This window comes from Vanellus vanellus (assembly GCF_965231255.1).
Source record: "Vanellus vanellus genome assembly, chromosome: 1".
In the NCBI taxonomy this organism is placed as follows: domain Eukaryota; kingdom Metazoa; phylum Chordata; class Aves; order Charadriiformes; family Charadriidae; genus Vanellus; species Vanellus vanellus.
The window spans coordinates 188,815,912-189,104,269 of record NC_138905.1 but is presented as its reverse complement, the minus strand read 5'-3'; the positions used below and the strand labels follow the sequence as shown (position 1 = coordinate 189,104,269).

The window sequence follows — 288,358 nt, the reverse complement described above, 5'->3', positions numbered from 1 at the left end:
AATATTTATTTGAAGATGTAAATGAATGCATTACAAAACAGGATAATTTTAGATTAGGGGAATTACCATGTGGGTTTCAAGGGGTGGGGGAAAAACAGGACCTTTGCAAACTGTTCCCAAATTCATCTTTGATAGGAGAAAGGAATAGAGTAAGACATGAAACAGGGAAGCATTTGTAAAAGAAAAAAAAAGAAAAAAAGAAAAAAAAAGAAAAAAGGGTAACTACTATTAAATGGTTGGTTTTGTAAAAGTATTTGGTTTTGCTCTCTGAGATATAATAAATATTGTCCAAAAGGCAAAATATGCAATTCTCTAAGACAGACCCAAAACACTGCAATCAAATCCTCCAGCCTGCTGGGAATGTTCAGCCTACCATAATTTAGAGTGTCATTAATAACTGACACGCTTTACTGACATATTTCTTTTTCCATCATGTATATGAAATTTTAATCAAATTGATCTTAGCATACTAAAAGCATGATCATTTGCTAGGAAATTTCATTGGGAAGGAATAAATACATTGCAAAATTACAATTCTGAATGCCGAAAGACAACTTTAGACTTCCAGAAATGTATTTTCTGTGACACTTACTGTTTTCCATCATCTTCATGTAGGGCTGTGACGTGTAAACTCTTTTCCTAGCACAAATTTGGGTTATAAATCTAAGTCTCCAATATCATGTTCCAGAGTAAATAAAAAGAAATCAAATTTCTGTTGAGTCAACCTCTTTTTTTCTGTTCAGAGTCAACTTCTGATTTTTTATTTAGTGGACTAGTCCCATTGACTAGTGACTGAAAGGCTAATACAAATGCAGGAGCAGCCACGTTGGGTCAGGTCAAAAGTCGGCCTAACCCAATACTCGGTCTTCAGCTCTGAAATTAATGCCTAGGAAAGAGGACAAGAAGAGGGCAGGCAGGTATGGTTATTTCCAAAAAAATGCTTTGTCTTGCCGCACTTCGTTGCTCAAAGACTAGCTGAGCCAGAGGTGATAGCCCTTGACAGGTTATCATTCCTATGAATTGGCCCAGTCAGCTTTTCAGCACACGTAAACTTCTCTCTCTTGCAACTTCCCGTGGCAGGGACTTCCACACAATTTAACGATGAAGAACCATATCTCTTTGCTAGTTCTGAATCCACCACGCGCTAGTTTAATGGGGTATGCCCCAATCCTTCTCTGTATCTTCAGACAGACCAAACAGCTAGTTGTTCCTTTCCACCCTCTCCATTCCCCTGGTGATTCTGTGGATGTCTGCCACATCCCAGCCTCAGCCATCTCTTTCCCAGGCTGAAAAGCCCCTCTCTGCGTAGTTATTTTTACCTGGAAGCTGCTTCATGAGTGTACTTGCCACCCTCCTATCGATCTATTAAATTTTACCCCGTCTTTTTAGGGTAGAGAAACCAGGAGATAAGGTTAAAATTTTTACAATGAGAGAATGATATTTCTGTTTATTTTCTTTTCCTTTCCCAGTAATTTGATTTACTATCATGAACACTGAGCTGAGCTGTTCTTAGCACTGACTGTTGTGACTCTGACATCTCATGTGTGCCTGATAATAGTCTATCAGGCCTTCATCACCCTGCGTACAAAGTCATGATTGTTGGCTTTGTCCACATGTCCAGCACTCTAAATTTATCTGTCTTCATTTTGACCTGCTATTTTATTGCTTGGTCCCTGAGCCTCATAGAGTGTATCTGTATCGGTGGTGTAGAAGCAGAAGAGAGCTTTTGAAGCAAACCTCCTGGTCATCTCCACTTACTGTGCATCTGTACACACCAAAGATGATCTGAGAGATCGTGGACTGGACTCCTTTCAGATGTAATTAAAACAAAAGATAAGCTCCAGAAGTGCAACTTGAGTGTCCTGTCTGCAGACATTCAGTTGATAGGAGCAGACAGGAATTAGTCCAAATTGAATAATAAAAACGAACAACATAACAATCCTGAAATGGTGATCATATGTGGTCTTCAGCAGCAACTGTTTCACTGTACAGATCTGCTCCTGTTGATCCTCATTTCTTCCTAGTTTTGACATGGCTTCAAGTCCTGTTGCAGTATTGCTGCAATTGCTTTCATCTTTATTATCCAGAGCAAATTAGTGTCATCTACAAGCTTTGTTACCATATTGGCTACTGCCTTTCCACTTCGCTGATAAATGCATTCAATATCTGGGGTCACCACACCACTCCCCTCCAAACATCACTGGTGACCTCTTTTCGTTGTGAAATTTTATATGTACCTTGTGTTTCCTTTCTATAAATCCAACTTGCATCCTTTTGAGGACTTAATTCTTGTCCTATAGGCGTTTAGGTTTTTTGAGACCCTTTGGATGACAGATGTTACTGAATTCCCGAGTATATTAGCCAAATTTGCTTTATCCATTTGCATGATAGTTCTTTCAAGGACTGCCAATGTAATGGTAAATTATGACTTCATCTTTACAGAAACTGTGTTGACTCTGTTAATTTTTATCCATGTGCCCATGAAGTCAATTCTCTTTTATAATCTTTACCAATTTGTCTCTTTTGGACATTAGGCTCCCTGGTTCACAGTTCCCGAGATCCCTTGTCAAATTCTTTAAAAAAAATTTGCCTTACATTTTGCACAGTTCGGTCCTCTGGTACCAGAGTGGTCTTTAGCAAAGACTTACATGCTGCAATTCATAGTTGTGCCACTTTATCTTTTGTTGCGTTTTGAAGTTACTGATCTTTCTGTCTATTTGTTCCATAATGCTTTTTACTGGGACGTCATTCGGGGACAGATCCTTTGTGTGTGGCATTTGAAAATAACCACCGTGAGAGCTTCCTGAAATTCCTCCACAGTAAGTGTAGATGAATAAAATGTATATTAGTTTTTCAGCTCTTCTAAATGTTCTTCAAGGTCCTTTCCAACCTAAACCATTCTATGATTCTATGAGTCTTTTTACACCCTATTTGGCTTTTGGCCTGTCATCTGGGAATTATTTTATTCTCACATTTCCAGTTTTGTGGCAGTTCGACCACACAATTATAATTCAGTTATCAAAACAAATCACAGAATCACAGAACCATAGAATACCAGGTTGGAAGGGACCTCAAGGATTATCTGGTCCAACCTTTCTTGGCAAAAGCACAACCTAGACAAGATGGCCCAGCACCCTGTCCAGCTGAATCTTAAAAGTGCCCAAAATCCACCGCTTCCCTGGGGAGATTATTCCAATGGCTGATTGTTCTCATTGTGAAAAATTTTCCTCTTGTGTCCAATTGGAATCTCCCCAGGATTAACTTGAACCCATTACCCCTCGTCCTATCCATGTGACTTCTTGTAAACAGGGAGTCTCCATCTTCTTTGAAGCTGCTCTTTAAACACTGGCACATGGTGATATGGTCTCCCCTAAGCCTCCTTTTCTCAAGACTGAACAAACCCAGTTCTCTCAGTCTTTCCTCATATGGCAGGCTTCCCAGTCCTTTGATCATCTTTGAGGCACTTCTCTGGTCCCTCTCCAGCCTGTCCTCATCTTTTTGGCATAGTGGGGACCAAAACTGAACACAGTATTCCAGGTGTGGCCTGGCAAGTCCAGAGTAGAGCAGAATAATGACTTCTTTGTCTCCACTGGTGATGCCCTTGTTGATGTAACCCAGCGTCCTGTTGGCTTTCTTTTCCATAGCAGCACACTCTTCACTCACATTGAGCTTGTTGTCCCCCAGGACTCCCAGGTCCCTTTCTACAGAGCTGCTCTCCAGCTGGGTAGATCCCAGCCTGTGGTGCACTCCTGGATCATGTTTTCCCAGGTATAAGACCTTACACTTGTCCTTGCTGAACTTCATAAGGTTCTTAGTAGCCCACTCTTCCAGCCTATCCAAGTCTTCCTGCAGGGTGGCTCTCCCTTCTGAAGTCTGTTGCTAATTTCTGGGGGATGTCTTCAGCAGCTTGGATGTGATCCTCAGCTTCAGCCATCAAGCACAGTGCAGCAGAGAATATTTGGTAGAAAAGTGTGACTTCTGTTTCCCATGTTCTGTTGTGTGGTAGCAATCTTCTGTTACTGTGACTGATACTTTGAGTCTTTCTTAAAAAATAATAAAATAATAATAATAAAAAAATCTTGTCTGTTTCCTCTAGTTGTTCTGTGAATTTGAATACATGTGAAGAAGTATACTCAGGGTGAATGTTTCAGTGTCTGATTTCTATTATTCTTTTTCAATTAAAGAGAAGTTGCCGAAAGAAAGGAAGAGAAGTACATGAGTTTGAGAGAATGGTATATCCTTGAAAATTGGCATAATCAATGACTGATCTTTGACATTTGATTTAGTGGGAAAGAAAAATAGGGACCAGTCTTGAATGAATGAAATGTTGAGGAGTGATGAACAAGCTGGTGTAGTTAATATAAATTGTCTCACTAACCTTGTGGTGACAGCAGTGATTATGATATAAAACCTTTATAACTTGCAGGGTTATCACATTTCTCAGTACTCTGTTTTTCCATTTCAATAGGCAAAATTTCACTTATTGGCGCATTTGATTGGGGATCTGAAGAAACCAATTTTCTGCTCTTTTTGAGATGGAAACTAATCTTGCTGGACTTCTATTTAAGAACTCTTGACAATGCTTATATTTTATTTTAGGAAATTGTTTTCATTACTTCAGTCTGCTCAACCAAAAACCTCCAGGCACTTTATTCGACTTTAGATACGCAAAGTAGGATAAATACATAAATTGATGGTGTGTGATGATTTACGATCAATTTAACTTTTTGCTGTTTTGATATCTACTTTTTTTCATCTATCACACTTAGGATAAAAGTAGCCACAGCGAAGGAGTGGAAAAAGGAAAATAAAGTGCCCTAGTCATCCTTCTATCAAACAGGCATTTGAGAACTCCTCCCTCTTCCACGAAACTTCTGATTACTGCAAAGCCGTAACTGGCCTCATAAATATAACAGGATCTGTGATGCAGCGCTCCTTGGCGTCTGGTCTGTTAAACTCTTTTAACTAATGATGTGAAATCCACCTTGAGATTAGAGACAAACAATCTAATCTGGAGAATCTTTCAGGCAGATATTTTTTGAATACTTAAAAGGAAATAAACCTAGTATTGTTATTATATTGAGTAATAGGCTCTCCTTTGTCAAATGACAAACGTGCTTCAGAACCGCAATCTTCTTTGCAGTTGTTCTGCCAAAACTGCTAATAAATTAATTCCTTATTGTTAGGCGTATTTATGATACATTTTGTTTCATTCCTGAGCTACGTGCCTTTTTTTTTTTTTTTGTACAGTTACAGCATTAACATACTTCTGTTACATATTTATAAATCTTAAATATTATTAACTTCAAATCACAGAATTAAGCGCCGACCCTGATTATTCTTTTATTGTGAGAATGGAATAACCATTTGTGCATTTAGTTTACAAGATAACATCTGGTGCAGAGGGTGCCAAACAGCCAGATAGTCTGCAAATCGAGTGCCAGAAGATGACTTTTACACCGAAGTCTGTGCTGCAAAGACAGTGCTGCAATGCTTGGCCAGAATTCAGGGGATGTGCTGCTGCAAGGGGACGGACCGCAGCCGCGCTGTCAGCGGGCAGGAGGCATGTTCCCCCCCTCCCTCCCCAGCATCTTTCTCGCTGTACAAACAGGGTTAGGCACCTGCTGTTCTCTGTGCTCTTCTTGTAGATATTAATAGAGCGGTTGAGACAGGGCTGCCGCGCTCAGGGTGTCGATGAGACACCTTGCCTGCTTGCTCCCTGCTTGCGTTAGGGGTAGCTCTAGCTCAGTACAGCGCGGGGAAACTGAGCCTTTGTGTCTGCTGTTCTCCCCTCTCAGTTCACCACGGGGTGTTCGAGCGTAGCCTTTGAAGCACTCCGGTCCCACCCCCTGTTGGCGTGGGGCAGGATTTGTCCATTGCTTTAGCGGTTCCTGGCACGGATGCCCAGGAGCAGTCTAGAGACAACTGCACTTCAAAATCCATTTGCAGACTGGTGGTTACTTCTTACCATTAGCGTTCAGGAGCCCACAGTGCCTTCTGAGCCAGTGGTTGTTAAAACACAAGTACTATTCACTAGACACTCTCCCGAGATTAAATATCCGTGTTTTTCCTATTCTTTTAGAAAGGCAAGTCTGTGGGAGTGTTATTCAACCTGAAAGCAGCTGCTGCTGGTTTTCTGCGGAAACGAGCCTGGAATGACAGAGACTCTTGGTCTGGAACTGCCCAAAGCATTAGAGCAGAGAAAGGCTAAGAACAAGCAAATCAGTAAAACATCAGATGTGAAATCAAGATTTTGGAGATACAAAAGTCTCTAAATGACTTCGTATGCTTTTTTTGACATTAGCAACTTTCCTTCCTTTCCCAGGAAGCTTTATCTTCAGTCCCTGGATTCCTTTGGCACACCAGTTGATGTTTTCTGTGATCAGACTGAATTTGAAGTTTCTCTTTTTAGCAACTTGAAAGGATCTTAGTGTGTCCTATCTGAGCAGTTCTACTGCTACAGAGCAGTATTTATGTTATTGTTAAAAAAGAACTTATGTGGCCAAATAACAAATCCACGTGATCTGCTAATGAGCAGTTTGCTTATAGTCGTGAGTATATTATGTACTGAAAAGCATGTAAGAATTAAAGCAACAGTAAGTCAAAAGAGTATTGCAATCAGACAAGGGGCCAGTTAATAGCCTGCAGAAATGGAGACCATGTAATCCCAGGCCCTCCAGATGGGACAGTGAAGACCTGTTTTTAGCCATATCAGAGCCCCATCATTACTAATATAAAATTTATTTTATTCTATCTTTTTTTTTTTTTCCCAATTGTTTGAAATATTCTTTTTTTCCTTCCCCAAATGTTTCACTTTCTCCTGCTGCATCATTTCTCTTTCCTTACCTAGCTAAGCTTTAAAAAAAAAAAACAAAAAAACACCAACAGATTTTTGTTTCTTTTAATGATCTGAAGCGGAATTCTTGAGTTCATATTGCTCATTTTTCAAGCACTCTGTTCTGGCCCAGAGAGGTTTAGTGTGTAATTCATGTTACCACAGTGTTGGAAAGTATTATTGGGAAGGGAAAGTTTCAGTTGTATTAGAGCATTATAACATTGCCTTCACACTGCATCTTTGGAAAAATAATATATTTCTAACAACGCTGCATGGAATCTCAGCTGGAGTTGAATGTATAGCAGTATGTACCTCATGTTAGATCTAAATTTAATCAGACTGTAGTCAACCAAAAGCAGATGCAGCATTAGCCATATAAGCGGGATATAAATAATAAAGGCAGCCACTTTGCTGGGACAATCTTTAACAAAACACTTCTTTCCTATTCAATTTTCAGATTGTTATGTTGTTCTAAGGGACTGACGGCAAATGATCAGGCCATTTTGATGAGGATTTCTGATTGACATCAGATTTCATTAGAGGCATTATTATTGAAGGGAAGGGTCACAGGTTGGTCATGGTTCATTCTACCTGCCTGTCTCAGTCAGCAACAACCAGGAAATGTCCAGTAATTTTCTGGTTTTATGCTTCTTTTAACATTTTAATATTTCAGATGGGTAAAGTGCAAGTTAATCATGTTTATGCATTAATAAAAGGTACATAAAGCGTTTCAGTTATTCAGTTGAATGAAATGATTTCAGAGATGTGGTAATAACCTTAAGTGATGTTTTGAATACACTTCATATAAATTAGATCCATTAAACGGGACAAAAGTGATGTTCTGTAGGCATCCACTACTAATTGGCATGTTCGCTAATTCCTGCAGCCACTCTGAACGCATGCTAGTAGCTCTTCTTCATTTTCCAAATTTTTTCATATTGTATACTTTGCATTGCGAATAGCGCACCTACTCCGATTTTGCCTTCCCAGGCAAAGCCTCCGTAGATTGGAAAAATGGACTTTCAAAACCTCAAGGATCATTCAGCTTCTTTCTGAGGTCAGTGATTTTATTGCCTGCGTGAATTTCCAACCGCAGTCCATCAGGTACCCAGAGATGAGAGGTATCTCCTTCTGTTGCAGTTCCTACTTACTCCAATCCTACGCAGAGCAGTTTTCAGGCTCACAGGTGGTAGGGGGTAAATGAATCTGAATATAGTGATTTTTCTGCCCTTTTGGCATACCTTTGTGGTACAGTAAAGACTGTATTAACCTGTCTTTTGTCATTTGGGTCAGAATGACACATGTTGAATGTGGACCACTCACTCAGGTATTGCATCCAGAAATAAAACAGGCAGAAGAAGAACAAAAGGGAAAGGGCTAGCTCAGAGGAAAAGCTGTTTAATTCTATGGTGTATTTTGAAATGACCAGTTCAAATAATGTAAACTGATCTTTATCTAAATAATACTATAATATGTAGTAAATATTTGAACTCTTCTGCTTCATCTTCTTCTTCCCCAATAAAGGATGATTGCATTAAGTAAATATCTAGCAGTTAGATACCCTATCTGTTTTGGCTTTTTTCTCCACTTGTGGCTTTGAGCACACTACGAAAAGCCTAAAAGCTGTGTTCAGTTCTCCCATGCTTTCCACGTTTTTCTAGGTAAATATGCAGTTGAAATTTCCTGTTGTATATTTCTGAACTTGGCAGTGAAAAGGCAGTTTAAAAGCTAGTCTATGCAGCTTACCAGAGGATAAAGGAAATGAGGAACAAGAACAGTCTATAGCTCCAGTATAGGTGTGGTTACACAGCAGAACAGGATATTGCACTTTGCAAGTCAGATTTTCTGCACTTCTATAAGCAAACCTTGGGAGAAGAAAAAATAAATAATCTAGTGACCAGAGATCCTAGTATGCTGGAATTTTAGATGGTCATTAAAGACTCCAGCATCTGTTTTGAGAGGTGAGAAATGCTTTGGCTCATTGATTAAGTTCTTCGGTGCAGAACTCCTTGCAGAATTGAACACACAAATAAAAACATTCTCTTTGGCACATACATCCTCAGTGTGTCCATTATTGTAGGCAGAATACCCCCCACCTTCCTGCATTTTATAAGTTTCAGGCATAGAGGGAATAAACATGTACTTGAAAGCACAGTACAAAACACCAGAAATTTGGTTTTAAATGTAAAAAAATGATATTCCCTTTTGTCAGCTGAAGGTAACAAAGCTTACATACATAGTCATTGTTTTCTCTAATTCTAGACTAGCAGCAGCACTGTACTATTTTAGCCTCCACCCTCGACAATATATCTTGTTCTCTAAAAGGTATTTTCTCTCTCTAGTGAGAACTCTTTTTGTTCCTAAACAAAACCATGAAAAGGTCACATTGGAAATTTGAGTTCCAGGTAATTCAAATGTAAGCCTAAGTTAAAAAATGATGTGTCTGCAGCTTGCCAAGTGCTATTAGAATCTACAGTGTTAGTTTAGATTCAAGGCGAATAGAGTGGTATCCATTGGGAAATTATGCTTCCCTGAGAAGCATGTATGGATTTTCTCTTCCTGTATACCTTTCCAATAAATATTATGATAGCAAGATTCTGTTTCCCATGAATTCTTTATTTAGGTTAAGTATTATGTGTGAACTCTGATTTCGTGGTTTAATCCTGATCAAAGTAGTTGATTCTTTAGTTTATCTGGTAGAGAATTGTATTAAAACACACAGAAGACTCACATGACAGTCCTAATAAACATGGTTTGTAATAACACAGGTCCAATTATATGGTAAGGAATATAAATGAAAATATTTGAAACTTAACGGAGGAAGAATTTTGATTTTACTGTTCAGATCCATGGTAGTCCCTGCTGCTGTGTGTGTAGAGCAGCCTCTGAACACAGGAAAAGGCTTTCTTTTCTTCTATTTCTCTGATTCCTTTCCATTATACATCTGATATCCGATACAAACATGAATATTCAGTACCTACATTTAAATCAGAAGAGTAGTAGGTAAAAATAGGGTGGGATTGGAATTTTGGCCACTCATTCTCCATAGAAGAGACCCAGAATAAGAAGCTATGGCTCACTGTTCGCTATGTTACTTACTAACGGCCCAAATCTACTTTACTCTAACCTACCTTTTGAGGTACAGACGTCCCTCCATTTCTAGGTATCAAGTGCATTAGCTGAACGTGCTTATCTTTTGCAAGGTTAAGCCTCATGTTCTTTGTTGGGTTTCTGAAGTCTGGTGATGAGTACAAATTCACTCCTAAGAGGCTTCGATCAGCACAGCTCTCTACTTCTGTGGGCTACGTGGATGCATAACATCTCGTAGGCTGTGGTTCATCCTGGTCTTTGGAAGCTTGTTGTCCATCCTGCAGTCCTAAAGCCATCTGTTTCTGGACAAAGTGTAAGCTAATTAATCACACTGAAAAGCACATCCATATAAAGTTATGGGGTTGGGAAGCTTTGAGTTTTGTTAGTCGGGGGGAGATCAAGATAGACTTTGAATGCAACGCTGGAGTTGCAGAAGGGCTTCCCTGTGCACCATGCAATACATCTGAACATGCTGGCATTCAGAGTATGAACGAAATTCTTCTCCTCTGTATTTTGCACTCAAAAGGTAAATGTGAAAAGTGTTAAAACTAATAGAATAGAATGGAGGATGCATGTTGCTAAGCATCACTTAAAAGGCCGTTCTTCTCTGAAAAGTGTTGGTAAATACAGCGCTATTTGACTCAGGAGATCTAATCCCAGAGCGTATTCAGTATGCTATCTTCAAATGCTAACAATAAAAATAAAGGGTTTTTTTCCCCTTGTATTTTATTTGTGTTAGCAGAGCAGAGTCAACATTGCTAAACGTGAGCTCTCTATTCCTTTTCACTTGTCAATAGAGTAGTTCTGCACATTCTGTTTACAAAGCCAAAATCATCCTCAGCAGTGTATGCTGATGCACTGGCCGTTGCACAACTGAGGCACGGGTGAAGGGACAGCTGGAAAGGACATGAGCAGGCAAATCCGACTCACACAATTAATGTTTACTATCAGAACTAGGCAGAAGTTTTTCAACCAGTCTGGAAAATGCCAGTTTGATGAACTGGAAATGCTTCACCTGGAACACATAGGGTTTGATCATGTTTAGGAGCAACGATCCTCAGTCCAACTGAGAACACCAGTTTGCTCTTGGTTTGTGGTTAGGGTGCCATGGGCTATAGGAGGATTTCCACATTTCCTGGCCAAGAAGTGGAGAATCAAGGAACTCAGAAATATACCGCCATTTCTGACTCCATTACAGAGATGTGGAGGCCAAGCAAACCCCACCTTGTTCCAAAGCTTTTGAGCTCAGCCTTGAACATGTGCATGATCTGATATCAAGAATATGTTTAAGGGAGAGTCATACAATGAGTATGTCTGAGATCAATGCACAGGAATCATCTAGTAAAACAAGCATCGTTCTAGAAATCTTACTAGTCCTATTGTCTTAGACTTATTTGGGAGATGAACAACCAAGATGCAGAACTTAGCATGATGAATATGAAGTATCTCTGAGTCAGAGGGAAGTGAGGAAGGTTTTTTGGTATTTCTCAAGCTGCTGAATTGACATGTTCACTTGAAGTCCACATAAGGTATATTGATACTGTTTAAATAATGTTTTTGTGCTATCAGATAAGGAAACAAAACAAATGTACCCAGCACACGTTCATGCTGCTTCTTCCTCTCCTGATAAGGCTAGACTCAATCGCATCCATCCCAGGCAGCTCAAGAAGATATCTAGGGGCAGGCAAAGAGATAGGAGTCCGTTTTCAAGATGCAGCTACACAAATTTATGGTTTGTCCTGGGATGTTGTCCTAACAAAACCATGGTATATGCTACCACCAGTACCAGAAAGCATAAAAGGTTTTTAACCTAGCTTGCATTAATGGGGGCAAATAAAAGCATTTTTCAAGAGGAAGAAAGATCAATAGGAAAAGTAAAGAGACTTCTGAACTGAAGCCCATGGGCAGGAAAAAACAATTGCTCTGGAATCTGCAAATAAAGATATTGAACTGCCCTTAATGGTGAAACACCATTTTATTAATTTGGACTCCCTGTCAAAACCCATTGAAAAATTGCCAGAGTACGAGTTCATGTCCCTTGTCATCAAGGTCAATTTGTAGCTGGAACATCCCTGCGGGCATCCTGGACCGCAGCAGCACAGCCCCAGCCCTGAGCGGCATCCATTGCACCACACAGATCATCTTGGCTTTACTCCTCTGAAACACCTAAAGAAGTACAACTGGCAATTTTTGGCCTTCCGGATTGTTCAGCGGTAAGCGAATGAGTGACCAAAATGCATCTCACTCCTCTCAGTGCAGCCTTCAGGTTTTTGGGGGTTTATATATACCTGCTCTCCTACAGAGACAATGTAGACCAGAACCTCATCATGGGCAAAAACCTCGCCATCATTTTTACAAGGCAGCGGACCTCCTGTTGTCATCTGTCCCCTGTGGCTTCAAAGCATCAGATTTGACGGCTCATCTAAATGCAAAGATGAGCTATGCCATTTTATATTTACCCCTTTCCCAACCTGTGCTGCCCTTTTACTCTGTATGTCAAGTCTTTCATGAAAATACATCTGTCATCATGTGTTGGTCCTTGTTCTTAGGCTTTCCAGGCACCTGGATGTTTTGCAACATGTCCCAAGCCTTTCTTAACACATGGGTAAAGATTGCACCTGAAAAACATAACACGAAGTGGCTTCCCTGGTGATTCAGAGTATGCTGTGAGCTGGCTGGTAAGATCCCAGCATCAAGGAGAAAGTTTGATGAGGATGCAGGCAGCCTAAGTAGCTTCTGCCAGAAACGTGCTGCTCAGTAACAAATTTATTGATGTAGTGGAGTTGTTCTATTTACCCATTACTGGGTCAAAGAGAGAAGTGAAGCGGGACCCAGTTGCAATGCCGACGCCATTTATGTAGTGTTTTTATCAAGGATTTACTTTGGGGAAGCTATAAGCTCTAGTGCATGTGTGTGCATACTCATGCGTACGCATGCACAGGCACACACAAGACTGGCTTGTTTGCGGAGCAGGAGCAGTTCTTTGACCCGTGCTGGACACATACATCTTCTGTGGCCTTTTAGTCCAATCCTGCAGTACGCTGATGACAATAGGATTTTGTGTGGATGGCTTGGTTAGTCTAGCCTTGTACACCACCAGTTTAGAAACACAAGAGCATGCAATGAAGGACACCACCGTAGTGGTCAGGGTTCGTCCCAGGCTTTGTTCTGAGACCTCCCGCACCGAGGACTCACTCACACGACATTTCTTTAGGAACTGCAGCCACTGCACAGATATCTTTTACTGTCGGCTGTGTGGAAATTCATTTTCTCACATTTTAAAACTTGCCTCCATGCTTTGCCATTACTGTTTCGAAGAGCTGCGGTCCTCTTCAGTTGTTGTAGCCTGACCAGGTATTTATTAGCAAAAGGGCAAACGCTGAATACAATGCTGTGATGAATTTTGTGTCTCAGATGTTTTTTTCAGAAGGAACCTGTAAACCAGATAAATTTAGTCTGCAGTCACAGATGTTGTTTCTTTTCAAGCACAGTGTAAATAAGAGTATTCATAAAACTTCTGTGGACTGCGTCTTCAATGTTATAGAAAAAAAAAATTAATAATCCCCTTCCATCATCAAATAAAATACAGGATTTTGCCCCACTTTCATGGTGAAAGAAATAAATTTTAAGGGTATGTCTTATGTTCCCTATATGTGCATCAGTGTACAACTCCTGGTAGCCAGTAAAAATAGATGTTGACTTTTGCATCAGCTGTGATTAGTTTGACTAGTCTCAGAGAAAATATTAAATCTTGACCATACAGTCACATCACACATGTAGTGACTGTAGTCACATGTGTTCAGGGATAACAGAAGATCCTCCCTTTTCTTTTACGAACATCTTTTATGTAGGTGCATCATGTTTGCGTAGTCATAAATTAGCACAATGAAGCTTTGTGGTACTCAGTGAGATTTATTTTCCGCCCCGGGGACTAACATTTTTAAGTTTTTGAAGGATTTCACCTTTTATTACAAAAGATTTTACATATTCTCATTGAGTCTTTTGTAGTTAAGACACTGACAGTGGTTAGATTAGAAATTTGACATCTGAAAATTTGTAACAATAATTTATATACATGTAACAGAATATCAATTACTTGAAGTTACTGCTTCAAATGCTGCCTGTCTTGCACAGAACTAAGAGAGGTTTCTAAGTGACTACAAGTTGAATACTTCTATCAAAATTAAAAAATGACATCAAGTTGGAAAAAGCTATTTTCTACAATCTGATGGGGGTGTCTTTAGAAAATGAAGACCCTCAGCACTTACAAGCAGTTGCTGGGCATGTAATTGTGTTTAGTACCCGATTCGTCTTCTCCAGCTGAGCAGGAGATTTGCTGTGGGCTAAAAATGAAAGTTATTATATCAGAAAATTTAGAGTAGCTCAAGTTTGCTAGACTTCTTTCAGTTCTTGTCCGGGCAAGGACTTCTGCCATAAAGGGAACTTAAACAGATACAAGAAATATGTGAAATAAAACAGCCGTCAGACATACCAGCACCCTCTAAACGTATTTGGTGTTGTGGGTAAGCCATACACATTTTTCAGGCTATCCTTTATGGCCGCTGTTTGCAGAGGTCGTGCAGCAGGAGAAGCCACGAGAGTGCTGTTCCGCAGAAACAAAGGAACGTCTCTTTTCAGTTTTGCATTGTACGGTGTTCTCTGTTGGAAATGATAAAGCTCAGTAAAAAGTACAATGCGCTAAAAGGTGTCTGAAAAACGGCTTCATACCTTTGGCCGTAAGTGGCCCACCTGTAAGCTATCTCAGCAGATAACAGCGACAGAAGAACGAAGCAAGAGACCTTCTTTACTCAGAGGGTAAAGTGAAATACTGAGAACATTTAGAATTTGTGTGTCCTTGGAAGTTTAATAGAATTGATATAGTGCAAAATCAGAACAGCTTGGTCCTTCAAAAAAAAAGAAAATAATATTTATCTGCAAAGCTTTATCTTGCTTTTGGGCTTTTTTCTAATAATATGCTAGTCCTGGGGGATGGTTTGTTTGTTTGTTTGTTTGTTTTTATGTGTGGACATCTTAATTGTCCCTGTGTACTGAAAATACATTGTTTCTTTAAAGATGTTGCATAAAGCCATCTCAAGATCCCCAATCTTTACTAATATAGCAGTTGTGGTGACAATCTGATCACTCAGTTAGGAAGATGGAGAGAAAAAATAAAGTATTTCTCAACATTTCATTCTCTAGGTTGCCCAAACCTCTTCATGGTATACAGAAAATAACAGAAGGTTCAAGGGATTATGTTTAAGAAGAAAAATGAGAAAAAATAAATTATAGTGGAAAGAGAATTTATAATTATAAAAATTGCAGATATGTGTTAATAGTAATTACACTGCAGATGTCCTGGGCATACTCTCATGCTTCATTTCTTATTTTTGGCATTGAGTTAATGCTGAGGTTTTATATTTATATCCCCTTTCTTTCTTCCTTGCTTCCTTTCTTTCTTCTCCACCCCAGGCCCCGCTTAAGAAGCAGAAAAAAATATAAATGCCTTAATGATGCCTTTGTGGTACTAAACCACTTTCGAAGCACCTTTAAAGCTGTTCCTAAATACTTCAACCTTGCTAAATCACTTTAACAGTACATTCTTATCTGTGTATCTGTCAAAGTAGGTAGTCATGGAGGCTTATCTGTGCATGTTCAATATCCTAAATCTGTCTAAGATAAGGACAACAAGGAAAAAGGAGTAGAAAATTGTAAGGTATATGAAAATGTTAAAAATCCTGAGGCAAATTTACCTCTATGTAAAACCATTTAATTTTAAGTAAATTTGGTCTCACTGTTTGAAAGGGTAAGTGACAGGTGGGTTTCATTTTGACCAGATTTGGACCTCTCTAGTGCAGATGTCTACGATGGTGGTACTTGCCTGATGTTCTCTGCATAGACACAGAGAAATGGGCACATCTAAAATAGGCCAGGTGACTTGACTGTCAAAATCCACTTATTTCTCTCTTGTGTCTGTAAGAAGAGCCTCAGACAAGTACCTCAAATGTAAATATCTGCTTTTCAAATGTCCAGTGTTCAGCAAGATGAACCACACTCACGCTGTCACAGATATTGATTAGAAAAGCATAGTAAGGAATAGGAGAGGTGTTAAGTGCTGCTGAGATACAAAGTTCCTGCTTTAAAACAAGTAACTGTCAGATCAGACAAGGCAGAAAAAGAGTGGAACGAAGGCAAGATTTTATCTGTCTTTTGCAAATAGGAAATAGAGGCACTGTTAACAGAGGTTAAACCGGTTTCAGTCATCTGGGAATGCCCCGTCTCTGAGGTTAAGGGGAAGGCTGAAAGACTGAAATTCCCAGTACATGTCTGTCCCAGCTGAGCTTTACCAAATACATCGACCTATTTTTAGTGTCCAGGCTGGGATATTGATTTTTCAGGGTATTTTAAATATTTTAGAGTACAGGACTCTTTCATAGCAGTTTATATGTTCCAAACACAATGAACGATGACTTCAATCTCCAGCTGTGCTCCTGCCATGTTGCCCCCAACTCAAAATGAAGTTGTCTGATTTGTGGAGCTCATCCAACACCCCCGAGATAACTTATAACTGCCAAATGCAGGAACTGGCTCTTCCCTGCTGAAAAGTCTTTTTGTTATAGTTCCACCTCCTATTCACAAAATACCTTTGGTCTTCTGCAGCTAACCAGCTGTGAGTCCTGCAGGAAACAAAGTTGTCTTCACTTTGCAGCCTAAACCTAGTTGATAAAAATAACCTATACGGAACAGCTGAATGCAGAGGACATTAACATATAAGCCCATGTACAATCTGTGTCATAATTATAGAGGATCTAATAAAAAATGCCTGCATTGGGGTATTGCTTACCTCCTGAGAGCTTGACTTAAGACTCCTTTAGTGTATCTATCTTCTTTTAAAATACAAACTAAGAAAAGGTATTTTACGTACTGTGGCTCACAGGCTAACCATAGGTTGAAATGTCTGGATTCACAGTTCATACCTCTCCCATTTGAGGTAGTGGAGAAACGCACAGTAATAATAAGCTGTCTGCCCTCTGTGGACACCAGACATTAAAGGAGGACTAAGACAGTCATTTTCCATGTGAATTTCAGAAGTGTTTTGTAAAAACAGAGGAATGTGAGAACTCAAGCTCTTTCGGATCAATTCCAGGCTCCAGAGAGAGACATGAAACCATTACTTATAGACTCGCTTGATTTTTATACCTTCCAAGCTGATGGTTATTCTGCCATTCAAACATTTCCTCCCCTTCTGCCCCCCTTTTTTTTCTTTCCATTCTACACCTGGCCTCTTCTTACATCTTATATTCACCTTAGTCCCTCTTCCACCTGCTATTTACTGCTTTTCACACAGCCAGGATCGGTAGGTTTAGTCTACCCTTGTGAACATGGTTTAGTGATGGACTTGGCAGTGCTAGGTTAATGGTGGGACTTGATGATCTTACAGGTCTTTTCCGACCAAAACGATTCTATGATTCGATTTGAGTCATCTGAAATGTAGACATTGGCATCTAAGCTGGCCTCTCAGGGCTTCCTCTGTATTCTCTGAAGAGAAATAAGCCTTTCCAGGGACAACTCATGCTATCATATAATACACAGCTGAGATCAAATAGATCTAAAATATGCATCTAAGATCAGATAGCTCTCAAGAAGAACCTCTTTTCTTCCATTGACTGTAAAGGGTCTATTCTAAATCTGAATGTCTTCTTTTTTAGGAAGCAAAAGCTAGGGCACGTGAATCTTATCTAGAACTTCCTTTTCTTCTACGGCAACTGGACATTAGTGCAGGGAAAAGAGTGGGTACAAAGTAAAAGTTTCTTTCTGGTCTTAGAGGTAGTGCCCACGATCAATAGGAGCAGTCCTGGAATAAGGTCAGTTTAACACATGGAGATACAGTTGGAGGACCGGAGCTTCACGGACCGGGGCACACTCAAGTGGAGACCTCACCTATGGAGAATTCAGTGCTACCAAAAGCCTGTAGGCTTTTGGCCTGTAGGTATGAATATGTATGCCAAGTACAGGCAAAGAACATTTCTCAGACCCCATCTCTACGCAGACAAATTTGAATAGATTCTCACAAACATAGCAAACCCAGCCTTGCTTCGCCCTGCTCAATATGCATGTTTTTCTGGAGACAGTGGAACGTTTTAACGAAAGAAAATACACAGAAAAAAATATCGCTGTCAACTTTGTCTCAGAAACAACTCAACTGTTTAGATGAACTAGGACAAGTTGATTTTAATTTTTGATCTGCTGAGAGCGGGGTGACAAGAGAGGACAGGCGAGGGATAACAGCCCGAGGCAGACACCTCACATGGAGAACTTCAGCCTTCACGGCTGGTGAAGTTCCAAACTACAATTACTACAATTCAAACTTATATACACATGTCGCTAGAGTGATTTACGGAGAGTATTTAATGTATCATTTTCTTTCACTGCAATTCAAGGTGCAAAAATACAATTCGTATTTTCAAATGGGATTGTTTTTTTTTTTTTCCGTTTAACCAGCCCGCTGTCGTGACTTACTTTCCCTGTGTTCTTCATATCTCGATGTGTTGGAAGTTGTTTCTAAGGGGAGGCAAGCAGGAATGTCAGGCTTTTCAACCTGCTTCCATTTTCAGTCCAGCCTGCTTTGCTCTTACAATATCAAACCTTCTGGGATTCTCTCTACATGACATGGACTATAAAAGGTATCAATAACAACAGGAGTTCCTGCTGTGGAAAGGTACTGTAATTGCAATTGCCTGGGATCTGGAGATTCATTATGGAGAAGGTGAATGTTCTGCAGTTTGGTTCTCTTGGGTATATTCTGTCTCTCCCTAACAAATTACCACTTCTGGAATGAGTTTTCTTTTTATTTATTTGCTTATTTATTGACTTTAAAAAATAACTGAGTACAAACCAGTGGACCTCCACAAGTGGCAGGATATCAGGAGTGAAAAGAAAACGCTACTGCCAAATAATTTAAGAAATATAATAATAATAATAGAAGATTAAGTGTTTTACATACCTCCACGTTAGTCTCTGATTTAAAGCCTGATGACCACACACTTGGACTGAATTCCCAACAAGTATCGAGAGCGCATATTTCTCCTTGTGTACATGAAATAAGATGTGTTTGTATAGCTGTAAGTCCTGGATTTGCAGTGTAGCTTGGTACTCATAATAGAAGAATAAATATTAGTTTTATGCTAGATACTTTTAACAGCATTTGAAAAATAGGACATAATAAAACATAAACATAATATTTAAAAATATAGGCATGTATTTTCTTTACTTGCAGGTATATATTTCACCTCTGTACACAGTGACAGCTTGCTAAGGAAAAGCACATTTGCAACATAACTTGCCTGCAATCATTAATTTCTTTCTACTTTTTAAACTATTCCTTTTAAATGACTGTAAAGTAATCCCCCCAGAAAAATGTTTCTGTCTCATTGTTTTTGGCACTGTGCCGTATTAAGATATTTTTAGTTGTCTATTCTCATTTTGCGGTTCATATGGATATATGAACACCAAAACTAACTGCCCAAAGCAGTACTCCCTGACGTCTGCAGGTGTTTAACTTCCACATCTCAACACTTACGTTTATGAGAGTTGCAAGCAATGGGCACACCTTTGAAGATCATGCTACTAACTTATTATTCTACAAATTTAGATCAATTATTCCCACTAACTAATGCATCTGTGAATATCCCGCACCAAATCACACATTAATGGTATAAGCACTATGTTAGTATGAATTGATTTTTTAAAAAAAACAGAATAACTGTAGAAATAATTGTAGTCTCCGAAGACTGTAAAGAGTCACTGTATGACTGTTCAGGTGTAGACTTGTGTAATTCCCTGCACTGCGTGCGATTCCTCGTATGTTTGTAACACTTGTCATAACAAAATAACACATTCCTAAATGAGCCCTTTCTGTTCCAATACAAGTATTAAATAAAGCTCAATACAGCCTAGAGATAAAATGTAACATTTGAATGCTGTTATTTTACATACATTAAGAAAGATCTAGTCTCAAAGCTGTTTCTCCTAATGCTTGGAAAAATCGTTACTGAAGTAATTTTTGTGATAACACAAACCCCAGAAGCCTGTTGGTGCTCCTGAATATCTGGGTGTTTTAATTCATTTCTGTATAGCTGTGCTCCAATTTATTCCAGCATTGGCACTAGTTTCAAAAACATTCCTGCCAACCCTGAACAAACCACCTAATCCAGTCCAACCTCACCAGAAAGATTAATCCTTCATGTGACACTGAAAAGCAGTCAGCCACAGCTTGTCTTTTTCAAAGAGCATAACCACCAGCTCTTCCAAAATACTCCTCAGGTACCCTGTTTCTGTAGCGATAGACCCCTTTTCCAGCAGGGTCAACAGTCCTTACTCTTAAAGACATCAATTAAATATTCCACTGCCAGCCACCAGGAATCCACTTGGAGCTGCAAACACCTTTTGTGCAATGCTTTTACCTTTGACCACATGCATGTGTCCTTCTAGCCATCAGAGCTGTCCCACAATCTCACAGAACTCTCTCCTTGTCTGTCTGTCCATCCGTCCATCCATCCATCCATCCATCCATCCATCCATCCATCCATCCATCCATCCAACACCCGCACTATAGAGTCAAACCACAAACAGATAGACAGATCTTAAGGACTTCAGGTGCCTGGTGGTGGTTGTGGGTCCTCCAAGCTGCTAGAACCCTCGCTGGTATCACATTTTCCTCTCGATGACAACCAGTTTGGCACACGCCCATCCATCCACTTGAATGCAAACACAGCTGCACGTGGATACTCTTTCCATAGCTGCAGGCTCTCTGCATCACAGCAGAATTACTATACTTTCTTAAAAGCCATCCTTACAAAAGGCTCCAGAGTTCAGGCCTTGCAGACAGATGAGCTCTGGTAGGTCTAATTTGCAGCAGTTTAAGGCCTTGCAATATTGAATTATTTCTTGGTAATTCAATAATAGTTCTCTGAGGTCACTGCCCTTGAAGTGAAGAGTAGCAGAAGAGGGATCATGTGCTTATACCTGATTAGCCCCAACACAGAGGTTGGCATTTTAGCTTGTACCAACAGAGGAGGTGGTTATGTGATATTATGGGTAGTAGGATGGGTATTGCGTAAATGGAGCATAGGCACGTGTCCCCTTCTGCTACCTCTGCTACAGAGCCAGGCAGGAAAAAAAAGACAGTTAACAGCAGTAATAGATGGAATCAACCTACCTTTTGCATGCAGGAGCTGGAGGTTTGGATATATATTTGTGTTTTACATGTCAACCGGTAAAATGACGTATCATACAAGAAGTCCTTTCCTTGTTTCTGTAGAGTCACATCCACTCCACTTCAGTATCTACAGTAAATTCAGGCTTTTTATTCATACTGGGAGCACAGGAGGAGTGCAACAACAGGAGAGGAAACTCTTGCCTTTTCTGCAATAGCAATGAAGTTGTTTATTACATTTAAATCATTGTCACCTATGCAAATGTGCTGAAGACAGAAAGTCTGCACAGCTGTCAGAGAGACTACAGGTTTTCAAATCAGCAGGGTAGCAGAAGTATAAATAGTGGCCTGGTTTTATTTTCCAGTCCTTTGATACTAGTTAGGATGCAGGCAGAGAAATGTCCATCTCCTTTTCAGATCCCAGTCTGATTACTCAGAGCTGGGAATTAATCCTCTCACCCTTTTTTAGCATTTCACATGAGACAATTAATGTGCAGTCACTGGTGGACAGCGGGGGTGATCCTAAACATAGACATTAAAGTGTTCCTTTCTTAGTCCTAAAAATGTGTTGAAACTGGGTTTGTCAATGCAGATTAGCAAAGCAGTGGGCTGAGATGTTGAGGGTCATTTTTCTCCAGTGTCATCACTCCAATGCACCTTTACAACCTCTTTATTGTGAAAGGACTATATGCTAAAAAGTGTGCTAAAACATGCTTTAAATCTCTTTTGGAGAACGGGAATAAGTTTGGAAAGCCTCACATATAAAAAGAACTGTAAATATTGCTTAAAAAAATAGAAAGTGGCTAAGTCAAACTCTCTTCGCTTATTTTTAACTGAGTTTGCCTTCAGAATACCCCAAGTGATTTGACTGTGCAGTTCTATGGATTTATCACATGCCAAGTTTCATATTTTTAAAAGTCAAAGCCCTTTTTTTGAGGACCACTAACAAGCACAGAAAATGTCCTTTGCACTGTTAACCACATAAAAATGACCCAGATTTAATTTGTCTTGAAAATTTACTTGTGGCAAGAAAATACTCCCAGGCTGAAGTGTCTTTGCCAAATGTAGTCTACAGTGAGAGCCTGCAGGCCAAATTCTGAAACCAGTGAAAAACGGGGCTCATTAGGGGAAATCCTGGCATTACCTTTGCCTACCAACATGTTCATGGGCATTGTAGTGGTGTTCACTATTTCACTGCCTTCGAAATCAATGTATTTGCTTAGTAAATCCATCATTTTATGAGAGTTTTAAAAATTCTTCATTAAACTCACTTTTGCCTCCCCAAATCCATATTTTTTATTGACAGTGAAAATAAGATAGAGTCCTTGGAAGCAGACAATAAAACCTGTATGCGTAGGGCAGTTTACTTACTGTTTATGCTAAGAGAATGTATGATTGTTATAGTTTTGATGAACTGTCCTGGCCCTGTTTATATAGTAGAGTTTTTTATCCTGCAGTCTTCATACAATATTTCACTCAGTGCTTCTTATCTGAACCCTGGGGTACTCTATAATTCTTGAATCTAAGAGTAAAGGCATGTCACTCATAAAATAGGAAATGTGGAACGTGAGGTTTTGAGGAGTATTTCAGGTTATTTTGAAAAATATATCATAGTTAATAACAAGAAATGCTCCTCTAGGGTAAAGAAAATATTTAAGGAGTCAGAAGTGAAAATACTCTTTAAAAGAGGTTTTAGCCAGGATAGGAGAAACAGAACATGGACAAAATGAAGTCAGTAATATGCTTGTGAATAATGAGGGTGTTACATTTGGGGAATGGATGTTAAAAAATTTAAGTTTCAGTGAGGATGGATGGAGAGAAGTGACAGGAATCAAACTGAATAATGGAAATTAGACTATCAGGTTTGCAATATCTATGTGGGAGAAGAATCTCTTCCTTTAAGTCTTATCCTATGACTAAGGATGGGAAGAGAGCAGAGGGAGCGCAGCAAAATAATGGAAGAGGAGGATATCATCAAGTGCGTATTCAGAGCTTTTTAATCTATTACTTGTTCTTCAACTCTGAGTAGGGCATTAGAGCTGTAGTGATGATGGGGTGTGAGGATGAATTCTGAGGGATGAGGATCTAACCTTTTCTATGGTTAGATTCTTATTCATATGCTACTTAATGGAAACCATGTGGCAGTGACGGCTGGGAGGCTGTGTCTGTGTACTTGTGAAAGTGCCCTTTTTTACAGAGCTTTGAAAAGGAACAACCTATAGTTTAAACTTTGTATATTGTGATTTTGTGAATCTGGTGCATTTGGCAGACCTTATGAAATTCCACCTCTGAATACCTAACTCTTCGGTACGTGAATGCTCTAGAAAAAATGTGATGAAAGCCAACCAGTCTTTCCTTACTTTATGTTTTTCTTTAAGTGGAAGAGATGTCAGAATGCATGTTTTACCTTTGAGCGGTCTCTTTTCAAGTTGTTCCCCCCACGCCTACCTTCTCTATGTCCTCATTTTTGTTTTTCACCCCTCTTCTGTCACATAGTGTTCTCCTTCTTTCCCCAACTGACTCAAACTTGGTTTTTGCTTTTTACATATGCATTATGTTGTGTAAATGTCTGCACAAAATGCATGAGGGACATCTCTGCTCACTGCTTTCTGATCACTGCTTCCGCTTTCTGTACTGGGCAGAGGGGAAAGCCTCGTGGCTTCTCTTTTGTATTCCCAGTCAGAAAAGATTCAGGACAAACCAGTTAAGCAGTAAAAATCACTAGTTTCCCTACTCCCAATCTATCAGGGCAAAGGAGGAAGCTAGGCTTTTTTGCTGCCACGTAAAGAAAAAAAGTACCAGTTCCAGTACCTAAAGGCGGCCTTCCAGTACCTAAAAGGGACCTACAGGAGAGCTGGGGAAGGACTTTTTACTAGGGCATGTAGTGATAGGACAAGGGGGAATGGCTTTAAACTGGAAGAGGGCAGGTTTAGATTGAATATTAGGAAGAGGTTTTTCACTTTAAGGGTGGTAAGGCGCTGGAACAGGTTGCCCAGAGAGGTTGTTGAGGCCCCATCCCTGGAGGTGTTCAAGGCCAGGCTGGATGTGGCCTTGGGCAACCTGGTCTAGTGGGAGGTGTCCCTGCCTATGGCAGGGGGGTTGGAACTCTATGATCTTCAAGGTCCTTTCCAGCCTAAACCATTCTATAATTCTATGAAAAAGTGTTATGGTCCCTCTTCAACTATCCCAAGACTGCAAGGGAAACAAGAGAGGACAGGACTTCTTTCACACCTCTTGTGCACCACAGGACCAATATCTCCCAAAGTACAGGACACCCTCTGCCATTTTTAGTTCCCTCCAAAGAAAAGGTGTGAGCCAAGGTAAAGACACTCATGAAAGGTGGGGAGAGGATGTGTATAAGTAATAACTGTGTGATCTCTTGTAGCCTGGTGGGGACACTCAAGTTTGCCAAGTAAGAGTACATCCATTTTCCACATTTCAACTTGGAATCACTTGGACCTTGTTTCCATAAACGTTTGCTGCCTGCAGATCCTCACAGAAAGGGTAAAGCTGGCAGGCATTTCTCGAGATCATCTAGTCTAACCCCTTGCTTAGAGTAGGGTCAGCTACCACAGGTTGCCCAGGAACATGTCCCATTGAATGTTGAACATCTCCAAGGGTGGAGAAGCCATAACCTCTCTGGACAATCTGTGCCAGAGTTTGACCATGCTCACATTAAAAAAAAAAAAAAAAGTTTAAGTTTTTCTTATTTTTATATGGAATTTCCTGTATTTCAGTTTGTGGCTTTTGTGTCTTGTCCTGTCACTGTGCACCACTGAGAGGAATGTAGTTCCAAGCATCTTTGCTCCCCCACATGAGGTATTTATACACATTGGTAAGATCCCCTGAGCCTTCTCTTCTCCAGACTGAACAATCCCAGCTCTCTCAGCCTCTTCTCATATCAAAGAGGATCCAGTCCCTTCATCATCTTTACAGCATTTTTCTGGACTCAGTCCAGTATGTCCATGTCTGTCTTGTCCTAGGGAGCCCAGCACTTGACCCAGCGCTCCAGGTGTGCCTCACCAGTGCTACGTAGAGGGGAAGGATCACCTCCCTTGAGCTGCTGCTGACCCTCTGCCTAAAGCAGCCCGGGAGGCTGTTGGCCTTTGCTGCAAGGGGGCACTCCTGGCTCACAGTCAGCTTGTCCCCCAGGTCCCCCCAAGTCTTTTTCTGCAAAGCTGCTTTCCAGCCATTTATCACTCAGCATGTACTGGTGCTTGGGGTTATTCCTCACCAGGGGCAGGACTTAACATTTTCTTTTGTTGAACTGCATGAGGTTCTTGTCAGCCCCTTTCTCCAGCCTGTCCAGGTCCCTCTGGATGGCAGCATGACCCTCTGGTGTACCAGCTACTCCTCCCAGTTTTGTATCCTTTGCAAACGTGCTGAGGGTACACCCTGCCCCATCATCCAGGTCATTAAGGAAGATGCTGAACAGTACTGTCCCCAGTTTTGACCCCTGGGATACACCACTAGGGACCAACCTCCAGCTGGACTTCGTGTCACTGATCCCAGCCCTTTGGGCCCAGCTGTTCAGCCAGCTTTTGGTCCACCAAATCTTTGTAAACTCTGTTCTCAGCATCGTTGGAAGTCCCATGCAAAGTTGCTCACAGTGGCTCAAGCTTTCCCCCAGTTATGTGATAGTATCCCAAATCACAAGGTTTGTCCATTTCACCTCAGACATTGTCCAAGGTCACGTGAGAAATTCTTGTAGAGTTACAGAATAAAACCATATTTCCTATATTTTAGATGTTAAATAAAACTTCCCATCTCTGTCTCCTTTACTGGCCAGAATTATAATGTAGACCTGTGTCTGCACAGAGACATTTCTCTGTCAAAGTCTCTTTTTCCCAACTGTATTTTAAATATGTGTGTGATTTTTATTTTTTTTTTTAATAATCCGTTGTATTTTTCCATTGTTGGTAACTGAAAAGGACAGAAAATGTAATGCGTGAGAACATCCTGCCTTCAGACAGCTGCATCATCACAAGTGCGTTTTCATCCAAAACACCACTTCTAATGGAAATAGAAATAAACAAATGTGAAGAAATTCTGCTTGTCTGTCACAAACCATTCTTACTGCTTTTGGTAAAAGCCTCGCCTGAGGAGGACTTGGCTGAAACAGATTGAGCACAGCCTTGCTAAGAAAAAGGCAGTGGGAAGTGCGGGGGGCTGAGAATGTAGAATTGGACACAGCTCCATGAGTAGTACCACTGCACAGGTTCATGCCTGATAAAGGCACAGCGGTTGGTTGCATTTTCCAGCTTTGGAATATACGTATAATTGCATAGTCATAACATACTCTGAATACAGGACTTCTCATTCGTATTTCAGATTGCCTTCAAAGTGGTGAAACCTTTCTTTTTCTCCCAACCTGGCTGACACTCCTTGCCTGTAGTGTTAATTTTCTTTCCAGTGCGACTCCCAAGCATGCGACGTGCTTTGACCTAAAGAGATGCTGTGAAACCCCTGCTTGCCTTGGGAGTCAGGATTTTCTCAATAAGGTTCAATAAATTCCCTTTAAAAATATAAATAATAAATGAAATTAAATAGAATAAAAAAAATCCCTTTAATCTTTTCTGCTTAGGACACAATTTTGATGTCCCAGAGGACTCGAAGTTTTTTTTTTTTTTAATCATAACTTTAAAGGGGAGGAACACTGAAAAAAACACATTGATTTATACATATACATATATATATATATATATGTATCTCTCTCTCTCTCCCATTTAATCTTTAAGAGAGTTTATTTAATCCCACTCCATCTTTCACGCCTAAGAAATGGAGCCTCCCACCTTGTGTGATTCAGGGTGGCTGCAGTAGTCCCATCCACGATGGTGCACGTTAGGTTCAAGTGAGTGAACTGACTGTGTCACTGATGAATGTGGTGGGAGCACTAAAGAAGAAAAGTACGTTTTGAAACAATATTGCCGTGAATGACTTTCATAAGAAGTCTGTTGAGCACTGCCGTCATGTATTAGTTGAGTCACTTTACTTTTACAGGTCACTGTAGCATTTTCCTGTGAAGGGCCTGATGTTGAATGTCTGTGTCGTGACTGATGTCATGGAATCACGGAATCACGGAATCACGGAGTTTCAGAGTTGGAAGGGACCTCTAGAGATCATCTAGTCCAACTGCCCTGCCAAAGCAGGATTGCCTAGAGCACATTACTCAGGACTGCATCCAGGCGGGTCTTGAAAATCTCCAGAGAAGGGGACTCCACAACCTCCCTGGGCAGCCTGTGCCAGTGCTCTGTCACCCTCACCGTAAAGAAGTGTTTCCGTGTATTTGAACGGAACTTCCTATGTTCTAACTTGTGCCCATTGCCCCTCGTCCTGTCACTGGGAACCATTGAAAAGAGCCTGGCTCCATCCTCCTTCAACCCACTCTTTAGATACTTGTATGCCATAATAAGGTCTCCCCTCAGCCTTCTCTTCTCCAGGCTAAAGAGTCCCAGCTCTCTCAGCCTTTCCTCATAAGGGAGATGCTCCAATCCCTTAATCATCTTAGTTGCCCTCCATACAGCTGTTGGCACAGGCGATGGTTACCGTAGGTGCAGCAAAGGACCTGTGTTTTCCACATCTCTGAGTTAAAGGAGCTTCCAGTTAAAACTCTTTTTGACCGGTGAGTGCTCACAGGTTGCGCAACAGGAGATCCTTGGAAGGGGCAAGCTTTAGAGGAAAATAGATGAGAACTATAGTGTTATTCTTTTAGCCTGCAACTGTCTGAAATTGTTGTCAATAGAAATAGTTGCATACATTTGTCTTCATTAATCATTTCAAGGTGTTGCTTTTTGATGCAGCCAGCGCTAGCAGTTCACGGGCACTTTAATTTTCCAATTATTGTACCTGTGGCTCAGAACAGATACTGATTAGTTTCACATTTTGCTCTGTGGGCAGCTTAATGTTCTTGTCACCTTACATTGAGTTTTAAATGTGCAGAGTGTAAGAGAATGTCAGATGTGCTCCCGAGTCTTCTGGGTCAGGCTCAGCAAGTTATGATGTTTCCAGGTACTGTACTGATGGGCTTCTGAAAGATGGATGAAAGAACAAGGTATGGTTTTAGGATCCTATCGCAAAAGTAACGATTCCTCTTGCAGAGCGAGTGTGAGTGATTTTGTGTCGTATTCTTTTTCACACAAATTTTTAGCTGGAGATGAAGGTGATGCTGCCAGCTGCTGAAACAGCAGTACAAAAGGAAGTTATGATAGCAGCAAGGCAAGAGCAATGCTTTTCAATATTTACACACAATTACAAGACCTTTTTAAACCATAGAAGGGGAAGCGAAGGAGAAAATAAATTTTGAAAAGCCCTGAACACAAAGATTAATTTTATAACAAATAGAAACGTTGCCTGTCTCCTCTTTATCAATTGTGTACCAGCTATGACTCATTCGTGCATGCTTTTTTCTTCCTGAAAATTGCCATGGAAGAAATCCCCTCCAAAACACAAAACTACGCTGAACATCTGCTGTCTAGGTATTCATTAGTTCTGTCTGCTCTGCTTTTGGCTAATTGCCTGGGAGTGAAGTTGAATCATTTATGGGGACTTAACCTGGTGCCAGTTATAGTAGTAAAGATCGTGTAACATTTTGATAAAACCCGAGAAATGTCAAACATGTAGCCTCCCAAACATAAAGTTTATTTACTGGTTTCTCGTGCACTTTGTTTGCCTACAATATTGCCTGCACAACTGATAACAGAAAATGTATTTAATAACTACTCAGTGCTAATATGCTGTAGTATGCATGACTGACTAATTTAATTTATCTCTGATTAAGCCTATTATGTTTGAGATCACTTTACAGAAGAGACTTTTTTTTTTTTGCCAGCTGTAAGCTTATTTGAATTGTAATATAAGTTAATAATGTGTGAAATAACTACTGGTGCCTGCTTCTAAATGTTAATTTTACCAAATGACTTCCTGAGTTAGTGCGTACACAGCTCATCCATTGCGATGTAGTTAGTACGGTGTTTAGACGTAAGAGTGCGTAGGTAAGAAGTCAGGTGCGTGGCTGTTGTTTCTGCTGAAAAAGAATACAGAAAAAAAGAAATCGTAGCCCGGTCAGGGGTGGCACACGGTCTATATATTTACAGTGTCAGCTGAGAAGAAGCCCTCCTGATGTTCTTCGTCTTGCAGTATTTGTTCCCTACAAAGCGCAAAGGGGAACAGGGATTTCTCGGGTAAATGTAGAGAAGAATACATGGAACAAAAAGTTGTGAGAAAGGCAATTCTGAGTATGTTTAAATAGGAAAATAGCCATTTGGGTGGAATTCTAGATTTTTCTCAGACTGAGGTTGGAGCTGGAAAAGGGGAAAAAAAGCAAACAAACAAAACAAACCCCAAACAATTAAAACCTGAGAAACGTAGGGGAAAAAAAAGAAGAAAAAGACTATAACTCTGCCAAGGAAAGCTAAACTTTTTTTTTTTTTTTCCCCTAGAGAAAAGGAGGACTGTTTCCTTTTTCCCCTCCACTCTTTTCTGTGGTCTAATTGTTAGGGTAGGCAGGCCCCGAATGGAGAGGGAAGCAAAGCTTTTTCTGCGCATAAGCCATATCTCCGGGCTATTGATCACTGGCAAATGACAATTTGCAATGTCTGTGCTTTAGCCACTCGTTTCTCTGAGAGGCTGCAAAGCGCTATCAATTGTTGCCTTGGAAAAAGCTCCGTGTTTATCAATTGTTGCTTTTATGAAAAACCATAATTATACATAGTCTTGCTTTAATACATGTTTATTTTAAATCTGCTGAGAAAATTCGGGTGGAGGGAATTAACTCTTCTACCTTGTTTAAAGAAAGAAGCGTGGTAGTCCAGGATTTAGTCTGTGAGATTATTTATAAGCAAAGACACCTAAATTATGTGTACTTTGCGTTTAAATATATGCGACTTCAACTGAAATAAAAGGAAGTCAATACTTTTCACCGTCAGATTAGTGTATCTCTTCAAGTTAGAAAATACATAGGATACTGTACTTACTGTGTCAGAGGGAGCTGCCAAAACAATGTCACTTGCCTAGCGTGGAAAGAAAAGTATGCTCCGCATAATTCCTTTTTATGTCATTCTGTTCCACCCTCCAAACATATCATGGCATGTGATAACATGTGGGATGTCAGGCACTATTGTTCACAGTTTGTCATGCTATCTCGTATAGATCAGTTATCAGCAAGCCGAGTCGCATAGCAGCTCTGATTTCAAGGTCTCTCTTCACAGTGTGTCAAATGCTGGCTGGAGGGATGGGACTTTGGCAGGTCCACCGCCGACTGTCGGGATGCACGTGCATAGGCAACTGAATGCGCGGTGGTTGGGCTGTGCAGAGTAAACTTCCAGTGGTACAGAATCACAAAAAAAATAATGGTAATTCTATAACAATTTCTGGTATGGTGGCTTCAGAATTTGTCCTGCGGTACTGGCGTTACTAAGACGTTTTGTCTTGGTGTTTGCCCAGAATAGTCCATCAATGAATGCTGGAGACAGAGGTGGGACTGATATTCTTGTAAACAGCTGGCAAGGCGAAGTGTTTCGGTAGTATCACGTGGAGGGAACAAAGTGCATCAGCTTCCTTTGCTCCGTACAGTCTTCCAGCCCTGAATGGGATACACAGAGATCTGACAATGTGGTTCTCTATCCAATTTAGAGATAGAGGCTCTTTCCCTGCATAGAATCATAGAAGGGTTTGGGTTGGAAGGGACCTTAAAAATCACCTAGTTCCAAACCCCCCTGCCATGGGCAGGCATGCTAGCACAGACTCCAAAATAGCCAAGTGTGCTCTTGCTGGCTGGTCCTAGGTATGTGCAGCTCACACCTGGAGATGGGGTGTTCCTGGGGAGGACTTTCTGCTTTGAGAGTTGCATCTTGGCCTGAGAGAGCTCAGATTTGCTCCAGGTGTGAAGGCTTTGTCTATATCCTCTACCTTTTGCCTGAGTGGCTACGGGTAGGGAAGTTATTTAGTTTATTTTGTTTTCTTCTATAAGGAGGAGGATTCTTTTAAAAATGATAAACTAGCACTTTTTCCTTTTTTTTAATATCTTGCTAAGAGTAGCAGTCTGAGCTTCTTCACCTGACAGAGAGGCCGACTGTAATTCAATTTATACAGCAGTCAATGCTGAAAATTTTTCCTATTTCTACAAATCATACACACTTAGTGACAGGAAAGTGGATTTTGATGCTTCATATTTCCTTTCTTTAAGAGAGAATTTTTGACAAATAATTAGAGACAGAAGGTAAAATATTTAATTATAAATAATCTAAATTGTCAGTGACTTTCACAGTTATGGCACAGTCTCCTAGATGCTTTGAAGTGTATGAATTACAAATGTATTTCGCTATTATCTGCAAGAGTCATTTATCTGTGAAGTACGTGGTTACATGGTTAATCACCGTTCAAGTCCTTCTCGCGCAACGCTTTTGAACTTCTCGGCAGCCCGGTTCAACACAGAAAAGGTCGGTGGGTCAGAAAATTGTTGGGCTTCACAGAGGATCGAGTGAAGGCTGGGGCCACCTTATCTCTGTCCCCTTTCATCTTTCTTTCCCCCCCAGTAGCTAAACTGAGATTGATCATTTAGCAGAAAAAAAAAATAGCGCTATGAGCGCTGAAGCGTAACTCAATGCAATACTGAAAGCTGCTTAGCTGTCATGTCAGACTCAACTTACTCTTAAGCAAAGATTAGCGAGGATAACTTATGTACAAGGTTGTAAATCTGCTTAGCGGCCTGTGACTCCTATGGGCAAATAATGCTTCCTAAACACAGCCTTTGAACATGTCGAGAGTCACCTTTTTCAATGACCGATGAAGAGGAGCCAGATGATTTCAGCTGGGAAAAGAAATAACGTTTCGCGTACTAGAACAAAGGAAGCCAAAAAATAACTCATCTTATATGCTATTTAACTGTGTTATGGTCTATCTTAATACAGATATATGTTGCAAAAGCTTATTATAACTCTGAGTAACGCCCCATAAAGTATTTGTTGTTATGAAGCTTCTTTTCTTGAAACAGTGATCGTTTTACCTTTTCCTAAAAAAACCTCACCAAACAAATAATGACATTAAACACCCAAATATCCCCTCAAAACATACTTTTTGAAAGTTTTCAATTTTTGTTCGCTTTCTTTACTTTGATGTTTTTGGAGCTTCTTAGGTGAATATGAAATATGTACAACAGATACATAAAAGCAATCTGAGAGGAAACATGCAAAATGTCCTTTTTCTTCCTTACACCTAAAAGATCTGCACTTTGTGAAGAAGTAAGGTTGGATAAAAACCAGCATGTTTTGTTCTATGCGTTTTTAAAATTTTCCTTGTTGATCTGAAAAAGAAAGGCAAACCAAAGGTGTACAAAGGATCCAGCGTATATAGAAATGTTTTAAAAATAAAACCATAGTGTTCTAGAAGACATCCTAATACATCAAATGGGATTTTTTGCTACGTAATTATTCAGTTAAATTTCTTTATTGTTTCAGTCTACTCAAATCTAAATGAAAAGGGCACTGTAATGTTGCAGGGGGGGGGCGGACATGACAAAGCCATTGGTAATGATAAGACAACCTGGGATTTTTCTTTAATTTTTAAATGTCTGATGGTTGCTTTCTCCCTTTTTTCAAATTGGTCCAGGTTCCAGGATGTTTTTTGGTTTGACCAAATCCATTAGGATTTTTCTGTGGTCCTGGTCAGGAAATCCCTGTCATCAGTGAAGCTTGTTTGGGCAAGATTAACAATAGCTTTATGGCATGAAATCTGAGAGCAAGCACTCGGGTTTTTTGTTTGAAATTGATGATGGGCTGATAGGCCTGTGCAGACCTGGGTCATCCTATTTACCTTTTACAAAAAACTGACATAGTTTTAGCTTTCTTCCACTGCTCTAGAATTTCTCTGGTAGTCTAAGATTAATTGAAAATCAATGTTGGTGGTTCAAAACGTCCTAAGCCAGCTTTTTATACAAAAGTGCTGATACAGCTGCTGTTTAATATGCTTCCAAGCTACTGACAGCAAAGAAAATCTTTATCATAGCTGAGCATGAATTAAAACATCAAAGACACTAAGTAAACTGCACCTATGTATCACGGCAGGGGTGGGTCGAGGACAACGATGGAGGGATTTCAGGCATCTCCTAAGAATGTCACCAACATGACTTCTCTGTAGAGTCATTTCAGGTTCGCTTATCAAATAGTAATACAGCGAAGAAGAGCTCAATCTAAGGAAACACTGTATAGGACAATAAAAAAGGAAACTCTGACCATCAAAACAACACTTGAAAATCCAAATGGGCCGGCACAAAACGAGAATAAAGAAGTGCATTTGACAGAAAAACATATTTGGTGTGGAAGCGTAAACTTCAGAGGAGCTTCTTCTCATTCCCAAAGGCAGAACCAATCTATTTATTGAGCATGTTTAGCTTTCCTGCATCTTTATTGGCATTTCTATCATTTCCATCCAGAAGAGGACATTGCTGAGATTCCTCTTCTGCTTGCCTTCTGTCCTTCAGTCTGCATAATATTGATTTTTTTCCCCTTTCTTCTATCATTTTTTTTCCTAATCATCTAATGTATATTAATTGCAATCCATTTCCCTTTGTTCTGTGACGTAGATTATTTTTTATAGCTATTTTTACTTCAGTAAGCCAGTGTGACGATTCGGGCAGGTATTTCTTTTTTTCTCATTGTTAATGTTTTTTTCAGTCTCTCGTAAAATGTTCTTTACCAGGTCCCAGCTTTCATCTTTTTCCTAAATAAACTGTTTCTCCCAGCTGAATTTGCTCCTAATTGTTCTCTGAATTGCAAAATGAATCCTTTTAAGGAACGAGGTATATTTGTTTTCATGTTACCTTGTTTGTGAATAAGAATGAGCAAATGGTGTCATTCATAAAGAAGCAACTGCTAATTTTTAGTTCTGTGGTAAATTTTATGTTATCTTCAAGATTAGGTATAATATAAAATTCCTGCAAGCTAAATGCAATTCTTACTGAGTTCAAAAAATGTCCTTATGTAGATACTTATATTTTTTATTAATTTCAAGGCAACACAAAGCCTCCAGCGTATGCTGTTGAAATTGAAGTCCTCCGTGCTAATTCAGATTTCTCTCCTGCACAGTATAAACAGATGCTGAAGGAATATCCTCATCAGTATTTTCCTCAGTGCATTTGCGGTCTGGAACGGATATCACCCTGTTTATCTTGCACGGCCTTACTTCCAAAATGACCCAGGCTCTGCCTTCCTCCTTCTGTGGCACCAGGATGGGCTGTGGGAAGACTCGGCCGTTTCCGTCCAGCAAACGCTTCTCCATCCTGAGGGCCGTGGCCGTAGCTTGGCTTTATTGCGCAGTCAGCCCGGTGGAAATCAAAGATTTAGCTGGATTGTGGTCAGCATTTGTCAAACTGCTTAGTTCAAGAGATAGATATGTTTGATATTTTTCAGTCCAGCCTTCCAGAAAGTATTAGGCTGATAAAGTGTTGGCCTTTACCAAGGGAAAAAAAAAAAAAAAAAAAAAGAGATGAGTATAGAGCATTTCTGCTACAGAAATATGGGATAATATGGGAAATATGGGATGTCTCCAGACTTTCCCGCACCAGGGCTGCACCGCAGGGCCGGGGGAGCGGGGAGGGTGGCGAGGCAGGAAGGGGCCAGTTAATGACTCCGTCTGAACCATGGCTGATCTACACCAAGTTCATCTGGCATTGATCAAGCAGGACTAAAATGACTGCTGATCATTCCCAAAGTCTTATCGCTTCCCATTACGTCAATAAAATAAAAGCATGGCTCCAGGTTACTCAGGCAGTGCTTGCTGATATGAAACGTGGCCTCAACTTTTCCTGCCCGTGGTGAGTTTGAAAAGACTATAATCTGAATTTAGCGTGAACTTGGATTTCACACCAGGCCTAAATGCAAATTGTAGAAGATTGTCTTTTAATGTCATTTCTAAGGTGGCAAAAGACCCTCAGTACAGCCCTCCAGATCCCGAAGTAGAGAATGCTATTAGGTATGCTATTATTTTAAATTTTAATCTGTTCTGATGTTCCTAAAATGCTCTATCTGTAATGCCTTTTGTATTAATCATAATAAATATTTCATCCTTTCTGGAGAGGGCATTCTGACGTAATGTCTAAGTGCAAGAGGCAACTTGTCTCAGGTACTTTATGATACTTGCTAGACTTAAAATGAATATCAAAAAATTCCAACAGAGATGTTGTGCAGATAATAAGGGAAAAAAAAATGGATAGAGATACAAAGTAATAACCACATGCAGCTATTTGCTTGCCGTTTTCTAATTTACAGAAAACAGGGCTCAGTTGTAGTGCAGCTGTACAAATTCAGGAGATGCGGCAGTCCCTGTTACAAAAGTAGTGGAGTGGGGGGAGAGGAAGAAGCAAGAGCAAAAAAAGTGTGATAAAGGTTTCAAAAGCAGACAGTTGTTGACTACTTATATTTTTTTTCCTGTACTTTCTGCTAAGAGTGGTCAACCTTAACAGGTCCAAGCCAGTAGCTCCACACCTGTGCCTGGCATCTGTAAAAAGTCAAGCACCTGTGCTACAGAGGTTGAAGCACTGGCCTGAGGGGTGTGAACGTCTCCTGTCTCACCACTACCCATCTGGTGACAGGTATGAGCTTGGGTGTACGGCTCATTCCTAGTTTCTACATGCAACCAAGTGTATTTCAACAGTCTCTCTCTCAGGTTTTGTCAACGTGCTCGCATTTCAATGAGGAGAACTATCTTAGCTAAAACTGTACTATGATGATGCATCTTTTCACTGGTAGGTGGTCCTGTAGGGCTACAAAGCTGGTGAGGGGCCTAGAGGACAAATCTTATAAGAAACGACTGAGGGAACTGGGGTTGTTTAGCCTGGAGAAGAGGAGGCTGAGGGAAGATCTTATCACCCTCTACAACTACCCGAAAGGAGGTTGTAGAGAGGTGGGGGCTGACTTCTTCTCCCTGGTGACAAGTGATAGGATGAGAGGAAATGGGTTTAAGTTATGTCAGACGAGGTTTAGACTGAATATTAGGAAACACTTTTTCACTGAAAGCGTTATTAAACATTGGAATAAGCCGCCCAGGGAGGTGGTGGATTCACCATCCCTGGAGGTGTTTAAAAAAAGGGTAGATGAGGTGCTTAGGGACATGGTTTAGAAGTGTTTTTTGTCAGGGTAGGTTAATGGTTGGACTTGATCTTCAAGGTCCCTTCCAACCTCAGCAATTCTATGATTCTATGATTCTGCAGGGTGATGCACATCAGTTACCTACTGCCCTCCAAAATGCCCAAATCAAGATTCCCTGCTATAGCGCAGATTTGCCTGTGTTCAAAGCTTGACAAAGGCTTTGGTGTAGCCTTCGGTATTGACATTTAAGGCTCTTGCATTCATCACGTTTCTGTAAATTACTGAGCGCTTCCCATTTAAGCACAGTGCCCAGAATATGTACCCTGACTCCCCTTTCAAAGCCAGGCAGGCTGGGACTGGCACGCACGTCTAAATAATTAATGGTTGTTTATCCAGGTGCTAACAATGCTGTGTGGTTTGTTTTTTAATTGGACCCTGCAAAGAGTGTTTCTTGGCTTACCTCTTGGCTGCGAGTAGAGTGTGGTCAGAACAAGACAGCCAGAGAAGTGCGTAATTTAGAATGCCAAATAGATTAAAACAAAGTGTTGCTCTTCCTCCTGACAGCTGAAAGCCACTCCTGTCCACAAATTGTGAACATGCTTGCTTCTCGTTATTAGCTGTCATTTGAGGGAGAGAATGACCAGGAGAGCTAATAATTTGGGGATAGATTGTTGTACGCAAAACAGACAAACCCTACCAGAGCTCTGGGGGTAGGTGGGTGCGAATTTAATGTGTGATGCTGGTTGCGGGAGCGTTTTGTACGTCTGGTTCAGTTCATGGTCTGGCTCCATTTGTGGAGGGGAGCCTTGGCTATTATTGCTTGGTCCCTCTGTCTTATTTTAGCTTCACATTACTCAATGTCTGATTATGTTGGACAATATTCACTGTTGCTGTTGAGAACATTTTGGACAGCAGTGAAAAAATGCTGAGGATTATGTCCATATCATTATATCACTGCTTAGGAAACCTGGGAGAGGGAGCCAAAGCAGGCACTGGACGCTTTGCAGAAGGAGGGGTGCCAGCCTAGAATAAATAAATAAATAAATAGATAGACAGATACGTAAATAAACTTATCTTCCCCTCTTTTCTCCCAGTCTCTCTGCCTATATAGCAAGCAGATGAACTGGGAGTCCTCAAACCCCTTGAGTGATGGCCTCGAGTCTGAAAAATCAGAAGAAAGACATTTTCCAAAGAAACCTACTTTGTTGCTATAGTCAGATGGAGGCTACGGAGGTGTCAAATTTGCAGACAGCTTAATAAATGTGCAGAAGATAGCTCCCACTAGCAGAGTTTGCATGTGATGTCCTGACAAGAACTCCTCTGGCTGGTGGTGGTGGCGACACGGTGGGAATTTTGCAGATCCTCTGAATTTTGGCTTCATGCGTTAGAGCTGAGTGCATTACTGGGCATGCTGTTCAGCAAAGCAGGATTTCTGCGCGTGTTTTCTTTTCAAGTTTATCCAGCCTGTTTTACAGCTGTGATAACTTGTGGCACAGCACAGTCCAAAAGCTGGTGTGGAAATATATATATATAGGTATAACATCAGTTATTTATGCTTACTATCTGAAATTGTGAGGTGCTGCTTTGAGAAGAATGAGTACTTGGATTTTGGGTTGTTATGTGAACCAAACAAAACCAGACAGAATATTTGGCACATAAGGAATCATTATATTTCATTTCATTGTAATGTTTTCAGTGGATCCAAAATTCTGTAACTGTCCCAAATTCATAGTGTCTTCAATGCTGCATATCATCTTTTTATCTTAGGTTTATCCGGAAAAAGTATCGACATTAACCAAACCGGAGGTGATTCGGGAATACTGATTGTTTCACCAAGGTTAAGATTACCTTATAATAAAACCTGTTCTTTATGGATTCACTTACTTAGGACGATAGTGCTCACATATAGTAGATGATATTAAAATCTTTACAAATGTTTTTGCAAGTAACTAAAATTACTGTGACATTTATGGTATTCCCTTTCCTTAGATTAGGGAATAAAGCAGTTACTTAAATTACCTCCAAATCAAAACTATAAAGATTTCCATTCAGGATTTACATTAAAAAAAAAAAAAAAGAAAACATCGAGTGCCATTTTGGGTGGTATGACTGTATTTAATATCTCCCGTGGCCAGTACCATGTCACTGCAAAGACTTGCAAACTGAGTGTGGAGGACACAGCGCCTTTTCTCCGTCTTGACCTCTTTGGCCAGCTGAAGAGGTGTGCTGTCCACAAGAGGGTTGGACGGGTGTGCCATTCATATGTCCAACGTGATGAGGGACCAGTGCAAGGTTTTCTGGCCCTGTAGACAGAGCCCGAGGCTCTGCAGTAGCAAGGTGGGCTCTGGATACGGAGAAGAAGGGACAGGGGTTTGAGACGATAGCTGGGCAGCAGGAGATGCCATAGACAGATGAGAGGTCAGCTCTGGGTGGAGAAAGAGAATGAAGGGAGCAAGGTGGGTAAAAGCAGCTGGGGAAAAGGAATGAGGAGCTTTGCAGAGGCAGCGGGGCTGGGGGGTAAGTGCGGGAGGCTGTAGCAGGCTATTAGTGGGTGCTTGAGGCTTTTCCTCCCTTTTCCTCCTAGAAAATCCCTGTCCCTCTTCATCCTCCTCTTTTTTGGGATATCAGTCTTTGAGCTTACATCTCCTGGGACTCGCAGACTTGTCTTGTCACCATCCAGCATCTTATTGTCACTCCAGCTCATAAAAGGCAGCACAGCCTCCCCATTCATCTCCAGTGATGCCTCCTGAACTTCTTTCTCCTCTCAAGGAGGAAAAGGAAAAAAAGATTTAGAAAAAGTAAATATGGAGAGACTTCCTAGAGGAGGAGCTGCAGTTGTTGCCAGAATTGGTTGTGAATGGGAAATGCAAAATGCGTACCTTTCTCCACCAGCTTTGCAGCTCCAAGTCATAGGTTGAAACTGCTCAGGTTAGAGTGGCCCATCCCCATCTTTTCAGGCATTGACAATGCTTATCAGACACCCGTAAAGAAGGCAGGGACTATCCCTGGGCAATGCCTACCTGCCTGGGTCTGGAGCTCTACCTTAATGATGCTGCCTGGATCTCAGGAAAGAGTTTGGTTCACGATAAACCCATTGACTCCGTTCTAGTTCTTTCAATCTTTTTTCTGCTAGCCTCGTGGATTTATGAGGAGTTTAAAAAAAAAAAAAAATGAAAGAAAGAAAACTTCTCTCTGGTACTTCACTCAGTAGCTGAACAAAGGTACTGCACAAGTACTGGAACAGGCGTTGAGTAAAAACGTCCGTTGTGGTAACTGTTCTGAGTATAGCTGCTCCTTCGTGACAACTCCTTTGAATTATTTCTCTGTGGAACAGAGCAGCTCTGACAGCAGCTCTTTTTTAGAGGGAGGCAATTTTCCTCATATATGACTTGTCAGCTGCTAACCGTGCGTGTGTAAATATAGCTGAAGTTTGGAAATGGTGCCGATCTGGCAGAGGTTTGGGCAGTTGTTATTTATGACTGAATGGATGAGATTTACCAAGCTCAGTTTGCTGGCAAACGTTGCAGGGCAGGTACATTACCCAAGCTTGTGTTTGTGGAGCACCTCGGCAGTTTTATATTGATTTCAATAATGCAGTTGTTCTTGAAACAGCTCTGTAAGTGGTGAATAAAGTATGTAATCTATATAATAACCATAACAACATTCAAAAACACCTCACTTTAATTTTACTCCAGTTTCATTGACCCTTTCTCCTCCCTTTGCTTTTATGGTTGTGTCCTCCCTCTCTCATCATTCTTACATCTCATTTGGGATTTCTTCTCCTCCCACTCCATCTTTCAGCTGAACCCCCACAGGACTTGGGATCCTCCCTCCATGCCTCCGGCGTGGGTGACCTCATTTGTTTGGAGAGCCTCTGCTCTAATATCTGCACTCTTAACTCACAAATTTATTTCTTCTTGCTTGCTTTGTCTTATGTCATCCAATGCCATGGTTCTGGCTTGCATTCTCTCTCTGGTAAGTAATCTTTCTGAGCGTACTCCCTGCTCTGACTTACCTTGGCATGCTCTCGGTGTGTCAGCTTGCAATTTCTGTCCACACAAAGGGCAGGGGCTCTGCTGCAGGCCAGTTCCCAGGTCAGCTTCCCCATAAAACCAGTTGTTTCAAAAAAAAAAAAAAAAAAATTAAATTCATGAAGCCTTCACTAAGATAGGTCTTAAGAGCTTTCAAAGGGCTAAGGATATGTCTTTTCATTGCAAGCCTACCAAAGGTGCAAGTACTATAATTACATTTCTCAGCCTTCTGAGACCTTCCTCTTGGACTGGAAGCTCTCTTCCTGAGAAATCACATTAAGATTTTTCTTCCTTACTTTCAAGGTCTTATCTCCCTTTTGATCTGGATGTTTATGCGATCTTCTCATCCACATCATCCAGAAAGAATGCTAGAGAGCACAATGCACCTTTTCTGCTATAATTTCTATGTCTCAAATGCCAGACCTAAAATTCAAATAAACTTCCTAAAATTCAAATAAATCCACTTTTTATTCCTCATTGTATCTAAAGGTTTCAAAATTACAGAAGAACCTCCTCCTTTTTACAAGAGACCTTCAAATCTTTTTATTAGTCAAATCTTCACTCCATCACAGTATTGTGGAAGCTGCAGCGAGCTCAAGGAATAATTAATAAAAGAAATGGAGAAATCAGCAGAAGATAACTTCCTGCTTATAAAGTAGCATGTTTTAGTTGTGTCTAATATGATCTTTGGGACTTGAGAGGATTGCCTTTATTTGTGCTGTGTCTTCGCTGCATACAGCGGCAAGCTTATATTGAAACTTGAAGTCAGTAATTTAGCTTGAGTTGTCTGAAAGCTGGAATTTTGTATGTGTTCGCACTTCTTGCAGATGTCTGTCACACAGCAAATGTTGCTGGCTGACTGCCCTCGAAACACTGGGAAAAAAAAAAAAAAAGATCCTTGAAATAGTGAAATACTAATGACTTAGAGCCACTTCATAGCTAATAGCTTGTGAGTGCACTTCTTGCTTCAAGGGAATGGGAACAATGAAACATGGAGTTTGCTTGGTGGTGGAAGGCTTTGCTTTGCTTTTGAAGAAATACTTGCAAGTTTCCTATTTGGTGGCTGACTTTTTAAAAAGCAGTCAAATCACTACGTGGTGATGACAGAAGTGATCATGTTCTTCTATGTTTGATTCAAAACATACATTGCATTGGACAAAAAATAAGAAATTATTCAGAAAATATGCTCTGCTGGGTTTCGGTGTCTCCAGGGAGCTTCATTTTATGACTTTATCAGCTTGCCTTAAAGCCACAGAATATGTGATTTCACAATTTCACCGTCCTATTAGTTCATGTTTCTGTTGGGAAAGTGAATCAATTTCTGGATCTGATGTGTGTATAAACAGCTTCCATTTCCTTATAGTCTCAGGGGAAATCATGAAATGTCCAAAGAATAAAGGTACACAGAGGTAGAGATGAATTCCAGTGCTGAAAGCTGAAAGTTAAGACATATCTAAACGTTAGAACTTTAATAACAATTCAATAATCGGTGTTTTGCCAGCAATGTGGCAATGTGCTCTCTCCCACTTACCAGCTATTTGTACACAGTGTACGTTGGTCACTGGGTGCAGTAACCAGGAAAGAACAAAGGACCTAACAAATTAAATCTAAACATTTCCACTCCTGCTGTAGAACAGGTAGGTGTAATGTACCGTTTTGTTTTAAACCAAGTTATGTATCAGGACATTCAGATACTTATTTCTGAAGCCATCAGTGTATAACCTGCTGTAGGTGAACCTGCTCTGTCATGGGGTTTGGACTAGATGATCTCCAGAGGTCCCTTCCAACCCTGACCGTTCTGTGATTCTGTGAAGAACCGAGATGCTTAAGGTCCAGTTATGAATTCTGATGAAAAATCTTTAAACAGAAACCAGAGCTGCCCAAACTAAACAGCTCTCTGATATAATTGATCTTTCCCCTCTTCCTACATTTCTTTTTGTTCATTCAAGTCCACATGTAAAATAAGGACTTGATCAAAAGTGCTTTGAAATAGATGATAATCTGCCAGGCTTGGCTAGTGCTTGGACATCACCTGTGTGTTTTGTCTTTATAATAAACACTTTAGAGATTTCTTGAGTGTTGATGGAGCACGTGATATACAAGATGAAACTAAGACAACTGAGTCTGTTTGGCCTTGGGACAAAAATATTGAGGAATATAAATATTATAAATATTATCTTCAGGATCTAAATGTTATCTTCAGCTGTCTAACGGGGATATAAGGAAGAAGAAACCAGACGTTTCTTGTAAGGGGAGAATGATGGGAGAGGGAATGGACACAAGTTGCAACATGGGAAATCCCAGCTGGTTATTAGGAAAATAAAAAAATCACAGTAACATGGTCAAGCGTTGGAGCTGGTTGCACAGAGAGACTGTGAACTCTCCATTCTTGGACGTATTAAAATCTGATAGTCTTGAGCAACCAGCTTTAAGTTGTCCAATCTTGGAGCGAGGGATCACACCAAATGACTGCCAAAGGTGCCCTCCAGCCTGTGTTGTTCTGTGGTTCTGTGCTTCTAAAAATTCTCTTCTTTTTATATATTTTTCTGCTTTCATCTAACTCTTAAATAAAGTCGAGATGTTCTGTGTGTTTTCAGAAACTACTGGGTTTGCTCTTATTTGCTTACACAAATGAGAAATGGAAGAGTTGTTGAAAAAAGGATCCAGTGAACTGCAAAATCATGTACTTTTCTCTGGAACTGTGCATTTTATACATTTGGTTTATAATACCAGGTAGAAAATATGTGCTGAGAGCTCACTGCTTTTATGAACTGAGATATCCGTATCTATGAATAATATATATTTGTGGTGTTTTCTTCTCTCTCTTTTTTTTTTTTAATAATGAAGAAAGCAAATAAAAGCATTCTATGGTCGTTTGGAATATTAAAACGTGCCTGCATTCACGATGAAAATAAGCTCAAGTCTAATAAATGTTATTATCGCCATAGATAGATCTGCTTTTCCACATAAATATAAGCATCTCTTCTTGCTTGTTCTATTAATCTGTATCTTAGTGGAAATATGTCTTTTGCACAGCACGTTTTTGCAGTACCTTAGCCACAGAAGATTTTCTTTGGCAATTTCTTAAAGTTAGGACTTGTAAAAACTCTTTTGTCAAAAGCTGACAATTAAAACTTATGCTGTCTGAAATATAACAATGCTTTAAACGCATTTCCGATGAAATAGCCTAGATTTACTTTTTGCAAATTAAGAAGTTACACATTTCTATTTGAAATATAAGGTAGAAAATTTACAAACTTTTTTGAACAACTTCAACATGAAATATCTTACGCACTGAAATTCTGTTTGCAGGTCAACAAAATGTTTAAAATTATGGTCAATAAATTTGGCCTGATTTAGGGTGGTTAAAGAAACCAGAATTTCTTATAGCATGGGAGAATGATCTCCTGTCCAACCCACAATATGTTTTATAGCATACTACAGCAAAAGGTGGAATGTGCATATGGAATGTGTACATATGGAGTATGAACACTGTGTTTTATATGAACATTGTGTTTTAACCCCAGCCTGCAGCCCAGCCCTTCACAGCCGCTCGCTCACTCCCCCTGGAAGGATAGGGGAGAGAATCAGAAGGGTAAAAGTGAGAAAATCGTGGGCTGAAATAAAGGCAGTTTAATAGGTAAAGCAAAAGCTGCGCATGCAAGAAAAGCAAAATAAGTAATTCATTCAGTGCTTCCCATCGGCAGGCGGGTATTTAGTCATCCCCAGGAAAGCCGGGCTCCATCACTCGTAGCGGTTACTGGGGAAGACAAACACCATCACTCCAAACGTCCCCTTCTTCCTTTTTCTTCCCCCAGCTTTTATCGTTGAGCATGATGTCATATGGTATGGAATATCCCTTTGGTCAGTTGAGGTCAGCTGTCCTGTGTCTCGTCGCAACTCCTTGTGCATCCCCCAGCCTGCTCGCTGGTCAGAAGCTCACTGCTTACTGAAGCAGAAGAGGTCTTGATGCTGTGTAAGCACTGCTCAGCAATAGTTAAAACATCCCTGTATTATCAACACCGTTTCGGTTACGAATCCAAAACTTAGCACCACACAAGCTGCTAGGAAGCAAATCAACTCTGTCCCAGCCAAAACCAGCACAGTGGACTTCAATAGTTATGTTCTATAGTAAAAGTCTGGAAATAGGACAAACACGGCTGATCAAGGAAAAAAAGAAAAGCTGAAAATTCCTTAATTCTGTAGATTCAACTGGGTTGCAATCATGAGAGACACTCCAGTCTCGCCAGTCATCCAGTAATAGGGCTCTTAGATATAAAACAACCTGGGAAGTGAATGATGGTCAAAAACCTTAAACTGCAAAGGAAGCCTACATTTTTTCTAAGGCTAGTTGCATCTGAATAAATTTTTGTGTCCTTCTCTAAAAAACAGAGTAGAAACTAGCACAGAACCAGAATAGTTTAACATAAATACTGTACGTGGTTATTTCTGCCTACCACATCATCCTGTGATTATTGTTGGAACATCTGTTTTTATAGCTAGTAGTTTATTTATTTTTTATTATTCGGGACAGGTCTTGCACGGTTCCGCCTTCCTGGGGAGAAGGAAAAAAAATCCTGTGAAAATTGATGTTTCTTGCAAGAAATGTGGACAGTAAAGGCCAAATGGATTACATCAGTATTATTTGCTTAGCCAGCAGGGCTGTTTATCAGTACCATATACAGATCATTCTAAGCTTATAACAGAGAATGAAATAATTGTGACCAGCCTGGTTAAGTTTCACTCTTACTTTTTTTCTGAACATTGGCTTTCTTGGCTACTGAATAAAGCTTTTGAGGAATAAAGCTTTGGCTTCACAAGACGAAATGTTTTGTATAGTTTAAGTGAAAGCAGCCAAGATTGTAATTTTGGAGCGACTGGAACAATTTGTCTTCTTCCGTGAAGCATTTCTGAAGCATTTTCATGACAAAAATGTTGATGTTTTACACACACAGTTTACTATTGGACAAGGACTGCTTTAAATTGTATTTCATTTTCAATAGTTTTTTGCCTACCTGCTTGTTGAGAAAAAATAGGCGATATTAATTATTTTGTCTAGAAATGTCTAGTATACTAAGTGTCAATATGCTTTAATCTCTAAGTAACCATTGCACAAAATTACAATGCTCTCAAGATCTTGCAGGTTATGACAGATGACGATTGTCTCTTATTCAACATTAGGACATAAGGAATTTCCAAAAGCAGTGGATTTAGGTCCCCTTTGAAAGGTTTTTGCACCGTATAATTGAATAGCGAACTTAAGGGATGCAGTCAAGCATGATTTTGCTTACATACAAGCATACACTCTGTTTGTTTAAGTAATGCTTATATATATATATATATATATGTATGCCTTCCAGAGAGGCTAGGGTTATCTAAAAGTCAGCGGGGAGAATCTTTACGTGAACTACAGACATAAAACAATACCTAGAAATGAAAAAAGGTCTAATTTAACACAGTGAACAGAGAGCGTAGGAGCGGTAGAAGGCTTACTGCGCGGCTGTGAAATTACAGCGCCCGGAGTGTGGAGTAAGTAGAAGGTAATGCAGAGCTAAGACTTACAGTAACGTATGAAGAGCACTCAGATACAAAATCAAGATAAATATCTCACTTCTCTTGTCAGGCTGTCCCCCTTTCTCTTTTCTTTCCACTATTTTACGAGAAACATCTCCTTTCTAGAGGAGGAGGGAGTTTCAGCTATAGTGAGTGTGGGCTTTTCCCCCCTCTCTTTCTATTTTCTAACTCTGGGGATCTGATATCATCTCTCTATTGTCCGGTCATTGCTTTTGGGTATATTTAAATTGTTTCCACTGCTTCTTCTCCAGCTGCATTGCAGGATGACAGTGTGTCCTCAGCACATACCTCCTTAGCACACTCATGCTTTAGGAATACCCTTCTGAGGCAATATATATATATATATATATAAAAGAAATTTATATGCCTTCTGCCATGTGCCATGGGGTTCCTTCTGGGGTTTTCAAGAGGAAGATGGCTACTGCTTTTATAATCTGGGGCTATGGTTTCACGGGGGCGAGTAGCCGCTGTAGCATTAGGAGCACTTGGCACACCTTGACTTGTTAAAGATGAATGCTTTGTAACGAGAAATTACGCTGCCAGACAGCAAATTAGTGATTGATGTAAGATGGAGAGTTATAGATTGTAATTGTGCTAGCAAGACATGAGGTGATGCTTAAAGTATAATTTTAACAATATTTAATTAAGTGGATCAGTGGGTTCACCACCACTATCCTAACTAAATACATATAGAAGAACTGCAAAATATAAATGCTCGTTATTTCTAAGTTGCCTTTGCTGTCAGTGACTGACTTGAAGATGGGGTGATCGACTTGGATCTGATGTAAAACTGCTTGGTTTACAAACCGAATTTAAATTTTTTTTCCAGTTCTTCTCCTTTAATGCAGGCAGGGGAAGGCGACTCATCTGTTCAGTGCTGCGTGGTTCGCTGGGTGGGGAGAAGATGACATATTTTATCTGGTCACTGAGATATCACTGTGCCATTTCACTCTGTGTGTAGCAATTAAAGCAAAGTGAATCATTTACTCGACAAATTCGGTCTCTTGTTCTGCCAATGGAAGTGTTATTATCTCCAGTTTATTTTTTGTTTGAATTGCCTGATGGCAGATTTCTCTCATCGCCCCAGTTGCTGACAAACCGTAATTAGGTATCCTTGTGCACCGTGCTAGCTAAAGAAGGTGCAGGGAGCCAGTTCCTTCACCGGTTTGTTTAATTACCTTTGTGTGCCGGCTCCAAAGGATTTTGGGAGCCCGGCCTCCCTCGCTTTGTCAAGCTGGGTAAATCCCATATCAATTATACCTCCTATTCTGGAAGCAAATCATGGAGTGCACAAGCTTCGAATTTGCTTTGCATGACTATTTGTAGGAAGCAAACATAAAAGGAGCTTGTGTTCAGCCACAATAAATTCATTGTTAATTTGAAGTGAATATTTATAACTTTCTTTTTACTATTTGCCTGACACTACTAGCAATTAATTTGGTATTCAGCTAATTCTGCCCAGCCTATGCCTGGTCAGAATTTTCTGTCCCTGTGTTTCCAATACACTTCCTACACGCTATTTTGTCTTTAATGCCTTTATAGCTTGTTTATTGGAAACAGGTTTTTAATTATTTTTCAACAGTATTGGAGAGCGGATTTAATGAGCAATTGTTAGATATACTAGGGAGACACATTCACCTGATTAATGTGATAGTTAACTGAGCAACAAAAATGCCTCGTGAAGAAGCAGCTGTACGCAGAGTTGAAGCGATAAGAAAGTTTGAGGAGATGTGAAGAAAATATTTGAAGAAACATAATTTAAAATAGGCTAAGTATAAATATACAGTGTTAGCTTGCTGGTTAGTTGGTTGGTCGGTCTGTAAGTTATGTGCACGGGCGCACACACATGCCTGTATTTATTAGGAGAGAATTTATATAAGCTTGACTGAAAGATGCTGCATTGGAGTGACGGGATATTGAAGGACTGTAGAAAAAAATGCGGAGGACGGGTCCTTCAGGTGTGGGTTGGAGACGAAATTGTGCTGCAGCCAGCACTTTAATTGCATGCAGCATTGGCATCCAGCTTCAGTGCTAATGTGTGCTTTTGGAAACGGATCCATCCTTTGGGAAACAGGTCTTTTCTCAGAGAGAGGAATGGAAGAGGGAAGACGTTTGACACTCTATAGTTGGCGGAGCTCACACTGGGATATTTCTTGTGTTACCGACTTGCTCCTATCAGCAGCACTTATGTTCTCAGTTTGCAGGCTTGTGGTCAGCTGAAAGGATCAGACTAGCATGATCACCACAGAATCTCAGTACAAGATACTTCCACTCATGCATTTGGATGGCATCTTCCCTCCTCTTTCCAAGCAGGGTTTGCAAGGGGGGATGTCGCAGTGGGGTCCAAGCAGAAACTCATGACTAGATCGCCGGGTTTCATTCCTGCAAAGGGTTGTGGCATCTGTGGAGAGAAGAACCACAGGGAGATTGGTGGAGACATGGTGCACTGAGGCCAAAAGGTGGCACAGCAGCAGACACAGGTAGAAGAGGAGAGTTGAAGAGTGAATGCTAGTGAACTCAGCCGGTTTCTCTCATGTAGTTTCCGACTTTGCTTATATGATGGCTATCTCCTCACAAGGCTGAAAATACAGAATGTTTCACAGTCACAGCATGGTGTAAACCCTCCCACTCGCAAACTTATTGGGCCACTTATAGCCCAACACAACCCCTCTGTTTTCAAGTCAGGGCTGGTGGCTTTGTGTTTCTGCTCACTCATACATCAGTGAGGGCAGGAGCTTTTCTTTCCAAAAGGAGAAGTGAGCTGACTTTTTGTATGGGAAGTTGCATTCGTGTTCACGTGCTTTTAACCAGATGAGAGCCGTACAGGTTACAAAGAACTCAACCTTGGAAAATGAACTGGGAACTGCCTTTCCGTGCCATACAGTCACTTTGCGGGCATGGAGTAGGGAGAAGACAGATAAGATACTTCACTAGGATCAAAAACTAGGTGAAACCGGGCTGGACACATCACTGGGATTTTAAGCAATTTTGAAGAAAATAGAGAAAAAATAGGAAGGCAATTAACTTACACCTGGTTGGAAAAGGAAAATGCTCTTGTGAGAGACAGGCGCCCTGCACCACCTTCACTGGTTCAGCTCATTTCCATTGTGACAAGTAACTTGGACAATTCTTTGCAAAACATTTTTAATTCCTTGCCTGGCTAACATGATGGACATATAAATTACTTTAATTATGCTTTGAATGCTTATTTCAAAGGCAGGAGGGATGCTGGTCTGATGGTTGGAGGATCAGACTAGAATTCAGCAGATCTGCATTCATTTCAAATTCATGTCATAGCTTTGCTTTAGCAGGTCTTTAGTAGGTAACTCTTTTTTTTTTTTTTTTTTGTCTGTGCCTCATTTTATTGTCTGCAAAGAGGAAATAATCATCCTTACATTCCGCCCATACCATTCTGCCTTACCAATTTAGCCGGTAGGATTTCTGGGGCTGTATACGTGCCTGGGGTCAGCAGCGCTCCAGCCCTCCTGGGCTTTACCAGCCCTCCATTTCAAAAGCTTTTGTCTTGCCTGGTTTGGAGGGAAAATTCCCAGTGATGTGTGGATTTGGGCTCTACTTGCCTTTTGTTATCTTTCATATAGCACCTTTCTTAGACCTGTTTTGTAGAAGACCCATGGTGCTGGAGTCGGCTTGTTGGATGTGCAGGACAGCTCTGAGCGTTTCGGATTGCCCTGTGGAAGCCCAAGACAGGCCCCAGTTCAACAGACCGACCGAGCACATGCTTAATCTCTGCCTATTCAACAAATGCTTTAAACATAAACATGTTCCAAAGCGTTTTGCTATAGATGGGTGAGCTCCAAAATGTGCTGCTGTGCTTTGCTAGATAAGGATCGGTATTTCTCTCTGAAAGAACTCATTATAGGACAGGCACATTAGTGCTGCCTGCATTTTTAGGTAAGAGACTTGACACTTTGCTATCTACATGGCAGCCAAAGTAGACAAAACCAGAAAATATTTTTTAAATTGCTTCCTGACATGTAAATGCAGATTATTTAGTGTCATCATTTGCACAGGTATTATAGAGTAATGCTATAAAGCTAAACTATGTGATGGCAACCAGTGATGCTAATCTTGTGTTCTTTATTCTTCAAAACCAACAAAACTCATCTGATGAAGGATATAATGAATTGTTGAGTCCAAGGGTTTTTTTCTTATGTACAATTTAAAAAACACATCAAGATAGGAGAGTTGAAGCGGTATAGATTATGTGTTCCAATGCTAAGAGTTCTCCTGGTTTTTCATGATTTAAGAAATTGCTGATTTCAAAACCAACAAATAATGCATTACACTATCACCTTTGGAAACTTTGGGAGTTTAATGTAATTTAACAGATGGCTATTTATATGTGAACGCAACTTGCCGTAAACCTAATGCTGTGCAGCTGATAAACAGCGACAGAAAAAGTGGGAGATCAACAGTACGCGCAGTCAAAGCATCCCAGCCTGCATGTGTCAGCTCCTGTATAAATCACGCACGGAAAATTATCAAGCCTGGGCTTTTAAAATGCCTGAGACAGAACAGCGTGTAAAGCAAATGCAGCAGCCAAAGTTTGTAAAAGCGGCTCCTGTCTAATAATATGTATACCTATGTGTGTATATACATATATGCATACATACATACATGTATTTGTACACTGTATTGATATGTATTCAGACCTAACACAGAAGTGTGAATGGCAAAAGTGCTGTACAGTTGCCTTCTGAAAAACTGCCTGCCTTAAGTGTTGAGCCCTCTTCCCTCAGCCCTGTCCTCAGGCTTACCAGTCACGTTTGCAAAGCTCAGCCCTTCGCTAGCGTTGTGCTGAAAGGAAAATTTGGCATGATTTCCTTCTTTGTAACTGGGGCCCTTTCCCTAATTTGCTTGACACCGATACGGTCCTCAGCAGTCCCTGAAAGGGATTCAAATCCCTCCTTACCATCTTCATCCTTGTATTTTTTCCAGGTGAACACTCTGCAACTCTCTCAACAGAGTGGAACTATTTTTTTTCTTTCCAGGACCCAAGCATGAAAGTTGCTGGTAGGAAACACATAACAGAAACACGTTTGCCAAATGCGGCTGCCTCTTTCCTTGGATATGGGAAAGCATTTTGTTGAAATGGGAAAACCAAATGAATAGAATCCGCCGCTCCCGCACGCCTCCCGTCTGCGAGCATCCCCACCCTGGGGACGTGGGCTGTGTTACCGACTCAGGGGAACGGGTTTAGAGGAGCCCTTTGTTGAAATATTGGCAGCACATCACTGGACTCGCTGTCGTTGCAGATGGAGCGCTTTGCCGAACAGATGGATTCTCAGCTTTCTGAAAGAAAGGGAAGGTACTTGATGTACCACAGTGGGAAAGGAGGGGGGTATTCCAGGCATATGGAAAGGCAGGAAAGAAGGCACGTTCTGCGCTTTTTGGTGCGCTTGGAGCCTAGCAACCTCTCCCTGGCAAACTTGTTGGGAACGCGTAAGCACGGCGCTCTGTGAGAGGGCGAAGGGACTGTAACAGACGTGGAGGAAGTAATTTGCACAGAAGCAATAAAAAATGAAGGCAGACTCTAGAAAAGCCTGCTCTCCTGAGCGTATAACTAAGTATTACGTGCTAGGGATGGGGAAGTGCTCCTGCCCGGGATGAGATGTGCACTCCATTAAGGCACGGGACTAGTGCCAGAACAGCATAACTGGAACAGAGGACTGGTTAATATTTTAAGGTCTATTGTGTTGTGAAAGAGGCCAGAGGTAAATGTTACCTGCCACTGTGAAGCCAGGAATCCCAGTTTTCCAGCAGTGCATGCATCGGTTTTGGACCGTGGTGATGCAGTTCGTACAGTGACATCGTTCAGATACCGTATCGCCTCTTTTCTTGCGCTCTTCTTCCTCCCCTCCTCGCCTCCCCATCTTGTTCATACCTTGCTTGAATCTTAATTGTTAGGGCAGGATCAGTTCCGTGCAGCACCCAAGAGCCTGCAATCCTGACTCGAAACGATGTTATCTGATCCAGTATTTACTGCTGAAATGTCCATGCGAATGCCAAGTGGAGTGTGATAAGCAAGAGGCGTGAACTGAAAGGAGCGATCGTATTTTGGTGTTGTGTGTTAACTCTCTACAACTTTTCAGGAGCTTCATGCACACACACACACACACACACACACACACACACGCACACAGAGTTAGCAGAAATATTTTACTTTATTGTGGTACAGTTTGGGATATGATGACATTGGACTTTAATCTTTATTTTTACCTCTTAGCTTAATTAGACAATTTCAACACCTCTTGAATACAGACGTTAAAGCTGTTTCACAATATTAAGGATGCCAAAGGCCTTGGAAATCCAGATTTTCTGAGAAAAAAAGGATTGTGATAAAGGGCAAAAATGTCAAGGTTCTCTCAAAGTGTGATTCGCTGCTGAAAGCAGCTATGCAAAAAAAAGATCACTTTGTTAAATAACGGCTCTGGGTTTTGTTTGTACTCAGGGTTGTGTCTGCAGCAACAGAAATGTCTAAACTACTTTTCCTGAAAAATAAAGCGAACTGGAATACATGCCCACTTGTGCTTCAACTGTACTCCATTTTGCAGGACTGAATTCTCAGGGAGGCTCTGAGATAAAATAAACAAGGAATCCCATCGCTGAATTTTAGTATGAACATTTTTCAGATCATTGTGTCTGGATCTCTGCCAAGTTTTAGCACTATAATAAATTAATTCCAACCCACACAAACGAGAAGGGGAAAAAAAACCCCAACAACTTCTACAAGACAAAAACACTGGGCAATTTTTATGGGGAAACAAGTGGCCAAGAATAATTTATTGGAAAAGTAATTATCTAAAGAGAGAGTGGGCTCTTCTCTCTAATTGGAAATGATAACGTTTTGCAGCCTTACTAAACGCAGTATAGGAGGAGCTTCAGCATTTTGCTTCACCAACCTGGTTAAATCGAATATAAAGTTAAGATGTTGTCTTCCTCTTGCGTTGTATCTCCTTACGCCCAATACTGCAATTGAGCCCGCTTCCCTCTCTCTGTGGCAAAATCTAATCTGGCTGCCACTGGACCTGTGAAATTCGCGGAGGTGATGAGCCAGGGTCTGCTTTCCGCATTGTATGTCTGGCTTTATTGAATCCCTAGTCACCCTCAGATAATAAATATTTCATATGTTGGACAGGTGAAAGGTTTCATTCAGCTGCAGATCTGCTTCCAAGGCAACCGATTCCTGTCATTTGAACAGTTTAAACATGTTGAAAACAAAGCTTGCTTTCTGTTTTTCTCCTCTGTGATTTTATGTGTAAAGCATTACCCGTCTCCCTCCCATCCCTCCTACAAGCAGATACAGAAAAGCTGATAGCATTAACAAGTAATTCCGCACAATTTATAACCTAAACGTATTCTCTCTTCCAGTCAAGATGGGATGAAAAATGCCATTTCATTTTACAAGCATAGAATAAATACCTAGAGATATGAAATTGTCCGGGTTAGCATATATAAATACTCTGTATGCAAAAAATGCATGCAACCACAGTACCACATTATGCTTTGCACAATGTTTCTCCATTATGATGGTTGTTTCCCCAGTACTGTTGTCCAGCAATTCTGTTACAGAGTTGGTTTTTTTTTCTGGAGGGGGGCAATACCACAGGTCTTCCTCTGAGAAAAATTACTGAGAAGATTGTTAGCAAAATGTCTTCAACCACGTCTGATTTCAGCCAATGTCAGTGCTCGTGACAGATCCTCTTCTGGAAAATGTCTGCTGTATACTTTACATCTTGCAGCTGAACAAGCCCTTCTAAAGTATCCATTCGCTTGTTCTTCCTCTGCACATTTCCAAGCGTAATGGGCAGTTGCTCTCCCTCCTCCTTAAGCCCTCCCCACCTCTGGACTCCGACTCGTGCTGTGCTCCATACCCAGCTGTAGACCAACATCTGCATCTACTGCTGATGACTTCAACGAGTACTTCTCTTTCCTGCCTGCTGCGTCAGTTGTGATGAAAGGAGAAATCTCTTGGAGTAGTGGTGAAATTTTGTAAGGCAGACTCCAAGTAAAGAGATTTTCTATCATCTCATATCAGGCTCAGAGACATTTTTACTTGCATCTGACCTTCTGCATGGATGTTCCCTTAATGCAATTATGGCAGAATGGTGGCATTTCTCCGGAAGGCAAACAGCTGTTTTAGGAAGTAAGGCGGAGAATGCATCTTGGGGCGAGAGAGATGGATTTCAGGTGTTCTGATGATGGCTTATTTAATCTTATTTAATCTCTCTGTCCTCTCTTTCTACTTACTCTGCAGGCGCTTTGCAGTGATGCTCTATTTGGGGAGTAGGAGGACATTCTAGATCAGTTCAGAAAGACTGATGTGACATGCACAACTGCTGTTTTGTGTTTAGGGGGGAGATGGGATGTGGGTACCGTTTGTGATGATAGGTGTCTTTGTGCCTGGTAGCACTGTGGCCGATCCCCCTATTAGAAACAATTAAACTATCTCTAATCTTGCAGCCCCTCTCCTTTCCGTTTCCAGGCGTATAGATTTTAGCCAGCAGGTCTCTGGTTAACCCCTCCTCGCTGTTGTTTATTTCCTGCCACTCCGCAGACACACCACTGAGCGTTAAGTATGTGAACTCAAAGACGCTCCCTCTCTCCCGTACAGTCTTAATAGCAAACAGTCACGAGCCGGGCTTCTCCGGGCAGAATTCTTTTTCTACCTAAGAAATATAGACTTCAGGAGTATGCCCTTTCTCTCACCCTTTGCAGATTGCATTAAAAGCATCCACCTCAAGAAACTACAACTGTGTTTATTGGAGTGTTGAATTTGGAAGTAGTGCCGGGATCCCTGCCACGGCACGCTTGAACCGTGAAACCCAGGTCAGTTCCATTTTTTGGTTTTCATGTACTGGCACAGCGCTGCAGCGGTTTGAGCTTCCAGGTCTCTGTGGGAGCAATACTTCTTTTAACATGCAGAAAACATCATATTTGATTTTATAACCTTACCTCTTGTTTGGTTTTTTCTTGTACTACTAAACCAAAATGTCAGGGTGGCACGTCAGTAAAACACAATGCGTTCAAAAAGGATCATGCTGACAGGCTCGAAAACTAAATGCTCTCTTTTAAACAGGCAGGAACGGCTCAGATTTTCCTTCCTGCCCACCAGGCTATCCCTGCACTTGAGGGGACAGCTGTGCTTAATCTGCCTTTTGCTCTGTCACTGTGACTGCCGGCTATTGCACCGTATAACGCGCTCTCAGGCTATGGGAGGATAACAAGTTTCAATCACTGTTCACTGAGGCTGACTGTGACTCAAAGGCTACTGACTCAATAGCCTCTTAGTTTTGTCCGCGAATCAACCCCTTCTCTCTCTTCCAGCCTTCCGTGGCATTCGGGATTTTGTGGGTTTGTCATATCGCTAGAGAGAAAGGTGCTGGGGCAGCTACTGCACTGTCTGCAACCGATGGATGGTGTTACTCGGGTTGCCTGGGGTACTTTCTAAGGAGGCTGCTTTTGTTAATAAGTCTACTCTAGATCTCAGACTCCAAATTTCACCCAAACTGAGTTTGCATTTCTGAAATTTCGTGTACGTAGTCTTTCACTGCAAGGTGGATTTGCACAAGGACAACCAAAGGTATTCGGTACCTGTAATGCTTGTTCCACCCAAATGTGTGTCGGGCGACTCTATTTGAAGGCGCGGGACTGTTTGTCTGCTTATTGGGAAAACATCTGGAGGCAGCAATGCTTCCTTTGTGCAAGGAAATTTGTTGGTGTTTGACTGTGGTGTGGATTCTGGCTTCCCCTTAATTTCTGTCCCCTGATCCCCAGTGGCCATATGCTTTGGTGTTGCTAAAGTGTTCTTGGAGTAAGCATTCCTCTCAGTGAAAGTTATGCGGCTGTTGTTTTTTTTATGCTTCATACAATGGGTGAAGAATAATCTGGAATAGACCCAAATACGGGCTTTTCATCACCTAGAAACCCGCAGTTAGAACCATTGTCCCCTTCGGTCACCAAATAAGAGTCTGGAGAGCAAATACCGTGTCCGGCCCCAAGTCTTCTCTGGCTCTTCCATGATACATTGGGTTCCTCTGCTTCTAAGAACGTTTCCCTTCTTTTCAACTTTTCTTTCTTTGCGCATTTTCTCCTTGTCTAATTATTTTAGGTGAAGTCTTCAACAGCTGAACAGAATATAGCAAAGGTAACGCTCTGTGATCTTCCTGCGGCAGGAATATTTTTATGAAAAGATAAATATCTTTTTTAGATATTAAGTTTATCGATGACAATGGGGAGATAAGTTTTGAGTGACTGAAAATTTTGTAACTGCACCATTAATGTTTAATTACTATTGGCAGCCAAGAAGTGCCTTTCTGGATTAACCAGACACTCTGCTTCGAGGATATGCATAGGTGGCAGAAAGTGATAAAGCTGGTGAAACCGCACCTCTGGGAACATGTAATGGGATCTTTCCTGTGATATGCAAATTATGCTGCCAAGTTGCTGTATAAACAATTCATGGGAGAAGTGGCGAGAGGTAGTTAAATAGCTGGATCACATATCAAAGATAAAATCCGTCACTGAGGATGGAAAAATGTGTTAAAAGAGTGGTTTTGCTTGTAAAAATAAATAAATAAATGAATAATAAAAAATCTTTGCCCAAAGCACGTAGTTGCACTAAAAAGCAAATAGCAAATGATTTATCACAATTGTTGCAGTTCAGAGTAAATGAGCATTTAGGAAACCAGTGTGCATAGAGTTTGTGAAAAACAAGGCTTTTTCTAGTACAAGTAAGCTAGCCCATAATGCTACTTTTTTTTTTTCGACTGAGAAACAAAGATCACTTCACAAATGTTAATCTGCTTGTTTTTCAGCGATAAACCCAATCCTGCCATTTCTATTCTAAGCATGAGCAATGATCGCAGGCAGCCCAGCAAAACATATTTCAGGGTCATATACAGCCATAGATCAACGAGTGTGAGCAAACCTTATTGACGCCGGCAGAAGCTGAGCTCATGGCTTCGGTCAGGGATTCCACTTCTTCTATTTTACACTGCATGAGGAAAGGATTCCAGCTAAGAGCACTCCTCCAATAAATTAAACATTACTCTTTCACAAATGGTGTCAGCGCCATCATTGACATTGTGTCCAACTGCATTGTTTTTCCACAGAGGTTGATCCCTGTGGCACTTGTTTTCCCTCAGCCCTTTCCCTCTATCTGCTGTTCATTTAGGATCCGATGTGGCTCAGCTGAAGCCGGCTGAGAAGCCTGGATCATGCGCGAGAGTCCTAAGGGGCCACAAGCAGAAAATTTAAGAAGACGTCAGGGAATATTAAAGCATCATGAGGCAAGGGGAATACTTTTGGCCTGTGACTTTCTTTTGTTTTGCTATGTAATGGGAATGATACTCTAGATAGACTTGTACAGTCATAATAAACAGATCCCGCATTCAACAAATGCATCGGATTCTGCGCTATGTTTAATCACCCACAAAAGCTGTGTCAGATGCTCTTCCACCAGGAACAATATCTCCTAATTAACTGTAATTAAGGTATATTATAACAACAGGATGTGAAACTAGATGGATCTGTCTCCTGACATTTCAAATTTGGTTATTTTTTCTCTGCCAAGTGTCTTAATATGCTTCCAATTAATGATAACAGAGGCCAGGCCATTCTCAGTGATGGATCTGCATACATGAATCTTAGTACCACTGAGATGAGATGGAGCATGAATCTTTCCACCATTAAAGCCCCCTTAAAAACACGCATGGACCACAATTAAGCTGAATTTCCTGGCTTAGATGTTGATTACTAGGAAGCTAAGGGTCCATCGTAGACAGTAAATTATCCATGACCCAGCAATGTGCCCTTGTTGCCAAAAAGGCCAATGGAATCCTGGGCTGCACAGGGAAGAGTGTGGCCAGTAGGTCGAGGGAGGTCATTCTCCCCCTCTACTCTGCACTGGTGAGGCCACAACTGGAATACTGTGTCCAGTTTTGGGCTCCCCAGTTCAAGAGGGACAGGGAACTGCTAGAGCGAGTCCAGCGAAGGGCAACTAAGATGATTAAGGGCTTGGAGCATCTCCCTTATGAGGAAAGGCTGAGAGAGCTGGGACTCTTTAGCCTGGAGAAGAGAAGGCTGAGGAGAGACCTTATTATGGCGTACAAGTATCTAAAGGGTGGGTTGAAGGAGGATGGAGCCAGGCTCTTTTCAATGGGTCCCAGTAACAGCACGAGGGACAATGGGCACAAGTTAGAACACAGGAAGTTCCGTTCAAATACACGGAAAAACTTCTTTACGGTGAGGGTGACAGAGCACTGGCACAGGCTGCCCAGGGAGGTTGTGGAGTCCCCTTCTCTGGAGATTTTCAAGACCCGCCTGGATGCAGTCCTGAGTAATGTGCTCTGGGCAATCCTGCTTTAGCAGGGGAGTTGGACTAGATGATCTCTAGAGGTCCCTTCCAACTCTGAAAACTCCACGATTCCATGAAATCTTGATTGCCTTTTGCTGGAAAGCACAAAAACTGTTCCAGAGACTGCAGGAAAATCTGGTACCTTGTCTGCAGGTTCTTCAGAGGATCTGTAACCATTCGTAGCAGATATGGTATCTCTTTCCATGCACTGATAAACCTTACGAAGCTGTTTTATCCATGCACTATTCAAAAAAGCAAATTTTTAACTTGAGCCGCCCAACGAAGGAGTTTGATTATGATCTAGGAAATTATTTCTTTTCCTCTGAGCTGTGGCAGACATCAAGTCTTCAACTAACCAGCATTTGGAGAGCTAATCAGTAGTAACGCTTAGGTATAGTCTTTGTATAGATAGCTTAACAATTAGGAATTTTTAAAATATTCCTGAATGAACGGAAATTGCTACCTTAAAAGGCAGAATTTCCTAGCTCAGGCATTTCTGGGATTTTAATTAAACTGTATATGCTGCTCCCTTACCCTTAGCTACAGTTGTCCTAAAGAAGATTAACAACATTGCGTTTCTACCAAGGCTGAAATCTTTGTATCCTGCAATACAGACTGACAAAACAATGTGCTAAAACTCCATCTGGCGACTGCTCCTGAACTCGGTGATGCTTCACTGGGTGCCAGTGATGCAGGTCGCAGTGCCACCAACCTTGGGGTTGGAGTTCACTGTTGGGACTTGGGGAGGAGTTCACTGTTTCAAAATGAGCACAGATGAAACTGTGTTTCTGCAGCGTTTAGTACGGTATATAGGTATTTGCCTGAAGTAATCTATTAGATGTCATAAAGCATATGCAATCAGAAGGTCTTGTGTAAAACGCTGGGAAAAAAAGATGAGAAGTCTATCTCCCATGCTATTCCACTGAGCAGCTCTATTACAATCAGGACTTAATTTAAGTTATCTATTATATCTGTGATTGCACACTACAATGTTCCTCGGATATTTTTTTTGTCATTTATTTTTAGCTACCTCGGTTCCCTGTAACTTCCTAAAGAAAATATTTCACAGATTTATTTGAATTGTATTGCCAAGCACAATTGTGTCCCCAAGTAAATAAGTTATCTGATCGAGAAATTACATGATTACAATCTTTTAGTTTTCTTTTAAGATACCAGTAAACAATTTTTTTAAAGTCTCATATTTTGTTTGCATCTTATGTGCCCATACTCACTTGATCACATGCAGGAAATATTTTTGTAAGCTGCTGCTATGCATGACTAAGAAAGGAGATGTAGATAGAACAAGATGAGATACAGGCTGTAATTTACACCTGACAGAGTGTGAATTTCATTGTGAATCCTTTCAAAGGAAACTTGCTATTTTCTCCGGATTCAGATAGACAGCTATTCCATAAGAAATTATGAACATTGCCTTCCTTTTTTTTTTGTTTTTTGTTTTTGTTTGTTTGTTCTACTCTGCTTTGGGTTTGATTTTTACTAGGAAAAAAGAAATATTTTCTGGCCTAATGCAATCTTATGCTATCTGCGGGCCCAGGTCATGGTCCTGTGATGCTGGACATACCCCATAAGCAGAGAAAAGCCTGACTAGGCAAGATTAATAAAGCGTGGGATAAAGAAAGTATTATCACACCATTTCATGGGTGGAGAATCAAGGCACAGACAGTTTAAATTACTTTCCCAAGGTCTATTGCTGAGCTATATGAGGAACAGGAATCTCCTGGATCCCCGTCCAGTTGCTTTTCCATTTCTAGAGAACTGAAGATGCCTTATTTGTTTTGGCTGAACAGCAGTTTTGGATAGTTTGGAAGACACTTAGAGATAGAAGGGGCCTATTAGTCTTTCCTACTGAAAGAAATATTAGCAAGCAATTAAAAGAATAATAAATGGGATCAATTCAAACTGCTCCGCTTGCTGTTGCTCTGAGCTTCAGGCAAGAAGGTACATAGAGGTCATTTAACCTGACCGCTTGTATATCACAGGCCACTAATGTCACCCAGGCACTCCTAAATTAAACTATATATTTTAGACAGAAACACACTGTTCTCGCAAAACATTTTCTATTCAGACTGTAAATTCAAAGGACAGGGCTTTGTCTCTACATGTATCTGCTTTGCACCTCCTGTAGTATCACCTGCATAAACAAGGGCAATTCATACTCCTGTCCGTTTAATCCCTTGCATCATCGCAATTATTTTGATTAATTTGATACCTTGGAGCTTAAAAGAGGAAAGAAACCGCTAACAACATGAGCAGAGATGGTGCCCAAGAGGCGTAGACACTGACTCTGGCACCCCGTTCTCCCTCCCGTGTGCCAGGAGAGCTCTGTGCTGCTCTATGAGGGTATCGAGCGGTGGCCATCGAGCTGCGTCGGGGGACGCGGAGGGAAACTGCTGCACCCCAGTGCCCTCTACACGGGCCACGTCCTCTGCACATTCAAGGGGTAAAGTCAAGATTTAGTCCCGGGAGAGCACGGTACAGACGATTTCTGGATGACCATATAAACAAACAAGTCAAGAGCCATCGGTTACCGTGTTCATAGCTACAGGCCAAATGCTTTATTCATAATGTTGCAGTGAAAGTATTAACATTGCATTTGTTTAAAAAGTAACTAGTAGGCCATTCGTGGCCCTCATAATACACACGTGAAACAGTGCTCTGCTGGTTTACACTGGTTACGTTCTGCTTTTTATTTTCCAGAGGGGCAATTTGCAAGGCGTTTTACTGCAGTAACAACCGCTATTTATGAATATAGGTAACTAATTTATCGAAGTTTCACACAGTGACTTCATGGCTTCCGCTTCCCAGTTAAAGGTTCTGCAAGTCTTTTGGTCTTGTTGTTGACTTTGGGTTGTTTCTGATTGTATCTTGAAGCATGAAAATAATGTATTACAGTAAAGTCAATACATTATTCTTGTTATTGCCCTTGTTATTAGAAAATATTTATATAGTGCAGTAAATTTACATTGTACTTTACCAACATAGATAAAGGCAAATTCTCTGCCCTGAAGAGCTTATAATTCAAATAAGACAAGACAAATAAACTTACAACACTGCAGAAAAAGGTGGGTGAAAGGATTGTTAACCACACGAAAGGGATGGAGGGCCTGCATGAGGAGAGAGGGGGATGCTATCGTCGTCAGTTCCTAATTTTACTCCACAGTAGCATCTGACAAGTCTTAAAAGGGACGAAAGCCTGGCTGCACGAGGTGCCATGCAGAAGCCTGGCAGGAGGGTGGCCTTGCCCCTGTAGCTCAGACCATCGCCGGCTCGCTGCCATCGCTGCCCGGGGGGCTCCTGGCTAAAGCCAGCATCAGTCCAATTACAGCACAAGGAGCGCCGGGTCTCTGGTAGGTTTTAGCCTTGCCGGAGGGAAAATCCACATGATTTCCTGCCCTGACAAGTTATAATTGAAATTGGAGAAAGCCAATGCACATGCAAGAGAGCGTTTCAGGGAAAGGGGAGTGGAAGGGTTGTTGGCTGGGTAACAACAGGACGACCAGGAGGGACGGAGGGTGGGCTTTTAGCATCATTATATTCACCATGATCTGCAGCTCAAGCCTCCCCTGCCCTGACCCTCTGACAGCTAGTTACAAGGGAGAAGCCTCGAAACAATTTTTGTTGCCTGAGCATAGCTGATGCACAGTAACTGCTATTGTGCTGATCTGACCTCGTGTTAAATATGGGATTGTGTCTCCCTCAATGGAAGAAAAAGGAGGTGTCCAAGTGTCCTGTGAAGAAGACCACACCCATGGAGTATGTGATATTCCTGTTTGCAGCCCTACAGTAACTTGTTACTGATCCCATACACAACTGTTTAGAAAACAGACAAAAGTCCAGGCTCTCCTTAGCAACTTGATTCAACCTCTGCTGAAAGCTAATGGGTATGAGGGAGCACAAAGAGCCTGGAAGCTCTGCTTAGTCCTGTGGGAGGTGGGACATTTTCTTTGTTCCCCTCATTTAATCACAGCAAACAACTTGGGAAAACGGAAAGGGCAGAGGGAACCTCCCTGTAGCTGTCCTCACTTCCTAAACAAAATAAGATGCTGCCCCCAAGCATGGCGTGAAGGATAAAGAAAGCCAGTAGCAGCCCGGACAAAGCTGATGGGCAGAAATAGGGGACTGTGGTAGCTGAGAGAGGTGTGTGGTCTACACTGATCTTTAAAATGGGAGCTGCAAGGAGCAAGGGAGTTAAGTGTCTGGTAAAGAAATGGGGCTGAGGAGATGGGATACATTTGGAAGTAGGGAGAAAATGTCCAGGATAAATTCTCTCTCCAGAGAACAGGCAGATGTAGGGCATCACAGTTGTAGGAAATGTGTTTGAGTGGGCAGCTCCCGTTGTCAAACACTAATAGTCATATGTTGGCATATTCACTGGGGATGGGCAGGAAAAAAAGTCAGAAAGCAATCCATCTCTCTCTCTAAATATCCATATGTATCTATATTTGGGGACGTTCTTGTGAGTTACTGCAAACTGACTCATGATTTCTGTTCTCCTGAGGTTCGCTGTGCTGGAGTAATCAGGCAGGCAAAGGACAGGAGTGGGAGCTGAGTCCCTCGGAACTGAGTGTCTTGTTGGGATTCATACGGCATGCAGGTAGCTGAGTGGTAGTTGGGATCCCAAGGTACAATTCGCTCAACCCAGCTCATCTAATCCTGTGGGTGTCTGACAAAGCAGATGTCCATATCCAAAATTGCAGTGTAGACTTCTAGCCGGAGAAGTGAGATGTGTACCTCCAAGGTGTGTTTCATTGCCTGGCAAGATAGCTGTCTGAAACGGGCTGTCCGAAGTATTTGGTTCTCCCCATTGGGGAAAAGGGTAGCCAAAAAGCTCAGCCATAGGCGTCTGTGTTAGCTGAAGTTAGGTGAGATGGATCCCTGTCGTGGTTTCCATTGGGACAGAGTTAACTTTTTTATGAGCATCTGGTATAGTGCTGTTTTGGATTTGGGATGAGAAATACTTTCGATAGTGCACTGGTGGTTTTGGTTGTTGCTAAGCTCCTCACACTGCCTCACCAGTAAGCAGACTGGGAGGGTACAAGAAGTTGGGAGGAGACACAGCCAGGACAGCTGACCCCAACCGACCAAAGGGATATTCCATACCATATGACGTCACAGAATCACAGAATGGTCATGGTTGGAAGGGACATCTGGAGATCATCTAGTCCAACCCCCCTGCCAGAGCAGGGTCACCTACAGCAGGTTGCACAGGATGGCGTCCAGGCGGGTTTTGAATGTCTCCAGAGTGGGAGACTCCACTATGTCTCTGGGCAGCCTGTTCCAGTGCTCTGCCACCCTCAAAGTAAAGAAGTTCCTCCTCATGTTTAGATGGAACTTCCTATGTTCAAGTTTGTGCCCGTTACCTCTTGTCCTATCACTGGGCACCACTGAAAAAAAGACTGTTCCCATCCCCCTGGCACCTCCCCTTCAGGTATTTGTAAGCATTAATAAGATCCCCCCTCAATCTTCTTTTCTCTAGACTAAAAAAACCCAAGTCCCTTCTAATGCCCTAATCATCTTTGTAGCCCTGTGCTGGACCCTCTCCAGCAGATCCCTGTCTTTCTTGAACTGGGGAGCCCAGAACTGGACGCAGTACTCCAGATGCGGCCTCACCAGGGCAGAGTAGAGAGGGAGGATGACCTCCCTCGACCTGCTGGCCATACTCTTCTTGATGCACCCCAGGATCCCGTTGGCCTTCTTGGCCACCAGGGCACATTGCTGGCTCATGGTCATCCTGTTGTCTACCAGGACTCCCAGGTCCCTTTCCACAGGGCTGCTCTCAAGGAGGTCAGCCCCCAACCCGTACTGATGCATGGGGTTGTTCCTCCCCAGGTGCAGTACCCTACACTTGTCCTTGTTGAATTTCATTAGGTTTCTCGCTCCCCAACTCTCCAGCCTGTCCAGGGCACCCTGTAAGGCGCCACAGCCTTCTGGTGTGTCAGCCACTCCTCCCAGTTTAGTGTCATCAGCAAACTTGCTGATGGTACACTCTATCCCTTCATCCAGGTCATTGATGAATATATTGAACAGGACTGGACCCAGTACTGAACCATGAGGGACACCACTCGTTACTGACCTCCAACTAGACTCTACATGCTCAGTGTATAAAGCCAGGGGAAGAAGAAGGAAGGGAGGGACATTCGGAGTGGTGGCGTTTCTCTTCCCAAGTTACTGTTACGCGTGATGGAGCCCTGCTTTTCTGGAGATGGCTGACCACCTGCCTGCCCATGGGAAGCACTGAGTGAATTTCTTGTTTTGTTTGCACGTGCAGTTTTGCTCTACCTATTAAACTGCCTTTATCTCAACCCACGAGGTTTTTTTCTCACTTTTACTCTTCCAGTTCTCTCTCCCATCCAAACTGGGGGGGAGTGAGCAAGCAGCTGCATGGTTCTGGCTTCCAACTGGGGTTAAACCACAACAATCCCTCCCTTCCCTAATAAAACAGCACAGTATAACAGACAATACTGTCTCAGCTGTGAAGAGATATTTGGATGAGGGAATGGCCCGTGTCAGACTAAGGCAAGAAATGTGCCTCTGTTGTAAGGGGAAGCATGGAGTCAACGGGTGGAAACAAAAAACCACAAAGAAAAGCAAGAAAGAGTACTGTGAGGTAAATGGAGAAGAACAGGAATGGAAGGAATACAAGATAAATGAGACGAGGGAGCACACTACCGATTTAGAGCTTGTAGCTGGAGAAAAGATCCTGAGTGTGATGTGCTAAGAGGGGATGGCAGCTTTCAGAGTGAGGGCAGATGTAAGTTGATAGAAGGTACATTGAGTTTTTCTCTTAAGCAGAATTTATCACCAGAAGCCTTGAATCAAAACAAAAAAAAACCAAGCCTAAACCTCTTTTCCAGAGTTTCACTTAGCAGCCGTCACTGAGAGAATACTTGATGGTCTTGCATAAAATTTTGATCAATATGACTTTAGATCGCTTCAATTCTCTGCAAAAAAGTGCTCTGCAGATCACCCAGGCACTTAACCAAGGACACTTAGATGTCACCTCTTGTCACAATTTGGTCCAATGATAAAAGTGTATTTTAAAAATATGAAAATAGTTTGATTGACAAGGATTTATTTTTTTTTTCCCCATGAATCTCTGGCTGAAAAGACAGGCTGCTTTAACTCCAGGAGTTCAATTATACAGGCTTCGAAGGAGAAGAAAAATGATAATGAATGCATTTTAGAAACTTCTAAAAAGTTACTTAAAATAGATTTTCCATACATAATGTTGCCATGTAAAACTCAACTGTCTCCTGGTCTTCTGGGGCTAGGAGAGAGCAGTCTGTGTTCATTTGGAAATTCAATAACGAGGCTCCCCTGCCTCTGATAGACTGTATGATACCGTCCCCAGGGCTCTGCCACGGACAGGGCTTTACCCATCAAGCTGTTCATTTTTGCAGGAGGTGGCATGGGAGTGATTTCACTTTAGGTTAGCCAGGAAGCTAAAATGCTCTCTCTGGAAGCGTGTCCCAGCTTGCTTTTGTCTTTTTTTTTCTTTTTTCCTTTGTCTGTTTTTCTTTAAAAAAACCCAACAAAACAACCCTGGATATCGCAGCTGCTTGAAGTAGCTCTAATAAATATGAGGTAAGGACATTGTACGGTAGAGTGGGAGAAGGTATTTGACAGGTGTGGTGGATTTTTACAGGTGTTCCCTCAAGCCCAGATAGATAAGAAATAGCATGTATAGCTCACTTATAATGACTGGCCCAGGTACTTTATGGCACCAAAAGGCATTCCAGCACCTTTCATTTCAGTATTCAGCCTTCCAGTGAAGTTGCTGAAGTGTGTTTGCTCAAGACCTGCTTTGGGTGCTTTCTCTGTTGTCTGAAATACAGCGGTGTGGGATGTCATGTTTCTGAAGTGGTCGGTAGCCTTTAGTAGAAAACAGTGTGATACAAGGCCTACTATTAAAATAAGGCTGTAAGTAATTAAAAGATTTCAGAATAATGTTGTTGTTGTTGTTGTGGTCAAATATAAATTCTTAAAATTCGGAAAATTTAAAGGAAAGGTTGGTCTAATTTAGTCAGTAAGCCACTGCCCTCTTCAATGGGAAGCAAGTGATTCACAATTGCAAGTCGTCTCGACAGAGTGAAAAACGAGATGCAATCATCAATTCACAACAGCGTTTTCTGTTCAAGGAATAATCAGACCTGTTTTTATCCAGGCTGCGCTGCATTGCTAGCCTGCAAAGTTGTGGTTTTTTCCCCTTCCAGATGATTTTGGAACTGCATATGCTTTTTCAATCACTAAGCTGGACTTCCATAATGCTTTGCTTAATGTGCCTCCAGATTCTGTTATTTATAGACTTCAGCATATTCAGACTGCAGCTGCTAAAACACACACAAAAGAAAAAACGCATTTGTAACCTGTTAAGACTTTGCTCTGAGATGCCAGTGAAGTTTGGGATTTAGCATGAAATACTACGGGGTGACCTTTCAAGGAGCATCGCAAGAGAACACCTGTTTATCTTAAAGACCTTTGTTTTATTTTTCTTTTTTTCGCTGTTGAAATCTCCCAGTGTTCTGCTTTCCAAGGGAAATCTGGCCTTTGTGTGTACCATGTGTTATCTTCAAGAAGTGCTGGGGCAGAGGATTTAAGTAACGCAGCATCTCAAATGAGCAGTTCTTCCAGGAAATGTGTTTTGTGCAAATTCGTTTTGTTAAATGTAGAGGGAAACTGTAAATATATTGTGATTTTTCTCTAAGTTGTCTTAGTCCTATCAGTATGGCTGTCATTTACTCGTTAACTGTTTGTCAGTGAAAATTGGTGGAAAGTATCTTTTGTAACTATGCAAAAACCTACATATTCAGTGTGTGTAGTGAAAAGTGAAATCTCTTAATGCTGCAGCATATGTTTTATGAGTTTACAAGATGACAATGTAGTTTTCGACTGGCATCATCTATAACGAGCAAAGGTCTTACAATTCCTGCATAAAACAAAAAATCAGAAGAATTATGTAAGTGAACACATAACCAGAGCTCCCTTTTAGGCACTAAGGGTGGGACCCTGCTGATCTTCACTGGCTTGTGCCTAATGAAGCTGTTTTCTTAAGGAAATAGCCAGTTCCTGCAGAATCAATCTTTCCTTGCAAAGGCCTCCTGTAAGAGGGAGACACGACAGATAGATAAAACCAGGTAAACAGGGTGACTCTGGAGACACTGGAAAGCAATTGGCCTCTCTTGAGCAGAGCTGCGAGGGGCGGAAGCATACATTAGATGCCTAAGTTGGGGTCCCGTCCCAGAAAATAAGACACTTTTTCAAAAATGCTCTGGTACTTAATGTATTTTTTAACTGAATTAGTAAATGTCTTTTTGCAAAATGTTGCAAGAAATGGAGAATGGGAATGGAGCACCTATGAGGAAAGGCTGAGAGACCTGGTTCTGTTTAGCCTGGGGAAGAGAAGACTGAGAATGGATCTCATCGATGCTTATAGATATCTAAAGGGCGGGTGTCAAGAGGATGGGGCCGGGCTCTTTTCAGTGGTGCCCAGCGACAGGACAAGGAGCAACGGGCACAAGCTGGAACACAGGAATTTCCATCTGAATAGAAGGAAAAACTTCTTTACATTGAGGGTGACAGAGCACTGAAACAGGCTGCCCAGAGATGTTATGGAGTCTCCTTCTCTGGACAGACTCAAAACCTGCCTGCATGCGTTCCTGTCCAACCTGCTCTAGGTGAACCTTCTTTGGCAGGACGGCTGGACTAGATGATCTCTAGAGGTCCCTTCCAACCCCAGCCATTCTCTGATTCTGTGAAATGTGCGTTTTCCTTCAATTCCTTTTGAGTTTCAGAATTTAGGTGACGTTTTCTAGGTGTTAACATACCGCTAACCATGCAAAAATATGAAACAATGCCTCTTCTTGAAAAATTGCACATGCAATATTATTAATAAAATCCATCTTTAGAGTCACATTGGAGATGTTCTTTTTTCACATGCTTCAGGTAGGATGGTGGTGGCACAAAAGTATCATGCTCATTGTTGTTACTCCCAGCTTTCTTCTTCATCCTAAGGTGGTGCCTTTATGGGCACAAGTTAGAACATAGGAAGTTCTGTTCAAATACACGGAAAAACTTCTTTACAGTGAGGGTGACAGAGCACTGGCACAGGCTGCCCAGGGAGGGTGTGGAGTCCCCTTCTCTGGAGATCTTCGAGACCCGCCTGGATGCAGTCCCGAGTAATTGGCTCCAGGCAATCCTGCTTTAGCAGGGGAGTTGGACTACATGATCTTCCAACTCTGAAACTCCGTGATTCCGAGATTCCATGTTCACAAAGAAATGGAATGGAACTGGCAGCAAGTCCTTCTCCCTCTTTTCTTTCTTTTTCTTCCTTCTTTACTGGGAGTCCTGTCTGCAGCTGGAGAAATAAAAACACTGGGAAGAACCAGTAAAAAAGCACTTGATATATTTTAGAAGACAGCTGGAGCTAGCCTGGTAAATGACCTGTACTTTCGCAGGTCGGTTGGAGTGTGACCAACCTAATGACCGCTATCCTATGAATCACTGTGAACAGTAACAAACACTTCGCACATGCCATTCTTTTAAGAATTGAAAAACTTGCATAGATGTAACAGTTCACAAGGTAGCACATCACTCCTTCCCATCTGCTTTGTCTCGAGAACCAGCACCGATAACATTTAATGTCTTTGCGACTTGTAGTCCCAGGTTTCAAAAAGTTGCTAGCGTCAGTCTTTTCCTTAAAGGATTTAGTGGTCACTAAAATTAGACAAAGAGGTGAAATGACTGAAGGTCACCCAGCAGGTCGGTGTCAGAGTTGGGCAGAGAACCTCCTCCTTGCATCCTGGGGCCAGCTGCTGACCCAGGCACTCCACAGAGCCTCGTTACTGTGGTGCATTTAATCAGCTCCGTGTCGTAATTCATTGTCTGTGGTGTTATGGATATCTAAAGGGTAGGATTTTAACTTAGCAATCTGCTGTGTTATTGAATTAGTTTTATGTTGTGTTAATTTCTTTGTCTCATGGCATTCATTGCCTGTGATAATTGATGCACAATATATAACCGACTTCTGTATTCATTTGGGTAACTGCATTTAATTGCTTGGTATAAAATATGCGTACTAAGTACAATCTGCTGTGACTGCTGTGACTGAGAAGTGCTCATTGGTATGGACTTGAGGGTGCTTTATCTTCCTGACAACCTGTCTGAGGAAAGTCTAAATGTCTCCCACAATCCACCATCCAAGGACTGCTACTTGCATTGTGTCTGCAAAGAGAGAGACCACAGAATGTGTAACATGGAATCGGTTTGCAAAGTGCTTGGCATTAAAATTTTGTTAGTCAGAAGCTCTCAAACAAGGAAGTTTGTATTAACATCCCTGCCCCTCCCAAACCTCAAGGAACAGCAGTGCCCAGAGGAAGACTTTACACATTTCCTCCTGTATATCAGAATTATGGCTTTATTTGCTTCTGAAGTTACTCTCCTGGAGTAAAGCTACTCCCATGCACAAGTGTTTATAAACACAGATTTCTTTTACGTATATCTCCAGATCATTAACAGCCAGAGGAGTACTAATGAGTTATAAATCAGGACTGCTTTCTAAAGGTGTGATGTCAGTGAAACGGTGTTGATTGATGTCTGGTCAGGGTCCCTGCATAAGTTTCTGCTTTCTTGCCTGTTTAACCAGTATCACAGTGATTCCTTTTATTTTTAAGCAAGCAAGGATCTTTACTAGTAGTTGCATTTCTCATCGTACACAGCACGTTGCTTTTTATATGGCCCAGTGAGTGGGTCTATTTGTTTCCCTGGCTTGTTTTGTTTCCAGTGTCATGAAGGGTACAATAGTGCAGTGTCTGAGCTATACAAAGAAACGCTGAAATTTGCCCAAAGCTGATTTCACTTTAAGCATTAATGAAACCTTCCTCCATCTGAATTTTCAAAACTTTTTAAACAAAAGCTAATGATTGAGTCTAAATCAGGTGTGAAATGCCTGTGGGATTATTTTAGCCCTATTACGCTGCTCTGTGTTAATGTAACTGGTGAGTTGTCGGTTCAAGAGATGTTCACAATTAGTATTTTTCTTTTTAAGAGAGCTAGTTTCTACAGGCTGTGTCCTTCAGGATGTAGCATTAGTTCTGCTTACAGCTTGCTGCAAATCATTCAGTGTTCATAGGTGCATTTATGCTTGTTATTCAGCTCTCTTCCACTGACAAAATAGCCTGCAGCAGTTCTTGGTTAGATAGGACTAATTCCTCTTTAGGCTCCTCACGTGCTCTTTTGTGGTTTTTCCCCTGACGTAGACTTGGTGGCCAGAGAGAAAGCAAAGCTGCCCAGAGCCAGAGTGGACTATGAGAGTATGTTTCAAGCAAAGACTTTCATGGCACACTGGGCAGAGCTGGTGGCATAGTACAGCAGGAGTTTCACCAATTAACCCACTGATTCTGCTTGGTGTTGTATTCATGATGTTATGTTCTTCCTCCTCTGCAAGGACTTTAGCAAATACTTGTGGCTAATTCACGCAACTATTCCAAAATTTGAAATACGTGGACAACCGGGTAGAAGGCAAACACCGAAAAAGTCACCTCTTAATCCCCAGTAGGCTGGGGTGCATTTGTCTAAGCCCAGTGTTTGATTCTTTATGAACTGGTTTCCATTTCTGGCAGAGCTGGTACAGCTGCAGTGTGGGTTTGGAGGGAAGAGGGTGTAGGGTTCAGCAACAGACCTCCTTGTGTCACCCAGCGCACACGTAACAAGGAGGTAGAACAGGGGGAGAGAGGGCAGGGAGAGTCCGGCACCCATTTTCTGCCCCTTATGCCACTAATCCATACCTTTGCAGGTCATCTTCCAAAACTGTGGGGCAGCACCTCCTTCCTCCCCATTAGTCAGGGTCATGCATTATGGGGACAAGCAACTAGCACACAACAAGGTGTGAAGAGGCATTTCGTTGCTATTGGTTTTCAAACGCGCCTTCCTACATCAAGGCAAGAAGGCTGCCGGTCATGGGAAGAAGTGAACCACTCTCATCTGGGCGATTCAGCATATATTTGTAAATCCGGAATGATTTGGGAATGATTCATACATAGAGAGGGGGGCTGTACTGTGTGAGAAATAACTTACTGACAAGGCATAATTCAGCCGGCTCTAACCTTGAAATAGATGTTTGTGGCCAGAAGTTTATAGCCTGAGAGGAAAGAGCTAAGTACAAGTTTAAGGAGCTGAACAGGAGACACCCAGTTTTTGAAAACTTGACATAAATCTCCGGATGCTTGCCATATGTTAGTCACATTCCCTGCAGAGGCCTTTCGTTCAATGTTTGTTTGGTGTTTATAGATGTTATTTAAAAGCTGATTTTATCATAAAAATATTTTATGTATATTTACTTTATATATTTATTTTATGTATAATGAATAGTGGAGATCAAATAAGAATTGGAATTGCAAATTCAAATATTAAGTGTTGATAAATATTGACTTTTAAATAGACCCACTGTAGATTTGAACAAAATGCTTTTTAGCCTACTACGCTTGTTATTTGAAAATTATAACATCGTAAAAAATGTACAGCACTGTCTGATCCTGACTCTTTCTTCATTTTCACAGCTATTGATGTGGTCATGTTCCTATGAAGTGATCTGTACAGTGCCAGGGAACTATAACTTTCTAGCTTGTACTTTATGCACACCACATGAAAAAAGAAAATATAGGAGGTACTAAGCTAAAATATAGTGTAATCACATTAATTGTGGCTTTTCTAAAGATGAATTCTTAAAGTTTACATGTTGGAAACCTCTTAATCAAGGTCTTTCAAGTACTTTTTTAAAGACAGCACAAATATCTTACAGCTGAACAAGTCACCGACACGCTCCTGCACCTCATTAATGTCGTCCTCGAACACTTGGGAGGACTTGGTCAGTTGTTGGCCACCAGTACCAAAGACTATAGGTCAGACCCCTTACGCTGCTGGCCAGCCAAAAAAAATAATGCAGCCCTCCTTCACCCACAGTCCCATGTAACTAATATGCAAAGACTAACATGGGCATATACCTGTGCTCATCCTCGCCTCAGCGTTTTCTCCCTCTGCTGTGAGTGCTGGGAGCTCACAACCTTTGGTCGCACCTCTTACCGGTTCGCTCATTCAGCCTCCTTTCCAACCAGCGATGCGCTGACGTGGTGAGCTTCACAAACAAGAATCACAACAGCAGGGTGTTACCCTCATGTAAAACTCATGGTCTGATAGATACATGATGAAAGCACTGTGGTTTAGCTGGATGCAGATGCTTCACCTTTGCTTCCAGCTAATTAATCTTCCTGAGCCAAAGATACAGTGTTAGTTAAGGAGCAGGCATCACCCTCAGCTTTGTTCGGTGTTATTACTTTTCCTCGGGCTCCATTCTCTAAGTCATTGCTGGGTAACTTTTAATTTTTCTCCTTTCATCTCAAAACAGGAGACTATTTCCTTGAAACTTGCAACATCAGTTAATTGTTAACAGTTAAAAAAAAAAAATCATATTCATCCCCTAATATGTTCTTTCAGCTGATGCCTTCATGCCGAGGAGGCTGTGTAGCTACTGATAAGACCTAATTTGTGAAGGGCTTTTCAGCGATCTGACAGGTTCATGCGTGGCAGTGTTTGTTCAGCAGGTGAGGATGAGCGTTCGCTGAAACGCCTCTACAGCGGCCGCTAAATGTGAGCAAGGAGGCTGGGGCTGCTGGTCCAGAGGGAGCGGGCAGGAGCGTCGAGTGGATTCCCGAAGCGGTCTGTTGTTTTGCAGCCACGTTCTTGACTGCGGCACTTGGTAGCTGATTTTGTCTTTTCTCTTTCAGAGCCTAATGAGCTGTGTGTGGGCCCTGCGTTCAGTGATATCCCATCTCAAGATGCTGCTAATACAGTAGTTAATTATTCCCGGCTGCAGAAGTCTAACAGGAGCAAAAGGAACTGGGGAAAAGCAATGGCTGCCGGTAAATATCTCAGGTCTGCAAAGGTCATAAGAAAAGAGCTGGAAAGAGCTGATTTCAGCTGTGACCGGGGAGGGGGGAAGAACAAATGCATCATCACCCCTTGTGTTTGGAGGTTCAGTATCAGAAAGTAACCATCCCTTAGCTATCCAACCTGCTTTTCCTTACCCTACCCAGGAAAATCCACACCTGGGCTCAGCTTATTTTGACTGTATCGTTTTTAGAATAAAACTTTATATTTCCCACTGAGAACTGATGTGGTTTGACATCTTTTTAGTAAGGGGCTGATGTATTCATAATCTTTCACACAAAAAAAAATGCACCTCATGGAAAACAGGTCTTTCATTGGAGGGTGTTTGGTTCTCACAGCTTTCCGACAAGTTGCAAGAGATTATATATAATTAAATTATATCAGAGGATTGCAGAAGGATTCATTCAGGTTGGGAGGGGCCTCAGGAGGTCTCCAATCCAACCTCCTGCTAAAAGCAAGGCCAGCCATAGGGGTAGAGCAGTTACTCAGGGATTTATCAAGTTGAGTCTTAAAAGCTGCCAAGGGTGACGACTGCACAGCCTGTTCCACTGCTTCACTGTCCTCATGGTGAAAACGTTTTATATACAACCAGCCTGAACCACTCTTGTTTCTTTTTCTGTCTGTTCAATGTTTCCAATGCCTTTATGTTTTGCTATGCAATACCAAGCACTATTATCAATGGTCCAAAAGTTTAATCATAGAATCATAAAATGGTTTAGGTTGGAAGAGACCTTGAAGATAGAATCATAGAATCATAGAATTGTCTAGGTTGGAAGAGACCCTTGGGATCATCGAGTCCAACCATCTACCCTACCCTACAAAGTTCTCCCCTACACCAGATCCCCCAACACCACATCTAAACGTCTCTTAAACACATCCAGGGATGGTGACTCAACCACCTCCCTGGGCAGTCTATTCCAATGCCCAACCATCTAGTTCCAACCCCCCTGCCATAGGCAGGGACACCTCCCACTAGACCAGGTTGCCCAAAGCCACATCCAGCCTGGCCTTGAACGCCTCCAGGGATGGCGCATCCACAACTTCCCTGGGCAACCTTTTCCAGTGCCTGACCACCCTCAAAGTGAAAAATTTCTTCCTAGTGTTTAATCTGAACCTGCCCTCTTCCAGTTTAAAGCCATTCCCCCTCGTCCTATCGCTACATGCCCTAGTAAAAAGTCCTTCCCCAGCTCTCCTGTAGGTCCCCTTTAGGTACTGGAAGGCCGCAATAACATCTCCCCGGAGCCTTCTCTTCTGCAGGCTGAACAGCCCCAACTCTCTCAGCCTTTCCTCATAGGAGAGGTGCTCCAGCCCTTGGATCATCCTCGTGGCTCTCCTCTGGACCTGCTCCAACAGGGCCATGTCCTTCTTATGTTGGGGGCTCCAGAGCTGGATGGAGTACTCCAGGTGGGGTCGCACGAGAGTGGAGTAGAGGGGCAGAATCACCTCCCTTGACCTGCTGGCCATGCTTCTTTTGATGCAGCCCAGGATCCACTTGGCGTTCTGGGCTGCAGTCATAATTAAGAAAGAAAGCAAACCCAAAATAAGCAGTGAGTGTGACATCTCATTTTCACTGCAGATTTGGGTTGAAAATCTGGGCATGGTTTCTACTTCTTTTTTACTTACAGTGTGTTTCTTTTCTTGCAGCAGCTGATGGTTTGGGAAGTATAGCTATAGATACCACACAACTTAACATGTCAGTCACTGATCCGACAGCTTGGGCCACAGCTATGAATAACCTGGGGATGGTTCCAGTAGGACTAGCTGGACAACAGCTTGTGACAGGTAAGATTTTTCTGTTTTAATGAGATCTCTTATACCAGTCAATGAATTCTTTGGGTCCTTTAAAAAATATCTAGAATGATTTCCAAGGATATTACATTTTTATATTCTGAAAACATCACGTATGATTAATATTGCATACTTTGTATTGGTCTCTTCTTGTAGTAGGAATATAATCCATATTATATTTTAACCTTGTGGAAAAGCCAAAACTCTTTGGGGAAATTAAACAACTAAACCGTGGATCCTTATGCTGGGTCAAGACCAGGAGGCAGGTCACATAAGAGAAACGTTTGTTTCTGTTTCTCTGTTCAAGCAGGATGTCTTGAGGTTCTGCCAAGGAATACCCTGGGCTGGGAACTCTTGACCGCAGAAAGATTTTGAAGTTATGTTTAAGTGGGCAGAAAATCATGAAGCCCGTTCGATTCATATGCTTAGTTGATATTAGTGAGGTGAAGCTTTCCTGTCAGGAGTGTGCTTATTTACTTTCTGCCTGACCCCATGTATTGAATTTCAAGAGTTTGTTCTTGTTTGAATTTGTTATTTCACTTCCCAAACATAGTTCGGGAGAGCATTTCAGGGGATCACTTATTCTAACAGTAATAAAGATAATATTTTGAAACTAGCGACGTTTCTCAGACAAGCCTGAACATATCAGACTTCATTGTCAACAGTAGAGGCCTGATTAGTTGGGATTAATAAAAATTCATTGCTCCTGTGAGGTCAAGAAAAAATATTTTTATATGGGCGGGTGCCCTCTAGACACAAGCCACATGCCAGGCATATGACAGATCTGCAGAAGCTGCCTTGCCACTTCAGCTTAAGAAGAGCTGTGCAACATCTGCATCAGAGCAGCATCCTGTCACATCTGCACCCATCCATGTAGACATGGATGTGATGAGCCAGGTCATGATGTAAATCACTCTGCCTGCCTCACCAGGGATGCGCGACAGTTAATTTTGGCCAAATACATCCCCTTCTGAGACTGGGAACCAAGTGGAGCTGTGCCAGTTCACGGCTGACTGTCTGGCTCTGAATTACCTGTTCTACAGGCGGGTAAACTAAGCTGCAAGAAAGCTGATTTATAATGAATCAGTCTCAAGCAGAGAGTTTAGCTGGTGGAGGCCATGAACTGATTCTCAGTCTCTGGTTTTAACCCCACGCTCCCAATTAAAAGAAACAAGCGAAGCCATCCGCTCCTGGGGAGTCAGTTCTCTTCAATGTTTTTGTCAATGACCTGGACGCGGGAGTTGAGTCCACACTAAGTTTGCTGATGATACTAAATTAGGAGGAGCCATTGATTCCCTTGAGGTTAGAGTGGCCTAATATAGAGGTCGGGATAGATCAGAGCGCTGAGCAATTGCCAACTGTATGATGTTTAGCCAGGACAAATGCCAGATTCTGCACCTGGGACAGTGTAATCCTGGATGTACGTGTGGACTGGGGGACAAGAGGCTGGACTGCAGCCCTGCAGAAAGGGATCTGGGGTTTTTGGTTGATGGGAAGCTCAGTATGAGTCAACAACATGCTCTGACAGCCAAAAGGGCTGACCTGGGTTGTGCTAAGCACAATGTAGTTAACTGGTCAAAAGAAGTGATTGTCCCACTTTACTAAGCATTGGTGCGGCCTCACCGTGAGTGCTGTGTGTGGTCAGAAGGATATAAAATTATTAAAGTGTGTTCAAGGGGAGGCAACAAAGATGGTGAAAGGACTAGAAAGCAAGACTTAAGAGGAGCAGCTGAGGATACTAGGTTTCATTAGCTTAGAGAAGAGGCGGCTGAGGAGAGACCTCATTGCTGTCTTCAACTTCCTCATGAGGGTGAGTGGAGAGGGCAGTGCCAATCTCTTCTCTCTGGTGTCCAGTGATAGGACACAACGGAATGGCTTAAAGTTTCATCGGGGAATGTTCGGGGGTTATTATGAAGAAGTTCTTCACTGTGAGGGTGGTCAAGCACTGGAACAAGCTCCTCAGGGAAGTGGTCATGGCCCAAAGCCTGTTGGTGTTCAAGAAGCGTTTGGACAACACTCTTCAATATATGGTTTAACTTGCCCAGTGTGGAGTCAGGAGTTGGACTTGGATCATCGTGGGTCTGTTCCAACTCAGGACATTTTATGATTTTATGTGCCGGCGGGGACACAGCTTTCTCCTTTTTCTGGTGGGGCTTCGCCAGCAGGTGCTGTACTCAACTTGAATGCAATTACCTCCAAACCTGAAAAAAGACAAATGTCAAAATCAGCTTCATCTGCTTTCATTTATAAGCATCTCGGTTGCATATCCCGTGGAGGTTTGCCCACCTTTTTGTCTTCCCTTCTTTCTCTGTGTCTCCAGTTTCAGTGTAAATTGTGTCCTCGGGTGTGCTATGCAATCCCTACATGGCAGCCTCATCTCATGTGCAATGCTTTTCCCCACAAGGGAGGATCTCCAGGACTTTATTTCATTGCCAGCTCCCTGCTATAATTTCCATAATTATGTGTATCACGTATTGTAGGAGTGTTGTACAGGTCAGTTGGTATTTGTTCAGCATTTTCAATGTATGAAAGGTGCCATAAGTAATAAATATTAATTACTGAAGTGCTGCCTGATTTCTCTACGGGTGCAGAATAACTTCTTTTCTTTCCTTTTGCTTTCCTTTGTTTGAGACTCTCTTGTATTTTCAAGGTAAACAGGTGCTTTGACACTTCATTATATTTCCTTATGATTCATAAGTTTTTGACACATTTTCTTCATGGCAAATCCATAAAGGCAAAACCACAATTTACCATGAAAATTCTTATAATTTGCTATAATATATTTACTATATCTGCATTCAGTGAGATTTTGCATGACCATGTTAGACCAAATATCTAACTAGTCCTTAGCCCTTTCTGACGTTTTTCATTTTTTTGCTGTTAATCCTAGTAATGAACTTATCTTTATCAGCAGTCACATACTGCTCTTACTACTGTCATATGTGACATTTCTTGGAGATAAAAATGACACACTCATGTCCCAGTGCTAACTTTTTGTCTGTCTTTAAAATTTTATCGTATTCTTTTTTTCCTGCCTTGATGACAACTAGGAAAGCAGTAGCTAGTTCAGATTAATCTTGGAGAGAGAATGATCTTTCCTGGATGTCTTTACATAACCTGCCATAGTCTGAAATTTGGTGTATAGTACTCATCTATATCCTGACATATCTCTTAGTTCTCTGATCTTTCGGTTTCCAAAGGACTTATCCATTCACAGCCTTTCCTCCCGCAAACTGACTAGTTCCTAATTTCTAAATTCCAGGATGGTTTTGTTCCCATATGATCTACGAAGTCTCTTTAAAGCTTTTTGATGGGTTTTTTTCCCGACTGTTGTTAACTTTGCTGCTGTGTAACATGCTGGGATGCCTGCCTTGTACCAGAGTTATGCTCCCCACTTTGCAATCTGTGAAGCTCTTGCCTAGCCTGAGAGTTTGTTAAAATCACAGCTAAAGCTTCCACAACATCTGGCCAATACTCTTCTCACAGCCTGGGATGTAGGCTCTCTGGTCTTGGTAACTAATCAATTTTAAGCACTGCTAACCTTTTAATACCAGTTTAGATGATATCTGCACTCTATTTAATTCCTTATCTCCCAGCTCTGTAAAATTGGATTTTTGATCTGGGCAAATGTCAGAGCTTTTCATTTGTAAGGATGGATTCTTGTTAATAGTTGTATAATCTCTCTTCTGTTTCTACGTATATTTTGCTTACACTTACTGTTATTCAGAAAGATTACCTTTCTCCATAATATTTAGCTACTGCATTACATGTACACTAATATATGCATTTGTACATTATATATACATAATTCATACGATAAACTGTAGTTTAATAATGCATTAGTTAAAGCGTTAAAGATTGATGTGGAATAGTTGTGGCTGAAAAGCACTTTCATTCTAAACCTCCCCTTTCGGCAGGTTATAATTTTTTCCAAAAAATTGCCTTTTGGTCTGAAATTTCTCACGGTTGGTCTCAGCCCAGAGAAAAAAAAAAATCTGGAAAGGCTGGAGAAAATCTGCTAAACTGCTTTTGAATTATCCAGGCCTTAAAATTGCTGTTTTCTACGCTTTGAGACTTTGAGGAAAATGTCCAGGTGAGAGGGGAAGGATAGTTTGTGCTCCACCTTTTTGAGATCTGAATCCTCTTTGTGCACTCAGCAACTGTGATTCAAGCACATCTTTCAAGTACATTCAAGCCTGCTGTTTTGTTACATTGTAGGACTAGCAGAAAAACTCAGTGACCTCAGGCCAACTGAGAATGTTTTATTTTGCTTTTGCTTTGGCATTGCTGAATTTAGTGTTCTTATGCTTTCATTTGTTTCAGCAAATGGCATCAGGTCACCTGTTTTCTAAAGGAAGATATTCTGCCAGGAAAATTATTTACTTCTCTTCAGTTTAGTTCTCCTTTCACTAATGAACCATTGCCCTGAAAAACATGAAGCAATTTTGAGATGCTTTCCTCCAGAATGACTTAGCTGACCTAAACATTTGTTAGTCAAAAATGGCATATGTCAAAAAGTTCGCCAGTACAAATGAACATAAAGAGTGGTACGTAAGTGGTAATTCTTTTAGACTTAGTTAAGATCATGCCCCGTGCCACATATTTGTACTCTTACAGATTAAAATAACAAACCACAAGGGCAGACATCCAAGATGAAAGTTATAGATCTGCCTAGAAGTCAAGGGTATGCCTGAAAACTGATGCCTTCTACTTATTTACAGGATAATTATTAAGTCATGCTTTTCCATATGAGTCCGGCCAACATGCCTCAGCCTCAAGATATTAAAATTTTCAGTGGCCTCAGTCTTCTTTTTCTGAGGTTAGACTTTGACCACCTGTACAAAATCCTAGTGAAATCAGAGACTAGGAAGCTTTGAAGCCTAACATTTTGCTTACCAAAAGGTAGAAAAAAAAACATACACCATTTTTGTGGCCTCAGGCGTGTATTTTTTAGACACTGGAGGTTATGAAATATTAGACACTTACATCAACCTTTCTGTTTTTCCATTTGTCTTTGCTTTCCCCACACACTTGTCTTTTGACCTGATTTCAGTGGAACATAGGAGCTGTCAGTTCCAATCAGGTCACCTCGCTCAGGATTGTGCTTTTGACAGTGTTGAGTATCAGATACTTCACAGGGAGAGATGTACAAGGCAAATCAGCACTGAAGTGCTTCTCCCTCTGATGGGGTCTCCTCTTGATCATTACTATATAGAACAGGGTTCCCCAAACTAGAGGTTATATTTTCAAATCAAGTCATAACTCAGAAAAACTTCACTTTTGCAGGCAGCACCTGTGACGATAAGTGATTGCAATCCTGAAACTGCAGCCCTGGATTTTCTTTTTGATAACAGAAAAATTTGGAAAATTTTGATCTAGAGACTCCTACATCCAAGGACACAAGGTTAAATATCCCTCCCTGAATTTTATTAGCTCAAGACCTCCAAGTCTTTGGAGAAGTAATATTCAGATTCTCTTTCTTCAGAATGAAGATTTTAACTAAAGGCAATCACTATATTCAGATTCCAGGTAATCTCAAGCATTTTTCCGTGTGGTGGGCATTTTCCTTCTCCTGCAGTATGTCAAGAGGTCACTGATTCCTATCCAGAGAAGACCTGGGGATTATTTGAGAAAAATCAAGGGTGAGCTGAGACTTAAGAATTCCTTCACCAGTCTGCCTTGATTATGGAAAAGTCCTTTAAGCTTCAGTGTCTTTCTGCCATAAAATAGATGAGGCACGCCTATGAATTATTGTCAACTGCAGATCATCATATGCTAACTAAATTGTAAACATATCCCTCACTGTTCTGGTTGTGTACTATTTTTGTAACGTTAATGAAGGAAAATCAAATAAAGTAGGAAATCAAGGTATATTTGATTATATTCAGCAGTTCCCCAAAGAAAGGCTGTACATTAAGCAGCGCTGAAGACTAAGAAGTCAGCTGGCCAGCAGATTCTTCCAGCTCTCGTGGGCGTACTTCTTCTGTGGCCTCTCCATTAATGGAGGCTTGGAGCCACCGATAGCCATCTGGCAGTCTCATTTCATTTTATCCACGCTACCCCGTTACCTATTAAAGCTTCCTTTTTCTACACTTCATTGCTTAGCCGCTGAACCAATGTGCCAGTGAGAACATAACTTGAATCGTCCAAGACGTGCCTAACAAAACACAGCTTCCTTTTCTGTAATTAGTACTGAGCTCCTGTTAATTGAGACAGGGTCTATCCACAAAAGTTTTAAAGTGAGCCACTTGAATTAGGACCTGAAGATCATAGAATCATAGAATGGTTTAGGTTGGAAGGGACCTTGAAGATCATCGAGTTCCAACCCCCCTTCCATAGGCAGGGACACCTCCCCCACTAGACCAGGTTGCCCGAGGCCACATCCAGCCTGGCCTTGAACGCCTCCAGGGATGGGGCCTCAACAACTTCTCTGGGCAACCTGTTCCAGTGCCTGACCACCCTCAAAGTGAAAAATTTCTTCCTAATGTTTAATCTGAACCTGCCCTCTTCCAGTTTAAAGCCATTCCCCCTTGTCCTATCACTACATGCCCTAGTAAAAAGTCCTTCCTCAGCTCTCCTGTAGGTCCCATTTAGGTACTGGAAGGCCGCAGTCAGGTCTCCCTGGAGCTTTCTCTTCTGCAGACTGAACAGCCCCTACTCCTTCAGCCTTATAGTCACTCTTTTTCAGGAAAAAAATGCTTGAACATCTATAACTTGTGGCTAAAGATTAGCACGCTCCTGATGTGAGCTTTGAAGTGCACAGGCAGCTGGCCAAGGTGCTCCACGCACCCAGTAACCTGCAGACCAAAAGTAGCTGCTGGAAGTAGTAGCCAGTGGCACAGTAGCGTAGTATAGCACGTTTACCCTTGTTCTGAACACTGCACTGGTTTGACATCTGGCAGTAAAAGAAGATATAAAAAGTCTCAATAAAATCTGCAGAGTTTTCCGTAGGTTTTGCAAACCCCTCGAGGTTACAAGGCATCTTTGGAAGGCATCTTTTCAGCTATTGTGGCTTCTCAACCTGTTTTATGCATTGTGTTTCGTTAATGGAGCAAGACAAATGTAGTAAGACATACTCTGAAGAAAATCATAAAATTTCCCTAATTTTATTCTAGTTCCTTCCTACTTCATTTTTATAGTCTTCACTACAGAAACGTTGCATTTCAGAGGAAAAGATTTACCATTTAAATAATGTGAATGACCAATCAGAATAATTAAAGAGGTGTGAAACATACTCTAAAGGATTAGAGTCAAGCTTGTACCCAGATAAAACTATGTATTTTTATTACCGAGACACAGGAGAGCAGCAAGAGTGAAAGAGAATATGTACTGTGGGAATCCCAATATGTAGAGCCACTGGGAACATCTCTAAAGAAGTATTATATATTAGTGTAACAAGTAGGTTTTTTCCATTGACCTGAAAAGCGCCTGCAGAGTTAATCACACTTTCTATCATGTGAGTGTTACTCAAGGAGACTTCACACCAGGGAACATTAAAGTGCTAGGAACAAACACAGTCAGGTTACAACGGAGAAAGGAGAGAGAGATTTGAAGGCCAGAGGAAATGTGGCAGAAACTCTAAATGCCTTTGACACACTATTCAGGGTTAAGTGTACCTCTTAGGTCATTCAAGTGCCTCCTCTATATTAGACCTTAATTGAGGCCAAGGATGAAGACAATGATTAAAATCTGCTCAGTGCTTAAAGAGAAATAGTGCTTTTTAACATGGAATGTGGGGCTGAATATCCCAAATAAACAAGACGCGGAGGTGAGCAGGGGCACATAAAGGAACATACTGAGTGCAAAGCTTGTGTTGTCTGTGGGGTGAGGGTTTTTCTGAAATATGGCATCTCTCTCTCTGCTGTTATACATTTGCCCAGGCCAGTTAATAGTTTAGGAAAACAGACTGATTACTATTTGGCATAACTCTTCTTAATTGTCTCAAAATACCGGAATAAAATTACTGTTTAGATGATTTGGTTTTGGTTTGGTTTTTTTTTTTTTTTTAAATCCTGGCTGTTGGTAATTATCCCACCAAAAATCTGCTTGGCATGTTTTTATTTGAAGTTATAGTAAAGTAACATAAGGAAATATTTTATTTTTGCAAAAGTTTTCCCCATCTTTTATCTCACTTTGGAAAGCCTCCGTTCCCACTATTTTCCATGTGTTTATTTATTCTAGACAAGAAATCGCGTGAGTAATTACAAGCATCCCACTGCATAAAGTAAGCCAAGACGCTATTGGGAACCATTTGCTACTGACTGTTCACTTCTGCTGGAGCGCAGCTTATTTGTAGCACTTTCCCTTCAAACATCACTCCCCATCCGAGGATCCCAGGTTCCTTGGCTGACATGGGGAATCCAGTGTAACCCCTGTGTGTGTGACGTACAGTTTGCTCATGGCAAAATTGACTTATTGTGGATAGACATCAACAGAAAGAGCAAATTGACCATTTTAACTAATCAAAGACAAAGTATGAATACCAGGTTATGTATTGACATGGAAAAAAAAAAAAAAAAGCTTGTTAATGGCAGAGCGTTTGAAAGTGACCTGCTGAGCAAAGTCACGGTGTCTGGGTGGCAAGGTGAAGGCCATGCTACCTGAAGCCCTAAGGCCAAAGCTGTTACCAGGTTGTGGGGATGGTCTGCAGGAGATGGGCACAGCAGTCCCAAGAGGACTGTTAACTCCGTCCATGCAGAGCGCTCTCAGAAGGTCACGGTGATCAGGATGGCACAGATGGCACAGTCTGGGGGAGTCGCGGAGTGGGACTTCCTTGGGAGGGGAAGACTTGAATACGAATGAATCTCCAGGCAGCCACCCCAAATCAAGGGTGATAAAATCTTTTGTTCTTCCCAAGTCAGGCTCTCTCTTTTTGCCTGCATGGGCTAGGTTGGTGCTTAGAGCTTGGCCACTGGAAAGCAAGCAAGAGAAGCTTGCTTTCTACATTTTACCTTGGATGAAGAGCATCAGCATGGTTTTCCTTCTTTTTTGCCACCTGTCCTTCAAATGCCCTTTGCTTATTGCATGAGAATTAGGGCTCGCAAAGTGCATAAAGATGCACATCCAATTCGCTGCAGGAGTCTCTCTGTGAAATATCATCAGAGGCGATCAGTGTGGAAAAATGTCTTTTGATGGTGCACGTTCAAGAATAAAGTTGGGCTGCAGCGAGCCCTGGGCACGCGAGAGAGCTTGAAACATAATACTTTGCTAATGTTGACTTCATTCGGATAAACAGTGGATTTACCGCACCTTCCCATGCTCCGGTGGTGACAAATGATGTGTGTGACATCACCAGCTCTGAGTAATGTCTCTGTAATGGGAAGCAGCTGGTCACTGAAGTAGTTCTGTTAGTGGACGTGGAGGTGAAAGATAATTAAACTTAATGCATACAATATGCTTTAATACTCTGCAGGCTGTATTTCGATTATGTTCTGCCCAAATATTAAAGATATTCTGTTACTGTGCCTTCAGAAATTTAATAGGTCTGTTCGTGTAACAAGGACAACTTTATCTGCCTTTCCTGTACGTGCACATTTCTTATTCAGATTTTTTTTTTCTTAAAAAATGGTTCTCTTGACCCTAGCTGATTTTTCTTTATAAATAATCTCCTCCTCCTGACCACAATGCCTACATTTTTTAGTAATTATTTGCTATTTGTGTTTAGCAAAGGCTTAGCGGTAGAGAGCTCCAGTAAGTTAAACACTGTCTGAACACTGAAGAGTCAATCCCTGCCCAAATTGCACATGGTCTGTTTTCTTTCACTTAGATAAACCAGGTAGGTAAGGGACCGCATGGAAACAATGGGATAATACTGATTGGCATGAAAAGCAGCAGTGATTACAGAACTGCCTGCCTATTATGTAGCTTTTTTATAGGTATCTTGGCACAGCAGTAATATGGTGGTAAGTGAAAAAACGGTTTAACTCTTTTTATCTGATATTCTGAGTCAGGCACTGAGAAACAGGCAAACTCCATTGTGCCCTTTAGAAACAAAGGGACAATTCTTACCTGCTCTGCCTCTTTGACTATGCTGCTCTGATTTTTCGAGAAGTATTGGGAAAAGGGAAGTGAAAGAGCTTTGCTAGCATTTAGAGGAGACAGTGCTGGGGGAGAAGGTGCAGATGCGCTTATTGTCACCTTTTTTATAAAGAACTGGCAGCATGAGCTGTGGTTCATAAGAGAGAGGTCCAGACTGCAGTGGATGGAGAGGGCAAGTCATACACTTCTCCAAGTCTTTTTGTTTTCTCTGAGACAATTGTATTTCAAATGGTTCATTTCACTAGAAATAAATGTGGAATATTATAATCAACTGCAGTGTTGAGGTTTTACCCTATTTTGAGCTGCATCTGTCAAATATATTTAACCCTTCTGTTGGAAACGCTCTGTTTTGGGACTTGATCTATACTTGGACTTGTGTGACTGAGCCCTTTCCAGGAATAAACATTGAAATCTTCTTTTCTGAGGCCTTTTGATTACAATTTTAGCACTTCAAGCATGCTTTGTAGAAGTATTTTTAAGACATTGGAGAATGTCCTACAACTTTATCTGCTAGAGTAGCTGGTACCATAAATAAATCAAATATTCCTTAAAAATAACAATAAACTGTTCAAAATCAAAAGGACAGGAAAGAGAAAAGTGACCAGATTTTATTTTCTTTTAGTTCCATGATACTTAGTGTGTTTATACCTAAAGATGTGCTGCTGTCCTTTAATGTAATAAATGGTGTAGCATCCTTTTTTTTTTTCTTTACTGTGCTTTTAATACTTTTGTAACCCTCCAGGGACTTAGAGAAGGATCATGGGCTGTGAGCGGAGAGAGCTCGGATGCTGCACCTGGATTTCAGGGCTGTGTGCAGGCAGCAGGGTATGGGAATCTGCAACCGAGCAGCTCCAAGAGTGGCTGATTTAATAAATCGCTTATTATACATATTGTGGGGTCCCTTTATGTTATTAGCCAGAATTCAGTATATGAAAAAATCTCAAGTACAAGCACAAGTTCATTCTTGCTCTTCACCAGCCCGTGTAAAGTGAAATATCTCTTCCAGTTCTTCCTACGTATGTTGCCTTTTAACTTTGTGTCCTTTTGTTCTGGTCTGTCTAATTACCTCAAGTAGATAATCAAGCTTGATTTTATAATAAACCATAGCCGGTTCAGGCTTGTCATGACTGATTTATCGACTCCCAAGACGAAAGACTTTCAGCTTCAAGACTAAGATCATTTCTGGCTGAAATTCAAGGTGTTAATTCTGAGCTTTAAAATCTAAATGTGGTTTGGAACATGTGTCCTACGTTTTCCCTTCAAAAAGAGCAAACAGCTCGCATTGCTGCTGGTTCTTGTTGTTGTCGTCCAAGTGGAATTTAAGCTGGAATTAAGATAAAACAAACCCAAACCATCCAATTCTGCAGAAACACTCTTGCGTGTAATCATTATGACAAAGATTGTCCTCTTGAAGGCAAGGGGGCTATTATATATGAATGGAAGTTTCTAGTAGTGGGCCTCAAGAGGGAACATATATCTCCACAAAGGATCCCAGCATAAGTTTCCCTGTAAAATGCTGCTTCAGCGCTGCCTGATGGGGTGGCATGTGCCTCTCCACGTGTGCACCCCTCAGAAAGGTGCAGTGCTAAGAAAACAAAATGATGATGGCTAATGACTCATATACACCATTTGGTGTCCCTTAGGGACTGCCTCTCTTCCAGTGTTTTACCTCAGCAGTTGAGCTCATCGGGGACATGAGAGCTAACCATCCTTCCAACTATTCATGCAGGGATTTGAGGCCCCGAGTTCTCAGTGGAGGCCTTTTTTACTGCAGCTCCTTTAACAGACAGTTGTGTTCCTACCTCCCTGGCTCTTCTTTCCCCTCATCTCTAGTTTTCCATCCACAAAGCTTTGGTGAAGATTTGAATGCAATCGCTGTAATGCAACAGATATCTACTGATGGGCGTTAGGTCTTTTAACTGCCTCAATTAGTGACAGAGGGATTCCATTATTCTAAGGGTTGTGTAACAGAAACGTTATCACATGTCTGCATATTCTAGCCACTGTTACCGTATACTGTAATTTTCCCTTCTTATTGCTAACAAGCATGAGGTTGTGGATCTAGTGATATTTTCTCAGCGTTATTTTTGTTAGAATTCAAAGCCAGTTTGGGTTTTCACACATTTCCTAGATTGTTTGCCTTACTAAGCTCAATTATTTCACATTTTCTGATGCAGAGTGGCGTCTGGCCTCTGTGGGCCATGTTGCATGAGAGCCACATCTCACTAGACACGATTACATGACCTGTAATTTGTTGTGCTTCCAAGATTTGTTTCATCTGTAGCCTTGAGATACTGTATTTAATGCCTCATCCACATATGTATACAGTAAGCATGAGCTAAAGAAGTCCTCCAGAGAACTTTTTTTATTGCTCACCATGCTTTTACGATTGAAAGATGACAACCTGTCATAGTTTTCTTTTACGGGTGTGTTATAGATTGAAAATATCAGGGAAGTCCATGTTACTTGATGGCTGCATATAAATAGAGTTTACAGGTTTGCAAGTACTGCCCGCTCTGCAAACTCATTTGGGGATTTAAAGGGTAACAAACCTGTTTTCGCTCCGGCATCAGTAAAATCCAGTAGTAAAATGTTGCTGGCCAAATATTGTGGTTGGAGCCTTGATTGTCCCCCCTGGAGTTCTGGAGATGAACATAAGAGGAGAGGGTGACCCCGGGGTTAGGCAGAGAGAGCCCCTCCATCAATAATACAGACCAGAATAGGACCCAGTTTCCCTCTTCCACTTGTACAAGTCTGCAGAGCCAGCAGGAATAAGAGGTTGTAATTTTTTTTTATCTTGTGTTAGTAAAATAAAGAAAAATGAATCTGACCGTAAAAGACTGGGCTTCATCTGTCTTTTAGATTAGAAAACCCGGAAAACAACCAAACAAAAAAAAGTCTTTTCCATCACATATAATTAACCCTCTCACTTAATGCCCAGGCCCACTCATCGCCGGTGCTGCCCTGACCTCCGGCACTGTGTGCCGATAACAAATCAGGCTCTGCGAGTGCAAAGGGCGGGAGAAGAGGCAGGGTCGGAGCCGGCTCCTCCAGTATACGTTTGCTCCCAGAGCAAGGAAGCGAGTGCTGCGCGCTTCTTAGGAGCAGGCTGTACACCTGCCCGGATTCTGTGTGAGGCAAGGTTTGTGGGTAAAAGTTATGTTGCTTCTTGAACCAACTCATGTAGCTGGAAAAAAAATGCACAAGCCCTCCGATGGGCTGAGGCAACCAGGGGACTGAAACTTTTAATTATAGCAGACAGTAAAAAAGGTGAATTCAAAGGAAGGAGTAGTTTTGCAGCACATTATAATTTTCCTCCCTTTATTAATCTTTTCATCTGCCACAGGCTTGCCTATCTATTCCTTTACAGAATAACCACCGTGTCACCGCTTCCTTTTTAATATTCCCTTCTCTTTTTCGGGTGCCAACCAGCTGTTTTGTCTACCTGACTTAACATATCTAATTAAACTCAAAGGAGTTTAATGCCTGCTTGTATTTAGCTTAGAAGTTCACTGCTTCTATCTCAGACTTGAACAGGGGCTTCTTTTGTTGTTTTTTTTTTTTTTCCTGACTACACTGGCCCATAAACTTTGTCTTGCTTATGACTTCAGAACATTGCAGCGACAGCAATACTATTGCAAATGTGTGACATTTTGCTTTAAGTAGCCCTCCAAATCCAGACCCACAGGATAATGGGCAATTTATGGCTGTGAGAAAAAGATGTCTTGTGTAAGAGGGGTAGTCTTCTAAGGGCAACTCAGTTATTTGAGTTAGTTTTTATACACAGCAGACTTTTTTTTTTTTATTTCTTTATTATTGTTCTGTGCCTCTTAGTCATTAATCTCTCCTATGGAAACTTGTCAAATACTTTTAGAAATTGAAACAAATATGCTGTATCCATGCTTATTTTTCTTATCATTTATAACCACAGTGTCCTAAAAAAAAAGCTCCAGCTTCTCTTCCTGTGCTCCCTATCTCCTAAATCCCTTTTGCTTTGTTCAAAGTGGACTGCCATTCCATTTTAGTCTGACACATTTTTCATCATGTCCCTTTTGCAACAGTTTTCTAGTCAATGGCTTTTCTGAAGTTTTCGTGTGATGAAACTCTTCAATGTTTTAAGCATGTCTGAACAGCCCATCCTTGTCAGTAAATGTCTTGGCTGTTGCTTGGATGCAGAGCCAGTCCAAAAAATCTAACAGGTTTTTTCTTATGTGACTTAACCAAAACAAAACTGTTCTAAGGTGCTTCTCTGGTTCACGGTATCTTTTCTACCAAGGCTGAGTTCAAAAAGTAATTCCTTTTCGTTGCTCCTGATTTACTGAGGTACTCTAGTAATTCCTCAGTAGTTTCTTTACAGCAAGGAAGTATGCACAAGGTTCTGCCTCCCTGTTACTGGATGTGCAACAGGACTGCCAAAGAAAGGAGTGTGGTGACAGTAGGTTTCTGTCGCAGGTTGTGGAAAGAGATAGGAATATCCTTCAGGAGAATCTCCACAGCAGAGATTACTGTGGGTGGGCGGAATCACTCTACGCAATCTTCCACCTTTTCCACGGTCCATATGAGGAGATGGAAAGGCTCCTGTCTGGGGTGCCGCGGTTAGATGTTTCGGTGTGGGTGAAATGAATCTCTGTGAATCTATAGTGAGGTCCCAGATTGGCATTATCTTCATTTCAGCTGAAAGCGAATTTCTACAGTAAAGCTGCTGCTTTGTTTCTCAGTGAACAAAGAAATTCCTCACAAAACCCCTCATCATTCCCCGATATTAGATTAGACCCGGGATGAAAGTAGACTTTTGCTTCAGAACTAGAATTGAATTACAGAAAAGGTTCCTGGGCTGTGTCATCTCTGAGTTGTCATGTTGTCGCAAAACAGGGGAAGAAGGAGAGAAAAATTTGATTTTAAGGCTCAGCCTTACTTTGTAGATTTTAGATGATATCAGCCCTTGAATTAGGAATGTTGCTGTGGCATTTGGGCCTTTGCAAGCTGTTTTGTTCAGGGGAAACTGCAGAAACTGTGCAAAGAAACAGATGGAGGTGGGCAGAGGATGGGTGAGGTTCCTCTCTCCCAGGAGCTCCTGTTGGACCTGTGTGACAAAGCCAGAGGGAACAGGTACGGGGGCGTGGGAGAAAGCTGGGCTACCAAATCCAGGCCATGGTGGTTGCTGAGAAGTTGTCAGGGAGGTGCACGAGCTTACTTTGAAGGGCTGTCATGAGAGATAGCCTTGCACTTGCTCGTAGAGAAAGCAACTTTCGGGTTCCAAACCCAATATTTTGTGTATGTTGTTGGTTAAGAAGTTGCGAATTATTGCACATTACACATTAGCGGTGCTGCGAAACAAATGTTCTGTGTGCATGGATAAGCTGAACGTGATTTTAGATGTACACCCTGATGCTATTTCTCCACTAATTACGTTTACAATTTAGAGCTGTCGGTAAGTAGAAGAGCGTACTATGCTGATATTTACTGACAGAAAAACTTTTCAAATCACCTTCCCGGCCAGATGTTCATAAGCAAGGGTTTGACAGTTGGTCCATAAATCAAGTCAAGCATTTCATCATTGTTCTCTTAGGTGGCTCTTGCATTTAAGCCTGTTTAGCTAAACACATACATTTACTTAAGATGAACTGTAAAAATAACATCTGGAGATCTTTTCGCTGAAAGAAAATGCCAAAGGGTCTTACACAAGGATCAAGTGCATTTTATAAACTGTGGCTGGATTTTTGGAATTCAAGCTGAATAAATGTGCTCTCAGCTTTTGAGAGGATCAAGGGCCAGTATTATTTAAATGTTCTTTTTACTTGCGCGGCACTCTGCAGGGAATGTGCTCTCACCAAAGCATTCTTACATTTCTCATTCCGTAATGAGTTTCTGTTTTCATCCGTGCCACCTGGGACCCTGGCACAGTCCTGCTAGTAGCAGTGGAGTCACACTGGTGGAACTGGATGCAAAGCTCAGTCCATAATATTTATTTTAGAATATTCTGCTCTGCAGTAGGCTGCGTTCAAAGGGGAATGTCAAAGAAGGAGTTGCTGGGTGTTTTACATTTTAATCTTTGCTTGTATCAGTCATCTCTCTTTTATCCCACTTTTTCCTTTTCAAGATAGATGAGATTTTTTTTCTTTCGATCTAAAGAGGCTTTTTTTTTTTTCCTTTTTCACCCTACTCTTTTTCTTAGAAAATCATGCTAATAAGCTGTGGTTTGCTCACCTTTCGATTCAGTGTTATTATGCATTTTAGCTTTGCTGAGTATCAGTTTGGTCGCTTTGCTTTTTCATATTCAGTTCACAACATGAAGGAGAATTCTGCTGAAATTTAACAAGCCCTAGGGAAAAAGATTCAGACAAGTGCAGTCAGATTTATAAAGTGGTAGATAAAGTGGGAAAGGTTTTGCATTACTTCTGCCATGTTGGGTCTTTTTTTGATGGATGGGCTATATCTCATCCATGATTCAGAATGACGTCGATTCATGTTTTGAGGGGTACCATGACCGCGGCTGTTCATGATAACATAAAACCTATAATCTGGAAATGCTGGAAAAGGTGAGTACAAAAATAATACACATGAATTCCTGGCCTAGGACCGCAGTTATTTTGTGATTTAGTTCTTAGGAACACAGCCTGCTTCATAACGTGAGACTAGCATTTAATCTGAGAAACCTGACTGTTTTGAGAATTATACAAGGCAGCATGGAGCTGTTTAATGCTTAAGTGACAACAAAACATAAAGATGCTGGCCATAATTCTATCTGAAGTAGTATACTTTCCTGTGAAGCTTGGACGAGTACATTCTTGATTTAAATATCTGGAACTACAGTACACGGTGTGAAACATAAATCTTCTCAGTGCTGGAACCCAGGGACCAAAGGAGCCAGTCAGAAACCTCTTCGAACTGCAAATTTATTGTTTGAGTTTAAAGTACGTACACTAGACTTAGAAAGGACCTTTCCTAACCTGGTCCTCCTGTCCCCTTTCAGCAGCGCAAAGAAGCTATAAAGCTGCCTAAAATGTAAAAGGCTGAAAATTCACCGGCACGGCAAAGGCGGTTGAGAGCTGGCATTAAGCAGACCAGGGCGGCAGGGCACGTGGCCTATTAGCAGCCTTCGTTAAGTACCGCAGCCCCACAATACTCAAAACTGTCCTGAGGCCACTTCAGCACATGTCGAAGGACAACGCAGTCGCTGGCGGTCCCAGGTGCTAAAAGCCTCCTCTCTAAGCTCCCCTGAATACAGCTGTAGTACAGCTGAGAACATGACCCGCAGAGCTAAACAGTTCAGCTGGTGTGAAAAAAAAAAAAAAAAAAAGACAAAAGACAAAAGACCCAAACCTACGAACTTTAGTGAATTCAGCCACATCCAGATATTTTGCCATCTACCCCATGCTAACCAAGCCAACGGCACTGCCAATCACTGTCCCTTCTCTCCTTTCCCACCAGTGGCCCCTCAAATGCCCATTCCTGTGCCCAACGCGGAGCAACACGATGAGCTGCTCCTGATGGAGTGGAGGGTAGGGAGGAAAAGCGATGCAGTTAGCTCTGACCTGCTCTCTCTTTGGCCCTGGGCTACCTGCAAGAAGCTTCCAACAGCTGTCTGGTCCTCACTTACTGCTCAAAAAGCTGTCTTCGGCCTCCCTGTGAAACTGGTGTTGGGTGCGGAGCTAGGAGCTGGTTCAGAGTGGCCTAGGTGCATCCTGGCCATGATGCATCCTACTGCAGATTATAGTCTGAAAAGTTTGTTTCCCTGCAAAACTCCTCCAGAGTGGAGACGTTTCAAAAGAAATGGCCAGAGAGCAAAAAACAGGCAGAATTTCAGAACTTTGCAAACTTGTCCTAGGATCGGCATGAAAGATATTTTTCCCCATAAATGAGGGGAGAGACAAGAATAGCAAAACTTGGAAAAATCTGCTTGCTGGCTCTGTTGCTCTCTGTGTTCAGTTGCTGGAAAAATCACAGGCAGAACATATGGGGCAAGACCCAATTAGATGCTCCAAACCTGACAGGCTTTTAGGAGAATCCAGCTGCTCAGACGATGTTCTGATTTAACCGCTCTGATCTCAGCAAGTGTCACAAGGTTAGATTCGTCCTCGCTGGCTAAGCTGGAAACTTTGCAGACTGAAGGCAAAAAGCACAGAAGTAGAAGGCAGCTTTAGGTTTCAAGTTTTAAAAAGCTGGAACAAATAATTTCAGAAGTTGACAATAGCTGAGCTCTTTCTGCTTTAACTCCTTCCTCGGTTGGAGAGCAGAGGCGCTAACATAATCTGGCATGTTCATGGAAGATGTAATCCTTTGTGATTTCAGCTATTAAAGCCAAAAATAGATCTATTTTTCAGAGTATGAGTGAATATAATTTTATTCAAAGGCATAATTTGCCTGAATTTTCAGGTACAGTTTAAAGAGAATGGCAAATATTACTGCTACAATGCGAAGACTTTTCATCTCTGAAATATTACATCCTCCCTCCAAAGTCTGGAGAGGCTACAACTGCCGAGACAGAACACCAAATTTTTTAACATGAAAGAAAAAAAAAAAAGTACTTTTCTCTGGCTCTGTTTGTGCAGCAGTTGAATTATTCGGACTAAAATTTTCCAGAGTATTTCAGCCTCAGGCAGATATTTGAGGTGTAAAATTTCAGTCCAAACTGTTAATGATTGGCAAAGCTAAAAGCAAATGACAACGGGTTTTGTGACAGGAAGTGTCAGACGATTTTAATAATAGATGACCTTAGCAGCCCTGCCTCCTATTTTATCATTTTGAACACTTTTGTTGTCTAAGGTCTATGATGTATTTCTCTGTGGGTTTTTTTGTCTGCATTTCTTTATTGATTTATATTTTAATTCTGATAAGGTCTTCCTTCAGTTAAGTTTTACATAACCTGGAGTTCCATGGGAGTAATTGCTTGTTGCAATTAAGAAGTGTTTCTGCCTACCTGTTCTTCATTTACAACCTCTTTATTTATTTCACTAAATGCTTCCCAGTTTCGTATCATGGAGCAGAGCCCACAGAACCTGTCCACCTACCCCCTCTGTAAAATTCATGAGCTTTGTAATGCTCCTACATAACTGCCTCTTCTCCCCAGTGAGCAATCCAAAGCTTTTTCAGCGCTGGTTCCTATGAGCAACTTTATAATGTTCCTGATGATACTCATTGTCCTATTTTTGCTGTGCTTTTGTATCGCTGGGGGAGGATCGGGTGACTAATTCAGAACATGGTATGTCAGGTGAGGGTCTGGCTTTTCGAAGAGGCCTGCGATAGTTTTCCCCACAGTTTTTTCTCTTCTCCCTTATCCAGGCTAACCTTTAATTGGCTTCCCTGGCCCCTTGGATGTAGTGCCACGTTGCCAGATCTTTGCTGCACGAACCATCCAGCCCATCCTCTGCAAAAGCCCTTGTTTTGGGGTTTGTTAGCGCTGCAATCATAGTGCCTCGCTGCCTTCCTTGTGTTTGGTTCCTCTAAAACACCACTTGACATACGTATTTTTTTCAGGCAAATAATTGCGTGTCCTTTGTGGGTTTTGCTATATCATTACTCACTCTCTTTTCAATACAATTATCAGCCCATGGCCTCCAATCCCACCGCTCATCTGAGATGGAAAGTACTTGCTTGTTCTTAGTCCTGTTTTTTCTGTCTCTTTGGCCAGCTTCTGATCTGTATCTGTCATGACAAGACTTTGCCTCTCACTTTATGCCCACACAGTGTCTTGGGAAGGGCTTTATCACAGACTTTTTGCCAGCTTAAGTAATTACACACTATTTATTGAGCATTCCTCAATTATGCTGCATTTGTTGTACCTTGAATGCCCAATACAACTGCATCTTTTTCCCCACGTACTTTTGCATGCTCCAAGTTTTGTATGTTATTTTTATATTGCCCCGCTACTACAGATTTTAGTTTGACACCTTTTAAAAAAATTCTTAACAAAGCCTGTGAAGGAAGTTTGGGCTGGAGTTTCTTTTCATATTGGAAAAAGATGCTAAAAATATATTAAGAACAATACTATCGTGTATCCTTGAACTGAGAACCAACACTCTGCCAATTTTCATCCTGGAACATATTTTTATGGTTGACATACAAAGCTCTGAAGAAAAAAAAAAGTTTTTTATAAAACTATCGACAGAACCCTAGCTGTGGAGATGTACACAGTGAGGCAAAAGAAGCATCTTAATGTGGATAACATTTTCAAGCCCATAAACGTTACAAAGAAATGCATTTTCCCTAAAAATGGGATAAAGAATCATTATAATTTGAAACAAAGTCTGTCTGACATCATTTGGTTTTATCTTTAATTTGAAAAAAAAAAAAAAGATACTTCTTGAAATAATGAATGCCTCTTCTGTTCTTGGTGTTTATAAACCTGCATCTTTCTTGAAAGCATTGTCAAAGAGAGTCACATGTAGAGGGCTCCGATAATAAATTGCAAATACCAAAAAGGGCTAATTTCATTTCTGAATGGTGGGGTTGGTTCTGTGTGTGAGAGTGTGAAATTGCTATGCCTTTAGTTCGCTGCTCGGAAATATTAGCAGATGAACCCTTGGTGCAGGCTGCCAGAAATTACAGATGAAATTTTCTAGCAGCGAGAATTTTAAGTTACGAGTTTTGCACACAACCACTAATATAATCCAAATTACAATGTGTTATGCACAAGAGATACAAAGGCTGGATTCTTCCTTAATGAGGATACAAGTTGAACTAATTTTGTGCACACAGTGCCTCACTCTGCTTCCTGAAGTATGCTGTTCATTTACAAAGTCTCCTGATTTCTTTTCAAACAAGATCTTTTCCTGTTAAACTGGATAATGAAATATGACATTGTAAGAATGTTGTCAAGATTGCTACTTTCTAAGGAAAAATATAATCCTTTTTTTTTTTTTTTCAATGCTGAAAGGCAGCCAAGAGCAATGCCTGTATTTTAAGTTATTTTGGAGGTACAGAGATGCAAGTGTTCTTGGATTCCTTCTTCCTCCTGTAAGCATTTCTCATCTTTTTAGTCCCTTTTTCGGTGAAGAACGTGAGTGGAGTTTTGTGTTTGTTAGGAAATAAAAGCTGTGTCGTAATAAACACCTTGACGAGACACAAGAGCTTTATACAAATGTTCTGAGATACTATTTTGTTTCCAGTTGATTTGGAAGTTTCTTTTTTACCCACCTTATTTTCACTTCTCTTGAAGACTTCGGGCGATGCTGTGATTGGGCTAGCTAATGGCTGGCTAGGGAGCCCCAGCTGTTTGATATTTGGCACGGTGCTCTCCACATGCTCAGTGTTGGTTTATTATTAGTTGAAGCGTGCGTTTCCCCTTGCTGTGAGAGACGGGAGAGATGGAAGGAGTCACTGGGGGCCAAAAGCATTAACCCAGTTCTGTGCGCTGCCCTGCGCAGCTCCCAGGGTAACTTAAAAGAACCTCAGGACAATTTAACCCATCCCAGCTGGCTGCCCCTGGGCTATTTGCCAAAATCAAGGATTATTAGTCCGCACCGTTCCATTGATAATGGCTCCGGTAGTGAGGCCCCGGGGAAGGGAAGCCTGCGGAGCAGCTGGCTACTCTGGCATCTCTAGCTGCTGCTGACCTTCCTTGTACTAGAGATATGCCCAGATGGTGGAGAGAAGGGTTTTCTGCTCTGTGGGAGACGCAAAAGGAATGGAGATGAGCTGAAAAAAGCTAGTCATAATGTTATAATTATTGTACTTGTGCCGGAAAACTTTATGGTTGTGACCCAGATGTCAAAGGATGCGGAATTGTCTGTCTAAGTCTGCTAAAAGGCTGAAATAACAGCTCTCAGACATATGGGCTATCCTTGTTTACCTTAGCGTGACGCACACTCTCCTGACACTATTTTAATGTCAAGCCTCTTCTAAACTGGTCAATGGAATAATTACTGCACTCAAACAGCATGTTGAAGAAGGGGAATTGTTTTATTCTGAAGTTAGGAGTATCCCACTTGGGATTTCTCTACCAGCCATGAAGAGTACTACCACCATTGTCACCCATTTGTCCGTTGAGTCTGGCTGCCTAAAACAGGCACTTCAGAGAGCTGAGAGGGCCCTTGTGCTTATACCATCCAGATCCAAAACCGATCAGTCAGATTCATAGGTGGAAAGGGAAGTTGAAACATCATCTTGAATTGCAGTGAATGCATCAGGAAATTTTCAAACCCTGCGAAATATGAGAAGGTGAAAGGTAGTTAAAGGAAGCCTTAGCTAATGAAGAGATGTTTCAAAAACTCATTCTAAATACTTTTAGCTCAAGCAAAGTATTACATTCGTGAACTTACCAGCTGCAGATCAAGACAATGCTAATGTAGAAACTTAGTGCTTATATTTATTTAATCTTTTCTTTATTTATTCTGTTTGAGATTGAGAGCACAGGTCAAATCACAGGTGTAGCAATGGAAAGGTGAAGAGAAACGTCCTGTTTTGTAAGCGACATACTCTGTTTTTTTCTCTAGCACGCTTTATTACCCTCCCTTCTGGCAGGTGTCTAGCCAAAAACGGAGTGTTGCAGGTTATCCAAAGCTGAAGGAAAGATGGTTGCCTCAGCAACAGTGCTCAGGCAAATCCTCAATTCTATGGGTATTCTTTACCATTCTTCCTCTTTTGAACGTAGAAGGAATCGTACATTGAATGGTACTTTCTGCTTTCTTTGTTTATACAGCTTTCACCCCATACTCCTCAATGCAAAACGCCCGTTCTTTAAGTCACTCGTGCCTGATTTTACATCCTTTGTCATCTACGTCTATGTGCGAGCTCTCTGGTCACCAGAGCTCGCTCTCTTCATCCCCATGTGGCTACCGAGTCCTCAGGCAATACCTGGCTGAGACCCCTGTGAACTCACAAATCCTTCTGGTTTGGATGGAGATGTGCTGCCCATGGCCTGAGCCTGCCATTAGCTGAGATACCTGCTTCTCTAAAGCAGCTTAATGCTTTCTCATGGTCCTGAAGAGCTGTAGTAACACTCTGTATTTGCAGTGAGAGCTAAGCACGTAGGAACGTTTTCAGTTTGCTGAGGTGCTAGATGGCTTTGAAAGCCAAAATCTAAGCACAAGAGAATGTTTTCCGTTTGCTGAGGTGCTAGATGGCTTTTAAAGCCAAAATCTAAGAAAATAGCTTTGTCATAGTGCATTGGAGTTTAATTAAGACAGCTCTTTTTATAGACACTCGGGAGCATTACTTGCTGCTATCAACTCTGGCTTCTTTTCAGATTATGTTTTATGTAGCATAGTATTTCTCAAGATAGGATTCTTGGTTAATTCTCTTAACCAATAAACAGTTTATTAATTCACCAAGTATCACTTTATTACTTACTCAACAGTTAGTTAATCAAATTCAAATCCAACAGGTATTCTGCCCCTGCACAGAGCATTCAAATATTGTCCTACAAGTTACTGCCATAAACTGCGTGGAGATCAAACAGTTCTAATAGAGGATAACACAAAACATCAAGATTTCTTGCTGCATTCATTTATAGACAGCAAACCTTTATTACGTCTAGTATACTTACTCTCCTTCCAGTACTCTGTGGGTTAAACATATAATGGTTTTAGGAATTTGGACCCTGCTATTTAAATGATTTATCATGAAAGAAACTAGAAAATAGTACCAGGAACAATCATTTAACATTATAGTTTAACTGTCTCTTATGCCCGTTTGCTCAGGCTTTTAAGGGAGAAGCATGCACATAGAATAACTTGGTTTAAAGTTTGAAATATCGTCACTAAAGATTTTCCAGCTGATTTCTCAGGACAACTTGCTGTCATCTCCAGTAATGACACCAAGAGAAATGCATCCCATGCAATAAAGCTCATTGGTATTTTCATCCAAAAATAAACCTGAAGGAGAGACAGAACTTCCTCTGTCGTAGGAAGCCCCTGAGCTGCAGAGTGTTGGAGATTAGGAGATCATTTTATGGAGGTTTCACCTCAGGACTGTCGTGTTTTGGTACTAAGCACAATTAGGGATTTGCTGTTAGGGGCAGGTTTCTGGGCTAGTGGGGTAGAAGGATCCTTCAGTCTGACAGAGCCCAGTTTTTCTTGTGTTTCTGTGAGAACTTGCTCACGCAGGCGATACACCTTTCTGGACTGGACAGCTTCTTTCCAGTTTCAGCAAGGCTGTTATTACTCCTGTGACCCTGGAAAGGCAAGGAGAGTGTTTGTATGCATTCCACAGATTCAAGGATCCACACGGCAACTCCAGTTTAATAGCCAGCACTTCTTTCATGGTTCATGAGAAAAATGAGTCCCTTTTGTTTTCATTTATGAAATGTCCAATGGAATGTCTGAATCTCATTTTTTCCCCCATTTTCTCTGAGGTCACATTAATATCCAGAAGATGGTATTTTACCATCTTTTACATGTTGGAGACTTTTTATGTTTCATCTATTACAAGGGTTATATTTCAGTATTAGCCTAGCTTGGGAATTGAAATTTTTCCTATTTCTTCAACTTCTTTTCCATATTCATTTACATCTACTTAGGTCCTTATATCTTCCAATAACCTTTTTTTCTTTTTGTGCCACAGAAGGGCCTCTCAAATTTCCTGAATACAGCACTTTCCTAGACAGCAAGCAAAGAAAATCCATTAACAGTTCCTAGGCTGTATAATCATGTTTTATTTATTTCTTTTCTCATCTTCTAGAGCTTTGAGGTGAAAGGTGATGCCGTTTTCAAGGAACATAGCAAAGTTTTACTTTCGGAAGAGGTACATTGGGCAAACAGATTCCAATGAAGGGAGCTTAAAGAAGCTACTTCATTTGGCTAAGGCAAGCCTTACTGAATAGCCCACCACCATGAAGCCAAAACTGGAGAAACGGAAAGAAGTGCAAAACTGGAGAGGGTTATCTCAAGAAGCGTATCATAAGTCCACAAAGACTTTTCGAAATCAGGAAATAGCAGCTGTGCACATTTTACATTCTATAGGCAATATATTACATTGCATCTTGCATATTGGCCGGTCCCATATTTTTACAAACTGGCTTTGGAGCTACTAACTGGGGATCAGGTGGCAGTGTGCGGAATTTGCAGTTTTGTTATTTTCTCCACAATGAACTTGTGACTGACCCCATACAAGGAAGTGATTTATTGATGAGGAGGTGGAAGGAGCCCGTTGTTCCTGCTGCGTGGAGCGGTTCTTAAGCAGCAGGGACTTTGTGAAGGTCAGGACTTTGGACATCGTGAAGTGCTATAAACTCATGAATCCTTCAAAATACTGGCACTGGTCAAAACAGCCTGTGGGTAGAGCACAGACCCATGCCACAGAGGATCCAGACAATACTGTTGTCTGTTCATCTTTCCCTCTCCTTCGCCTCCTTCCCTGCGTTTCTTTTTATTTTTCTCTTTACCTTCTTTCCTATTTTTCTGCTTCTCCTTTTTCCCCCTTCTGTTTTCACCTCCACAAGTTTCCACTGCAATGGCAATGGAGTTTCACACATAGAAGAGCAACTGATTGGGGATGGAGACTCAGATTAGTCAATTTTTTCTGATTCTACCTTCTTACGTATGCAGCTGTCAGCCGTGAAAAACTGACAAACCGTCATCAGACTCCCTCAGCATCAAGTCCTGAGTTTTCCAGCTCATTTTCAGGCTTGCCTGTCAGGTACTTCTTTGCAGAGCTCTTCTAAGGGGAAACTAAATAGATTCACCATGGGCAGGTAGTGTCTGGGACCACTTTGAGGTCAAAATGGCACCGATGGCTATCCATGAGCAGAAAGAGTAATAGAAATAGCATTACAGTGACACTGTAGATTTCTTTACACAACTGCATTGAAGTTGCATCTTAGGAGGAGAGTGGCATCTATTGTGGTAACACTTTGTTGTATTATTATTATTTGCTATTCTCTCCTATCATTTGCATTGCATTAAAAGCTCTAAAAAAGATTGGTGTCCTGTTGTGCCAAGCACTGAGGCAATAAGGGATGAACCAGGAGTGATTCACCCCATGATTTGCTTGTAAAAAGAGAAGGTGTTTTTCTTTCATTTAGTCTTTGTCATGTATATTGTTCTAAATATAGTATTTGTCGTGTGATTTTGTGGGCAGGGATTGAGAGGAGGACAGATTTGCTTTTAGGTGGTTGGTTGGTTTTTTTTTACAGCATAGCCAGCTCTGAGGAACAGCATCTGAAGTTTCGCGGTTGTCTGCTGTAAACTATTCCTCTGTGCAGACACAGCGCTTTCTTCAAAAAAGCAAAAGTACAATAATACAGCCCTAAAGCTTTGCCAGTGATATACGTCTCATAGAAGTAATTTTCAAGTGGCAGTGTTTTGATGATGCTACGAGGGCTTTGTTTATGGATTAGGTCTGGCAGACACTGTAGACTTCGTATAAATTACTACTTGGTTGGTTATTAATGGGAAACATTCATCTGGATTCCCCCTCACCCCCTGGTTTTGCCAAAAATTCTCTTAGAGACTTGTTTTTTGCTGCAGTCCAGGCTCTTGTTTCACAGAATATAGCTCTTGCTGAACGGCGTTAAGATGGATCCTCTCGCCAACTGAGAAAGCTGGAGGTTAAGGGGGCGATTTCCTGCCCTTCCTTCATTCACTTCTTTCCACTCCTCCGAATATACACGTGCACGTGCGCACACACGCGCGCACACACACACACATTGCCGATACGTGCCTTACTCCTGTTCCTGCAGGACTCCTATGCCCACACGGTGCTTCATCGACTGGGTTCATGTAACACTTATTTAAGAGCATCTGCCCGTGTTTTTAACATTTAGTTCTTCAAAAATTCAGGGCTGGATGAGCACCTACAAAGACATCTCTGCCCTTGCAGTTACCTTCTCAGGATTTTAAAAGGGGCCACAGTCAGAGGTTCCATATCCATATTCCTTTGTAGCAGCTCCGCAGAGACAAAGATCACATGCCAAACAGATGGCAAAATATAAAACCAGAAATAAAGTCTATAATCTTGTGGATAAGGTGAATAAGGATGAAAGATGAAAGAACTAGAAGATGTGCCTGGAACTGCCTGGAACTGCCAAATACCTTGTTTTAGCAAAGCAAAGGGAGCACGTTTCCCCACTCAGTTGCTACCCTAACACCACCACGCTGTGAAAGCCAGACATATAAACGGGTTCCAATGGTCTCAAAATATAAATAAGTGCACAGTAGGATTTAGCGAAAAGGTATAAATCAAGTCACATGGAATAGGTGCCTGCTAGAAAGGATTGCTCAGTCGTGATCTCTACCACTGGCAATATGTAAGCACTCAAAGTATACAAGTCAAAAAGAGTTTGCTCTTTACCTGCCTATTTCTTATTCTGATTCCCTGGACATCTGCTACTGGCCACAGTCAGATGGTCCTTGCTCTGAGGCGGGATGATAGTGGTTATGCTGGTCAAATGGAAGAGCTGTCGGACTTTTTTTTGCCCCCACCTTTGTTTATTGCAACATCTCTGGAAGTTTCTCAAGCAATGCAGCATCCGTTTTAAAAACAGAGAAGTCTAGAACTTCAATGATGTTTAAACTTGACAAGAAGATGTACTGGAAGACGCCGGTGGCTGCAACACTGCTGCGTCTCAAGGTCTGGCTCTTTGGGGCTGATAGCAGTGCTCCACAACTGACCTCCTCTAGCTGGATCGACACCAAGGCACATCTCCTTGGGACATCAGTGATCTGTTGCCCTGCTGCCACTCTCACTTTGTCTTCTTTTTTTCCTGTGAGGAAGGCTTGTTACATTGAGAAAAGCCCTCTAATACTGACCAAATGAGTCCCTTCCATCCAAAGCTTCCTGGAGCCCCTAAGATGGTAAGATTTGAATGACCAGCGAAACCAGTGATCCAACCTTGATCTCTAGCTTGCAGCCGAATATTTATTCTTAATTGATGGTACAGAAAAAAAGAGACTGACATGAAGATAAAAGACACTGGCAGACTGTAGATTTTTGAGGGAGAATTTTAGATAAAAACACAAGAAGTTTTTAGAATAGCAACCTTTTCCTTATTCTAATAAGGTTCTTCATTTGAGGAAAAAAAAGCACTACTCTTTCTTTGCTCTGGCTGAGTAATATGTACTCCCCTATATATCTCTCTCTCTGTATATATGTATATAATATATTTGTTTTAAGGGAGGTAGGCTTTTCCAGGAAAACTTAAATCTCAGCTTTTAGAAAGCAACTCCATGTCATCTCAAAATACTCAGCAATGGTGTTTCTGAAGTACACAGTCAAATCTCTAGTCTCCAGAAGCTTTTCTTTTTTTCTCCACAGAAACCAAAGTTTAACGAGCATCTCACTACATTTATTACCAGCTTCTGCCTGGACTGTCCTAATCCTTGCAATGCATGTTGGCAGACAACTTCATTCCTGGAACCAGATCTTTCAAGCACAGCAAAAAATGTACTTGTTTTTCTTAGGTGTAAAATTATCACTCCCAGACCACAGGGACCCTTCCACTGTTTTTTTTTATTTTGGTTAGCTATTTTGCATTCAGATCACTGTTTTTACCACTCACCGTTCTCTCTGTGTGTTCGACCAGCAGGTCTGAGCCACGTGGCTGATGATGTCCACCGTGGAAACCTTCCATGCATTCAAGTAGGGGCACACAAACAAATCCATGTTTACACACATGGGTGTTCTTACGCATCCAACAGAAATACAACTTGGCAGCTGTCATCAAACACCACAGAAACAATTGGCAGTTGCAGGCAAAACAAATGACGCATCCAAGGGCTAATACTGAGAATCATATAGGGGTTTATACCCTTAAAAAGTAATATTGAGCAGATATATAACTTGTAGTAAGGGCTGGTGGAAATGTCGTGGTAACAGTATTGGTGATGCAGTGCAATCCCCAAAAGCACAGCTGGCAGGAGTATGCATCCATGTTATTTGGGAAGAGAAATAATGTGTCAAAAACAGAAGGTGATTCAGACAGCAACCGTTGCCAAAGAAGGAAAGGAAGATGTTTCTCCAAGATTGTGTGGCTATTTTTATGGATGACAAAGTTGCTCCTGCACTCCCAAAATGGAGATTAATAAAAGCAATTGTTTTACACTACGTACTGTGTTAGATAGTGATCCTTAAAAAGGATTTTATAGTTCTTCTATTTTTTCCAGACCCAAATATTTAATGTGAAACTTTTTGTTCTTCCTATATTCTACTTAAAAGAGCTTTAAAAACTACTCCAAGTGTTGAAGAAGATTTTTATTCTTGCCTCTCTGACTGCTGATTCCAGATATTTGTTCTTTTCATTGTTCTCCACCATGCCAATTTCTTATTAGATGAAACACTATTTAACTCATTTTGCCAAATTTAGGCAGAACATGGACTTGAAAATATTGATGTTCAGTGCTTTTACTTTCTTGTACAAATGTGTGAATATTCAAGCCTTTTGTACAGTATCCACAGGGACTCTAACTTGGACAACATGTGCTTTCCGATTCTTAAAGTTCTTTATCATCTCTGATTACTTTCCGTTTTAATGATTTCGTTTAGTAATTATTTATTAACATTTTTCAAATGTTAACTTTCTCTGTTCTGACAAGCTGGTTTATATAATCCCAAGAGATCATAAACCCTTACCTAGCTGCATAAATATATGTATAGATCCCTTTTAAAATAGTGCTATGATCATTGAAAGCGTAAAAAATAACTTTTTTAACTCTTCAGTTGTGTAGTATATAAATTTAATGTATCTCTGTGTTAAGTGTAGCTTATTCATGTCTACAATATCTTAATAATCATATATCCAAATGGATCTGTTAAAAAACATACGTGGGCAGAGTGGATTCCCATTTTTTGTGATCCCGTATAACTCTTTTAGTATCTTTGATTCTGAAGACCAACAAACTTGCCTGTAAGTTCAACAGGAGTTGTCTCCAGCTCTAACTCTGGTGTCCTGGTCCTGCTCCCAATAGGCATTATGCCAGGATGTGGAGCAGACTGCAGTGGTGGTGCTGATGGATGATCATCCCCTGTCCCTAGACAAGAGCTATATATCCAACTTTTATTATTGCACCACTTGGTAGCATTAATATAGTTAAACTTCGGATTTTTCTGGATGTGGTAAATTTATTGACTTTACTTTCCAGTGACTTTATCAGTTCCTTTTTCTCTGCACCTCAGAGTCCAGATCAGTATTTTCTTTGGACATCCCATCTGTAGGCTCGCTTCATGGTTTGTCAGCAATATGCAGGTGGCATGCATCAGCTTCTCTGTAGATGCAGGCACCACCAATCTCTTCAGGGGTCTGAACAAAATTTTCACTGTTCAGAAATCCAGCAGAATTTTCCATCACTGTAATGCATAGTAATAGTTTTTATTATTCAGAGAATGATTTTGATTTCCAGGATGCTCTACAAATGGTACCTGTGCATCCCCTCAGTGCTCATGTGGTGTATCAAAGCGTTTCATTCTCAACTTAACGCATTGGGAAAATGAAGCAACTTATTCAAGAGCACAGAGAAAGTAAACCTGGTCCGGGTTAAAAGCTGTTCATGCCTTCAGTAGTCTTGCTGTTGACCTTAGCAGGGTTTGGATTAGTGCCTGCAAGATATGGAATTAGATTTCAAGAATTATTGACTGCGTCCTCTTCAATATACCTCAGCACAGTCACCTTCTGGAAGCACGGAGTCTCAGCCCACCTAGAAGGATGTTTCAGGAGTGTCGGCCCCAGCACTCTGTTCATGCTCTACAGATTGATTCCAGTTGTAAAAGAAACTGATGACAAAGCCATGTCCTTACTTAACACAGGCAAAGTTACTTACAAAGTCACGTTTCCTTGGACGTGGCAGGAATTAGTGGCAAATAATTTTCTTCCACTTAAATCACAAACCTGCTTTGATTGGCATGCAAGCTAAAAGCTCTCCCTCCCAGCTCCCTCTCATGGCCATGTTGACAGTGTTTGTGGGCATGAGTTTCCTTGTTGCTATCGCCCTTAGATTTGTTTTTCTCTGTATCTGCATACTGCCAAAAGAATATTCAGAAAACTGTACCGTATTGAAACCTGCCATCTTCGCTTTGGGTGAGAGCATGTGTCTGTGTTTTGGGCAGGGTTTCCTGTTGTTTCAGTTCGCTGCTTATGTAGAGAAGCTGAAACATATCTGTGTCTCGAAGGGAGAACAGCAACAGTTAAATACAACTTGTGACAGCAGTAACCAGATGATGATGTTTTTCCTTGGCTGTCACGTGGGACCTTAAAGATGCATGCAAGATGGGGAGAACCTGGCCTTCTGTCCGTCTTCTTTTACTTTTCAACCTGCTCCATCTTTGCCTCAGAATGCTGTGGGTCTACTATGGATATCGGATTTAATATGAAATTTCACGTCTGGCTAGCACTGTAGCTGATCCTGCGTTTGTCCCGAGGGATGGATGAGATGCCTTCCTCAGCATCTTTCCAGTGCCAGTTTTTCCCTGATCCTAGGAGAGGACCGGGATGCCACCGTGCGTCGAGTGCTGTTGTGCTGCTCCCCTTTGTGTGCCGCGGAGCTCTGCGGGCTGCTTTAGCGGCGAGTAGTGACGATGGACTTCCAGCCGCATCAGGAGCGTGCCGCACAGGATGGCCTGCTGTGACTGTCAGAAGTCTGACTTTTAAAAATGAGATCAAGCAAATTAGCATAGCCTAAGGACTTCTTTGAATTGTATGGTGCCCTTTCACCTCTGACTTTATCTCCCAGCAGTCACTACCCATGAATATTTAAGACGGCCACCACTGCATCCCGTAGAATAAATGACAGGCTCCGAGTTTCAAAGCTTAATCTGAAAAGCGAAGCATATACATCGATATTGAAAAAAAAAAGGCATCACACCCAGAGCAAATCCTTTTTCGTAAGCCCACTTATTAAAAAAAAATGTAATGTAATATCATGAGTTTTCATTAATACTAGTCCTCGACAAGCCTAAAGCAAATCCTCGCTTGCTGTGCGCTTGCTACGCTTGTTGTACAGAACTGCCTGAAAGCGATGAAGGCTCACATCAGTGCGTGGAGAGCAGGGAGCGCGCGGCCGAGACAGATACAAGCTCTATTGGAGTAGAGGTTCTCAATCCCCAGTTGTCTTTCCCGGAGAAAGTGATTGTGGATGTTGCACAGGAATCACAATGCTAATTTTCAGCCCCCACAGAGCGCTTCACACCCGCAAAATGCTATAAAAATGTGATCTACTGGTGAGGATTATTGTACCTGTTTTGCAGATGCAGAAATTAAGATACAGGAAGGTCAGTGTGCTGACCCAGGGCCCCATAGCTTCTCAACAGCAGATTTAGGATGAAGAAACAGGCCTCTCTGGTCACATTCCATTGATCTTGCTGCCTCGTAGCAAATATAGCTCAAATTTCCTAAATATATATATTAAAAAAAAAAAAAATCCTAGAGAAGTTGTTTCCCTCTTTGCTTCTTCAAAATAAACAAGCTCCCGAGCTACCAAACCCTGCGTTTACATGTATCATTAAATACTTTCCAGTTGCTAGTCAGAAAATTCTGCAGAAAACCTGTAGAACACCAAAGTAACTCTCTTCTTTTAAATAATTGATGATGCCAAATAGCAGCAGTGTTATGCCAACAAAGAGATCGGTCTCTCAAAATATTTTATTCATTATGCCTCAAGAAACCCAAAGCCTTGTTTTTAATGAAAGCAAATTTCTGAAGTTGGCTCTCAGTTCATCTGAAACATCTGCTTATTACAATTCTTGGTGTTACAGCACCGGTGCTCCCCAGTAAATCTTTCAGCTTTAAATAATACGTATGGAAGTCTTGGCAAAGAGATCAGGAAGGAGAAAGAGTTACATTTGCCAAATATGCATTTTACTTTATGGGGTTGCAGTGGTATATTTTAGTAATGCATGTGTTGAAGAGAAAGTACTAATCCGATTAAATAACAGGACAAGAAGGAATTGATTCCAAGGTTCAAAAATACCCCCTTCTGCACAGCTGAAACTTTATATTCCAGGGTAAAATGGTTAGAAGTCTTGGCTAACTACACTTCTATAAAACAGCCAGAAATGGATCTTTCTCTGTAGTGTTCGTAAATCAAGGTCACTTATGTGAGAAGGCTATGTTATGATAAATCCGTCTGACAATTAGATGGAGAGGGCATATCGACGTTAAATTATATTCTTTGTACACTCTGGTCAGAAGGCAATGTAAACACCACAGTAGCATTATGAAACAGAAAATTGCATTCCAGATAACAGATATTCATGGTGCGTGGTTTTACACTTTAATGTGCTGTGTTTAACTCAGTCATATTAATGTTTTAAATTATGTAACATTCCCTTCTCTATGCATAGTTTTTTTTTTCACTGAAAATGCACCTCTCTCCCTCTCTCCTCCCTATTGCTCTGCCTTTTCCCTTTTCCATCTTCCCTTTTCCACTCTCCTTTTTTTAACAGTGATGCTTGAAAAAAAAAGAAGCCTAAAGCGAAACTGTCTGTGCAAGAAAATAGTAACAAGTGGTTTCAAGATTTATAAGCCAGGATTTTATGTTATATATTTTCAGATTCAATCTGTGTACCAGGCTTTGATCCAAGCCTTAGCATGATGACTGGAATCACTCCGATTAACCCAATGATACCAGGCATGGGGTTAGTGCCGCCACCACCACCAACAGATGTGCCTGTAGTCAAAGAAATAATTCATTGCAAAAGCTGCACGCTCTTCCCTCCAAACCCAAGTAAGTGGATCTGATGAAAGAATGTTAGTTTCCTAAATACATTGCATGAAATATTTTTTTTTTATCTAATAAAAAATATGGGGTTTAAGTAGAACGCAGGCAAGTATGGTGTTTCTTTCTAAGGTCTTCTCTGTGTGTAAAGCGTGGTGTGGTATCAAAGCATGCTTATTCATCGCTGTAAGGTCACCTAAAAAAACCTACACAGTTTGTACAAAAAAGAAGAGTAATTACTTAAACAGAGATAGCAGAGCCCGAAGATCTCCACTTCTCATAGTAAAAATCTGTCCTTTCTTTAGAATAGAATGTCATAAAATATAACCATTACATGGTCCCGATCATCTCTATGCTCCCCTTCAGGTGCCCACAGTTATAGGGGACCAATCTGGGCTTGTGTCCCTGAACACAGGACCGAGCACCCAAACGCTGACTAGCTCTGGTGCCTACCTGGGGGAGATGGAGGGAAAGGGAGGCTACGGCTCCTCTCTTGCCATTTTTTGGGGGGGCAGCACGCCGATGAGCTGTTTCTCCTCTTTGAGAGCCAGGACCAGGCTTCCTTCTGCCGCCTCCTGGGACTTCGTGCAAATGGAACACTCTTCCCACTGAGCCACCAGCTCAGGCCCAAAGCCTCATTTTGTGTATGTTAGCCCCAGGAGTTTAGTTTCAGAGCCATCAGACCAGGGGCTTTCGCCATCACTGTGAAGACAAAAGAGAAAATTAGGCAAATAATCTGGTGCTCTGGATTTGCCGTGTACGCAGATCATGGTTTAATCAAACTGGCTGTGCGTGTGAATATATATATATATATCTGTATATTTTAAGGTTGTAACCCCATTTACTGTGTTAAAGGGCCAAAAACCTAAGTCATGTCAATCAGATTCCTTTGTAGAGAATTATTTTTAGAGGAATGTTCTAATAATCTACATATAACCAAGGTGAAGTATTATGACAGGGTGCATTTTTTATACAGCCTTCAAAAATTTAATAGTTTTCTGATTTAAGTGTGTGTATATTCTCTATATACATACATACATAAAAATAACATTTCTAGCCACTCCACCTCACGAGCACTTGTAAACAGCGAGGTTATCCTTCCCCCGTGCTGGCGTCCGCTCCATTATCTGGCAACAAGACAAAACAGATAACCGGCAGAGCATTTTCATCATGCTGTCACTTTGTTGTGTTTCCCACTTTGTTTTTCTGGGGTTTTTTTTTTTGCACTCTTGTACTCTGAGACAGAAATCAAATTACGCTGAGACCAGGGAAAGGTGTCCGTCCAGCCCGAGTGCCCGGGGTGGACGCAGCATGGGCTGGCGTGCAGAGGGCTCACGCGCTTGGCGAGTGTGGCGAGTGATGGGTATGAGCCAGAGATGGGGAAGTTCAAGCTTTGAACGTACTGCAGGAGTGCTTGAGATCTCTGCTCGGGGTCAAGTCAGTTGCAGAAGCTCCCCTGCTTTGAAAGAAAATGTTTTCTATTTTTTGTGTGACTGTGCAGGGAAATGAAAGGTCCTTTTAGACCTTACCGTCTGTCCTGGAGAACAACCCGCAGTGGCAGGAATTAATCTCTGAAACGCCACCTAAAACTTGAAAAGGTTTAGGTTCAAGTAATCAATTTTGGACAATCTCTGCAATATTCAATTATTTTGCTTCTCCCTCTCTCCCGCCTCCATGCTATGTCAAATAACCGTTGCTGCCCGGAACTGATTAGGGGAGTGAATAGAGCCAATGGATCAAAAGACAAATTTTGTATTCCAATGTGATTTCTGTTTTGACTTAGATCTTCCACCACCTTCAACAAGAGAGAGACCTCCTGGGTGTAAAACAGTGTTTGTTGGAGGATTACCAGAAAACGCAACGGAGGAAATTATTCAGGAAGTCTTTGAGCAGTGTGGAGATATAACAGCAATTCGGAAAAGCAAGAAGAATTTTTGTCACATTCGTTTTGCAGAGGAGTTCATGGTTGATAAAGCCATTTACCTTTCTGGTACTTCACATTCTTTAATGGATTTTCCTTGCTTCTCATTTGTATTTTGTGATGCTAATGTTTGCTTATTTTCTTAGCTTTTATCTCAGCAAGTCTTTCTTGAGCTCTGTGGCGGTAGCTTGGAGTGGCAAGGGGCAATTCTGTATTTCTCTGTGTCTGCCAAGACTTGTGCACCGTTTTGTATGTTGCTTACCCGGGAGCAATTTCCTGCCATCCTACAACAATGCAACAGATCCTGAAATTCACTACAGAACAATCTTATTTTCGATTTACACAGGTTTATATAGTTTTGCTCACAGGTTGTTGGAAAGAGGAGGGCACTAGGCCAGGAGCGCTGCTGTTTTCCAGTGCCAATTTCTCTGATAGGCTGGCAATTTCATTGGCATATTTTTATAGATTTGCAGTGCAGTCAGAATAAAGTCTGCCTTTATGCATGCATGTATTCAGCTACCGCATGGGTTAGATTCTGAGCCCCATCTGTAGGCTACGTCTGTTGCCTCCCAGGACAACGAGTGCCACAGAAACTCAGGTGTAAAATTTCAGAATCTCTTTTATTTTCCCACAAAGGAACAGGCAAAAAAAAAAAAAATATATATATATATGTATATATAAAATCCTTCTAACTCACCGGAAAAAAAAAAAAGAAAAAAGAAAAAAGATGAAAAACAATAAAAAAATTCTACTTTCACATATCAGGCTTCAGTGACTGTCAGTGCCCTCTTGAGGTTACGGGCTCCTTTCATATGAGGACTGGCTTCCTAACTGAGCCCTTCCTCACCTTTCTGAGCTGGATCCCATCCCCTGTATCTCTGTATCTCCACAGGCGGGTTCATCTCTCTTTCTGGGTCCTGGGGAGACCCACAAGTGTTGTTTTGCCCCCACAAGTGTAGAGGAGCAGTTTCAGTCCACATGCAAGGTATTCTTAAGTAGGGGGCCAAGGACCGCTCCTTGGCCAAGACCAGCTGACACAGACTGGCTTGAAGCCACCCATCCTGTGTAGGCTGACCTCGAAGGGACCCACTGGGACCACCCAAAATGGAACCTGGGAGGCAGCTAATGATTAGGGATACCTTGTTTGAGGTCCCGCCCTGACCATCTTCTATTTAGCAGTAAGGACATAACCTCAATGTCCTTAGATGTCCATAGGAAGCTCACACAGCTAGAAACAAGTGGTCTCTCAAATCACCATCTTTAAATGAAAGAAAAAGAAAGAAAGAGAGAAAAGAAAACATCTGAACTTTTGAAATATGTGGTCAGGAAAAACCGAGCTGCTTTGTTTCACAAAGGTTTATGTGTTTGGGTTTGTGTTTTTTTTTTCTAACTTGGCTGCTTGCTTTAAATATCTGAAGAACTACAGAAATTCGTGAGTTTTATGAGGTCTATATAAAGATTTCTTTGAAATATCACTGTATTTTCATGTTTCTTCCAGATCTTCATTCCGCACTGGTTTTTTCTTCCTTTTTTTTTTTTTTATTTTCACTTCATTTCCTCCTTCCTCCTCATTGTCTCTTCCCAGTCTCCATCATTCCTGTTGATTTGTTTATTTACTTTATTTCCATAACGCTGTAGTTCATTGGGATAGATTACAGGCATCGCAGTAGTAAGAAGCAGTAGCACATTTCTCACCTTCCAACTTCTCTCTAGGAGGGCCCCATCTCCGCAAGTAATGGAGCAGAGGAGGGGTGCACCAGATGCAGTAGGAGCTGGGGTTACTCTATATGATAAGCAAAAGAGTGGCAAGAAAGAGAGCAAAGAAGAGCTCAGAAACGTACAGGTTGCCACCCTGAGCCAGAACCAGTGTCCCTCTAGCTCAGTTTTCCGCTTCTCGGCAGTTGACTTCACCCTTTGCTTGACTCCAAGTCAAATTTTATTTTAATTTTGTATGCCTTAAATCCTGGAGGACTAGATTTGATGATTAGAGGTGGGAAATCCCCTCTGCTGCCATGTGCCCTCGTTCACAATGCACGAGGGCGCGCATGCAGAATAAGGGAAACGAGCAGAGATGGAGGTGGCCAATTCCAATCCTCATCCTTCCTCATCCTGAATTTTCCGCCAGTTTATTTCCAAGTTCCCGTTCCTCTCTCCTTCCGTTTCCTTTCATCACAGTCCCGCTGTTGTCTACGTTTCCTCTTACTGTCTGCTCCACAGACTCCTTCCCATCCGTCTTTTCCTCCACACCTTTTCTTTCTTCTAAAGTGCTGTACTTAGTGTCTCTGACCAGATCAGGGAAAGAACCAGTGGAGCTGATAGGGAGGAGGAAGAAAAGCAGGGGCACGCTGCAGCCAAGTTTCGCTTCTTTTTGCCACCAGCACTGAACTCTGCAGATGAAACAGGGACCACTGACTGTCCCCCACCACCGCTAAGCAGGGAGGTCTGGCAATGGGCAGGGACATGTTTTATTTGTACTGAAATATTGGGGCTTTTTAACCAGTCTTTATTCCACTCTCAAACATAATGTATTCTGAAATGGTGGGGATAAAGGATATCATTAAGGCATTTTCTTTTCCCTGTAATAGACAAAAGACATCTACAAACGGAATTTGTGGTTAATACAGTATGCGTGTTATATTAGGGGAAAGTTATGCTTTTGATATTTGTAATATAATGGTAATTTTGTCTACCTAATCAGTTTTATCTGTCTACCCCATCTAATCTCATCAAACTTCTCATTTATCCCATGCTTATCATCAGAATAGTGCAAGTGATTACAAAATCCATCAAGTAGTTTAATCACTGATTTTTTTCCTTTTTATTCCCAAGTAAACATGTATGAAAAGGAGACTGGGAGGTGGGTAGAAGAATATGATAAAAAAGTTGACTTGAGGAAGGGCGGTTTTCATTTAGCCCTGAAAGTTATATTTTGATCTCCTGAGGAAAAGACTTTCTAAAATCACCATACCAGCCCATGAGAAAGCTCTTTCTCCAAACTGCTTTACTCTTGTGGCTGACAATTCAGTAACTCCTGCAAGTATTGATGGCCCTGGACTTGAAAATATGGGACAAACAGGTGGCTTGAGACAGACCTGTTTATACCCTGAAAGCCTGTGTATGCATTTTTCCTGTGCTGACATTTTCCCCATGAGTTTCCATTTAGTACTGTGTACTGGTTTTATTGTATGTTCTTGCTGATTGTCATCAACACTCTGATCTAGATCCCCAGTTAGAGAGCAGCTATTGGCCGGTCCCCAGTATAGCAACACTCAAAGGTAAGTCAACCCACAGAGTTTTGACTAGACCTGTGATATGGAAATACCGTGTTTGATTTTTATTTAGCACCCTCATTAATTTTTCCTGTTGCTGCTCCTTTAAAGTGAGGATCTTGGCAAGTTCCCAAAGTCTTTTCCTCTGCCATTGTGTGTGAAACTCAAATTAAAAATGACAAGCCAGGCACACAGTTAGCGCTAGCTGCAGTCCTGAGCAAAGAGATGGGGAAAAAGGTCTGCGAGGGCAATTCGTTACCCATGCGTGAAGGGGAGGCAATGGCAGGTGGTTCTTTCATACATTCAAATTCCCTTGAACATCAATAAGGAGACATGGTATTGGAAAAGAACAAGGCTCCCAGCTACCCCAGAGCTCCGAGCTTCCATCCCAAATGGATGCCTGAGGATCCCATAGACAAAACAGGACCTTCCGGTTGTGCACCCCTTGCTACGCAGCATCTTGCTGGCCATCAACCCATCAAGGAGTCTGTTCTTTGTTGGCCAGGCCAAGGGTCCTGTAGTGTCTGCAAAGCCGGATTTAGGAGGGTGTGAGAAGCCATGCCAAAGGCGTTTGCTGTTTTTGTTAAGGGAAAGATGCCAAGCCCTGAACAATCCGATCTGGCTTTGAAGTTTACCCTGCTCTGAGAGGGAGATTGGACTAGGAGACATCCGAGGTCCCTTTCGACTCAGGTTATTCTAAGTTTCTGTGCTGGTGGAAACCACCTGGCTGACTGACCACCTTCAGTCTTAAGAATTAAATGACCAGTCAGATTTTTTTCAGTGTGATTCATGGGCAATTTAAAAAATCTGTTAATCTGGAGACACTTAAACCGGTTACCTAAAGGGAACCATTTGTCCAGTGCTACACAGGTTACTGGGTTTTGAACTGTAATTTACACTGTTCAGTGGTTTTTTTTTTCCATTTACTTCAAAAACGAGGGACACTTTAATAAAAGCTTTGCTGGTGCACATGCCACCTGTAGATGCACAGTCCTTTTCATTAGTGCTTTATTCAGATTAAGTGGGGCTTTGAGGTCCGTCGGAGTCTCGCATCCTGCAGTGCCGTGTTTCTCCCTCTGTCCGTGCCCAGCGTGCTTCTGCCGACGGAGGCGAAAGATGGAGGAGAGGAAGAGAAGGCCGTGTCTTCCTGGAAAGTACAGCCCAGCTGGGAGATCTAATTTTAGGTTCACGAGACCTGGCACCTTGGCAGTGTCCTTTCACATTGCTGATAACGCTGTTTTGGCACACAGCAATCACCGTGTGAGGAATGCAGCTGGCGAGTCGAACTGGGTGGGGGGATTTAACATTTGTCACGGTTATCAGGGTAGCTGCACCACTGACCCCTTTTGGCTGACCCCTTTGTGCCTACACCTCTGTGGATAAAACCACATAATTACCCCCTCATTAGTTCAGGGCCCAGCTTTGAAAGGTCACCCACACTCTTCTTCTATTATGTCTCACTGTATATGGTGTGTCTGTAACTCTTCCCTTCGACACCTTGTGACCAGAGCTACATATATGACCACAAACAGCCTTCTGGGGGCAAAAAAGTAGTGTTTACTCCTCTGAGCAAGAGAAAGCAGAGCAAAATAAAGGGGGCTTTAAAATAACAAACAATCCCTTCATTTGCCTCTCTTGCAATATTCAATTCTTCTTCACCCCAAGCTTGTGAATCTTGGAGAGCAGATCTGGCAGGTTCCATGGAAGTTTTTGATGCCTTCTGGCTTTGAAGAACCTCTGAAACACTTAGCTCGAGTTCTTCACCTGCGTTTGGGCTCCTTGCTGAAAAATGAAATGCATACCTCTTCCTCACTGACAGGCTACTTAGCTGAACTCCACAAGATGTTTGAAAGGAAAATGTCAGATCAAAAGGCACACGGATTGTTGGGGGTTTTTTTGGGGAATCACTACATATATAGATATTCAATGTCTTTGAAGCTATTGTAGCATATGTGCTGTAGTACAGACCGTCCCTTGTATTCATACAGCAGGATGTTTTTCCAGCAGTAAAACAAACAGAGTATGCCTAGATACACATTTTTTCCAAGATGTTCCTAATCTGCTACACAAGTCTTAGTTTTGCTGTCCCTGGAGAGGGTTCAAAACTGACTTTTAACCATGGTGGTGAGGTGCTGAAGCTCTCCAAACCACAGGCAAACCATGAGACTGACAAATAAGTTCTCTTGGGTTGCTGTTGAAAAGCAGCAAACACCATTTTTCCTGCCATTTTGAACAGGAGTTTCCTGTCCCTGGAGTTGTTACACAGCGGTTGTAGCAGTGTGTTTCTGAAGAGCCTCCTATGTTCCAGCTCAGCACAGGGTTCATCTCCGCAGCATCCCGTGATTTGAGAAGTCTCTGCTGGGCTGCTCTGCTGCTGAGGCTACTGCAGCGGGTTGGCATGGAGAAATTAGATCTAGTCCTGTGCAGACTGATTAATTTTACCTGCATCTGAAGGCTCTGTTTGCAGCTTTCTACATAGTGTTTTCTCACACTTTCTCTGAATCGGCATTTTAAAAGTGCAAGGAAATTCTCTGTGAGTATCTTTCAGCCTTGGAAATAAAACTTGAAAGAAGATAGGTGCCCAGCATATGTTCTTCCACAGTATGGTCACGAAAAGCTCCTTTTGTAGCTTTGGCATGATTTGTTTGTCCTCTGGCAGCAGTCAAGGGTTTCAGTGCAGAGCAGGGCCCTGTTGTGCTGCTGCATAGCCCTGGACTTAAAGCCTTTGCAGTCCGCTAACTTTAGCTTATGATACATTGACCAAATTATGAGTATGAAGAACATCCCTAAAGGTGAGGCACAACAGGTTTCATTATTTGTTCCGAAAGGAGTCTCGCAAATGTCTAATAAATCCATCCTCACTTTTTAAATTACTTTAAAGAATTCTGCACTCAGTTCATTCGTAGGTGGTTTATATTTGCTGCCAGATCATTTCCAGTGGGGAATTGGGAAGTAATGTTTGCAGTTGTAAAGCCTCAAAATTTGAGATCTAGCATCAGTGTAGTTATGGCACCACCCTCTTTGTGGCACAGGAATTTATGTAGCACAATTTTCTCGTTCATCTGCAGTCATATATTTTTTTATAAAATTCAGCCTTTCCCCATACTTCCAATTCCTTTGGCAGGCAGGAGAAAAGCACTAAATTGTGCTCTTTGTGTTGAGATCTCAACAGGATCAGGGGAAGAAGGACTCTACATTTAGACCAAAACAGATCCTTTTTTAGTAGTTGTTTTTTGTTTAGCTGGCCTTTGCACTTATAAAGGTTGGGAGTATCAAGTAGAAAAATTACATATTTTGAGAGACTTCTAAACAGGAATGTAGATTCCTTACCTTTGGGTCGACTTCTCAGCTCATCTACTATGTTGATAGGTGATGCAGAAAACTGCAAGGAAAAATGAGTGGATGAATATTTATCTTCCTGTGAAAACACAATGATCGATAGATCCTGTGTAGATATGTGGGAATCTGTTAATGTATATTTTTACTTAGCTGCGCTTGAGGGGAAAAAAAAAAAAGAAAAAAAGAAGAAGAAAAAAAGCAAAGTCCTCCTGCAACAGTTAGTTCTGCTTGTTGATTTCAGGTTACCGCATGAGATTAGGATCTAGCACAGACAAAAAGGATTCAGGTCGCCTTCATGTTGATTTTGCTCAGGCAAGAGATGACTTTTATGAATGGGAATGCAAACAAAGAATGCTGGCCAGAGAAGAACGCCACAGACGCAAAATGGAAGAAGACAGACTGCGCCCTCCTTCTCCTCCGGCAATAATGCATTATTCTGAACACGAAGCTGCTTTGCTGGCTGAAAAATTGAAAGGTAAGCAGCATTTGATACTTTTCAGTGTATTATTCCTTAAGAGCAGGAGTCATCCAGAAGTCAGAGCAGGGGAGCTGATTTCTCTCTGATGTATTTCATTACTTGCCCTGTTAACTTTCCCCCATTTCTCTGCCATTTCTATGCCAATGGTAATGATACTCACCCACCTGCTAGAAATGTATAACATCTGTCCATCTACCTGTGCTTTAACAGCCAAAACACAACCTTCAGAATACTGCAGTGGGTTTTTTTCTGTTCAGTTGCTGTCATCATCTACCTTGGAAATGCTCTCATGATAAGACAACCTGTTAGAAACATCCTTCCTGTTGAAGGCCTTATTCTTAAAATGACTTTATTCCTTGACTGACGTGTTACCACATTGCATGCATGCGACTGTCCCAACTCCTGCCATTTAAATTGCCCTCATGAGCTGCATTTTAACGTGCCCCTCAGATGCAGTGGTACAACTTATCTCTGACACACGCCATCCATTCTTTCATTCCCTCTTTCGGGTTAGAATTACTTGTGCAAGATAGCGTCTTGTTTTGGTATGCGTTCGCTTGCTTGTTTGCTTTTTTCTAGGTACACTTACCGAGTTAATATTTTTCAAGGGTGCAGCTCGAGGATTCCTGTCTTTAATAGTTAACATAGAAAGTAAAAAGAAAAAAGAAAGTATTCATAGTAAAGTAATTTAAAAAAAAAATGAAGCAAACAACTCCTCACACCCCTTAGAGCTGTATTTGTTTTCATTAAGTGTTTAGCAATTGTATTTGGCATTCTTTCCCCGTGCGGTGGCCAAGCACGTTACTTTACTGTGTGCCAGGTCACAAGAAACTGCGAGCCTTGCCACTGTTTCGGAATTACCCAGATTAGACTTAGACTATCTAGCTGTCAACACACTGACTCCTGTTCGAACTGTGAAACACGTTTGGGAAGCCGAAGAAGGACAGTGCAAAGTGTTGCATCCTTGGAGCATGGAGCAGAGATGCACCCTACTGTCTCTTTGAGTACTGCATTGGTCACTTTTGTCGCTGTTACCTCGGTCTGTTGTTAGTTTGGCTGACCGATATTCTCACCACATACACTCCTCTATTAAATAATTCATTAAGTAACTGGGAGATAGGTAAAATAACCCAGATGGATTGAGAGAACAGCAGAAAATCAGGAAAGAGGCCCAAATATAAGAATTTTTAATTCTTACCTAGCTTCCAGTCCATCTCCTCTAGAGGTTATACAATACAATACAATACAGAGACTTAGATTAATCTATTCCCAGGATCTGTTTTCAGTTGAATAGTTTAGGAGTTACTCTTTTATAGGGAAGTTATTCTTTATGTAGTAAGGCCTAGAGGTTTCCTGAACTAAGCCAGAAAATGCAAGAAGTCTGGACAATTTCTTCCGTATGGCTAGCCATTGCTTGAGGCAGCCGAATGTGGGTTTTTGCAAGATGTTTAAGATGTCTATATTTAGAAGGGTTTTTCTTTGCATTCTGGGAAGTTTCCATACCTAATTAAAACTTATTCCAAGCATTTAGATCTTTGGTTCTCCTGAGGGACTTTTGACCAGAGCTTGGCATATATGCACAAATTTAATAGAGAAATATTTTGAGCACGATATGTACCAACACCATGTGCATGTCTATTGCTCTGGAAATAAAGATAAACTTTCAGAAACACACTGAATTAAATATAATAAATTAAGAAACTAAAATGATAAGTTTGTTTTTTATTGGATAAAAAGTCATTAAAATCCAGCAAAAGAGCATATTGCAATTTGTAAAACTTTGCTAATTAGCAGTTGCCTTCTAGTGAGATTAATGGCACCAGCCCTGGATCTCTATAGATTTTTGGGGGTGGAGAATGCAAAGAAGCCCTCTCTCGTCTCACTGGTCATGGCTTGTCTCCTGTACTAGGTACAGAAAAGAAAGCAGAGGTGGGGTTCTGTCATTATACTGGTCTGCTTTACCTTTCCTATGGAATCATAACCAATTATCTATAAGGCAGTGGGGTAGAACATTATGGCCTCCTTTGGGCAACATGGATTCACCACATAAGCCCTTTGTGACATCCTAAAAACAGAAGTAAAGCAACACTAAAAAAACTTCTTTAACTCTGGCAAAGGGCAGTTCATGTCATCGTACATTCACAATCTAAATGTGGACTTCAGTGAAGCTAACAGAAGGTATATATGTACACACACATACACATATACATACATACATATATATATATATAAAACCTTGGGTCAAAATCTCAGGTCTCTGGATAATCACCAGATTCACATTGCTTCAGAAGCCTGGACAATTCATCCTAAAGAAAAGAAGGATCGAAACATATCTGCTCTTGGCGGGATTTACCTTGAAAGATGCTTTGCAGTTGTTTTCTTAAGGAAAGTCATGACCTCCCCATGGTACCCACTTCAAAAGACTCCTGAGCTCTCTTGCCAGCTCATGAGACAGAGCTGCAGATGCCCAGCGTGCAGGTTTCAGCTCCTGCGGTGCCTCCAGAACTTCAGTGAGCAACACTAGCTGAAAAGCAGGCCAAAATAGCTAAACATCTGTCATCCCAAGATACTGCTTTGCAATCACAGATGTAGACAACTTGGTCTTAATCCAAACAACTTTTGGTGTCAAAATAACCTTGGAAATTCCTGACAGCAAGGAAATGTGACCGTGAGCAGAGATGAACTAGGCTCATCAGCCAGTCCCCTGTTGTGGTCTAGATATTTATTGAGTCTATAACAGAGGTGACAATATCTTTTTTCACCTTCTGCAAACTGCAACATAAGACTTAAAGAAATCATTGTTTTTGTGTACCAGACTTGGCTGGAAACTCTTGCCCCAGTGTTGTCAGTATATTCCAATTCCTCTCATGTGCTGAAGTCAACAGTAACTGCCGTAGAGGAGAGTGGGTGAGAGAGTATAGAGAGATCTTTTATGCCAGTTGGAAACTAAAGTTCATTATAAAATTTCAGCCAGGTGGTCTCTACTGGTATGGAGCTTCATAGAAAAAAAAGAGCTGGTTTCTCAAACTGCACTGCCTGGTGACTGGGGCTGGGAACTCTCTGCGTATGAGGCCTTCCACACCTCCAAGAGCATGAGGGTTTATGACTTGCTGTCCATTCCCTGCTCTCTGTGGACTCTCATATCCCTTCATATCTGCAAAGAACTTGGTTTGAACACTTGATTTATGCAGAAATAAGGGAAATCCATCAAACTGTGGACCAGCGCAATTTTTCACCACTTTCCATTTTAGACTGTGGCAGACAGTGCTGTTTTGGGGTATCTTTCCCTTTGCCTTTGCCTTTGCCTTTGCCTTTGCCTTTGCCTTTCCCTTCCCCTTCCCCTTCCCCTTCCCCTTCCCCTTCCCCTTCCCCTTCCCCTTTGCCTTCCCCTTCCCCTTCCCCTTCCCTTTCCCCTTCCCTTTCATTTTCATTTTCATTTTCATTTTCATTTTCATTTTCATTTTCATTTTCATTTTCATTTTCATTTTTCCCTTTTTCCTTTTTCCCTTTTCCTTTTTCCCTTTTCCTTTTTCCTTTTTTTGTCCATTTAGGTCTTCAGGGTCCTGCAAATGAAATCCTTCATAACTTTTTCCTTGCTAGCAGTGTAGATATTTTTTTCTGCACCTTTCATCTTGTTCGCCAAGAGTATATTCACTTTTCTTTTCTGTAAGTGCTTTTGATGTTGTTCCTCTCCCTGTCCACCTATGGTGCTTTGTTATTGCCACTTTTCACTGTGGGGCAGTGGCATATTGCCAGTATCTTGGGTGTAGGTCTCATGGATTTGAGCCTGTAGCTCTAAAAATATAGGCCTACACTACTAACTCTCATTGATTTAACATTTTTTTGAGCTGCTGGACATCAATGAAAATTTGCTAGTGATGTTGTCTGCTGGTCACAACCAGAGCCAAAAGGAGAAAATGCCAAGGAGATGATAGTTCATAAAAGAGGAGATTTCCTGCATTGGAAAGATGACTTGTCACAAAATATTTGATTTAAATTTGTTTCCTGCATTCTCGTGAGAGAGTCCCACTTTCCATGAGTCCAGCACATGGAAGGCAGAAGAGACCTGAGCCTGGATTATCAGAATGAAATGAGCTGCAGCATTCAAACTACATGGGTAACATGGGGAAGAACATCAGCTTCTTCTCATACCAGGGCTATGCTGGTTTGTATGCTGATCAGTTTTAGGTTTGTACCACACATTTTATGTTGCAAGGTGGTTGGAAAAATAAAACCACTGTTTAATTTTGCATGACAAGTTATTTTTGTTTGGGTGGGTTTTTTTGACCTCCCAAACCGCTAACTTTTTCAAAAGGTACTCTTCAAATCTACTTTTTGATCCAAATATTCGAAAATTTGTCATGACATTGCAAATAGTTTCATCACACCGTTCTCGGCTTGCCTCGTAAGAAGATTACAGCTAAGTGTAACTCGGGCTAATGAAACTTCTGGCCTCCTTTCTGGCATCCTCCTGCCTTAAGTGAAAATCTGTGTTTCCTTGAGGAAACATCTCAATAAATTCATAGATGTGAATTCTGGGAAACCAAGGTCTTTTATAGTGAAGTGTAAATGTGAGTTGCCTCCTGTAATAGCCTTTAAGAATAGACCCTGGGTTCTTGTTCTGACAAAACCGGCATAATATTGTGTCTTCCGCTATTACATTACAAAAATGTGACCTTCTTGTCTTCTGGTTCATTGCAGCATTTTGTTTGGTGTGTGTCTTTGAGATTGTAATTCCTTGGTATTAAATCAGGTGTGTTATCACTGCACAGTGAGATGTGTCGGTAGATATTTAGGATCAAATTTGCATACTCTGCCATCTGTTTTCTTGGGTGCTTTATAAACGGTTGAGTAATGTGGTGCCCAGACCACCACACAACTGGAGATAGGCTGAACCTTTTATCCTTAAGTGGAACACTGCTCTGTCAGGTGCATTGGAACAAAACATTTTAATCTGTGTGCTTATGACATTTGCGTTTCAAAGCAGAATTTCTAACATTATGGAATTCTTAATTCAAGCATATCTGTACCTAATGGTATCATATTCAGAAATCACTTCTTGCAAATAAGCTCCTTTAAAATACTACATCTGTCTTGTTTGCTGCAGGTAGTTCAATAGTTCCACCATCTAACAAAGACTTCTCTTCTTATCTGATTATCTGTTTTTTAAATATTTTGAGCAAAGGAAGCATAAATATCTTCAAGTTATATACAATACCCTGGAATTTACCTCCCTTTTAAATATAGTGTTTCTTTATGAAGGCAGGGAAGTTATTCATGTGGTTTTCCATTAAAAAAAAAAATAATTTGAAAAAATGAGAAGCTGCTTCTTTGCCAGGCACTGTATTATCCCCTGAAGAGAGAACAGATTGGAAATTTAAATAAATAGATGGCAGTTACAGTAGAATGAACTAACCGGGGATGCATCTTGTGCAAGATTCAGGTAACATCAAGCCTGACAATCTCAACCCTTGCACATCGTTTGAAATATAAACAACATTTAATTGCTTGGGAAATAGGATATTTCACTGAGAAGAAAACCACGGTGCTTTCATTATCACTCTGCGCTCGAGAGCCAGACTTGCGGAGCGCTGCAGAAGCAGTGCGGTTATCCAGAGAGGCAAATCTCACGCAGAAAGGATTGAATCCAGTGCAGGGCTACGTCAGAAGGGGAAGCAAAGCTGAGATCCTCCGAACAAATCCAATGAATGCCAGGTTTAATTGCTGCTGAAAGACTCCAGACCTTTTTTTAGCACGATCTTTTTTTTTTATTAGTAGTATATCAGGACAGAGCCCTACAACAGACATGTTTCGGCGCTTCAGCATCAAATCTGTTCACTCACCCTTCCCGTTTTTAGATCATCATTTTCTCCTTCCTTCTTCCATATGCTGCTGACATCTGCTGTGACACAATACATCTGGCTCCGAGAGCCTCGCACAGGGGCTGTGAGCAGGCACGGTGCGAGGGCACTTTTCTCTGCTGGCAGAGGTGGGTTCAGCTATCGGCAACCTGGTAACCCAATTCCCTGGGCACCTCCCTCCGAAAGCCTACAAGAAGTACGTTCGCTGTTAAGTGCATTACTAAAAGTGTCCTCCTTCACCTAATCTATATTGTATCAATGCAAATTTTAAGGTTTTGATATAAGCCCACTTGATTAAATGTACCGCACGGCAAAATGACTTGCGTTAATTACTAAGAACGGGGAAATTGCAGCGCACTGATCTGAAAGGCTGTGGGGTGATTTTGAGGAATAGGGAGGAAACTCAATACCCTCATAATTACTTTTTATTGGAAGTAATGGCATACACAGGATAAGATAATGGGTTCCTGCATCTCGCGTGAAACACCCACCTCTGGAAGAATCTTGTGTGATTTAATTTGGAAGAAAGAGTTTGATGATACAGAGGGGAGAGAGTACCTTTTAAGATATCTTTTAGTAAACTTATGTGCATATTTTTATCAAATCTAGTTTCAGCTAGTCATTTATTACATAACTGGAAAAGTTTCTTGGTTATAGCATACAGTTAAGGCTATTAAAGAAATAGCAAGGTGGATATTAATCATTCTTTAAAATAACCCTTTGGCAGTAAGAATTTATATTCCCTGGTTCTCACTTATTATGCAGTGCCATTGGGTTAAAAATGTTATTAATCCCAAAAGTACAAGACTGATGTGTGTGTTGCATGGCACAATTATATAAGGTGTCTGAGCAGGGGAAAAAAAGAAGGTGAGGGTAGTAGCTGAAGAGTTGTGTTTCTAGGTCAGTGGCAGGCACTCTGTGCAGGAGAAGCTCTTAAGCCAAGAGAAAAATAGGTCGTCATTGTGGTACCAAAAGTGGCGTGTGCTGGGAAGCAAATTGTTCCTGATGCACAGGGGAGATGGGCTGAACCTGCTGATGAGAGAGGTTAGCGAACCTTTTCCCTGACCTGATTCACCCACAGCAGTCACCTGCGGTGATTTATTATTTTTCCGTATTGAATTCAGTGTTTGTAGTTTAGAAATCTTGGTTATAGTCTAATAAATTATTAAATCAGATTAACAGTAACCTTGGCCGTACGTCCTCCCCTGGCTGCAGTTATGTGAAGAAGTCAGCATCCTGAACTGGCCACTACCGCTTCCCTGTAATAGCTGGACTGGGCTCAGTTTGACAAACTGGAACTGGGGTATGATCAGACGAGCAGCTCCAGGCAGACCTGAGGGCAGCGTAACCGTAAGCACAGGGTTAGTGCTGAGCAGGTGGGGATGGGGAAGAGGACACGACATCTTCCAGTGTCCCAGCTACAGCTGACAGAGCACAAGCTGTCAGTCAGAGTCAAATAGATGGGACATATCCCGTGACTTGTCCCCTCTCTATATGCCCTGCAGCATAGTCGTTCCCAGTGCTTACAATAATGCCTTCAAGAGGTCTTTCTTAACTGGACTTCTAGTGGTCTGGTGGACTGGTCTAGTGGTGCTATGCAGAACTTAGCATAAGGGCACACCTAACCCTTCCCATCTTACAGAAGGGCTAGAGGAAAATGAGATCAGTAATGCAACCCAAAACATACACAGCCAGCACAGGAGCTTTCAAGGTGTAGTCATCAGGATAAAGAACAGCAGCTCTGTCTTTTCAGCATCTCCTTCCAAGCCATGGAGGTTGCATTAGGGGGAGCAAGATTAGGGACAAGAGATAGTACGCACTGACTGTGGACAACACCATGGCCCATAGGACAACATAGAAGGATTGCTGTGATTTAGACAGGCTCCAAGTGTTGTGTGAATTCTCTCTGATGATACTTTTCAAACGTTTGAGAATGTCCAGGGTTGGGAAGATACTAACAAGGCTAAAAGCAACTGTAGCCCAGTGTTTGATCTTGTCCTAGCTAGAATTCCAGCAGACAATGTCACTCAAAATACAGAAGTATAAAGTTAGCTATATTTGTAATATATCTATAATATGTATAAATATATAAAAATATATATACATTTTATATATTTTATATATATAAAAATGTAAAAAGCACAGTAGTAAGAGTGTTTGAATGCCTGGCTTTTTCGTCGCTGCCTAGAGTGATGGATTAGTCTATCTCCTTTCTAATGGCTAAGGTCTTAGACGCCATCACCCAAGTTGTGAAAGCACCTTATGGAGGTGCTTAACATTGAGAGATAAATAGTCACAACATTTCAGATTACTCTAAGCTGAATTCTGCCCTGTGTTACACCAGGGAAACACCATAAACTGAGAGTAAAATCTCTGTTTCCAACACTTTTTCCCAGTATTCCATTTTGTAGCAGTTCTTGTCATAGTTTTTTCTGTTTAAAAGTTTATGCCAGTTGGGGTTGCTTAGAGGTGGTCAAATTACCACCAGAAAAATGCAAAATGTTTGTCAACAATTATTCTTTTTTTTTTTTTTTTTTTAATAGAAATATCCCTGTTGACAATTTCCCAGCCAGCTCTAGGGATGCATTTTCTTTTCTTTCTATTTCATTACAACTAAGCTGTGAGCTAGGATTTAAGTGCCAAATATCTTCAGATGATATAAGAGGAATTTGAAATATCTTATCTCTAGAGGGCTGTGATTGAGTCTGGCAGCACCTGGAAATCTCTATCGACAGGCACCCGGCAAGCCATCCTCAATAGATGGGTAATATTAAAGCGACATGGTGTGCACCACAGCTTGCAGTACAACTGAAAACCCAAGGCAGGTACACAAATGCTGTGTAACTGGTGCACTTGTGTAAGGGTTGGGACTACTCTGACCAAATGTAGACGTCTGTTGGAGAGATGTCGATGTATGAACGGGTCACCCCAGGCTCCCTTTACAGCTGGTTGAGGGAAGCAGGTGCTTCTGGGGCACAGTTCACCTGTGCCCTCAAAAAGACAGCTAAAACAGGACTGATGAAGCCTCTCGGACAAGTGTCCGTCTCTTTCCATTGACTGCACCACGAGCCTGGGGTTAGTAAATCAGATGTTGAAATAAAGGAGACTAATCCTACCTTATTTGCTTAAAACATGCTGTAACTGGGAGGAGAAAAAAGCTTTAACTGCAAGAAATAATTTGCTGTGTGCTCATTTTAGAAGAACAATTACGTATGGGAGCATGTCTTATATAAAGGAATTTATTTTAAGAGTATGTTTTAAAACAGTTTATATTTATGTGCATCCTACCACAAGGGAATAATTTTGAACAGAATTAGGAGTTTTGTTTTATTTTTTTAATGAATGGCTGCAATCATAAGGCAGTTCATGCTCTGCTTAAATTAGATTCCATTGCTGCGTTTCTTCTACTATTTGTCTACTAAATAAAAAATAAATGAACAATCTGGTATAAAAACCTGATTTTCCAAGTGAACCTCCGATTGCTCAGAAAGTCACTGATTTCTGGGTGAAAAAAATTAATTTACAATGAGTTCTCTTATGCCAGTCACTGAGTTGTCAACTCAATAATATAAAAGTTAGAAATGAAGGTGAAATAAGGAAATGTTTAAAACTGTAGAGAAAAGATTTTATTAACTAATGTGCTCCTCTTGTGCATATATTACCCTCTAGCATTTTTTAATGTATCTTCTAATTATGTAATCAATGATGTTTACCAATGCAAGGGTTTTTTTTTCCTGCTAGTGCAGGGCCATGAATTAACTATAACAGGCCCACAGACCTCTTCTGCAGCTCCCTGGCAGTATAGTATATTCAACACGGGTTGTCAGCATGTCCTTTTAAATGGGTTGAATCTATCTGGCAGAAGGATGGCATGTTCATGAACATCCCTTACAGACACCAACTGTGCCCAATAAAAAAACAAAACGAGAGGAGGGGTGTGTTAATTTCATGTAGACTCTATAGCAAAACAACATGTGGCTGTGTACCGGGGAGACATTAAAGCACGAAAAAAGGAGAACGGTTCTGTGCAACTGATTTTCCTCATGTATCTCCATGAAACGTTTTCGCTCGGTTCTGCACACTGTTTCTTCACAGGTCGTGGTGCACCTCTTCAGAGGTGCTTCTGTGTATCATTCATCCCAACTTTGCTGTTCATGTCTTGACCTAGATTGAATGGGATAATTTACTCTAAATGGTACTTCAGTGTTGGGTGATAAATTATGTGTGATGATTTAGATAATGATGTCTAGAAGGAAAAAAGGAGGAACATTCAGCTGTAGTTACTCTCTACTCACAATCAGCCGCATCCTTGGTGTTAACAGGCTAGTGCCATCGGCAGGGTGACCTGACTGTACAGACTGTTGGAAATTGCATGCTAACATTGCCAGAAGCCATTACAGGTTATTCTTATTGACTACTGTAATTATAATAAACATTATGTTCCAGGGATGAGCTCTTGGCTGTATTGGATCCGTGACAACCATCTCCCATTTATTTCAGAAGGCTGAAGATTTTACCTTAGCGTGGAAAGCCCTACCCTAGTGTTTTCCTGCAACGAGGAGGCTTTGCACGAGTCTTGTTAACATTTGGCTTTTCTGAGGCCCAAATTCAGCCAACCTAAAGCTAGGACCTAGACCCTAATCCAAGGGGACAATATGGAAAGAAAAGATGCCCATCTGAGTCTTCCTCCCCAGAGTCAATTACTTAATGAATGATGAATCGTACGTTACTGTAAAGTCACAACAGATACATCATCGTACAAAGGGAGGGTGTTATGATGCTCTTATTTTGCAAATTTTTTTTTGGGGGGGGACCTTGGGTGAACATGCCTATCCAGCTGTGGAGAAAGCATGTTTCAGTTAATAAGATGCTAAAGATCAGGCAATGTAAAATCTGTTCTTCACAGGCTGTGGGCACAGAGCATGTCGCTTGTCCTCTCGGTACTTTGGGCTCCTCACCTTTTAGGGAAGTGATTACTTATTCAGAATAAAAGCCCAAATCGTCACTTAAGAATTACTCGTTCATTATTCTTTGTACATGGAAAGCAGAGTCTTACAAACTGTGTCCCACATTTCTGTATCAGGTAACACAGTTGGTTGGGTTTAATATTTTGCAATTTTCATTTGAAGTGTCTTTTGTTTGTAACTATACTACTTCTCCCCACCATAACTGCATGCCTTCTCTTATAGAAAGGTATAGCTACCATCTAAAATATATATAAATAAATCTAACCAGCAAGGACTAGATGAGATGTTTAAAATGATTTGTTGAGAAATGGAAGTTTTATAGAATAAAATCCTGGGGAAAAAATGAGATCGAATTGCCCAGAAATGGTGCCACAGGAAGACACTCTGTTGTAATAACATTTTCTTGCAGTTCAGCCTAAATGGGACTTAAAAAGAAATGTGTCCTCTTAATCCTGATGAAGCCAGAAGTGTAATGGATGCTGTGCTAAGAGTCTTCCGAGGATGCTGAGAGCACTGTCAGAGGAAAGAAGATTACTTGGGGAAGAAGTGCACAAAATCTAGCCACCATTTTTGGCAATCTTTCTGCAGAGAAATATAACTTTAGTTACCTGAATGGTGAACACGAAGCTGTAATCCAGGTGTTTGCCTGGATTTGTCTGGACTCCTTTAAAAAAAATATGTAAACCAAAACACAGACAAATGCAAAATACAAAACAAATACAGACGCATCATCTGTTCAAAGCAGTTCCTTGTAATTAATCAGTACTTTGAGGAGGAATTGCTCAGCCTCATCATTGTTCATTAATTAAGAATGTGATGTTAGCGAAATCTGTTGACAAAAGTACGGCTGAGCCCAAGATCCAAGACTGAGCTTTCAGCCAAGCAGATTAACACGGACATATTTCATTTCCTTGGTGGGTCCGGTAACACAGAGGTCTCCTCGCTCCTGCTGTAAGGTCATTTCATATCACTGAGCAGCTTAAGGGAGACATTTTTAAAAGCAAGGAGTCAGGACACAAAGAAGCGGAGGGAGGGGAGGGTGATGGGGCTGTATGCTTTTTGTTGTGAGAAAGCTATTAAAATAAGCAGAAGACAAGTCTTGAAGGAAGATTTATGTGGCTTCACGCGGCAGTATTGGCTTCCTACATCTGATAGAACAAAGGACCCAAAAGTTGCCCAAAATGATATACTGCAAGCAGGATTTATGGTGATTTTAATGTGACACGGAGCAGAAAATGTGTTCTCGGCAGGATATTTATGCCTGCAATTTAAAACCTGTGCTTTGATTGTTCTAGATGATAGCAAGTTTTCCGAGGCCATCACCGTGCTGCTCACCTGGATCGAGCGCGGCGAGGTGAACCGTCGCTCTGCAAACCAGTTTTATTCGATGGTGCAGTCGGCCAACAGCCACGTCCGCCGGCTCATGAACGAAAAGGCCGCTCATGAGCAAGAAATGGAGCAAGCCAAGGAGAGTTTCAAAAATGCCTTAACGGGGATCCTCACTCAATGTAAGTAGCTCCTTTTTGTCCAGTGTTGTCGTAATGATGGTGGTGGTGGTGGTAGTGGTTTTGTTTTTTTTTTTTTTATCATTTTGTTTGTTTGTTTTGGGGGTAAGTAGTTGCGATGCAGTCATATTCTACTTCATATCCTATTCCATACTCTGTGGCAATTTGGAGGAACAAGGACCATTCCTAAGAGCTTATTTCTCAAGGTGAGCAAAGTTTCAGTAGTTTTTTTATTAATAGACAAAGACGTGCTCTATGCATAATGTCTACTGTTGCGTAGACATAACGCTTCAGGAACGGACCAGACAGAAGCCTCCCTGCTCTGAGCCAAGATCGTACTTTTGTGGAGAGAAGTGATATGTAGCCTGCACCTTGCAGCTAGTTAACTAGGCCAATTACAGAATAGAGGACTATTAGGTTAAATTTTTAGTCTGGGTTTAGGTAAAAGGAAGTAGGATTCGTCAACTTTTAGGGATATATTCACAGCATACAGTCCACCCCCACAGTAAAAGAATATGCCGTACTGCTGCTGGCATCGGGACTGCTTGGCTGAACAATGCCAGTATTAATTTGGCAGATAAACTGCCTTAAATATTTAATGCTGGCAGCTATTTCCTTAGTACAGAAATATAATCAATGAAGTTACCTTAATGAGGTTCCCTCATAAAACAATAATTGGGATGCTTGCCTAGAAGTGTTCTTCAAAGGGAAGGGAGGAGAAGAGAGAGGAGAGGAGAGGAGAGGAGAGGAGAGGAGAGGAGAGGAGAGGAGAGGAGAGGAGAGGAGAGGAGAGGAGAGGAGAGGAGAGAAGAGAAGAGAAGAGAAGAGAAGAGAAGAGAAGAGAAGAGAAGAGAAGAGAAGAGAAGAGAAGAGAAGAGAAGAGAAGAGAAGAGAAGAGAAGAGAAGAGAAGAGAAGAGAAGAGAAGAGAAGAGAAGAGAAGAGAGAAGAGAAAAAAGAAAACACAAGAAGAAAGGAGAAAGGAAATTAATTTCATTGTTGCTGGGTTTTAACATGTCTACTCATGGCAAGAGGCTTTATGGTATTCAGAGGGTGGATCCTGAAGCCAGGTCTCATATGCAAGCTAAAAACAAAAACCAAGACAATTTACCACATGGAGGACAATGCAGTTACTCTATAATTTCTGAATCACACCCCTAATCTTTACATTAAAAAAATAAGCCCTAAAGGCTTTTCTGCAATATTTTTCTGGTCCTTCAGTGGTCATCCTTCAGAAGTTAGGGCTGAAGGCAGAAGCTTGGATAGACTTGCCTGGGTTAGGAGAGCAGCCCCTGGAAGCTTCCTACCTGTGGAAGATGGAGAGCTCAGCATCTTGGAAGACCAATTCACACCAGGGCATGTGTCCTTCTAATTTAAGGGCTTAGATGCCCAAACTTAGGAAGAAAGACTCCGGGCCAAAGGCACTTGATTTCTGAAGATGTATGTTCAGTGAATAAATTTTAAAGACCAGCTAATTCCCTTGGCAATTCGCTAGGCAATGTCATCTTCCTTCTCAGCAATAAAAAGGCAGTGTGAGGGGCAGAGATGCAGGCACCACGCGTGGCCATGCTGTTCAGTTCACACCAGGGCCTCTGTAGTTTTGTGCGCCGCAGCCAGCCCGAGCATTTGGAAATGCCTTCTTCAGCTGCATTAAAAAATTCCCCCATTGTCAGCAGGCTGAACTTTAGTTAAATCAGTCTAAATTAGCCCGTTTGTCACCAACTGTTGTAGAACATCTGTCACTTGGAAATAGAGATCCCTGTAGTTTCAGGTGGAAACTTGCAGTTTTGGCTATCTGGTTTGTTCCTGTAATGTGCTGAATGCTGAATTTACAAAAGCAGAAATAGGTCTAGCTTCAAAACATGAGTTTCAGAGTGCCACAGCACAACAGCGCTTGGAAGAAGAGAGTTTCTGACGGGTCTGGCATAGGAGGACAAGGTCAGCAAAAAAAAAAATTAAACAGGCTCAGGGAAAGGTGTTACACTCTGTGGATTTTATAAGAACAAATTTTACGAGCTTTCCAGATGCTCCACATTGGTTATTTTATAAACATCATAAACATTGGCCATTATTAGCATTAATGTGTCTTATTAAAATTCTCTGCAAACTTGCTACGAACAGATGGGTGATGGTTTTGCTTTAAACGTGTATATGCCTAAGATTGCTAAACATGAAGACTGTGAAATGAGCTTCCCTTTTTCAAGAATTTTCCTGTATTTGAGTTGATCTGAGGAATGTTTTTCATGCGTCCTTTTCCATTGTTTTCCCACAGCCCTATATAATAGGTTACAATATGGCATTTGCTTTATGAAGAAGAAATTGAAAATACTAGATGTCCAAAATAGGGGGTGGGGGGTTATTAAATTCTGCAGAGTGGCAAAAAAACACTTCTGCTGTTCTGCAGTAAGGATCCAGAAGTCCAGTGTAATGCTGCAGCTGCGCGGCCATTTGACATAAATATTACAGTATTTTTAAAATACCGCGTAGCGTTCCTCTGTTATGAACTAGGTCAGATGTCCGACTGCAAGCTGACCATTCTGGACTTTCTTTGCAGTCAGCAGAGAACAATAAGCATCTCTAGGGGATGAGTCATCAGACCAACCTCATGGTGCTCTTCCAACAAGATGAATCATCTCTTGGAGACGCCATTTTCTCTCTGCTGCCCATAGAGGACTCGCAGGGGGCCTAGCTCAGAACCAGATGTCCAACTTTTGTGTGCCTTGTTCAGAGCAGATTAATCCCACTTATTGTGTGTAGTCTTGATACAGAAGGACATAGCATAAGGGAAGAACTTGGATTTAGCTAAAAATGCCGGCATTGTAGCAGTGAATATTATGGGGAGTGAAGAAGAATTACGTAAAGAAAATGGGCTTCAAGTGCACTCACCTGGAACACACACACTGTCTATGTGGGTCTCAGTATAAAATGCTTTCTTATTAATGAGGATTAGTGTGGCCAGAACATTTCAGCTTATGGACCAACTACTAAAGAAGTACAGGTATTGAAATCCCCGCTACAAATTTCTGCCTGGAGGTATTTAGAAGATTACCAAGCGGATTACCCCTAAATATTTGGGTTGAATGTTCAGCATGTGAATTAATTACCTGACCAAGGTACTTGTGCCAGGATAATCAGTGAAATAAAGTGTATTACTGCTGTCACACCACCAATTTACAGCCCCTGATTTAAGTTCTACAGGGAGTCTTAGCCTTGTTGTGGTGCTTTTTCAGTTATTTAAGGGATATATAGAGAAAAATATCCACTTCCTTCTTTTTTTATTGAATTACTTAGTTTTTCTAGATTTGAATCTGTGCTTAAATTTTTTTTTTTTCAGGATTTTGAATAGTGCTGTCTTTGTGGTTTGCTTTCTAAATTCTTCCACTTTGCTTCCACAACACAGTTATGTGTGACACTGCTCCCTGACTTTCCATGTATCTCCATTTCATTTGTTCCCAAACTACCTTTTCAGCCTAAGGCTTATAGATGTTGATCCTCATGTTTAAGAAAAATGGAAGCCCTAGAGACATCTGCATTGGGCTGGTTTTTTTTTTCAGACTACACCAAAGCTGCTGTTCTCTCCTCTGACTTTCTCCTCCATGCATTGGAAATGTCGTTTACCTCTTATTGAAGCTTCAGACTATTTAGTGCACTGTCCCTTGACAGCATTTTCAAAAGTACCTATAGATGAACATCCAAAATCCCATATACAAAAGTTAATTTGATATCTCAAGAGACAGACACACAAGGGGTGGAAGTGTTCCAGTACGCAGGTAGATAGATACACAGTGTAATTAACAGAAGTGCCCCACGGCTGGGTACTGAGCAGCTAATGGCACTCACTTATTTGGTCGTTTTTGTCAATTTTACTAATGGATGAATCTTCAAGGGACTTAGGCACCAGGTCCCCATCAGGGTCTACGAATCAGTCTCTCGACTGTCTATAGGGAAAGAGTGGGAAGGTGGTTTTTATCATGGAGTCCCCCGGCCAGATTGCTTCCTTGTCATATGGTGGCCTTCACTTTCACTCTCTCCTTGACCTTCAGGGAATTTTGGTGCCTAGTGACCAGGATGTTCTTTCAGAAAGATATGTTTAAATATCCTGAATGCCAGTGAAGGAACTGAATCTAAGCCTGCTTCCTTCCAAGAGTGCTCTAAATGGTGAGGTCTGAAAGGCAATATTGACCTTCCTTCGGGTGGCTTTTAGGCACCTGATCCAGAATGATGCCAGCTGGAGGGAGGTGTCTCCTTGCCTCCTGTAACTTGGCGCTGAACGCAGAGAACAGCTGCATATATCTGGCACATTCCCACCCAGGGGATGCGTATGCATAGTCCATCAGCTACTTAAGGCAGTGGCCTTATATGCATTCCCAAGCGTGAAGCCCTTCCCTTGTACTTTGCAGGACGCCTGACATTGAACCCATCACAGTTGATTACAGATAATGACCAGGAGGTTAGAATGTGTCAAAATGCAGGTCTGAAGGTGTGGATATACACCTAGTTCATCCTACAGGGCAAGCTGGAATATAAACCTGCAGAGTCATTTATTCCAGTGTAACTAATCATGGATGTGTCCTTACCTCCTGGTGGACGTGAGGTTGCTGGAAAGGGAAGGCAATTCCCAGCAGCCCTGAGATCCCTTTGTGCATTAGCTGGCATCAGGGAGATGTGCTGCAGGTTCTCACCCCACCTTGGTAAGCGGTAATTAGCTCATTGACTCTCAGTAAGCAATTTTTGACATGGAACACAGACTGCCTAAATCACTTAGACGTTTAAAGTTGCCATCCTGAATTCCATTCACAATGGATAAGTGACAACCCTACTGTTGGCATTAGTCAAGCGAGTGGCGATCCAGTATAGGAATCCCCAGCACTCGCTATTCAGGGCCAGTATACACCAGCAGGCAAACCTGATATTTCGAGGGGATCTGGTGGACAAGCTACATACTGACACATTTTTTTTCCATTTCAGCTACTAAATTTTGTTCCATCATAATAAGCAGTAAACTGTTACGAAGTTTAATGTGTTAATACAAGTGACAGGATGCAATCTTCAGTCATACCGCCAAAGTATTTGTAAATTGTAAAATAAGTTTTTCCGCTAACTTAAAAGAAAATGCTGGGATCTTTTTCTTGGTACAGTTCTAATTGTGGTCAGGGACCAAAACCTTGTAGTTTTTGGCCACTTGTGAAGTCTTAAAATACAAAGATTCATATCTGTGGATAAAAGTGGCAGGAAAGACGCAGTGAGAATCTGTTTGCCCAGACAATAAGCTGACTTCTGAGAGGGTCAGAAAAAGCACTGCAATTTTAATTATGTCACTGGGGTACCTTTGCCACAAAAGCCATGATGATGGCAGAGGAAAAGCCATCTGTACGTGAGTGGTATCCCAGCATTGCAAGGAGCTGTGATCCAAGCGATATGCTATGATGCTCTGAATCTAACAGCTCCTATATAGGCGCACTACAGCACTGAGCTGTTATGGGTGAGGAGGGAAGCAGGGAGGCAACCGGAGTGACTGAAGTATTAGGGACCATCTAAAGCAAGTACACAGCATCATCAGCCAGAATTTTATGACAACTCTACCTGCCATTGCCTGCTTTGATTTTTTGAAAATAATCTCGAGATCCATAGTCCAGTTCCAGTCATTGCGTAGTTATTCTTCCCATCGTGCTATCGAGACAAACTATTTTTCACTCCACAGCTCAACATACAGGGTGCTTTACCACTTCTTTCCGCTGCTAGTGAGCTTGTTTGGTTCCCTATGCTCTTGCGTTGCATGTAAAGGTGTAGATGGAAGTAAAAACAAAGAGATACTCGTCTTTCAAGAAGTCCTGAAGCCAAAGAAACCTGGAATTATGAGGTTATGGAGTTTACCTGCCTAGCTTGTTGCTAAGTGTCCTTAGCCCTTTTATTTGTGACACAGGATATGAAGTTAGATATATCTTTAAGCTGATTCAGTAGGGCTGTTATTAAGAAGAATCAAAGGTTTGGAGAGAGGACTGTGTGTTGTGTCCCCCTCCTTGGGAAGGTCAGGACTGCGACCTCAAGTTTTCTCTCCCTTCCTACTGAAGGGCTTTAGTGGTGTATTAGAGCACTCTGACTTTTTCTCGAATAGCTGGCAGGTATCTGATATAAATTTCCCTCCTCCCCCACCCTCACCCAAAATAAATTGAAGTTAAATAATTCTGAAGGGAAATACATTCTCAGCAGACTGAATTAAATTCTCCTCTCTTCTGGTTTGGTCATTTTCATTCTCTGATCTCTCTGGATATGATTTAATCTGTTTTAGCATTATCAGTGCCTTCACAGATAAAATCTGTTTTTTTTTAATAAAGAAAAAAAAAAGAGAAAAAAAACTGTTAAAAATCCTTTTTGAGCTTTCTTCAAAAAAGGATTGGGTTCAGTTTTGTTTTTCTCATTACAGGTTCACTTCAAAAGTTTCTCTCTTGCTTTAGAAAAGGTAGAATTCACGTTGATATGATGGTGATTACTAAAATCACCATCTTATCTGATTTGCTTTAAATTCTGTACTGCAGTCCTTTTTCCCAATAATCCTTCCACTTTTTAGCATATTCTCTTAGTACTAAAAATGAAGCCAGTTTCATTACAGATATTGAAAGCATGCTGGTTAAAATTCTCATAGCAGTCAGACTTTTTATATACATTCATGCTTTCCAAGTATTCTTTCAATTGCTCTGCATTAATAACAACTTTTAAAAGGATTTTCCTGCTCTTTAATTGTCCGGTCTTACAGTCTTTCTTTCATTTGCCAGTGACTAATTCAAAAATATGAGCTTACTTTATGTGCAATTTTTAGGTCATCATTAAGCTCTTTGTGAACGAGATTGAGTCATATAATGTGTTTTTACAGTGCAACCCAGGTCTCAGTTGGTGTCATAGAATGCCACTATAGTACAAATACAAACATTAATCATTCATGTCATTAGTTGCCACTATTACTTTCTACCTTGATGTATTTCTAAAAAAAAAAAAAAAATTAAATACAAAATAACCTCCACAATCCATCCAGTCCCTTTTGATTAGCTCATTTAGTCAGTGTGCTTTTTGCTTGCTTCTGTGCTGATAATTTGTCCGGTGAAGCTCAGCTGGGTATCTCTATTCCTTTTTACTTGTCCTCCCATTTTCCATCTCATGTACACATGTTCTCAAAAGCATTTCTATCCAGGATGCTGCGGCAATGGCAGAGAATAGAGATGAAAGACTCCATTTCGATTTTACCTTGCATTCTTATAATTCCTCCCCACTTTCTGGCAGCGTAACCCTTTGTGGTTGCAGCCTGTAGTGTTTCAGATAGCTTATGCCTTTGTGTCTCATTTTCTTTGAATTTCTTCGTTCCTTCCATTGTCTGTAGCCTTCACTTCACCTAAAGTCAATAGGAATCTTGGTATCGATTTGAGCGTGGCCAGAATTTCAACAGAAGCGTTTCCTCTGTTATTTTTAAGACTCCTTTTTTTTTTTTTTTTTTAAAGGTAGGCCATTAAATATGCATGGTGTTTTATAGCAAAATAAAAGCACTGCCTCACAGAAGACTTAGTCTAAGCCCCAATTTTGACAACTCACGCCACTTGCCTGGAACCTGCAGGATCTTCTAGATGATGGAGCAAGGTTCAAAACAAAGAAGCGTGCTCTTGAATCACATGGAAATCTGTGCTTGGTTTTGAGCGGACTTGCTGAGTAGGGATGGAGGTAAAGGCCCAATGCTTCAAAGAGCTGAACCGTAAACGTTGTATGGGAATGAACAATAAGGGATGAGAGTAAGGCATTGGAGCAAGGGAGGAAAGATGGTGGTTTCACCCAAAAGGTGTTCTGAGTTGGCTGCGCGCGCATATCATGTGGCTTGCACATCTAAAACTGTTCAGGCTGCTTATAAGTGAGTGAATAAACCTTGTAAATATGACTATGAATATGAATAACCCTACGCAACTATGACTGGTTGAAATACTTACTCCCTTCATTAGGCACTAGTCTTGCTTCATGTCAAATCACTGGATTTGTCCCAAGTGGTGTAGTTTGTGATGATCACAGAGGTGTTATGGGGGCAGGAAAAGAGTTTTGGAAAGGGATAGACTATGTGGGAGGGAAAGATGGACACACACAGAAAGAGGGAACAAAAATACACAAGTAAGATGAAACTGGAGGCAGTAAACAAAGAGAGAAGGGGACAAGTCATGGCAGGCAGGGGAACATAAGGTATGGCAACAAATGGAAAAGTTCCCACATAAGATGTGTGAGACGATTTTATTTTTTGATTGCCAGAAAAGGCTATGGCTGTCGAAGCCTTTTCGTCCACCTCTCTATTCTATTTCTTCAGCAAAAGAAACCATATTATGCCCAAAACAAATATAGCCCTTGTGATCTCCTAGGAACATTCTAATCTGCAAGATCCCCAGACAATTATTACTTAGAAAGAGTCCCTTCACTTAATGGGACCTGAACCAGAGTACAGTCACATTTATGATGTTCCTTCATCTCAGAGTTCCCTTGGGGTTCTTTTTTTGGACAGGCTTACAAAAATAGTTGTTCCTACTTTTGCTATTTTTAAATCTGAGAACTGAAAAAATGGTCCGCCTTACCATAAGTAACAATGAGAACAGCTAATTAAATGCAGCGCATTGGGGATGGCTTATAATCTCCTCAAGCTGATGAAGAAAGTGGCATTCGCTTAATCTTGCTTTGAGTTAGTGTGTGTGGGGGGGGAATTGTGTGGTGGGTTGGTTTTTTTAGGTTTGTTTCTGGATGTCAACACAGGGTCCATAAAGTCTGTTCTGTAATATGAGATGGTGGCATTAAAAGAGCAGGTACTGTACATTTGTACCTGCCCCAGTGTGTTGTGCTGGCCTGATGTCAGGTTCCTGTTTGTTGAGAAATTACATGGAGTTGAAGTGGTCTTGTTGAGTTCAAGTGATTTATCACATGGCACAGCGCCAGCACTTGCTGTTACACCAAGCTGTCAGTTTCTTTGTTGTAAATTAAACCACGTTTCACAACCTAAAAGATTTTCAAAGGTTATTTTGTAGACAGATTTTCTAGCAATACCTTACAGGACAAACTGGGCTCTCTGTAATCAGAGTGTGGGTTTTTTTATTATTATTTCCAATTATAGCAAGGAGTGTTCTTCCATTTCTAGAACTATGAATTGTTGACATACATACCTCAGGCAAGTCACTGTGCAGGTTTCAGTATAAATCCTGAAAATGGGGTGTTTTCAGTATCCCCATAATGCTCCATCTTTCACTCTTCCTCACTGAGTGTCTTAGCTGAACAAAGAAAGGGAGACAACATCTGCTGACACTGAGCTTCAATGTTTTTACAAGTCCAGGGGTTATGATTTGTGCTGGGGTGTAAGTATTTTTTTTTTGTCCTTCATCTATGTGGAAGTATCTGCTTATCACATTGTGAAAAAATATGTCTTCCTGCATCACTCAAGTGTAGACCACTGATAGTCATTCAACCTCTTAATAACCAACGTGTGCATGTTGACTAGGACCAGTCTGAGTCAGATGGAAGAGGACAGGGAATCAACCATCAACCCAGACAAACCTCTTGGTCTCAAACACTGTAAGCCCAGTCAAAGGGAAACGTGGAAATAATATAGCGTAATTTAGGGAGAGGACACAGATTTTTTTTCTCGTTCTTTCTAGTATTCAGGTGGTTGAGACAGGGTAGACAGAAGAGGAAAACGCTGGTCTTCTTCTGGTAAGCCTTGTAATGGCTCTCGGCACCACTGAGACCCCTGCATCAGGACACGTGTAGAAAAAGCAAGGCTGCTGGTAAAAGGTGACCCACTGCCTCTTACTGTAGGAGTAAATTAAGCTGAGCTAGGGCAGGCTGGTCCATATTGGTCAGCCATAAGAAATTTGATCCTCTGGGCCAGGTAGCATTTTCCCACAGAATGTGGGTACGGTTTAGGGTTTGGTGCAGGCCAAGTAGTTTCTCCAAAAGCATCTTGTCGGGGAGAGAGAAGGGTTGCCGCTGCAGGGAATCTCAGCGTGTCGTGTCAGTTGGTTTCAGGGAACAAGAATGGTCCCTGGCTGGTTTTGATCGCTAGTACAGATGTAGTTGTTGGCAGTAGGGCAAGTTGAGGAATGGCAGCCTTGCGAGCTGACTTTCCACACAGCAAAACGATTTGGGAGATAAAACACTGGAGGCACGATTCTCTTGGTCTGTTCAAAAAGGTGGAATTTGGGGATATAACAGAGAAGTCCTGTGCTTTTCTCCTTTATCATGCCATGTTTAAGACTATGTCTTAAGACTATGTCTTAAGGAACCTACAGCCACCCAGACAGCAAAGAGACCAAACTAGCTTCCTCTTCTCCGATGGATTGCAGTGACAATTTGCCTTTTTGATACCCATAGATTTTTTTCTGGTTTTGTGGTGTTTTGTTCTTTTTTTATTAAAACAAAAAACACAAAAAACCCAACAAAGAAACACAACCCCCCAAAGAAGCCAAAACAAAACAAGCTTGCCATTTATTTGTGGCAGATGAGTCGTTTTACACAGCTGTCGAAATCTGTGTCTTCATTATAGAAATCTGTAATGGCATTTGCTTACATATCCAGCTGATGACCAGCAGTATGCTTTACTTTAGGACGCATCCCTTGCATTATCTGCAGTCTTCTCCAGGGTGACTTTTCCAACTTTTATGTTTTCCTCCTCTACCAGTCAATGGCAATCGCATCTATTTCTCCCTCTGCGGCCCGTGGATTGGGTAACAGGGAGAGAGTGCAGGTTTTCAGCTGTAAATGTGTGAAAGGCAATTTTTTTTTCTGAAAGTAAACAGTACCATAACCAAAAGACTGAAGGTTTGGCCCAAATTAATTAACAAATACATATTTCTTTCATTACTCTGCAATCTGTCTACCATTTCTCTTACTGATGTCACATGCCATTTGCCTACATGCAATTTTGGCCTTGGACTTAATGCTAAGATCTATTTAGTACGGCACCAAATGCCTTTCAAGACTGTTGCCAAAAATATTCTTTTGCCTATCCAAAACTGACCTGGAGACTCCAATTCATTCACTTACAGCACCTAGCCTTGACTACTGTAATTCCTTGGTTTGCTGGGCTTGGAGCCAAATCAATTGGCAGACTCCAGCTTAGTCAGAATTCAACAACAAGGCTTCTGACCCAAACCACGCCAACTCTGTATCCTCCCTGTGCTATGAATCTATATTTGAAAAGCATGTTATACATTTACTGTAAGTTTCCTTTACACTGTAATTTTATGGGTGGCATTTTTCTTTTACCCTGCATGTCAACTGTCGCACTCTTACAGAATTTTTCTGAGCTAAATTGCCATATATTCTACTCTTGCACTTACAGTAATTTAGTGCAAAACCATTTTCATCCTGTACCCCTAATTGGTGGAATTTGGAGTGAAATTCTACGTGAAATCTGATTATTTTATCTGCCAGCAAAGACTTAGGTTTTTATTTTAACACATTGTGTTTCAGTTTCTATTTTGTTTCTTTTTTGTACTGTAAGGCATTATAAAACATTTGGTTGCTGATGTTCTTGATTATTGCATACAAGAAATGAAAAATAATCATGTATGCATGGCAGCTGATAACGTAATAAGCAAAGGAAAAATGAGTACTTCCTGTCTCCTGAACCCAAGGAGAAATTTCAGCCTTCACTCAATCACGTATTTAAAATAGCCTGCTTGATAAATGTAACGGAGGGTAAAAGTGTTCTCCCTACCTCTTAATCTACAGATGAGACTATACTGTGATTCTCATTTATTTCTGTTCTCTGCTAGTATCATTTTCAAATATCCTGTGTCAAATATTCGCTTGCCCTCGAGTGAATTCTAGTTTTCCTTTTAATCCAATCTTGTATGCAACTTCTACAGGCATCGTTTAAGGGATTTTTGTTGTTGTTGTTCCTAGCTTTTCTTGGTTGTTTTTACGTTTATACTTGATAACAATACCCTATTCTGGTAGGATGCTTTATGGCAACAGAAACTGAGATTTAAACTTTCGTTTAATATGCTCTCTATGAGCTGGCACCTCTAATAAAGTGTATTGCAGTTACACTGCATTTGTGAAACACTGACACTTGCATATCACTCTAGGCTTAGTTGTTTGGGTCTTTTTAGTTATTTATAACTGAGCAGAAAAACAATTAGATAATAATCCTTTGTCTGAAACGTGCCACATAAATTACCAGCCCCAGAATAAGTTGTTAGGAAAGATACGATTATTTACATCCTGTGAGTTATACTGACAGGAAAAACAATGATGTGGTATGGACCCTTCCAGAACAATATGGGGTTTTAAACCCTAATTTAATAAGGAAACAGCTTTGCATATGGTGAATGAAACTTACCAACAGATGTTTGACAATGAATATTTCATGTTACTTAGTAATTCTACTTACCAGTCACACAGTTGACAGTACAGTGCATCCTAGAGTTCAAGGTGCCTTGGAGAGATAGGTATGATCTGTTACTTCATTCTGGAAATATCTTTCTGGAGGTCAGGAAATAGTCTGAAAACCACGGTCAGCAGCGAGACCGGGAACAACTCTTTCACTCAGATTCTGCAGATATCAGCCCAAAATCTGGGGCCTCTCCTTGGCTAAATCTTGCCCAGACAAGGAGGAAAAGTGAGTTAACTGGAGAGTTTCTCAGCTAATATAAACTCCCCTGACCCCCCCTTAGGGATAAATCTACCATCCGTATGGACTGTGTGCTGCTGGATCACTTACCCATACAAATTTGATCCTCATCAGGCGTGGGTACATTATGTCTTGTCTTCCAGTTACGCAGAGCACAGGAGTTATGCCAGCTTTAGGCTCCTGGGGTGTCTGTGGGAGAACAAATTAATCTTGATGCAACATGAATTAACCTATGAACAAATGTGAACTGGCAGAACAGGTTTATATTGGATTGCCATCTCATAACACAAGAACGCAGGATTTTGATGAAATACAAAGAGATGTGAAGCCACCTTCCTCTACTGCCAAACCCTGGCCTTGGCTGCTCTTTAGCTCTAATGTAATGCTTGGAGACCTTTTAGGTTGGGTCTTACCTGGGAGTGTTGGTAACACTTCATAGCCTAGTTTGCTATGTATATCGAAATTGCTGTACGTGCATTCTTTGAATACAGAGTAGGGGGATGTTGGTCTTGGATATGTACTAATTTCATATTCTTCTCTACATTTCCTGTTTTTATTATCCCTAGCTGCCTATTGCACAAAGTTTCTTTAAATGCCCTGAATTCGAGCATCTAGTATTTATAGTATCCTACCTCCTTCAGTTTTTTTAATGCCTGAAAGTTAGGTAAGTGAAAGGGATCCTTTCTCTGCTCACTTTGTCTACTGCAGTTATGCAAGAAAAACTCTTTGACATCTTCCTAGCTTGTGTTTCCATTGAGGAGAGTTTCTGAAATGATCAGATAATGACTTTTGATAAATCTTAGCACCTGTTCACAGAAAGGAAATTAAACACTTTAAAGTTCAAATGTTTTTCAAAATTCAGATGATCTTATTAATACCTATTAGTGGAAAATGGCAAACCAGCTCTTCCTCATATCTTTGTGAATCTTTTCTACTTGAATTTCCACTTGCAAACTAAAAACAGATTGTTAATTAAGCAAGATTTTCTGAGCACCTGGGTCACCAACACAACGTTATTAATTAAATTCTAGCCTCAGTTTCTATACACATAATAATAGAGTGCTTTAGCATTTTCATTCTTTTCAGTTAATTGAATAAATATACACAGCATAACTTCCTTGGCACATCTACCCTTCACTCTGAGCAAGTTCTAATAGGCTGAAATTATCACATAAACTTGAATGGATCACAAATGGATCGGATCATCCCAGTAGTTTTGAGGTACCTTCTGATATAAACTACATGTAAGTATTAATTTTAAAAGACTACATTTATTTTCTATGGCTTTAGAAGTTAATTAACCAGCCCTGACGATCGTAAAGAAAAACTTCCATATGTGATTCAAAATGTCGTAGTCTTCCTGAATCTGAAAGCAGCCTGCAACAGCGGTAAAAAAAAAAAAAAAAAAAAAAAAAAGACTAGAAGAAATGTGCTCCATTTCAAGCAAGTGGTGTTAACTTTCAGATCTAGAGGTGAAAGATACATAACTGACTTACTGGGTGGGCTCACCGCTTTAGGAAAGATAGTTTGTTATGTATAATAAGATCCTCCACATCTGTTACTTGAGCGGAGGAGGAGAGCAGCAATTGATCAACTCGATGAGACACCAGATCAGAGGGCATTACAGCACTCCTGCCACCATTTCTCAATGAAAGAGGTGGGAGGGAGGAAGGTGCTGCAAGCTGCAGTTTTACAGAACAGTGGACATCATTTCAGCCCAGGAATCTAAAGAGAGAAATAGCCAAGAACCTTGTAAAGAGTTGAAGTGTTTTTCAGTTTGAATCCGTAAGTCAGGCACAGCTGCTCTCTCAGGAGCACAGCCCGGGTCATTTGTAGAAAATCCGCATTTCTTGGTGGTCTTGCAGTTGACGGGGATTAAAGCAATTTACATCTTGGTCAAATGATTTCTAGGCAGATCACTGTTGCGGAAGGACAACGTTGCTTATAACTGATGCGAAGAGAAAGAAAAGAGTGTTGGGAGAAAAGTTTCTGATTTAGGATGAACAAGTAGCTAAAAACTTAAGGATCTTAATTGCCCTAGGTCATTGACCTAAATGTTGATGTCTAGCTTCAGAACAAATTCATTAGAGTTGAATGAGGGAAGCCCATTTCACATCTCTTCTTCATCTTCTATGCACAAAAATGCGACTGTTCATGTACGTAAACATACAATAGGCTGTGGACACGGACAGAGTGATCTACCACAGGTGAGCCCGTTTATGTGAAATAAAAGAGAAGCAGCAGCTACAGAATGTGGCATTAATGTATGGTTCAGCCCCTCCCGTCTGCTGACAAAATTCCCACTACCAGACAGTCACCCTTCAAAGCAGAGCCTGCTTGTCTTTCACGCTTTCATTTGCACAGCCTCCTCGTCTGTAGGCAGCTGCCGCAGGGGAACATTGCGTCAGGTTTATGCCTTGAGTGTCGCTTCTGTAGTCGCACACCTATAGGCACACATGCAAAGGCACGTGGCTGCGCAGAGAGCTATAGCAGACATCACGGGGAAGCGGCTGCATGCGTGGTTTTTTGGTACATAGTTATAAGTTGTGTAGACTAAAGTTATGGAGACAGACTTGAAGGGAGACATCTCCAACATTGATAAAATGTAAGTACAAAAGACACATCATTGGATGGATATTGATGATGTTGTTTCAGTAATGACATCATCCATAGACTCCTAGTGTCTTTGCTTTGCTTCTCTATAGTGATCACAACATAAATTGCTTGTCTTGTTTGACTTCCTTGTTCACCAAAGTTGAGCAGATTGTCGCCGTTTTCAACGCTTCTACCAGACAAAAAGCTTGGGACCATTTCTCGAAAGCCCAGCGAAAGAACATAGACATTTGGCGAAAGCATTCTGAGGTTGGTGATTTTATTATTACTTTCTATCCATCATCTCACAGCTGGATTGACACAGAACGAGTGTGATTGTAGCTGGACAGAGTGTTTTCAGCAATATTTACGGCTATCGTTTTAGCTGTTAATCAACTGGCCATTATACAGTCTCATCTACAGTATGAATTGCTCCCATTGCTCTCATTATGATAATAGTCATTAAATAACACTGAGAGCAATGTGTTTTTATTTTTCGTGCAAAATTTGGGAAATCATTGGAGGATTATGTTTACTACCTAAAATAATGAACTGAAGTAGTGAAATTAGGAACAATATTTTCAGCTAAGGATAAAATTAAGAATTATTTCTGAAAAATATCTTTTTAGGAGTAATCGTGATCTGTTTTTAAAAGTATTCTGTAGCGCAGATTTTTTTTCTCGTTGTGCCATCATATGGTCATTATAAGATGACTTTGCTTGAAAATAAAATAGATAATTTCTCTCCTAAGTAATGACTTAAGCATATTAAGTCCTTCCCATTTGTTTTATGTTTACCTTTAAAAAAGTAGATGCATCACTTGTATTGATTCTAAATATTATGCTTGCACAGAAACCAGTATAAATGTAATCATACTACCACACAGAGTTAGCAATGTGGGACCATGCATGTGTGACTGTCATAAGCATGAGCAGAGGAAATGGGATTCTAACTCCCCTTGCTGCGAGTGGCAGCAAAGGAAGCAATAGACCTCATCCTGTGTTTTGGTCATCCAGCTTTCGTTTTTAATTCAGTATATACGCTATGAGCCTGTATTTTAAAAAGTAAGTACCGCTGTCTTTGTTTTCTTTCTTTCTTCTTCCTTTTTTTTTTTTTTAAAATATGAGTGACTTTTACATACACTTGGTTTATCTTTACGTAGTACAGTATGTTGATTGTTAGTATCACAGTCCTCTAAATGATTTTTCTCTGTCTCAGAATAAAAACTTTAGAAGGTAAGGTGCACTTATTTAATTATTTTGTAGTACACTTGTAAAATAAGTGTTGTACACTTAGTTTGAGAAACACTAAAGTGCTGTGATATAAATCATTTGGATAACATTTTAAGTGCCCATTAACTAGCGCTAAATTACAGTTGAATACCAATGGCACTAAATGTAACATCCACATGAATACCAAATGAATTCTTTATTATCAGTGCTATTATTATGGTGAATACCAAATGACTTCACAATAATGGGACACTTAAAATAAAATGTTGGCATAATTTATTGGTACAAACTGTATTTTGCATTTTGTTCACAAATATTTCATATAAGTAGTGAATAAAGCCTTTGTTCAATTGAAAGTTGGGAAGTTGGGGATTGATGTTTGTCTTATCTTTTAGAGAAATATGAAAATATGATTTGCTAGTAGCTTGTTTCAATTATATTAACACCATCCCTTCTTAAGCTAACTTTTTGTAAAGGGATGTGGTACGTCATTCATTTGCTGGCTTCTAAATCTTTAATAAACTGAAATGTGTAAGAGATGGATTTTCCAGAAATGTTAATTCACTGCTCTCTTTTTCAAATACTCGCCTTTTGTTTTTCTAAGAAGAGGACAACAAAAACAATTCAAAAACACACAAAGGCTCTCGCTGAACCAATATATTTTAGAAATGCCAGTTTTTCAGATGTGAAATATGATGGAAATGTACCAAATGGCATCTTTGATTTAAATAATTTTTTAACCATGACATTATGTGCTAATTTATTTAATTACCTTATCACTTCCCTGTATTTCTGAATTTAAGGAAGCTTTGCTAGAAACCCAAACCCAAAACAAACTTTCATACATGTAGACATTCTCCATGGAAGATTATTGGCTTTGCTGATAATGTAGATATTGATGCATTAAGGACATTTATTCCCTAAAGAGGGAGTAAATATAAGCAGATGTCTGGTCATGTATGCATTATACTTCCTCAGAAAAAAGTGCAGGTGGCCTTTTCCAATAAGGAATTAAGAAACGGATTGCTAATTTCTTCCCGAGGTGCCTCTGATTGCATGAGACACTGGTTTACAATTTACCTTTTTAATCACTTCTTTTTTTAATTTGAAAATATTCTCATGTAAAACGCCCACTAATTAGCCTCGTTGCCTTTGCTGGGATTAATGGACACATAGAAATTTATCAGAATATTTGAGATCTGCTGATGAACCAAGGGTATAGCTCAAGGGAAATGCCTTCCCTTTTTTTCATCCGGTTCCCTCTCTGACAGCTTATTGTTAATTGCACGGAGCGGTGCTCGGACTCCTCAATGCTGTCTCCTCCTTCCACGCGACTCTTCCTTGTTTCAAAGATTTCAAACCACCTCTGTGGGAATTAGGCTCTTTGTCGGCAGAAAAATTAGCTGTCTGCAGACTGAAAAGGCCTACACTAATCACAGTGCAGCATCCCCGTGTTACACCTGACAGGATTATTAGGACAAAATAGAGTCCTCTCAATCTTCTCAGCGCTGCCATTAAAAAGCCAGCCGCTACACCCGCGCCGGCTTTTCTACCCTGAACAAAGACCGTCTAGACTCCCACAGAGCCCGCCGGCCTGCTCGTCGGTTACCGAGTGACATGGCCGGGGGCTCCCTGCCTGCCCGCCCTTGCGGCCGTCACCCAGAGACCGGGCTGTCCGCGCTGGCACTCGTTTTGGATCAAGATGCAGAGATTTTCAGGCCAGCGTTGTTGGGCTGGGTGTTTTAAATCCCAGGCGATCTGGGCATGGGGACAGAGGGTGAGATTCCTTTGCCCAGCGTTTGGCGCCTACAACACAGAGCGCTCCACCGGCACTGGCTGCTCTCGGCTCCCTTTGCCATCGGCAGAGAGAACTGGGTGCTTTTAGGGTGTGGTTAATATGACTTTGTTTAATGGAGACAGCTACACTTGGCCGGGTGAATCCTACCCCAAGTGGCAGAGAGAACCAAGAATTATCTATACCTTAGGCAGGCAGACAATCTCTTTATCAGTCTGCTTTACACACAATTTTAAGCATTATCCCTGCTGTTAAAGCATCCTGCTATTTTTAGTAGAATTAAAGATCGCTCGATGTGGAGACTTGCTTTCTCCTGGTTTTCCGAGTGTTACCTTCTGTAAATGCCGTTCTTTCACAGGAACAATTCCCTGTGCTACTGTTCTTATAAATATTCATATACAAATAAATATGATTACAATGATAAATGATGTATAATTAAAATCAGAGCAGTATTAAAAACAGATACTAAATAATACATAATGACTTTATGGAAGTTAATACTGACAAAAGGTCATTTTGGGTTTTAGGAGCTCCGAAATGCTCACAGTGAACAGCTCATGGGAATCCGCCGAGAAGAGGAGATGGAAATGTCCGATGATGACAGTGGTGACAGTCCCAGTAAAAAGCTGAGAGTAGATGATTCAGGTAAAGCCAAATCCCTCTATAATGTCAAATGTACACATCTGTTGTTTTTTTAAAAGCAAGCAAAAAGTTACATATGCAAAGTGACATATTAATAGCTGATAGTATAAAACAGTATCGTATTTTAAACCCTCATAAAGTAGTTATTTGAATGATGCAAGCTGTCTGTAGGAGGTGTCTGTCACCTGCTGTGATCTATAACAATGAAAACGCTCCAGTTCTGCCCTTGGCTGGAAACTTTACATTTCTTCAGCGCTCTCTCTGCAGCCTTGCAGAACAGTATTGCATTCCGTGGTTGCAATAATGTCTTATTATGAGACCCGTAGGAGTTATGCTTTGGTCACCTAAGACTTAGCTTTCTTTTCAACAAATACAAAATAATGTGTAAGCTCTCTAACAAATATCCTATACCGTTTTAACTGTGTTTTGTGGAATTAACTTTTAAAGGTACATATTTCACAATATGGTACTGCACACTGCATTAATTTGACTCTTGTTAGATGGCTATCATGAAAGAAAGAACAATTGTAATATGTGGAAAGAAAAGCAACTTTTTCAGCCTTCTACAAATACCCACTCCAAGAGGTGGCTCAGAAGCTGCCTGAATTACTGACTGGTAGCATGATCTGGATGGATGGTTTGCTTGATTTCTTGACATAGGCTAATAAAGTTGCAAGTAGCTAATAAAGTCGTGAGTAGCGAACAAGGGTTTGCCTGTTTAGACGCTCCAGAAAGAAAACTTACAGAAGCTGAAGCCAAAGCATGACTGGGAACTGCCAGCCAGCAGTGAGCTTTAAGGAAGGTAGAGGAGGACGGAGTAATATAGAAAGAAACTGAGAGTCTGATGATAAGGATAATTTTGATCTAGGCCTTTCATAAAGGCACTATGTTAAGAAAGGAAATCATTTCATCCCTTCAATGGTTTCAAGTCCTTGTATGCCTGCACAAAAGTGTGGGTTCAAGCTTACACAGAGTAGAGTTCTTGGGCTCCTCCTGTGACAAGATGCTGTGCGAGATCGAATGACTCCAGAGGTAAAGACTGAAGGAAGAAGTGTCATTCTAGCAAAGAAATATTTACTACAGCATCTCTCTTGAGGGGAGATTAAATGTTTTTTTCTAGGAAGAAAAATGGAACCATAAAACCTGTAAAGGGCAGCCTTAATTTTTGCTTGGCTAATTGTGTGGGTTTGAGTTTTCCAGACACCATTAGCAAATGTTTAGGGCTGAGACAGTGGGTGTCTGCAGACAAAGCACCGCTAGCAATCAGAGATTTTTATGAATGTCTAATCGTTTTACCTTAACTTTGTCCACTCTTATGGAGGGAAGTCATTAGAATTAACAAGAGGAAGGTAGAACCAGAAATACCCACAGTCTGCACTCGAGAGGAGGAGTAATGATGTTTTGAACTGTCATATTTATCAATTCAGCTAGGTTTACGTACGTGTGCTTAGGGCAGAGCCATGCCAGTCATTCTTTTTGTAACACCACAAATAGGAAAGCGTGTTTGGTTTTCTTCCATGAAAAGGGACAGTTCTAGCAAATGTTTTGATATCTGAGATTACTACAGCGTTCCATCCCAAACAACTTCAGTTTATCTGCATTGTTATAATGTAAGGACTTATAATGTGAGTCCCCTCAGTGATAACGGTAGCAAACCCAGTACTGCGTTGCATACTAAATCAAAATTTACTGATATTAATCCACTTGAGTACTTGTCCGTCATTGCCCATTGTACCATTCATCATCCTCTTGATCTTGGTGGACTTAATCAAACCTACTGGATACGTAAAGGCATCCACTTCTAAAATTAATTTTATAGCTTTCTTCTTCCAACATTACACTCTCAGCTTAAGCAAGTGGATTTAATTCAACATAAGAAGGACATGGATCTGTTGGATCAAGTCCAGAGGAGGGCCAAAAAGATGATGAGCGGGCTGGAGCACCTCTCCTGTGAGGACAGGCTGAGAGAGTTGGGGTTGTTCAGCCTGGAGGAGAGGAGGTTCTGGGGACACCTTATAGCAGCCTTCCGGTACTTAAAGGGGGCCTACAGGAAAGATGGGGTGGGATTTTTTGTCAGGGAGTTAGGTGTTAGGACGTGGGGTAACAGTTTTAAACTGAAAGATGGGAGATTTAGATTAGATATTAGGAAGAAATATTTAGATTTAAATTTTGATTACATATTAAGAAGAAATTATTTACTGTGAGGGTGGTGAGACACTGGAACAGTTTGCCCAGGGAAGTTGTGGAGGCCCCATCTCTGGAAGCGTTCAAAGCCAAGTTGGATGGGACTTTGAGAAACCTAGTCAGGTGGAAGGTGTCCCTGCCCATGGCAGGGGGTTGGAACTAGATAATCTTTAAGGTCCCTTCCAACTCTAACCATTCTATGATTCTATGATTCTTCTGTCATTGACAATAGAGGGAACTTGGAGTTAAATAAAAAAAATTGTTTGGTATAAAGCATTGGTAAATGAAAAGAAAGTGAGAGAAGGAGATTTATTTTTTCATTTTTATGTACAGAGAAGTGATTCTCTCTTCTTTTAGCATTTTTTTAAATTACTATTTGTGTTAGCCACATTCTCTTTTTCTTTTTTTTTTTTTTTTTTTTGAGTATGTCATTCCAGAACTACCTCTTTATCTCACTGGAGTGTCTATTTGTAATCACAGTAACCTCTGTTCTACAAAGAATGTCTTTTAAAGAATCTTTTATCACAAAGAAACAATTCTGCACAGTAAGAAAACACTGGCACTTTCTTTATTTTTAACCCCTTTTCTTAAAATGTTTGTCTAAATGTTTAACCATGAGAAGGGCAAGGTTTGAACAACACAAAGAAGATATTGTGCCTCTTCAATTCAAGGACAGCATGCACGCATAAAGGCTTAAAAGTCTAAATCTGAAAGTGGCTGAAGCAACAAGATATGATGAATTGGTTTGGATAGTTCCAGAGTTCTGTACTACTTGTCCTGCCATGCCAACAATTTTCTTGAGAACATTATTTTTCCACCTGCCCTACTTGACAGTGGGAACAACAATCCTGAGAAGTTCCATTCTAAGTGACAGAGATTTCCCCCAGGTTCCAACACCTGTGTCAGGTCTTTTTTCACTAGTTCACCTAGTTAGATCACCTCTAGTACAAGAAGGCTCAATTAATTCAACAATTTAGAATGGTTCGTAAGACCTCATTTTGTCTTGGTAAAGTATATAGTTTCAGCAGTCTCCCAAATGTAATTTCTTCTGTTCAATCAAAGCCTTTTTCATTCAGAAATAACTCCACTTCGGTGAGCATGTAGGTAGTATGATGCTGAGCGTGTCACATTTCCTCACAGGTAGACTGGTTAGAATGAAAACTCTCCTCTAGGATATCTGAAGACAAAACTATTCATCACCCTGAAAAAAGAGGGTGAATTCAAGCCCCAATATTTGAAACCACAGTGCAACACATTTAAGCCCTGAGGCTATGCAAAAGGACTTCTGTGCCTGAATGCTTATCCAGACTTGCTGGTCGTCAGGTTTCAGAGGTACATAACGTTTTGCTAAGGCCCTTGTATGCAATAAGTTCTGGAGATTTAGGGTAGATGATGAAAAAGCTGTTAGTAAGAATGGTTTGCAAATGTTCATCAAGTTGTACTAGACCTTTTAGAGAGCAGTGTACAGGAAAGGGACCTGGGGGTCCTGGTGGACAGCAGGATGACCATGAGCCAGCACTGTGCCCTTGTGGCCAAGAAGGCCAATGGCATCCTGGGCTGTATTAGAAGGGGGGTGGTTAGCAGATCGAGAGAGGTCCTCCTTCCCCTCTACTCTGCCCTGGTGAGACCGCATCTGGAATATTGTGTCCAGTTCTGGGCCCCTCAGTTCAAGAAGGACAGAGAGCTGCTGGAGAGAGTCCAGCGTAGGGCAACTAAGATGATTAAGGGAGTGGAGCATCTCCCTTATGAGGAAAGACTGAGGGAGCTGGGACTCTTTAGTTTGGAGAAGAGGAGACTGAGGGGTGATCTTATTAGCGTTTATAAATATATAAAGGGGGAATGTCATGAGGATGGAGCCAGGCTCTTCTCAGTAGCAACCAATGATAGGACAAGGGGTAATGGATTCAAGCTGGAACACAAGAGGTTCCACTTAAATTTGAGAAGAAACTTCTTCTCACTGAGGGTGACAGAGCACTGGAACAGGCTGCCCAGGGAGGTTGTGGAGTCTCCTTCTCTGGAGACATTCAAAACTCGCCTGGACGCCTTCCTGTGCAACCTCATCTTGGTGTTCCTGCTCCGACAGGGGGATTGGACTAGATGATCTTTTGAGGTCCCTTCCAATCCCTAGCATACTGTGATACTGTGATACTGTGATACTAAGTCATGCAAGAGCTCAAGTCATGGTGTGTATTAGAAATCTACTAGTAGCTGTTTGTTTGGGAAGATTTGGGCTTGCTGCTTGTGACAATGCAGAACAGCTCCAGGGGGACTTGTTGCAAAGTGCGTCACTCCGTTCTTGACTCAGATCCTCTTCTTTCATCTGCCAGTTACTCTCTTCCGAGTTGTTTTTGTACTCAATTTACTGAAATCAGTGACTCAGTAGCAGAGCTGCAATAGAGAATGGGCACCGTTCATCTCCTGGACCTGTCTTCCACCCTCGAGTCCATGTTGCAGTGCTGGGGCACTGCCTCCTGTGCAAAGACCTTCTGCTCCTCCAGGTGTTTTATAGGTCATTCTCCCCAGGCTTAGTTAGTACCCTGCTCTATCGTGTGCAAGCTGAATTTTCAAGGAAAAGGAAGGTATCATGACTTGCTTGTTCTTTTGAAGAGCATCTCAAACTGCTGCCAGGTCCCCTGAGGAGCTCCCCCCAGGGAAACCAATAAGTTGGTTGAACTAGCATACATGCCTAGTTTATAAGAAATCCTCCTGGTCTCCCAGTCTAAAGGTTATTTGCATTACAGGGAAAGCTGGCAAAAGGCTGACCCGAGACTGAGTGAATCTCACCTGCAGGATCAGCTGTTCCTTTAGAACGATGTTGGTTTTTTTTTTTCCAAAATTCAGCCTTTAAACAGTGAATTTTCTGCAATGGGGATTTTGGAGTTTGAAGGGGACAAGAGGATTGCTGAAGTAAAGCTGGGAGATTGCTAAGAAAAAAATAATAATGATGATTGGCAACTCAGTTAATACATTTGAAAGTCAAGGTGCAGCTACTGAAGCATTAGCTCGGGGAAAAAAAAAAAAGAGATTCAGCGCTGGAGTCTAGAGGATATACGAAAATCTTCAGAACGATCAGGATTTATGGATGCTTCATCTCCCACCTGCTGGCACCGGGAGTAAGGATCCACATGTAAAAGCCTCCAAAGTAATTTTAAGAATTAGTGAAGTGAAGCTGCGTGTTGTAGAAAAGAGCTGAAGTTTGGTTTATGCCTAGAAGGCACCTGTAATTTTATTTTAAGGGGAGGTGGGTTAATCTCTTCCTTTTGCAGTTCTCAACGACGTGCCATTAATTCTAGCAACTCCAACTTCAGTGAGAGACTGCGGCTGGCACCGCGGAAAAGAAAGATGCACAGTGCTCGCAGAGGGACACAGGAAGGATGGGTGCATGATTAAGGCTTTTGACTGGGATCCCAGAGCTCTGGGCCAAATCCCAGCTCTGCTACATACCCTCCACCTGGACTAATCAATGAATTTGTGTTATCTCAGTTCCCTACTATCAAACGGAGGCAACGATGCATCCCTTCATTCGTCCACAGCCTGTCCTGTCCCCGTGGATGATAAGCACCTCGGTATGGGGCTCCTCCAGCTCAGCAGACTTGCAATAGCCCACTCATTGGGCCCCTGGAGCATTTCACCAGCTGCATACTGCCTGTGACGAAGTAACTTAATAACATCTTGGGGAGGGCACGCAAATAATAATTTGCAAGTTATGTCGTGTAAGCCCGGTTTGAACACGTAAGATTGGTGCTGCCTTCCAAGTCGGGACAGACATCCTCTACGGCACGATTTTCAAACATACCTAAAGTAGGTGCCAAATTTAAACATGGAAGCTCTTTCCGGCTTGAACAGTAGCCTTGCTCTTTAATGCTCTCCTGAACCGATCTGTCCCGTTTGCAGCATCAGCTAAGTCACTTGCCGTAGGAGACAGGCTGAATAGGGCGCAGTCCATCTCACAGAAGAGTGTGAGTCCTTGTGAAAGTCAACATTTGAAAATCGCACCCTGGTGCACGCAGCATAAAACAGGCTTTGTGATATTGTTCATAAGCCTATCTTGAAAGTTGCAAGCCTGGCAAGTCTTCAAGGAAAGCCTGAAACAACACCAAAGTGATCTGTGTGATGCTTATTCATCTTTTCTCCGCCATTCAATCCTCTTTTTGCTTTCTCTGAGGCTTGTGTGAATGCAGAGATGCACACGTGGAATGGAAACTGTGTTTTATAGCTGGATTAAACTGGTAGGAAAGCTTTATATAGCTTGTTGCAACTTTGAATAGAAATTGCTGAGCTCCAGCTGTGTGGAACCGAGCTTTGCTCTTCCTTTTCTTCCAACTGGCCCAGTGTCACGGCAGATCTCGTGTCAGATCTTCCTCTTCCTCCTCTTCTCCCTTCCTTTCTTGCAAGTCTAATCTTTTGGTGTTTATGGAAGATTTTGTTTTTTAAAAAAGGTCTGATTTATTTTTCTGTCATTATCTCTCCAACCCACAGCTTTTCGGCATCAGATTTTGTGAAAGTGATAGTGAGAGTTAACAAGCCCGTAATTTCCCTTTTTAAACACTTGTTGATAAAGATAATGTAAAATAACAAAATGTATTTACTTTAGAAATGAATGGGCTAGCATTCCGTTTTTCCTCAAATAAATCAATACCATTTCAAAGCCGTCAGCAGCTGGTGTCATAATCAGCCCTGCGGTAATAAACATATAAAGGCATATGAAGAGGAAAATAAACCCTGTTAACAGAAGCTACTAACCAGGTTTTATAAGCAATCTCGAGGAAAAGAACGTTTTTAAAATCTGAAGCTCTGAATTGTCACTGTACTGACACGGTTGCCTCTCTGGCCGGAGAAGACAGCTGAACGACCCTTTTGAGCTCTCTGAGTGGAGTAACTTCCCTTTGAATGGAAATGCTCTGGACACAGCAGACCATCAGCTTTCGCTCCCTGGGACCATCAGGGATGATCACTAGAAAGCAGCACAAGATGATTACTCCCTCTACGCTGGGAAAAGTCTGCTCTAGTGTCTTTCACAGCATGCCAGTTCGGAGCTGTTAGCATCAGGCAGACTGCAATTTTGTGCCGTAAAATGCATGCCATTTTTCCCCACAGCTTTTACAAAAATAGGCTGAAATTCAGGAAGCATGTAGGCAGGGGCCTAATTTTATACCCCTGGTTTTAAGTCCATTTGGCTCTAATAATGCTTGTTGTGCAGCTGAATTTAGCAGAAATGCCTTTGATGAATCAGGGCTGAAGGTAGCTGCCGAGCCTGTCGTCCCTGGGGAATAAAGACAGCCTTGTCCTGTCCCAGGTATTGGGACAGTTCATCTGGGTCATGCACAGCACATCGGCTTTGGGATGAAGGTCTGTGCCGGTCCTGTGGACACATCAATGAAGGGGTTAACCTAACTTTCAATTTTTAGAGGCAACAGACGCTTCAAAGGCATTTTCCTAATGTGGGGTTTAAGAGGATGTCCCGTTTACAACAAAACAAGTCTGTTGCGCTTTGATGCTTTTCAACTGCCAGAAATACTATTATCTAGATTACATTTTATCATGTTTTCTGGGTATTTCATACTGATAAGGTTTTATGCAGGATCATTACATATGAGAATAGATTTAATCCTGTTTTTAGTAAGCTTTAAGGACACTGAGGGATTATTTATGTAATAAGATGCAAAGTTGCTATGGAAAATGCTATAGCAACCTAACATCTTCACAAAACCAAGCAGCCACTTGTGACAGCAATCTAAATTTACATTTATTTTAGTGTCATTTTATTGACATTCTTAGTATCTCATTTTGACAGCATGTTAAAATATGTTTTGCGTTCATGCTAGAACAAAATTAACAGCATGTTGTTGGAATGAAGATGATGCTTATAATTTTTGGAGATAATTTTAGCATATTTCATTTTGTGTAAATAGCATTAAAATAGTAGTGAAAAGAAGTTTGCCTGCATTGCCTCTATTTGTAATAGAGCAAACAATGCATGTTGAAAGTAATATTTTACAAGTCAGTGAAAGCTAAACTGGTTTTATTTGCTTTATATCTGAATGAAAATATTTTTAAGAAAGGAATGATTTTGTTATTAGAATTTATTTCAAATCCTGTATCTTTTATTATAACTTTCCCAGTTCAGGATACAGGCTATAATTTTTCATTAGGTTTCATAAAGCAGGGCATCATTTCTGAATGTGTAGACTTGCAGTTTGTTAGGGAATTGCCCTATTTAAATGGGACTTCTCTAAAACATAGAATAACAGTACACATTGCCCTTAGGAGGTTAAATAAAAAGGGAAAGCAAAAACAAACACAAAGCGACAAAACAGTCTGAACTCGGTCCTGTGCTCATTGCAGTTAATAATGAAACTTGCATTGACTTCAATGGGAGCAGAAGCAAGCTCTGTATATTGATTTTCTCCATCCCCCTCCATTAAGAATCCTGAAGTGCGGCTGTAACATTGTTGAAGTGGGATGTTGGCAGCAAAATCAATAAAAGACAATATTAGAACATATGCTGTTTTCAGCTTCCTCACAATCTGATATAGCTGGTATTAGCATTCTTCTCCAAATTACACTTCATGCTTTCTATAAAGTGACCTTCCTTATAGTGCCCTCTCCAATATAAAGCTTTTGTGCTCTTACTCTCATATTTAGCCTTCAAGAGAATAAGCCCTATTTATGACAGTGAAGACGGCTGATTCTGAACAGAGCATAAAGAAGCTTCCTTCAAGAGTAACTTCAGCATAAACCCTATTTCTGACCTCCTATGCAAGATCATTTCTATTATTGTTCAAACTAAGCTCTTGGGTTTAGATTTTCTTAATTATGCTGCTCTTCATGCCCTGCTGGTTTTAGAAAACTTTTTCACCCCGGCACATTAGAGAAGCTTGCAGATATTGCTTGAGGTGGAGATTTAGGTACCTTCTTATCCACCCTTAAATCCAGGAAACATCAGCCATTGCTAAGGTGTCAGAGGAGATAAGGATCAGAAAGCAGAGACTTTTCCAATGTCAGCACAAGCTTCTAAACTCATAATTACAGGTTTGGGGAGCATCCTTATGTCATGAGAGATGCAAGGCTGGTTGAAGTTTCCAAAGCATTAAAAGCTTCCTTTTCAAAGCATGCAGCTTCTCATTCCGTGTGTGCCCAGCTGACTGGCAGTTTGTGATGTGGTTGCATGCCAGGAGTTACAAACCACCCAGCTGAGCTCGTGCTTGAAGCTGGATGGTGACAGAAATTCCCCAAACTACTACTAGTTGATGACGCAGGTTTACTTTGGTGAATGAATCTCAGATGCAGAGGTATTCATGGTGTCCTGTTCTTTGGTTTTGGCTTAAAGACCACCTCAAGAAAATAAGCGTTTTTCTTACTGATGACTCGTGTCCAGTATAGCATTTTTGTGACCAATATATTGAAGGTTTTGATTCATAAAGTTGAAAGCCAAGTGAATTCAATGCTACTTGGAGGTGAGTGATCTTCTTTTAGTCTCATTTGGGGTTAGATTCATGGCAGAGGGAAGAGAAAACAAAGAGAAGAGATCTTGAATGCGAAATGAATGACTGAAGAACTAGATACCATACCTAAACCATACAATTTTATTCCACTTCTCCACTCGTTCCAGCATATGACTTCTTGAACACCAGCATGTAGAAGTCTAAAGGAGGAAAAATTGTTTCTTCTGTCTTAAAAGTGGTTTGTTTTGTTGGGCTTTTTAAATTTTCTTCTTTTTTTTTTTCTCAATTTTTAATTGCCTTTAAATGGGCAAAGAGCTTGCAGTCCTTTTGTTTATTTATTCAGCCCTCCCCATATTTCAGGCACAGCAAGTTGCATCAAATGCAAGAGCTGTGCCAAGCACATCTTCACAGCGCTGGTATCCAGCGGTTGCTGAGCTGCTGCTACAACTGACAAGTGCCCACCACCCGTGTCAACCAGGGATCTCTCTGAAGAGATTTGGGTGGTTGCTAGTCCACAACACCACTGTCTTCATTGCTTCTTTGTCACGTGTCAGGTACAGACTGTCTTCCCTCTTAAATTTGTCTGGGCTCTGGAGACAAGTGAGCACTTTTAACAGTCGAGGAAGAACATGCTAAAAAGCAGTAGCTCTCTCCGTGTTGTTCTATTATCAGACAGTCATCTGTCTCATCATGTTTTGTTGATAGGTTTTGAGATGCCTGTGCAGTTAGACCTTGATCCCACAAGCTCCCGCCTGCTGCTCAGAGTCTTTGCACTCACCTGCTGCTCAACACCCACAGATAAAAAGTCCTATGCGGTGGCTTACCCAGAAAGTCTGGTACAAGGAGTATTTCACAGTTATGTCTTCAAAGTTACACATTTTTTTCCAATTCCAATAAATTGTTTCTGAAGAGACTGGAAGTACCACTAAGCCCTGTAGAACCCTGTCATCTGCAGGTTTGCAACACATCTTAGTTTTCAGTAGCTGAGAAAATACCTACTAAACACGTTAAATTGTGGAGAAACACAGTGGCTTCTATTTGCAGATACTGAGCATGCTGAAGGCAGGATGGAGGGGAGAAAAGAAGGTTTTGGTTTGCAGATACAGCTCTTCTGGACACCCTTCCACTCACATAAGGGATAAAGGGCTCAAGAAACGTCTCTGAACGTGAGAGTCAAGAAATTACAAGCTTCATATCATCATTTGCTTCTGCCTTCTAAAGGGGTAAAAACATATTCCCATATTTGAGATCCATTTTTCTCTAAGGTCAAAGTAACTGAGCAAATATTTCAGTATTATACACAATTTGAAAAGAAAAATTAGCTCAGCCCTCCAATCCAGTACAAGGTCAGAGACATAGCTAGATAAACACTCTCCTGCAATTTCAGGTGCAATAGAATTTTGTACAAAAGTGGTTTATCCTCACATTTATAGAAAGCACTTTACGTTTATGCACAAAATTTGCCTATTATAAATCAGAACAATTCAAAACACCACAGTCAGTTCAAACACTCAGATCAGCCCTTTCTTCCTTAATGAACGTGACAAATTGAAGCATTCACGTGCACACTGTCAAATTTGTTCCCAAGGAGCAAAGACAGTTTCTTCATATTTATAAGTCCTCCAGATTATTTTTTTGAAGTTGGCACAGTGGTGCTGGGCCTGAGTGCAATTCCTAGTTCGAATGCCAACAGTAGCAATGCAACTGTGCGTCTTGTAAATGCCAGTGTTTATTGTTTAAGCCTGAATAAAAAGATAGCAATTACTTCGACTCCCAAGAAGTAACCCACCTATACAGAGGTTTACTTATATACAATAATGTTTGAATATCCTAAGTAATTTATGTATCACATGTACACACGTATGTACAATCTATTTATGCAATATACGTAAGATTAACATAACATATATGAAACACTGAGCATTCATCAACATCTCTTGTGCTATGCAGAGTTCAAATGTCTGTACCCTCAGTTGCAAAGCACCATTAATACAAGCAGTGTTTTTCCATTACTGATGTGGGAGAGGGTCTTCAATGCCACTTGGCATCTCCCAAGAAACCAACACTTTTCTTACATGAGTAAAAATACCCCTTCCCCCTTGAGACTAAAGCCTCCTCTGTTCATTTTTAGTGTTACAGGAATACAGGTTGGTTTTTTTTTTAATATAATTTTTAATACTGGTTAGAGGGAAAAGTCACTTCTTTGCTGGCTTCTTTAAACCACAGTCTCTGTAAAAGTGTTGCAACAGTTTTATTTCTCAATTAGGGGAAAAAAAGCAGAACCTCTAAAAGAGATTCAGTACTTGATTAATTATATTTAACTAAGGCAGCAGTTACTAGTAAACATAAAGCATAAGTATCTGAAAAAATCATCTCATCACAAACCAAATACTCTAATAAGCAGTGAGAAGGAGTGATTTTTACTGAATCTTGAAAATATTGGAGAACCGCTACTATTTTGGGTCAAAGTTAGACCCCTCCATTTTCTTTCTTGCTTCCTACGCCCCTAGTTCAAGAGAAGAACCAAGCGGGAAAGGCGGCACAACCACCAACCCAACAGTCCACCCATCACAGTTGTCTGTGCAGACAACTCTCCCCTTCCCTTATGCATAGAATCATAGAATCATAGAATCAGTGAGGTTGGAAGGGACCTTTAAGATCATCAAGTCCAACCATTAACCTACCCTGATAAAAACACCACCACTCCTAAACCATGTCCCTAAGCACCTCGTCTACCCTTTTCTTAAACACCTCCAGGGATGGTGAATCCACCACCTCTCTGGGCAGCTTATTCCAATGTTTAATAACCCTTTCAGTGAAAAAATGCTTCCTAACATCTAATCTAAACCTGCCCTGACATAACTTGAACCCATTTCCTCTTGTCCTATCACTTGTCGCCAGGGAGAAGAGGTCAGCTCCCATCTCTCTAAAACCTCCTTTCAGGTAGTTGTAGAGGGTGATAAGGTCTCCCCTCAGCCTCCTCTTCTCCAGGCTAAACAACCCCAGATCCCTCAGTCGTTCCTCATAAGGTTTGTCCTCCATCTGTCCTGGCATAAGCCAGTTCAGATGGGCTTGGTACCTATCATGGGTGGTGGTAGAAGAAATGCAAGCCAAAAAGGAGAGGAAAAAAGGGCCCTTTGCTTTAAAGAGATGACCTGGAGAAACTAGTCTCAACGGAGCGGATTAACTAGCAACTGTCAAAATATCATTTACGAGCTATGTAGATTCCTGTTCTCCAAAGAGATGCTGTCAAGTAAAATAGACCTAAAATGTGACAGCCTTTGATATTATTGTAACAAGGTGGTCTCTCCCAAATTCGAAATATGCATTTCAGTAATGTGATGTGACATCTTTGTAGGAAAAGTCCAAAACACTTAGTGCTGCAATTTACCTGGGACAGAACTGGGTAAGAGAGGACTGGAGAACGTACTGCAAGATAAGTATGAGTGAGGAAAGAGAGAAACATCTGGAAATGTCAGGCAAGTGGGAATTACAAATGAAGGAAGAGGCAGACTCATGCGTTGGGAGCTGAAGGAGGAAACGACCTGAACAGAACAAGAACAGAGGAAAAAGAGAGGAAGGTATGAAGAGAGGGGTAGAAAGACTGGCTTACAGTGGCAGAGTAGCCTTCTGTCTCTTAAGCCCTTTAAAGAAAGCTGGTTCACTGTTCACGTGGGTTTTCTGCAGCCAGGAGGTCTAGATCAATGATCCCAAACTGAGCTCCTGAGCCAATGTTCACTTGTAAGACTGTAGTAAGTAGCCTGCATCCTATTCCTAGGACTGGCTAAACCAGTGAGATTAAATTGCCTTGTTAGTTGTTTTAATTAAAAGTCAGAGTTAGTGAGAGGGCGGTGAAAATACAGCGAGCCGATACTGATCCACAGTCTAGAAAGTCTGGAAGCCACTAGTCCAGAAACAACGCAGAGATTTTCAGTTAATGATCTCTCTAGGGCTTTAAATAAAATGTCAGATATCGTGAGACTCATCATAACACCACAGGAGTCGGCAGCGCTGCTCTCTGGGGCATTCTCAGTCCACTGCAGAGACAGTATTTGTGCGCCACTTTTTGTTATTAGGTCCAGCTGGACTGTAATCTGCCCTCCCTTTCCCTAGACCTTCTTTGCTATTTGCAAAGAGATATGCTTCATTACACAAGAAATAATAAGCCTTCATAAATTACTGGTGAGCCACAAGTGTAGTAAACCTGGGAAAGAACTATTGCTATTGCTGAAGTCTGCTAAGCAGGAAGAAGTTTTGGAAACTAAGAAAAACTCTCTTTGGAGAAAGGCTTTGGTTTCTCAAGTGTTACATCTGTCTGTACTGGATGGGATGGATAAAATTGCAGTTAAATGATGGTGCATCTTTTCTGTTTTCTTTCTTTCTTTCTTTCTTTTTTCTTCTTTTTTTTTTTTTTTTGGCAGCATCCTTCCATTTACTAATTGTTCGCCAGCAAGTTTTATGTGAATAGGAAGCCTGAAAATAATTCTCATGAGTATTCAATTTGAACATCTGGTGTCATCATGAATGTATCTGGTATAATGAGCTTCTCTGCATTGAACATAGGCTGCATGGTGGGGGAAGGACTTTGAAGCAACTGCACCTGAATAAAGCAGATTTTGTAAAAGAGTAAATCTCCCTCCCAGAGTGCAGGCTCGAACTCCCACTAACATTAATGACAATAACCCCTCCACATATGGGATAATTAGTGCCCTTAGAGTTTAAATTTGCAGGTACTGAGACATTCAAATGAAGTGTGCCTAACATTAGAAAAAAAAATGTGGAAATTACTTCATTGTTTGGTTACATTATGTCTGAAGAGGGAAATAAAAAACCGTTCTTGGCTAGGTTAGCTGGTAATTGCCCCAAATTATTTATTTTTATACCATTCTAATTCTGTTTTCGAAGTTTATTTAGGCTAGTTAGTGATCTGCTTTCAAGCTTTAACCAAAGGATATTTTTTTTAAAAAAAAGCCAAGTGACATAGTGTCTTTTTGTGGAAAACAATGGAAGAGGCATTTATTAAAGAATGCAGTATAGGAATAACATCGATTTTAAATGCTAATATTAGATGTATTTCTATGCACCCATCATAGACATCCAAGCACTATTAATGCTGCTGATCAGGTATTTAGTTAACTGTCCACAAAGAAAATGAAGTGTCTTCGAGGAGCTCGAGACAACGGATCAAAGCCATTTTGGGTATCAGAGGTTTCGGGAGCCTGACATTGTTGTAAAGTGGGCTGAGAAAATCCCTCAAAGCAATGAAGGTGTAGCTTAGTCTTACTGTTCCAGAAAGCTTCTTGAAGATACCACCAAAAAGTTGCTTTCCCAAATGCTTTTGAACTAGGCACAGAGCGTGTGTAACTAAAACTTGTTCTCAGAGCTCAGTTTTTCTGGTAGGTTTTATGAAAGTCAGGTATGAGATGAATGGATCTATACCTGAGCAGTTATAGTTAATAACAGCCTCACTTTTCATTCTGCCAGGAGCTGACATCTGGTGGAGAATACAGAGAGAGGGTCAGCTTTGACAGTTCGAGGTGGAGACATAGGTTCAGACTTATCTAGTTGCTCACTGTCTCCCCCTACCTCAGAGGTCATCCAGCTTTCCATCTGCAATGAGGGCTGTGCCTTCCTTCCCACCACCTCGCAGACCTTCCCATCCCCCTCAAAGTGTGGGTCACTCACTGGCATTGCCTCACACATCCCCTGCCAGTGAGTGACCACAATGGGGTCCTCAGGCTGTAGCACAAAGTTTAATTTCCTGGGGGATGAAGCACTAAATAGAGCCTTATAGGTAAAAATGAATAAGGGTCCAGTTGTCCCATCTAGTCTATGAAACTGGAAGTTTTTTTCCTTCAAGACAGCCCCAATCTCAGTATCACCCTTTCCTGACATATGCACACACCAGTGTATCCTCTCACAGTTTCACGTTCAACGTGAAACTGGGCCCATTACTCACTTTTGAACTCTTCCTCCTTACATCCAGTAACTGCTAAAAATGCCACCACCTTTCTTGTGTCATCACCAGAAGTCCTACCACACTTCCTTTTCTCTTCGTTCACATATTGAACTCCAGTCCAAAATTTTGTTCCAACTAGCTCTTCTTAGAATGTGACCTCTGTCTTTATTTTGTCAAAATTCATATCCAAACCTTGTGACCTCGTGTTTGACTTCCAGGTGTTCCTTTTCGTTGACTCTCACTTGAGCCCTTTCTCAAGAACATATCTCCTAAGACCATCCATGCTATACTTCTCCTAAGACCATCTTCCTTACGAATGACAAATGCCATTATTATAGAACTTACCCTGTTTTCTGCAGCATCAAGACATAGCTCATGCCCTTCCAGATCCTCCAGAAACACTTTTCCTTGCTGATTCTCTCCTGGTTGTACTTCACAATTCACCTATTTGAAAAACAAGCGAGCTAGCTAGAGGCCAGGGATAGCTTTTATTGTTTGTATTTATAGTTGTGAACTTCGTGTCCTTATTTCTCTCCTCTCACATTTGTTCAGTCCCTCAAGCTGAAAACTCTTTGAAGAAGTAACTGTGTCTCGCAAGATGGCTATTTTTGACATTGTAAATGCTCTGCAATGGGAGTGATGAAAAGAATTACCATAATAACAGCCATCATTTTGACAGTTTTTGATGCTTTTCTTGTTGCTGTTATCAAAAGGAGCACTATATCATTTAAAACCTTATTTTCAAGTCAGGAAATTAGGGTAATGACATTAGTAGAACTCAGATGACAGGAAGGTTTGGGAATATGCTTTTCATCTGTTTTCATTCATGTCACTATATCGATACATTGGCTACAGTTCCAAAACCATGAGAAATTCTAATGAAGAGGTTAGACCAAACATCTGAAGATAGACAAATAAGCACACAGGTTTTCAGTTTTATGATCTATTTCTATACAAGTGTAGAAGAATCTATAGAAAAAAAGATATAGAAAAAGTTCTGCTAGGAGGACCTAAGGGAAATCTGTGCTCTTGAATTTACAAGAGGGTTTTCTGTTATCGTTGTTAGTGTTTGCTCATTTGTTTTTCAGATACTACTTCCAGATTTTTGCCTCAGACTCTTGAGAAAACCTGCTGCCTGTGCATTTCAACTCAGAATGGCCCCAGTATGTGAATTAGTAGTCTGCCATTAATGTCAACTGTAATGTTATTAGGGCATCATCTAATGAGAAATGCACAATGCAGGTAATAAAACATTAGTATCAGCAATAGTGTAACTGGTAGTAAATTTTGAATTCTACCTAATTTCCTCAATAAATAGATATATTCAGAGATGTGGGGCATTCGCTTTATTTCCTGGCCACTATGACATGGTGTGAGTCACAAAATACTACAATTACCCTGTATCACCTGTGAAGACTTCCTGTATATTAACTCCAGTGGGCATTATTAAGCATTACATTAAATGCAGTGACACAGCACCAGCTAAAAGTAAAAGGTACAGATCAGTACTTGTCATGGTTTAAGCCAAACTGGCTACTGGGGACCTGGGGCACCCCAGATGGGACCGACAGATACTCCCCTCTACCCCTCTTAAAAGAGAGAGTCAGAGGAGGGAGAAGGAGACTTATGAGTTTAGAAGGAACTAAACTACTTTAATGAAATGTTAATAATAAAAAGAAAATAATGAATTATGTACAAAACCGTATCAAGCTCCCAGGATGACAATCACATCACCGGCTGGCACTGGGGAAGTCCCAGGCTGGGCTCAATGATGGACAGGGACTGGATTCCGGATCTGGATTCAGGACTGGGATCAAAGGCAGAAGAACAGACGGAGTCCTCCTTGGACGTTGGCCATTGAAGAAAAAAAGCTGACCCTTTGATTCCTCAGCTTTTATACTGGGCAAGGGGCAGATGGGATGGAATACCATGGGGCCCTTCTATGCTTTTCCGCTTCTGACCCTCCAACAGGGCAGGTAGCAAAGTTAGCTGGACTTGGTTGTTATAGCAATAAGTATAAGCAAGAGCCTCTCTGCATACCATGCCTGGGCATCAACTGTAAACATGGGTCTTGTCACTCGGAGAGTGAACAGTGTCCGCAAAAAATACTGCCAACTTCAGTAGTTAGAAAAGGCCCAGCTAAGAAGCAAAGTTACTGAGCTCGTAAAGAAAACACTCTCCTAACTATCTGAGAAAGTTATCCTAGAAAAATAAAGTTAATTAATTGCTTGTTTCTTCTGAGATACCAGTAAATGTGTATATCCTTAGACTCCAGTGGATTTCTGATCAGCCAGTCACTTCTGGTTTTAAAAAGAGTGTCTTTTTGCTTTGGGTCTAGCCTGGGTCCACCACATAGAGTCTATCTTGCCACTGAGGCTGTTGTCAAGTTGTATGTAGCACTTCTGCCTCAACGCAAGGAAATCACACCAACCTCTTAGATGTCCTCAAAATATCAATGCATAGGTTTCCCCCACTTACATCTGTCTAATCTTCCTCCAACTGCTTCTCTGAGACTGGCAGGTATCATTTTGCATCCCCCAGTGCAAATGCTGTAAAGTGTATATTGAGCTGGTTTCCAGCTGTGTTTGTTTAGGTAGGAATATTCTGCTTGTAACACGAGCAGCTATTTGGGATTCTTGTCAGAGTTTTCTTTTGATACAGCTTCCTTGTATATAGTTCTTCTGTAAATGTTTTCAGCATTCATTGTCTTTTTATCCTAAGATGCTTTTTAGCATGTCTCAGAGAAGGATTTCATAGATGAGTATCTTAACTACCAAACTTAAACGGCTTGAGAAGCAGCATTGAGATGAGCGGAGTAAACTTTTCTTTTCCAACTAAAATGACATTAATCGGCTTTGACAATGAAGTCATAGCAAAAATTTCTGTAAGAATTTGACAAATATTTACTTTTTAAAATGCAGATTCCCTTTTCCCCCCAAATTCTCCTTTAATTTTAATTTAGTATTCAATGTAGTGCCTTTTTATTTAATATGTAATAAAATACATATTCTTATATATAATTGCTATAAATGAAATATAATTAAAATAAATTATAATTAGTTTTAGATATAATAGGTTGGAATCAAAAGAGACATTGGCCAGGATCCAGAATTATTTTACTTTTAGTGCACTAAAGTATAAATATCTTAAAATTATAGTTATGTTAGGTCAACACAAAGAATGTTTCTAATTTAGTTTAAAACAGTTACCCAGTGTTGAATGAGCTGGAGCACCTGGGGTCCACCAGAGTCTTTGTTTGACTTATTCTTCTTTTCCGCCAACCACTCTGTCTGCACACGTAAGGAACCAACTATTTGTAGCTTTAAATTAAATAGCAAAGGAACTATATGTATTTAATGTCAAATCATTTGTGGACTCTTATCTATAATTAATTCATTTAAAAGCTTGTGACAATTTAGTATTCTGTTCCACTGCTGCTATATGTGTTGCATCCTCCTTATTTAAGGCATATTTCTACCTTGGACTCTGTCTTTAATTGCTTACTATGAATGGCTAGGAAGATCACCAGAGTGTATATAATGTTGATAAGAAATTGTACACCTCTGGGAATCCTGCCTAATATCACAAACTTATCTCTGCTGTATTCCTATTCTCTCACGTTAAGTTGTTTGGGATATTTCCATTTTGCCTTAAAATAGATTGTAACCTCTTTCAAACACAGTCTTTGTCTTCCAGCATCTGCAATCTAGAATAACAGGGCACCCGTCCTTGGATGGGGCTTCTGGGTAGTACGGCAATGCAATTATTGTCATATAGGTTTTAATACAGTTATACTAAATACAATTTGAAAATAATGAAATAATGGCATTCAGAGGTGCAACTGATTATTTTAGCAGTAAAAAACTCTACTGTATTTCTACAGGAAAAACAGGCAGTTACCTTCACTGCTCATATATACTGTGACTTGTTCCATTTGGGTAAGTTATTTTAAACCCTAATAGGTTCGTCACCTACAGGTTACTTACTTTTGCATTATGTCGTAGCCCTTTCCATTTCCCCTAATTTGCTGCCCCTATAGCAGACTTCTCAGGCTATCCCTAGCCCCACTCATTAGCCCGAACTCACCTAGGAGGACAAAAAGGAGAAGGAGTTTTTCAACTGGGCTGGAGTGTGACCCAGAAAATCCACAACGGCAGCCTTTCCAGGGAGGGCTCGGCTGAATCTGAGTCCTAACCCACATTTCAGTGAGGACAGGGATCAAGAAGTACATAGGCTTTATGCCCTCCGCATATACAGCAGCTCTCAGAAGTTTTTTAAGAGCTGGATTAGGTGATGGACAGCAGATGAATTACCGCTCCCAGGCCCCTGTAAAAAATTGAGTATGCCCATGATGGTCTCCTTTCATGCCCTCAGGGAGCTGAAGGGTAGGCAGTTTCTGGCTAGAATTGGGTATTACACTTAAAAAAAAAAAAAAAAAATTAAATTGTGGGAGAGTCTGATTGGTAGGAGTAAGAGAATACAAATGACAGAGAGACATTTTACCAAGGCCTGCAGTGACAGGACAAGGGGCAACAGTTTTAAACTGAAAGAGGGTAAGGTTACACTAGACATAAGGAAGACGTTTTTTACAATGGGCTTGGTGAGACACTGGAACAGGTTACCTAGAGAACCTCTGGATGCCCCATCCCTGGAGGTGTTCAAGGCCAGGTTGGATGGGGCTTTGAGCAACCTGGTCTGGTGAAAGTTGTCCCTCCCCATGACAAGGGGGTTGGACTAGATGATCTTAGAGGTCCCTTCTAACCCAAACTATTTAATTTTGACTTGAATTTTTGTTAGAATGGGGGGGGTATTTTTTTGGCTTTTTTTTTTTTTTTATCTTTCTTTTATTATAGCTGGTTGGCTTTTACAAAAAAAAAAAAAAAAAAAGTATTTCATCCTCTTATTTGCCCATTGGACTCATCATTGCAATTTCTTGAGGGTAAATTTTGTCATGGAAGGATGATTACATGCTTTTCAGAACAATTTAATTTGATGTAACAATACTGTAACTGTTGCTAAATCTTCCAGAGAGAGTCTGTAGAATAACCAAATTAAGCGCAATAACCAATTCATGTCTGTATTTGAATAGTAGCTAACTGTACTTTATTTTGGCTAATGCATTTGTACTGTTTTAAAATTAGTAAAAATTATCTGAGAAAAAGGTAGATTTGTCCTACCAAAGATAAAACGTTTTTATTGCTAGTGAAATATTGTGACATTCTAAGTGCTGATATAATTTCACAAACGTGTTGAATCATGTTATCATGGGGAACAGGGGACTCTTTATCTGCAGAAGGTCTAGTCAAGAGAGGACTAACATTAAATGGAGTTAATATACAATTTCCTATAATTTGGAGTTTAACCATATTGCTGTTGTAGGTGGGCAAGAAAGAATTCTGTGATACCGAGCCTGAAATCATTTAATCAGGAATGTAAATCAGTTATGTGCTTCAGTTACCAAATGTTGATAGAATTGGCCATGGTAGATTGTTGTTTTTTAATTACAGCTGCTCTGTAATGCTGTTGTGTTACCAGGTTCCAAGAAGGCAAATAGTATAGTACGGCAGTTTGCTATGCCAAATGACCACTGCTACTGCCAAGTATTAATACTACCAGGAGTGGGTTCTTCTATAGGATGATAACCACATCCCTAAAGTAATGAAAGCCACACTTGCCTATATGTATTTATGTCTGGATAATTTATTTAAATAATGTTCCTAGTACATGCTTTATAGCCTTCTGCCTTTTGCTACACAAATTTTAGCTTATATTGCAGACTGTGCAAGTCATTTGGCAAATGTAATTTCCATCCCTGCATACTAATCGATTTCTTCACAAACACCTGCTATCAGTTATGATAATAAAAATGCCATTCTAAATTGAAAAGGGGCCAAATGGAGCTTCCTAAGGAAATGACTTAAGTGTCTTTCAATGCCTTTAATGTAGTAATGTTCTTGTAGTGCCAACACTTTTTTGAGCATTTGCATTTTATATAATTTTACTCTATTACATCATTTTTCTGTCTAAATGGTTCCTCATAACCATTGCTACAAAGTAATTCATAGCAAGATTGGAGAGGAATTTCTGTGTTTCCTCTCTCGTGGGATTAAATCCAGCAACTTTACATAGTCGAAATTCCTTAGCAGAGATCTGATTGGAACATCTGGCCACGAGACTAATATAAATACTAAACGGCTGCATCAGTTCCTATAACATCACTGGGCAAATGTTGTGAAGTTGGTGGGTGCCTTGCCCTTGGACTGCATGCCAGTTTCTTCCTAAAATATAAGCCTAAATTTAGCAGCCAGATTGCAAGTAGTGTTTGAATTATCCAGGGTCGCTTTATGGCTCCTTCCATCCCAGGAAATAACTTCCCAGCGACAGTCTTTGCCAGAATCTAATCATTTTCAGCTCTGCTGGGTCTTGCCTCAGCTCCGAAATGTCTCACTGGTTTTCAGCTGTATTGTCATCTCCCCTGACAGCATCCTCTGCATTATTTGTAAGGAAACAATCAATTTTACTGATTTCTTCACATTTTCGTTTTCTCTTAGCTCTAGCCGCCCAAGCGTATGCGCTGAAGGAAGAGAACGATAGTCTTCGATGGCAGCTGGATGCTTATAGGAATGAAGTGGAGCTCCTGAAACAGGAGAAAGGACAGCTCTTTCGAACAGAAGAAAGCCTTACAAAGGACCAGCAGCTGCAATTCCTACAGCAGACAATGCAAGGCATGCAGCAGGTATTGCTAAGGAAGAAAAAACGGGTCTTCTTTTTTTAGGAAAGTGGTACCATGGGGCTGTGCTGTATTCCAGACTATTAGTCATGAAGGTCCTGATTTCTTTTCAGAGGCAAAATCTTACGGATTTTAGATGGGGGAAAGGAGAGGAGGAATTTGGGACATATTTAGAGATAGTCCTTTTAGGAATTCATAAGCTGTAAACCTGTTGATCATTCAAGAAAACTCCTTACGTATGTTTATTTAGGAACAAGTAACTTAGGTACTTCCCCTATTGCTCTCCTCACTTAATCCTATTGGCCCTAATGCTGCACAGAAGTTCCAAGAAAGTTTATCTAGTGTAGCATAGCCACTGTTTGGTGGTGTCTTCGTCTGCATTTATCTGGATGCATCTCCACTTCTCAGCTTTGGCTTTTTTCTGCTGACTCTTCTTTAAGGATGACTGAGACCTCTCCAGCATGTTCAGACTCCGTTCCTGCTAACTTGCAAGTGGATAGCAGCATCAATGCTATCTCCTGAGCTCTTATCATTTATGCTGGCCCATGCATGTAACCTTTTCATTCAGGCAATTTTTAAATGCCTTAGTGCAGCAAGAAAGCCTTTTTTTTTTTTTTTTTTTTTTTTCCCCCTGACATCAATCAGACAGAAACTGCAGTATGTCCCTGCACGGGAGAGTTCAGTTTATCTTATCCATTTTCCCTTATTTGTCAGTGTGCTCCTGACGTTGCGCTGGGCAAGCCTTGGCAAGCACATCCAGACTGCTCCCACTGCTTCGTCTGACGTGTCTGCTAACACCTAAGCACCCCTCATCCAACATGCGTCTCTATAACCTCTCTTCTGCCCAGGCACTTGTATTCAGCTGCTACATGACAGAGCGCAAGGGCAGTGGCTCACACTGGATTGGGCTCCCATCTGGAACAGAGCTTCTCCAGATGTCACTGCAGAGGTGAATTTTGCCTCCTTCATCTGCGCCCTGAAGCAACGCGTGCGCTCCTCTGTCACTCTTGGCTATTAGATCCCAGAAGGGGACAAGTTGTACCCACTTCCAGATTGTACTAAGCTGCTTTTTTAGGCAAAAAAAACAGGAGACATTCATTTACACGTGAGATACCTGGTTTGGATTAGGAAATTCACTGCCGTCATGGTACCCATCAAATCCAACAAGTCTGCAAATCCCACCTAACACCAAATAACAGTGCACAAGACAACCCTACATGTGTGTTTCTGTGAACATAAACCCCTTCAAAACCTGCAGAGGTTCACCAAAGCAGGATGATTTATGGTATAATGGAGTAATTCTGAACAAAATACTTGAAAAACAGACAAGAAGTCATTGACCATTCAGGAATAAAATCTTTCCTGAATTTAGGAATAAAGTCATTAATCAGAAATACTTGAGGTCTCAGCATACTTTAGATATGCTTGAGGTCTGTTCCTGGTCTTATCCTTATATAAATGGATACTTAAATATCACTGGCTTCATTAAATTTAACTGCATATATAAATATTGTGCTAAATTTTGAGCCTGATGCTAATTCTCCATTAAAATCAGTGAAAAGTGGGCACAAAATACTACTAAATCAAAATGCTAGAGCCCTAACGCTCATTTTGCTTTATTATAATTTCCTACCTGGGGTCTGGATGAAGGATAATCAAGTCTGGAGAATATAAATAGATTTCTATTGTAACTTCAAGCGAATGTTAATAATGCAAGTCAATAACAGAGTGCGGCTTACTTCTCTCTCCGTAGAGCTAGCAATGGACACTGTAGTCCCTGTTTCTCTGAGAGTTTCTATGTTCGTGACAATTTTGCTGTGAGGTACGGAATTTTTCTAGTTTGCCATCTCGGGGTCAGACCTACTAACTCCCGGTGGGATATAATTAGAGATGGCCCAAGGAGCTGGAGAAGACATTGCAGATAATCCAGTCTGACAATATGCTGAGGAGGGCAGTAACACAGAAGCACGGGAGGTGGAGTTCAGAATATTTGGTGGGAAATTATCAGTCAATTAAGCAGCTGGATGATGGCTTTGGATTTCAATGATTAGCCATAGTCATGACATCTCATAACCTTTGTGCTTTTCATGCAGTTCATGCATGAATATTTAGAAATAAACCTTTGATTTAGGTAGACTCTGTTTTATCTCAGCTTGGTTTTGTAAACGTCGAGAGATGACAACCTTAGCTGAAATCCATCGGTATAGCAGGTGCTCAGCATCTATGGAAATCAGTCTCTCTATGAAATATTAAACGTATAGCCAGGACTTGAGTAGTAATAATTTAACAAGAAGACCTCTATTCCCTTTTATCCTTTTGTATATATTAAAATTAATTCCAGACAAGGTAAACTGAATGCCATTGAATTCCTGAACCCTACATATATGTCAGCATTAAAAAATGTATTCCTCCTCCTTCTTTCTTCTTCATTCTACCCTGTTTCTTCATACACTTTTTCTTCTTCTAACTTTGAAAACTAGAGAATAAGTGATTTAAGCTGCAGCCTGAAAAGCAGGTTTATCTAAGAAAAAGTGGATGCATTTTCAGAATCAAGAAAGTTTTTTTTTTGTAAACATACTTGGTGCCAAACAATAGCAAATAACACAACATCAATGTATTTTTAATGTACTTCTACCATCTGGACATTTTTCAGGATTCTTTCCCACATTTGCAGGACTGATGAAATGAATGTTTATTTTCTCTTCCATCACTCCTACTGATAGCAAGTAGCATCAGCAAAATCACACACAGATGTTCCCTCATGAAGTATACCTTATGGGCAGTAGCAGCAACCTGCTTATTTATTGTGTCTAAAAAAAAAAAATCCTTTGGACTAATGACATTGAACTTATGGGGTTTTTAGTCAACTTCCTCCATAAAACTGTGTCACAGTTTAATTTCATACCTACTGTGAGATCTCAAACAAATTGAAATAATGTCTTGTATCCATGGTAACAAATGAGATACACTTTACCTGATTTTGAGATGGAAATTGAATTAACTTGTCACTGCTGCATAGGTGGTATTGCCTTCAATTTATTTCTATAGGAGAACACACATACCAAGCAGATCACTTTTCGAATGGCTCTGTTTTTCCAGCGGTGTTTGGTATTCTCTAACAAAAGTCTGTGATCACAAGGAAGGATGTTTTAGTTGTAACTATTTTTACAATACTTCACAGAACGGTTGTAAGAATTTCTTAGATCTTGTCTCTCTGTCTGAAATATTTTACCAGATACATGACTATAGGTAACACAGAAAATATCACCTAGTAGTGTTGCTTAATGCTTGCGTTATGAGCATCGGTTTTCAGTGGGTATATAATTTCTCCAAATTTTAACCATTTGGGCTAGTATATTCCACATGGAGTAGCAAGCAGAATTCTTTTGAAAAACACTTATCAAAATGTTTCAGCCGTTCCAAGAACAAAGCGTGAAAACTACGCTTTTTCTTGTTTGTTGTCCACCAAAGAAAATTCCTGAGAAAATACGCTTGCCACCTTCCTGCTTTGAAACAAGGATTCAGAATTTGACAGTGAGTCGCTATTGAATTAATGATGTGGTTTCATATCCTTTGTAAAATCTGCCTGAAAATGATAATGTTACCAGCCTTTGAAAAATGTCAGTTTGCCACATAGGAGATGGCAGTCATTAGCACACATCCAAGTAAATTTTAGATTTTTACTGGTTGTCCGGGGTTGTTCAGGAACAACCTCTATAGCACAGCCATCAGTGCAATGTTTTACTCCTCAAGTTAGTCCTAAGTCTACAGAGCACACCTCCTTTAGCTTGGCTCTCTAATTGAACAAGTTAGTTCCGCCTTTTCGTCGGGCTTAATTGGCCAAGGTATGGGGCCATGATTGCATAGCTGTACTGATTCCTGAACTGGTTCATTTGCCGATAGGCTGGTAATCCTGCACTGTGCTTCACTGCATCACGTAAATGTATGATAATGTTCTTTCTTCTCACAACTCCCTGAGCAAGATGGGCTGAATTTAAGCTCCTACAGGCAAGGGCGTCATCCAGAAATTTCCACTTAAACCATACTTCCACCTATGTTTTCTCCAGAAAATATACACAAGCGCCTACAGTTCTGCTATTGCAAATGCCAGAGTGTATATCTGGGACGTTGAAGAGGCACCTCATTGCCCCGGTACCCTAAAGTGGAGCTGAGCTGATTAGCTGAGCTCAGGTTCAGACTCCTAACGCGCAGCGACAGCAGAGGCTCCCCTTTGTTAGCAGTGGTGCATTAAAGCCTAGCCAGGGGGTTACTGCACGAGCAGGGGATGTGCGGGGGTGCCTCTCCTAAAATTAGTGCTCGAAGCGGAAAGCAAGAACAATAGGAACAGTCGTGGGTGGTAGGCGTAGGGCTGGCAGAAAGGCTGATGCACTGCTGCGGGTGCCACCGACTCTGGTAGCTTGGGATGTCTCAGCAGGAGACTGAACATGTTCTGGCCCCGTTGATATCCCGCACGGGTGTCGCTCTGATGCGGTGTGATCAAAGTCTTCTTTTGTCTTGTCTTCTTTTTTTTTTTTTTCCCCCCCAACCAGTACCAATTTCAGTCGAACAGCAATGCAGATTGCGAACCTGAGCACTCAGAAGCCAGGAACTGCCAGAACTACCGCTTGTGTAGTTTGCTTCGTACACCTCAGAGACCGTTCCCCCGTTGGGTGCTGCAGAGTTTATCATCACCTATTCAACACCTCCCTGTCCTTGCTGTTCACTATGCAGCTCGAGGTCTTACTGCAAAGGTCACATCGCTCCTGACATTTCCTACCTACCGTGGACTAGCTTTCGCAGTTTACTAATCGTTTAGCCTGTAAAATAAATAGCACGTGCACCTAAGACTTGTACACCTATTTTTAAAGGGCTCTGATAAATCCCAGATGACTAGCAATCGTTTCAGGCTTTCAGTGCTCATTCAGGGAAGGACAGTTTGGTCCGTGATGTGCCTCACCGATGTGGTTGGGAGGGTGAGAAGAGCTGCTGGAAGTGCATCGCTGCTCCCTCCTTACACTCGCTGGAAGGAGGATGGCCAGGGTACATATTTGGTGACGAGGACCGTGGGGTGCACACAGCTTCCATGGTACAGTTACTGGGAGGCGGATTAGGACCCTTTTGTCTAAGTGCGATAGCACAAGGGTCATCTCTGAGGTTTTTAAGCAAGATCGTATATCTCTAATGTATAGTAACCATTCTGAGTAGAAAAGCCAGAGCTAGTGTTGGCCTCACTGTGCTGCCTTTTTGAAATGAATTGGATTTCTACCATTCCCAGCCACCGGAGCAGAGGTAGTTCTTTTTTCAGATGTCCTCACTGGCACTGTCCGCACTAGCAGATTATTATTTTTTTTTCTACAAGCAAAGATGGGATTGCTTAGATCTTTCCTCTCCTACCCTGTCATGAAAAGCAGGTTTTTCTCATACAAGTAAGGGAAGAACTGACTGTTCCCATGGTCCGTTCTCTTTCAGTGGGAGCAGGGAGGAAGAGCATGTTTCTGTCCAGGAGGTTTCAACAGCTAATAGGAGAGGGCAATCTACCACCTATTAAATTCCAATAAGCCTCAGCTGGCATTTAGGTCTGCAGCTCTCAGATCCTTCACAGATGCTGTTAACTGTCACAGCCATTCCTTTCTCTCGCATACAAACTTTCCGAAATGTCAGAAGTCACAGACGCGTATGCTGTTGGCTGAAAATTGCTGAATCTGGTGTCATGTGAGTGCCGTGACCATTATAACAACCATTTACCTTTAAATATGCAGGTTCTAGTAGCAGTTTAGTATTGAAATTTAACAGTTTAGTATTGAAATTGACATCATTGTTGAATAGATGGAGCATGCTATGGCTTATGTATTAATATAGCCTAAATGTAGAGGAGATTTGTAGTCTTTTTTTATCCACCTACCTTTTGCTCACCAAACCTATTTAGTGTATAACCCACCCAATATGCTTATGCACAATTATAAACTGATTCTTCTCCAAATGCAGTAGTAAAGAGAAGAGTAAATAAAAGAGATAAAAAACATTATCCCTTGTATTTGCATTTTACCTGCTGAATAAACAGGCCAGAATAATTAACTAGGAAATGTTTTTTATTACTACTCTTGCAGTATGAATTCCAGTTAGATCTTTCTGTTTTCCTATAAAAGTGGTGCTGGAGTAGTAATGGCAATATTGATCAACACTGGTAATTTTATAAGGAATGGATATAAGATAAGTGCAAGGGAGCGGACCCAATGTCCAGATGTTCACTTCCAGGCCTGTCTCTTTTTCTCCCACTCTATGGTTGATATTTGGAAACTGTTTAAGAAATATGTCTCCTACTGGGAAAGAGAGAAATATTCCCATATGTGTTATCGTTGTTCCCATGTGTTTTTCAGGGCTCTGTGTAGTACTGTCCACGTTCAAACTTCCAGAAAATACTTACTCTTTCTGATTATATTAAAAAAAAAGAGCAGCTGGCAATTAAGTGCTAATTATTTACCAGATCTCAGACAAGCCAAATGGGTTCTCCTCTGCATTTAACAACCTTTCCTTATTGAAAGTAGTGTTTAATTTCCCACTTCTGCCACCACCACTTCAACAATATTAGAGGAAGTGTAAATAAGGGCCTACAGGTGCTTTAAGTGCCAAATTCTTGGTAGCTGTTCTAGTGGTAAGATGGTGGAGGATAGCATCTTTTTGCCTGCTACCACTGGTAAAGCTAAACTGGGATTAGCAGCAAGAATAAACACTTTGGAGAGAACTAGCTGGCTGCACGTATTTTGTTTAAAATATGAAAGAAATCAACTAGTATCTTCATTAACATACTTGTGTAGTCTAGTGGTGGTGAAGGATAGATCTCATAAGTTTTACAATCTAGAGATACTATGTGAGTTCTAAATACTAGCATTGGCTTGCTGATTACAGTTTCCAAATGCATTTGATGCTTTCATTACTCCTTCCATGACTAGGAATTGTGTTTCAATGGGAAACTGGCCAAATTGATTGTCTTCCCTAATGCCATTCTTCTCCCAGTTAAAATGTGTCGGGTCTATTTATTTTCCTTTACAATTAATAAAAGATTTCTTCTTGAATAGGAAAATCAAAATTAAAAAAAATCTATTTTGGTTTGTTGAGAAAGAGCGTGCTGTATCATGCTCATTTGCAGCTCAATGAAAGAAGAGATGGGATCACACATATGAAGTGCCATTGTCTGGTGAGCAGATATCCACAATAGACAGGTACAGGTGAAAGACTGGAGAAGAGGAGGTTGCTATGAATGGATGATCGTGTCTTCTTTTGACTGAGCATTGCATCAGGTGCCGACTGGTTGCCTTGTAGGCCAGATATGAGGGCAGAGGGAACATGGCGCTTGTTTAGGAAATGCCCTCTTCCTTTGATCATGATCGGAGCAAACTGTAAGCCCACCTGCCTACTCACCTATTGCCAGTAAAGTCCAGGTCTATGTGGTATGACAGTCATCTAATTTAGAAAAGTTAGGAGGGAGCTTTATTGATGAGGTGTAATGGGCTTCAGTCAACCTTCTCCCCTCCACAGAGCACCATCAAAATTAAAGACCTTGTGTAATCTGCTCGGAAAGTCAGATCCCAGAGAGGGACCCTTGATGCTAGCACTAAGTATCTATTAGTAAATTGAGAGAATTTCACTTTTGAGAGGAGGAATTGATTCTGTAAGGTCCCTGAGAACTTGGGTCTTTTCCTCATTTGCTGCAACAGTCCATAGCTGACCTAAAAGAATTTGTCTTTCTCAAATGGAGTAAGAGATATGCTTAAAATTTCCTTAACAGAGGAAAGCTGTAGAACTGGCTCTTAAGCTATTCATTGCACTATTCATGTTCTTTTTTCATCTGCTGTCCAACCCCAAACACTGCCTCTTGTAGTTGGTATGGTTGAATTACTATGCCTCATAGAAACAAAATAATTTGTGATCTAATTATCTGATATCTATTAGGTATTTTTTAGAATCATAGAATAATGTAAGTCAGTAGGGACATCTGGAGATCATGACACCATCCCTCTGCCAAAAGCAGGGTCAGCTCTGGAGTTGTCTCAGTTTTGCTCAGGGTCTTGTCTAGCTATGTTCTCAGTACCTCCAAGGATGGAGAATCCGTAGCTTATCTGAGGCCTTGTTCAAGTGGTTGGCCACCCTCACTGTGGAATATTTTCCTTATATGTAATAGAAATGTTTCTTGTTGAATATGTGTTTGTTCACCCTTAGCCTTTACCCGCGAAGAGCCCGACTCCACCTTCTCTGTAACTTCCCTTTAGGTAGTCTCAGTGTGTCCATCTGTCTGTTTTCTCATTTGGCATATTTCACAGGTTCAGGCCTGCCTGCTGCTGCTCTGAATGCTGTAAATACACCCATCAGGTGTGTACCCAGATCCCTGGCACCCTCTGAGGTGGTTAACCTGTAGAGCTAACGTGTTCAGCATGGTCTTTGCCTCTGGTGAGAGAGCCAGGAAAACTCGCTTTGCAGGTGGATGCCCAACAAACAGGAGCTGGGCTGTTGATCCACGTGCAGCTCTCCACCAGCCTAGGGCAGGGGGGACAGGGCTTGAAGTCTTCTGTGATTGCAAACCCCATGATGCATCCAAATAATGCCATCCACGTAGTTCCTATGACACAGGTGGTCCCCGAGAGGTGGGAGGGATGAGAAACGTTATGTTTGTGTTTCTTTTTCCTCCCTTAAAAAAATCCGCAATCATGCTCTTTATTTTAATAATGCCCTGTCATACATTAGGATGGCATGTACGTTGCCCTTACTGCTGCAACACGGCTAACTTCCTTGAGGGCTCATTTCTAAAGCTTCTTTGACTTGTCTTTCACATTCTCCCGTTTCCTTGGTGATTTGTCTGGCCTCATCAGCGTCTTGTTACTAATGCATATTTGCTCAGCTGGGAAGTCACTTTCTCATTATTCAAGCCTGCCATGTGCTGGCCATTTGTGATATGAAATCTTGTCTGTCTTACAAAAAAAGAGAAAAACACTCTTCCAGAAGGTCCGTGGAAGTACTGGGAGAGGGATTTGTATTTTTATTTTGTAATTGGCTGTGTACCTGAGATTTCATTTTGATTCATTATTTCTTTTCCTTCTACCTAAAGAGGATTCTGGAAAGAAATATTTACCGTCCTTCCCCTCTGTATTTGTGAACAGTTTCTAAGAATTTTCAGGCACTTCTTTTCCTTGCTGATTTTTGTCCTTTTCCATTTGGCAGACTCTAACTTCTTTTTCTTTCTATAAAATGAACTTAGAAAACACACAGCGAGGTTTTGCTTACAGGGAAAAAAAAAAAAAAAAAAGAAAAAGAGAATAAAACCTCAGAAATTGCTACCATAAGTGAGTGTTTTAATTTTTAGGTGAACTCTCCAGTCATTTCAATGCCTGTGATTTCATACTTTATAGATCTCTGATTCTAGTGGAGTTTAGGGGAAAGGGCAGCACTTTTGCACAAGTGAGGGCTGCTTCCCAAGGTTACTCTTTAGTCTGCAAACCTTGGTTTCATTGGGACTGAAAAAGGGATACAGGCTGCCTATTTGAGAAACATAAGTTTTGCCTGCATTTTAGCCATGTAGTGAATCAGATCTCCCCATTTTTCTCATATAGGGAAATTTTTGTGTCCAGTTCTGGGCTGCCTGGTTCAAGGACAGGGAACTGCTGGAGAGAGTCCGGCAAAGGGCTACAAAGATGACTAGGGGGTTGGAGCATCTTTCTTACAAGGAAAGGCTGAGGGACTTGGGTCTTTTTAGTATAGAGAAGAGAAGACTGAGGGGGGATCTTATCAATACTTATAAATGCTTAAAGGGAGAGTGCCAGGGGGATGGGAACAGTCTTTTTTCAGTGGTGTCCAGTGATAGAATAAGAGGTAACGAGCACAACCTTGAGCATAGGAAGTTCCATCTAAACATGAGGAGGGACTTCTTTACTTTGAGGGTGGCAGAGCACTGGCACAGGCTGCCCAGAGAGGTTGTGGACTCTCCCACTCTGGACACATCCAAAACCCACCTGGATGCTGTCCTGTGCAACCTGCTGTAGGTGACCCTGCTCGGGCAGGGGGGTTGGACTAGATGATCTCCAGATGTCCTTTCCAACCCTGACAATTCTGTGATTCCGTGATGTCCTGTATAGCGAAATGTACTACCTATATAGTCCCTGTAGGTAGTAAGCGGAGAGTAATATGCTGCCCCCAAACGTTACATAGATAGCAGAGTTCAGTTTTCCTGAGTTCAGTAGGTGTCTAAGGTGGCCATTCAACTGCATTGGCTCAGTTAAGCTGTGTAAGACCATCCCTCTTTGAGTGATATACTAATTTCAGAAGAGTTTGCCACAGATCTTTTCTGGACACTCTGCAGCTACTCCAGAAATGGGAGAGAGAGTCTGTGCCTCCTTCCCATGGCTGGGTTTGCTGAAACTGCCTGCAGAACCTGTGATCAAAGTCAGTGCTCCCACCTCAGAGGTGTTCTTTTGTCTGCTCTTCTTTATTTCCCTTTCTTTAAGGTCTTTGTAACCTTTTCATACTTCATTTCAAGCAGCTGTAGAGAAAACCATAACCAAAATAGCAGGGGCAGGACCATTCAGCAGTATAACTACTAAACTTGTGGCAAATGCTGGTTTTCCTTTTTCATTATTCTGTCAGCCTTACAGTATCTTAAGTACAGCCTCAGGCCCTGTGGTCTCTTCTGATCTGCCTCCCTTTTCTTAGCATGCTAAGCTGATGGGTTCATGCTGGAAACCACGCTTTCCTTCTGAGACCTTTCTCTGTCCTGCTAGGCTCAGTGTGGGACCACACTTCTAGATGTGTCCATAATTTATATTTAAATGTACACATGAAACACTGCCTTTTGGGGAGCAATGAAGACCTGTGGGCAGGGAGGAGGAGAGGCAAGAGAAGGAATGTTTCGTGGCTGCACAGTGGTACACAACAGCAAGCTGTTACTTTCCCTTTAGGGCTTCTCATATATTTTGAGGCACTGCGTGTCGTTCGGTTGTTAGCATTCTTGGCCACACTGGCACTGCATTGTACACAGTCTGAGTAATTCAGCTGGCTTCAATAATGCCATCTATATTTACTGTTTCAGAAGCTGTGAAGATTGGTTTAAGACGGTAATTTTCTGTCTGCACTTTTGAGGTCTACGCAATATGGGCGGTACTGAACTGTCTCTAACAGAGATTCAGCATTGGAGGTGGGAATGTGTGAAAAAAGCCAAAATAAAACACACACACCCTTCCCCCCAGTACGGAGAAATTAGCTACCCACTTCTGTACAGGGAGGATTTAGTCCTCATGAATGAAGGGAGCTTCATACTGGAGAGTGATATTTACCATTTCTACACAGAGCAGCTCCAGAGCTGCTGCTGGAAACCAGCATGTCTTGCATTTTTTTTGGTCTAAAATGCATTGATTAATCTCTGGAGAGACAACCTGTGGGTTAATTATTTCTCCTTTCCTGTCTCCTCTCTGGAAATGCCAGTAAGAGGATATCAGTGACGTCTACCAGCCTGATCCAGACCTACTACACGGCTTCATCTCTCAGGGTCAACCTGGCAGCCGTGGTGACAAACGGTTTTGCTTGCACGTAGACCAGCTGAGCTTCCAGACTGGTGCTGCTGGAGCTCTAGGCTGTGCAGGTGTCTCTCTCCAGGATCCTCAGACCTGCGACGAGCACCATGAGATGCTTTTCTGCTTCCTGACACTAGGATTTTGGCTCAGGGAAAAAACCCTTCCATAACTTGCAGGGACCCAAAGAATTGCACACTGAGGACCACTGGAAGCCAACAGAAGAACGAGCCAGGTATTTCCTGGCTGTGTAACCAAGAAGTCACTCCTTTGCCTGAGGAAACTGGAGAACTGCTGTCTGAATGCCGTGGCTGTGCCACAAAGCTGGGGGCATCAGGGCTTAAAGGAAATGGCTGGAGAGGTGAGACAAGATTGAAGGAAGGGACATTGATGGCTGTGCTGGCAGCAGCTCTGAGAAAAGTCAGCAGGATATAACAGGTGGGAAGTGGGGTAGGAAATGCTGGATGGGTGGGTGGGCACAGGGGAAAGCAAGCTCTGGCAGAAACGCTGGATGAGATGGCAAAGTAGGTGGAACAGTATCAGACAGCACAAACATTAAAACCAAGAACAATTTTGTATTTTCATGGATCATGGTGCATACTTGCAAGCAATCTGAAGGGCAGAAGGAATATCTATAGGATCAATTTTTAATAAGCACATTTATGTGAAAAACAAAATAATTTAAAATAATTAAATATCATCCTTTTGGCATCATTCATTACAATCTTTACAGAGAGGCTGTCTGTTAATAAGCAGGCATGACAGCAGTCCCTGTTACGAAACTTGCCTCGTTCCTGCCAGTATAAGATCCTCTTCCCATTTGCTTCTAATTTTGCCAAACATCACGTGTTTGTGCTGAAATCTTTCAGGCTGTTCGTCTGTCTTAGGCTGATATTTTTTTCAGTCAAAGCTATTTCTTCATTTTCCAAAAGGAGACTAGAAGGGGAAAATATGCTGTTTGGCAGGTACAACTCTGTGTTACAACTTCCTGGTGGCAGCATCAACCACTCAGGAAAAAGAAATCTCAGAACCTGACCCATGCAAAATAAGCAGGTTCTTCAGCTTTTAGAGATAAATAAATGAAAGGAAGAGAAAAGGAAATAAGGTTAAACCTCTAGGGGATGGCTACAAGGTTTAAACAATTCTGACATCTTTGATGCCAAGGTCCCAGTTCTGCGAATGAAAAACCTTCTGTGTGAGTGGGAATATGGCACCTTAGTTACAGATACTGTGTTTTCCACCCCTGTGAAAATAAGACCCGTTTGCTGTCTTTGAAAATAGGAGCCTATGCACACCCAGTAAGCCTGCGGTAGTTGCCAGTTTAGCCATTAAGACTGCTGGAAGGTTTTTCTCATAACAAGTGCTTTGCAGTTCATACTGCAACCAGAATGCACACTCTCTTACCCCGGGGAAATGGAGCATGTTGGATGTTTTACTGGGATTCCTGTTCCCGGCTGGTCAAGAGCCAACTACAGAAATGCAGATCGAGGAGCATCTATCTCGTGCTCTCAGTGAGCGTCTTCCACACCGCTTCCTCCCATGCACAGACAGTTTTGGGAAAATTGCCTCAAACGCAGAACAGAAAAAGTCAGGATCAAAGGAAGAAGGATATAATTAGACTAAATCACAGTAGGAGACCACAGTGGGAGATGTGAAAATAAAACAGTGGAAGTTCGTGAGCTGATCTGCGGTATGTAGAACTTGGCCATAGAAGGACCATGTGGAGGGGGCAGGTGGGATGGGGGAGGAAATTTCAGTTCTGGCAGAAGTGCAAGAGGTTCAACCCGTAAGTGAAACTTGGTTTCCCACTTATAACAGTCATTCAGTAGCAAAAAGGCTTTCCAGGGGCAGAGAGGGATTGAAAACTCACTTGGTACCTTCCAGATGGGAGTTTATATTATTCAGAAGGATGGGCCCTAGGGTTTCTCCCAGAAGCTGGAGTAAAATCTCTGAACCAGGATGAAGGTGCAGTCTGGATGGGGATGCTGTTCTCTTTGGATATGCATGGCTATTCACTTCCTTTAGAGGCTCTGGAGCAAACAAGATCTCTTGTGAGGTTCTCCTCAGACTCCCCAGTACTTGTGGCAGCACACTGAGACAATGATGATAATCAAATGCCATGCTTCAAGGTTTCAGCTGATTGCCTAGAGACAAAAAGAGGGCTTCCCTCCCCCAGTACATAATTGGCTAGATGAATTCCTGCATTTGTGTGAGGATCATGTCGTTCATTTTTGGCTCCTCCCTTTGAATCATCAGAGGCTGTCATACTGGTGAGACATAACTGCTCAGAAAAGACTCTGCTATGGGGGGGCCAAAGACTCCTTTCTCTTAAAAGCCCTTGCCATGTTCAGGTGTGTAAGGCCAAACAGGTTGCAGCTGTGAAGGAGAGGACGTTTCAGCAGCCCCTATTAGGTGACACATCTGCTTACCAAACCTCAGTTGTCTCAGCTAGTGACCCTTGAAAGGGCTTATGCTATCTTTCTGAAGTATATGCCTTGTATGCTCTGCTGCTCTTCCAAGGATTGGAGTCCCTTCTTTCTAAATTGCAGAAACCAGCTAGAGCTGTCCTGGGTGAAACTTACTGGTCTGTAGGAGATTACATGAGGTGATCAAATGGTCCCTTCTGAGCTAAAAAGTTATGAAATGTCTGTAAAGCTACAGATATGCTGAGAACCTGCATGGGTACCATTGTGTGACATATGATAATATACACCAATTCAGTGTATCTCCTGAAAATGGAGGGGGCAGTACCCAACAGGCAAGATGAATGCAGGCCTGAGGTGTCAATCCATCCCCGGTCAGGAAATGCCAAAGTAGAGCTTCCCACACAAAAGGTGGTTGGACGAGAGCCTCAGGGGAACAGACCTTGTCATTTCATGTAAAATCTTGAGATTGGAAATGCTCTTGTGCTGTGGTAGAGTGAATACACATACCTGAATGTCTCTTGAAGGCTCCCAGGGAGCAGTCCAGGTGGCCAGATCCATCAAAAAGCTAACCCAGCTGGACTGTAGAGTGTGTGAGATATAATCAGACATATACCCACATGTATTTTTACTTCAGTGGCTGAATTAATCCATCATGCTGGTGTTCACTCGCAACAGAAATATACTACCGATGACTCCATCAGTCCCTGAAATGTCACCTGTTTCCAAGCAGCTCTGAAAACAATACTGGCGCCAAGTCCTGTGATGCCTGGGACTTCTAGTGCAGTGGAACAAGGCCAGGGACTATTTCTAGGCTTGCTATCTGTAACTTACCAAGATGCTGAACACATGCAACGTAGGTTTGAGTCAGAGTTACCAGTCCTAAGCGCAAGCATAAACTAAGCTTTAGATACTGAGATACACGGTTAGATCAGTAACGCAAGTTAGTGAAGGAATTCCTCGTTCAGGTAGTCCTTAAAAAGGAATGTGCTTGCAAGCAGTATGTTGCCCCAGCAAATCATAGTTTCCTTTCTTGATCACTGAGGGAAAGCACCATAAACTCCTTTTTAATCTCATTTGTCTCCTCTTACTCTTCAGGAGTGTCAACATTCATCACATCAATACAAAATATATAATTATTTCAGAATTAACTAAATCTACTGACCCGCGCTTGGTAGTGACAATAAATCTATGCAGAACCTAAAGCTAGCCAAGACCAGGGGACAGGAGCTCCCAGAATTCTCTTCATAAAAACAGGTTTTGGTCATAGCTTTTTGTTTTGACAGTTTAGATCAGCAGTCTTTCTGGCTGACATATTGATTGTAGGGCGTCAGTCTTCCTGATCTAATAAAATATTACAGCACAAGGGAAAAAAAGGAAAGCTTTTGTCTTCTTGGCAACTCAGTGTGAAAGCTTTCCAGAATATTGCTTTGCATCGAATGAAAATGGCTGTGGGCCAATGACTAATTATATTAAAGGCTGTGCTTTTAAATTATTTATGTACCCTAGTGTTTACCCTAGTATTATTAAAACCACCGCATATACTTCTACAAATAAGATTTTGGTTCAGATGAATGTGACAGTCGCTCTGTGGGTGATATACTGTACCAGGAGTTTCTACTTTAATGTAACAAATAGCTTAACACACATTAACAGATGCATTACTCGTGGAGCACTGCTGCAGAAGGAGATGCAGATGAAAATAATTTACCTCTGGTCCATTTAGACACAGCAGATTACACAACAATAATAAATGTAGGAGCAGACTGCAAAGCATTGTTTGAAATGAGGATTTATCAAACTGAGGATTTAAAACCGCTTTGGATCCAGGCGACGCTAACCAGAAACTTCTTTTGTTTGTGCAGCAATTGCTGAGCATACAGGAAGAATTAAATAACAAAAAATCCGAACTGGAGCAAGCCAAGGAAGAGCAAACACATACACAAGCGATGCTTAAAGTCCTTCAGGAACAGGTGAGTGTTTCTGGTGGGAGAAAAATGCTGGCTCAGGCATGCTGAGGGGACGGAGGACTCATGGCTTCACCTCCGAAATCCATAGGAGTCTGACCGCAGACTGTGCTGTGAGGAAGACATAACCTTTTGTGGCCTGTGCGTCTGCTCTGATTAGCATTTGTGAACACAGCTGGGGCTAACCCCGAGTTTGAGAAAAGAGAGTGAAAATGGACAGTTATTTTACACTACCCAATATTGAATTTCATGTGTTGAGCAACATTTCCACTTATGTTATTCTACGTAGAGATCAGTAAAATGTGTTTTCACTCCGAATTAAAAAAAATCATTCTGGGAGAGTTAAAGCAAATATATTTGAAGCAGAACAGCTCTTTCGTTTCAGAAGAAAAAGAGCTTGGCATCTCCAGTGCTACTCATGCAGATACAAGTATGCAAAAAACTTTATGATAATGGCGTTTAAAAAGTAGCCATCGATGAAATTATTTAAGCGGTGAGAAGCAAACCTCTGTAAATCTGATTATCATACCTTCTTTGATACTAAGGTCTTCTATGACACTGAGAAGTGCATTTGATAGTATTGTTTTATAAGATGGAGAGTTACACGGCAGAAAGAAAATCTGGTGCTAAATCTGTAAATCTGGAGATGCATCGGTGCATTTTGTGCAAGCACAGTGTGCACAAATGCATTCTGTCTGTATAGACCACGTGGCTTAGACACACTGAAATCACAAGTCCCCCACCTGTGCTGCACAGGCACAGTCTCTGCTTTGAGACCGTGTTTTAATCCTTTCTAGATAAACTTTGAGCTAAAATATTTAGGGACTTGGTTAAGTATTTGCAGTTTAAAGGCTGTGGTATCTGGATTGCTTAGATGGCAGCGGTTCAAAATGCTGATGATTCTCATGTTCAAGATTTTTCAGCATGTATGTCTGAATCTGTCTGCAGACAGATTTATACATTTAATGTACATATTGGGAAAAGTGAATTATGCTTATTTCAGATTTTTTTAATGCTCATTATGAAAGCTGTGACATTGTTCCACGTTTAACATTTGTCTGAACATACCCGATGACAAATGCATTCTAGAAACTAATAATGTAGGTTCTGGAAAAAATAAAGCTTTTATGATCAGATACATGTTCTTAGCACTTATGGTTACAGAGATAACCTTCTAAATGAGAGCTGATGCAAGACCGTATTACACAAAACGCCATGAAAAAGAATGGATTTGGTAATGACAGAATCTTTACAAGCACAGAATCCACCAGATCTATTGAGTTAATTGCATCTCATTTCCATTTTTACATGGCATGCGAGGTATAGCATTATAAAATACTTAAAAATAAAAATGAAATTGCATGAAGTTGTTTTACATCTTGGTAGCAACTAAATGCTGCAAAAATGTATAGGAAGGTCTTACAATGCTAGGCCCCAGTAGGGACCACCAGGGCAGACTTTTGAATCTCTGCAGACTCCTACTAATTGCGAATCAAATGTGCGCTCATGCTAGGCAGACAGATGAAACAGTAGCTGGAAGAAAGGCAGGATGGATCTGCATATCTCTTGAGAATTAGCTCTGAAACACGCCTAAGGCCAAGACTGTAAGTAGCCGGAATTCCTAAGGAGCACTACGCAGCTAGTGTGCTTCTCCAACAACCCTGAACCGGTTCCAAAACTTTCCAGAACAGCAGAAACCCTAGCAGTAATGACCCCCACTTGCCAAGGCTCACAGCTTTCCTTTACAAGCACTACAGCTCATCTGTGTGTTTTATCCACAATGGGTATTGAAAATCATCCGGCAGAGTCAAGTAAATATGAACATTTCTTTCAAAAATAAATAGCACCAGGCTCTCGCCTCAATTGTACGGCTTGGTTTTGCGTTATGTTTGCTAAAATCTGCCTTTTCGTCTCAAGCTGGCAGAGGGATCCTGCCCTGCCTCACCACGGGCATGTTTGCATGGAGAGGTGCAGCTGTGTTTGAGCACATCTACTGGCTCAGCACATCTTGCGTTGATCCAGTTGCACCAACCCAGCCGGGTCCAGGATGGCATGTCCTGCTGGGAGAGATCCCATTTGCTTGTGCACCATATTGCATTACTGTAGCCAAGAGGTTTCTGGATCAGATCTGGCCCGTGACCACCAGCTCTGGTTGTCAGAGGGATTCATGCCTGCTGGTTTGTGTCAGAGCTACCCCAACCATGACATTAGATGCATCAGAGACTTCTAACTTCTCAGCCTTCCCCCTTTCCTTTCAGGTAGGCTCTTGGTTGTTACTGGCCCTAGTTCAGTGCGTTGCCTCAGCATGCTCTCTGCTGGTAACATCATGTTCACCACCAACCATCAACGGAGCTCTGTGCCTATGGGGTAAGGCAAGTCCTGTTTTTCCAATATTGTATGGGTTTTTGAGGTTCTTATTCCAATATTTCACTATTTAGAATGTGAGAGAAGAATATAATTGAAATTTTAATTTAAAAAAAAAAAAACAGTATTGGAAAAAAAGGGACTTTGCCCCTTTAGCCTGTGAGAATGCAGCTACACATTCTCTACCAACAAGTTTTCTGCCATTTTCTCCACTGGTTCACTCCCACCTCCTACTGCAGTGGTCCTAGTGTAGATGTGGATGCTAGCACCTTCTTGCCTGAGCTCTGGCATCCTTTCCAGAGCATGGCAGGCAATAAAAGAGATGGAAAGGCTCAAGCATCCCGTCTGCATTAGAGTTATATTAACTGGTGGAGCAGTGCCAGGGCAGTGATGGTGGGAAACCATGGTGGGGTGAAAACCTGCCGGACCAATAGTCTAGAGGCTGAGCCCAGTCTCCTGTCAACCATGCCTGTGGCTGACAGTGGAGTGGTATGTCACCAGCAGAAGGCATACAGAGCATTGCCCAAGAAGCCAGCAGTCACCAAGGGGTGATGGCACTTTATCAGCCTGGAAAAGGAAAGGGGAAAGGTAAGTAATGAACAGCACTCCCCAAGTGCTCAGGACATGGCATTAGCGTGCAGAGCAGTTTTACATACCCGAGCATGCTCTCCTGACCTCATATTCAGATGAGTAATTCAGCTGAACTCAATAGGACTGCTCATGTGAGTTGAATTTCTATAACAAAGAATTGGCAGAATCAGGAAATGTCTCTCTTGGTTGCACCGCAATGCAGAAATACCTAACTTTGGTGCTTAACTGGAAGCAGCCCTCTCGGATCATTCCCACCAGCCATCCTCCCAGTGAGGTGGTTTCACGGGATGTTTATTTTTTCAGTGCAGGGAAAACACGTAGCATTCATTGGAAACGTATCCCCCTGCTGTCAGTACAAATTGCAGGCTTTTCGAGGGTATTGAAAAATGAGCATCAGTGAATGGAACCAGAACACCCGAAGAGTTTGCAGTCCCCAGCTATCCTTTGTACTGCTTTATCAGGGATTGCCACCCCCTTCCCTCTCTGTCAGGACCAGTTTAGTGGCTTGAGCAGCAGTACCTGAACTGGCGCAGTTTACAGCCCTGCGTCAGAAGGTACGCAGAGACTGTGGCCCGCTTACCTTTATTGTCAAACTGGAAACTGCGAGAGGCCGGGAACTGAATCACGCGCTGTTTAGCTGTTGCTGCCACATGGCAAAAAGATGATGGAGATAGTTTAGCCACCCTAGGGTGGTAGTCCGCCAACGCTTCTGAGTCAGACACCTAGTCAAAACATAATAGTGTTCCACTTCACCTGGATTTTAGGACTGTTGTCATTCAGGAGCACAGCTGTATCATCAACAGTTACATCAAACCCAGCTTCTTTGGCAAAACACAAGGAATGCCTCAGAAAGTTCTGTTTATTCTTCCCCATCTCCCCCTACCCCAGATATCTATTTTGAGTTAAGTTAGAATAAAGGCATGACTCGTCAGAGATTTACCTAAAGAGTAAGTGGTTCTGACCACTTCAACTGAGTGTACAAACCTCCATGGCTTATAGGCTCAGGAAAGCTGTGGTGTCTCCTCCTTTCTGTGTTTGCTCAATCACAGGATGAATGACTGCATATTTCACCGTGCCTTGAGACGTGGGCCAGGACATGCCTTAAATGTCTTGGGAATGATTTTTACAGTCCCCAGTGTAATCCTGCATTTTCCCCAGAAAGCTAATTCAGGAAGGAAAAAAAAAAAAGTTTTGGTTCAGTTCATATATTTGGAATTGGCAGTGCCTCCTCTGTTCTTCCTGCCACTGGTTAAATGAAAGAACTGTTCTTCTCTTCACCACCTTTTCCATCATACCCAGGAGCCATGTCAGTTATTTAGATACTTCTTCCGGAAGGAAACGTACAATAACGCTTTGGCATCTTAAACAGCTCAAAATATATCATTCAAAAGTAATCATTAGCGAAACACTATTTAGCTAGTGGCAACTTGCAAATATTGTAAAGTTTAAATTAATAGCAACAAGAATGGGAAATGAAATCGTTTATTATTCTTGAGAGCCAATTCTGTACACTTTTTATGTCTTGAAACTACTTTCTAATCTTATTATTTAAAAAATAATGACCCAGTCTTATTATTTGCTTTTTTTTTTTTTTTTGCCAACCTATCAAGCCTTAAGTATGCTGGTTTCAAAATGGTTTGAGCAAAAACTCATTACAATTATATGCTCCATCTGTTTTTCTCATTGGAAGCTTTATAAAATGCTCCTTCAAATAAATCAAAGATAACTGCGTGAAATACTCAAGTAATGTGATTGTTTTGTTCTGTTTTGTTTTTTGTTTACTCTTTGCAGTTAAAAAGCGCCAAGGAATTAGCAGAAATCAATGGGCATGATGAATCTCAGGCAAATGTAGGTACAGCTATCTATGTATAGATTTAGAGATATATATATATATGCATGCGTATGGTCTCCAATTTACTATTTATGTCTTAAAGCTGATAGAATGGCTGAATGATTTGCACATCAGGTTTGAAATGCCTGTGTTTTTTTTTTTTCCTGAAGCCACAGGTTCAAATCCAGCAAACTTCATTTCGAGGTAGATAAATTGGGTTCCATGCAATTTACTTTGTAGGATTTATTTGGAAGAGACTTTAACAACCGGTGTCCTACTTGCTGTATGTGGGTGTTAAAGATACCATGGAAACGACTGCAAGAGAAATACTTTGCCTTAGTGTCCTGTCCGGGATTACTCAAGCTACAAAGTTGCACCGTTTGTCTCTGTGGCTGCCACCTTGCAGCTGAGCAAGTCTGGCCATATTTCAGTTCTGAGTGAAGTGATGGGTATACGTGTAGAATTTGGAAACAGTCAAGTCGCACAAGAGGACTAAATTAATTCATCGAGTCATTATTTTGTCCAAAATCATTAAAGGACTTGTTAAGGTCGTGTTTTTTAAAACCTGCTGCCAAAAAAAAAGAAAAAAAAATGCTTCTGTTATTCCCTTAATGATTGCAGTCAAAACAGCAATTTGGATAAGGGGAGAGAGAAAAAAGGAGAACTTTGCTGCTATGTTTGTCCTCCAAACCATGCAGCTTTCTGCTGTGTCATAAACATATGAAAATTAAAACTGATTATATACAGTATATTCCTCTTAGCCAAGAGAACTAGCAACTGTCTGAACACTAATATATTTTTAACATCTATTTTAGTCTAATGGCACAGCCAGGAAAGCAGTTTTATTTTAAACCTGAATGGAAGGCTCAAATTTTCTGCACCGCTTTCTGATAAGGAAATGTTGTCCTCTCTTTTTGAATCCTTTCCTGAATCTCATTCATTGTGGTCTGTTTCCGCAGTGAAGTCGATAGAGCCTCATAGCTCTCAGCATTTGGACAGGAGACATTCAATATCGTCTGATAGCTCCAACAAATCTGCAATTGCAGTCTGTCTGCACAGCGTCTCATTGCCCCTTTGAAAGATTCTGTTTGCAAACCAAAATAAAGACATTAATCCACTCATAATCTTGGAACACTCACATTTGCTACCTAAAAAACTTGTCTTTGTACAACTGCTGGTTGCAGGAACTTGCTTCCCCTCTAAAAATGCGGTTGAAGCAATGTTTTCAAGATTGAAATGTTTTAAAGGAAAAGTACCTAAATGCTTCAACTTTTATTGTTCTGGCTCACGTGTAACTGGATAAAACTGAAGAGCCTGAAATTTTTATTTTGATATAATATAAAGGTTGAAATAGCATTAAAATGAACCATTCCAGTTGTCTAAAAAGAGTGTTTCCGTACATCATTCCCACATATCTAAAACAAAATATTTCAGCATCTTTGGTTAATGGTAAAATTTTCAAAATGTAATGTTTTGTTCCAGTTTGTAATTTAAGGAATTGTTTAAATGCCTGAATTTTCCATAGGATAGAAACTCTATTTGCTGTCCCTCTTTGCCATGAGCTCTTCCCATGATGACCTCGTAGCAATAAGAAAAGAAGTCAATACCTAAATTAATGGTGAAGAGGGAAACCAGACAGCTACAATTATTGAGTCACAGTTACAGCCATGTATTCAACAATTATGCCACCATGAAATCAGAGGAGGCATAGCAGCACAAATGGAAACAGAGAAATAGAGGGAAAGAATGGATGTTACAGCATTTACTACAGTAATGAACTTAGTAAAATGGAAGTTGAGGTACCTTTTAAACAATTGCCATTTATATCAAATAGGTGGTGCTCAGGTGTTGTGCCTTGCAGGTTGTCTCTCCACATCTATTCTCAGCAGACTTCATAGTTCTTGCCCTTGGCCAGTGTGCAAATCTGGGACGATCAAAGAGAAAAAGGCTTGGTGGCTCCTACGTGGTTATTAGTGAACTGTGATGCATATAATGGGATTAGGACATATTCGTTACAGTTGACAGGTTGAATTCAGCAAATGAAATACCTTTACATGCAGAGCAATAGTGGGAGGTGTTGGTAAGGAAAAATGGCAACGTATGTCTATACACTGAGCACACAATCTAATCGTCACACTATGGCATATTTAGATAACTTACTCCAGAAAATCAGGCTCCTAGAAAGGACAGTAGAAACTTTACGCACATTGCATACACATCAAGAGTGCCCATACTATAATCTTAAAAATATTATTTTCTGCAGTCCTCAGGCTTTTTGCTGAAGGCACCGGCCTGCATCATATTTTAGGTTAGAAAATATTGTTTCTTAAAATAAAACACGGAAATACTTTTGTTAGCAAAAGCAATGCAGATGAAAATATACACTTAGACCTCTCCTGGTATGTCTTCTACATTTCCATTATGTGAGACCATCCTGAAAGGGAAACAAGGATCTGGACACCTTTGGAAAAAGAAAAGCATCCCTCTTGAAATGTGCCCCATCTATAAATGGACCAATCTTCGGGGTTTTTTAACTCTTGTTTTTGCAGGGGAATTGAGCACAGTTAACTAAGAGGTTGGAGCAATTGCAGTGTTACCCTCCCTGCCATGGCAGTTCACACACAAATCTGGGGGGGGGGGGGGGGGGAGGGGAATAGAAATTTTAGCGTATTCCCAGTACATCTGTTATTTCCAGAAAGCAAAACCATCTTACAAGGCTCTGTAAACAGTCGTAAGGGTGTTTCATGAGTGAATTGCCAGGTACATGCAGCAATATTTGTTATGGCTGTTGACATTTCCCAGCTATACTCTGTGGCAGGAAAGGCCAAATGTCAGGCTCAAGCCCTACATAGAACCCAAGATCCTGGTCTGGTGTTAACAGAGACTTCAACACCCAGGACTGCCAGAGGTGCTGTCACTGAGCATTCATTTCCTTCAGCCCTGCGGTAGGGAAAAGATTGCTTCTTGCTTCTAATCTGCCCCCCTTTTAATTTCCTCTTCATTGCTGCATATAATGATATTTAATTCACATCTCTGAAGAGAAAATAATGGCCAATGGACAATTATAATTTCAGATATAATCCTCTTCCAGGATGTTCCCAGACTCTTGGGACCTGATTAGTCCCAACGTGAAAAAAAAAAATCTTGCTTGGGAGGTGTGCTCAAGTAGAGAACATTTTGCAAACTGAAAATGCTAATCACATGTTTTGTTGCTAACTCTATAAACACAATTTATTCTTCCGCTGCTTCTGTAAGTTCAGTGGCTTTCTGTGGAGTCTCTTGTATATAGGTTAATTCTGTGTTTTGATCAAAGATCTCCTTTTTCTCACTGCTGCATTCAGTATACATAGGGCACTGCATGCAAATACAGTTGTATAGCCTTGGTGAGTATATCCCTGTTTTGGGGGTGGGAAGGTTAATATCCATGGTATCCCTCTATTGTTAATGGAGAAGGGGAGATTTTTTTACACAAGCCTCATTTTAGAGGTAATCTGTGATCTTCTTCCAGGACTTTGGCACTCTCCCTTGACAGCTATCTGCCTTCCTTAGATAGCTCCTGTGAATAACTCCTACTTTTTGTAAAAGTGCCATCAAATGGTAGTCAAGAGTATCAGTCCTCCAAGTTCAGACGAAAGCAAGAGATGGGTCATGGCTGCAGAAGCATTTTGCATACCCAGATTGCAATTGCGTGGTAAAGCGATGACTCTGTTGAAGTCAATAATTAAATCCCATCAGGTTAAAAAGCTGGGATTTCACCAAAAGACTTTTAGGGTTACTTCATTATCACCAAGGCATAATAAAATGAATATATTTCAGAGACTGAAACTGATTTCACCACAAGTTGTCTAGCAGCTTTTTGCTCTGTTTGAGTTTCATTATTTGAACAAAGTAATGACTTTGACCTCATTCTCCAGCAGCTTGGACACAGTATTCTGTGGGTTTTTCTCCAGACATGAAATCAATAATATTAAGCAGGGATGCATTTTTCCATTTGAATGCTTGAAGCTGTTATCAGAGCATTTCTCAAGTTCAACCAAGCATCTTACATTTGATGTTGATTCTTCCTTTAATTTTTCTTGTCTCGTCTGTATCTGCTTTTCAAGCAGTTACCAGATGATCCCTGACTCTGAGGAAAATACCCAGGATGAAGTATTTCAACCATTTTACTAAATTGCTCACTTTTTGCTACACTGAAAGTGATGTTAATCCTGACTAGACCCCTAGTCTTCTCTTTTCACATAGTACAGTTAATCACTGATGATCTTTGTTTGCTGACGACGCCAAGCTGTGTGGTCTGGTCAACACCCTGAAGGGAAGGGATGCCATACAGAGGGACCTGGACGGGCTTGAGAGGTGGACCCGTGCAAACCTCATGAAGTTAAACAAGCCCAAGTGCAAGGTCCTGCATGTCGGCTGGGGCAAGCCCAAGCACAAATACAGGCTGGGTGGAGAATGGATTGAGAGCAGCCCTGAGGAGAAGCACTTGGGGGTGTTGGTGGATGAGAAGCTCAATGTGAGATGGAAATGTGTGCTCACAGCCCAGAAAGCCAACTGTATCCTGGGCTGCATCAAAAGAAGCGTGGCCAGCAGGTTGAGGGAGGTGATTCTGCCCCTCTACTCCGCCCTGGTGAGACTCCACCTGGGGTATTGCGTCCAGCTCTGGGGCACCCAACATAAGAAGGACATGGACCTGTTGGAACAGGTCCAGAGGAGGGCCACGAGGATGATCCGAGGACTGGAGCACCTCTCCTATGAGGACAGGCTGAGAGAGTTGGAATTGTTCAGCCTGGAGAAGAGAAGGCTCCGCAGAGACCTTATTGCGGCCTTCTAGTTCTTGAAGGGGGCCTCCAGGAAAGATGGGGAGAAACTTTTTATCAGGAAGTGCAGCAATAGGATGAGGGGTAATGATTTTAAACTGGAAGACGGATGATTTAGATTAAATATCAGGAATAAATTCTTTTCTGTGAAGGTGGTGAGACACTGGAACAGGTTGCACAGGGAAGTTGTGGATGCCCCATGCCTAGAAGTGTTCAAGGCCAGTTTGGATGGGGCTTTGAGTAATCTGGTCTAGGGAAAGGCATCCCTGCCCATGGCAGTGGGGTTGGAACTAGGTGATCCTTAAGGTCCCTACTAACTCTAACTCTAACCCTAACCATTCTATGATCTTTACCAAAGACAAGTAAAGACAGCTCTTAAATGAGGTTCGTTTTTGCAACAAGCTGGGCAAAGATTTAAAAAGCTAACCCCCTTCAATTTTTGGATAAGTCTGTAATTTCATCAAACTCATCAGACTTCAATTCTTGTATTATGCAAACTTTAGTAGAAGCACCCAAGGGTCCTGTGAACATCCTATGTCAGTGTATGTATTAGTACACACCTGCCATAAGATGGGGCACCTCCGTGCTGTGTGACTGCCTCACATCAAGCCAGGTGAGATGGAAATGGCCCTTGAACACAGGGAGAGGAGAGGGAGCTAGAAGAGCACAATCGTCCCAGTTGTTCAGGACTACGAGACAAAATTTGGTCATCAATGAGATTAAGATCCCAAGTGATTGCTGATACTTTTGCTTCAATTCCTTGTGAGGGCAACAGCCATTTCCTGGATAGACCACTCTTCAAAAGGCTTGTTCTTTGCAGAACAACACAGGCTGGTGGTAAAAAATGTGCTTTACATGGCTAATATAAAAGCAATTTGGACCTAAAGTTATAGGCCAGAACACCCCAGTGCAGGGCCTGCACACATCAGGAAACGTGTGTTTTCTTTCTCTCCGAGCTTCCTGGGTTCCTGGGGTTCATAAGCTGTGAACCTCAGTCTCAGCAAGCTGATGTGAGTCAGGGAATATCTGCCTCAGCTTGGCTGGGGTCCTCTGGCCTTGCAGCAGGCATTTCTGGAGCACACGGGAGCAGGTGGGATGCTGCAAAAAATGAGGTGGTGACAGCTGGATGCATTTCAGGGTAGGGAGAGGGTACTGGCCGCCTTTCCGTACCTGAGAGCTCAAGGGTTACGTCCCTTTCAGGGGGTGCCAGAAGATGGGGTTTACTTCTCTCCTCCGCCTAAGAATGTTCAAAGCTGCCTTTCCTGAGAAGAGCATGAGCTACACGCACTTTCCAGTCCCTCTGTTGTAACTGCTCCCCTTTGCAAGATTGTATTTGGTCGACTAATTAATTTAACAAATGCAGTTAATCATCTAAAGAGAACAAGCAAGAGTAATGGTGCAGTGCAAGGATGAGGATAGCCCCTTGAGGAGAGATGTGGGGTTTGGTTTCTCATCACGGGTGTGTTATGTTGTTAGAAGGAGGTGCAAGAACGCTGCACCCTGACCGGAACAAGGCGTAAAGCCCCCAGGGATTACAGAGACCCATTTACTGTCTGTATTCAGGTTCTTCTGTCCTGGTGGAACCAGGACCAGGGAGTGAGGAATGGCTGGGCCTCTTTCTACTCCCTGCCTTTTCCGTTCCAGGCTTTTATTTATAGCCCTCCCATCACTTATTTCTTCTCATTTCCTTCAATTTAAGGCATGTGGAGTATGATAAATTCAAGCAGCTATGACCGTTTGCAGATCAGCAGCTTTCCGACTCACCACAGCAGGCATGAGGAATGACCACCTCATGAATTCAATACCATGAGGCCTGAAAAATAACAGGGGTTTAACTGGCTGTTTAGGACCGTGTTATCAAAGAGCCTGCTCAGCCTTCAGAAGTTCTTTCACACTGATAGATCGAGTCCCCCTGAGTTCTGCCCTTCCCTGCGCCAGCCCTGGTTCAGCATGTTAGAGGACAGCAATAGAGTTTCATTAGCGTGGCATGGATCTCTGCTGCAGTTTCATCCACGATCTAAACTCTACGGGGAGCAAACAGCTACAGCAGACCAAAGTATATTCTGACATGGAGTGTGGTAACCGAAGCTGATCTGGGCTGTAGCAACAACCCCTTTGTTAATGTGCAGCAAGAAACCACACCACTTCCCTTGTCTTTAATTAAAAGTGTCAGAGTGGCATCGTAACTTGGCTTCTGATTGGAGTGAATTCCCATCATCTGAGGGAGGAGAAGAGAGAACTCTGAGACACAATAATAAAACCCATTCAGCCACCCACTCAGCAAATCACAAAAGTAAAGTTTTTTACTTTGAATTTCATATGAGTTCCACAGGGAGACAGTTCTTCAATGCCCAGAGCTACGTGACATTTTAATAATATCTGATCATTATGTGCAGCCTTTCATCCCAAAGCATTTTTCCCAAGTATTTATACTGCACACGTATACAGGAGTCATCCCGGCATTTCTAGTGAGGAATAACATTCAGCCTTATACATATGCAGCTGTGTGCTTAACCCACACAGTGTACAAGGCAGATTGGATTGTCAGAGCACTCAGGCTCCCCCGCAACCACCTGAAGGATGATGGGCCACCTCTGCTTCAGCCACAAGCCTGCTACTGCAATCCTGGGGGTTGTACACCACATTCAGTCTCCTTCCAACGTACTGAAGTCCTTCAAGGAACAGACAGCAAAAAGTGACAAAAGTGAGAAAGGAAATTCAATATCCTCAGGAGACACTCTTCTTGGAAGAATTCATCATCCTAATCAAGATCCAATTCAAAAGAATGAGAGCTCCAAAACTTTTGTTCAAGTGCTTTTCATATAGTCAGATGTGGAGATTCCTGTGAATATTTGGATTGCCTTGGGTTTTCAGATACCTAAAATTGATATCTTTCAAGTACAAATACTTGCTGAAAACCATTCACTCTCATAAAACATTTAAGGTTGTGGGTTTTTTCCCCAATTACTTCCTTTTATTTCAACAAAGACATTTTCAAAACAATTCTACACAGTCTAGAAGGGAAATTAATTGTATTGTTTTCCTCTCTCTAACTTTTTTTTAGAAGTGCATCATTGTCGAAGAGATTGCTAGAGCAACATTTGTGTTAAAGACCATTTGAAAGGGCTTTCAAAAGTTCTCAGTCTCAAGTAAACACGAAGTATCCCCTCCTACAATGACTTCAGCAGAGCTGGTGGGCAGGTGATGCTTTCGTTCAGCCAACCTTTGGTTCGCTGCAATTCCCTAACGCGAAGTGTGCAAAATGACAATTACCTTTTCCCTTGCAAAACAACCGCCTTCACATCACATAAAACATCTGCGTTAAGTCATCAGAGACCTACACATAAATCCAGCTTTAGAAAATGAAGCAACCTGATCATACTTTTAAGAATAAGCATGAAGTAACTTTCATATTAGTCACCCGTATTTTGCATATGTACATTCCCATAAAATAGATGTGCTCAAATACAATGAGAACAGTATAAAGAGATAGTTTCAATGAGAAAAGCATTTTCAGATTATTGCTAGTTGCCTAGACTCAGCAGGTGAAAGTTATAATAGTAAAAGCTTTGTAATGAAAAAGTTAAAAGCATCTCTCTGGCAAATGGATCGGAAAAATAGGATGTCAAGAGCACCATAATACAATTAATCTTTACTCCTGAAAACAATTCTATCATGTAGGATAAATCAGACAAACTAATCTTAGATGCATAGAGGTGCATTTGAAGTGCTTCGTTTGCAAGGTCTTATATTCACTGTTCTAATTTTTCTTCATTGTTATTCCTATAATTTCAATGCCAGGTAATTTTTCAACCCAGTTGTCAACTGTTTATTTGTTAATACCAGTGCACTCTTAAATTTACAGTTCTGGTAAATTCTATATTTGTGTACTTTAAAAGTAAATTTCTATATTAATCTACTTTAAAAGTAATTACAATGTGCTATGGCTGACAAAACCAACACTGGTTTCTTGCATAGCCCAAAATAAGTTGTCAAGTTTAGGCTTGATCTGAATGAAAAGGTGACACCTGGTCTGTATCATTTCTAATGATAGACCAGTCACAAGCAAAAACTGTTACAACATCCACTAGCAGTGTAGCATATGGCGAATACATACTTCTGCATCACTAAATAGATAGTAGAAGGAGAAGAATCCTCTGAGACCCTGGGAAAAAAAAAAAAACACTGAAAATCAAGGGGTTTTTTTGCTGTATTGGTGTCCTCGTGCTAACTCTAAAAGTAGCACAGCCTGCTTGTGAGAGCTCTGGTTTGGGGCAGATGGTTGGATGCTTCACTCCTCGCCTTATTCTTTTTATACATGATGCAACACTGCAATTTGTTACTGTAAACTGAGTTAACCCAGTGCATGTAGAAAAGGCCAAGAAACCTTTCTACATGTAGACAGTGTGTCAGCAAGACCACCGAACTTAATGTCAGCCACTTTACTGAAATCAACTCTCAGGCTGTGAGGAAGCAGGATCGTGTAAAATATAATATTTCTAGGAAGTAGTTAATTTGCTAGCACAAGATCAATTCATTTGCAGCAACAAAAGAATTATATTAATCAAAGGTTATGAGCAATTATCTAGTCATTAAAGTATTTTTACAGGAGTAGTCAGCAGAGAGTCAGAAACAGCCACTGTAAGAGGACGTGCTGAAAGAAGAGCTGTGTAACACGCACGATGTTCCTGGAGAATTTTGAGAGTGATTTTCATAGTTTGAATTAGAACCATAGAATCGTTACGGTTGGAAGAGACCTTTAAGATCATCAAGTCCAGCCATTAACCTAGCACTGCCAAGTTACTACTAAACCATGTCCCCCAGCACTACCTCCACATGTCTTTTAAATACCTCCAGGGATGGTGACTCAACCACTTCCCTGGGCAGCCTGTTCCGGTGCTTGACAACCCTTTCAGTGAAGAAATTTTTCCTAATATCCAATCTAAGTTCAGTCTAAGTTCAGACACTCAACCAAATTTCCACGAGTCACATCACAGCACAGTGCCGGAGCAGCCCATGAAGGGGAACAAGCTCCATCAAGGGAAGAATTAGAGCCATTTGGCCCAAACCAAACATTTCTGCTGTCAGGAGTTGCTAAATCCTGCAGCCTGACGGAGGCAAGGTGGTTGTAGCTCCATTGACCAACCTGCAGCAAGGCTGAGCATGTATTCCCCACAGGCACAGGCACAAACGCATATATACAAGACGTGCATCACATACATACGTATACACGTGGCCAGCCACACAGATCAACACAAACTCAGCATTCATAAGCACAAACAGCGCTGATGGCCTCATCTTGCTCCCCATTCTGGCTGATCAGGATAAAGGTCCATTAGCGGAAAATATATATGCAGACTTATATATACGTACACTGTGGATCCCTCCAGTAACTGACCTTTGACTCTCAGTCTGTCCTGTAGCTGGCCCCTGCTTCACACATACGCACACACATAAATAGGTGTTTTAGTCATTCCCTGACCCAGTGATGTCCCCAGTTGCTGGCTTGAACCTGCTGGTCCCTCCAGTAAGTCACGTGCAGTCTCTCTGGTCTCTCCTGAATCCATCCCAGACCTATCACCACTTCAATACATGGCTCCCAAGCTCATTGTCCTACTCAGTGTCTAGTCTGGCTTGATGCTCACCAGTGATCACAGAACAACATATGCACACAGTCTGGTCTTTCTGACTGCGATACCCCAGACACATGGCCCTCTTGACCCCTGGTCGCACTCCAGCTGCTGTGCTTGGACCCCCATGCACACAGAATAGAGAGTTCTTCACCCAGCAAAAGAGTTAGAAATTGAATTTAATGAGTGTAATGCACTGATCAGAGCATGTCATGGCCACACGAGTGTACTGACCAGCAACTTGTTTACATGTAACCAGTCCCTTTTACCCCCTTCCCAAACCACCGTGATCCCTACTTTTTCCTGCCTATTGTTTCCCTGCTAAGGACCCTCAACTAAGTCTTTTACAGTCCCAAGATGTTCTTCCCCTACATCCCATAACAAGTCCCATACCCCTACAGGCAGTGCCCCCCTTAGTCTGTAAGATGATCCAGAGAGCATTTCCCTTGACTGGTCTTGATAGATGTCCGCTCGACCCCCGGGGCTGATGCTCTCCTGTGACAGCCCTGGGAGGAGCTGGGTCAGGGGACTCTCTTTTCTCTGATTAGGTTATTGGTCTTTCCCCATCTGTGATGGTACTTCTGTCCATCTTTGAGCTCGTAGAAACAAGACTTCAATCACAAGTATCAGGAGGAAGCAGCAAGTGATGGTGGTTGGAAAATCCCTTCTGCAGGGGATGGAGACACCCATCTGTTGATGACACATCCCTCATGTTGTTTGACGAGGGCGCAGAACTGGGATGTTGCAAAGAAACTGCTGAGGGTTATCAAGCCATTGGACTATTATCCCTCATTGCACATCCATGAGTTCTGCCTCTGCAGGTGATCCTGCTTTGTGGACTAGAGACCTCCCGAGGTCATTTGTGTGATTTTGTGATTCTGTGATCATCTGAGTCACGATCATTGCCTATGAGTGTACTCATACATTGCCATATTTGCAAGGAAATTTGATTTAAGTTTAATTTAAATAAGCTCTTTCATTGTAGTTTAGCTCAACTTGGATTGAATAATTTTGTATTCACCATGGATAAGAACATAGACAAGGACAGTAGCCCATTCTCAACTTACAACCATATTAAGCTGTCAGAAGTTGTCCTGTACCTCAACCTTGCATGTCCCCATAAATTTAAGATGCCTGACTTGATGTGCCTGAAACTATTGCAAGGCTTCCATTCACTTGATTGGAAATTGAATTAGGTTCCATTCAGGTTAAAACAGCAAGATTAAATTTTCAGATGTAGGTCTGAAATACATTTAAAGGAAGACCAGCAAAGCAAAAACAACTATACCAGACTTTAAGAGATTGCCAGGTAAATGAAATTAAATGAAAAACGTGCAGTCTTCATGGCACAGGCCAGTTTCTACCCATGTTTGCAGTAGAATCGTCAAACCTGCCTGGCCGTCAATAAGCAGTTTGGGCAAGCCCATCTGAAGTCTAAGCCCAGTTCTGTAGACTCAGAGCAGGTACACATATGCCTTTCAAGAGCTTAAGCACTGCAGATCTGGTGTCACATGTGCATAGGTCTTTCTTCTATCAAAATCATAAAATTACCTTTTCTTTTCAAGCTTACAACCTTGCTGCAGTCTGCTGTTAATATCCTGCAAGATTTTTGCTTATGTTTCAGATATATGGTTTTTTTCTCCTCCTACTCGTTTTCTCTCATAAATCCCCTGGCTGATGAGAAAGTGTGGTGTATCCCTTACATCTGACAACATTCAGCAGTTGCTCTGTCATATGCCTGCTGTGTCCAATGTCTCATCTTTCCTTCTTCTGCTACTGTTTTAAAGCCTCAAACAATTGGCTTTGTACACATAGTACAAATGCCAACATATACTGCAAACTCTTCCAGAGTCTGGTAAGATTTATTTTTTTTTTACTGGGTCTTTAAGAAGGCATAATATTATTTTCGCCCACTCACCACACAATTCTGCAGAATCCCGTATACTACAACAAAGGGAATGAGATCTTTGAAGACAATATGCAAGCAGTCATCATTCCCCCTAGATTTAAAGGTAATTATCAAATATTTGGATTACCCAGATAGTGGAGAGAGTATTTCAGCTCTTTGGATATTTGTCATTTGCATCCTGATCACATGCCAGGTGTCGTCAATGTCACGTTCATCAAATCCCATATTCTGCCTTTCAAGCAGAGACCTGAACAAGGGGTGATGTGGAAGTGCACACTGGCAGGGGCAGTTTCCAGGTAGGGCAGCTACTGTTCAAGCCCTGCTCAGCTCTTGGGCAGTGTTCATGGGGAATGGCAAGTCCTTGCTCCCCCCATTTTTAGGGGTGCTGCCTGGCATATGTTTTAAGAATCACAGAACATTTTAGGCTAAAAAGAACCACTTTTGCTAAAAAGAGAAGCCCCAGGCAAGAGCAGGCATTTTATATTCTGTCAGCCTTTCTTGTACTGATGCAAGACTGGCCTGGAGAGCATAAGTGATGTCTGGATTGAGAACTTTTTATTTAACATCATACTTTCCCATAGGGCGAAAAAAGAAACCAATGAAGGACTGAAAGACCCAAGTCATCCAGCCAAAATATCTGGGGCTTTCTGATCTGCTAGTTCCCTGGAGCGCAGAGCTATCCTTTTGTTATTACAGTACATGTAGACCCTCTGTAGAAAGTCACTACAACTCTTCTACTCTTTAGGACTTCTGTGTCTCTGTCCAGAAAACGCATCTCTCTTGGGAGTTACGCTCTTCTTTGCTGTGTCTACAGTGTGGGACCCAGCTGATCTGTGGTGGGTCATGGTGGAGAGTGAGACCAGGCACCTTTTGAAGCAATCCACTTGCCACACTTCTGCATTTGCTTCCAAAAGAAGCCAGGGTACATGAGAGAATGGCACAAACCCAACTTCTGCCCCACCTTACAGCCAGGACATGGCTAAGGTGTTCATCCATGTGTGAGAACTGCCATGTACGATTCTCCACAGCCATCAGCTCCGTGTCAGTGGTGGTGTCAGAGGTCTGCCTGTGCAAATGAATAGTTCACATGAGAAAATTGTTATTATGCACCCTCTGTTTTATCCAGCAAGTTCTCCTGAAAGTTTTCCAGAAAGACTCTCTCTGTCTTTCCGTCTCTGGTTCAAAAGCAGGGAGTCTCGAATCAAAATGCTGGTCCCAAGGGGTTTGTGAAGTCCACGAGGGAAATTCAAGTCTTTTCATCATCTGCTGAAAGGTGAAAGTGTCATTTCCAAGGAAAAGCTCCAAGCTGGCAATGGTGAGAGCATCACACAGAATGGTTGCATTCATGCTGAGCAGCTCTGGAGCTGTCATCATCAAGTCGGGCCTCCATGTTCTCTGATACCAGACATAATTTGTGAATAATGAATAGGGCCAGGTCCCTAATGATCTCCAGGGGTGATTTAACCTGGATTAAGCCTTCCACATACTGCATTTAGTTCTTACAAGGTCATTTCACTTCTAACAATTACTGGTTTTGCACATGCTCAGCTGTGTTCTTGTTCTTTAATGCAGTAACTGACAGATGGTAGCAAAATATCCCTTTTATAATGAAACCTGCCGAAGGAGACTGCTTAGGGCCTCAGAAAATATAATTTGCCAAGTAAAGGATGGCCTCCAGGAAAGAAAGGAAACACTGTAATGTAGTATATAATAAATAAATTTCCTCAGGCATATGGTGATCAGTAGCTTTTTTGCATGTCAGAAAGGTGACCCAACTGTTTGTTTCCAATTAGTTATGGCTTCATTCACCTTTGTACCTTTAAAAGTCTTGTTTCTGTGGGTTGGCAAAGTAGTGCTTCTAAAAATGTGCAAATTAACTGTTTGAGGATTTGTTGTAGAGGCTTCACAGGTACCAGATTTGTATCTGCAGTGTGTAGTCAGATACTTAAGGTTTTAACTTACAGTATAATTAGCCTGGTTTCTAGGTGAATTTCAAACTCATTTTTTAGACAAAATTATGCCTGTTTCTCTTAAATCACTATTAATTCTTACCAGCATCGCTACTGAATCCTTTATGTGACCATGCACACCCTGGATTTTCCTGGCCTGTGCAAGCTCATTTTGGAAGCTGAATCAGAGTTTTCTAATTTATCATCTTCTGTGAGACAGGCAGTTTTGGATGGCAGAAACCTCCCCTTTTCACACCTTCAGGAACTTGCAACCTTCCTCTAAAGCCAGTCGTTTGCTGAGTAGCTATCTTTGCCACTCTTAATTTCCTCAGGCTCCCCCATAACCAATTTTTTACTCTTTTATCCTCCGTACCAACACATGGTTAAGGAAGACTTGATGTGACTTCCTTTAGCATCCATTTACACTGTCCTATAAATCATACAAAATGTTCTGCACAGGCTCAAATCTAGGCATTAAATGAGAATCCATCTGTTCCTTGCTCCCAATGGGAATATAGTTTCTTTCTCTGCATCACTGCTTGACAAAACTTCTAATCCCATCTGAAACTGCTGGTGTGTTGTGTTTGGGGCCTGTTATATCAAATACACATCTCTCTGGTCTCTCCTTCCCCTCTCAGGAATTGTTATTTTTAGACTGCTTTTCTGTCTCTGATGGAGTCAAAAGTTACATCTTAACCTATACAAGCTCTGATGGCATATGCTGCTCTGCTCTTCTGCTGCAGTATCATGAAATCTGTCATCCAGCTCCATTCTTCTGATCTGTAACCCCTTTTTCATTACTGCCCTTATAGAGAAATTCATGCAAATTCTTCTCCTATTTCTGTTCCTTGCCTGGGTTTTTTTTTCACTGTTCTTGGATGCCATGGCCAGCAGTAGGTGAGTATTTACATTAGCCTTTGGCTCTATCAGGAGGGGAATCAAGAGTACTGGACAACTATGAGCATGCTCCTGCTGCTATAATGTGCCCTGTGCATTACAACACTACGGGAGTGTTAGTGTCAAGGTGATGTTGTTGCCAGAGCGCTCAGACAGGCCATTATTTTCAGAGGGGATCACTGCAAGTCTTGAACCGCAGACTGCCTCCTGCCTGTAGGTGTCTAAATCTGTGCTAGAAGTTTCCCTTTGCAGCCAATGAGGAATATAAAATAGACATCTCTAAGGTCCAGTTGATTGCAACCTAAAGTAAATAACTAAAATACATGACTAGAAGGTTATTTCATTTCAACTGACTAAAAAGGCAGCAAAGGCTGAGTAAGCTTGCATGTACACAACTACACATAGATCTCTGGCCAGGAGACGTGCCTCGGTCGCCCACTACAACTGCAGCAAACCACAGGTGGCTCAATGCATCTCACTCCTCCTTCACTGTGGGCTAAGGTCTGTCAGAGCCCCTTGTTGCTGGGGGCTAAGGACACACGTATGCATGTATGTCACTCAAATGCCCCTACAGTTCCTTAGCTGACACACGGCAACTTGTTCCTCTTCACAGTGCGAGGGAACTTCTGAACCCATGATGCATCTGAGCCGTCAGGCACTGCGTATAGGGAAACTGCTCCTTGGAACCAGCTTATAAAGAGCACAGAGAGCATCACTGGGTTTTTTTTTGTGTTGGTTTTTTTTTGTTGTTTTTTTTTTTTTTTTAATTGAGAATGAGGAAATGCCTTACTCTTTTTAACAATCTCACAGATTGCAAAGCCTTTACTCATCTATAGAGAGGCACATTTGACATATTTTGGAGTTTTTGCCTTTTTTTAGCATGGGTTATTCACACTTCCAGAAATGCCTTAGAGCGACCCAAGCCCAGTGTCTCTCTTTTATTGCCAAAAATGCTTGCCAAGAATTTTGGAGCAAGGCATCACCCCAAGTGAATGTTCTAGATGTGCCACATCAAATAGTGCAAATTTGCTTGTATTTAAGGCTGCCGGGTCCCATGCAACCACCAGCTGCTTACCTTGACTCCCCCAACCGGAACAAGAGCACCGCAAGAGCACGGTCAGAGATATGGCACCTCACACTGCCATATCTCCAGCCCCATGCTCTCTACCTCCAAGGTTGTGCATGGAACCGCTGAGCGTTTCACAGAGCAGGTGCAGCAGCGTGAGTCACTGCCTCACCAAGGAACGAGTTACTGCATATCAGTTGCTCCATGGAAACAGCCCGTGTATATGCTTGAGTATTGTGCAATGCACTTTGAGGCCACTTACATGCCTCTGAAATAGAGATAATTTGTTTACTCCACATAAACCCAGGAGAAGAGCAATCTGTGTCACACAACTGCCTGGGTACTTCTGATGGAGCATCTAACATGACAGCTTGGCTGAGGTTTGGATTGTCCAGGCCACCTGATTGCAGAAAAAGGAACTCAAAGCAGGAGCCTTGACTTTTTTTGCCCTTAGAGCTGTCTCCCTTTCAGTTCTCAAAACAAGGTAGCTTTATGCAAACCGCCTGTTAGGTCAGCATGAAATATGCTGACCCCCAAAACATGCCCTGGGAGTTGTCTGGGACAGGGCCCAACGCCATGCCAGGCACTGGTCGAAGAGTGTAACAGGGTAGACGATTGTGCTGTGGTAGCTAGAAACATTGCTAGTGACTGTGGAATTTACTCTTATAGCTGTAGCTGAATGTTTCCAGCCATGTTGCCTAGAGGCAGTCTTTGTTTACAGCTTTAATAGCTAGAAAATGTGAATTTTCTGACCATCCCCACACTTTATGGCACATCTTTCAACCTGTTGTAATGAAGAAGCGCTAGCAACAGAGTTATTACTTACTCTACAAGCAAAATCTCTCTTGGCAGCTCTTGGCATGAAGGAGCTTCAAAAAGTGTCTTAATATTCTGCAAACAAATCAATTATTTATAATTTTCTTGTCTTTAGATGTGAATTAATGATCTTTTTTATAGAGCTGAAAGAAGCAGACAGGTTTAATTGAAGTAAATGAAATCGACATGATCACCTGTTGGTTGTTTTTATTTTAAATTTATAGGAAATCAATGTATTGACAGTAGCATTGGTCAACCAGGACAGAGAAAAAAATTCAGAGAAACGAAATCCGGGTCTAAAATCAGAGAAAGAGGCACTATTAATAGGTAAGATAACCCCAAAGAAGATTTTTGAGAGCAAAATGCCTTTTAAAAAGTTTATGTTTGGCATATGTGTTTACATATATTTTTGTGGTAATAGCAAAAAAAAAAAGATAATTTTTATTTTTCATCTGTATTAATAATAGCTTTTAGTGAGAGAAATCCTAAAATGCAAGTGAACTTTTTCCTGTCTGAAAAATTCTGCAGAGGTTAATGAAAGGATTTCAGGTATGAAGAAAATTGCAGGATCGGCATTTCGACTTGCAGCATGAATATATGAAGACTTCATTTACATCAAGATTAAGCAGGCCAGAATTGTATAACGTGTTATCTGATTATTACACAAAATGGTGAAGGAGAAGGGTATGGAAATAATATTAGCAAACTACCAAGCAGAAAATATGTATACTGGATGCATTAAACAGGCCAGATTTATGCTTTTGACATTAGGTGAGGGAATTAGCAATATGAATATTTATAAAGAGTACCACAAGGACTGTCATATCCTTTACCTAGAATAAAATCTGTAAAATAAACTCTTTAAGGGTGCCTGAAAGCTAAAGCTTATAGGCAGTGGGCCTGCAGACTGGTACCTAGCGTTAAGCCACACGGGACCGCTGGCTGTACCCATGCTGCCCTTGGAGACAACATGCCCCATTTATATCCATTCATGTTTTGCATTTGGTTTCAGTGGGGCGGGTTTTCATGGAGCCCAAAGGCCCATGGTCCAAAGTGCTCCCTACGGCACGGTTGCCATTAACAGGAACGCTGACCTGAAAGGCCAGGTTTCATTTCTTTGGCTTGGTCTTTTCACAAAATCAGCGGTATCCTGGTAGGTGGTAGTTCCAAAACTACCTTAATGCGCTTAAATGCAAGTTATTTGCAGCTGCTAAGCACAAGGAAAGTTGCTGGTTTCTTGCTGGGGCACAGAAGCAGACAGCTCAGAACAAGAAGGTCATTGAAAAGTCAAGAATGTATTTAAATTTTAAAAGGGCTTAGTACACAATCTTCCTGTGACTGGTGAGAGATGGAACAGTGGGATGTACGGAAATTATTTGATTTTGCTTGTTATAATAGATTTTGGAACTTTTAATTGTGATGGACAGTATTTGATCTGTTCAGAGATAATTTCTGTGAGTAGGGTAGCAAGGATGGGACTTAAAGAACAGAATAAAGAACTTTTTTTCCTAAGTCACTAATTGTTTGAATGTAACAAGTGGTGGCAGTGTCCCCAAGTGGGTTCCACCCACTAGCGGTCCAGTGGCACACTCGGATAAACAGTGTAATCTCAGTCCAGATATTACTGGTCATAAAACCCCCACAACTGGCTCATTGTTACAGTTCAAAGGCAAAAGGCTTCTCCCGGGTGGATTTCATGTTTTCTTTTCCTCTGAGGCACATTCAGGTGTGGCAAGGGAAGAACGGCCCTGCCTCCATCCATTCACTACGTTTGTCTATATTTTACAAAAGTCAATATAGTCTTAGAGGAAAAGAGCGTAAAAGAAAAAAAAAGCACTAAAAAGTTATCATGGAACTCCAGTCCATAACTGCAATATATTTTCAAGTGACATTTTATTTACTTTATATGAAAGAGCTGGCTTTGAACATCCTGAATTGAAAAGGCCTTGGAAGACACATAACAAACGCGATGGTAAAAATGTGATTTGAATACAAATTGGATTTCTAATCAGCCCATCCAAGTGTGATGGTCTTGGCTTTTTGCTTCAGGAGCTCTTGCGTGTGTGCTTATGGTCACGCACAGCACAAAGGCAACTGCTGCTAGGACTTGCCATAGTATAAAATTCAATACATGCCCCTCCCTTTGTAAAGTTTGTAAATGCTGTTGGAAAAAATAAGGGAGGAAAAAAAGGTGTTCTTTGCAAAGCCAGTCGGAAATGAGTTAAAGTTTACTTAACGTTTTCAACCATGGCCAGTTATTTAGGGAAAAATGAAATCCAAGATTATCCTAATTCATTTGGCATCAAGAAAGCAGTATGGCCTGCAGGACACAAGATACAGTGACCCATTTTTGTCATTTGTAAGCATTTTTAATCCTGGTGTTTATGCTTTAAATGTAAGCAACTTCCCCTAGGGTGGTTCATTTAAGAAACCTATCCAAACAGAGTTGAAAATATTTGCTCTGATTCTTACGGTTCAACTTTCCCCAAACAGTAAGTAACACACATGCCATTTTGTATTTTCACTGTTTGTTTAGAAGAGGAGAAATTTGATAGCACTTTTAATAGCAATTCCGATGCCCCAAATCTTGTTTTCTCTGGTCATCATTATTATACTGTCATTTGATTTTCCACTGCAGAAAAAAATCTCTAGACTTAGATCCTCGCTTCTCCTAAGCCATTGTCATTCCCACACCTTTTACAATGATCCTGTAAATAGCAATGAAGACAGACAGAACTGGCTCTCTTTTAAGAGAAAGTAAATAAGTAAATATGTCACACAGGATTTGTGTTTTCTTTAGCAGCAGTTAGGGGTAATATGGATTAAACACTTTTCATAACCAGCATCAGCGTAATTACTAGAAAAAAATTGAGGGAGTGAGGTTTCTGACACAATTATATGAAACGTTTTCACAACAGAGCATCCAGTGAAGGGGAAAAAAGCAATAATTTTACCGTTACAATATCCACAATTTTATATTGGTAAATCAAGCATAAAATTGGTAGTTGAAATGCTTCCAGCAAGTCTTTGTTTAGAAATTCCTTTATTCATCAGTATATTATCTTGGTCACTTACTTGCTAACTGCTGTCATTCCTGAAGATGAGCTATTGTGTTTACCATGTTATTATGACTGTATTAAAAATGTGCCATTTTGTTGTGTTTATTGGGTTGTGTAAGAAAAATAGGAATCATAATTCATACTGAAAAACCTACAAGAACAGACTATTCAGAATTATTTTGCTTATTTTAATGGTATATTGTCTGAGGTAATTTCAATACTTTGTGTGCATTTGTTTTTAATACAGGTATCATATCCACATTTCTTCACGTCCACCCTTTTGGAGCCAATATAGAATATCTTTGGTCTTATATGCAGCAGTTGGACTCTAGGGTAAAAAAATTTAATCAAAATCTGTTTTCTCTATAGAAATATTGTATTATTCTTTACTGCAGGTTAAACTCTTCGTGCATTTCCATTAGAAAGATAATGGGATATGGGGCTTGGGGGTTTGCAGTCTTTATTCGTTTGAAAATTGAAGTGCACGTACTTGTGTTGAGGTCTTTGCCTTGCGCTATTTAGTTATTCTTTGTGGCAAAGAAGAGAATAGCTTTAAATGGCAGAGACTAGCAGCTGATTTTATGATACGTGATCCTGAAATGCAGCTGAGGAGAAGGAAAGCAGAACAAGAGGCGGGTGTAGCCATGGCCATTAAAATGTGCGGAGTTTTAGGAGATGATTCTTTATTCTTCTAAAAGTTGTTAGTCATGGGCTACAGCGAACATGAACTTTCATGAACACATGAACGGACCATGAAGCATACCCTTTGTCTCCATATGGATGAGGAGAGGGCCTCATAAAGGAATGGGCTGACCTTATTGCTAAATTCAGAGAAGGTGTGGCCAGCACAAAACTGAGGCCAACACACTACAGTGTGCAAAGTGTTTTTTAATGCATCCGTTCGTACAGTCCATAGTCGATACATACCTGTAGGATAAGACTGCTTGACTTACTTTTAAATATCAACTGTAGGATGAGATGAAATCAAGCCCCAAAAATACCTATTCCTCTCCACTGAATATTAAGCAAGTCAAGGGTGAGAAGCTCAGCTGTGAAATGGCCACCTTTGGTCAGGTGAATGCTACTCTGAGTGCTAAACAGCTCTGCAGGATGCTAGACTGCATGAGGCACTTAGCAGATGCGGGGGTCACTCTGCGGTTAGCCACAGCTCTGATCCACATCTTCTAATACTTCCACTGAACATGGAGATGATGGTACTTGCCCGGATCTTCTTGCAACTTGGAGTCAGAATGCAGCTATGGTGGGCACCTAGACACAACACATAAGTGGCACTCCTTGTGTGGTGCTTATTGATCCTGGTAACATTTGACTCCTTAACACATCCTCCAGCCATGCCACCCATAGCCAACGTCACCTTCCAGCTGCGATGATGGGTTACTTTGATGGGCTGCTTCATGCCCCTGGAGGATCCTTCCTCTGTTTCTATGAAAAAAATGTGTAGCTAAAAGCAGAGGAGATTCTGAGCTAAAAGCCCATTGAAAATAAGACAGGTTGCATGGAGGAGTGAATAAGGATGATGAATTTCTTAGGCACTATCTTCAAGCCATGACAGCTCAGATTTGCTACTGATTTACAGTCCACTCTTACCCATAATGAAAAGGGAGTAAGGGATGAAGACAGTAGAAAGAGGTGAGAAACTGGTGAATTTCTTTTTTTTTTTTTTTAAATCTGATTTTATCCAGCTATGTATCTCTTGAGTGACAAGAGCAATCATTTAAAATACTGGCTCCTTGCACTCCTGCCCCTTCTGCCCACTGAGCTCTTAGACTTTCTTCCCCTCCACTGCTGTTCTCCCTCCTTGTGTGTGTCTGTGAGATCTGTGCTTCAATTTCTGTGCACGTGAATAACTTGTTGGCACCTGCGAGGCTGTCAGGATCCAACCCTTAACTTGCAAACACAGCCTTCATGGAAGAAGTACTGTCTCCATGTCTACGAGGTGCCAACGTAGCAGCCCCTGCAGCTACCACTCGACCTACCTGCTGCATAATAAACACGAGCTGCAAAATTTGACCTCGCTGGTTTACTTTGGAAGTGGCTGTTTGTAGCAACAAATTACTTTTTAATAGCGCAATCCAGAGATGCAGTCTCAGAGATTAATTTCAATTACCTTCCATGGTTAGCCTGTCGTTCCTCAGCTGAACGGGAGTGATAAGGTCAGCATATCCAACGTGGCCTGAGGGCTCAGTGTAGAGCACGGATACATTGTGCAAAGGTAACCAGCTATCCGTTACTGCCATGAGAGTACGTAAAAGGTGGACATGATTACTTTGGGGCGTTAGACTGCCTCCAACACTGATTTCCGGTGCCACCTTTAACAGATCATTTTACCTTTCTGCTGCACTAACCTCTTCAGGAAAAGAAGAGGTGATAGATAATTTCTTGCTTCCCTTGGGTGGAATGAGGTATAATTAGTGTATTTTATGTTTATACACTGGCTTAAAAAGAAAATTTTTCACCATGAAAGGTTCCTTTAATATGAATAAGTAGAAATATCATCATTGCCAGAGAAGCATATCAAACCACGGAGACACCTGTGGATAACAGGCAGCACCCATAGATTTCTTGCTTGTTCTTTTCATGACCATTACTTTAGAAGAAGTAGCAGGAGGATAAAATGGTTCATTTTCCATGACTTTTCCTTTCTTGACTTCCCTACTGATTATACCAGAAAGGTTGCCTTTGTGAAAGTGTTTTCTGCAATGAGAGCATCATTCCCATTAGGAAGGTGACTAGTCATTAAGATTTCAAAACCATAAAAACATCCTGAGCAATGCTGAGTCAGGAACTTTACTGCCTAGTTATCTGGGGCTGCTGAACTGGGCCAAACTGGGAGAAGACGGCTCCATGGATAGTCAGCCCTAAGTAAAAAAAGTGAGCTGATTAAAAATAAAGTCCCTGTGTTAGTTTTTTTTTTTTTTTTCAAGAGAAAAACTGATGGAGCTGGGAGAAGGATTCAAGAGCTCATGGGATGAGAAGGAAGAATAAGGTCCCGTTTGCTTCCCCCTCCTCACAAGTATACTTGCAGCTGTAGTTCTTAGATGGGCTTTGTACCACACTGTGTGGCAGCAGCCCCAACGTAGCAGTTATCCTTTTGCAGTGGTATGCCACTTAAAAAAGCAGAATCATTCCTGAAAGGAACTTGCTTTGGAGTCTGGAAATTCACGTCAGGCTAAGATTAAAAAAAAACAAAAAAATCATTGGGTTTTTTTCATCTGGCCTGGATTCCACTCCCCCTCCTTATTTCTGTTCTCCTTATTTCCTCTTTCCAATTACAGGGCAGCTTTCTCACTTTTGTTTTACCTTTATTTCTTTCTCAGATCTCTGCAAACGAGATAGAAATGCTTTTGATGAGACTGCCACGCATGTTTAAACAAGAATTCACTGGTGTAGGAGCAACACTGGAAAAGAGGTGGAAGTTTTGTGCCTTTGAAGGAATTAAAACTATCTGACTGTGACTAGTAATGAAGCTATGCAGAAGAATTCCTAGAGCATGGCAGGGTTATAAAGTATTAAAGTAAGAAATTTGGGTTTGGGCACATAGTAGTATGTTTTCAAAGTTATCCAAGCCTAATTTTAGTTACATTTGTGACGTTCTCTTGTGAGTGGAAATGTAGTTGTGCACCAGTTCCTAAAATAAAATAAAATTTTTTTAAAAAGTTTCAAAATGTGACAGATCTGTTTCCTATGAAAACTGAAGAAAGATACCACAGTCATAATGATTTCAAAATACTACATGTCCTACATCTAAGAAAAGCTCATTGAGCAAACAGTTAAGGAGAAAGATTGCCCGGTTATGGTCGCTAAGCTACAGCAATGTACATGTAATATGTAGTAGAACTCATTAAGTTTCGTTATTGAAAGTTCTTTCTGTTTAGTAAGAAAACTGAGTAATTTTAGAGTGAGGAAAAGCATACCAAAAGAAAACTTGAAGATGTGTCTGAAGTTATTGTATTTTGTAAATTAAGTTATATGCTGTACCAGGGATTTTTGCCTTATTGAAAGAGGCCTGAAAATGTGATTGGAGTCCTCAAGAATGCTTTATCAAGAATATTATTTTTCTAATGTAACTATTCTCCATTACAAGTTCTTTTAACATGGATTGCATATCAATTTTCATAAACATGTAAATAAGGAGGAAACCAGTGTTACTGTATTGTATTTGGTATGTAACATTCAGGTTTATGCATCAAAATAAATATTCAGTTGCATTACTGTTACAAATTTTATAGCAGATATATTAATTTTTATCAATAAATATGACTTCTACCATATTGTTTGTACAAGTTTTTCTTCTGATGTTTTTGAGTTTTTATTAATCCAGAAAGAATCTCCTGGCACTTATCTTTCTTTTACCTAAACCGTTAATTGCAGATAACTTGGTTAAATGAATTAGGAATCAAAAAAGAGCTTGCAATATTAGCTAAGATTAAAATAATAAAAAATATTGGTAGAGGAAGTACCAGCATGGAGCTTACTTTAGCTGAACAGATTTCATTTATTTTGTTCAGACGAGCAGCCAGGTTAAAAATGAACACCTTCAAATTTCACATTTTCAGTGTTGTGTTGGGTAGTCGCGATGCATCCAATTAGTTACTCCTTCTAAATCCCAGCTAATGCTTCTGGCCTTTGGCCATGGAAGGAATGGAATAACTCACTTTTGGTGGTGTCTCTGAAGTAGGGACATCGATGTAAATTATCATTTAGGATTTAATGTCAAACACACAGTACTCCGGCACTCCTATAAAAGCCAGCGAAAGCTGAAGAGTGTGTGTATCGACCAAGCTAGAAAAATATGGAAGGAATTGTTCCTCCCAGAGCCCTACTTTAAAGAACTGCATCCATACAGCGTTTAGCATGGTGCTGGATATGAGACAGCAGCCCCCTCCAAGTCACACCTCTATGTAGGCAGAGGAGCCAGCCACAGGAGAGCTGGCCCTATAAAGTGGGGCACCAACAGCAGGAAGTATGGCAAATTGCAACAGATGCAGGGAGCATCCAGATACATGTCAGAGTGATGTTTCACTCGGGGTCTTCAACAAACAGCAATTAGTGTCAAATGCAATTAGTCGTGAAGGAACTCTCCTACATGGCTGTTAGCGATTACTGCTTTAGGACCTATTTCTCTTCTGGCATCTACCTGGAATGTAGAAATATTAAATGAAATGTTAAATGTGTACAAAAGGGAAAAAGAAAGAGTCTTAGCAGGTCTATTATGGGAAGAAAAATATGCTTTCAGCCAGTACACACAAATATTTTTTTAAGAATATACATCTCTATTATGGTTGCTACAGAACCTGTGTTAAGGTAAGTTACTCGGGTGAAACTAGTAATTATATGCCAGTTATGTTAATGAGAATTAACTAGTTTAATCCAAATAACAACTCTTTCTTCTCTTGTGATCATACAGATTTATGAATAATTCAGGCAAAAATGTGTTAGGTCTGACAGCTCTTATTTAAGTACTGTAACATAAGTGTGTATGGATGGCACTTAGGCTGGGGAAAAGAGATGTGAGAAAACTTTCACCTCAGCTTTCTTTATGCCATACTTATTCATTTTATTCTGTCCTCCCTTTTCTCTTGTGTCATCCTATTTTTTTCCTTTTAACTTGTCTCCTTTCCCACAAACCAACTCCAAACCCAGATAGCCACAAAACATCTTAAAACTGACAGGATCTTGTAACGTAATCACCATATTTGCTCTGCGTGTGTTTTCCTTTTTCCTTCCTGGGTTTTCATGTCTGTCTAGACCGTAAGTGCTGTAGGAGAGTGACTTTTTACTGCTTGTACCAGCTAAAAGGGAACCTCTTTCACTTGCCTTGAGATACCACCATAGAAGACTGAAACTTTACATATAAAGAGCATGTAAGCATCCTGCAATATTATAACATATCAGCTGAGACCTTGAAACTCGGGGGGAATCCTCGTGAGAATCAGGTTGGGCCCCAGAACTGTCTTTAACACCTGTGTGCTCAGTGGCTTTGGGGGAAAGTGGATTAAAATGTTCAACTCCATCACTTAGTTGCTGAAATGTCCTTATGATGACCCTTGCGGGATCCAGCTGGGGGTCCCGAAGTGATACAGTGGGATGAATATCAAGGAAGCCACCTTTGAAAGACATCTCAACTGGACATTAGGAAGCATTCCTTTACTGAGAGGGTGGTCAAACACTGTCAGTCATCTGATGCCATCATAGCCCAGAAAGATGTATCCATATGAAGTGTATCACTGGAGGATGGCTGTAAACCGCTGGAGCCATGGCTGTGGGTGACAGTCCTCCTCTTAGCACTGTTGGGCATTGCAACAAAGCAGCTTGTGAAAATGACATGAGGTGATGCCACTTAACTATGATAAAAGAAGAAGCCAGTATGGTGGAAAAGACTAGCCTTTCTGTATGTCACTTTATCCTGAAGGCTGGAACAGAGGCTTGGTCAGCTGCAGAAAAAGGAAGATGTTGAGGCGGTGAAATGAGGTAGTGCAAGACCTAAAGCAAATTTCTCCAGCTGAGTCGAGTTGCAGGAGGATGCACATTTGGTAAAGACTCAAAGCCATTTGCAGTCAGCAGGATCCTCACAACGGTAGTGGGAAAGAAAACGAGTGAAAGAAAAGCCAAAGAGATGCCACTTCATCAGGCTAACCACAAGCTCAAGAGGTGAGACTGGGCAATAGCATGGTATGCAACTGCAAGTTAGAATCATAGAATCATAGAATCATAGAATCAGTGAGGTTGGAAGGGACCTTTAAGATCATCAAGTCCAACCATTAACCTACCCTGATAAAAACACCACCACTCCTAAACCATGTCCCTAAGCACCTCATCTACCCTTTTCTTAAACACCTCCATGGATGGTGAATCCACCACCTCTCTGGGCAGCTTAGTCCAATGTTTAATAACCCTTTCAGTGAAAAGTTACGGCAGAAAGTTATAGCAATGTCCCCTCTTCTCAAATAAGGACTGGTGGAGCGGGAGAAGATTTGGTTTCTCACTGCCCAAACATGCTGAGTGTATTTTGCAGGGAGTTGTAAGCTCACTTTGGCCTGAACTCCTGTTCTCCCAGGAGAACATTTTAGCTCATCCTCGGCTTTGAATTGTCTTGGAGTGGTGGCAGGGTTAACTTTCATCAGTTTAGAGGGCCGGCCTCTTACAGCACTGTATTTGATTCCCACTTGAAGGCTTAAGAGATACACTGTGCAAAACCTCTTGGACAAATGAGCATTTCACCCTGCACGTTGAAGGGAGATGAGTGTAACCTCTCTGTTAAACTGCATTTTATGCCCACAAGAGATAGCAACATTTCATGAAGACTGCATTATCTATATTACTAAAAAGGAAATGCCTAATATCTCTTCCTGCTATTGCACATAGTGGAGTATAATTGTTTATTGAAGCGTGCATGTTTCGGGTGAAACTTGCATGTTCACGACTGCCAGAGCATCACATTCACTTAAGGAACAGCTATGGTGAGATTTGGAGAAAATCCTGTATCGAGCCATGCTACATTTAGCTACACATCATGTACAGCAAATGCTGTGGAATCTGAAGCTAGAAAATTTGTCATAAGAGCATTCTGGGTGGTTTGTTGAAGACAAAATTTTGACCTTGGAAGCATTGTTTTGTTTAAAATTGGAATGGCTTTGACAGTCAGTGTTAGTATGACAAAAATGCTCTGCGCTGATGTGAGTTATTTGGGGAATGAGGTTTGAAGAGAGGAACGGGGAAAGGAATTGGTTGAGTTGGGAGATATATTCTTTTTTTGCCTCTAGTAGCAGTAGTAGCCAGGTCTGATATGGGATTGATGTCCACTTTATTCACTTAACAAATGCATCTCAGAGTTCAGCGTTTGAAGTGTGAGGCTTTTATCATTTTTTTTCCCGTGAAAGGGAACAAGTTGTCCCTTGACTTGTCTGGTTACCCTGATAAGATCTGCAGCTCTTTTGCCCTAACTTTTCCCTCAAAAAGAAAGTAGAAACAGCAGCAAATTCTGTCTGGTTCTGTTCTGTAGTTGATCTCCTCTGGAAGCAGCTGCTAAGACGCTCAGGAAAAAAGAAATCTTCCTACATTTATTGGCATTAAGTGCCTATAAAGCAGGACACAATCTGGAGGAAGCCATTCCTTCTTCCAGACTCTCTGAGAGCACAGTCAGTGTGACTGCTTGGACTGCAAAAGGTAACTATTTACGTACTGAGTTAAAACTGAATGTTTCAAAAACATTAAGTCAACTGAAAAAGCAGCTGAATGAGGAAATTATGCTTACAAGGTGCAGAGCCTCTGACTACCTAAATCCATTACACTGAATATGTGGAAATCCTAATTTGTAAACAAAATCAAATGGATACACTCATGAGTACCTTTGATTAAGTGTTTTGCCTCACACTGGGTAATAAACATTGTGCCTGTTCAGACTTAATGGGCTGACTCCAATGTCATACTCCCTCTCAATAGGGATATTTGGGGGGCAGCAAGAGGAAAAAAATATATATTCCATTAAACCTAGCAGAGAGCACTCCTGCAGTCCAACCACAGTCATATTATAACCATTTGCTCAGACTTCTGGCTGGTAAGTACTTCTTGCCAATTTATGTATTTTTATATATGTAACATTGAAGCCTAGAAAAAAAGAAAAACAAACATCCACTTGGACTGCTCATATCTTAGCCATGTCACAGTTAATTCTGTAGTGATCCCAATAGCATATGGTGGATTAAAATACATCTCCCATAAAAGCATCCAGCCATAATCAAAGTTATCAAGTGATGGAAAAGATTTTTTTTTGCTTGATAGTGTGTTAGAAGAGATTAGCATTGTCAAAATTGTGTCCTTACTTCCTAATTTGATTGTTTCTGGCCTCTTCTAACCAGTTTTGCTTTTCTCTGCAAGATTAAATAATCCTTTAGTACTGCATATTTTCTCCCTGTGAAGATATTTATATATTGTAGTCTATTTACTTCTCAGTATTCTTTCTCATAAACTAAACAGATTGAGCTTTTAAGTGTTTTGCTATAAAGCATTTCTCTTCTCTTCTGCAAATCATTGCATCCTTTTTTTTTAATATACTTTCCAATTTTTCAACATCTGTTTTAAAAAGTGTGGAGAAGAGCTGTTACGTGAATTAGTCTGATCAACGCTGTGGACAGACATGAAGTCACATCTCTGCTCTGATTCAGCTCTTTGCCTCCTATTCCTCTCAGACTGTTAGCTAGTCACAAATGTCAAAGCAGTAGTCCAAGTAATTCGTCCAAGTAACAGATTCCCCTGCATAGATGCCTTTCTGTATGCTAAAGGTTGGCTTTTCCATCCCCAATGACAGACTCGTTTGTGCAAGGGCAAAGGTCTCACCCCATGAGGGTATTTTGGGGCTTAGATCCCATGCACTGCCTTCGGGGTTTGTTCTTTGCTACAGGGAAAGACTGGATAATTCTATGATGTTTATATAGCCTTGCATGATTAAAACGGGGTAATCAGATCTGCTGTCAGGATGTTAGCTGATCGCATCAAGCATTCAGAGGGCAATCGCACAGGCTTTGTCTAGACTAGGGTTTAAATGTGTGTCATTAGCACATATTAGCTGATACATTTTAAAAGTCTGATGCAGACAAGGCATAATGCCTTTAATGTGAAAAGCTGGCTGAGTTAGGCCCTTGGGCATTGGCGTCGACACTGGTTTGTCTATTTTACAGTTTTAGAATAAGTTAGCCAAGGGCTTGTCTGCAAAGACCAGTTAATTTGGAAGAAGATAGGTTATGAATTTAAAGGGCCACTCCAGGATTCTAAGACCGGAAAGAGATTCATTCTCAAGTAGTTGCTCCGTATAATAGTAATATACACTTAACTAGGCAAGTTTTCTCTTTTCTTTTTAACCTTCCCCAAAAAACTGTTCTCGTGTGAGAGGTGTTTTATTTAAAAATTAACCCTCTGGTGCGTTTCTGTTTTCATCACTGCTCCTTACTGAATACAGCTGATTAGCCTGTGCATGGCTGGGGAGGAGGATGGAAAACTTGTACACTCTGCAGATCTGTTGCTGACGTTAACAGCTGACTTGCATTTCACAGGGGAGAGACATGGTACGCTTCTGAGGGAAACGGGAGTGGAGCAACAGAAGACCATAAAATAGGATTAAAAATAGAGACTGAAGGGATTTTGTTAGAACCTGGCATTCCATCAGAAAAAGACACACAAATCCCAGGACATCCCAGAAGCCTGTTATAAACTAAGATGGGGAACAGAGAAGAAAAAGAGATAAGATTTCATAGTAAAAATCATTGTAAAGTAAGATGGTATCGAATGCATGAGGGTTTGTGACTTTCCATAGCGGGTTCTGCGCATGTAGTCAGCTCAGGCAGGTGTTATGTCTGAGACTGCCTAAAGAGGAACCTTCCAAAATCCCTCTGCAGTTGGTTCTATCCCAGAAATAAGCTACTCAAATAATACTAACTTCCAATAGCAGAGGAGCCACACTGCAAGAAAAACCTGCATCTCTAGCTCTACAGTTTACTGGTTGATAAAGAATGGTGATGTTTGCAAAAAAAAACCCCAATTTTTCTTGTCCTTGAAGGCTAGCATATTCCTTATGGAAATATTCCATATTTACTTATGGAAAGCATATATTTGCCAGGCAGTCAAAACTCATTTTAGGATGTCGTTTCGACCCCTCCACTCTGACTGGCTGTCACCTTGGTGGAACCTGTCACTTGGTTAGATGGAGACAAAAAAGCTAAAGTCTCGTCAGGGTGGGATCTACGCTTTTGACTTCAAAAGATGAACAGCCGTGGAGAAACATCATGCCACCAATCCAAGGCTGATTTGTCTAATAAAGAACTGAAAGGCAGGGACTGCTTTGCAGGATGATACTGGAAGACCATTTTGCACAATAAAATATACAGATAGAGAAGGAAGGCAGATGGTGGCTCCACAGCAGAAGTTTTATAAAACACATTTCCTATCCTGAGAGGTTCTTGATTGACAGCTCTGGAAACAGGCATTTTATTTGTCCACAGGGTGGGAGAGGGAAGGCATCTAGTGTTGTCCCAGCAGAGGTGTACAGAAATCATCTGCCATTTAATTTCCATCCCTATAAAGTCCTTGCCTCATCTGTGCAAAATGCAGATGAAGGAGACATTTGCACATTTGACTCTGATTTGAGGCCACAGAACTTCTGCTAGTTAAAAACTTAGTTTGGGGGCTAGATTTGAGCTCTGATCTACAAAATGGATATCCTACCATCCTAGCAGGAAGTTATCCGATGGCTGAGGAGGGGAAGGCAGTCTTTCTTCAAATACGAATTAAGAAGCATGCCCTGGTAACCCCATTCTTCTCCCTTAACCTTAGAATCATAGAATGGTTTGGGTTGGCAGAGACCGTAAAGATCATCTAGTTCCAATCCCCCCCATGTCATGGGCAGGGACACCTTCCCCTAGACCACATTACTCAAAGCCCCATCCAGCCTGGCCTTGAACACTTCCAGGGATGAGGCACCCACAAGTTCTCTGTAAACCTGTTCCAATGTCACACCACCCTCACAGTAAAGAATTTATTCCTAATATCTAATGTAAATCTACCCTCTTTCAGTTTAAAACCATTACCCCTTGTCCTATCCCTACACTCTCTGATAAAGAGTCCCTCTCCATCTTGCCTGTAGGCTCCCTTTAAGTACTGGAAGGCCGCAATAAGGTCTCCCCAGAGCCTTCTCTTCTCCAGGCTAAGCAATCCCAATTCTCTCAGCCTGTCTTCATAGGAGAGGTGCTCCAGCCCTCTGATCATCTTCATGGCCCTTCTTTGGACCCACTCCAACAGCTCCATGTCCTTCTTATGTTGGGTGCCCCAGAGCTGGACACAATACTCCAGGTGGGCTCTCACTAGAGCAGAGTAGAAGGGCAGAATCACCTCCTTCAACATGCTGGCCACGCTTCTTTTGATACAGCCCAGGATATGGTTGGCTTTCTGGGCTGCAGGCACACATTGCTGGCTCATGTTGAGCTTCTCATCCACCAACACCCCCAAGTCAGGTGTTGCTCTCAATCCATTCTCCACTCAGCCTATATTTGTGCTTGGGATTGCCCCAACCCATGTGCAGGACCTTGCACTTGGCCAGGTTGAACTTCATGACTCAACAAGAGCAAGAATATTTGGATGCACATAGCTGGCAAAGAGGTTCATCCTATTAGAAATACAGAAAAAGAGCTCAAGTTATGTTCACACAGAATGTTTTGAGATTATTTTTAAGTCTAAAGAAAATCTGTAGTTTATAGCCATGAGATGCTCTTAAAACAAAGGTTAGTACAAGGAAATGGAGCAGCAATGAAAAAAAAAAGTATTATCTTTTATGAGCACTTCACTGCTCTTCCTCTTTGAAGAGATTTCAATGTAGAGGCTGAAATCCCTATTGTTTCAAAGGTTTACAGCCAAGAGCAGGAATAACATGGGATTTACAGCCTTTCTTTGATTTTTGTGGTCCATGCAGTTCAAATGTCCAAAGAACAACATGGAGGTGCATGCCCAGGTGACATGGAACTAGGCCATCATTTATGCAATACAGAGCTGTTGCTTTTCTGCAGTGCAGAGCTTTTTATTTACAGCAATAAAACACGGGCAGACAGACAGAAGTTCAATGACATATATTGTTCATGCAATCAGAAAGAAATCTGTATATGTTCAGGATTCAGATTTCAAGGTTTTGTTTGTCTTTCAATAATGATGAGATTTCTGTCATACTCAGCCTTGAGAAAGAAAATGGGGGGTAAACTGGATGGATCTGGGCAAAGAGCCCTATTCAAAGGCTAATTAGTGATGTGACTCTCACACAATACTGTGCAGAGATATCCATGCTCGCAGTGAACAGGCAAGTTTGGCTACAGGAGACATCATAGCTGTGTTTGTACAGCCTCTGTACTGCTCAACACATTCTACTTACTGCTCCCAGGTAAAGTGATAAGGGACTGCCTGGGCTGTCTTCTTCTGGACTTCTTTCTACATGGTTTCTTCTTCTGAAAAGTTTATTTTGAAGCAGTATTGTCAACAGAAAACTACGAATTATCTGCAGCAAGAGTGGGTGGATCCTAATTGAAAAAAAAAAAAAAGAACCTTGACACCTTCTTCCTAAATTTGCTAAAAGCCTTGAAATGACTTTATTTGCCAATTTCCAAATGAGACGGAGCAGAAAAAAGGTTTCCAGAAATAACCAGAATAAGGTTTCAGCTCCCAGACCCATTTGGCTCCTACCTGTCCCAAGTTCCCCAATCCAGGCATACAACAACATTCAGAGGAAAGCAAAAGCTGTTCCAGAGTTTAAGTCATGTGAGTAATTCAAAGCTTTGGGAAGGTTACAAAAAGGTCCCTTGCGGGCAATCCCGAGATCAATGCTACTGTTCTTCTGTGTAACTAATCTAAAGTAAGGTTTTCATTAACTCTCTTTATTTGATGCATTGTGAAGCAAACCGAATGAGAATGTTTAGGCTGGCGAAAAAAGCAGCACAAAATCCCACTAGAGCCCAGCAAAACAGCACACATCAAGAGCAGAGTAACAAAGAAAATAACTCTTGATACACAAAGTCTCAATTTTGCAGCTAAGCAGGAGATGGACAAGTTTGAAGCTATACATGAGTACCAAAGCTCTTCTCCCAGCAGAGATGCTTGTGAAATTCCCACTTTGTGCCGTGTCATAGAAGTATAACTCACTAAAAAGTTCTTGTTAATCACAGATGTATTACATGACAACATGCTGACTTGGCCTAAGCCACAGCCCCATCACGTTCTGAACTACTGAGTGTCTGAGAGCTGTCACCAAACAAATACACAAGCAAGAGAATCTGTGACCAAAACCGATACTAAAGCTACTCTGCAACACTCCAAAAGCCAGCCGGACAGTGCATGTTTCCTACCGAGAATTTGCTTTTAAAAGCCATCAATACCAGGATTTTCACTGGAATGTGGACACGGAGCTAAAGATGTACGAGATTTTAGCCATTTGACTAACTTCACAGAACATCCTGTGACTGGAGGCACATGCCACTTCATGCTACAGTCCAGACAGCAGAGTCTAATTTTCCCTTGTCCAGGCAAGCACTTTATCCGCTGAACTGTTGGATAAGCAAGATGTCACACTGCCCCAGTTTCCAACAGTTTCTGCAAGGTTTTACCCATCCAGCATGTTTTGATCCCCTAGCTGCAGCTGTAGGTACACATCTCACTGCTCAGCACTCTTAAGACCACTGCTGGGTTTTCAGATAGTCCTCAGATGTCTTTGCTGAATGCCTTTGTGTAGCCATGATTGATAACCATGGTCTTCCAAATACAAAGTCTGAGAGTGTCTCATTTGCATTCTGTGTAACATAAGGAAACACAAGAAATCCAGGACTTGAAGTATAGCACATGGATGGGCAGGACATTCTTCCTAGGCTTCTAAGGAGGCCTCTCTTCAGGTCTTCTGAATCCAGCCTTTATCCCCACTCATCTTGTCTACAAATGGGTGTGGGTTTGTATATGTGTCTGTGTGAAGTCTCAAGACCATTCAAGTGGACGATAGCTTTTTATCGCCTCAGCACATCATACCTTTTAATTTGTTCATTATATAATTTCTGTTTATTTTACTGGAAGTCATATGGGTAGAGGGGAATTGCAAAGGCAAAATGTCTACCAAGTCACATAATAATATACATATAATGACAATATTATATATAGGGCAAATCTACATGTAAATGGAAACCCATCCAATTTGCGAAGAAGTAAGGAATGAAAATCGCAAGTGAAAACCCATAAAGATTTACATAAATGCATAATATGAATAAGTCTTGAAAGATGAAAGGCTGCCTCCTCAGAGTCATTTTGTCCTGATGGCCCAAAAGCCACCAGTTACTTAAATTTTCATTCAAATAAGAGAAACAAGAAACTCTAACTATAGTATCTGACTGAGACCATGGATTACCGGTATCTGGCTTCAGGCACTGACACTACTAGACCTCCTAAATTCAAGAGAGCAAGTGTGACTCAAGGCTTCCACCGTATGACTGGGGAAGCAGCTACAAAACCTCCTTCTGGCATTTGGCAGGTAGGGCAGGATACAGCCTTCACTCAACAGGTCCCATGTAAACAGGGTTGGACCTTGCTTTCACAGTCCAGCCATTCAGGAAAGGAGAACTAGCTTCCATCTTTCACTCAGGACACTGTTTTTCAGGCATCATGACAAGGTGTGTGATACCGCAGTTAGCTGAAGAGGAACAGGCACGGGGAAAGTGCACTTGGTCTTCACCACAGGTAGCTGCTGGAAAATCAGTGATTACACTATCCAGCCAATGATTACTTTATTCAAAATGCAGACAGCTGGAGCATGACCATGGCAGTGACTTTATCTCTTCCCAGTTTAGGCTCTCAAGCAGACAGATCTACTGCTCAGTACAGTCCAGGATCTGGCATTACCACCTCATTGAGGGGGTGTTGAATTTATGGACACATCTTCAGCTGTGGCTCTCCAGGAGCCACCAGCAACGAGGGAAGAGCTGGTAAATGTTACCACTTGAAGCGGGGTTGTCAGTGGTGGGGACAGCGATTGCTGTTGCCCAGGAAGCTCCTAAACCTGCAGAGCACCACCTTGCTGCTACTTCCCCCTGAGAGCAACGCTGCTCCGGGAGGGTATCAGTCAGCAGAGAGGGCTGCCATTGCCGACACACACAGGCAGTGATTTATTCACACCACTGCCAAAAGAGGCAAGTCACACAAAGGTCGTGGTGCTGCAGACAAAGTAAATAGCTTGCTATAAGTTATGTGGTGAATAATAATGCCAGACATTACAGAGAGAGGAGAGGAGGGGAAAACGTATATTTCCCCTCGCTTAAAATTTATCAAATGATCAGAATCAGAGGAAAATGTAGTCAAGAGGATGAGGGTTGGAGAGGAGTTCCCTGGTTAAACATTTTTCTCCTTCCCTATCCCAGCCGTGTATACAAAATGCAACATATGTAATAGATGTATAAATGAGCAAAACCCGTAGTGCATACCAAATCTGCAATCCAATAATTTGTATTTGAATGTTTTAGCAAAAACTGACTGTGACTACAAACACTTCACAGACTAATTTTCAGATTCATGAGTTTTTGCTTGGTTTGCCTACATGTTCTCCGAGCTCTGTGCCAAAAAAATATTTCCTTTCTTGCACTGAAACGTAACGCTGACATGTGTCACACTACTTCTTTTGTATGGGCTTAAGCATACTTCCTCTTTCTGCTTTTTGTAGATTCATACATATTAGACACACATCTTTGGGTTTTAATTATAAAATTAATGTAGACAGCAACCAGAAATAAAGCTGACAAATCTAATTTCCCAAGTAACTCAATATCATCTCAGGATCTCTGAGGAGGAAAAGAAAAAAATATGTCCAAGGGGTTACAAGAATGTTTCTAAAGGGGCAAATTAAAAAACAAACAAACAAAAACCCGATCAGATTAATAGAGGAGTATTCCCCTGGTGTCAAATTCTGTATTTATCACCAGCCAGGAGAATGTGATGGTATTTTAAACATTAAATGACTTTTCAAACTGTTTCCAATCCCAGACACTTATGGGAAAAAGCTATATAGATATACATCGTAAATGCATCCTAAAAGAAAATAGTTTCTAAAAATAGTTGTTTAATGACCCTATACAGTGCTGTGCTAGCTCAAATCATGTAAACTCCCTCCCACTCTTTAGAATTAATCTAAAAATTTTTTTGAAGTGATTGACCTTTCCCAAGTATTGACAGAAAAAAAGAGGATTTCTGTAAGGTAAGTAGAGAAAGCTGTCAAGTGACCAGTCATGGCCTGGCTGAGGGCTGCACTGATGTGGAAGGGGTATAAGTAGCTTTCATCCCCCATGACAAAATGCCACAGATACACAAAGATAATCCTGGACATACAAAAAAAAAAATAAACTTACACATGAAAATACAATCATACAACCAATGCCAGCCAGAAGTTGTTCTTCTGCCAGGAGGAGGTCAGGGAATACACAGAAACCCCAAGAGAACAATGTAGCTTGCTAAACAGAAATTTGAACCCAAATTTAGATCTAGTGAGGCTTTTTTTAAATCCGGTTGTTGCCGCTTTCTACTCCCGTGTCCTCCCAGAACACAGTGTAGGAGTAGGATCCACACACACATCCACATCTCTAATTCTCAGGCTGCGATGGTGACGCATCAGGCACAGCAGTAATTCTGAGTCTGGCATCTGCTTTGCCCGTGCCCTGCAGCGATGGGTTTGTGGTGCTGGAGCCAGGTAAACACTGCTCTTCACTGTTCCCTTGTTTCCATTTTCTCTGCAGTGGAAACTGGAAAAAGTGTATCTTGTAAAATCTTGCAAGGCCAAAATGTAGTTTTGTTTATGGACAATATTTTTCTCAAAATGGGAAAGAGGGTGAATTGTAAAAGCAGACATAATGGGTTAACCACCCCAGGACCCATACCAAGTAGTGGCTTTCAGAACTGATGCCCACGTGTTTATTATCCCTAAATGAATTCTTCTTCCATTAACTTATTCTATTTCTTTTGGGAAGTAATGCAAACTTTTGGTATCTGCCGTGCCATACAGCAGGGAGTTACACAACTAGACTGTTCACGGTGAAGAAGTTTGGTTTTGAACTAGGCATTTTAATTTGATATTCCCTACTTGTACTGAAAGAGGAAAAGACTTCAAAATTGGTTTAACCACTCAACTCTGCTATAATGACTGGTCATTGAACTGCTGTCAAAATTCACACTCCAAGTCAGCCTTACAGCTTGGTAGAGAGCAGCTCTTCTTGGCAAAAGCAGAGGTCCCAAGCACAGCCTTCTTGCCCTCAGTAGGGTGATGATCTCCTACAGAAGTTATATTGTTGCGTCCATTGAAGAGAGACTTGCTGATGACGTGCTGCTGGAAGGAGTGGGTGGTGATCACACCCTCATTAGCCAATCTGAGGATCAACAGATTAATAAACATGGTCTGTAGGTGAATCTTACCACTCATATATCAGTTGCAGAGATGCTTCAGTCACCTTCAGCAGCTTCTGCTCCACTCAATCATGGCCAAAAGTTGTTATGTTTTTTACGTCAGCACATGTGCACCAGCAATGACTTATCCCTGTGAGGATAAGGTCTTCCACCCAACACCAGCAGTGTCATTCCAGGTAATGACAGTCTAATCAATGAATGTGATTTTAATGGCAAGTCTGGATGTAACTAGACATGGTAGATCAATGTAAAAAATTGTTACAGACCTGGTTGCACTAACTCCAGTGTCAAGCTGCTGCCTTCTAAGTAGGCTGATCACAACCTATTATCAATACAGCTGTTTGAACTAGTCCCCACGTGCAAGATAGACTGAATGTTTCCTTTCTCAGAACACCAATATACAATCAATTGTAAAATAAACAGCTCTGTAGGAATTCAATATATCCACATAAGAGGGTCAGACCTTAGTCTCCAGGGAAGTTGCTGTCCTTCTCCACTGCCCTCAATAGAGAAGCCAATATCTCAGTTCAGCAAGGAAAATTGAAAAAGTGGTCTGAGAGAACTGTGAAAGAAACTCATGAAGTTCTCCCCAGGGCCACAGAGCAACTCAGAAATACCTTCACGACATGGTGCTGCTCTCTGAAGGCCTCAGCTCTCTTCTGAGGGACTGAGCTGGATCTAGATTATGGACTGCCCAGCAACCCAGGTCAGCAATGTGCATGCACTAAGCAGCTTGTCCTGCCTAAACCAAACTGGAAAATAAACACAGAGTGGCTCAGCACCCTTGAGACAAAGACTGGAGGCTTGCAGGCCTGTGTCTTCCCTCCTCCTTGGAAGGGGATCTTGGGACATGAACCTTAATGCCCAGCACTCCCTTGTGCACAAGTAGTCAGGCCATGGGGACTGCATAGCACAGCATCCAGCTTCTCTCACATTGCAATGTCTTTCAGGTGACCTCCAAACCCATCCATGTCTACAAGGACCTAGTCACAGACACACAACAGAAGCCTTCTCTTACCTGGCTCAAAGAGGTGTAGGCTCTGAGAGGGATGAGGCCCTTAAAAATAATCTCAAAACATTCTGTGTGAACATAACTTGAGCTCTTTTTCTGTATTTTTAATGGGACGAACCTCTTTGCCAGCTATGTGCATCCAAATATTCTTGCTCATGTTGAGTCATGAAGTTCAACCTGGCCAAGTGCAAGGTCCTGCACATGGGTTGGGGCAATCCCAAGCACAAATATAGGCTGAGTGGAGAATGGATTGAGAGCAACACCTGACTTGGGGGTGTTGGTGGATGAGAAGCTCAACATGAGCCAGCAATGTGTGCCTGCAGCCCAGAAAGCCAACCATATCCTGGGCTGTATCAAAAGAAGCGTGGCCAGCATGTTGAAGGAGGTGATTCTGCCCTTCTACTCTGCTCTAGTGAGAGCCCACCTGGAGTATTGTGTCCAGCTCTGGATCCCACAACATAAGGAGGACATGGAGCTGTTGGAGTGAGTTCAAAGGAAGGCCATGAAGATGATCAGAGGGCTGGAGCACCTCTCCTATGAAGACAGGCTGAGAGAATTGGGATTGCTTAGCCTGGAGAAGAGAAGGCTCTGGGGAGACCTTATAGCAGCCTTCCAGTACCTAAACAAAGACTACAGGAAAGATGGAGAGGGATTGGGTTGGATGATGAAAATGGATGATGGATGATGACTGGGATGAAAGATGGACTAAGACTACAGTCCCTAACACCAGGGAGTGTAACAATAGGATGAGGGGTAATGGTTTTAAACTGAAAAAGAGTAGATTTAGATTACATATCAGGAAGAAGATTTTCACTCTGAGGGTAGTGAGACACTGGAACAGGCTGCCTAGACAAGTTGTGGATTCCCCATCCCTGGAAGTGTTCAAGGCCAGGCTGGATGGGGCTTTGAGTAACGTGGTCTAGTGGAAGGTGTCTCTGCCCATGGCAGGTGGATTGGAACTAGATGATCTTTAAGGTCCCTTCCAACCCAAACCACTCCAAGTATCTGTTCTGTGATTTAGCGTGGTAACGTGGACCATATCTGCCTGCCAGAGCCAAGGTGGAAATTGAGACCCAGAACTCCCACTTAATTCCTCAGTCTATCAAAATACTAATTTAATCCATAGCCAAGAAGTGCTTTGAGATTCTTGTAGCTTTTGGCCTCTGAGACTTGACGACATTTCAATCACTTCTTTATCTTATGCAGTATCACTCTGAGTTTTGCATGAACATACTTGGACTCTAACATGCAAAACTTTTCAGAATCTTGTAAAAGCTTTCATTTGGAAGTGGAATTTATGCAAGTGTATGTTAATGATTTGGCATCTTAAAGGGGTTATTTTGAGTGCTATCTTTAACTTCATTACCATTAAATTATTCCAAAGACGTGCTGGCAGCTTGTGGCCTAATGCTTTGAACCAATTTGAAAATTCATATGTAGAGTTTGTGATAGTCCACAGTCAAGAGGACGTTTCAACAATGGGAACCAATTAAGCAGCATTTGGGAGATCAAGAGGACATTTCAACAATGGAAACCAATCAAGCAGCATTTGGGAGATCAAGAGGTGTTTACCTCAGTTACACAATGTTGATCCTTTCCTATATTTTTTCTGCATAGAGTGAATTCCAATCAAAACTTGAAAAGGTGGAAATACCTCAAATACCTAAATCATTTGGTAAAACACAATCCATGTAGCCTTTATTTTGCAAGTAATTATTGCCACATACACAAAGTAAAGCTGTAGAGCTTCTAGAATTCGAGTTTCATTTGAACAGTCAATCCCAGATGGTTTTCACTCCTAAAGAAGACCATAATAGAACACAGCATCTCGAGAGAAACATTCATCTCCAATAATTTGACTGTGCCTTGTAAGGTCAGCATGCAGCCAGCCCAAATCTCGGGATTGTATTCCATTTCCCTTATGGAAGTAATATAAAAGGACAAAATCAGGGAATGATGGGCTTTCTTAATCTTCTACATGATCCTAACACTGGGTGTAGGGACTACTGGTGCTAGGAGTTTCTAACTGTGGAAAATTTGGGGAATATAGCTACTCCACACAGACTAATAAATGCCCTGATAAATGTTGTTAATTCTTAGCCAATGTTGCACTAAATCACTACAAGGGAAAAGGAAATACAGACAACTTAATGTACTGTTAGACTTATCCATAGGTTAATGCGGTCAGATCAAAGACTTTTAGTATTGACCAAGAGATCAATGACTTATTACAGTCAATGACCAATGAGAATATATTTGCTTTACTCTACCATGCTTTTGGAAGTGGAGGTAAAGGAAGCATTGTTAAAGGTGAAATACTTGCCTTGGAGGTGTTTTCTTAATTGGAAGAAACCTCATTTTTTTAAACATGATTTTGGGGGGTAAAGGGAAATGCAAAGGGCAATTCTGATACTTACACAAACACTTCATTTTCCTGTCATACATTCCCACACCTCCTGAGGTTGTGCTAAGCATTTTAAAGTTATCGTGGGATAGGGGACAATTGGTATTACCACTATAAAAGCTTCCCTTCAGTCCTCCACAGCATGAATCAGAAGTATAAATTGCTGTGCCTAAGTGGGAGAAGTAAGAAATAGACTGTTCCCACTGGAAAGATAAGTGACTGGAAATGAGCCCAAAAATTTGTGTTTAGGAGTCTCAAAGCTGGAATACTGCTAGAGTGGATTACCAGGGAAACCAGCAATGAGTAGGAACCAGAGCCTAAACATCTGACTCTGTTTGCCTGGTGTGTATTTTGGAGAGATGCAGTGTGCATAAAGACCTTGGATTTACTTCACTGCACATCTCAATGAAGAGATATTTTCTACTGAATTGCTGTAGAACAACATTTTTCACTGGTTCAACCTTTGATTTCTTAGTAGCGTGCCCCTGCATACATCCAATGACCCTGAGCTACAGCAAACAGCATCTTCTTTTTGCCTACCTGAATGCACTGGTATGGTGAAAGATGGAGGAAGGAGGAATCTGTGCCAATTTAACTCCTACTCCTTATTCTCAGTGGCACAGGACCCTCTACATGTCTCCCTCTGCCCAGTGATGGAGGTGGAATGCCCATTCACACTACATTTCCTCCTTTGAAAAATATTGCCTATGCGCCAGCTTCTTTCCAGCAGGCAATTATAGCAACAGTTCCCCTTGCCATCTCCTACTCTCCATCTTTCCACTCTCTGAAAAAAGAAAGAATCTTACTACTTTTATATATATTTTCTAAATTCCTGCTGGGTTTTGCATCTTCAGCTGGCCTTCAATCTCACCTTCCAGGGTTTTTTTCCCCTACACTTACAAGAACTGGAAAGATACTCCAGAGAAGTGTCTTATAAACCACCAAGGACACCGTGATGACCCAGCCCAAACATGTGCATATGTGCATATAAGCACACACACGACTTCTCTGCAAGGTCTACTATGAATGCAGAATTTGCCCTAATTCGGAGAAACTCACTTCCAACCCTCCTCCACGCTCACACTTACTCTAATGCACTCCCTCTTGTACGAATACACCCTCTCCCACGCTGACATATATACTCTTTCTTGCCTTCACCACTCTCTTTGCCTCTGAGCTAAATTACTCTACTGTGGAAATTGCCATCAGCAATTTTCACCCTTTGCTGCTCTTTCAAGGAGTTTATGCAGTGGTGCAGTCATGATGTTCAATTAGCTACTTGATATCTTTTGAGATATTTTCCAACTATTTGCACCCATGTGTTACAGGATGGTAATGTTTCTCATGACACGTCCAAGGACTTAGGGCATGGACTTAACTGAGTGGGGTTGAACTTTCATGGATATTTTGGGGTTGACATAGCTCCCATTATAAGGTTTCTGCCGAGCTACCAAGCACCCACTTGTTAACTCATGTATGATGCATACTTGCATTTTATGGGAAGAAGGTTACTTCAGAGGCTGAAGCCGTGCCCTAGGAACTGGAGGTAGTCTCAGATGCTGGTGCTATCACTAAGGGAACAGATGTCCTTCTGGGTTTTTTTGCTAAAGCATTTGGCACCACCCAGCTGCTTATTCCCATCCTCACAGCTCGTGGTGAACAGTGTGATGAATTGTTTCAGTGTACAGTCAGCCAGGTTGCCTTAGATCCAGACGTATTCCTTGAGGACACTGCATTATTCCCAGGTCAGAGATGTGAGATGCTATGACCCATTTTCCTTAAATGCAAGCTTGACAGGAAGTAAGAAAGTCCCGGTTGAATTCACGGCTTGAGCTCTTGACCCCTAATGTCTTTCCCATGAGAAGTCTTCTAACTTTTCTGCACTTCAGTTATAACAAAACAGCACTTTCTACCACATGGGCAAATTTTGAGGATAAACACATTAATGACTGTGGGCACTATTACACTAGAGTAACAAAGGACACAAGTGCCAAAGAAATTTTTTGCTTTTTCTATATAAGAATAAAAAAGCAACTAAACCAGGTTAAAATACTTACATTTGGGATGGAGGGGGTAGTGTTATAAGGCTGGCTTATGACTTGTCCTCAGAGTTCTGAGATGCTGTAGAACCAGTTGGTGGTAGAATTATACTGCGATCTACACAGTTTGATGACCTGACCAGCCCTGGCAGATTAACCTCATTGTTTTATGTTAAAGCCAGTCCTGTAGATTTATTCTTTTGAATCACAAAATATAGACAAATGCATGTATATGAGCGGGCTTAAGGGGGAAAACATTCTGTGATTTGACAAAGCAGATTAATCTTAATTTCACATTAAATTGGTCGGTCCTTCATATTGATTATTTCCAGGCAATAATAATATTAGTGGTTATATCTAAGAAGCTGGGCTTGAGCATTCAGTTGCTGAAGGAAGAATACTAGGGATAACTCATTTCTCACCTAAGGGCATGTCAAAAAAGTGGGAAATTAGGGAAACTATAGATTCTTGAAAATCTAGATTAATGTCTAGTGATCTCCTTGAAAAAAGTTTCCACCAACAATACCTGTTCCACCCCCTCCCCTGTGAAAAGCTTGCGCTGCCAAAACCAGCTTTCTGTTCGTGAGAAATGCTGATTTTGTAGGAAGTGAAGGGAACCTTTACTCAGCTGTTCTGATCTTTTAAGTAAATATTTATTTATTTTCTGTATGAAGTTATAAAGTTTCCTGGGAATACAGATAATGTAGCAGGAGGAAAAGTAATTACCGTAATTTTGCCTGTGCTTTTGGAAAATAATCCATCTGATAAGCACCCCATTTACATTTTGTGGATTGCACAGCTCAGCATATGAACATCTTAAGTAGATACATGCAGTCCCTATTTATTGAATACTATCATTCTCCTGATAACAGAAGTACTTGTCCTGGCCTTTTTGCTTTTCAAAGACCACGTGATTAAGATGTCATTGACATTAAGCGTGCCTCCATTTCTCAAGGAATGGCATGGTCACTGCTCAGAAGTGCTCCCTGAGGGTCAGCAATGCTTCTCAACAGGAAAGAAGAACCTCAGCCCATAAGGGCAGTCAGACACCGAGCAGTTGCCCCTTCTTTTCAGCATAGCTTGCGAAGACCCAAAGCAGGTGCAAACACCTCCCCACTCTGGGAAAAGGATGGTACAAGCATCCAACCAGCTCTTTTCCTTCATCTTCACAGGATCACAGAATGGTCAGGGTTGGAAGGGACCTCTGGAGATCATCTAGTCCAACCCCAAACCTTCCTAGAGCTTTATTTTCTAGCAGAGGGAAAGACCTGTCCCTCTGATTTTCTAGGGATAAATGGGAAGACTCTGAAAGAAAACCTCATAAATTCCCTGTGTTACAGATGACATTAAATAAGCCATTCTTTAGGAAGTGAAGTGACAGACTGCGGGGGAGAGGGGAACAAGAACTGACCTTGCAACTATGCCTGTCAGGTAGCCTGAGGACAGCCAGATCCCGTCAACATGAATGAGGACTGAAGGCACTCAGCACCTTGCCTGATTAAGCCCAAATGAAAGCAGCCTTTCTCATCAAAATTGCACTGCCTTCCTCCTTCCCAAAAGGCAGGTTAATTTGTAAGAATTTGCTATCCTTGGCTGTTGTTTCCAACTGAGCTCTTTTGACCTCCCTTCCCATCGTTTGATGGGAGAGCGAGACATGCACGCACAGCAGCTAAGAGCTTCAGAACGCTTCAAAGGCAGCCCACAGCTACTTCCACTGCCCGCACCACCTCTTTTTCCTCAGGAAAGTGCTATTTGGGCAGGTGTGGTGCAGAGAAAGGTGGGGACCTTGTCACAGCCAGAGGGGAAGTGGGACACTGCCCTCCTTCCCCACCCCAGGGTGGCCATGGTGGCATCCCCATCAGGGAGGCCATGCAGTGGGTGGAGGGAACACAGGAAAAGTATCATCCCACCTTGGCTCAACGTTATGTGTGTCTGCTTCTTCCAAGCAAAGCCTGGGAAAGGGCCAAGCAGGAGCATCTCCATCACAGCTTGCTGCTTCACTCAAGCGTGGTTTCAGGGTTTGCAGGGATATCTGTGTCACACACTGTCCGAGCGTGTGAATGAGAAAGGCGGGATGCCATCTGCTTGGGAGGGTCTGAGGGCTCCTCTCTTTCTCCCTCTCTCCTCCCTTTCCCTTTCCTACCAAGCCTCAACCCTCAAAGCAGCTGAGCTGTGGCTTCTCATGTAGGTTGCTAGCAGGAGAGTTGTTCATTATGTTTTACTATGTTCTGTGCAGGAATCTGTAACTCTCAAACAGCGTTCATGTGACATACAGCAATACATTTTTTCTGCTGAATACTTTCGCCATAAAACCACTTTTTATCCTCCGCAGAGGAATGCACAAAATATTTCCAAGGCATTGGGCTTGTGGCACAGATTTTTCCTCACTGCCTATATGCCAAAGCATTTCACAGTGGTAAAAATTATGAGGCTGCGTAGAGCGAAAAGTAAGGAAAGCTGTTGCAGAACGACACCGCACAGTGTGAGTGGGAGATGGAAGGAGGAGTCAGTCATGAGACCAACAACTGAAGGAGAAATAAATTAGGAGTCATAAACCAAACTGCCATTCAAAACTCCCTTCCCACAGCAAGGCCATTACTGCAGTTTCTGACAGCTTCACAAAATGAGGATAATTTGGGAACGGTCCTGAGGATACATTTCTGCTCCTGTCCTGTGTGCCACAGGACATGTCAGACCTCTTCCGCAGCCACACTCTGAAATCCAGGGGATGCAGCATTCATAAAGATAATGAGAACAGCTGTAGTTAGGGCAAACGGATGAAAAAAAGAAAAGGGATACAAAGTTTGGCTTCCAAAGCAAAGCCCTTTGTTTACTGGGACCCCACTGGAAGCCCACTGCCTGGTACCTCCTTGCCTGGTGTGTAGTTGTGGGATACACACAAACCATTATCAGAGACTGGGTGGGCAGGACGCGCCCTGTGAGCTCTCTGTGTTTATGAATTCAGGAGCCCCTAGGTGGATGTGCAAGTTTCCAAGGGTTCTCAGCTACCTTGGATGGGGTGTAAGAAGATGACGTAAGACTGGACGAACTGCGTGGCATGGCACTGAGACAGCATGGAGCATCCTCGCATGTATAGAGGGTGGTGAGCCCTAAAGGAAGTATGCAAACTGGCCAGTAAAAATGCTAACATGTGGTGGGAAACATACCCCAGCCTATGCTTTTTATTGTCTACTTGCAGATATAGGGGGAAATGTAGTTGGCTCAGGGACCCCAACTTTTAACAACATCCAGCTGCTTCAAAGTGTGTGAAGAAAATCGTGGTCAGAAAATGGTATCAAGTTAACAGCTATCCAGTGTTTTCCTCCCAGACATCTTCCACTTGCTACTGCCAGTGTTGCAGCACAATAAAACTCTGTAAAAAAACTTGATTTTTGCTTTTTGTCTTGATTGCACTTGCATGTAAAGAAACATATGCACAAACTACTGATTGCTTTGTATGAAGAAACTGTCAGTGTAAAATATAAAATATTTGTGCCATTAAGTGTTTTCAAATCAAAATGAGCCTGCATTTGTTTATGACCTCTAACCTTAGCCTTAGAACAGCTCTTGAGACACTGAGCAAACAAAATATTACATTTATCTGTCATAAAAGCTTGGTTTTTTGCTAAATTTCACAATGAAGCTCTACTCTGCCATGCTCAGCAAAAAGAAAAACACCCAAAGGAAAACTCTTTGTAAGAAAGGTTAGATGAGCTTCTTTCTCCTTTAGAAAATGTGTCTTCAGAAAAAGATTTTTTTCTCTCTTGCTTCACACTGATTACTTTTTACACCCCCTCCTCTGCTTCCCACACACCCTCCCTACCTGTTGCTGGTTTTGTGGACTAGCCATCTTACTTGGCTTATAAACAATTACATGCTCTTGTCCAAAAGTACTGTGGATGCCAGCAGTGCTGTTAAAATAATCCTCTGTTTAATGCCTCATCGGTAGCTATGCCAGACACAACCAGAGTTCAAAAATTAAATGGGTACTGGAAGTGAATATACAAACTACAGCAGCACCTAGGAAAAAATGATGACTTTTACAGAGCTCCGCTTGGGATCAGTGGACGCAATGGGAGTGTTTCCCCATGTACACAATTAATACACCTCTCCATCGATGCGATGTGTTTGAACAGACACACAGCTCTCATGCCTTACATCAGGTCTGATGCTTGCTTGTGCAACCATTGCCTCTAACTGTGCACAGAGTAAAGATGAGGAAGGGAAAAAATAGACCACTGAATCCAGTGGTATTTTTGAATATTTTCTTACCCTCTCTGTGTGCCACATACCAGAAATGTTTTAGGAATGCCTTTGCCTCCCCGTACTTAACTGTAAGGTATTCCTGAGCAATCGAGATCCTTACATATCTGCTGGCTCAGTATCCAGACTCATCCATTTCTCTGACACATTAAGATATAAGAACACTTGGATCGTGAACACACAAATTTAGATGCTGTATCCAATCAGCTTTGATGCCACTGCTGAAGCTGTTAGCAAGAGGGTAATTTGCTTGATTTTAAGTGTGCAAAATGTTAGAAGCTGTTTGTGTGTGCATTGGTGTCAAAGCAGATCGGGCCTCTTGCTTCCTATGAACTGCATTTAGCCCACCTCATTGCATGCACACCAACCACTCCAGCGCATATTGCTAGGGTTTGCTATTGCTGGTTAACCAAAGCTAATTTCACAAAATCCTTTGTGCATCGCCACAATCAAGCACTTTGCAGATGCACACCATGTGTAGCAGAACTGCAACCTACATGGAAATCCCCATCACACATGATGGGTCAAACAGAGCTTCCCAGTAGGTCCACGCAAAGCAGAGAGATGCCAGTGCGTTGTGCAGATAACAAATGAGAACAAGAGAAGCAGGTCTTTCCTCGAGTGGTGGAAGCTGAGTTTCCTGTTCTGATTTCAAGCGTCATCGCTGTGTTTTAAGCAAACGATCTTTGGAACAGAGAACAAAACTCAAGACTTCCCATCTCTTTCCTTGACATGGGACATATTATGTGGCACATTTCAAAGACATGCAAAAGCTGGGCTGGAGTCCCCTTGAGCTAAACACAAAAAGATCAAGGGGACACTTCCCATTTTGCATTGAAAGACACCCACAACCTGCCAAAACATTTTGTGCAGCACCGAATCCACTAGGCATCCTCAGAGCACATCCAGCAGTGAAGACCCTTGGTATCACAAAGCACCGAATCTGTACTCAGAATTTGGCCAGGAACCTACAGCCCTGTAGCTGGATTTTCTACAGGATTTTCCCTACCCTCACAGGAGAAAGAGCAGAAAGGAGGTCTCAAATCTCTTGCAGAGGGGGCAGCATGACAGCAGATGCAAGGTCATTCGTGGGAGAAAGAGGGAAATGTTAGAGGCCACCCATTGCTCTTTTCACTGTCGAGCTGGTACTGGCCTATGAAGCTCTGCCAGGTGTAGGTGATTCTGGTTGCACCTGGATGCAGTATCTCCAGCACCAGAGACCTTCAGTGCTGGAAACTGAACGTGTGCAGCCTCCTTGTGCCTGTTGCAGAGCAGAAAGGTGGCAGAGCCGAGGTTTCTAGGATCTGAGCTCGGCTTGTCTCAATGCCATTCAACGTGTCCATATTGCAGGTACAGACCTGCACTCACCTTTAAACCAGCGGTAGCCTTGTGGGATTTTCTATGTATTGCACAGACTACAATGTCCTTCCTACCTATCCATCTTATCTGGGAGGGAAGAGCTCTCCTTTTGAGTGTGATATAACCTGATCTTTCCCAACAGCTATCGATTACATTTTTGTCTTCCTTCACCCATTCTCACATCAGCTGATGTCTGTGCTCTTTCAGTTAAGTGACAACAGGCGCTGCTGTTAGTTTGGTGATTTGAGAATATTAAAATGCGTACTGACAAAGGGTAAGTTGCAATATTTTGCCACCAAGAGTTTTATGATACCTATTTCCAGAAAGTAACTAGGTGTCCCACAGTCTTTATCAATACCAACTCCTTATGTGCCTAAAGCTGTCTTCACACGTACTCACAACTCCACTATCTTTGCAAGATAGCATATCAAGAAGCCGCAATATCGAAGGTAATTAGAAGTTTACAATGCTAATTTTAGCCTGTTTCTAATCTGAGACTGTCTATAGTACTTCAGTCTCTGAACATAAAACGTACTTTTTTACCTTTGTCTTTAGCTTGCCAAGTACAGCGAGTGTTTGAATTCAGAAAGCCACTTCCTTTTCCCTGCATGCTTTGCTTCTCTGGATTCTTAAATCTTGCAAATGAAAAGCTACAGTTTTCTTCTTCATCTGAACAGTTCTGTAGGAAAGGATAAAATTCACAAGATAACCATTTCATACCTGAAGCCTTGTAAAAACTGCAGCATAAGGTTTGGGGAGCAGAGGAAAGAGGGCTCTGAAGAATGATATTTCCTAAAGACTCATCTGAGCAGTTGCAATTAACTTCCTTAATACCCCTTTGGATAAAAGTTATCAGATAAGAGATCAAGAGAGAGAAAATGATTTAGCTCTAGCAAGTCTCGATTTACAATCTGTCTTCCCTGATCTGAGTTCATTTTGTGCAACTCCTGTGTCATGTTCCTCTCTTGCAGAGATGGAAGAAAGAGTTTAAGTCAAAATAGATAAGCGTAGATCCTCCGGAGGCCAAAATGAAATGTCTCTTAATGGCATCTTTATGGCACTCCCAGAATATCACCATATCCTACAGGGCTATTATGAGGGGAATTTCATCTGCTTTACTTGAAAAAGCTTTGGTGACATTCTGAAAAAAAATGCATAATGCAGCAATTTAAAAGAGCTAAAATATTTGGTTCGAGTTTCCTGGATTTCAGCCCTGCCCGAGGAAAGCGTGTGTGAGGAGGGAGATGCAGAAGGGAGAGAACTAGAAATAACCTTTTCTCCCTTTCTCCTTTTGTTCCCTTTTCCCACCGCACTCCAACGTTCAAAATCAACCTGAGGATCAAGGGGGAGGATGCTGCTGTTGAAGAGCACTCTCTGCCAGGCTTCTCTGTGGAGGGGTCCGATTTTCACGAGCATGAACAGGAGACCTCTCCCTGATCATGATTCCAGGTCTGGATTATTAATGGTTGTATTTCCAGCCCTTTAATTGCTTCCTCTTCTTGTGATGTCTTTCTTTTTCTGTCTTACTTTAGCTAATACACGCTCGGTATGTATAAAGTAATGAAAATGCACAATCAAGGCACACACGCATTGCAACTGCTGTTTATACTCAAGGATTTAAAACTAGTAACAAGGGAGGTTAATGTTATTCTTGGGAGATAACACTCGTTGCTATGGTGAAGACGTCTTCTGTCACTCACTGTTGGGAAGATGGCGCCTGTGCTATGAATGCTTGACGGTATTTTTGCTTTTGAGATTAGCAATAGTAATTATTCCAACACAGATACTAACCCGCCTGTTTCTGTGCAGATTCTCATACAGATGCTTTGTATCTAAACAGGCTCCTCTTCTGCCTTCGTGGTGTGCTCAATGTGCCGGCATTGATAGGGTTTTTCAACGCCTGAAGAAACAATGGAAAAGAGCAATAGCTTGTGTCTGAAGTTAACAATAGTCTTGTAAAAAAATAAAGTATCAGGCAATTTAATTTTTTGTTGTTTAATGTATGTTACCGTTTGCCTCATATTCTGGAGATCCTTCAGATTTTTTTTTAATATATAAAATGTCATTAGGCCTGATCTGCTGCTCAACACTTCATGATCTGCACTTCCTGCTAAAATTTATTCAGGCAATAATCCACAAGAAATTGGTTGTTTTCAGCAGTTTATGACTTGTTATTTAACATTTAACAGAATGGCAGTTTATTTTGGTAACAACCAATACTGAGAGGTTTATTGCCATTGTAAACCATAATCAACCGTTTGTATCATTACTAGTTTTTCAAGATATAAAAATGGCCAGCTGCATTGGAAAATTGTTTAGCAACTATAAACATTTGTATTGAAGATTATGCATGGAGTTATTTCACCTTAAAGGTCAAAAGTATTTAGAGAAACCACTCACTTCAGTGGAAATTATTCAGCAGATTGGTAAAGCCCAATCCCTGAAAGACAATACTGAAACAATTCCTCGTAATTTTTTCAATTATGGTAATGAAAAAGGAATCTGTGGGAGATGGACAATACAGAAGATTGCACTTTCTTTATCACAGCATCAGGCCAGAAACTAAGGCTTGTTGCCTTTATAGATGTTGCAACAGTTTTGCTGAATAATTTATTGTACTGTACTCACAAATAGCTTAATCATCAAGGTTTCCCGTCTCTCTCTTAGCATCAGACAACTGGCCACAGATTTCATAATTGACATGTTTAGAAAAATCCAAAAAACTTCCATTCTGATTGAAATAGGTTTCAAATGAGAGTGCATGTTTTATAACAGTATATCAGTTCTTCATCTTAACTCATTACAGTGGGCCAAATCTAAGTGAGTAACTCACAGTGAATAATTCAAGCGTACAAATTAGTTTCTATTTTTGCTCTCAAAAATTATCTACAAGCAGACTGCAATTTCCTTTCTTCTACTTATTTCACTAAAATTTCTTTGTACCCCATAGTTGCACAAGTAGCTACTGCAGAATAGTTGAGCCGAGTTTAATCACAGTAAGTTCACTTAGGAATAAAAAAATGTGTTTCCTCTTAACACTTGTGCCTGGCTACAAAGTTCATTTGTTCAAACTGTTTGTGCTAGTAACATTTTCACTGAGCAAAGGCACTGCACAGAGAGGAAAAATGGATTAAAAACATCCATTTAAACCTTTGAGCAGGTAAGAGGAGGTGTGTTGTTTTTTTTCTAATTTATGTTTAGTAGCTTTCATTCACCTCTTCAATGCTGATAGGAATTTCTGGCAGAAAGCTTTAACTCATTTTTTCCTCCGGTCTTCAAACATCATGAAGCAAATTAATCCAGTGAATTTGAGGACATTATAGCAGAGATGACTTTGGCGCTACATTTCTTGTTTAAAGTGCTTACCTGCTCATGCACACTTTTTATACAGTCAAGAGTAATGGTTGCTGGTTTTCATTATTCACATTCAGATGACGCCAGGAGACACCACAGCTTTCACTCCCAGATAGTTTTTGTGTGGCTTGCCTTCTGTAACTTGGAGTGGGTTATTAGAATTTCCAGATAGATGTAGATGTTGCCACACTGCTTAACTGGAAACAGAAGTTTTCTGAACCTCCACAAAGGCACCCAGCAGGCTGACGACGAAAAAAAAATTGAAGAGACATCCCCCTTGGAAGCAAAGTTTACCATGTCGATCCCTTTTGAAGGGAGAATTTCTCTTTAAAAAAGAAAAAAATCGAAAGAACAACAAACACTTATTTTTGCCTCCCTCGCAAGCCTAGAAATAATATATGACATGAAAGAAACTGAAACAAAGTCCTCAGGAAAAAAAAAAAAAAATCCAACCCCAAGTCTACCGCCTAGTCCTATTCGGCCTGTCTTTCATGCTGTTAAAAATTCTCCCCAGCCCTGGGCATTGGGAGCAGAACCGCAGCAATGAGGATCAGGCAATGCCGCCTGCCAGTCAGAGGCATTAGCAATTTGCTGGTTGCAGAAAAACTAAAAATAAAAGCGGAGTATTTCATAAAGCAGCAAAAGCAAGGCAGCCTTTTTTCTACTAGGCCGCAGCACTATAGCTGTAGGCTACCAGGTATCAGAGACGAAAAGCGTTTAGGCCCGTTCAATGCGTTTTCACAAGTGCAACCAGGGATACAAAAGCAGACACAAAGGTTGATGGGGAAAAAATTGCATTCTTCAGTTTATCTTTACTGACTAAAGTAAAACTAGATACTTGCCATCAGAATCATTACCCACCTTTGCTGGATTGATAAAGTAGAGGAAAATGTGAATCAGAGGGTGGCTTTTCCAAGCGTGGATGAGTTCTTTAATTGAAATGGTGCCTTTGTCCTTTGTGAAATCATTTTCCCCTCCCTATTTTTATGGAACACTGAGTCATTCAAAAATTTGAAAGCACACTTTTCACTGAATTTTGGGAAATATTGTAAACTAATGGTCTTGTCTTTCGCTTCAGCCCTTTTGTAAGTGCTCACTTCCTATGGCTTTTTTCTTCTTTGGTCCAGAATCACATGGGCTAGACATTGGCATCATTAAGAGCTTTCGAGTAATTGTGTTTTCAACTTTTAAATTGGGCTTCAGAAGACTACACTTGCATATTAAGGGCAATTGGTAACATCAGCTTGTATCAGTAGATTTATTTTCAGGGCTGTACAGTCATTTGCTTACAAGTTCAGCATCCTCACTCAGGGACATCCTAAAACCACAAGCTCACCAGGCAGCAAGGACACCTTAGGACTCTGCTTTTTCTGTTTCCTTGTCCTCCATGAAACAGGCTTTTGAAATAAGACTTTTAACTATATAGTACCAAATTACGTGCTCTCCCAACCTCCAGTCTGAATCCAACAAAACCCGGGTGCTTTTTCAGCTAAGCTTCAAGTCAACCTGAATAAACAGGTCAACTTTCCCAAGCACTAGCTGCTCAGCAGCTAACGCTGAAGTAGCATAAGCTAATTTATATTCTGTAGGGTCACTTAAACTCTCGAGTGTTAAGCTAAAGTGTCAGCCAGGTCCCAGTGGGGCAAGTCTCTGCAGCTCTCGGAGCACTTTTTCTTAGGAGGAGAGTTTCGTCCCTCATTAGAATTCGTTTCGTATTATGGATTCCTTCCTTCCTTCCTCCCAGAAGTGGAAGGACTAATTAGGAATAGTTATCACTGCTGACATTCAAAGCTTTATTAGAATTGCAGCCCACTGAAACAAAAAGGGAATTCATATCTGTTGTAGGAGATCCTGACAATTCAGGCATCGTTAGACTCCAGTAGGGTCACATTTAAAGCTTTCCTCAGCTTCAGCTCCAGCAACCTGGCTTTCCTTACAAACCACTGAGACTAGAGTACAACTGATGCTGTCTGGACCTCTGGGTTGGGTTTGGTTTGGTTTTGTTTTGCTTTGGCTTGTTTTTTTGGGGGGAAGCTGTTTGAATGAGTAGAAAAAGCCAAAGCAAGCCTTTTTTTCAGAGTCTGACCCCTCATGCTGTTCGCACTTCTGCACTTCTGCTGACGCATGAACTTCTGTAGAAGTTCTTCATTTGTGTTGCTTAGGTGGCTTTCATAAGATGCTCCCTCTAGTTTTGTCACTTCAAAATTTCAGCTGAGCATAAATAGGCAACCATCCATTGCTCTGGCGGAAGGAGTTGACGTAGGGGGGAGATTATATACCAGCCGAATCTGAAGCACGTGGAGGACGCCAGTTTGTCATCGGCATAAGCAGATCTAAGACGTGCCACTGCCAAAGGCAGCTCCTTTCCGGCACCTGTGTGTGCCCCTATGCATTCACATCAGTGCAAGCCAGAGACCATGTAGTTACATGGTTCACTGAAATTACAGCCCCATCCCAAGCGCTAATGCAAGGGGAACCACGTGAAAGCCAAGGGGGCCTTTGGTAGCTGCATGCTATTATGTTGGAATAAGCAGGTCATGCTGCTGCAACTTGCACCCACAGAAAATCTGATAGAGATTCCTAGTCATCTGGGAAGAGGTCTGATATTTTCATTCTGCCTTCAGGCTCTGATAGTGCCAAAAGCTTCACACCTTTTAAGCCAAATCCCTTTGGCCTGGAGGCTGGGGTGGTGGGGGGGGGTGTTGCTGAGGGGAAGAAGAAAAACCCTTTCCTATTTAATTCTCAGCAGCTGGTAATCTAATCAACTTGCTAACCAGCTTTAAATATGCATTCTCGGTGTTTAGCAGTAGACAGATTCACAAGTGTGAGGAAGGGGGAAAAAAAAAAAAAACTAAAATAAATCACATTTAGAGATTCCAGCCAGATTCCAGTATCAAAATGGAAACAGGGATAAAGTGTCCAGAAGCTTAGGGGAAAAAAAAGAATCCCTCTGAATGTTGCTGAAAAAGGTTGGTAGTCTACAGAGGTCTTCGTTATAGTGTAATCCTTCCTTCCATCCCCCAAACATTCTTAAGCTATCTTCTCTGTTCGTGATTGCCTTTATATTGTCATTGACATTGTGTTGCAGTAAGTCAGTCTCTAATATTAGATGCAATTATGATACGTGACATTGAAATCGTGCTTAAAGTAAGATTCCACTTGAAGGAGTCACCTTAGATCTATGCCTTTGTAAGGCTGTTTATTGCTTTTGTGATTGCGCTATCAAGTATTCTTTGTATACAAGTACCAAGGCGCTAACAGTCAGATCCAAAATAGATAAAAGAAGCCAAACATTTGAGTAACTTGAATTCCGATGCCTGCAGTCAGATTTGTACTCCAGAAACCCTTCCACAGCTGCTGCTTCACCTCAGTTTTGAAAAGTACTGCAGCTATATTTTTGCTTGATTTAACCTCTGGTTCTTCAAAGCTACGTTTTGCCTCTGCACATTGGTAGAATTATGTCGATTAGCGCTAACTGCCCCCATGCCCAACAGTCATCCAGAAACTAGGAAATTAGATGAGCCGCGAATGCTGTTGGAGCCAAAGTGATTCTGGATGTGCTACCAGACATGCTGGCACCTACACTATTAAGTCCAGTGGAAATTAAGAGTTTAAGACATTTTGTGGATTTATCTCGGTATTCTCAGTTAACAATTTTTTCCCAAGACTTACTTACAAAACTGGACCACAGCCTGATCTTTTAATCTCAAACATCCCACTCAAAAAGTTCCTGAGGTCAGATTGTGTCATGGGTGCCACCGACTTGTGTCTTCTGTCTTGAAGGAATGCCTGTAACACTGCCTCATCAGTGGCAACACACAAGTGTAACTCACTGGCAATTAACTCTGCTAGAACTAGGAACCCACTACTTCACGGTTAAAATCATGACAGTGATATAGTTAACAGCAGAAAACAAATTTAGAAGAAAAAAAAAATCAACAAAAATAAGATGTGACAAGTGCTTATTTACATAGTCATTTTTCAGGAGCTGAGCTGCACTTTAATACATAAATGCATTGTACCTTTACTGAAACCTTCCTCCTGAATAGCTAATAAGTTATATTTAAGTGCTTTCACCAATGAACTGACTTCCTTTAGTTACTGTGAAATCATTTTTATTATCCTTCTGTCCAAAAAAGTTGGAAGTAGCTAAAATCATTTCGGTGCACCTCCTGCAAGCTGATGAATTATTGAAGACTGGAGGTAGAGTGGCTGCGCCGAAAAAAAGACGGATGGCGAGGGCATTTTCACTGTTACGGAGAAGACGGCTTGGCGGGAAGGCAGGAGCCCCGGAAACACCGGCAGGACTGTATTCTTAATGAGGGAGGTGGTGGAAAAGACCGAAGCTGACTCACCAAAGACTGAAATATTTAACTGTGTGCTATCAGCATATGGAGACGCTAACCGAGCATGTAAGCAAGTTGCAGATGTTGCTCTGAGGCACAGCACCTGGCTTCCAGCTTGCTCTCCCAGGTATTTAAAGCCCCTGAAGAAATGGTATCTACACGCTGTTGAGCGCGATGTCGGCTGGTGGTTAAATAATACGCTGAGATCAGGAGAAACATAACAAATAAGAGCTTGCAAAGGACTTTTTTTTTTTTTTTTTTCCCCTCAAAGGGGAATCCCACTGCTTCTTCCCCAGCTGCAAGTAAAGAAAACCTAACTGGGAATCTTGTAGCCCTCTGCTTAATTTGGGAAACCTGAACTGCTGTCAGTAACCTCAGCACTCAGATCTTTAAGCCTCTCTTAGCTGATCAATTTGTCCCCTACAGCAGTTCCTACTGCAGTAATTCCCACTGACACTGGCAAGGAAAGCACTAAACAATTATGGGCTGGCCAGCTGCTGAACCTGCTAACTAGGTGCTCATGATTTGAGGAGATATTTCTGGCTGTTTGGGCCACTGGCAGTTTTACAAGGCAGAATCTCTTTGCTCTCAGCACAGTGGAGATTAGGCAGCTTCCCACCACCTGGTATTAAGAACAAAAGAGTGACCTGACCAGTGACACCAAGACTGGACTCTGAGTCCTTTGGAGCATTGGCTCCAGGACACCACCACAGAGCGGTATTAAAATAACAGTATTTTGTTTTGTGCAGGTCTCCAAACATTCAAGATTATTTTAACCATGCTTCTAAGTTCAGCTAAGGCCACAAGTGGACTTCATAAAAAGCAAGCAAAAAACACCTATAGAAACTATTACAGGATACTTTCCTGATATGAGTAGTCTGCTATTATAACTCTGCCATCTAACTGTCCTACTGGATCTTATAGGACAGGAAAATGCAGTTTGGGAGGGACCTCAAGAGGTTTCTAGTCGTACCTCCTGCTAAAAGCAGGACCACCTATGGGGTCAGAGCAGGTTGCTCAGGACCTTATCCAGTGGGTCTTGAAACACTCCAAGGACTGAGAATCCACATCCTCTGTGGGCAACCTGTGTCACTGCTGGACTGTCTTTGGGGTGAAAATCGTATTATGCCCAGCCCACACCTCTCATTCAATATGTGCCCGTTTTCTCTCAATCTCCCACCATGTATGACTGTGAAGAGCCTGGACCCATATTCTTATGACCTCCCTGTAGATGCCGAGGGTCTGTTGTGAGGTCCCCTGGCAGCGTGCTCTTCTTCAGGGTGGCCAAGCCCTGCTGCTTCAGCCTCTCCTCAGAGGGTGAGTGCTCCAGCCCCCAACCATTGTGGTGGCCTTTGCTGGACCTGCTGCGCTTGGCCAATGTCTTTCCCATGCAGAGGTCCCAAAACTGGATGCAGCAGCTAGATGTGGTTGGCCGAGTAGGAAAGAATAGCAGCTTCTGTTGACCTAGTGACCACGCTCCTGTTCACACAGCCCACGAGGCTGTTGTCTTTCTCTGCTGCCAGGGCACGCTGATGGCTCTTGTTCTCGCTGTGCTCTGGGTCCCTTTCAGCAGAGCCACCCCCCAGCCCCGCATTCCGCAGCCGGCAGCGCTGCGAGGGGCTCTTCCTTCCCAGGCACCGGGCTCTGCCTCTGTCCTTGCTGAATTTCAGGAAGGGTCCCTGTGAGCCCGTTCCTGCAGCCTCTCCAGGTCCCCCTGAATGTCAGCCCTGACCTCCACCGCATTTACTGCTCTGTGTGATTTGGTGGCATCTGCAAATTTGGTAAGAGTGCACTTGATGAGTCCTCTTCTCCAGGCCACCAACAAAAGCGTACAAATCTGTACATCCAGAACCAAGTTCTGTGCAGTGTTTAAATCATACATCCATTTTGGAAAGGAACCACTTGGGAGAATAACTTTGCCACTATTTAAAACTAGAGTTTATTAGATGGACTATCCGCTATATTGAAAAAAAACAACTAATTAACCTCTCCTTGTACATTAGTATATAAATCAGGAAACTGTAATAGTACAGTAGGGGTGTTTTAATGTCACATGAAGCTGTACAGCAATTATTCTGTGTGCCATGTCCAACTCTTGAAAAATCTTAAGAATATTAATTGGACGATGCTACCATTGCCAAAATGATAGTTCTCATTCTAAATATAGTTTCGTGATTTCCTAACATTAAAGGAAGTAGGTGTATTGCTATCTAGGCTGATAATTCAAGTTATTCATGAGAGGAGTTTCTCACCCCATGGTTCATGGATCACCAACAGTAAGACAACAAATAACGATCTAAAAGTCCCTCCCTCCTATTCAATACCCCGAGCAAGTGAATAAACTTACTAAACAGGATAAAGTAAAATACAAAAGCATATTTTAAATGTAGCTGAAATTTTAATCTTTTCCAAATAGAAAATTTTATTTGGGCAACATGCCAAGAAGCTCTAGTATTTTTTTTTGTTTTCCAGGAAGTTTTATATTCTCCTCGTTTTAAAAAAGTTGGGAACAAGGATCTGTAAAAAAAAATAGCTTGGACAAATACAGTATAATGATGGCAGAAGTACAGTGCCACTATTTCTTTAGAAGACTCATAACTGCGTTGTACGTATCTGTGCCAGAACAAAACTGGGTATAAAGAAACTCAATAAAGAACATGAATTGGAGATGTTTGGGTGGCGTGTGTTTTTTTAAACTGCCTTCCTATTTATGCAACGATAATTAAATTACGACCTGTAATTTACTTTGGCGTTATTTTTTCCTGTCTTTAAAAGAAAGAGAGATATGTCAGAAATTGTATATACCCATGAAGAGAAGAGTTTTTCTCACTCTCAAATTGTAATAATCTGATTTGGAAAATTAATATTGAAGTCAAAAAGTTCAAGAAAAATGTTATTTTAAAAGTGCAGCCCGGTACAGATGCAAAATTCCTCACAGGATCCTGAAAAGTGGTGTGTATGTATATAAACACGTGTGTGCTTATACAGACACACACATTCTGTTGGTCAACACCAATCGTTGAAATGAGAAAGCTCCAAAGTCCCGAGATTGTGCTGTCTTCACTGATGATGCCAATTCACTAATATGTCTTAGCCAAACATGCCAAAAGATGCCATTGATGACCCAAGGAAAATGTTAATTTTATCACCATTCAACTAAAAAGTTCTGGAAGCTGTAGCTGGCAAATTAGCGCCAGTCTATCATGCTGCTTGTCCGGGACAGAAAGACAGACAGATAGAAGCTCTTAGAAGAGTGTGAATTAAAGGAAAGACTCTAAGGCCCAACATGGGGAAAGTGGTGCTCCTAAAGAAGTTAGGAATACGTTTGATGGTGAACTGCTTTAAGCTGTTTTGACACCATTTCATGTTTTAAACTGACCCAGAAGCGGGGACCGGAACTCGGTTCTCTGGCCCTTGGATCTTGCAGGCTTGACAAACCTTCCATTCTGCACCGAGGCACAACTTCAGCAAGAAGCGGGGCAAGTCCTCCTCAGCCCAGCCTAATCACCAGCCTCATTTCACTACCAGGACAGATAAAAGAATCTTCACACCAAGGCTGATGAGGCACCCTACAACACATCAGGCTTTTCAGGGAACTTAAGACACCTCATCAGTGGATTTAAGGATGAGAAAAGCGTTAAACTGAGCAAAGACCTGGCAAGAGGAAAGCCGTTTTACACCCAGGCAGGAGCAGAAATTTAAGCACATGGGACAGTAAATCTTTACCTTTAAAATTACGTAGGAGACCTGGCAAAGGTTTTGTGACTTGTACCCTTGCATTTGTATGTCTCAATACTACCCAGCAAACAAATCATATGAAGAGCGGTTGAAGGAGCTGGGACTGTATAGTTTGAGGAGGAGGAGGCTGAGAGGAGACCTCATCACTCTCTACAACTATTTGAAAGGACACTGTAGAGAGGTTGGTGCTGGTCTCTTCTCACAGGTAATTAATGACAGAACAAGAGGGAATGGCTTCAAGCTCCAACAGGGTAGATTCAGACTGAATATTAGGAAAGAATGTTTCACAGAAAGAGTGGTCAGGCATTGGAATAGACTGCCCAGGGAGGTGGTTGAGTCACCATCCCTGGATGTGTTTAAGAGACGTTTAGATGTGGTGTTGGGGGATATGGTGTAGGGGAGATCTTTGTAGAGTAGGGTAGATGGTTGGACTCGATGATCCCAAGGGTCTTTTCCAACCTTGACAATTCTATGATTCTATGATTCTACCCAAGTCCCGTTCTAGGCCAGCAAAGGTTTTGCAAGTTGCACTCATGCAGGCAGATAACCAGATTTCACTGGAACTTATTTTGTGGACTTATGCCTAAGTCTCCTGGGCAAGGGTAAAGAATGAAATTTCAGAGGAAACTCCCATGGACTAAGAGCAAAAACCAGGCAGATGAGCAAGCTGTGCTTCATTAAATAAACCGGGAATCGCCCACAGCAATGCCAAACTAATGCACTCAGTCCTGCCCGACTTCTGAAGCTACAGAGGAGACCTGGGCCTGGGTATCACGCGAGTAGAAAACTACCTGGGAATTCCCGAGCTAAGAAGTTACACATGAACACTTTCTGAACATTAAAGCACGCACACACACCCCTTCCAAAAAAAAGGAGACTGCTTAATTGCTGGTGTTATGGACGGACAGAAATCGCACTAGAAGAAATCAACCTCTATGGAGTTTTCTTACACAAAAAACTTCTGCATCTGACAAGTGAAGAAAATAATCTCAAGAGCCTGAATATTTATAAGGTTAAATTAACAGGCTACGCTATTAAAAAAAAGTAGTATCCTGTTCTTCCTAGTCCAGCTGAGCACCAAACCAGGTGCTGCTCTGCCAAGCAGTCTCCAAAGAGCCCGCAACGCTGACTATCAGCAACAACAAATTGAGCAGTATTTACCCGATTTGCTTGACTACATCTTTTCTTTCCCTCTCCCTATCGTCCTCCTTCCAAACATCATTTAGTAGGTAAAGCAAGCTTCACCAGTGAACAGATGAGAAAAATTAGTCACTTCCACGGCTATGTGCTTATGCTATTGTATGTGTGACGTTATGGCACCGGACATAAAATAACGATGCTTTCACAACCACTGTTCATTAACTTCACTCATTTTACAGCATTTTCCAGAGATAGGCCGGCCAAAGTTAATTTGTTGAATTTTTTAATTTGTCAAATTTGTCAAATTTGTTAACCGGTCAGTAGTCTGCTCTAAAAAGAAGGAGAAAACAGAACTAGAACTCAGTTTTATTTCTCAAGAAGGACAATCTCTCTCATAACTGAAAGCCAGAAAAAACTGTTTCATCCAAAATAATCAGACAGAAATAATTAGGTCAGGAAGAAAATTATCAACAACACAATCTCACAAAAATAAAACCTGTACTTCCTACAAAGACATGGGAAGTTAATTAAGAACAAGTAGCCATCTTTAAAGCATTTGTTTCAACTGATACTTTAGAATAGCTCTTATATCTCATTTTACTCAGGAAAAAAAAAGGTCAATCATATGGAAACAACAGCTAATCAGTTCAAAATCGTTACAGACAATGGTTTTGCTACCTACCATACACATCAATTTTGCTTTTGAACAATGGCTCAGATCACTTACTAGACTCCACTTAAGAAAATGAGGAACAACCCCACCATCTCACTTCTCCCAAAATGAAAACCTTAGTGATTTTTTTTTTTTTTTTGCTAATACATACTGATACATCAGTGAAAGGAATAACTAACCTTAAATGTGCATTAATTGGTGGCTACTCCTTTAACAAAAAGGCTATTGCATAAGAATAAAGTCCATTATCTTCAAATTAAAGTTTCTTGTGTTAGAGCATTCGTTAAATGTCATAAGTGTAGTACTTATAGAGCTTATGACCATTCCCAGGCAGGTTTTTCCCTGCAGCCTTTTTGCTTTACCCAGTCAAGTTGTGTCATATTTCCTGCCACTCTAATTGTCAAGAAGTTTCTAAACCACCTAAAGACAGTATTTTCTTTCAGGGTCAACTTAAACTTTTTTCATCTATCTTTAATGAAAGGAAGGGAATTGTGACACAGTGGGAGGAACCTGATAAAAAAAATAAATTTATACTCTTTCCTTCTTTCCATGTAATCTGGAGATCCACTACTGGATGAACAGACAAATGCACGTTCTGGTGGATAATATGAGGTTGGATGCTTTCATTATTTAACTACTCTTAGCCACTTTCCTCTGGCTAAATAACCTAGGAAATGGAATTGTTGTTTGTTGTACCTCAAATGACACGAGTTTGAACAGACATTAGAAACTTTTTCAGTCCTTCAATGAATCCACTACACTGTCTCATCTCATCATCATCCTCTTAGGAGAGTTAATTCCTACTAGTAAGTTGACTGCAGATGAATTTGCAGCAGCCAAGTGCCCCAAATGGCACCTCTCAGCTGTCAATTAAAATGTGCTCTCTTTAAAGTCAGAGAGCCATGGCTTCAGCATTCCCTGAAGCTGGCTCTAGGCTGGCTTGGGTGCTACATAAGGAGGTATGATACTTAGGAAAATGAAGTATAATGCAGAGTTGTAAGAATTACTGGAGAACTAAGCCAGTAAGTCCACCCAGAGCCATAAGCAAAGCGACTATCATCAGGGATACAGTCGTATTTGTTCCCTGCTATATCAGTCCTACACCAGGCTGACATGCCTGGATTGACCTAGACAACCACCGCCAATAAAATCCATCTGAAGTCCATGCCACGTGGACCTACCTTCTTCCATTCCACTGCTATGATAACCCCTGCACCACTCCAGCTGCTACAAAGTAAATGTAATCTGTGACTTGGAGTAAAAGCACGTCCAAATAATTATTTGACAATTTCAGAGCACTTTTAATATGCAAAAGAACTAACCAAAACCAAGACTCTTCCTTCTTATCTCCAAGCCCCATAGATACAGCTAATGGAAACTGCAGTCTGTAGTCCTGTTAGTCATTTTGTTCTGAGTTGCACCTCTCAAACTGCACTCGTGAATAAACACTACTATTTCACAAATGAACAGATTCAAGCATAATGTTATGCTAAAAACTTGCCATACGGAGTCTGACATACTTCCTGTGACTCAATCCATTGTAACAGATTTTCTGGCAAGGGTCAAGTCTTCATCCATGAAGAAAAAACCTCAGCATTTAAGACTATTTTTTAAATTTTAAAAAGCTCCAAAAGTTTAATGAAAGAAGCAACTGCTTCTGAAAAAAAAAACCACAGACAGTAGGAGAACATTTTCAAAGCTTGTAACGGATCATAATTTAGTAAAAATACATTAAAACTGATACACAGAATCATAGAATATCTCGAGTTGGAAGGGACCTATAAGGATCATCAAGGCCAACTCACTGCTCCTCACAGGAGCATAACTGTACATAATTTTACATAACTGTAAAAGATTTCAGTTCGCTTTTAAATACTCTTAAACTTTTAATTATGGCAATAAATAGGATCAATCAACACAGTGTTAAGAAACTGTGCAGAGCAAGTAGATATGAAAGCTGTTGCACAATGCATCTGCTGAATCTCTTATGACCCAAGGCTTCATATTTCAATTTTTGGCAGCGGATTCCAACAAGTCCTTTGCTTCATTTATTTTTGTTGCTAAGTAAGGTGATCCACCTGAGAAGAAAAACGGGAAAGGAATACCATTTACACATCAGTATTAAGTACTCAACTACTTCATTTGCAGGATCCCCTTATTACTCAATTTTATTAGCCACTCCTTCCTAAATAGAACCTTTTCATACAACTGCTTAAAAACTGACATTGATATGAAGTAAACTAATTGATAGGGAAAGATGAGAAATGTAATCAAAACCAAAGTCACTGAAGAATAATGCTGAATAACTTGTCTCAGAGAGAAGACTGAACTCACTTTAAATCACTTTACATCAGTGTGATTTAGACTTGCAGTACAATGTTGCTGCAAACGTATGCAAGGTCAGCTGTCTTGAACATTCATCCAAAGCTAACAGCTATTACTTCCACCCACCTCAAAAACTAAGAGGTAAAATTTTATAAAGAATTTTGACAAAGAGTCGTGAAGTGCATGCACATGCACACAGACACCCCAAGCCTCTCCTGTGCTAGATGCCTGGAATTACCAGCCAGAAACCATCACATTAAAGCTATTTAAACATGGTACGCCTTCTAACTTCTAGTCCTGAACACTGTCATTGCTTTACGCTCCATCTAACAATCTGATTACAGTTCAGCGGTCTTTTTGTGTTTGTTTTTTTTTTTTTTACTCTCCCCTTGAGTGCCAACCATCTGCCTAGACACCAAAAACAACATTACAAGGTCTGTATCAGTAACTTGCCACTTACTCTAATACACCTATATTTTTACATGAAAATATGATTCCAGCAGTACTGTGCACTGAATAAGCTTTTCCAAAGCATCTGTTCAATCATAATTTTTCATTCATCGTTTTATTCATTCGATTCTATTCAGTTTATCGGAAAAGATAATGATAGAAGAAACACGCAGAACTAGTAGTAGACACACATGGCTAGGCTTGTTTAAAGATTTCTTTAGGACATTCCTGCAGGTATCCAAATCATTATTAAGTCATTTCATGGTGTAATAAAACAACTGGGAAAAGTAACGGAGTTGTCTCTTTCATGTTTTGGTTTTGTTTGAATGTAGCCTTAATAGGTAAGACACACCGGGGGAAAGTGAGGCAGGGCAGGGAAGGGTAAAGAATTGGCTACTGGAAAAACGAATTTATTTTTTTATTTTTTAAAAACCATTTGGGCTTTTAGCCAGGAATAGGATTTACTACATTGAGCATTGCTTCTTTTGAAGAGTAGACAAGAGGATCAAACAAGACTACAAACTGCAATAAACAATGCATCTCAAGTAATTTTTAAATGTGCATTGATTTTCTACCTGTCTAGAGTGCAAGATCTTAAAGTAAATTCAAATCTACTGGAAGTGTTTTCACTACATTTACATCCTTAAGTGCCATATTAATTTTGTAGCCCTCCAATGAGAGAAAATTCAATCTCATGATTGCCTAAGTGTTTGTTTATAATTAGGGCAAGTCCAAAAGGCTTCTCTCTTCCTCTTTTTCTGTGAGCAAACATTCTTTCATAAAATTAGTAACCGATAAATTAACACACAATGTATCAATACAATAAACACTTTAAAAGTGAACTGTAAAGGTTAATAAGCAACCATTTTAGCAGTGCTCACTGGGGAAGTTATTATGCAAACTTCTATATATTTCTTATTTATTTATTTCTACTAACTCTCTCTTCGACATTTTGGATCTCAGATAACATATGTAACTTTAAAATCTGTAATTATTGCCTTTCTTCTATCAACTCCAGCTGGTAAAACATTATTTTAACATAACATTCTAATGTTGAGTATTATTTTTAAAACCACATCTGTGCTACCCACAGCCAGAAGAAATCAAGATAGATACATAAGCAAACAAGTCTCTCTGTGATGCCACGTGTTCAAGATTACTCCAGGCCCTAGCTCTGCAGCTTAAGACATTACACAAGATGTTTTTTTTTCTAAGGCCATGCCAGATGCAGGAGCAGCACAGAGGCACAAATCCCTTCCAACGTGTGTTCCTACTGAGAAAATGCTCCATCTTAATAGCACACAGGAGGGATCACTACATCCATCCAAACCTACGCTGTGCCCAGCTGCAGGTGCATTACCGCTGCAAGAGCGGGTCATTAAAATGTACGATCTTCATAACGGGAACTGCCTCTTTAGGTCTACTCAACATCCACACGGAGATTCATGTTTCTGGCTCATGTCTCTAAGTACTGCTACAATAAACTTAGAATTTCATTATCAAAAAATGTTGACCTAATAGGTACTCTAGTGGTTAAGAGGCCTCTGACCATCATAATATATTAGAAATGCAGAATACCATTTCTTCTATATGTCTGTGCAGCTTATACATTATTAAAAGTGTAAAAAAATGAAAGCATGAAATCGAATAAGCAGGACAACTTTAGAATTAAACTGAGGGGTGAAGGCAGCAAAGAAAAGCATTGACTAAACACTTGCCATGGCCAGTGGTCACAGTTATTTTTTCATTTTCTTAAAACGGGGTGCTGGCAGGGAGCCCTGTAATTCTGTCAAAAAGATATAAAAACGCTCCGATTTCCCCTTTTGACTTCTGAAATACAGCGCAACTCTTCACCATCTGTTATTTTAAAGTAGAAACAGCAATGAACATATGGGCTTTCTTTCTCAACCAGCTGTAGTGTAGTTAAAGTTATAATAATAGCCTTTCTGTAAGATAAATTTACATTAAAAACCTGGCCAGTAAAGCAACAGTGCCCAGCTTTACATTTTTCCAAGTGAACTCCAGGAAGTCTGAAATTCATCAATGATGTACCTAGTGACTGCAGAACATTTCCCCACAGAAAGTTACTTTCATACACGTGACTGGTCCATCTCAGTTCAAAACAGGAATGTCAGTTTAATGTAAAAATGTTATAGCTGATTTTTTCTTATTTTTGACTAAGTTTTTTTAAAGTGTGGAACACTGGTCCCTGAGCTCGTAGTTTTAACTGAAGCAGTGCAAGTCTAGAAAACAAACTTCACATGGTTCATAAAGCCTAGTTTATCTGAGAGAAGATACACACAGAAGCTCAAGTCTATAAATAAACAACAAACATCGGCACTCAGTGTGGTTATTTATACAATTATTAAACTTAAAGGATCACATTTAAGCTTCTTCCTTTATAGCTTTGGTTAAGAAAATTAAGAATTATTTACCTTTATCAGGATGATTCAAAATCATGATTCTTCTATGGGCTGTTCTGATTTTGGCCTTGCCAGCAGATGGACTGCAAAAATAAATTGAAGTGCTTACCATAAATGCCACTGCACTCAGGTTATAAATTAGACAGTTTATACTGGCTTCAAAAATAATTAAAACTTGAGATTTTCACCATCTTGTGGAGAAAAAATAAAACTGCATCTCTGAGGAAGTAACAATAACAAAGGCACATCAGACACACTGAGAAGAACATTTTAAAACGCCTGTGTATTTGAGACATATAAATATCTTTCAGTTTGTTTTTTTTTTTTTAAAAAAAACACAATACATCCACTCATTTAAAATAAATAATTTGGGGGGAAAAAAAAAAGGAAAAAACACAGCAGCTCTAGGGTGTATCTAGCTAGTTATTCTTATCATTAAATGCAGAAAACACATTTTTTCTTCCTAGAAAATAAGTATTTATATGACTGTGAGAAAACAACAGATGTTTAATATTATTACATTTTGTTCTACTGTAAATATTTTTATAGCTGCTATAAGTAATTCTTTCTGCTGGGGCATGAAAAAACCCTGTATTTGTTATTTTTGCAAAGCTGTACAATGTGTTACATTCAGGGACATGCTGATTTACAAGTGCTACATAATGTTGTTTCCTTCAATGACAGATACATAAAATATGTACTTAGCCTAAATTAAATATGTACCTTACCAGACAAATAACCACTTATGGATGCAGTATGCCAACACAGTAAGGCTATCATATGCAAAAGGACAGTTTGAATGGTTTAGTTTTTCATAATTTGTTAGCATGCAGAAATGAAGCAGTGTTTTCCACTTCAGGTGACTTCTTAATCAGTGATGATTCAATTAATTAATCTTTTTGTGGATACAGTCTGAATGCAAGGTATCAGCCTAACTACATTCCCAAGGTAAACAACCTCTAATTATTATTCTGTCACAGGGAAATTAGGGTATGTTGCAAAAATAATTCATAGAACTAGAGCAGAAAAGAATACTTCAGTGGAACAGGAAGTAACCCAGAAAGTAAGAATTAAACAGAGGGTGAAAGGCCTTTAACTATATAAATACAAAAATGGAACAATTTGTTATCAGACAGCTAAAAATAACAAGAATCTATATTTTGACTGTAAAGCTCTTGTTTAATAATAAAAAAGGAAAGTTGATATACCACATTTAGAAACTTAGATGGCCAAAGCATAACTGTGGAAAAGTTCCAGTTGCATACTATGGAAAATCATGCAGTTCTGCTCCAAGAAGCAACTGTGAAGAAGGTGGTTTACATCAAATTTGCTTAGTTTATGAGATATTGCTTATCCCACAGCGATCTCTAAAGACTCTTAATTGCTATAAAAAAAAAACCTTTAATGTCAAAATCACATTTTCACTTAACTAGTACGGCATCACAGGTTACAACAACATCATGCTAGCTTCCAACATCATTGACTCTACTCTGACTGAAAATTCTATCACCTTGGTGGGACCAGTAAGCACGGTGGAGGTTAGGGCTGACATTCAGGGGGACCTGGAGAGGCTCACAGGGACCCTTCCTGAAATTCAGCAAGGACAGAAGCAGAGCCCGGTGCCTGGGAAGGAAGAGCCCCTCGCAGCACTGCCGGCTGCGGAATGCGGGGCTGGGGGGTGGCTCTGCTGAAAGGGACCCAGAGCACAGCGAGAACAAGAGCCATCAGCGTGCCCTGGCAGCAGAGAAAGACAACAGCCTCGTGGGCTGTGTGAACAGGAGCGTGGTCACTAGGTCAACAGAAGCAGCTATTCTTTCCTACTCGGCCAACCACATCTAGCTGCTGCATCCAGTTTGGGGACCTCTGCATGGGAATGACACTGGCCAAGCACAGCAGGTCCAGCAAAGGCCACCACAATGGTTGGGGGCTGGAGCACTCACCCTCTGAGGAGAGGCTGAAGCAGCAGGGCTTGGCCACCCTGAAGAAGAGCATGCTGCCAGGGGACATCACAACAGACCCTCGGCATCTACAGGGAGGTCATAAAGAATATGAGTCCAGGCTCTTCACAGTCATGCATGGTGGGAGATTGAGAGAAAACGGGCACATATTGAATGAGAGGTGTGGGCTGGGCATAATACGATTTTCACCCCACAGACAGTCCAGCAGTGACACAGAGGATGTGGATTCTCAATCCTTGGGAGTGTTTCAAGACCCACTGGATAAGGTCCTGAGCAACCTGCTCTGACCCCATAGGTGGTCCTGCTTTTAGCAGCAGGTGCGACTAGAGACCTCTTGCAGTCCCTGCCAACCTGAATGGTCTTATAAGACGCATCTGTGCAGTAAGCAATTTTTAAAAATAAAATAAAATAAATAAATAAATAAACCCAAACCCAAACCCACAATGATTAAACCTTAAATACATTTGTGTTTGTACACTCCTACAGTGTACGATATGTTTTTTAATGTAATAGCCTAATATTCTTGTTATGTCATTTATGTTTTAAGAATAATGATTTAAACATTTTTCACTAATGTGTATATGTATTGTACATTAACAAATAATTACATATTTCCTATGAAAGAAAAAAGTTTCATGGAAGATATGGTACAATACAGAACATTTTATTCATTTTTATTAATTTTGTCTTAGGATTTTCAGACATATTTTCCAACTTCAGAAGTTCAGCATTAGGGATTTAATAGCTGTAAATCATTACACTTAGGACAGCTGTATTTTGTGAGCATCTGTTTTGTCCAATGTAAGGAAAACACTCCTAACATTTTCATCTCCCATGTCATCTCAGACATTCCCCCACCTCTCCCATCAGCGGTTCCTTCGACAGGCTACACAAGTTTTTAATATTATTGCTATTTTTATACTGAATTTCAGTAATCAGTGCTGCTTCATAACAACTAATGCAAGAATAATAAAACTTAAAATTTGTCAATATTTCCAATACAGTACTTTGTAGCTTTGGATACCTTTTACATAGTTTAAATACAAACAATGCACATGCACATTTCTACCAAAACCCCTGCAATCTTACAAGATGGTTATTAAAGAATAACATTTGGAATGTGTAATGGGACATTCAGCACTTGAAATAATGAAGAAAGGCTTTGCCTCAGAATTTAATATGACTTGGAAGTAATGACACAGAGGACAAGTATTACAATAATAAGATCTGGGTCTAGACAGATCTAGTTTGTGCATTTGTGCATAACCTGGCATTCTACTTTACAACTCACTTTTTTTTTTTTGGTAGCATTTATATACCTATATATATAAAATACAGTAAGCAGTGAGTTAAAACTGGTCTAGAAAAGTATGTTTAAACAATGTGAAAATTTCCTATAAAGATGTTAGCCATGCTTCTACACAATTAAAGGCTTGATCCTTTAAACATTAAGATCTTTCCTCAAACCTGATTAAGTCTTGATATTTGCAAGACTCTGTCCAAACACAAGCAGTGTCACTGTTCTGAGTGCAGACTCAAGCTACTAAAATTAAAAATTAAAGGGGGCTGATTTCAGATGTGATGAAACTTCAGACATCTACATGAGCAGTGTTCAGGCTAGGTATTGCCACTGTAAACACGCTTTAATAAGCTGCAGTGTGCTATTCTGGAATACCACTCAATTTGCCCTTATAAAGTGAAAATGTTAATACATTATCAAACTGAAAGGCCAAAGGAAATATTTCTGAAAACCATTCCTATAAATCTCTTTTTCAGTGTGCAAGCATGAAATATTTCACATAAATGTAGTGTTTTATTTTACTATGTCTTAAAATCAATACTAAATCTGCATGATTTCCATTATGTTAGAAGTAAACACAAATAGCACACTGAACAGGATTTTAAGTCCTAGTTTTCATCATTTGAAATAATTTTTTCTGGGGATAATAAAACCATCCTCCTTATCTCTTGGGTTTTTTTTTTGTTTGTTTGTTTGTTTGTTTTTAACCTTAAAATTCAGAACTGATCTAAACCATAAATAAGAATTATACTACCTAAGGTGAGATCTGCTCCTCTCATCTGCAAAGCCCTCAAACTCACTGTCTGCTTTACAGAAAACACTAAAGGTGTGTGCTACCATTGGCCATCCAAATGTTTTTGAATAAATCCACAGGAAAAATCCGTTGTATATTCAGCGTGGAAATTATTTCCCATACCTACTCTAAATGACAAGTCTCACTAAGTATTTTTGTTTGGAATATGCCGCAATTTTTTAAATCCAAACAAATCGGAGTGGAGAAAGAAAAAAATAATATTACTGACATGGAAAAAATAAGCAAAATTGATTTATTTTCCTCATTTATTAATATAACCTACACTATTACTTATCTCAAGGGGTTTTTTGGAGACCAGGCCATGTGAGCGCACTAATTAGCACAGTTTGTGCTATTCTGATTATTTCTAGAGCACCAATTCTCCACTGCGATATGTTACCGTGCCTTCAAGCCAAACACAAGTCGTGTGTTTTATTAGCATTTTACTGTTTGCTTTTTAGTTTAAGCAGAATATTAGAATGGTTTATAAGCCATTAGAAGTCTTTTAGAAAAAAGTTACAATTTTGGCAAGGGTATTCCACATTCTCACAACATGCATTTTTTTCATTCAATACTTACCAAACAAAAGCATACTAATGTAACACACCTACCTTACACCTAAAATAAGACCAGCTTCTCGCCTACTCATTTTCTGCTCAAATCCCCCCCTATAGTACGATGAAAGACTCTAAAAAGAAGAAAGGGATAACAAGCAATAATTAGTTTCATGTACAAGGTGCCAGGACCTAAATCGTATTTCTATGACCTCATTCAGAGCATTACATTCATCTATAATTTATTTCTAAGGCATGGAATGACTACAAACCAGATACTATGAAAGGACTTCTCCTGAGTGTTAACACATACAAAAAAACGACTTAAAAATAACTATCCATGTTTTTACAATCTTCTACCGCTAATAAGAGATATTAATAGCTCCAACGATTAAAATCCTGCCTTCAGGCAAAAGAGCCCAGAATCAAAGTACATACTAGCATAAAGTGGTACAGTGTGTGTGTTGGGGAGGGCAGGGGCGGGAAAGGGGGAAACTTGTTTAGAACAGCTTTGGTACCAGCCCAATGGAAAATGGCAAGAGTCAAAATGTTTTGGCATCCTATGAATTATGGACAATCACTCTGAAGTCCAGATATTTCTACAAAGACAGTAGGTAAAAACAACAATAAAAGGATATGAACAGATAAATGTAATATACAGATGAAGACTCAGTATGTTTTTTCACATGAAGGAATGCTACTTTACAAGGTGTAACAAGAGTTCTTTGAAAGAACACTGAAAAATAAACAAAAAGAAAAATAAACGGATTAGCATAAAGCCACAACCTCTAATTCAGGAAAGCACTGAGCTGGAGAACACTGGAAAGTAGCAGAGTAAACAGGGAAATCCTAACCAACTTTTGCCTTTACATCCTTCCCGAGACACTGATGATGATTAGATACAGGATCTGGTGTTAGGTTTTTTAAACTCATTGGCATGTGAGACTTTAGCCACTGTTTTAAGAAGGGGAGAAAAAACACAAGTGGGAAAAGAACATTAAAAAGATGGAGATGATAGTAAATCATTACAACAATTAATTATCATAGGGAATGGGTTGAAAGTATATTTGTCAACCATAAACATATTTTAAATTAAAAAAGAAAAAAGTTACTGAACCACCACTGATGGCTAGTAGCGATCTTCTCAATGTAAATGTGTCTATGAGAAGAATTAAGGAATAGCACATCGCTACGCAAATAATAGTCTAAGCTGCGCAAGTCCCAGAGGCAGCAGATGTAGCTCCAAGACATGCTGCCTTTGGGAAGTGGCACACAGAAATCACTCAACAAGACTGAAGTTTTTTCCTCAGTGCAAAACCTATCAACTGGAGAGAAAAAGCTTCTTTTGTTGCTATCAAAGGGAAGTCTGGCCTGAGAGCTGAAATTATTTTTAAGTGTTCCTTTTACCCTCATGTAAAAATGTGTCTGGCCCTTAATAAAACACTTTTCTCGCTAAATATATCCATTCATATTCAGTGAGAATTTTGCCTTATGTTTACACAAACTCTCTCTTATGTAATTTCAAAAGCATTGAAACATTTAAAGGGCTCTGTCTATGATATCTAAGCAAAGCCTTTAATTAAGCTTAGGAGCAACGTTCACCCAAAAGCGTGGTTCAGAAATACTTCACCTATTGCTACCATGAACAACCACAGAAAAGATTTTTTGGTCTGTTGCTATGATCTGAAACTAATTTTATCTTTCTTCTTCCCACCCCAAACCATACCTGGTAGTGTTACAGCAGTGGTTATTTTGTGTATCAAAGCTGAAGTAACTGCCAATGTGTCCTGCCTACAACAAAAATCTGTTGTGGAACTGTTGCTAGAGCTCCAGGGTGACACAAAGCAGGTCGGTAATAGAGCTCGCCGACATTAGAGGTCAGAGTATGTAAGACTAAGGGAACGCACAGGGCTTCTCCAGTCCTGCAAGAGGAAATTATGCTAATAATTTAATGGCTACCAGATAACACCCTTGAGGAGGCAGAACTGCACAGAAATTTGCAATGATGCCAAACAATTACTACAGCCAGGAGAGAAGAGCGCTTTGATGTCTTCTGAAAGATTTTCCAGAACTTCTCCCAAAGCAGCTTAGGCACAGACAAAGTCCTAAAAAGGTTAATTCTTCTCTGCCCTTCAACTCTAGCATACAGCTCTAATACAGGAGGATACTGGTTCACTATTCATGTAGAGAACAGCAATATTTGAATTATCTCTAACACAGCTCAACTCTTTTCTTGGTGGATTTCACCTAAAATACTCCTTGAAATAAGAGAATAGGAAGGGATGGCTGTAGGCTTAAATTCAGAAATACTTTTTCATGTTTTTAAAGCCTACTTCCTTGACACTGTTCTAACCTCGGGAAGCCTTGATTCGGTTCACTTCCAAGAGGAATGAAAAAAGAAATTCTGTTGTCTGTATCCTTTGGCACAGAAGCAAAAACAGTTTGTTGAATTGGTCATCAAGAAAAAAAACATTTTCTTCTCAGAAGCAAAGCATGAATAGCAAGAATAGTCAACTCTTAAATTAAGATCTTGATCCTAAACAGAATTTAAAGCAAAGGGAAATTAGACATAAAAGCCATTTTTACCATTGGTTAGAGTAAGGGGAAGAAACATTGAGTCTTCATTTTAGGAAACATCTTGGCAAATTTCTAGTTCCCTAATGAAACAACTTTTCCAGGCTATTCAAATTAAAGCAATCTTTTTTTCCCAGCTCTAAATTCTAAGTAACGGCTGCAATGAATGAAACAATACTCAAGATATTTTTCTTTTATGAGAACCCCTCAATGAGCGGGCAGTTCTAGACACTTAGTTATTTATTAACCCCAGCTATTCCAAACAAATTTTGTATTGAAAAAAATCAACAAAATGAGCTCTCCATTTCTTCGTACTATTTGGGGGACGGAACGGGGCTATCATTTAATTTACTTCATTTCCTTGCCTATTGTTACTGTTTAGCAACTTATGTAAGCCAATTCTGCTTCCTGAACAAATGCTGTTAGTAGGTTTGGGGTGGGGGGAGAATGGAAAATGGCTGGACTTTCCCTGCAAATGTCTATTTAACTCTTGCAAATTTTCACAAAAGCAGTCAGCCAAGAAAAATCAATCCATTTGGCCCGTGACATCTTCAAGATACTTTTACTGGCATAGCACAGGAAAAGCATAATCACTGTTTCCATGCCAGGTAAGAGATATTCAAAACGCCATAACTGAGACCATGTATCATATTATAAGAAGTAGTGAATTTTTCTGAAAACTCTATGTATTGTTCCACCACCAATACAGCCCTCCACTGAAAAAGTAACAAACACTGGAAGGAAAAAAAAAAAATCCAATAACTATCTGCTTAGAAGCCGTGTTATATTATAACCTAAAATTTGCTAAGATCAACTTAAACTTCCTTAACTTTAGTTAGATAAAAAATGTGTAAAATGGACTGCAAATTGCATTATTATCTAGAATTTTCATTTTCAGTGAAGGACAAGAGAGATGGTCGCTACCCTTACCTCTCAATTCAGAAATCTATGAGTCTGAGCAGAATCAGATCCAGTAAGGGAAACACAGTGCAAAAAAATCTCTAATGAAGTGCTATAGAAGACACCCTTTTCTTTTGGAACACAGAATTTTCAGGATTGTAGGACTTGTGTATTTTGACAGTTCATTTTGCCTAGAATTGCTGTTTCTATCTTCAATATCTTCTATCTGTCTTTCAAACTTCCATATCATTGATTCAACAAAGAAAGGTAATGAACGCTATCGAAATATTTCCTTTTTTATTTATTTCACATTTTAAGGAAATATTAATATAATTAACAGCATTAAGGTCTGTCTGAGGAAGAAAAGCCAAATGGCTACTTAGTGCTATGCACCTTCTACTGTTAACAGACTCTTGTCACTATACACAGAAACAAAACAGTGTCACTGGCATTTGTGACACCAGTAACAAAACTAAGCTTAAACTAAAAAAGTGTTTCTCTGGAAATGAGCATTATGACTTGTCATAGAGGAGAAATGACAATGTCTCCTTCTATGCCCTTCTCCACTGAAAAAAGAGATGGTAGAAAACTTCAGGACTAAATTACAGCAGCATATTCAGTTCATATTAAAAAATATATATTTAACTGCCATAAGTTGAAGTTAAATGAGAGGTAGAAATTCAGAATAAAACATAACACTTACTTGTCTTTACTTACTATTTTTGAATAAAGATGAGTGCAGTTGTTGACTGTACATGTTATTTATTTAGGTAAGTAAACAGAAAGTGTCAAATATTCAAGATACAGCAAGGAGGCATTTAAAATGATCGCTTCATAATTGCTCAACTTGACCTTACCCAAGTCATTTATTAGTGAGCAGGAAGAAAGCATAAACAGTATCTGAATTACCTTGAGTGACTGCAACCAACGTGAATTGTGATTTCTATTGCAAATGGGGGTGGGGAGGGGAGAACTGCAAATGGAGGGAGGAAGAATCGGGGCTTACAGAGAGAACAAGCTGGCTTTTAAATAGGCAGCTGCTTCACAGTCTTTCAAAAAAAGAAGGTGATAAGGGACAGGGTTTGATTATAGAAAGTTAGAGTAACCACCAAAAATTACAGTGACCAAGTTAGGCACCTCCAAACACCATAGGAAATCACCAAAGTAACTCCAACCCTCAGCACTAAACGTCACATGAGATGCTTTTTCCCATAAGCATAGGCAGAAGTACTAACTGCTTGATTTCCTTTGTCAGCATAGTTTAGAGGGTAATATGTGTAAAGAAACTTGATGAAAGTGCTAATCCACAGATTATATGCAGCAGCATATAGAAGAAAAATATTATCGTAACCCTCACAAATGTAAAGCTGACAAATACATATAGTCAACGGCAAACCAGAAGAGAGAGGTTTTTACTGTCTTCAGCAGATCTCGTGTTACACTGAAAACCTGTATTTTCAAGTTCAGAAATAGAATAAAAAGAGAGAGATACTCTACGGGAGATCCACATACAATGCTGGACTGTAAAGCAGGATGTGAAAGCAGACAGAGCACGCAACTCCAGAGACTAGGAACATTGAGAATACAGAAGCTCCAGGGTTGCTCTTTATGGTTGTTCATGAATTCCGCAGGACTCTGTAAGTCACTGTGGTAAAAACGAGATAGGCCTATAATGAGTTTGGCTCAGCTAGTATACCAGTACTGAGGGGTACAGTTTCCTAGGAACAGACACCTCTCTGTGCAGTAGCATGTCATATTTCAATGTGTTAAAAAGAATCACTGCCTGCTTTCCTATGTGAGCATATCTGAATTTAGATTCTCTAGCCTGTGTCGACAAATGGATAGACGAAGAAATGCTAGAGTAAAACTGTTGGGGAGGGAGGGTGAAGATTGAAGCACTCCCTGCTCTGAAACCACATGTCTTTATTGCTAGCTCCTTCTAACCAAGCCTGCAAGTCAGACTGTATCCACAGCATATGAAAGCAATTAAATTCACAGTACCTAAAGTCCCCTCTGCTGTTTTGGCAGGCAACATGGGAATATCTCAAAAAAATTACTTTGGAAAAAAAATAAAATTGGTGTTGGTCTCACAACAGCAATGCAACAGAGGGACAGAGAGCAAAAACTGATCCAGGAACACCGTTTCTGGCTGATAGACATCTCAATAAAGAGCAAGTGTGGACCAGCCCCAAGAGGACAGCCCATGTTTCAAGTCTTTCCCTGCCCAGGAAGCTTGCATTGATCAAGCTTGCACCTGCAGCACATGAACACAAAGTACAGATGGCAAATTAATTTGGACCCTAGCATCTTGTCTATATACTATATATGCAGTAGACAGACAAGCTGTGTGTTGCAACTGGCCTCACATAAATAGATACAATGCTAATAATCGCTTAAAAAAAATTACCATTAATATATTTTTCAGGAAATAATAATCTGCAGCAACTACTGCCTCAACACCTTCACCCATCAGCATCCAGAGGAAAATTGTATTCTTTCCACTGTGGATAAGTGTTCACAGACTATGAAATCTGAAAGAATGCAGTGCCACAAGCAGTCATCTACCTTACTGGGAATTACTTTAATCAAACAAGAATGGAACATGTTTATTTATTTACCAGAGGACAGTATAGCCACTGAAGCAAAAAGTAAATGCTCTCAAATATTCCCTACATATAGTCCTCTCACAACACTCTACCTCTCGATTTTTTATCTCATGATTGTATTCTTAAATATGTAGGGGAAAACAAAGAACAAAAACTTGGTTAAATGTTCAAATTAGCCAGGGAAGAAAAAAAAAGACAACACGTGAACAAGAAAATAAGTTCCCCCATCTCTATGGCAACCTTTCCTAGATGTTTATCAATTTGTCTTCCTGATTTTTAACACTGTATCTGACTAAGTTCTTTCATTTTTAGCTTCTTGAAATGCAACTGCATGTCATCCCTTTGTAATCTCTAGGAATTAGCTATTTTTTTCACAGTGCACTTCAACAATTTATCATACACTTACTAGCAAAGAGTTCTGAAACATGGAACATCACCAGGAAAAATCAGAACTGTTTATCAAACTCACAAACATCTTTTGACATAGGTTCACCTACAGGGATTTAAAATATACCAGATAATACACCAGAACATACACAGGAAGGAGTATCCTGGGGGGAAAAAAAAAATCTAACTGGCACTTACCATATTTAACATAAAATGTCTCCTTTCTGAATACTTGGAAATATAAAATCATAAATTTAGCATAAAGTAACCTCTAAACTTACAGAAGTTGAAATCCTCTTTGCTGTCTCTGTAATTGCCTGCTCCAATGGTTTCCAAAGATGGAAAGCATAACGACCTGAAAAAGATTGACGTTAAATGAAATTACAACCAACATTCACTAAAAGGAAAAAAAAAAAAAAAATCTCCAATTTATGTTCATCAGCTTACATCAGAAGGAATTTTGGTTAAAAAAAAATAAAAAATTAAAAATCCTTTCTTATTAATCTTTTGTCTCATTTATTTGCTGTACGGTACTGCTGCAATTCTGAGGAGAATTTAATACACTTCATCTAAAAACCCAGTCATGGACTGCAAAGATCCATTGTGTTTGCTCACAAAATAAATAGATTTAAATGCATTTCAATATGATAAATGAAAATATCTGCCTTGTGAACTTTAAGAAAAAGGGCAGTATGAAACATTAGCTTTGGATATACATTATTTATAAAATACTGTTCAAAGGTTATGTCTTCAAAAAAAGAAATCTATATACTACATGTTTCTCGCTGTGATGTTGTATGCTTAATCACATATTTTGTAAGTACTACATTTTTAATTTTGTTACAAAGAGAGGATCTTCTGGCATTCAGAGCCATTCAACCCCACTGGCAGTAAATGTCTATAGCTAGGAAAGGCTAGAGGGAACTTGATTAGGTCTGTCGACTTCAGAATCAAGATTTGTGCCATGTCACTGGAGCATTTTCCCTTTAAGTCCCCTCTCCCCAATTATTGTTTCCACTAACTGTTATTCATTAGCAATGTAACTTACTATTATACACAATGGAAAAACGTTTTATAAAATGTGGCTCTGCTTCATCCAAATAGCATCTTGCTTTCATTCTTAAAATACAATGTCCATAGATTATTTTAGTCATCTAAGACTGTGCCTATGTTAACACAGAAGTTAAAGCCACTGTTAGTGTCACTGCTGGAATGTGATGTACTAATATATTACCTTTCCTTTTCTTAATGCTTTCTGTTACCGCTTCTTTGCTAGCTGTCATTAATTCTTCAGCTCAACCAGCAGAAGAAATTCTAAGAGCATTCCTCTTCTGCTTTGTACAAACACATAGATAAACCAATTGCTTAATGGGTGTACATCAAAGATATTATCTTTCCTTCTCCTAATCAAAAAAACAACACAGCTGTACCCACCAAACACCTGCTGAAGTTTGGTGCAACTTGTTACTCTACTGCATCTGTTCTTGGTGTATGCATTTGCATATTGCTGACCATGTTTGTTTTTAAACATTGAAAATGATGGAAACCAATTTGTGTATTTCAAAACCAGAACAGACCACCATTATCTAGTCTGAGTAACCCAAAGTGTAAATCATGTTAAGCCCATGACCTATGTTCAGACTAGAACCTATTTTTCAGAAGAACACACAGTCCAAATACAAAGAGGTCAGATAAAAAACAATGTACTATGGGAACAGTTTAATATGATAAATCACTGTAGTCACTATCAACTTCTATTTTTCTCTAGCTGAATTTGTCAAGCATCACCTTCACATCCCAAGATTCTGTTGCACTCTTCTGTACTAAAGAGCCTTCACCTTGCAATATGCTAGTAAATAAACAAAGAAAATTTTCCAGGTTACATTTTGTAGACAAAAAGCAGACAGAATCTTTTAGCTAATGCCCATAAAACTAGTTTCTCCAAAAAGAGGATCAAGGATCGAGAGGCATCAAGGATTTTGAAGGGACAGGAACTACAACTGGACACAAGTCTCCATAGCACTCTCAAGTGACCGTTCCACTTTCCACTATTTAAATTCATAAAAACTCCATTAACCCTTTTGAAGACAGCAGTTGACAAAGCAGCAGTTCCACAGCTGGGAATTTAGCTTACCTGCAAATGCAACAGTTGCAACACCAAGTCCAACTGCTATCATAGTTCTGGCCTAGAGCAGAAAAACAGGAATCAGAACAACCTGCAAATTCTAATTTGAAATATACACACTTTTCACTATAACCACGAGTATTTCTGATGTCTGGCTTGGACATTTCATGTAAAATTAATATGAAAGATAAAAGAAAGTTCTGCATTTAACCAGCTACGCTAGATTTTATAGTTCAGTCCTATTAACCCATGTTAACGTATCAGGTTTAACTTGGAATTATCCATGAGTAAATCAGTGAACAAACACTGACAAAGCAGCTCACAGTATCTAATGATAAAAACACAAGGTAGACAACTACTCAGGATTACCCAAAATTGTTTGTGCAGACTCGTTCAACACAGTCTGAAATGACGCCATAACAGAAAGTATCAGTTTATTACAAAAACATGAAGAGCTAAAAAAAGGAGAAAAAAAAAAAAAAGAGAAGACATTGATATTGCTTTGCTAAGTCCTTCACCAAGAATCTCATCATCATGAGACAATGTCTCATCATGACACTGCTTGAAAATGGTATTGGAATATTAATTTAAACATCTTGCTTAGGCTCACACAACTAAGAAGGAGCCCTGACCCCAACTGACTCCTGGCACTCCTTCAAAGGAGTCAGCCCCATCCCTCAGCTACAGCCACAAAGGTGCGTTAGTGTCTTCCATCTTTCACACTGTGACTCATGGAAGCCCCAATAAAGACATAAAGCCCAGTAACCTCTTTTCATTATTTACTGTCAACCACTGGCTGGACTCTACAGATAGTTGTAAACAGACAGACTTCTGACATATTTCAGGCCGTGTTCATTATTGGCTAAAAGTAATTTGAAGTCTAACTGGGCTCTTGTAACCAAATGCACAAAAAGACTTGAACACTTGTTTCAGGCAACGGTAACTCCTACCTTTTGCTAACTCAAACCCCCCAAATTTTCCTTTTGTGTATTTTCCTCCACAGTGCTTGAAGAAAGTCAGGCATCTCAAGATGGACATTAAGAAATATCTCCATGTTGAACAAGAAGCTGCTGAAAGATAGGTAGTAAACCTTGAAGAAGGGACTGACTTGTCACATGTTTACAGAATTCAAGAAGGGTAATGAGGATTGCAAGTATTGGGGGCATCTCTCCATTTCCAAAAAGCCTACATGTAATCTTTGAAACAAATTAAATAATCTGTGGCACTACCTGTTTTACCATATGATAGTTCCAATAATGCCTTGAACTTTCCCCCAGGAAACATGAGAAAATAGACTAGGCCTGTTTAGCTTGAATACAAAACATAACTACAGTGAAAATGCTTTTATCACCAGACTGACTCTTCTATATATAACTGACGTCTGCCTTTATTCAATAACTGGTTAATACATTTTCTACCATCAAGCCCAACAGAAGGACTTAAAGCCTAAATTTCAATGTGAGTGTCCTAACAACTGGATTTGGAGCCATGTTGCCTCTTCTACTAAGATTCCAGGGGCTAAAATTCTCTGTCTTTGATTGCATCCAATCTCATCTCTAGACAGAGAGGGAGTAGGTGAAGAGTTGAAAAATACTGGTTTTAAAGTCTTCTAGAGCTGGCTTAGTAAGGACTCCAACACAGGTTGACACATTTCTCAGCAAATGGATGTGGTGCAAGACATAGGCATTGCCATCGTGCCCAGTGGCTCCTATGGCTTTGGCTCTGAAGGCAAGTGGCTGTGATTGCTGCCTGTAGTATCATGCTCAGTGTGGAAAAAGTGGTAGCCTGCTCTGAGCTCACCTAGAAGAAGCTGTATTCCTCTGTATCTAGCTTCTACATCCTATGTGTTGTAATTACATACCTACTTCCCACCTACCAGGATGGGGCGATTCCAACTATCTGCATAACATAATATTGCAGTTACCTAGAAGTTTCTAGTAGAAAAAAAAAAAAAAAAAAAGAAACTCACTAAACATACTGAAAATGGAGCTCCAAAGTTAAGACTGGGGGAGTTTTGGCCTTAAAAAATTGCCTCTATCCTATTTTCATATCCTAACTCTTTCATCTCAGTGTAGTTTCAGTCCCTATATTAGCATTCATTTCTGAATGTAAAAATAACATAGTAGTTTTATGTCTGTTGTTCCTTTCAGTTCCACAAGATTTCCCTTCATCTTTAGACCATGAAAAAATGTAAGTATGTTACCTTAAATGGTAGAGGATATAAAATGGCGAAGCTTACTTTTCATCTCCTCACTAAACTAAAACTCCTTCAATTTCTTCTCACAAATTCATTTTCCTAGGCTCCCAATACTCAAAACATTCTAAAAAATTCTTCTAATTCCTCTGTTTAGGAACTAACCAGAAAAAGCCACATTTCTGAAAATATCATAACCCTACAGAAATTCTATATTATTCTGTTCTGTGGTTTATGACCATGAATTTATATTCAATACAGACTTTCCTTGACTTTCAGAGTGACAGCGAGAATCTTTTACTAAGTGGTTACAGTCAATTAAGAGCTCAACAATGTGTGAAATAGATCACACTGGCAAAAAAAAAAAAAAATATTTATTATCCTGTGCTTGTCAAAATTAAGTTATACTTGCTTTGCCACCAAAAAGGTGGTTTAAGTCAGCAGTTTACAACAAGGTATGCAGGTTACAACAAGGCATTAGCAGCAGACAACTCATCACAGGTAAGGCCAAACACAGAGACCAGACTAATAAATAATACCTGGACTCTTTGCCAGTTCAGTGCCAAAATAGCTGAAGTGGTTTTGCACGGTAGTCTGGGAACACAATGTAGAGACCCTGGAGGGCCTTTGACAGAGTCAGCCATGTCCACAGGGATGCATTATTTCAATCTCAGTGGAAAGCACTCGCAGTTAGTAAAAAGCTAGTGCTGTCCGGAAAACAGCAGGTAAAAAAGAAGCATGGCAGCAGCTCTAGAATAGGAGCAGTACACAGCATCAACAGGAATATGAAGACAGGTGATGGAAAGCTCAAGCCAGAGAGGCATGAAAGATTGTCCACGTTTTGAAGTGAGGTACAACCACCAGAAAAGCTGAGAAATATTAGTTTATGATAACTCACCCTATTTGCATTATTAGCAGGTAAGAAAGATTATTAGCAATGTAAGAAAGATTGCATGGTTTGTCTTTTACCGACACAGCCTCTCTCATAAAATTAGTGGCAATTTCCAGTAAGTCCTTTAAGTCCAGCTCGACTCAGTTTCCTTTTGCATGCTCACTTAACTCAGTTGATTATTTAAAAGAATAAATCAAGGTTTGTCAAGTGTTTTGAAATGTGAAGTGCAAAGTTTTAATTAAATGCACTCCTTTCATGTCAGTATTAAATGAAAGTAACTCACTATCACTGAAGAAGGGATAGTTCATTTATGGCATGCTAATACAACTACCACCACAAACATTTTTGGCTCCCGTTGCTTGAAAAAGCATTTTTTTCAGACTCATAAAGGCTAAAAAAAATTAATAAATATTTACTGACTTTCAATTATGACAAACTTGATCTTTCTCCCCCTCCAAAAAATTCCATTAAGAAATTTCTAAGATGTAGGTTTTAAATGAAAGCATTCGATTAAGATCCAGGCGGGAAAAATAAAGAAATAAAAGATTAAAAAGTAACATCTGTCCCTTTCTTTATTCAGTGAATCAGCTCCCAAAGGTTAGTCATCAACCCTATGCTATTGTGCTGACCTCAGTATTTTAATTTCACTATGTAGTTCATTTTTCAGTAACAAACCCTCTTAGATACGGAAAACAATGAAAAAGTTTTGCTAAATCTGCAAAACCTGATTATTTTTTTCTTAATTCTTTTCAGAAACGTGTATAAGGAAACACACACATTTGAAAGGCAACTGCAAGACCTGACTTACCGAAGTGTTTGGTAAACAAGAGGATAAAACATATTAATTAACATGCAGTACATTTAAAGGTATAAATCATATACTGTTAACATACAGAGATCTGTGGCCTAATCCTTTAATATGTCATTTTCCAGTAGCTTTAACTTTTTAGCAGAAGAAACAGGGAAGAATGAGATAGTCTTCTGCAAGTCTCTGTGAACTTAATCATACAGAAAAAAACATGTAACGACTTCTGTAATTCCAAGCATTGCAGCTTCTCCTTCTATGAAATAGAAAAGTTAAACTTATAAATATAAAAATAATTTCAAATGCATGATTTTAAAATTTCAGTGCAACACTATTACATCTGACCACACACTACAAGAACCACCTTTATGAATGTTAAAACATAGGTGCTTGCATAGGATTTGTGTTTTATACACTGGTTCTTTTAACACAATCAGTGAAAACACCCTTCTTGGTCAAATTGAAAATATTTTGCTCTTCTCATAACTAACTTTCAGACACATAGCAAGAGCTTTACTGTCTTTTGCCTCAGAAAGCTACAGTGTAATGGAACAAAAAGCACAGAGAAAATAATCATTTGTTCTGATGGGTTGGATAGCATTTTGTTATTAGTCCATGCTTAATCATGGATCAGTAAAATAGGAAGTATATACTTACAATGAAGTAAGTACACAAGTGTAAATTGCTTGCTTAACTAAAAACTTTGTTTTAGGAAAGTTTGGTTTATTGGTTTAAGTGCTGTATGCTGCTAAGAAGTAGGGTACACAACTACATTAACAAAATGTACAAAAATATTTCTGAAACTACTTTTTCCCTTAAAGAAAAATTCTTGACCTGAAATAAGTGATTGCTTGGTATGGGAGCTAGAATAAGGCTTCTCTTCCTCAGAAGAGTAGGTACTATAGCTTATTGGAAGACCGTTTCAGAGCAATCCACTTAATTAACTCTATACGGAGCCAGACACATTTTGAAGTAGGATGATATTATGAACGATCTGCAACAGATTTGATTTTATAATCTGACATCTTCCTTCCAGTCTTACCTTCCTATGAAATTTAATTTATTTTCCAATAGTGAATTAAAAGTGATTTCAGCTGGATGCTGTTTTCCATACTCACACAATTCTCATGTCAATTTGTGTCATTTATTTTACAGCGACTTTTTTGGTTTGTATATAAAACTATGCCTAAAGTTCTGACAGTTTTTCATAGGAAAGGGTACCTGAGCAACAGATTCACTATTAGAAGAATTACCATAAGGCATTCAAATTAAACTTGAGTGTGTATTAATTAACAAAGTCCTCTTGCAGTTATCTTTGAGAACAGACTCTTTACGCTTCTACTGTTGTTCTTCTGACACTACAAACTCCAAATGCTTTTGTAAAACAACTACAAGAGTAAAAGTGACCAAGATCAAGTGAGTAAGCTAACATCCAGGACATCTCACAACCAAGATTCAATGTAGGATATTGAACAGAGCTCTTTCAGTCCTGAGAGATGAATGCTGCTGTTAAGACTTTGCTTCTCCTACTACTCTTTCCTTCCACTGTGGCAAGACAGCCTCATTAACCCTGTACAACATCAGAGGAACAGATGCACAGCACTACATTTGATCTCACCATTTGTCTCTGGCAAAACTTTAGAATTTGATTATATGCATCTTGACCTCCCTCTGAATTCCTTAGCCAGGAATTCAATAAGCATGAGTACTGCCGCTTTTTCTTCTAAATTTCTACGCAATACCATCTAGCGAAACTCTGAAATAGTTTCTACTGCAAACCACATGATAACAGCTTACAACGTATATATCCCTGAAAAATACTGCATTCTCTACTGAAAGGCCTGGCTAAAGAAGAAATTTCGATAGAAAATTCCAGCAATACAAAATCTAGTCCTCTAAAAACCTACCACAGTCTCTGGACCTCAGTGAAAAAACAATTTACACCAACGAAACAAGCCATACTAACCCCAGATGCAATTTTTATCCCAGATAGGTAAGAAGACTCAAAGACTCCACAAAATTCACTAGGAATTTCCCTGCTGGCATTCCATGGGGAAAGTACGTGGATGTGACAATCATAAGCTTCAGAGTAAACTACTGAAGATAACACAGCTTGTTGTTAAATATACAGAAAGACTCTCCTGGGGAGAAAACAAAAGTCCTAGACTGTAGTAACAATGAGTAAGTAACTTAGAAAACTATAATTTTTAAAACTGTATTGTTTTTAAGAAAGAAAAAGGAATGTTGCAGAGCCAACAGCATGCACACAATGAAGTATGGCAAATACATATTTAAAGCCAATTTAAACCCGTGAGATCTTCACCATCCAGTGCTTTAAGCAGCGATCTATGTATTTTTCCCAACCTTTTTTCCAAAGAGAACTCACCGTCCCACAAACTAATCAAAGCGAGCAGAACAAAGGAGTGGGTTAAAGTTCCAGCACCCTTCCCACTAGAGCACGGTGCAGCACTTTGCCCTGCTCCAGGCCCATCCAACCTCTCCTACATGACGAACGCTCAGGTGAGAATTACTCTTCTGAAACGGAGCTCTACGAAACCATTGATGCTCCAGTCTGCGGTAATAAAGCTCACACAGTATGTGAAAATTTCACAGGTATCATCTCTTTACAGCAGGGGAATCACATTTTAGGCCTTGTCTGCTCATGACTGAGAGAGTTGGGGTTGTTCAGCCTGAAGAAGAGGAGGCTCTGTGGAGACCTTATAGCTGCCTTCCAGTACCTAAAGGGGGCCTACAGGAAAGATGGGGAGGGACATTTTACAAGGGCATGTAGTGATAGGACAAGGGGGAATGGTTTCAAACTGGAAGAGGGCAGATTTAGATCAGGTATCAGGAAGAAATTTTTCACTTTGAGGGTGGTGAGGCACTGGAACAGATTGCCCAGAGAAGCTACGAATGCCCCATCCCTGGAGGTGTTCAAGGCCAGGCTGGATGGGGCTTTGAGCAACCTGGTCTAGTGGGAGGTGTCCCTGCCTATGCCAGGGGGGTTGGAGCTAGATGATCTTTAAGGTCCCTTCCAACCCAAACCATTCTATGATTCCCATGACTGCGAACGCTGAGGCAGCCCAGCGCTTTAGGAGGGGCCCGATGCGCTCCCATATACACCGCTGCAGTTCCACCAGGGTCACGCAGGGCCTGAGGCCGGGGGGAGACGGACAAGCCTTCTCCCCGCGGGCACCACCGCCCCGACCTCCCTGCCCACCCCCGGGGGAAACGGAGAACGCCCGCCCCCCGCAGCCCCATCCCCCGACCCCGCTGCTCCCACACATTACCCCGCGGGGGTGTGAAAGCCCCCGGCGCGCTCACCAGCCCTCGGTCCAGCTCGGCTTGGCCCTTGCCGGCGCCCGTAGGGACCCTGGCATATTCGGCATAGCGCAGGCCCTCGGAGGAGGCCGCCGCTCCTTCCATGATGGAGGGGGAAAGGGAAAGCGCTACAGGTCGGCCGGAGGGACAAACCAGTTGGAAGGACGGACTCCGCAGCGCCCCCCCCCGCCAATCTTCCGTGAGACGGGAGGAGGACGGGCGACGGGAGGAGGAGCGGGCGGGCGCGGTGGCAGCCCCGGCGGCCTGAGGGCCCGGGCGGTGCTGTGGCGGGGTGGGGGGAACCTGTCACCGGTGGGGCTCGGCCCTCACGTCCTCCTCCCGCCTCCTGACCCTCCCTGGCTCCCGCTTGAGGAGCCCGTCTTTGCCGCCGAGGTCTGCCGCCCCTGGGTAGCCCTGAGGGAAGGCGGGCGGGAGGGAGGGAGGCTCATGGGGCCTCACGGCGGGGAAGGAGCTGGTGGCTGAGGGTCGCCCGCCCAACCCACCAGGTTGGTGCTGGGTTGGTGTCGGTCCCTCAGTGAAGGGTTTTGTGATACAGTACTAATGGTGATCGACAACTTTTGTATATAAGGTATTACTTGAAGAATTTCAGAAGGCTGAACTATGATCCTATCCACATTTTCAGGAAATTAAAATAGAAATATACTGAAATATACACAGACATCAACTAAGGTGCAAAATTATAAATATTAAATCCCACTTTTGATGTTTATGCTTTTTTTTTCCCAAATAATTTTTTCTTTATACTTTCCTTTACATATGTTTTCCCCTTCTAAGAATCCCATATTCTTTCTGAAGATGGACATGAAACATTTCTGTGTGGCCTTTCCTTCTCCCAAGTGTTTTGTCCTTCTTCTTACCCTATTTTTTTATGCATACATTATCTCTCATCCCTTCATCTCTCTCCCCCTCCTTGTTTCTCAGCTGTCTTGGGATTTAGAACAAGCAGCCACCTCCAGCCTTCCTCAAACCAGTCAGGAGGATACACGAAGGACACACCAGTCCCCAGTCTCCGACCCTGATGTCTAAAGAACAAAGTTAAAAGTTTATCAAGAAATTTTGGCTGTGACATGGTTGAGGCATCGAGGAATGAACCTAACCTTGAATAGGATGTGAAATTATAGAATCACAGAATGGTTTGGGTTGGAAGGGACCTTGAAGATCATCAAGTTCCAACCCCCCTGCCATGGGCAGGGACACCTCCCACTAGACCAGGTTGCTCAAAGCCCCATCCAGCCTGGCCTTGAGTGTTCTTTTCCAGTTGCTGACTTAGACATAAGATAGCAAAAATATAACTTCTGGACCAAATTTGAGCCAGGAGTGTATCCCAAACTAACCTTGGGTAATTACAATACTAAAATACACCCCCCTTTGTGAATAATGAGCGTGCTAATCAGGTGACCTCCCTATATGCTTTAAACATGAGCTTAGATGCGTGTGTATAGTTAGGAGCGGTAAATGAATCATTATTGGCCAAGCAACTGTGTTTTATCATTAGAAATACTGGGCGGTTGGAAACGTGAAGCGTGCTGCATGTTGTTAAATGCCCGATTCTGCAGAACTGAACTAAACCCACACATCTCGACCCAGTGTGGCGACTGCCTCTCCCCACACCGTGTGAAAAGCCCTTCACTGAGGGACCGACACCAACCCAGCACCAACCTGGTGGGCTGGGCGGGCGTCCCTCAGCCACCAGCTCCTTCCCCACCGTGAGGCCCCATGAGCCTCCCTCCCTCCCGCCCGCCTTCCCTCAGGGCTACCCAGGGGCGGCAGACCTCGGCGGCAAAGACGGGCTCCTCAAGCTCATAAAAGTAACATCTTTGAGTCCAATGGGACAGTAAAGTGAATGAAAGTTACTCATTTTAGCCACCATAAGTGTTTGGCCAGGCAACTGTTTAGAGCCACCCACACATGGGTGGCTCTAAACAACAATAGCTGCATTGTCTTTAAAGATTCAGTGGACAAAAATCAGCAGAACATCAACAATAATGAATTTTAACAGTACTTTGCAATTCTGGACCACCAAACCCCAAAGTAGTTTAGAAGAATTTCTCTAATATCCAGGTATACAACCATAGTTTACAAAATCTACCTAAGTGGTACCACATAAAATACAGGAGGGTAAGGAATCCCAAACATTTTACTGGCTTATGGCCAACTTGTCCACCAGAATTATTTGCTTCATCACCTTCCCTGGGATCGAGGTGAGGCCGAACAACCTCTGTTTCCCCAGATCCTCCTTCTTGTACATAAAGACAGTGGCTCTGTATTCTTACTGGGTCACCTGCCCCTGCTCCCACCTCTTGTACACTTCCTTTTTGTGTTTTAGTGTAACTAAGAGCCGCTTGTTCATCCACACAGGCTTCCTGCCACTCTTGTTTGACTTCCTGCTGCAGTCAGGATCACCTGTTCTTAAGCCTTTAGGTAGGGAACCTTGAAAAACAAACAACTCTTCTGCACTCCTCTTCAGTACTGTATCCCATGGGATCCTTCCAAGCTGATCCTGAGACAGGTCGAGGTCTGCTCTCATTAAGTCCAAGGTTGTGATTCTGCTATTTTGCCCTAATTCTACTGTCCCATGGTCACTGCAGCCAAGTTCTTCCCCATTTTTAAGTATCAGATCCAGAAGAGCATTTCCCCTTGTCAGCTCCTTGATCACCTTTGCAAGGGAGTTATCATCAGTGCACTCAGGAAATATCTTATGTCATTGTAAGGATAGCAAAATTTGGCCTTTAAAGATGCTGGGACATACTATGGTCCATCCAAATACATCTAGGCAAGCTCTGAGATGGAAAACAGTCCTCTGAGTGTCTTCCTTATATCACCAGCTATGTTACTACTCCTACTTTCTGGACAGTGAGACTCAGGAAGCATATAGATTAAGTAGAGCAAACCAGATAATCCACACAAGGAAAACACATCTTTTGGTAGGAGTGAAAGACCGGAGGTTGTTTCCCTTGGAAGCAAGGAGGGGAGGAATGAAAGCAGCTGGGTCTTTGGTTATGGTTCTCTCCTGAAGCTCCTCTCAGCATGGCACAGCTGTGTGCTCCACTATGCACAGGATGGTGCTGGTAGAGACAATCTGTCCATTACTATTTTAATTTAATCCTAAACACTGGTATGTTCCAGCATATTGTCACTATTAATGTGTAGCAATGTTGTCCTTATTTGTTATGCCATTTAAGTTAATTGCCTGCCTACTTTTCCTGTAAATGACTTTCCTAAACAATCTGTGCTACAGCATTCCATGTTGCAGTCAGGATCAATGCTGGCAAGAGTCTCTGTCAGGAATGAAGGAGAATCTAGAAACAGATACCAGATTCAAGCTTGTGAAGTTGATAACAAGGGTGGGGGCGACGTTTTGGATTTACTCTTTATCACCGAAAATTTCCAAAGTACCTTTAAGTGTAGGACCTGACCAGTGACATTAGAATGGCAGAGACTAAAGTTTCATGCCGAAGATTAAAGTTTCGGAGGTCAGGCAGAGAAGAGAGTATAATTGAGAGTTATCAAGGAAATCATAAGGCGTATCATATAAAATTGGTAGAGTCAGTACTTGAGCCTTGCTGAATTGTCATGTGCATACAAATGAATAAAGAATAAATCTTCCCAGCCACTGCGCCAGGATTAGAGGTTGGAAGAGTTCATTGCTCCTAAAAGCATTTGTATGTTTCTTTAATTACCTCAATATACTGTAAAAGCAAAAAGACGCATGAGCTGTGGACTTCTACTAATTTCTTTAAGTAACGTATTCTGAAACATTAAACAATAAAGACTGTAATGTTCTTTCTAGATACTATAATTGTCTGTATGACACCTTTGGTTGACTAGGTACCACAGGGTAGTATATTCTACAAAATCCTAAGCAGGAACTAATCATGGCCTTCAGGAATTACAGGAGTACAATTATTCCTTGAAGAAGTTGGTATATACGGCCAAAGGCTCAGGTATCTTTTGTGAATAAAAGTATTCAAATAATCTATGCACAAGTAAATCTCTGCTTTAAAAACTGTTGAGAAAAAGATATATTCAGGAATTTTACAAATACTATTTTAATGCTGTCAGACATCTCAAGGACTTTTTCCTTCTGGTCACAATGCTGGAGCAATAGCTCTAACAGTTCTTTGTTTCTGATAGCATTTATGTAGTTTACCAGTTAATTTTGCCTTTTCCAATAGATTTCTTGCAGGCATTTTTAATGGTATAAAATATTCATTTGTAGCCCTGATTGGTTTTATAACATCAGACCTTTAAAATAACCCTGCTTTATTATTTAGTATTATTTATATAGCGATATAGATATGCATAGCACTCTCCAGGCATAAGAATACTCCTAAAATACAGCAATAATTTTCAGCCACTACTTCAGGACCTCAATATAGCAAGTTCTGGCCATCAGGTCAATTATATTTTCAATCTCCACTTCCTTTTACTGAAGTAGTATTAGCTAAAGGAGAGGTGGACCTGCTCTAATGCTGAAGGATACTGCAGAGAAAGCAAGGGTCAATTTTCTTTTAGAGAGTGGAAGATGATAGTTTTTGACAGGTACCATCAATTTCAGCTTTTTGCAATAAAATGGGAAGTGTGTGCAGCATTTTACATCTCCTAAATAGATTATCCAACACAGACACACACACGCACTTGTCAAAGCTAATGGCATTCTTTCTGCTGAGCCTGACAAATTCCAGTCCTAAATCTAAACAAGAATAAATCTTGGCCAAATGTTGACATTTCACCCTCCTTCTGGGGCTACCTCTCCAGGGAGCAGAGAAATATCTCTTGTCCAGCATCCCAAGCCGTAACGATTAGTGCTATCAACTCTGCAGAATGCACTGTCCTCACAACAGAGCAATCTTGCTCCTAACAAAACATTTTTTGTGAAGTGCACAAAACTAAAAGCGATACTACAGCATTCATTCATATTAATGTTTTGTGGTTTTGGTCTAAAGTGAGCTCGGTTATTTTGCTTGCCATAAGCATGTTTCAGATTAAGTATTTTAAAAGTCAAGCTGAACATTACTTGTTCTCCTGTTTACAGTTTTCTGTTCACAATTAATTGTATAGCAAGCAAGAATACTCATCCAGAAAAAACAGGGTAAAGTAAAATTCATTTTTAAAATTTCAATTTCTGATTTGCCGTCATGGTATAAACCCACTATATGCTGTACTAATTATAGGTATGCTTCTAGGTATATTTGCCATCCCTTGTCATTGCCCTAAAATATAGGGAGATGTTCCCAATGATCAATTACATGTATGTGCTCTGTAGTGTATTCACCTGTGTGTCTTATCTACTTAGCCAAAATATCCAGGGGAAAAACTATGCATGTGAGCCCTTAAGCAGCATATTCAGCTGTAGGACTAAGTATTTTAGCTGATGGCAAAGGAAAAGGCGGTTCTCGAGCAGTCAAGGCCTTCTGATACTATTTGCTGGCTCCTGGGAAAAACAGAGAGTGGGCTGTAGGACAGCTAGCCTGTCCTGGCTGTCTTTCTCAAAAGTCTCCTGCAGTTTGATGTTTTTCTTCAGGCTTTAGGCTTCCAGTCTGCTTGGATTAAATGAAAATCTTAGCTTTTAATGAAAAGTGTCCGTGGTTGTAGAAAAAAAATAAAAATGCAAAACTTAGAAATCCATAAACCAACAGTGAAATAATGAAGAATGAACAGGTGTTTTCAAGGAAGGAAAGGTAGGGAACATTACATTGTTTTAAATATGTTGTGTTTTTTTTTTTTTAGTACTTTTTAATTTCTTTCATAGAAAAGAGTTTTATCCCATCTGACATTCCCAGAGAAAGGATGAGGTGGCTGACCAAGATTATCCTTTATAGTGAGAAAGGATCTCTGATATCTCTCATTTTTGGTGTAGTTCATGGTGCTGCTTAGTTGGAAATGAAGGTTCAATATAGAATGTTCCTCTACAGAAGTTATTTTGTTTTATTATTGTAATTTCATGAAAAACACAGGTGAGGGAAGGAATATGGTGGTTCTTAATATTTCACATGTCCACTGAAGGATTTTCTAAAAGCAAAAGAAGGATTATTTTCTATCTTTCTATCTCCCACAAAATAATAATAATAATTAAAAAAGTTATTAATAGCTGGAGGCAACAGAGCTTTACAGACAAAAAAGCTTTATTTTGACAGATGAATTTTCTCACTCCTTTTCCTGTCTTCTCCCCTGTCCAACTGGTGGGGAGAGAGGGAGCCACCAGCTGCGTGGGTGCTTGCCTGCTAGCAAGGGCAAATGCACCACAGCATCAGACCCAGTCAGGGATGTAAGACACCTATAAACATAAAACGTCAGATAGACTAGGCAGCCAATTTTTGGTGGGTGTAGAAAAATGTAAGTACTGAGTTAAAAACCTTAGGGAAGACTTGGGAAAGGTTGAGATTTGGTGAGGGTTTGCATTTTTCAGGAGGCTGAATACATTGGCATTCCGATACTTATGAAGCACAGACCCGTTAGGGTAGTATCTACAATGCTAAATAAAATAGGGCCAGAGACTGAGCCTTTGCCCTAAATCCAGCTGGCACAGACTTGCGCATATGTATGCTGCCTAAGACTGGCCTCCACTAGGCTAGGAGGAGCCAGGTGGAGGCAATACACATGTCCTTACTACAGAGCACTTAAGCACCAAGTGTCCTGAGAGCCCCAGGTGGTACTGGTGTGACCCTAAAGCTTAATTATCATTTTGGGGGATATTTCAGGTCAATTGTATCTGAAGCAATATGAGGGATGTGTTGAAGCCCATCAAAAGTTGTGGTTTAGTAGCATGAAACTGAAGGGCTGATGAGAGACGTACTGAGAATTACAACACAGAGATACATTGGATGTGTTTGGGATGCGGAGATTGCTAGGACACTGTTGGAGGGCTGTTTAGGGTGGAGGAGACTGAACCTCGTGCAGTCATATCTATACTGACTTTCTGGAGGTTGTGGCTGGCACGAACCATCCTCAGAGCCAGGCCTGGATGTTGTCCTGGAAAGAGTTAGTTTGGATTGTCCAAAGTAGAGCTAAGAAATAAACTATTATTTAAGTGATATAAGTGAACTTCTAGCGCTTGGGTTCATTTTAAATCCCTCTTTATTGAGCAATATAGATGTAAACTACTTAGATTCTGCAGTTACTGTTTGCAGCCAAAACTTTCTAAATTTCAACAGGAAACATATTAGATCTGAATTTTACATAACAATGTGGGATTGACGATATAGCAGCCGTGGCCACATTAATTATAATCAATTTTTGTAATTAAATTTGGGTTATTAAGACATCAATCTGCATGGGTTAAGAATAATCCAGATGTCAAAGCTGTGTTTTTATCAAATAGAGTGACTGTAGGCAAAGCAGTTATCCCACAAATCTTTGCAGTCCTGACATGACTTCGTTATCATTTTGTGCTGCCTCTACTCTCTCCACACCTCATGTATTGACCCTGCAGTCCCACATAAGGGACTAAGCTTGATGTTTACTTTCATCTGCCAGCACCTTGTACATTATGTATGTGTGTATATACATATTTGTGAAGAGGAGGTGTAACCTAGGTTGAGAGATCTTTCCCAGGGCCTGCCTTTAGCTGTGCCTGGCAGCGTACATGAAGCAGGACAGCAAGCCTCAAGCCTTCTGACCTACCTAAACACCTTCTTGGACAACTTAGGGCATGACTCAGATTGTCAAGTGCCATGCATTTGATGTCTGGTAAGAGCCCAATCACTCTCCAGGACAAAACGTCTGTGTTCTCCACAGAGATCAGATGTAAAGAATAAGCCCACACAACTCCTTCAAGGCTGTGAGGACCTTTGCTCTTTTAGCAGTTCCTGAAGACGTGGCAGAGAAGACACGCTCTCTGAGACCAAACCAGAACAGTCTTAAACAAGAAACCTGCCTATGTTGGCTGTTGGGAATATCAAGGGTTGCCTTGGAGCTATGACCCAGCAATGTCTTACAGACATTGGTATTGCTTTGCCCGCAACATATGGCTTTAAACAACACGGAGCAAAGAGGACTGTTACAGTCTATGTCTATTTTCTGCTCTGGCCTCCAGGGCAGTTTCCAAACCAAGGCAGGGGCTGTGTGAGCAAGCGCTCTGATTAATGGCCCAGGCAGCTAAAAGGTAACTGGCATCCATCCCCCCAACTGAGCCAGCTCCTTAAAAATTGTCCTAGAGACCAATTCTTCCCCTAAGAAACCAAAAAGACAGACTACTGCCAACCTGGGATGGCTTCTGTGTATGTCTCAATGCATGCTGTATTGTTATCTCAAAAGAGATTGGGATTAGAGAGATCAGGGCTTGGCAGAAGGTAGGGAGATGGCCTTTGGGTAGCTTCTGCTGTCTGTCTCCAAGAAGTGACCATACTGGACTCTCCCATAGTGTTCCTCTGTGTTCATAGACCGGGCTGGTCCCATCATGGTCCAGAAGCAAGACAGTTCTGGGAAG

The 288,358-nt window shown here is 41.1% G+C and overlaps 2 protein-coding genes across 3 annotated transcripts; one reads left to right on the top strand and one right to left on the bottom strand.

The window, feature by feature from the left end:
- Positions 1-73,091: 73,091 nt before the first annotated feature.
- Positions 73,092-215,910, top strand: ENOX1 (ecto-NOX disulfide-thiol exchanger 1). The gene is made up of 14 exons (XM_082486950.1): positions 73,092-73,134; positions 74,807-74,944; positions 108,406-108,579; positions 110,354-110,560; positions 117,341-117,574; positions 129,701-129,913; positions 145,307-145,413; positions 148,698-148,815; positions 170,952-171,136; positions 186,971-187,078; positions 191,819-191,875; positions 209,167-209,269; positions 212,249-212,334; positions 215,340-215,910. The coding sequence occupies exons 1-14, from the start codon at positions 73,125-73,127 to the stop codon at positions 215,469-215,471; spliced, it is 1,872 nt and encodes a 623-aa protein (XP_082343076.1). The 5' UTR covers positions 73,092-73,124; the 3' UTR covers positions 215,472-215,910.
- Positions 215,911-256,163: 40,253 nt separating this feature from the next.
- Positions 256,164-280,047, bottom strand: DNAJC15 (DnaJ heat shock protein family (Hsp40) member C15). 2 transcript variants are annotated; one of them, XM_082489305.1, is made up of 6 exons: positions 279,913-280,047; positions 272,707-272,758; positions 270,854-270,927; positions 264,163-264,239; positions 259,513-259,583; positions 256,164-256,380 (listed from the first exon to the last, which is right to left on the bottom strand). In XM_082489305.1, exons 1-6 carry the CDS (start codon positions 280,012-280,014, stop codon positions 256,310-256,312), a joined length of 447 nt encoding a protein of 148 aa, XP_082345431.1. In that variant the 5' UTR covers positions 280,015-280,047; the 3' UTR covers positions 256,164-256,309. The 2 variants fall into 2 exon arrangements, with proteins under 2 accessions (XP_082345431.1, XP_082345432.1); XM_082489306.1 differs by having other exon boundaries at positions 279,879-279,942.
- Between the last annotated feature and the right edge of the window lie 8,311 nt (positions 280,048-288,358).

Bases quoted from the DNA above. Each gene is read 5' to 3' on its own strand.
- DNAJC15 (XM_082489305.1), bottom strand. From the start codon at position 280,014: ATGGAAGGAGCGGCGGCCTCCTCCGAGGGCCTGCGCTATGCCGAATAT. The intron at 272,759-279,912 runs GTGAGCGCGCCG...TTTCTGCTCTAG, and splicing joins CCGAGCTGGACCGAGGGCTG to GCCAGAACTATGATAGCAGT. The intron at 256,381-259,512 runs GTAAATAATTCT...TTTTCTTCTCAG, and splicing joins TTTGAATCATCCTGATAAAG to GTGGATCACCTTACTTAGCA.
- ENOX1 (XM_082486950.1), top strand. The intron at 110,561-117,340 runs GTACTTCACATT...TGTTGATTTCAG, and splicing joins TAAAGCCATTTACCTTTCTG to GTTACCGCATGAGATTAGGA. The intron at 145,414-148,697 runs GTTGGTGATTTT...TTTGGGTTTTAG, and splicing joins TTTGGCGAAAGCATTCTGAG to GAGCTCCGAAATGCTCACAG.